This window comes from Zea mays, chromosome 5 (assembly GCF_902167145.1).
Source record: "Zea mays cultivar B73 chromosome 5, Zm-B73-REFERENCE-NAM-5.0, whole genome shotgun sequence".
NCBI lineage: Eukaryota > Viridiplantae > Streptophyta > Magnoliopsida > Poales > Poaceae > Zea > Zea mays.
In genome coordinates, this window is record NC_050100.1 from 168,356,275 (window position 1) to 168,644,632 (window position 288,358).

Below are 288,358 nucleotides of genomic sequence, written 5' to 3' on the forward strand. Positions count from 1 at the left end.
CTCTCGGGAATTTCCGGAGGCCACTCCGCTATAATTCACCGGACTGTCTGGTGTGCACCGGACATGTCCGGTGCTCCAAGGAAGGGCGGCCTCAGGAACTCGCCAGCCTCGGGTTTTCACTCCAGCCGCTCCGCTATAATTCACCGGACTGTCCGGTGTGCACCGGATTGTCCGGTGCATTTGCGGAGCAACGACTACTTCAGGCGCCAACGGCTACCTGCAGCGCATTTATTGCGCGCCAGCGCGCGCAGAGGTCAGGCACGCCCATGCTGGCGCACCGGACACCCTACAGTACATGTCTGGTGCGCCACCGGACATCAAGGCGGGCCCAGAAGTCAGAACTCCAACGGTCGATCCAACGGCTACTTGGTGACGTGGCTGTCGCACCGGACATGTCCGGTGTGCACCGGACATGTCCGGTGCACCATACGACAGACAGCTCCACCAACAGTCAAGTTTGGTGGTTGGGGCTATAAATACCCCAACCACCCCACCATTCATTGCATCCAAGTTTTCCAGCTTCCAACCACTATACAAGAGCTAGCATTCATTGCAAAGCACAACAAAAGAGAACAAATCCTCTCCCAACTCCATACAAAGCCCTAGTGACTAGAGATAGTGATTTGTAGTGTTCATTTGAGCTCTTGCGCTTAGATCGCTTCTTTTCTTTGGCTTTCTTTCTTGTGATCAAACACTCACTTGTAATTGAGGCAAGAGACACCAATTGTGTGGTGGTCCTTGCGGGAAGTTTGATTCCCAAGTGATTTGAGAAGAGAAGCTCACTCGGTCCAAGGGACCGTTTGAGAGAGGGAAGGGTTGAAAGAGACCCGGCCTTTGTGGCCTCCTCAACGGGGAGTAGGTTTGAGAGAACCGAACCTCGGTAAAACAAATCCGCGTGTCTCATTTCATTATTCGCTTGCGATTTGTTTTGTGCCCTCTCTCGCGGACTTGATTATATTTCTAACGCTAACCCGGCTTGTAGTTGTGATTGTTTTTGAGAATTTCAGTTTCGCCCTATTCACCCCCCCCCCCCCTCTAGGCGACTTTCAGATATGCCAGGCAACGACAACAACACCAGCGACGTCGCATTAGCCCCCGCGACTAGCTCCACCAACGCAGCACTGGAGCAAAAGATCGACACCATGACGATGGCCCTTGCCGATCTCACCACCGACATCACTCACATGATCAGCAGGCCGCCAACACCACCACCGCCCCCAGCATCTATCGTCCCTACTTCTTTCCCATATGGCCTGCCAAGTTACGGCGAAATCCCTCCCTTGTCCAATACCGCCATGCCACCCATACCATCACCACCAATCATCACCACAGCCGCTCCACTCCCATCCACCTCAACCAACCTTCCAACACCAACCTCAGCCTTGCTGCCACCCACACCTACAATACCCATACCCATCCACTAGATACCCTTCCCACACTCCCCATCCCCAATCCTAGACTTTTCCGAACCCCACCTACCGCTTACCCACCATAGCAAAACCATCCTAATCAACACCACCACAACCTTCCCTTTCCCACGTTTGACAACAAAAAGGATCCTATTGGATGGCCATCTCGGTGTGAGAGCTTCTTCTACAACCAAGGGATGTCAGAGGGGGATAAAGTCTGGATGGCCATGTACTATCTCACGAGCGTTGCACATCTGTGGTCCGTCATGCTATGGCGCGACGAGCCCACACTACACTGGCCGCGCTTCAAGACATTGTGCCAACAACGTTTTGGGCCTCCCCTACACACGAACACGTTGGGCGAGGTGGCACGACTGCCTTTCCGCTCCATGGTAGAGGACTACCAGGATCGATTCCTGGCTCTCCTGTGCCACACGAAGCCCCTACCACTGCCGCACCAACAAGCTCAACTATTCACCGCCGGACTGCCATGGCACCTACGGGTGGACGTCAAGCTCTACGCGCCCAGTGACCTTCAACAAGCAATGGCTCTAGCACGAGCGTATGAGCAACGCGCCCAAGGGGGGACAGCAGGTCGACGCGAACAGATGCGCGCCCGCTGACCACCTCTACACCAAAAGCTCTTCTCCCATGCGCAGCAGCGTCGCCAACAACATCACCCGCAGCCCCATCGTTCAAGCGACTAACCCCTGCAGAAATGGCGGAACGACACAAACAAGACTTGTGTTACAACTGTGACGAGCCGTTTGTGCACGGTCACCGTTGTTAACGCCTTTTCTACTTGGAGGTGGCTGATGCGGAGGAGGAAGCTTCCACCGAGGGCGCTCCTATGGCAGACAGCGACGCGCCTGTAATCTCGTTGCTCGCCATGACTGGAATGCGGACTGCACAGACCATGCAGATCAACGCCTCCATCAACGACCATCATCTCATTACGTTGCTCAACATCGGATCCACCCACAACTTCATCCACCCCACTGTCGCCACCGCCGAGGGCCTTTCCTTTGTGGGCTACAACAACACCTCTATCACGGTGGACAACGATGACAAGGTGGTCTGCTAGGGTCGCGCCAACCAAGTCACGCTGTCCGTGAATGGCGTCCCCTTCACCACCAGCATGTACGCCATTCCGCTCAGAGGGTTTGCTCTCGTCCTGGGGGTGGCGTTCCTCCGTACGCTCGATCCCACCCTCTGGGACCTAGATGCCATGCAGCTAGCGCGATGGCCACCGCGTACTGTGGCAGGGTGAGCGCACAACGCGCTCCACAGCAGCCGCAACGTGCGCGATGACCAGGCCACACCGCCCACTCCTCGATGATCTGCTCGACTCCTTCGAAGACGTCTTCACCACCCCGAGCGGTATGCCGCCAGCCCATCCCTTTGACCATCGCATACACCTCCAACCAGGGACGACACAAGTGGTTGTGCGACCATACCGGTACTCGTAGCTGCAGAAGGACGAGCTCGAGCGCTAGGTGGTAGAAATGCTAGAGCAAGGCATCATTCGCCCTAGCACGTATGTTTTCTCCGCACCCGTTCTCCTTGTCAAGAAACACGACGGCTCCTAGCACTTCTGCATCGACTACCGAGCTCTCAATGACCGCACGGTGAAGGACAAGTTCCCGATCCCTGTCGTTGATGAGCTGCTTGACGAACTCCATGGCGCACGCTTCTTCACCAAGCTAGACCTCCGCTCAGGCTACCACCAGGTCCGCATGCATGTGGATGACATTGAGAAGATGACATTCCGCACCCATCACGGTCACTTCGAGTTCCTGGTGATGTCGTTTGGCCTCATGAACGCACCTGCCACATTCCAGGGGCTAATGAATGACGTCCTGCGGCCATTCCTTCGCTAGTTCATTCTGGTCTTTTTTGATGACATACTTATCTACAGCAACTCGTGGTTGGCCCACCGCAGCATGTCTAGGCAGTACTTGAGGCCCTGCGCCATCACACTCTCTTCGTCAAACGCTCCAAGTGTTCCTTTGGGGACACATCGGTCGCCTACCTGGGTCACGTTATCTCGGTGGACGGCGTCGCCAAGGACAACGACAAGGTGGAGGCCGTGACAACCTGGCCACAACCCAGATCTATACGCGGCCTGCGTGGATTCCTGGGGCTGGCAGGTTACTATCGCAAGTTCATCTATGACTTCGGCATCATCGCTGCCCCCTCACCGGCCTGCTGCGCAAGGACACATTCCAATGGAGCCCTGAGGCCGAGGAGGCCTTTGCGACTCTCAAGCGCGCCCTCTCCTCGGCCCTGAAAGGGAAATGTGCCCTTGGGCCATTTCTAAGTATTTTGGTGATTAAGTGTCCAACACAAATGGTTATGTGTTAAACTATGACAAATGGTGGACAAAGTGCAAATCAATACAAAGGTATGATTCTAGACTTAGTACATTGCTTTTTGTGTACTAACATATTTGTCTAAGTGCTAGAATCAGAGAAAAGACAAACAAAAAAGACTTGGCTCAAGCAGCCAAGACTCTGCTCAGTCTGGGTGCAACGGACTGTCCGGTGCGCCAGGCTGGCGTCTGGTGAACTGCCTGCTCTCGGGTCCCGACGGCGGCGTACGGATATAAATCACCGGACTGTCCGGTGGTGCACCGGACTGTCCGGTGAGTCGGCTGCGGCGAAGTCGCCGCTCTCGGGAATCAAGTCAACAGCGTACGGCTAAAATTCACCGGACTGTCCGGTGAGCCAACGGTCGGCCGCGCAATCCGCGTGTGACGCGCGGCCGAGCCAACTGTCTGATGGGGCACCGGACTGTCCGGTGTGCACCAGACAGTGTCTGGTGCGCCAACGGCTTCAAATATTCAACGGTCGACTGCGCCAAAATAAGAAAGAAATCTGCACCGGACTGTCCGGTGCACCAATCGACAGAAGGCAAGAATTGCCTTCCTGGATTGCTCTCAACGGCTCCTAGCTGCCTTGGGGCTATAAAAGGGACCCCTAGACGCATGAAGGAGAACACCAAGCATTCTTTGATCATCTCTTAGCACCAAGACATCTCTCTAGCGCATTTGATTCATTGTGATAGCAATTTGAGCTCCTCTTGAGTTGAGAACTCCGTGTGTGATCTTAGAGCTCAAGTTGTGACTTGTGTGCGTGTTTGTGCTCGTGCTTTGAGGCTTGTGTGTGTTGCTCTTCCCACTCTTACATATGTGCTTCTTTGTGATCATCTCATTGTAAGGGCGAGAGGCTCCAAGTTGTGGAGATTCCTCGCAAACGGGAAAGAGTAAAGAAAAAAGAACACCGTGGTATTCAAGTTGATCATTAGATCACTTGAAAGGAGTTGAGTGCAACTCTCGTCCATTGGGACGCCACAACGTGGACTAGGCAAGTATTGTACTTGGCCGAACCACGGGATAAATCCTTGTGTCTCTTGTGCTTGTTCTCACTGTGTCAATTGTGGTTCACAAGAGCTCTCCTTAGCCACTTGATTTCATTATGCTAACACTTAATCAAGTTTGTGGCTTTAAGTTTCAAGTTTTTTTAGGATCACCTATTCACCCCCCTCTAGGTGCTCTCAATTGGTATCAGAACCGTTCTCTTCACGAAAGGGACTAATCGCCCGAAGAGATGGATCCTAAGGGAAAGGGGATGGTGATCGACGACAAGGAGAAGGAATCCTTCATCAATGAACCAAAAGACGACAAGCCCACTGACTCGGGCTCAAGTCAAAAGAAGAAGGATGGAAAGAAGAAGAGGTGCATCAAGAAGATTGTCTACTACGACAGCGACAAATCTTCCTCTTCTCAAAAGGACGACGAATACGAGGAGAAAAAGAAAACGGTTAACTCGAACTTTTCTTTCGATTATTCTCGTATTCCGCATAATTCCAATGCTCATTTGCTCTCCATTCCACTTGGTAAACCTCCACACTTTGATGGAGAGGACTACGCATTTTGGAGTCACAAAATGTGTAGCCACTTGTTTTCTCTTCATCCAAGTATATGGGAGATAGTAGAAAATGGGATGCGATTTGATAGTTCGGATAACTCCATGTATATCAATGAACAAATCCATAAAAATGCACAAGCTACTACTGTTCTTTTAGCATCCTTGTGCAGGGAAGAGTACAATAAGGTGAGCGGCTTGGACAACGCCAAGCAGATTTGGGTCACCCTCAAGATCTCGCATGAGGGGAATGACGTCACCATGCTCACCAAGATGGAGTTGGTGGAAGGCGAACTAGGAAGGTTCGCAATGATCAGGGGAGAGGAGCCAACTCAAACGTACAATAGGCTCAAGACCCTAGTCAACAAGATAAGAAGCTATGGAAGCACGAGATGGACGGACCACGACGTCGTCCGACTTATGCTAAGGTCCTTCACTGTCCTTGATCCTCATCTTGTAAACTCTATTCGTGAGAATCCTAGGTACATCAAGATGACGCCCGAGGAAATACTCGGAAAGTTTGTAAGCGGGCGAATGATGATCAAGGAGACGAGATACGTTGATGAGGCATTGAATGGTCCAATCCACGAGCCTCAAACCATTGCTCTAAAAGCAACAAGTAGCAGGGAGGCACTACCTAGCAAGGTGGCGCAAGTTGAGGCGGCCGGGCTAAATGAAGATGAATGGCCCTCATCATCAAGCACTTCAAGACGGCGCTCAAAGGTCGCAAGGAGCATCCCAACAAAAGCAAGACGAATGGGAAGTGCTCCTGCTTCAAGTGTGGTAAGGTTGGTCACTTTATTGCTAACTGTCCTGATAATGATAGTGACCAGGATCAAGAAAAGAAGAGGGAAAAGAAGAAGACTTACAAGAAAGCGAAGGGCGAGGCACACCTTGGCAAAGAGTGGGACTCGGATTGCTCTTCATCCGACGACGAAGGACTTGCCGCCTCGGCCTTCAACAAGTCATCCCTCTTCCCCAACGAGCATCACACCTGCCTCATGGCAAAGGAAAAGAAGGTATGCACTAGGGATACTATTACATATGCTTCTTCAAGTAATGATGAATCTAGCGATGATGAAATAGACTATGCAAGTTTATTCAAAGGTTTAGATAGAACTAAAATTGATAAAATCAATGAATTAATTGATGCTTTGAATGACAAGAATAGATTGATAGAAAAACAAGAGGATCTTTTGTACGAAGAGCATGATAAATTTGTAGATATCCAAAAATCTCTTACTTTAGAAGTTAAAAGGAATGAAATGCTTTCTTATGAATTATCTACTTGTCATGAGACTATTTCTAGTTTAAAAAGTGTTAATGATGATTTAAATGCTAAGCTAGAAGTAGCAAATAGATCTAGTTCTTGTGTAGAACATGTAGTGATTTGCAATATGTGTAAGGACTTTAATATTGATGCATGTGTTGAGCACCTTACTTCTATTGCAAAACTAAATGGTGAAGTGGCTAGTCTTAATGCCCAACTTAAGACTAGCAAAAATGAATTTGATAAACTAAAATTTGCAAGGGATGCCTACACTGTTGGTAGACACCCCTCAATTAAGGATGGGCTTGGCTTTAAGAGGGAAGCCAAGAACTTAACAAGTCATAAGGCTCCCATCTTTGCCAAGGAGAAAGGGAAGGCCCCTATGGCTAATAGTGTTCAAAAGAATCATGCTTTCATTTATAGTGATAGAAAACTCTCTAGAAATGCTTATAGGAATTATTCTTATGATTCATATGCTATGCCTGCTTCTAGTTCTTCTATTGTGCATGATATGCCTAGGAAAAATGTTATTCATCATATGCCTAGGAAAAATGTTGTTCATGTATCTAGGAAAGCAAGTAATGAACCTTCTACAATTTATCATGCTTGCAATGCTTCCTTTGCAATTTGTAGAAAGGATAAGAAAGTGATTGCTAGGAAATTAGGGGCAAAATGCAAGGGAGATAAAACTTGCATTTGGGTCCCTAAGGCTATTGTCACTAACCTTGCAGGACCCAACAAGAGTTGGGTACCTAAGACCCAAGCCTAAATTTGCCTTGCAGGTTTATGCATCCGGGGGCTCAAGCTGGATTATCGACAGTGGATGCACAAACCACATGGCGGGGAAAAGAAGATGTTCACCTCCTACGTCAAGAACAAGGATTCCCAAGATTCAATCATATTTGGTGATGGAAACCAAGGCAAGGTTAAAGGACTAGGAAAAATAGCAATTTCATCCGAGCATTCCATTTCTAATGTGTTTTTAGTAGAATCGCTCGGATATAACTTGTTGTCTGTTAGTCAATTATGTAATATGGGGTATAATTGCTTATTTACAAATGTAGATGTGTCTGTCTTTAGAAGGAGTGATGGTTCATTAGCTTTTAAGGGTGTACTAGACGGCAAACTTTATTTAGTTGATTTTGCAAAAGAGGAGGCCGGTCTAGATGCATGCTTAATTGCTAAGACTAGCATGGGCTGGCTGTGGCATCGCCGTCTAGCACATGTAGGGATGAAGAACCTTCACAAACTTCTAAAGGGAGAACATGTGTTAGGTCTAACAAATGTGACTTTCGAAAAAAATAGACCTTGTGCAGCTTGTCAAGCAGGTAAACAGGTGGGAAGTGCTCATCACAGCAAGAATGTAATGACCACATCAAGACCTCTGGAGTTACTTCATATGGACCTCTTCGGACCCGTCGCCTACCTAAGCATAGGAGGAAGTATGGTCTTGTTATAGTTGATGATTTTTCCCGCTTCACTTGGGTATTCTTTTTGCAGGATAAAACAGAAACCCAAGGGACCCTTAAGCGCTTCCTAAGGAGAGCCCAAAATGAGTTTGAGCTCAAGGTGAAGAAGATAAGGAGTGACAACGGGTCCGAGTTCAAGAACCTTCAAGTGGAGGAGTACCTTGAGGAGGAAGGAATCAAGCACGAGTTCTCCGCTCCCTACACACCACAACAAAATGGTGTGGTGGAGAGGAAGAATAGGACGCTCATTGACATGGCGAGGACGATGCTTGGAGAGTTCAAGACCCCCGAGCGGTTTTGGTCGGAAGCTGTGAACACGGCTTGCCACACCATAAACCGGGTCTACCTTCATCGCCTCCTCAAGAAGACGTCGTACGAACTCCTAACCGATAACAAACCCAATGTGTCATACTTTCGTGTTTTTGGGAGCAAATGTTATATTCTAGTGAAGAAATGTAGAAATTCTAAGTTTGCTCCCAAAGCTGTAGAAGGGTTTTTGTTAGGTTATGACTCAAATACAAAGGTGTATAGGGTCTTCAACAAATCATCGGGTTTGGTTGAAGTCTCTAGCGACATTGTATTTGATGAGACTAATGGCTCTCCAAGAGAGCAAGTTGTTGATCCTAATGATGTAGATGAATATGATGTTCCAACGGACGCAATTCGCACCATGGCGATTGGAGATGTGCGACCACAGGAACACCAAGAGCAAGATCAACCTTCTTCCTCAACAATGGTGCACCCCCCAACTCAAGACGACGAACAGGTTCATCAAGAAGAGGCGTGTGATCAAGGGGGAGCACAAGGTGATCATGTTATGGAGGAAGAAGCACCTCAAGCCCCTCCAACCCAAGTCCGAGCGACGATTCAACGGAATAATCCCGTCGACCAGATTCTGGGTGATATAAGCAAGGGAGTAACTACTCGCTCTAGATTAGTTAATTTTTGTGAGCATTACTCTTTTATCTCTTCTATTAAGCCTTTCAGGGTAGAAGAGGCCTTGCTAGATCCGGACTGGGTGTTGGCCATGCAGGAGGAGCTCAACAATTTCAAGAGAAATGAAGTTTGGACACTGGTGCCACGTCCCAAGCAAAACGTTGTGGGAACCAAGTGGGTGTTCCGCAACAAACAGGACGAGCACGGGGTGGTGACAAGGAACAAGGCACGACTTGTGGCAAAAGGTTATGCCCAAGTCGCAGGTTTGGACTTTGAGGAGACTTTTGCTCCTGTGGCTAGGCTAGAGTCAATTCGCATATTGTTAGCCTATGCCGCTCACCATTCTTTCAGGTTGTTCCAAATGGATGTGAAGAGCCCTTTCCTCAACGGGCCAATCAAGGAGGAGGTGTACGTAGAGCAACCCCCTGGCTTTGAGGATGAACGGTACCCCGACCACGTGTGTAAGCTCTCTAAGGCGCTCTATGGACTTAAGCAAGCCCCAAGAGCATGGTATGAATGCCTTAGAGACTTTTTAATTGCTAATGCTTTCAAGATTGGGAAAGCCGATCCAACTTTATTCACTAAGACTTGTGATGGTGACTTATTTGTATGCCAAATTTATGTCGATGACATAATATTTGGTTCTACTAACCAAAAGTCTTGTGAAGAGTTTAGCAGGGTGATGACTCAAAAGTTTGAAATGTCAATGATGGGCGAGTTGAACTACTTCCTTGGATTCCAAGTGAAGCAACTCAAGGACGACACATTCATCTCCCAAACGAAGTACACACAAGACTTGATCAAGCGGTTTGGGATGAAGGACGCCAAGCCCGCAAAGACTCCAATGGGAACTGACGGACACATCGACCTCAACAAAGGAGGTAAGTCCGTTGATCAAAAAGCATACCGGTCTATGATAGGTTCCTTGCTTTACTTATGTGCTAGTAGACCGGATATTATGCTTAGTGTATGCATGTGTGCTAGATTTCAATCCGATCCAAGGGAGTGTCACTTAGTGGCCGTGAAGCGAATTCTTAGATATTTAGTCGCTACGCCTTGCTTCGGGATCTGGTATCCAAAAGGGTCTACCTTTGACTTAATTGGATATTTAGACTCCGATTATGCTGGATGTAAGGTTGGTAGGAAGAGTACATCAGGGACGTGTCAATTCTTAGGAAGGTCCCTGGTGTCTTGGAGTTCTAAGAAACAAACTTCTGTTGCCCTATCCACTGCTGAGGCCGAGTATGTTGCCGCAGGACAGTGTTGCGCGCAACTACTTTGGATGAGGCAAACCCTCCGGGACTTTGGCTACAATCTGAGCAAAGTCCCACTCCTATGTGATAATGAGAGTGCTATCCGCATGGCGGATAATCCTGTTGAACACAGCCGCACAAAGCACATAGACATCTGGCATCACTTTTTGAGAGACCACCAGCAAAAGGGAGATATCGAAGTGTTTTATGTTAGCACCGAGAACCAGCTAGCTGATATCTTTACCAAGCCTCTAGATGAGAAGACCTTTTGCAGGCTGCGTAGTGAGCTAAATGTCTTAGATTCGCGGAACTTGGATTGATTTATAGCATACATGTATCTTATGCCTTTGATCATGTTTCCTTATGCATTTTGTTGTTTATTTATGGTGCTCAAGTTGTACAAGCACTCCCCGGACCTCACAAGTCCATTTGCAAGTGATGCACATATTTAGGGGGAGATGTGCTACAACTTGACCCTTTGAGACTAACCATGTCTTTGAGCTTGCTTGATTTAGTCTCAAAGGTGGATTGAAAGGGAAAGATGGACTTGGACCATGAAAGACTCCCACTGTACTCCGATGAGAGGGTAACTAACTCTAGGTTCATGCTCTTATTGCCTCTTTACTCTAAGTTGAAGATTTTGGTGAGGTAATGGGGTTTAAGGGCCAAGATTGATCTCATTTTGGTGCTTAATGCCAAAGGGGGAGAAAATAAGGCCAAAACAAGAAATGGATCAGCTACCACTTGAGAATTTTGAAAATAGTAGAGTTAGAGTTTTTGTTTTGGCAAAATCCTCTTAATGTCTCTTCTTGTCAAAAGTTGGTCTCTTGTGGGGAGAATGTTTGATTATGGAAAAAAGAGGGAGTTTTTGAATCTTTGATCAATTTCTCTTGGAATACCTTTCTCTATGCCTCAACAAGTGAATTTGACTTAGAGATAGGAAATTGAGTTTGATTTGCAAAAACAAACCAAGTGGTGGCAAAGAATGATCCAAATATACCAAATTTGAATCAAAACAAATTCTTGTTCTTATTTGCATTGATGTTGCACTTCTATATGTTGTTTTTTTGTTGTGTTGGCATAAATCACCAAAAAGGGGGAGATTGAAAGGGAAATGTGCCCTTGGGCCATTTCTAAGTATTTTGGTGATTAAGTGTCCAACACAGATGGTTATGTGTTAAACTATGACAAATGGTGGACAAAGTGCAAATCAATACAAAGGTATGATTTTAGACTTAATACATTGGTTTTTGTGTACTAACATATTTGTCTAAGTGCTAGAATCAGAGAAAAGACAAATAGAAAAGACTTGGCTCAAGCAGCCAAGACTCTGCTCAGTCTGGGTGCACCGGACGTGCACCGGACAGTGTCCGGTGCGCCAAGCTGGCGTCTGGTGAACTGCCTGCTCTCGGGTCCCGACGGCGGCGTACAGATATAAATCACCGGACTGTCCGGTGAGTCGGCTGCGGCGAAGTCGCCGCTCTCGGGAACCAAGTCAACAGCGTACGGCTAAAATTCACCGGACTGTCCGGTGGTGCACCGGACTGTCCGGTGAGCCAACGGTCGGCCGAGCCAACGGTCGGCCGCGCAATCCGCGCGTGACGCGTGGCCGAGCCAACGGTCTGATGGGGCACCGGACTGTCCGGTGTGTACCGAACAGTGTCCGGTGCGCCTAGCTCCAAATCTTCAACGGTCGGCTGCGCCAGAATAGGAAAGAAATTTGCACCGGACTGTCCGGTGCACCAGTCGACAGAAGGCAAGAATTGCCTTCCTGGATTGCTCTCAACGGCTCCTAGCTGCCTTGGGGCTATAAAAGGGACCCCTAGGCGCATGAAGGAGAACACCAAGCATTCTTTGATCATCTCTTAGCACCAAGACATCTCTCTAGCGCATTTGATTCGTTGTGATAGCAATTTGAGCTCCTCTTGAGTTGAGAACTCCGTGTGTGATCTTAGAGCTCAAGTTGTGACTTGTGTGCGTGTTTGTGCTCGTGCTTTGAGGCTTGTGTGTGTTGCTCTTCCCACTCTTACATTTGTGCTTCTTTGTGATCATCTCATTGTAAGGGCGAGAGGCTCCAAGTTATGGAGATTCCTCGCAAACGGGAAACAGTAAAGAAAAAAGAACACCGTGGTATTCAAGTTGATCATTGGATCACTTGAAAGGAGTTGAGTGCAACTCTCGTCCATTGGGACGCCACAACGTGGACTAGGCAAGTATTGTACTTGGCCGAACCACGGGATAAATCCTTGTGTCTCTTGTGCTTGTTCTCACTGTGTCAATTGTGGTTCACAAGAGCTCTCCTTAGCCACTTGATTTTATTGTGCTAACACTTAATCAAGTTTGTGGCTTTAAGTTTCAAGTTTTTTCAGGATCACCTATTCACCCCCCTCTAGGTGCTCTCAGGCCCCCGTCCTCCAGCTACGGCATTCGAAGAAGCATTCGTGGTCGAATGCGATGCCTCGGGCACAAGATTTGGCGCTGTTCTACACCAAGGTGTGGGGCCCTTGGCCTTCTTCAATCGGCCGCTAGCGCCACATCATTTGAAGATCACGGCGTATGAGTGCGAGCTCATCGGGCTTGTACAGGCGGTTCACCATTGGCGCCCATATCTGTGGGGCGCCGCTTCCTCGTCTGTATCGACCACTACAACTTGAAGATCCTCCTCGACCAACGCCTCTCCATAGTACCATAGCTCCAATGGGTGAGTAAATTATTTGGGTGCGACTTCACAGTGGAGTACCGCGCTAGCCGTCTCAACACGATCGTGGATGCCCTGTCGCGACGCGACAGCGACGCCCCGCCCTAGGACTCCAACAGCATTGCACCGGCGGGTACCATGCTGTCTTCCACCCACTGCCCAATCCTTAGGATAACAGCGCCCAAACGACGTGGTCCAGAGCCTCGTCCTTCTCCTCATCACTCATACCTACTTAGGAGCCGCAGTTCCAACATAGATCATGTTTGGTTTGAGGGACTCCATTTTATTCTCATTTAGTCCCTAAATTACCAGACAGTGAGACTAAAATTTAGTTCCTTTAGTCCAGGGACTAAAAGGGACCGTTTGGTTACTTTAGTCCAGGGACTAAAGTTTAGTTAGCAGACTAAAGTTTAGTCTTTATCCCGTTTGGTTCTAGAAACTAAAAGTATTCAAAACACATTAAATGAATCATAAGAGGACCAAAATACCCTGAGCATTCTCCCGCCACTAGTGCAACTGAAATAAAGAAGGAACAAAAAGTGGAATTTATATGATTTAGTCCCTTTTAGTCACCCTTGAAGGACTAGAGACTAAAACAGTTTAGTTTATGTTTTAGTCTAACCATTTGGCAATTTAGGGACTAAATAAGACTAAAATAGAGAGACTAATATTTAGTCCCTCAAACCATACGGGTCCTAAAATAGAAACTAAACTGTTTTAGTCACTAGTCTCTCAAGGGGTGACTAAAAGGGACTAAACCATATTAATCTCACATTTTGCCTCTCGTTTATTTCAGTTACACTAACGGTGAAGATCGCTAAGAGATATTTTAGTCTTATTATTAATTTAATACGTTCTGAAAATTTTTAGTCCCTAAACCAAAACCAAACAGGGTATGGACTAAACTTTAGTCCCTAACTAAACTTTAGTCCTGGAATAAAGGAACCAAATATGCCCTTAGTACTATTCCAATCTAGTAATATGCATGCAACAAGCTAAGGACCAATTGAGAACTGCCTGCTACTTAAACACCATGTCGGCTCATCTGTTTGGCTGTAGCGTACTGTGCAATTGTCGTCACCTCTGCTGCTAGCAAATACATCCTGCAGCTTGTTCACATGCAAGTTAGTTCAGAACTTCCAACGTCTGTCCCGCGGGCACAACACTGGAATGCTATCTAAATTACAACATGCATTTTTTTTTCAAAGCTGGGACGTCACAACACAGGAATGCCGTAAATATGGAACCAATCAAAAAGGCTGGATGCGATAATGTATGTTGAATTTTAAGGAGTGGATTTTGAACCGTGAATTGGCTGAATGAGAAGCCGAGGAAAACCGGATCTAATGTGTTTGATTTGAATGAAAACCTCGGAAGCCCAGTCATAGGTAACGCCAAAACAATACTATTTGATTGTTCAGTTTTTTTATGGGCTTACTATTCACCAATCACCATGAACTACATCATGACTTCATCTTCTTTGTTGACACGCTACCAAGGAACGCCCAATCAGGATAAGGACATTCGTAGCTCCAATCAGGACCAGTGTACCGCACACAATGCAACCATAGTCCTTCCTCATCTCTATCATAACTGCCAAACAGAAAAGCATTACGACAACGAATACACAATCTACCATCCTACCATAAAGCACTTGGAAAAAATCGTTCTCTAATCAAACTCTTTATTGGCAGCCCTAAAGACAGAAGAAAAAAAAACTTTATAAGCAACAGTAAGCACTCACCCTACTGGAGCAAGATTTGGACAGTTTGTGCACATGGGGTCGATATCAAACTCCACATCCGTTCCTGCATCTTTGCTGCCATGATCAGCAGCACTACTGTCTGGATCTGATGGTGCAATTTTTTTACTGGCATTTGTTCCTTTTGTTGATCGTGGACAAAAGTTCCCCGATAGGTACAGCTCATCATTAGCTATTGGATAACCAGCTTGCTTTAGATGCACCCTTATCTACATTTTTAACATATCAGGGCATTATGCAAACGATGCAAATATACCAGCATACATATAGTTACATGCAAAAGCATAACAAAACATAATTTTATAGGATAAAAGAATTCAGTAGCCAGATTAGTAACAAGACCATCAATCCATCATGTCATCATCCCTTGCAAAATGAAAAGGAAAAGAAAAAAAGAGGCAAACTGGTGCATATCAGTGGATTAAACAATACATTGGGCATGAAGCTAGGATAAATGATGACTGAGTCAACATGATAGGAGCCATTTTCATGGTTCTAGCCTTCTAGTGCATCACAATTGGTGGAAAATGGATGAAGACTTGAATTTTAGATAGTGTGTGATAACTATGCATTATTCATGTTTTACTGGAAGGGTAAATATATCTACAATGACTAGCTATAGGCAATACCAAGTTCTCAAGATAAAGCCTTTACGATTGAGAAAAAAACATTTGTGCATGATCGTTGGAGCTGGGATCATGAATAAAAAATGCTTCACATGGTTTTGACAATTCAAACTTGAGAATTCCTTCTCAAAATGCAACTCTGGTACCACAATGGAACCATCCCTATCCCTGAACTATGATTAACTGTGTCCAAAAATCTCCAAAAGGACACAAATCAACGATATAGGCATATTTATTTCATCTGTATTGTAGAGGCAACGTGAATAAGCATATTGATTTGACCATGAAATTTAATATATGGGGATTGGGGGCAAAGCGTGTCATGCACCGCATCTATTTAATTTCTTAAATCTAGACTGAGTGGCAAGTTATCATGTTCTTTGTGGTGCCACTATAAAAATGCATCCGACCACCAGTATACTCAAATGCATTGCAATGAACACAATCAAGAGAAAAATACCTGGTGAGTTCGACCAGTCACAGGTTTGCACAAGACAATACTGTGAGTCCCATCCGTGCAAATCCTTTGAAACCTAGTGAGTGCTTGTTTTCCATTTGGTTCTTCACCAGCACCACCACTAATCTGCATTTCAGAAATTTTACTCAGATTTAGGCTATCTCTAGTAGCTTACCCATCCTCATACCCATATTCAAACTCCACGCTGCGAACAGTGCAATCTACAGTGCAAAACAGTGTTTTGGGTGACCATATGGTGACCTGCTGGACATGGTCTTAGTGTTTCAGAACAGTATTTCTTTTGCCAAGTGCATATGTAGTTTCTATCAAATCTTGCATGTTGTTTGCATAAGTAAATAGTGGTATATTGTTTGGCCTGCTATTTGAGAAAAACAAAAGAAAATGATACTCTGCAGGGATAATATGAAATTTCTTTTTTATTTTATATTCCTGACTTAGAACATACAAGGTTTTAATGAAGCAAGATGAAGTTATAGACAATGCTAACATATACAAAGCAATATGTACCAGCCTAGAATTGCATTGACAGCGATATGCTTTGTTTGAAAGGAGGGAGGGAAAGAGAGATCCAGCAATAGCTCTGGTATGATCTCTACTCCTTAGGTTGTATGAGTGGTGGGGGTAGAGCGCAGGCTGGAAGAACGGGGGCGAGAGGACGTCGTGGGCACAATGAGAGGCAAGGAAATAATCTCTTCTTTAGATTAATTTCTCGCTGACCATCCTGGTTACAGAGATAGGACTTATATAGTCCCTGATCGAAACAAACTCCCCCTAACAACTCCTTATTTCTACGACTTATCTAATCTGTAACAAACTCCATATCCTAACAAACTCCCTCTAACAGCTCCTTACTTCTAGGACTTATCTAATCTGTTTGCAACAGAAATTGCTAATAACTCTCTATGCTTTATCTGCGCCGTCCCTTACAATGGGCCGGCCAGTCGGCCTTTTAGACCTCCGGCTGTACACATTGCCGGTCATAACATCTCTCCCTCCCTCGACGAACAGCTCGTCCTCGAGCTGAAATTGAGGGTATGAAGTTGTGAACTGCTGCAGGGGCTCCCATGTTGCATCTTCTGGCTTTGCTTCACTCCACTGCACTAGCACGTGCCATTGTCCTCTCTTCAATTGGGCCCTGATAATCTTCTCTGGAGATGGCAGCAGTCGACCGTTTTCCATTGCCCGAAATGGCTTGAGGAGTCCCACATGGAAGACGTCGTGAATGTGTGTCCCTTTTGGCAGCTCCAGCTTGTACGCCACAGTGCCCACCCTTTCAATCACACGGAATGGTCCTGCATATCATGGTCCCCGCTTCCCTTTAGGGTGGTCGACTAGTGACTGGGCATTTCGATGTAGGAGACGGAGCCAAACCCAATCATCAATGCTGAACTCGAGCTCACGGTGTCGCCCATCATAAAACCTGCGTGCGTGTTCTTGAGCTTGTAGTAGCCTGTCTCTGACCTCCCCAAGGAACAGGTCACGTTCTTGGAGCATCTGGTCCACAATTTGAGTTTCAGCAGTCCTAGGTTGATATGGAACAAGTGGTGGAGGATCTCTTCCATAAACTACACGAAATGGAGTTGTTTTCAGTGCTGAGTGGTATGATGTATTGTAGCAATATTCAGCCTAGGCTAGCCAGTCCACCTAAGCCCTAGGTCGATCCCCCGTGATGCATCTCAAATACATGGCAATGGTTTTGTTGACTACTTCAGACTGACCATCTGTTTGGGGATGAAATGTTGTACTCATCTTCAATTTCACCCCTGCAAGTTTGAAGAGATCTTCCCAAACGTTTCCTGTAAACACCGGATCCCGATCACTGACTATGGAACTTGGGAAGCCGTGTAGTCTTACTATGCCCTCAAAGAAGGCTCGAGCTACTGTGGCTGCGGTGTATGGGTGATTCATGGCAATGAAGTGTGCATATTTAGAGAACCGATCAACCACTGTCAATATTACTGATTTTCCATGGACCTTTGGCAGACCATTGCAATGCCCTCAATGAAGTCCATTGCAATATCTGCCCATACTTGTCGTGGTACTTCTAAAGGCTGAAGCAGGCCTGCTGGTTGAAGAGCCTCGGTTTTATTCTTTTGGCAGATGACACAGGAGCGCACCCAATCCTTTACTAGTGCCCTGTCTTTGTGCATGAAGAAGTCTGATCTGAGCCTATGTAGTGTCTTTTGTACTCCACCGTGTCCTGCAGAATGTGCGGCCTCTAGTATTGCTGGAATGAGTGTGGAGGAGGCTGGTACAAACACCCGGTTGCCATGCATTATTAGTCCCTCATGTGTATGCCTTGGATCCCCCAAGCTTCCTTCTTTGATCTGTGCACTGAGCTGCTGCCCTTCCTCGCTGTGTGCACATTCTTCTTCTAGATCTTTGTACAGTTGGAAAGTGAGTGCTGTCAGAGCATAAACTGATTCATTGGTTGTATCACGGCGCGATAATGCATCCGCCACTGTGTTAAGTCTTCCTGCCCTATATTCTACCTTGAAGTCAAATCCAAACAGTTTACTAATCCACTGATGTTGTGGTACTGTTGACAATCGTTTGTCCAGCATATATTTGAGGCTAAAATGGTCAGTACGCACCACAAACTGTCTACCCCATAAGTACGGACGCCAATGGCGTACTGCTTGTACCAATCCAATGAGCTCTCTTTCATAGGCTGCTAGCCTGCTAGCTTTATATGGCGTGCTGCAAAGGGCTGGCTGAAGAAGGCTATAGGTCCCTGGTCTTGGTGTAGGACAGCACCAAATCCTGACCCTGACGCGTCGCAGTCCACTATGAAAGGGCACTCGAAATCTGGGAGCTGCAGTACTGGCGCTGAGGAGAGTGCCTGTTTGAGTGTTTGGAATGCTGAGTCTGCGTCGGTTGACCACTTGAAGCCTTCTTTCTTGAGGAGCTTTGTTAATGCAGCAGCGATTACTCCAAAATCCTTGATGAATTTCCGGTAATAGCCTGCTAGTCCCAAAAATCCTCACAGACCTCGTGGTGATTTTGGGATTGGCCATGATGTTACTGCCTCAATCTTGCTACTGTCCATGGCCACCCCTTTGGCTGATATTATGTGCCCCAAATAAGCAACAGATGTAGCCCCGAAGTTACACTTGGACTGTTTGACAAAGAGCTTGTTGGTGTGTAGCGTTTCTAGGACTGCCTTGACATGTATTAGGTGTTCTGTCCATGTTGCACTGTATATGAGAATGTCATCAAAGAATACGAGGACAAAACGACGGAAAAACCCTCCCAGTACTTCATTCATTAAAGCCTGAAATGTTGCTGGGGCATTTGAGAGGCCAAATGGCATAACCAAAAACTCAAAGTGCCCATGGTGCGTCCGGAAGGCAGTTTTGTGGACATCATCTGGGTGAACCCGAACCTAATGATAACCAGAACGGAGGTCCAACTTAGTGAAAAATTTTGCCCCTTGAAGCTCATCGAGTAGTTCATCGACCACTGGTATAGGGAATTTATCCTTGACTGTTTTCTCATTGAGTGCCCTGTAGTCAATGCAGAAACGCCATGAATTATCTGGTTTCTTTACTAGAAGGACAAGTGCTGAAAAAGCTGAGGTGCTATATCTGATAATGCCTTGCTCTAACATGGTCGTGCACTGTGCCTCAAGCTCATCCTTTTGAAGTTGTGGGCACCTATATGGCCGAACTGCTACTGGAACTCTTCCTGGCAGAAGATGGATCCTGTGATCACACCTTCTAGCTGGGGGAAGGCCACTAGGTGTGGTAAACACTTCCTGGAACTGTTGTAGCAAGCGGTCCATCATAGGTTTTGAATCTTCACTTGCTGCATTGACTGTTCGAACTGTCGGGTGCATGTGAATGTCATCTCGTAAGGAGCCCATGCCTTTCCATAGAATCCGCTTGCCTCATCTCCAGAAGGCAAGACACAAGTCTTCCAAATCCCAAAGGGTTGGCCCCAGGGTGCACAGAAACTGGACTCCGAGGATAATATCGAAGGAGTCCAGTGAAATGGCATATGCGTCCATTAGGAAGTCCTCGAGGCCGATAGTCATGCTAATGCTGTTTGGGAACCTGCAGCAGGAGACCTTGTCACTGTTTGCCACCGTAGCATGGAGACCTTGGCTAGGATTGTACTCCAGTTTAAGAGTGCTTGAAGTGCCTAAGTTGATAAAGTTGTGAGTATAACCCGTGTCCAGTAGTGCTGTGAGAGCATGTCCTCTGATAGATACCTCCAGCTGCATTGTGCCCTCAGATTGAATACCAGTCAAAGCATGCAGTGATATCACAGGTTCTGGTTCCTCAAGATCGGTCTCCATGGCTTCCCCCTCCTCAAAATCAGTGACCTCTAGATAGAACAGTCGAGGGCATCAGTGTCCTCTGACATACTGCTCGTCACAATTGTAACAGAGCCCCTGACGTCGACGCTCGACCATCTCAGCCGGTGTCAGCTTCTTGAATGGTCGTTGCGGCGCTGTACTAACTGCTGTTGGAATTTGTGGCTGTAGTGCTGGGACAGGTACTGATGGGCGCTGGGGCTGTCACAGAGCCTTGCTGGGTGTTGCTGTTGGATGGATGTCCAGGGCCTGGGATCTCCTTTCATATGCTCACGCTAAGCTCAGCGCTTGATTAAGGTCTCGTGGCACCATAAGCTCCACATCGATCTTGATCCAATCCGGTAGTCCTGCAGTGAATAGTTGCACCTGCTGCTCCTGGGAGAGAGGTGCTGTTTGGGCTAGCAGATCCCAAAATCTTTCCTGATAATCATCCACTGTCGTGCGAAAGGGTAGTCGTGCCAGTTCACCCAATGGATTGCTGCGAAGTGGTGGTACAAACCTTTGCTGGCAGAGCTGTTTGAAATGAGACCATGATAATGGTGGTGCATCACGCTGGAGCTGTCCATACCAGGTTCGGGCGACCCCTGTCATGTGATATGAGGCCAGCCAGACCTTCTCTTCTATCGTGCGTTGGCCGTCGAAGAACTGGTCACACCGGTCTAACCACTGGATGGGGTCCTCCTTGCCATCAAACATGGCGAATTCCAGTCGGTGGAAACAGGGAACGCCAGCCATGGATGGTGGGAATGGGTTGCTGGGCATGTGCTGTGGAATGTTTGGCATTTGTGGCAGAGGTGATGGCGAGTGCCGCAAGGGCAGTAGGTGGACTTGACCTGCGGGGGGTAAGACAGCCCCCGAGTATTGTATTAAGAGGCAAGGAAATAATCTCTTCTTTAGATTAATTTCTCGCTGACCATCCTGGTTACAGAGATAGGACTTATATAGTCCCTGATCGAAACAAACTCCCCCTAACAACTCCTTATTTCTAGGACTTATCTAATCTGTAACAAACTCCATATCCTAACAAACTCCCTCTAACAGCTCCTTACTTCTAGGACTTATCTAATCTGTTTGCAACAGAAATTGCTAATAACTCTCTATGCTTTATCTGCGCCGTCCCTTACAATGGGCCGGCCAGTCGGCCTTTTAGACCTCCGGCTGTACATATTGCCGGTCATAACAAGCTCCAACATATTGCCATGGAAAAACATGCACAACAAAATTATTAATTGCTTACAGACCTCCACGGTACTCCTTCCTTCCCGTGCGTTGAAATTTACATTGGCATCGACGGTTTGCTGAAAAGAAACTCGGTCAGATAGATATCCGTGCTGCATTAGCGCTTATGTATGAGAAACAAATATATTTGAAACGCTTAGAACACTAGCAAGAACTTTCCAGCAATCTATTATGGTTCTCAAAGCAGATTCTATTTACAAAGTTCATGAAGAAGATTCAGCGACGGTATAGAACATGCCTAATAATGCCAATTAGGTGCATATGTGGTTCCTAGTCAGGCTGAGCGGACACCATGCAAATTAGTGTGTCCAAGTCCGAATGATTAGTAGTTCTAGTTACCCACGCATACATGTCACCTCGAGCTTTTTTTTGGCTGGAGCTGGATCATACAGTAATTTAGTACAAAGTATACAGCTCCTAAACTTAGTTGGATCTCAGTTTTTTTCAAAAAGAAAAGGAAACCTTATGCAATGTAAAACAACTTAGCATCTAAGTTGTATTGCATATGTAGAAAGTAAATTAAAGTAAAGATCAGACATGTTACAGATTTTCGGTACTATTTATTTTCACAACAGAATAGTCATTTATCCTTGGAGCCGGAGAAATATGGGCACTGCATAAACGGCATACCTCACCATCAGGAAAAACCCCAACAACCTTGGCCACATATTCTTTTTGCAGCAGACCAGCTTCAATCTGCAAAAACAATGCTTAAATGAGAAAATTGTGTAATGTGTAAAAGGATAAAATATGCCAACAAGCAAATCCTGAGGTGAATGCAGACAGACAGTGTAATGTGGGGCTGCACCTAAGAACATCACAAGAAGACTACCACAACAGCCCCTTAGGGAATATGCTCCTTCAGTGTTATTTGCTTTGCTTTCAAGTTAGCTAGGCTTTATTGTTAGGCTCAGGTTTGGTTTGTTTACATAAGAACGTGATTCCTTTGTGAGTTGGTTAGCTTAAGTGTATTGTAACAGGGTATTCTAAAAATAAGGAGCCCCTAATCTAGGAGATCAAGCCAGAACATTCAATTTGATTCAATTATTATCTGTTATTCCTAGTTCTAGGGTGGTTAACAAAGTCATTGCTATGTATCTTCATTGTATGATTGGGGATCGGACATGAAACTGGGTGTGTTGGGTGCCATGGTAGAGCTCTTTTACAACACTTCAGACCACATGGTGCTACAAGAGACCCATTCCCACTTGTCTACACTACAGTCACAACCCAGCAGCAGTCCATTCTTATGAACTAGGGTATGTTCAGGTTGAAGCTGTAGCTCAATCCCTGGAGGACTGACCACAAGAAATTCCTGGCACATGTGAATAACCGCTGGTATCAAGCTCGGCAGATCACCAAAAACTACAACCGTGGCGAACTGGCGAACTGTCACTGCATCGTGGGCTCTTCCTCTGAACCTTCGCTGAGGACCAGTGGTGTCTGTTGTGATACACTGGAGTATCCAACGTACCCAAAAGATAAAAAATATTGTGGATAAAGCGTGGGTGTGGGCTGGATGTATGCTGAACCTGTTTACAGCCTGGTACCAATGTGGGGGCAATTTAGAGACGTTCGGGCCGTGAAGAGCAATAATACGCTATGACTTCTTGTGTATGATAGATTGATAAATACAAAGGTGAAGAGAATTACAAGCTTAACTGCTTAAGTATCAACTAAGCACCATGACCTCCTAGCTCTCCATTCTCATAGGGTTCTAGTGAGAGTTCTAGCCTAACAGCCACTAGTTCACCTTTATATTTGCCTTTATAAGTTGGTCGTATTGGCTTCTATTCGAAATCCTTGGTTCGGATAGAATGGTCATAATCCCTTTCTTCGATGCTCTACTCTTCTCTTTTATAAGCCAAGGGAAGAGATAGATTTACATGTTAAGTGGGTTGCGGGCTCCACTCAGCAAAACCCTAACAACTTTCCATCTTGTCATGGTCGTGCAGTCGTATACAGTGGCATGTGGATATTACTTGTCGTAGAGGTAGGTATGGCCCGACGTATCAACGGGCACCGAAGTCCACGTCGTTGGGTATGACGTAGTTGGTAACCGATGTAATAGTTTGTACTTTATAATACTTCATAATACACTAGCATGCTCAAGCGTGGCTACAGGGATGATGCACGTATCGAATAGTGATCTTGAGTACATCTATTGTCTATGTCATGGCAATAGTGCGCCTATCAAATTGTAACATCGCACATCACATCAAATGTGATGTACAAGAGCCTTATCCAAAGCGTCAACACCATGATGTCGTCAAGGGCCGCCCTGTCATTGAGGATGGGACCAGCTATATTCTTCAATGTGCTGGTGCTTCCATATACTTAGTCGAATTCGAATCTCTTTTGTCCTCTTGAATGCCCTCAGGGCCCTCATGGTTAGAGGTCGCCTCACCCTAGTCATGACATGAGGCTGGAGGAGTTGCATGTGTAGAGCAGTCACGCTCCTCCAGGGCCCATGGGGTAGCCAATGCGACGTTCGCAGGGCATTGCACACCCTAGCCAAGGCACGCGCCAAAGCCTGGCCTACGAGGGCCACTACACATGGCAACAGGCACAAAATGCCCACATGTCGGGTAAGGAACCCAATGGGCAAGGATCTAGGTGGCACTCTTTGCTCACAAGCAAGGATACGTGTATGATATTAAACACAATGGATATCTGATAACGACGAGAAGATTTGATATCCGTACCTGCAAACCGTTAGGCCCGCTCCACCGATCTAAAATGTGGCCCCTAAGTGAATATGTATATATACTAAACCTAGGGTTTCCTTCATTTGCTTCTGCTCTATCCACTCCCTCGTCCCTTCCCAGCCGCTGCCACACTCCCATAGTCCCACCCGAACAGACGAACAACGCGAGTGGGGCGACAAGCCTAGCTATCGGTGACTCCAAAGTTGCATATTGAGGTATTATCTTGATGTGAAATTGTTTTTTCCTTGTCCATATTGTATATTTATGTTGATTGTGAATTATCTAGTTGAATTATTGCAATATTTTGTGTAGTTTTATGTATGTGCCATGTCCCCATACTGGAGAGGCTATATGTGATGCACTGCATGAATGCCTCCAAAGTTGGGATCTTGATCGAAGGGTCTCAACTGTGACCCTTGATAATTGTAGTTCCAATGATACCATGATTGGCCTAATGGAGACAAGACGTGGGGCAGCTAACATGCTATTGAGAAGGAAATGGTTGCATATGAGGTGTTTTGCACACACTCTCAACCTCATCACCAGAGATGGCTTGCAAGCCATTGGTCCTACAATTACAAACATGTGAGTGTTTCTTATTGGATTGCTACACCAAGGAGATGTAAAAAGATGGAGAAAACAACTTAAGATGAAAATGTTGAGTTGAACAAGGAGTAGCACCTTGATTGCAAAACTAGATGGAACTCACCTATATTATGCTTAGTGTTGTTATTCCCTATAGGAAAGTTTTTGAGCATTTTGGCGGGCTTGATAAAAACTCCGTTTGTCCATTCGAAGATGATTGGAAATTGGCTACTATTGTTCTATATAAACTGTAGTTATTTTATGACCACCCTGAGTTGTTTTTCGGGAACAGACTATGTGACAACTAACCTTTTCTTCCCTAAAGTATGTGAAATTAAATTTGAAATAAACTCTTGGGGTAATGATGAAGATGAAACTATTAGAAAAATGTATATTGCAATGATTGAAAAGTATGACAAGTATTGGACTGATATCCATGGTCTCATGGTTGTTGCTGTTATTCTTGACCCACGTCTTAAGATGATCATTCCATATGCTTGCTATATCGCCATTTTTGGTGAAGAAGCTGCTGGAAACTATGTTAGTGAGGCTCATGATTTGATAACTGGTTTGATGAAACACTACCAAGTCAAAGAACAAGAGTTTGTGAATACATCTAATGGTGCACAATCAGTTAGTGTGGCTGTTGTGCTATCAATTTTAAAACCCTTGCTGCAAATAAGAAGACTACTAACTTCGTTCGAAGAAAGAATGAGCTGGACTGCTATACTTGGAGGAAGAAGCTCTTCCTCATGATGAGAATGACTACTTTGATGTCTTGGGTTGTGGAAATTGGAGAGAACTCAATATCCTACCTTGACGTTGATTGCTCATGATATATTGGCTATTCCAATCACTACAGTTGTGTCCGAATCAGCATTTAGTACAAGTGGGAGGGTTTTAAGTGAGCATCATAGTCGTCTTACTCCTAAAATGTTGAAAGCTTTGATGTGTAGTCAAAGTTGGCTTCGCCACACTCTCAAAGTTAAACTATTGTGCATTTGCAAAGCATTGTATTCTTTATATATTGTTCATATGTGAATTGAAGGTTGCATCTACTCATGTATATGAATATGATTGTTCATATTGTGCATTTGCTCCTGCGCTTTCGAAAAAAAAATATTGTGCATTTGCAAATCATGAATGCTTGTGTGCAATTCGTGGGTACACAAGCATGCTCGTGGGCATGTTTTACTCATGGATGGAGGGCACGGGCATGGTTATTGCCCATGGCGGGTGGAGGTTACGGGCACGATCATGAGCTTTGGTTCACGGGCGTGGGCCTGTCAAGCAGATATCCGAGGGCATGTTCCCTGTTGCCATCTATAGGGGCCACGGTGTGTGGGCTCCCGATGCATATCCGCCTTGCGGAGGCCGCAGTGGTAAGGATTGCGTGAGATTCCTATGCCTCCTGTGGTGTGGCTCACGATCTGGGTTGCTGGAGCAATATGATAAGAAGGAGAATACTATCATGGTCTCTAATCTTACCTGTTGCCTGAAACATTCAGCTCTGTCGGCATTTTTTGCAAATATAAGGAGGCCTGAAACCAAACGATCTAACCGATGCACCGCTGCAAAAATAGAATGGTAGTCAAGGAATTCTAACATCTATGATGAATGGTAGAAATCATAAGAAAAAGACAAATAATCAGATAATTAAAGCAAAAGGATACGAAATAGGGGTGTTAACCCATGCTCTGCCTGCAGAATCCCAACTACAGTATTCTTGCGGTATTGACCACATGGATGAACCTACAAAATGGAAAGCACTTGAGTTATGTATATAACATTCTGACTTCAATCAAACATACACTAATTAGCAATTAAGTATTTCTGTAGGTACTAAACTTAGCTCAATTGGCAGAAGGCGTGTGTGTACACACCACCTAAGTTCAGGTCCTCTTTGGTTAACACTTGGGGGGGCTATTTTCTTAATTCTTATAAGAACAATGATATTGCTTCCACCTAGGTATTCTAGTTTTCCCATAGTTACTTCTAAAATCCTTCATGATTACTTGATAAAGGCATCATCAAGTTGTATAACAAATTACTAGAAACAAAAGCTAAGATTCTACCAGTACAAATGCCCGAAAAAGCCCATCAGATATAATTTTAGGAGTACTGTATTGACTATTTACTAGCACATATAATTTGTGTTGCTACAAAACTTAATGCATTTTAGTTCAGGTGACATATTTAACAAACATATGACATATTGACAAATGCACTTGATTAGAAGAATAACAATAAGTAGGCAGGACAGGTGGCTCGTGCCGGTACATTATAAATATAAACCTACTGGAACAGAAGCTGGTTTGCAAATAGTTACGACATCAACTTCATTCTTAAGTATTGAAATATCACCCGCCAAGACAGGTGGCTCGTGCCTGGAAGAAAAAAACACCTTTAGAAAAAGACTTGAACTAAAAATTTGTAAATGAGAAAAAGACATGTGAATTATTTTTGTTAAGTCAGAACACAGAGGGTCTAGGTTCCTGTCTGCATGCCACAGGAAGTATCTGGTTAACTAGAGAACTACATGAAGGTAAAATGGCACACAAAGTTAAACTAAATGACATCATTAACTTAGAAGTCAAGGAATCAACAACAGTTCATCAGTATAACTAATATTTTATTGATATTCTAAAAATAATTCCAATAGAAAGAGCAAATTGAGACATTAACCAAAACATCTGTTACTTACCTGTTGATTCACTTGCCATTTTTATGATATAAGCATGTAAAGGATAATGTATCTGCAGAAAATTGTGAAGATTTATGCTGCTCCTAATCTTTGGAACATTTGTTTGTATGGAGTAATCTATGTTGAACTTATGAAGTGAAATTATCGAACACTTGTTTAGTGGGGGTAATAATTTCAAAATTGATCAAAGCAACTGACCTATGCAAGAAGTGGCTTATCTTTTGTGATGATTTCACAATATAGTCTGTGTGAACCATTTGCCCATCAACCTGAAGCCTCCCACACTTCACTGCATGAACCTAGCAATTTCACCTTTCACTTACATGCAGCAATGCATATGTTACTATGAATGAGCTCAAAATCTGAAGCACAAGGTTTAAATAAAAAGGAAGATGCACGGTTCAAGACGATGGGGTTCAATAAACAACAGAGACTTCATTCAGTAGCAAGCCTGTTATGGACATCTCTCTACAACTAGGACCTCCTGGCAGACAATGATATAACCACAATGGCGTGTAATGAAAAGAAACAGTATGGTACATGAAATTCAAAGGAAATAATGGCATCATACATAGTAATCGCGGGAACGCCCTTTGAACTCATCAGTGAAGAGGTCAACGATGGTCTTTCCAGCCCATCTGTTCTTCACCTGCAAACCAAATGGGAAATGAACAAGAAATTTTACAAAATGCTTCGATGGAGATACAAGAAATCCATCGAGAGCGTATCGACGACTACAACACCTGATGAACTCAATCCTAGCAGTTCAAAAAGGGAAACAGATACACCCTGTATCCTCACATAGTAAGCATGATAATCTATCTGGAGTCGAACAGGAAGACAAAGAAAATATAGTACTTTACAAGAGAAAAATAAGGTACAGGAACAAGCGGTCCGAAATTACATGGGAGATGAACTCGAAGTAGTAAGGCCTCACGTAGCGCCGACCTTCAGGGGGAACCCACCAATCGTCAGCACATGAGGGGTTTAGGGTTTTATTGCTGGGAACAAGCGTGCGTCGCGGTTCACTGGTTCAGCAATGAGGAGGAGAGGAGGTTGCGGTTACTTGCCGTTGCGGATGATGTAGTCGTGCGACTCGGGCGGGTTGGCCGGCGTCTGCCACACTATCCCCGCTCCCCCGGGCGGTGCTGCCATACCAGGCGAATCGGCGATGACACACTCCGGCGGCGGCGGTGGTGACACGACGGAATGGGGGAACAGAGGAAACTCTCCGCTTCAGCCAAGCCGAGCGTGCAAGGGACGGTGGGTTTGACTGCCAACTGCCATCAGTTGCTGCAAAGTGGGCCACGCCATACAGCCTCGCAGAATTTACTTTTTAGGTAAACCCATTTTTCAAATAGATACCTATTTTTCAAGAGAAATTAGTTTATTTTTCCTTGAGAAAATAGAAATCTCTTGTAAAAATAGAGTTGCCAAACCTTACTCTCTAGTCTCTCTAGAAAATTGGTTTAGCCGCACATTTCTGAAAAGTTAGCCATACATTCCTGAAAATCTGATTATAGTTGTGAGTTGTGATATTTTTGTGAGTTGATAATGGTATAAAAACTAAAATTTGTTTGGTTGAAACAGTTGTCGACTATAAACTCTATAAGAACATGATAACTTCTTATATGGATAACAAAAATCTAAAAAATCTAGGAAAGAAGGTGATTTTGAATTGAACTATAGAAATTTGTAAATTTTCAGAAATCTATTATGATGTTGTACTCATTTAGCTAGGTTCTAGATTTTTTTGCATCGAATCTAGTTCAGAAAAGGTTGAACGAATCTGGTTCAGAAAGCTAAACCAAACGCGTTCGTGGTTTAGCTTTCTGAACTAATTCGTTGTCAAAAATCTGAATCCCAACTAAATAGGTATAATTTTTGAAAATCTACAGATTCATCTAATTCAATTCAAAATCACCTTCTATCCTAGATTTTTTAGGTTTATATCATTCGTGTTACTAATCTATCATGTTCTCACATGATCTATAATTGATGGTTGTTTCAATCAGATGTATTTTAGTTTTCCCATAATCGTTAGCTCGTAGCAGTTTTATCACAACAATCAGATTTTCAAGAATCTACAGCTAAATCAGAGGTTCAGGGCACATTATGGCCTATTATAGCCTGAGCCATACCATACTTGAAAAAAATTAACAGATCCAGCCCAACTCTATCTGGCCCAATCGTCTCATGCCCACACCCTTCCTCCACGACTCCACACACTCGCTCTTAGCCGTTGTCCACACTGCACAGACTTCTTGTTCTATAATTTTATTAGTTGTGTACTAAATATTATACAGTCGGGTAAAGCTATACCTAAAAAAATTCATCCTCCGCCATTGAGCTAAATCAAACAGACTCTGAATCTTGTGTGCTATTATACCATTACAAAAGTTTAGTGATCAGATGTAACACTCGTCAGTTTGGTTTTCGCTCTTTATTTGGTCTTCACGGTGTCCCAACGCTATCCTCTCTCCATGTTGCATTACATTCTCATGCAGTCGTGCTCTTGCTAAACCCGAGCAACCGGCCCACTTTCCATCACCGTTGTCACCAAACTAGGAAAGACCTCGAGTTGTTGTATCGAGCTTGAGCACTATCGATTCAATTGCCTAGATGGATCACGACAATGACAAGAACTGCATCGTGTTGGTGAGCCTCACAACAATGGCAACGGAGAACAACTTAGGCACCGCTGCCTCTTCAAAATCCTCATAATTTTTCTCTTGAACCGTCCTGGTCTTGCAGCCAATGAATGTGGCTCCACCCGTGAGGGCATGACTATGTTCCCCCAAGGCTAAGTTATATTCCTCCTGTAGTGATGGGTCTAAAGTTGAGTCCTTGTCCCTCCATCACATTACCATTATCACGCGGATATCCCGATACACACCCATGTTTATGTGGTGCTCCTAGACAACATCTTCATGGATGTGCTGACGTGTGTTGCACTTCCTCCTCTCCCGACTCCTAGACAACATCTTCATGGATGTCAGATCCCTGCTATTGACCCTATTCTGACATGTGGGTCAAGTCTCCTAATGTCTGTGTCCGAGTCCTTTGGCCAAGTCCGAGTGACCTAGTTCGAGCCCAAGTCTCTCAACCAAGTTTGAGTTACTCGGTCCCACCAGCCATTGCCTTTGTCGTTGGAATGTCTTAGGTACCGTGGCATATATCCTTAACAGTAGCGCTAAGTTTGACTTAGCAGAGTTGTCAACTTGGTTAAGTTGGACTCTATCAATTGAATCTTGCTTGTAGATACTCCTTGTATTGTTTTTGAGTTATTCCTTCTCATAGCTGAGTTATCTGTGTCAAGGTGCATCCCTCAAGTCCTAGGAATCTACCTTTTATTATTTGCAGCTCGACCAAAAATCACCAGACTTGCGCTGAAGAATATGTGTATCGCTTCAACTCCCACATGTCACTTCGGCTTCTGTCCTCGGTTTCTAGCTCTAGCTTCATGTGACACTTCACATTCCTTCACAAGGTTATAAATATCCAACCCTCCAGCTTCTAGGGTTACTCAAACCCTAACTCTCAAGCAAACTTTTCATCCATCGCCATCGTATTATTTAAGAGTACCTCTTCCGCTTCAGCCGTGAGTGTGCAGCCATGGCCTCCTCGCAACTAGGGCTAGAAATGAGGTGAGCCAAGTCGAGCTTGGTTCGGCTCGATGTGGCTCGCTGGCTGACTGAGCTTGGCTCGGCTTATCCACTCAACGAGCTGAAGAAGGAGTCTTAGCTCGGCTTGAAGTCGGCTTGCGAGCTGCACCATGGTAAATAATATTACATTTGTAGGAAACGGGTGACGCCTAAGAGGGGGGGTGAATTAGGACTTCTAAAACTTTCGCTAAACTAGACCACAATTAAATCCCTAGAGCAAAACCTATGCAAATAGTCAAACTAAAATGTGCAAACTAGGTTTTGTCTAAGTGTTGTTATCTCTACCGCAAAGGCTAAGTTTCAATCTACACTAGATATGTATGAATACAAGATTGAAACTTAAATGCTTAATATAAATGCGGAAACTTAAAGAGCAAAGTAGAGAAGCAAACTCTCGTGGATGACGCCGGTATTTTTACCGAGGTATCCGGAACCGTGCAAGGTCCCGACTAATCCTTGTTGGTGCCCCTACGCGAAGGGAAGCCCACGCGAGGGCCAAGCACCTCGGTCGAGTAACTCCGTAGAGAGTCGCGGGCCTTCTCCACACGCAAGTGGTGCTCCGCTTCCGGCTCCTCTCGGACGCTCCCCGCCGTCTCCACTATCGAGCTTCCGGCCGAAACGCCGCGGGCCTCGTTCCCTCCGGTACACGGTGGCGGCCATGACACAAACACGGTTGTCACGGTCTCGCAAGACTCTCGCCCCACTCGGTACAATTACAATGGCTCATGCAAGAGCCGAGGGGTTGTGAGGTTTATCTAAACTCACTCAACAATCTAGGGTTCACCTAGAGCAAGCGCTAAAGCGGTCTAACTAACCTAAGCACTTCGTAAAGCACCTACGCTAATCACCGAGTGATTCTATTAAGCACTTGGGTGTTTGAGCACTTGGAAATGTCTACAATATGCCTTGGTATGTTGCTTGGGCTCCCACACCTCCAAATGGCCGGTTGGGTGAAGTATATATAGGCCCCAACTCAAATATAGCCGTTGGAAAGCAGTTCTGCAGCTTTCTGCGGCGCACCGGACAGGTGCACCGGACTGTCCGGTGGTGCACCGGGCATGCCACGTGTACTAGCCGTTAAAAGTAGCCGTTTGAGCTTCCGAAGATGGCGCACCGGACATGGCGCACCGGACAGTCTGGTGTGCACCGGACAGCCCATGTCCGCTTGTCGTATTTTGGCCGTAACTTTTAGCTCCGAACTCCGATTTCGATGATCTTGTACTTTTTGGAAAGCTTATGAAATTCTCTACATCCCAGAGTTGAAGCCATACCAGTTTGAGCAAATTTGGCACACCGGACAGTCCGGTGTGCACCGGACATCCCATATGCTGCTCTTGTTTTTTTCAGCAATTCCGACTTCGTATTGTGGCCATAACTTTTAGCTCCGAACTCCGATTTTGATGATCTTGGACTTTTTGGAAAGCTTATAAAATTATCTACATCTCAGAGTTGAAGCCATGTCAGTTTGAGTAGATTTGATTTTGTGAAACACTTCCAATTCAGTCAGCCCTTCCTCTCAACTTTGTCAAGTTCACTTTTGTTTTGCATCTTTGTATCTCACTTCTACTTCTTGATGTGTTGGACTCTTAGCATATATAAATTGTCTTCAATATGACTTTGTAATGTCTTATATGGGTATTATAATGTCTTCTTTGAGGTGTTGCATCCTCAGAGCCTCAGTCCAATCCACTTTGCATCCTGTGGACTACAACACACAAACACTTGGAAAATACATTAGTTCACAGGTTGTGTTAATCATCAAACACCAAAATCTATTAAGCCAAATGGCCCGGGGTCCATTTTTCTTACAATATCCCCCTTTTTGGTGATTGATGACAACACAACCACAGCAAGCAAATATTGCAAACATTTGAATATAAATATACAATCTACTTGCTAGGATGCATGTTTGTCCCCGTAATGTGAGATTATGGACTTAAGCCTCCCCCTAACTCCATAATTCACTTACTTCCTATTTTAGACCAAAATGCAAAAACCACTTGAAAGATCAAAATTTTAATTTGGTGGTGTTTGGTGTTTGATAACATTTTCATTGCTTTGGTCCCTACAACTTCTCCCCCTTTAGCATCAACCACTGAAAAGGAAGACATTAAAAGCATATAAGAATCAAATAAGACTTGCCCTCAAAAAGGATTTGTAAAATAATACCAATTGAAACACCAAATTGATACTCCCCCTAAATGAGTGTTCTCCTTTAGAAAGAATTTTCTCCCCCTGTAGAGACGAAGAAATACTCCCCTGACAGAGATCTTCTACTTAGGAAAAAGCATGTGAGAAATGGAGGTGCAAGTCATGATTTGAATAGACTAACTTCCCTTATGCATAGGTAACAAAATATGAGTTAACAATATATGCATTTATAGCAACATGGAAAGTATAAGATATGAAATATAGTCTAATCAAATAATGGAGAAGACATGTAAATGTTACTAAGTGTAGTCTCAAAGATACCAATTGAAAGTCAATTGCGGACCAATTGAATACCAATGGCAGGCTTGCAGACATAAGAATTCTTGTAGATTTGCAGTGGAAGCTTGTTGTCTTTCTCCGAGGACTTCATTTTCCTTAAAATGAGACTACTACATGAAATAGACTTGAAAACAGGTATTAGTCTCAAAGACTTAGATTATAGAGTAACCTCCCCCTGGATTTGTGCATACAAGTTTTGAATACTTGTAGGAGACATGCACTTTGATTTGATATCAAGAGGGGAAAATTATCTATAATCCGAACTTTGGCACATATAAGTTAAATGATACAATTTGTAGAATATGAGTGTTTTACCTGTAGCATTTAAAATTATTAATTGATGTATCATTTACTATGGAGTGATAAAGAAGCTATGTGCCGTGCTTAAATACACATTTTATACCATGTAGGTTTGCTTAAGTGTATGAATTGAAAACAAGCAGTCCTACCATGTGATTTACCTAGTATGCATGCGTTTAAGAAAAAGTAAGTACAAATTGTAATACTAGGCATGAGAGGTAAAACTAGATACAAGAAAATAGATACGCATATCTAAAAATAAGGAATACAATAAATCTAGTTACCTTAGTCATGGGTGGGGAAATTTGGGTCCAAAGTATCTACTAACCCTCTTGGCAATAAACTTGATCCAATGTGATGTATCCCATGATATACATCCTAACTTTGCCAAGTCTCCAAATTTCCCGTTCCTCCTTTGGTCTACTCACTTCCCTTTCGGGATCCAAACCTTCTTGGTGCTTTTCATGGTTGTAATTATTTCCTTTGGCACCCAGATGCGTTTGGCCCTCTTTCCTTTGTTGGCTTGCTTGTTGGCCTTGATTGCTATCACCTTTCCATTCTTTTTCTTTTTGATCAAATATGGTGTAGCAGCCTTTTTGTCCACCTTTTTGATGTAGGTGTTGGAGATTTTGCTTGATGGCTTTTGCTTGAGCTTTTGCCTTTGTTTGTCCCCGGTCATCGCCTTGCATTGGAAAGACTTATGGCCTTCCATGTGACATAGCCGACAAATCACAATTTCTCCCTCCATAGGCTTGTTCACTCCCGCAGTGGTGTTATCCTGTGGAGGTCGGATTTGTTTGGCTTTGCCTTTCTTGTCATACAAAGCCTTGCCAAGGCGAGCCACTTCTTGCCTTAATTGTTCATTTTCCTTTGCAACCTCATCCGAACATGTTTCTGCAACAATATTCTCAACACGAACTTGGTTGCATGGGTTAGAATCATCAATTAAATCAAAGCAAGAAGTAGAAGCATCCTTTTTAATAATTTCAGGAATTTCAACTAAAGATGCTTCTGGGGTGCTACCAATGTTTTCTAGCTTAGTAGTTAGCTCATTGTTGTGTATGCTAAGAATTTCCATTTTCTCTAGCAAATTTTCAATAGTATTTTGGGAGCTAACTAACTTAGCCTTGAGTTTTTCATTCTTTTTAATAAGGCCATCATCAGTAGCAGTGGATGGAGCACTAGATTCTAATAGCTCAATTTTGGTTGACAGCTCACTATTTATGTTTGCAAAAGTTTTAAATTTTTCTAGCAAACCTTTGTAATCATTTTGGGGGCTAATCAACTTATTTTTCAAGGTTTTAAGTTGAGCTTTTTGTTTAGTGCAAACATCTTGAAAAAATTCAACGGCATTCGCAAGCTCATCTACAGAGGGCTTTCCCTCACCTCATCATCACTACCACTTTCATCACTAGAGTATGGAATGCTTTTGTTACCTCTTGCCATAAGGCATTTGTGTGATGACCGTGATGAGTGTGATGAGGACCGGTGGCTACGCATCCTTGGAGGTTCATCTTCACTTGAAGAGTCATCCCAAGTTCTAACACTTGTTAGCGCCTTGCCTTTGCTCCTCTCCTTTTTGGGTTCGGCCATAGTTGGACAGTTGTCCCTGAAGTGGCCCTTCTCCCCACATGCAAAGCATCCTCTCTTCCTTTGCTTTTTCCTGTCAATATTAAAGAGAAGATCTTCGACCTGCAGGGGCACACCCATTAGATTAATCTTGCGGATCATCCCCATTACCTTTCCGACGCATCGGATTGTTTCTTCGTCCTCGGAGGATGATGTGCATGGTTGATTATCTTCATCATCATCAATTTCTTCTTCTTCCTCTTCTTCACTTGAGGAACTTGGAGTGGGAGCCTTCTTTTTGCCCTTCCTTTCATCACATGCAAAATCATATGGCCTTGAGGAAGTTGGCTCCTCTCCCCGACACATTTTCCGCGACATCTCAAAAGCCGCGATTTTTCCAATTACAATGGTTGGGGTCATGTTACCCAAGTCCTCCATGTTGTGAAGGATAGTGATGATGCTCCCATATCTTCGTTGTGTTAGTAGGGAGATAATCTTCCTCACAATGTCCGCATCACCTAGCTTATTAATGCCAATAGAATTGAGCTCATTGATAATTAGATTCAAACGAGAATACATGTCTCTAACAAGCTCATCATCTTTCATAGCAAAAGAATTATACTCATTTAAGACTAGGCAATGTTTTTGCTCATGGACATTGGATGTGCCATCATGGAGCTCATGCAATTTTAGCCAAATCTCATTAGCAGTTTTCAAGGTAAATACTTGATTAAAAATATCCATGCTAAGAGATTCATACAAGCAATTTTTGGCTCTAGCATTTAAGTGAATTTCTTTTTCCTCACTCGTGGTTGGTTTCTCGGGATTCTTGAGGGGTTTCATCCCGTCACGAGTGACTCTCCAAACACCTAGATCAACGACCTCTAGGTAGCAAACCATTCTAGCACTATAATATGGGAAGTTAGTGCCGTCGAAGTGTGGTGGCCTATGGGTATCCATCCCTTCCTCTAAAAAGCGTCGGCTCTTTTAGCGGTGAAGCTAAAACGTTTCAAATGAGCCAAACCAGGCTTTGATACCACTTGTAGGAAACGGGTGACGCCTAAGAGGGGGGGTGAATTAGGACTTCTAAAACTTTCGCTAAACTAGGCCACAATTAAATCCCTAGAGCAAAACCTATGCAAATAGTCAAACTAAAATGTGCAAACTAGGTTTTGTCTAAGTGTTGCTATCTCTACCGCAAAGGCTAAGTTTCAATCTACACTAGATATGTATGAATACAAGATTGAAACTTAAATGCTTAATATAAAGGCGGAAACTTAAAGAGCAAAGTAGAGAAGCAAACTCTCATGGATGACGCCGGTATTTTTACAGAGGTATCCAGAACCGTGCAAGGTCCCGACTAATCCTCGTTGGTGCCCCTACGCGAAGGGAAGCCCACGCGAGGGCCAAGCACCTCGGTCGAGTAACTCCGTAGAGAGCCGCGGGCCTTCTCCACACGCAAGTGGTGCTCCGCTTTCGGCTCCTCTCGGACGCTCCCCGCCGTCTCCACTATCGAGCTTCCGACCGAAACGCCGCGGGCCTCGTTCCCTCCGGTACACGGTGGCGGCCGTGACACAAACGCGGTTGTCACGGTCTCACAAGACTCTCGCCCCACTCGGTACAATTACAATGGCTCACGCAAGAGCCGAGGGGTTGTGAGGTTTATCTAAACTCACTCAACAATCTAGGGTTCACCTAGAGCAAGCGCTAAAGCGGTCTAACTAACCTAAGCACTTCGCAAAGCACCTACGCTAATCACCGAGTGATTCTATTAATCACTTGGGTGTTTGAGCACTTGGAAATGTCTACAATATGCCTTGGTATGTTGCTTGGGCTCCCACACCTCCAAATGGCCGGTTGGGTGAAGTATATATAGACCCCAACTCAAATATAGCCGTTGGAAAGCAGTTCTGCAGCTTTCTGCGGCGCACCGGACAGGTGCACCGGACTATCCGGTGGTGCACCGGACATGCCACGTGTACTAGCCGTTAAAAGTAGCCGTTTGAGCTTCCGAAGATGGCGCACCGGACATGGCGCACCGGACAGCCCATGTCCGCTTGTCGTATTTTGGCCGTAACTTTTAGCTCCGAACTCCGATTTCGATGATCTTGTACTTTTTGGAAAGCTTATGAAATTCTCTACATCCCAGAGTTGAAGCCATATCAGTTTGAGCAAATTTGGCACACCGGACAGTCCGGTGTGCACCGGACATCCCATATGTTGTTCTTGTTTTTTCAGCAATTCCGACTTTGTATTGTGGCCATAATTTTTAGCTCCGAACTCCGATTTTGATGATCTTGGACTTTTTGGAAAGCTTATAAAATTATCTACATCTCAGAGTTGAAGCCATGTCAGTTTGAGTAGATTTGATTTTGTGAAACACTTCCAATTCAGTCAGCCCTTCCTCTCAACTTTGTCAAGTTCACTTTTGTTTTGCATCTTTGTATCTCACTTCTACTTCTTGATGTGTTGGACTCTTAGCATATATAAATTGTCTTCAATATGACTTTATAATGTCTTATATGGGTATTATAATGTCTTCTTTGAGGTGTTGCATCCTCAGAGCCTCAGTCCAATCCACTTTGCATCCTGTGGACTACAACACACAAACACTTGGAAAATACATTAGTTCACAGGTTGTGTTAATCATCAAACACCAAAATCTATTAAGCCAAATGGCCCGGGGTCCATTTTTCTTACAACATTATATAATGATTTAATAGTATATAAATGTGAAAAAATAATCATCATTCAATATTATAAGTAATCTAAATTATAAATTGTCATATATCCATCATCAAAGGCTAGGAACGAATCAGATATCTCTAAAATTATCCAATATCCATAATTGTTCTATATGATGTAATTTGGCATAGCTCATGAGCCAGAACGAGATGGCTCGGCTCTCTAGACCAATGAGCTCAGAAACTAGGCTTGGCTTGGCTCGCTTAAGGCTCGCGAGCTGAGCCACCCCAATCTCGAGCCAGCTAGCGAGCCTCAAGCTTTTTTATAGCCCTACTTGCACCCACACGAGTTTGAGAAGTCCTCCATCAAAGCCAAGGATATGAAGATATTGAAAATGATGAAGTTTTTTTAGAAGAATATCATCCAGTGGAAACTCTCAGGCAAAAATGATTCCCTTCCCATGCCTAATATCGGCCAGATTGTCATGTTTTATTAGTTTTTTTTGCATGGGTTGAGATTCCTGCTTCTACCTTTTTGAGGGACTTGCTGATTATTACAAAATTAAGTTGATTCACCTGAACCCGAATTCAATCCTTCACATTACTATCTTCACCCATTTGTGTGAGGCGTTTATGGGGATTCACCCCTCTTTCCCCTTATTCTAGTACATTTTATTTCTCTACCTTCACCCATCAATACCTTGACTGCCTTTCAAAACCTCTTTGAAAAAATAGTACAAGAAATGGTTCTAATTAGGCAACCACACTCTAAATGTACTAGGATCCTAGGAACATTTGGCAATGGGAGTCGATGATCATGCACGTGATCAGGAATTAGGACCTCCAAAGAAGTCATTTAGAGTAAACAATAAGACTGAGCATGTAAGACAGTGTGTGTTGGGTCTATGCTTCGTCGCCGAAGGTCTTCAAGGGAGAAGCGGCTTAAAATGTGTGAGCAGGTATCTTCGGACTCGTATCAGAAAGGGAAAAGCTACAAAGGTTGACACAGCGCCGAAGCTGTGAAGCAGGAAAGCTTCGGCATGTTCGCAGAAAAGGGAACCGACTTAAAGATGAAAAGGCCATTTAGACCTCGATAGAGTGCTATAGAATTATCACCAAATGTAAAGGGCATGTATGTAATTTTGTATGGGTTGTACCCCGTGCCTATAAATAGGTGAACAGTACCCCCGTACTGTTCACGTTGACTTGGCGTTTGCTTTTGCGTCACACTTGTATTTTCATCTCCTTCCAAGCCGAAGGTACATTTATAATTCGATATTGTTTCTATTTCTCTATGATGATATAATAAAGTTAAATGGATAATGTTATATGATTATTCATGCTATCTTTTATGTTTCATATGCTTCGTCTTTCATTAATGTATACTGTGATGATGAAGGTTCGTCCTTCATGACCTTCGTCCGAAGATCGTTATATCCTAAAGGAAATAATGCTTCAAAGGACGAAGGACTTTATCGTTTAACATTCTCTGTGTTGCCTTGTTCTTAACTCATAGCATTTGAGAACAAGTCCCCAACATTGGCGCCCACCTCCGGTGAACTCACTTCCACTTTTTGAGCGGATGGCTTCGTTCAACGACCAAGCTGGAGCTGCTTCGGACCCGAAGCTGGTGCTCCCGATCACAGGTGGCTCGTCCTCAGAGCCAGCTAACAAGAAACAGAAGAAGGAAGCACAGAGAAGGGTACAACATGTTGGGGTGCAAGGACCCTTCATCAAGTCAAGATGGTCTCACATTCCTATTACCTTCTCCCAAGAGGACCTTCAGCTCAAAGATTACCCACACAACGATGCCATGGTTATCTCTTGTGTTATCAAAGGATTTCTGGTCCACAATGTCTTGGTTGACACAGGCAGTGCAGCTGACATCATATTTGCTAAGGCCTTCAGACAAATGCAAGAGCCAGAAGATAAGATTCATGATGCTACACATCCTCTCTGTGGCTTCGGAGGAAGACAGATTGTAGCATTGGGCAAGATCACCATGTCAGTGACCTTCGGGTTCATCAACAACACTAGAACTGAGCAAGTTGTGTTTGACATTGTCGACATGGAATACCCTTACAATGCAATTATTGGTCGTGGTACTCTCAATGCCTTCGAAGCAATCCTTCATCCTGCCTATCTTTGCATGAAGATACCTTCGGATCAGGGACCCATCGCTATCCATGGAAGTCAGGAAGCTGCAAGAAGGGCTGAAGGTAATTGGACTGACTCAAAAGCAATCCATAACATCGATGGAGCTGAAGCTTGTGAACAGTACAAATTCAGAAGGGAGAAAGCAGCTTCAGCAGACCAGCCGAAGCCTATGCTCTTATGTGAGGACATAGCAGAGCAGAAGGTGCTGTTAGGCTCTCAGTTATCCGAAGAGCAGGAGAAAACCTTGATAAGGTTTTTGTTCAATAACAAGGATGTTTTTGCATGGTCAGCCAATGATCTCTGCGGAGTTAATAGAGATGTTATCGAGCACTCACTCAATGTCGATCCATCCTTCAGACCCAGAAAGCAAAGGCTTCGGAAAATGTCAGATGATAAGGCCGAAGGTGCTCGCAACGAAGTCAAAAGACTCCTCAGTGCAGGAGTTATCAGAGAAGTGAAGTACCCAGAATGGCTGGCTAACACTGTTATGGTAAAAAAGGCCAATGGCAAGTGGCGAATGTGCATCGATTTTACAGATCTTAACAAAGCTTGCCCGAAGGATGAATTCCCACTACCAAGGATAGATTCTTTAGTTGATGCAGCAGCTTCTTCAGAGCTCATGAGTCTGTTAGACTGTTATTCAGGCTATCACCAAATTTGGATGAAGCAGGAAGATGAGCCGAAGACTAGCTTCATAACTCCAAGTGGCACATATTGCTATCTTCGGATGCCTGAGGGGCTCAAAAACGCTGGAGGAAGTTTCAGCCGAATGACTGCGAAGGTTCTCCAATCTCAAATAGGCAGAAACGTGCTAACTTATGTTGATGACATCATTGTCAAAAGCACGAAGCAGGAGAATCATATTGCTGATCTGCAGGAGACCTTCGCCAGTTTCAGGCAAGCTGGCCTAAAGTTAAATCCAGAAAAATGCGTCTTCGGAGTGAAGAAGGGGAAATTTCTTGGATGCTTGGTTTCAACAAAGGGGATTGAAGCTAATCCAAGTAAAATTGAAGCTATACTTCGGATGGAGCCACCAACTACAAAGAAGGGGGCTCAAAGATTGACAGGAAGATTGGCATCTCTCAATAGATTCATATCCAGATCAGCAGAGAGAAACTTACCATTCTTCGAAGTACTGAAGTCAGCCAAAGTCTTTCAATGGGGACCAATCCAACAGAAGGCCTTTGAAGAGCTAAAACAGTATCTAATAGATCTAACAACATTGACTCCACCAATGCCAGGGGCTCCTTTGTTATTATATGTGGCAGCTTCGCACTCAGCGGTAAGTGCAGCGCTTTGAGAGCACCTAGAGGGGGGGGGGTGAATAGGTGATCCTGTAAAAGTTCAAAACTTAAGCCACAAAAACTTGTTAAGGGTTAGCACAAGTATGGCCAAGTGGCTAGAGAGAACTCAAAACACGATAACCACAAGAAAGCAATCACAGAGTTGACACGGTGGTTATCCCGTGGTTCGGCCAAGTACAAAACTTGCCTACTCCACGTTGTGGCGTCCCAACGGACGAGAGTTGCACTCAACTCCTCTCAAGTGATCCAATGATCAACTTGAATACCACGGTGTTTTTCTTTCCTTTGATCTTTTCCCGTTTGCGAGGAATCTCCACAACTTGGAGTCTCTCGCCCTTACAATTGAGTTCACAAAGAATACGGAGTAAGGTGGGAATGAGCAACGCACACAAGACTCGAAAATCAGAGCAACAACACGCACACAAGTCGCAACAAGAGCTCGCAACGCAACACAAAGAGTTCACAACTCCACAAGAGCTCTATATGCTATCACAATGAAACGAATGCGTGAGATTGATGTCTTGGTGCTTAGAAGAGTTGTAGGAATGCTTGGTGTGCTCCTCCATGCGCCAAGGGGTCCCTTTTATAGCCCCAAGGCAGCTAGGAGCCGTTGGGAACAAATCTGGAAGGCCATCTTTGCCTTCTGTCTCGTGGCGCACCGGACAGTCCGGTGCACACCGGACACTGTCCGGTGCCCGATTTGTTTCCATAAAAAGCGAAGCCGACCGTTGCCGACCGTTGCAGATCTGGCGCACCGGACAGTCCGGTGCACACCGGACAGTCCGGTGCTTCCTTCCGACCGTTGGCTCGGCCACGTGTCGCGCGCCGATCGCGCGGCCGACCGTTGGCCCGGCCGACCGTTGGCTCACCGGACAGTCCGGTGCACACCGGACAGTCCGGTGAATTTTAGCCGAAGTTGCCAGAGAAAAACCCGAGAGCGGCCTCTTCGGCCGAGGCAGCCTGGCGCACCGGACACTGTCCGGTGCACCACCGGACACTGTCCGGTGCACCACCGGACAGTCCGGTGCCCCAGACCGAAGCAGCCCCTTGGCTGTACACAGCCAAGTCTTCTCTTCTCTTCTTCTATCTGTTTCTAACACTTAGACAAATATATTAGTACACAAAACCAATGTACTAAGGCTTAGAAACATACCTTAACTTGTGATTTGCACTTTGATCATCCTTGGGCATATTTTCACATTTAAGCACTTGTGTTTGCACTCAATCACCAAAATACTTAGAAATGGCCCAAAGGCACATTTCCCTTTCAATCTCCCCCTTTTTGGTGATTTATGCCAACACAACATAAAGTAGATAGCACAAGTGCAAAATCACTTCAAATAAAAACTCAAATTGGTTTTATTCAATTTTGACATATATGGATCATCCTTTGCCACCACTTGGTTTGTTTTTGCAAATCAAACTCGAATCTCTATCTCTAAGTCAAACACATATGTTGAAGTATAAAGAGAGTCATTCCAAAAGAGATTGATCAAAGATTTCAAAAACTCCCCCTATTTCCCATACTCAATACTTCTCCCCACAAGAAGCCAACTTTTGACAATAGAGACAATAAGAGACAATAAAAGCTTTTGACAAAACAAAAACTCTATCCTACTATTTTCAAAATCTCTCAAGTGGTAGCTGATCCATTTATCGCTTTGGCCTTTATTTTCTCCCCCTTTGGCATCAAGCACCAAAACGGGATCAATCTTGGCCTTCTAACCCCATTGCCTCACCAAAGTCTTCAATTAAGAGCAAATGGCAATAAGATTTCATGAGATGAACTTGGAATTAGTTACCCTGCATCTCCACCAGCAGTGGAAGTCTTTCATGGTCCAAGTCCACCTTTTCCCTTTCAATCCTCCTTCGAGACTAAATCAAGCAAACTCAAGCAAATGGTTAGTCTCAAAGGGTCAAGTTGTAACACATCTCCCCCTAAACATGTGCATCACTTTGCAACGGACTTGTGAGGTCCAGGGAGTGTTGGTACAACTTGAGCACCACAATAAGCAACAAAATGCAGAATGAACCTGATCAAATGCATAAACACATGTATGCTACAATTCAATCCAAGTTCCGCGAATCTAAGACATTTAGCTCACTACGCAGCCTGCAAAAGGTCTTCTCATCTAGAGGCTTGGTAAAGATATCGGCTAGCTGGTTCTCGGTGCTAACATGAAACACTTCGATATCTCCCTTTTGCTGGTGGTCTCTCAAGAAGTGATGCCGGATGTCTATGTGCTTTGTGCGGCTGTGCTCAACAGGATTCTCCGCCATGCGGATAGCACTCTCATTGTCACATAGGAGTGGGACTTTGCTCAGATTGTAGCCAAAGTCCCTGAGGGTTTGCCTCATCCAAAGTAGTTGCGCGCAACACTGTCCTGCGGCAACATACTTGGCCTCAGCGGTGGATAGGGCAACGGAGGTTTGTTTCTTAGAGTTCCATGACACCAGGGACCTTCCTAAGAATTGGCACGTCCCTGATGTACTCTTCCTATCGACCTTACATCCAGCATAGTCGGAGTCTGAGTACCCAACTAAGTCAAAGGTAGACCCCTTTGGATACCAGAGTCCGAAGCAAGGCGTAGCAACTAAATATCTAAGAATTCGCTTCACCGCCACTAAGTGACATTCCTTAGGATCGGATTGAAATCTAGCACACATGCATACGCTAAGCATAATATCCGGTCTACTAGCACATAAGTAAAGCAAAGAACCTATCATTGACCGGTATGCTTTTTGATCAACGGACTTACCTCCTTTGTTGAGGTCGGTGTGTCCGTCGGTCCCCATCGGACTCTTTGCGGGCTTGGCGTCCTTCATCCCAAACCGCTTTAGCAGATCTTGCGTGTACTTCGTTTGGGAGATGAAGGTGCCTTCCTTGAGTTGCTTCACTTGGAACCCAAGGAAGTAGTTCAACTCGCCCATCATCGACATCTCGAATTTCTGCGTCATCACCCTGCTAAACTCTTCACAAGACTTTTGGTTAGTAGAACCAAATATTATGTCATCGACATAAATTTGGCACACAAACAAATCACCATCACATGTCTTTGTAAAAAGAGTTGGATCGGCCTTCCCAACCTTGAAAGCATTAGCAAGTAAAAAGTCTCTAAGGCATTCATACCATGCTCTTGGGGCTTGCTTAAGTCCATAGAGCGCCTTAGAGAGCTTACACACGTGGTCGGGGTACCGTTCATCCTCGAAGCCAGGGGGTTGCTCCACGTACACCTCCTCCTTGATTGGCCCGTTGAGGAAAGCGCTCTTCACATCCATTTGGTACAACCTGAAAGAATGGTGAGCGGCATATGCTAGCAAAATACGAATGGACTCTAGCCTAGCCACAGGAGCAAAGGTCTCCTCAAAGTCCAAACCTGCGACTTGGGCATAACCTTTTGCCACAAGTCGAGCCTTGTTCCTCGTCACCACCCCGTGCTCGTCCTGTTTGTTGCGGAACACCCACTTGGTTCCCACAACATTTTGCTTCGGACGAGGCACCAGTGTCCAAACTTCATTGCGCTTGAAGTTGTTTAACTCCTCTTGCATGGCCAACACCCAGTCTGGATCTAGCAAGGCCTCTTCTACCCTGAAAGGCTCAATAGAAGAGACAAAGGAGTAATGCTCACAAAAATTAACTAATCGAGATCGAGTAGTTACTCCCTTGCTAATGTCACCCAGAATTTGGTCGACGGGATGATCCCTTTGAATCATCGCTCGAACTTGGGTTGGAGGTGCCGGTTGCGCTTCTTCCTCCATCACTTGATCATCTTGTGCTCCCCCTTGATCAAGCGCCTCCACTTGAGGTACCTGTTCGTCATCTTTGGTTGGGGGATGCACCATAATTGAGGAAGAGGGTTGATCTTGCTCATCTTGTTCCTGTGGCCGCACTTCTCCAATCGCCATGGTTCGTATAGCGGCTGTCGGAACATCTTCTTCATCTACATCATCACAATCAACAACTTGCTCTCTTGGAGAGCCATTAGTCTCATCAAATACAACGTCGCTAGAGACTTCAACCAAACCCGATGATTTGTTGAAGACTCTATACGCCTTTGTATTTGAGTCATAACCTAACAAAAACCCTTCTACAGCTTTGGGAGCAAACTTAGAATTTCTACCCTTCTTCACTAGAATGTAGCATTTACTCCCAAATACACGAAAGTACGATACATTGGGTTTGTTACCGGTTAGTAGCTCATACGACGTCTTCTTGAGGAGGCGATGAAGGTAGACCCTGTTGATGGCGTGGCACGCCGTGTTCACGGCTTCCGTCCAAAAGCACTCGGGGGTCTTGAACTCTCCTAGCATCGTCCTCGCCATATCGATGAGCGTCCTGTTCTTCCTCTCTACCACACCATTTTGCTGTGGTGTGTAGGGAGCGGAGAACTCGTGCTTGATCCCTTCTTCTTCAAGGAACTCCTCCACTTGAAGGTTCTTGAACTCAGATCCGTTGTCGCTCCTTATCTTCTTCACCTTGAGCTCAAACTCATTTTGAGCTCTCCTGAGGAAGCGTTTGAGGGTCCCTTGGGTTTCGGACTTTTCCTGCAAAAAGAACACCCAAGTGAAGCGGGAAAAGTCATCAACAATAACTAGACCATACTTACTCCCTCCTATGCTTAGATAGGCGACGGGTCCGAAGAGGTCCATATGCAGCAGCTCCAGGGGTCTTGAAGTGGTCATCACATTCTTGTTGTGATGTGCTCCTCCTACTTGTTTACCTGCTTGACAAGCTGCACAGGGTCTATCTTTTTCGAAATGCACGTTAGTCAAACCTATCACGTGTTCTCCCTTTAGAAGCTTGTGAAGGTTCTTCATTCCCACATGTGCTAAGCGGCGATGCCACAGCCAGCCCATGCTAGTCTTAGCTATTAAGCATGCATCTAGACCGGCCTCTTCTTTTGCAAAATCTACTAAATAAAGTTTGCCGTCTAATACACCCTTAAAAGCTAGTGAACCATCACTTCTTCTAAAGACAGACACATCTATATTTGTAAATAGACAGTTGTACCCCATGTTGCATAACTGACTAACAGATAGCAAATTATAACCTAGAGACTCTACTAAAAACACATTAGAGATAGAGTGCTCATTAGAAATTGCAATTTTACCTAACCCTTTTACCTTGCCTTGATTCCCATCACCGAATATAATTGAATCCTGAGAATCTTTATTCTTGACGTAGGAGGTGAACATCTTCTTCTCCCCCGTCATATGGTTTGTGCATCCGCTGTCGATAATCCAGCTTGAACCCCCGGATGCATAAACCTGCAAGGCAAATTTAGGCCTGGGACTTAGGTACCCAACTCTTGTTGGGTCCTACAAGGTTAGTCACAATTTCCTTAGGGACCCAAATGCAAGTTTTATCACCTTTGCATTTTGCCCCTAACTTCCTAGCAATTACTTTTCTATCCTTTCTATAAATTGCAAATGAAGCATTCAAAGCACAATAAATTGTAGAAGGTTCATTTGCTATTTTCCTAGGAGCATGAATAACATTCCTTCTAGGCACATGATGAATAGCATTTCTTTTAGGAACAACATTTCTCCTAGTAACATTTCTATCATACACATAAGAGGAACTAGGAGCAAACATGGCATGAGAATCATAAACATATGAATCAAAAGCATCATAACTTCTATTTCTAATTTGTCTTTTATCATGATACAAAAAGGCATGGTTCCTTTTAGCACTAGTAGCCATAGGGGCCTTCCCTTTCTCCTTGGCGGGAATGGGAGCCTTATGGCTTGTTAAGTTCTTGGCTTCCCTCTTGAAGCCAAGTCCATCCTTGATTGAGGGGTGTCTACCAACCGTGTAGGCATCCCTAGCAAATTTTAGTTTTTCAAAATCACTTTTGCTAGTCTTAAGTTGAGCATTAAGACTAGCCACTTCATCACTCAATTTTGAAATGGAAACTAAGTGTTCACTACAGGCATTAATATCAACATCCTTGCACCTAGTGCAAATTTCAACATGTTCAACACAAGAGTTGGATTTATTTGCTACTTCTAATTTAGCATTTAAATCATTGTTGACACCTTTCAAAGTAGAAATGGTTTCATGACAAGTAGATAGTTCAAAAGAAAGCATTTCATTTCTTTTAACTTCTAAAGTATAGGATTTTTGTGCCTCAACAAATTTATCATGCTCTTCATACAACAAATCCTCTTGCTTTTCTAAAAGTATATTCTTTTCATTCAAGGCATCAATTAATTCATTAATTTTGTCTATCTTAGATCTATCTAAGCCCTTGAACAAACATGAATAATCTACTTCATCCTCATCACTAGATTCGTCCTCACTTGAAGAAGCATAGGTAGAGTTGCGAGTACATACCTTCTTCTCTCTTGCCATAAGGCATGTGTGACGCTCGTTGGGGAAGAGGGTTGATTTGTTGAAGGCGGTGGCGGCGAGTCCTTCATTGTCGGAGTCGGACGAGGAGCAATCCGAGTCCCACTCCTTGCCTAGATGCGCCTCGCCCTTTGCCTTCTTGTAATGCTTCTTCTTTTCCCTCTTGTTCCCCTTTTCCTGGTCACTATCATTATCAGGACAGTTAGCAATAAAATGACCAAGCTTACCGCATTTGAAGCATGATCGCTTCCCCTTGGTCTTAGTCTTGCTCGGCTGTCCATTGCGACCCTTTAGCACCGTCTTGAATCTCTTGATAATGAGGGCCATTTCTTCTTCATTAAGACCGGCCGCCTCAATTTGCGCCACCTTGCTGGGTAGCGTCTCCTTGTTCCCTGTGGCTTTGAGAGCAAAAGGTTGCGGCTCGTTGATCGGTCCATTCAAGGCGTCGTCCACATACCTTGCCTCCTTGATCATCATTCGCCCGCTGACGAATTTTCCTAGTACTTCTTCGGGCGACATTTTGGTGTACCTGGGATTCTCACGAATATTATTCACCAAATGAGGATCAAGAACGGTAAAGGACCTGAGCATTAGTCGGACGACGTCGTGGTCCGTCCATCGCGTGCTTCCGTAGCTCCTTATTTTGTTGACAAGGGTCTTGAGCCGGTTGTATGTTTGAGTTGGCTCCTCGCCCCTTATCATCGCGAACCGTCCAAGCTCGCCCTCCACCAACTCCATTTTGGTGAGCAAGGTAGCGTCATTTCCCTCATGAGAGATCTTGAGGGTATCCCAGATTTGCTTGGCGTTATCCAAGCCACTCACTTTATTATATTCATCCCTGCACAATGAGGCTAGAAGAACAGTAGTAGCTTGTGCATTCTTATGGATTTGCTCATTAATGAATATAGGACTATCCGAACTATTAAAGTGCATTCCACTATCTACAATCTCCCATATGCTAGGATGGAGAGAGAATAGGTGACTACGCATTTTGTGGCTCCAAAATCCGTAGTCCTCCCCATCAAAGTGTGGGGGCTTGCCGAGTGGAATGGAAAGCAAATGTGAATTTGAACTATGCGGAATACGAGAGTAGTCAAAAGAAAAGTTAGAATTAACCGGTTTCCTTTGTTTGTCGTAGTCGTCGTCCTTTTGGGAAGAAGAGGACTCATCGCTGTCGTAGTAGACGATCTCTTTGATGCGTCTTGTCTTCTTCTTCTTCCCATCTCTTCGCTTGTGGCCCGAGCCCGAGTCATTGGACTTGTCATCCCTTGGCTCGTTGACGAAGGACTCCTTCTCCTTGTCGTTGATCACAATTCCCTTCCCCTTAGGATCCATCTCTTCGGGCGGTTAGTCCCTTTCTTGAAGAGAACGGCTCTGATACCAATTGAGAGCACCTAGAGGGGGGGGGGTGAATAGGTGATCCTGTAAAAGTTCAAAACTTAAGCCACAAAAACTTGTTAAGGGTTAGCACAAGTATGGCCAAGTGGCTAGAGAGAACTCAAAACACGATAACCACAAGAAAGCAATCACAGAGTTGACACGGTGGTTATCCCGTGGTTCGGCCAAGTACAAAACTTGCCTACTCCACGTTGTGGCGTCCCAACGGACGAGAGTTGCACTCAACTCCTCTCAAGTGATCCAATGATCAACTTGAATACCACGGTGTTTTTCTTTCCTTTGATCTTTTCCCGTTTGCGAGGAATCTCCACAACTTGGAGTCTCTCGCCCTTACAATTGAGTTCACAAAGAATACGGAGTAAGGTGGGAATGAGCAACGCACACAAGACTCGAAAATCAGAGCAACAACACGCACACAAGTCGCAACAAGAGCTCGCAACGCAACACAAAGAGTTCACAACTCCACAAGAGCTCTATATGCTATCACAATGAAACGAATGCGTGAGATTGATGTCTTGGTGCTTAGAAGAGTTGTAGGAATGCTTGGTGTGCTCCTCCATGCGCCAAGGGGTCCCTTTTATAGCCCCAAGGCAGCTAGGAGCCGTTGGGAACAAATCTGGAAGGCCATCTTTGCCTTCTGTCTCGTGGCGCACCGGACAGTCCGGTGCACACCGGACACTGTCCGGTGCCCGATTTGTTTCCATAAAAAGCGAAGCCGACCGTTGCCGACCGTTGCAGATCTGGCGCACCGGACAGTCCGGTGCACACCGGACAGTCCGGTGCTTCCTTCCGACCGTTGGCTCGGCCACGTGTCGCGCGCCGATCGCGCGGCCGACCGTTGGCCCGGCCGACCGTTGGCTCACCGGACAGTCCGGTGCACACCGGACAGTCCGGTGAATTTTAGCCGAAGTTGCCAGAGAAAAACCCGAGAGCGGCCTCTTCGGCCGAGGCAGCCTGGCGCACCGGACACTGTCCGGTGCACCACCGGACAGTCCGGTGCCCCAGACCGAAGCAGCCCCTTGGCTGTACACAGCCAAGTCTTCTCTTCTCTTCTTCTATCTGTTTCTAACACTTAGACAAATATATTAGTACACAAAACCAATGTACTAAGGCTTAGAAACATACCTTAACTTGTGATTTGCACTTTGATCATCCTTGGGCATATTTTCACATTTAAGCACTTGTGTTTGCACTCAATCACCAAAATACTTAGAAATGGCCCAAAGGCACATTTCCCTTTCACGCTTGTCCAGGAGAAGCTTGATGGTCAGGTCAAGAGGCAGGCCCCAATATATTTTGTATCCGAGGTTCTTAGTTTGTCAAAGAAAAATTATACAGAGCTGGAGAAGGTATTGTATGCTGTCTTGATGGCCTCCAGGAAGCTTCGGCACTATTTCCAAGCTTACAACATAATTGTTCCTTCATCACAACCTCTGAAGGATATTATGAGGAATCGAGAAGCTACTGGAAGGATTGGAAAATGGGCTGCAGAGCTCAATGAATTTTGTATTGAATATGTTCATAGATCTTCGATTCAGTCACAGGCGCTGGCAGACTTTATTGCTGATTGGACGCCAGGGACTCAGGAGGAGGAAACGAATAAAGACAACGAAGCCTGGACAGTGTTTTGTGATGGATCTTGGGGAACCTTCGGAGCAGGAGCGGCTGCTGTGTTGGTTTCACCTTCCAAAGTCAAAATTTGTTATGCGGCAAAGCTTGATTTTAATTGCACAAATAACATTGCTGAGTACGAAGCATTGGTTCTAGGTCTTCGGAAGTTAAAAGCAATGGGAATCAGAAGGGCCATACTTAAAACTGATTCCCAGGTTGTTTCGGGTCATATTGACAAAAGTTGTAAGGCTAAGGATCCGAAGCTTGAAAAATATCTGGATATGGTTCGAAGAGTCGAAGCTTCCTTCGAAGGGTTTTCTGTCAAGAATATCCCTCGAGGACAAAATGAGCATGCTGATCTGCTAGCTAAGTCAGCAGCACATGGGCTGCCTTTACCTTCGGATGTGTTCTTCGAAACAATAAAAGCACCTTCGGTGGAACTTCTTGAAAGAGCAGTTCTTTATATATCTCCTGTTTTTAGCGAAGATTGGAGAACCGAGATCATCTCTTACCTTCAGGGTAAATTTCTTTCAGATGACGAAGCTTATAACAAGAGGATAGAGGCAAGAGCTCGTCCATATGTCATGATAGAAGGGGAGTTGTACAAACATGGAGTTTGTGCTCCGCTGCTCAAATGTTTATCCAGAACCGAAGGTATAGAGTTAATGAAAGAAATACATGCAGGCCTGTGTGGATCTCACATCGGATCTAGGCCGTTACTTGGAAAAATTTTCCGTCAAGGGTTTTATTGGCCGAAGGCAGCTTCGGATGCAGCAGAATTGGTTCAAAAGTGCGAAGGTTGTCAGAAATGTGCAAGAGATCAAAAACAACTTTCGTCCCTAACACAGCTCATACAACCCACTTGGCCATTGCAAAGGTGGGGCCTTGACTTGTTAGGTCCGTTACCACCGGCCCAAGGGAACCTGAGGTATGTTGTAGTAGCTGTGGAATATTTTTCTAAATGGATTGAGGCGAAGCCTTTAGCAACAATAACTTCGGCCACCGTCCAAAAGTTTTTCTGGCAGAATATTGTTTGTCGTTTCGGGGTGCCAAAGGCCATCACTGTGGACAATGGGACACAGTTTGACTCCGAAGCTTTCAGGGATTTCTGTGACCAAATTGGTACGAAGATCCATTTTGCATCAGTTAGGCACCCGGAGTCAAATGGACTCGTTGAAAGAGCCAACGGCATTATAATGACAGGAATAATGAAGTTAATCTTCAATCAACCCAGAGGAAAATGGCCAGATCAGTTAACCAAAGTGGTGTGGAGCCACAACACGACAACATCAAGGTCTACAGGCTTCACTCCATTCAAGTTGTTATTCGGTGACGAAGCAATAACTCCAGAGGAAGTTAAAGCCGGATCAATAAGGATAGTAGCTTCGGCAGAATCAGATTCCGAAGCTGCTTATTCTATAGAAAAAGATGCTTTAGAAGGGATCAGACTGCAAGCCGTGGAGAATATCAATAAGTATCAAGCTGAAACAGTTAAATGGCGGGATAGAAAGGTTCGGCTAAAAAATATTGAGCCAGGGCACTTGGTGCTTCGGAGGGTGGCCAACCCGGAAACAGTGGGCAAATTGCAGTTGAAATGGGACGGGCCTTTCTTAGTAGCATCTTCGTCAAGACCCGGTTCATACAGATTGAAAGATATGGACGGCAATGACATTCCTAGATCTTGGAATGCGGATGAGCTTCGGCGATATTATGTATAATTCGATGTAATTTTTCATATTTTTTATTTTTTATTTCTTCTTTCATGGCACCCTTTTCCTTTCCGAAGGGGGAGAAAGGTTTTTAATGGGGCCATCACGTGTAATTTTCTTTTTTAGTTCTATAAGAGCAAAATCCCCCAAAGAATGTAAATGTAAAAGCTGAGAATGCACCATCGAGTGCCAAAAAGAAAAAAAAGAAGCTCCAAAGACGTTCCTAAGGGAATGCAGAGCTTACAGCGAAAAGTCAACGCTGATTCCGCCAAAAGTAAAGGCGAAGAAGCTCCAAAGACGTTCCTAAGGGAATGCAGAGCTTACAGCGAAAAGTCAACGCTGATTCCGCCAAAAGTAAAGGCGAAGAAGCTCCAAAGTCGTTCCTAAGGGAATGCAGAGCTGAGGTGTGATTGTTTTTAAGAAAATAATGGCTATGAATATGGCTTCGAATACGTGTTTGGCCATTCATTTGCACATCACATTACATCATAGCATTTGCATTCATAAACATTCATCTAGGCATATGTAGGATAATCATCTTCATCGCATAAAATGGTTGCTTCGGCAAGAAGAGAAAAAAGAAAGGGAAAAATTTCTATGAAGGAGAGCTTCGGAGAAAAGGAAAATGTTGTTTTCTATGAAGGAGAGCTTCGGAGAAAAGGAAAATGTTGTTTTCTATGCTTCGTTGCGTACGAAAAGAAGGGAAGGTGTTTTTTCGCCTTCGGCTCAAAAAAGGAAATTTCGTCCACATCAAAGCATTTCTCATACATCAGTGAAAGGTTAAGGATATATTACAAGGTATGAACAGCATACATTAAAAACAAGTTTTTGTTTACATTTACAAAAGTTATCTCAAAAGTTTTTCAAGTACTGTCTGCAGTCTACTATATAAATCTCCAAGGAGCTTCGGCTTCGGTGTTATTTTTGTTCATCAGCTTCGGCTTCGTCATCCTACATGAATAAGGTCGTTGGAAGTCAGAATCAAGTTTACAGGAAAAGGTAAGCACAAGGTATGATTTCTTACTGGATCAAGGTGGCTACGAGCTTCGTCTCCAGCTTTCTCTCGACCACCTTTTGTCCATATCATTTTTACAAATCGATTCGAGATGCTTCGGGCGAGATCAGGGATGTCATCCAGGATTGATGGTGACAAAGTAAAATTTGGCCTATTGACAATTTTCCCATGATCACAGCCAGCCTTCATGAAGGCTGCAGCAGTCCCTCGAGAAGCCACCCAGGCACAGAAGTCACCATGCCCAGCTATGACTTCGTCGAGCTCGTCAATCTCCCCCTCAATGTGTTCGAAGGTTTTTGGTAGATCTTCAGCTGAGGGGGTAAATTTTTCGCTGCTAGCTCCAACCGAGTAAAAAATCTTTCTTAGTCGTTGAATGCACTTGTTGCTAAATTCCAGGCATTTTTCTTGAAGATTTGTCAGTAGTTTTCTCAAATCCGAATTTTGCTGAGCTTCGGCTTCAAGTTTTGCATTGAGATCTTGTTTTTCTCGTTCGAACTGCTCAGACTGGCGGAGAAGCTTCGAGTTCAGTTCTGATATTTTTGCTTCAGCTTCCGCCAGTAAGCCTTCGGCTGCCTGGAGCTCAAAGTTCTTTTTCTCAAAAGCATCTGATTGCTCCTTTATTTTGTTTTCCAAATTTCCGATTATAATTTCATGCTTTTTATCTTCAAGATCTTGCTGCATTTGCAAGGCTTTGCTCAATAACATACTCTACACAAACACAACCTTCGTCAGACATGTTTTTATTAGAAGCAATAAAGGTTAAGGGACAAGTCATTCACCTTGAAGTTGGAGTAAAATAAACTACCAACGACATGTTGTCGTCGGTAGCGGCTGATGTCTGTTTCTAGCTTCGGGAATCCAATACTCTTGGACAGAGTACTGATAACTTTGGCCCCTGTTTGGTCCCGAATACACTCTAATTTCTCGTCATCAACGCCTCCGAAGAGGAGTGCCCCAGGTTTGTATCCACAGGATTGGGCATACTCTTTAAGCTCTTCTATTTCAGCTTTTGTTAGATGTTCTCCAACTAAGTTTTGGAACGCGAAGGCTTCGTTTTCTGAAGCTTCATCAGCAATTTCTTTTCCTTTCTTTGACGCTGCGGTCACAGTCTCTTCGGCAGCAGTGGCAGCTTCTTCTGCAGCCATGTCTAGCAGCATTTGGTCAATATGTTCAATTGTGCTCTCTAAATTCAAATCTTCAGCTGAGGTAACTTCGGCGGCTGCGGCCTCCGAAGGTGCAATTTCAATATCTGCCCCCTCTAAAGCTGCTCGTGTTTTTTGGGCCGAAGCTCTTGGCGGCGTTTTGTCAATTACCTCTGTCACGGTAATGATTCTTTGTTTCCTTGCCTTGATTGTTTTCTTCGATTTCTCGGGCTCCTTGTCCTTCTGAAAAAACTTTGTCAGTTGAGGACCCAGTGGACTTAGCTTCGCAGGTAAGGATTCAGTCATTACCTTCAGAATTTCCTCAACAACAGCAGCAGAAGGTGATGCGGGAGTTTCTTCTGCTTCGGATATTTGTTGCTTCGGAGAAGAAGCTTTCCTTTTCTTCGGAATTTTCTTCGTTACTGGCTCTTTTTCACCTTCATCTAAGGCTTCAGTTACCCTTTTCCTTTTTTGGCCTCCGGCACCTTTGTTCAGATTTTCGTAGTCTGGGTATTCGAAACCCAAGGCGTCCAACACTCGATTTAGCCTTCGTTTCGGACGAGTGCCGAAGGCTGCGGTCATCAATTGATCTTCTTTTTTGGAATAATTGCCAAGTATTTCATTACACATTGCTTCAATCGTATCTAGCCACTCTTGGCAAGGTGCTTTAAAGTACTTTTTAAACTTGAAATAGTAAGGTAAACGTACGAGTTCACCTTCTTTCTTTTCCCCCTGTAGCTTCGGCATTTCCCATTCTCTCAAACTGGGAAAAACTTTGAATGCTAAAAACTCTTGAACCAGGTCCCTTGTGCTGATATGCTCTGCAATAATTCTGAATTCACTCATTGCTTGTTGTGTTGGACCTTCGGGTGTCATATTGCAGCGAGGTCGGGTTTCTCCGAAGATTAATTCCAGCGGGCTTTGTACAAGCTTTTCCTTGTCGTCATCAACCTTGACATAGAACCACTCTGATTTCCAGCCTGCTGCCCACTTGCTTCGGTAGCTAATTACAGGGAACTTTGTAGTTTTCCGATAGGCAAAGTTATAGCAACCAAAATTATCGTGTAATCCATCTTTTCTAGCCTTTGTTTGATAATGTAGCTCGTGAACCCGGTAGAAGCTGTCTGCAAATGGTTCCAGTGCTTGGCTTCGGAGTGCCCAGATATAAACAATAAGCCTAACGATAGCGTTAGGGGTCAGCTGATGAAAATAGATACCGAACCTCTTCAGTACCTCTCCAATAATCCCATGTAGGGGGAACCTTAATCCAGCCTTTAGAAAACTTTTAAAAATAACAATCTCATCCTTCTCTGGCTTCGGGGTAGTCTCTTCTCCACCGAAGCGCAACAACTTCTTCTGATTTTCAGTAAAAAAGCCCGCTTTTACCATCTTGGACAAATCAGCCTTCGAAACAGTAGATTTCCCGAAGTCCAAGTGGCTCGGCTTGCTTGGCATGGCGATGCGGTAATCATCTTCGGAATCAGTTTCCTCAATATCTTCTTCCTCTGCTTCAGCGATTGCTTGTTCTGCTTGTTTTGCATCATCATGAGGGATCTTTTCTGAAGTCACTAGACCCGATCGTTGCATGGCTTCGGAGATGGGAAGAGTCTCCGAAGCTTCAGTTTCCTCCCCCTCGCGCTCAACCCTTGCGGTAGAGCGGACTCTGGCCATTCAATTATGAACTTGTGAAACTTTAAAATTTTCTTCCTCCGAAGCAGGTTTCAAAATGGAGCTTCGTTCGTTTCTAACAGACAAGCTTCGGCGATGGTTAAAAATTTTGGCAGGAAAACAGTGCAAATAGCAATGAATGCTGTGGTAACTTCACACCTACTCGTCTGTTTATATAGTGCTGCAGGTAAGAAGGCGAAGCGCCAGAGTTTTTACACCAGGCGCACACCCGCTTGCGCTCGCTGCGCGGTGGACCGCAGGGACAAACAGTAAACTCTGCAAGGTGGGACCGCTGCGTGCTGGGAAATTAAAACGTTTCTCGGCAACGAGCTCAGGGAAGGTGTTTTTTGGACCTTCGGCTCCCCGAAGCTTAAGAGACTTTTTTCACGGATCAAGCTCGTTACGAAAAACGATCTAGCACCGCGAAAGGGGCTACTGTTGGGTCTATGCTTCGTCGCCGAAGGTCTTCAAGGGAGAAGCGGCTTAAAATGTGTGAGCAGGTATCTTCGGACTCGTATCAGAAAGGGAAAAGCTACAAAGGTTGACACAGCGCCGAAGCTGTGAAGCAGGAAAGCTTCGGCATGTTCGCAGAAAAGGGAACCGACTTAAAGATGAAAAGGCCATTTAGACCTCGATAGAGTGCTATAGAATTATCACCAAATGTAAAGGGCATGTATGTAATTTTGTATGGGTTGTACCCCGTGCCTATAAATAGGTGAACAGTACCCCCGTACTGTTCACGTTGACTTGGCGTTTGCTTTTGCGTCACACTTGTATTTTCATCTCCTTCCAAGCCGAAGGTACATTTATAATTCGATATTGTTTCTATTTCTCTATGATGATATAATAAAGTTAAATGGATAATGTTATATGATTATTCATGCTATCTTTTATGTTTCATATGCTTCGTCTTTCATTAATGTATACTGTGATGATGAAGGTTCGTCCTTCATGACCTTCGTCCGAAGATCGTTATATCCTAAAGGAAATAATGCTTCAAAGGACGAAGGACTTTATCGTTTAACATTCTCTGTGTTGCCTTGTTCTTAACTCATAGCATTTGAGAACAAGTCCCCAACAGTGTGCTAGATGTGTATCGATCTCCTGAGTTGTCGCATGCACATATTGTAGTTTGCATATCATGGATTGTAGCAAATGATCAAGGAATACACATCTAGCGGTGTAGAATCAATCTATTAATATGAGGCTTAAAGACAAAAATAGATTGAAACTACACATGATAACTAGTAAATCTAGCCAACAACAACGTTTAGTATAAGATCTTCTAGAGTAAGGTGATAACATCGTACTGCCCTAACATGATCTAAGAGAGTTCATGTCAGGGCAACATGGCACTTACTTTTAAAAACTCATGGAGGAAGGGGTGGCGATGCATCGAGGACATAAGAAGCACATGTTGCTTATTGAATAGATGTCTTCTATTTATTTTGATTGTAAACTATTACATTATATAGTATCATGGACCTAAAGCAATAAGCACTTCATAGCCAAACTTTCCATCTAATGTACTATCTATCTACGGTACAATGACCCATAGGGTCTATCCTTTCACTTAGTTGAATACCCCTATCTTTGAGTCCTTCAACCGGAAAAGGTGGTATCCTATTGGGATTTGAAAGTCGCCTAGAGGGGGGGTGAATAGGGCGAAACTGAAATTTATAAAGTTAATCACAACTACAAGCCGGGTTAGTGTTAGAAATATAACCGAGTCCGCGAGAGAGGGTGCAAAACAAATCGCAAGCAAATAAGGAGTGTGACACGCGGATTTGTTTTACCGAGGTTCGGTTCTCGCAAACCTACTCCCCGTTGAGGAGGCCACAAAGGCCGGGTCTTTTTCAACCCCTTCCCTCTCTCAAACGGTCCCTCGGACCGAGTGAGCTTTCTCTTCTCAAATCAACCGGGAACAAAACTTCCCCGCAAGGACCATCACACAATTGGTGTCTCTTGCCTTGGTTACAAGTGAGTATTGATCTCAAGAAAGAATGAGAAAGAAGAAAGCAATCCAAGCGCAAGAGCTCAAAAGAACACAACAAATCACTCTCACTAGTCACTAAAGCTTTTGTGGAATTGGGAGAGGATTTGATCACTTGGGTGTGTCTTGTATTGAATGCCTAGCTCTTGTAAGTGGTTGAAAGATGGAAAACTTGGATGACTTGAATGTGGGGTGGTTGGGGGTATTTATAACCCCAACCACCAAACTTGGATGACTTGGATGACTTGAATGTTTGGTGGAGGCTGTCTGTCGCATGGTGCACTGGACAGTCCGGTGCACACCGGACAGTGTCCGGTGCGCCAGCCACGTCACCAGGCCGTTGGGTTTCGACCGTTGGAGCTCTGACTGCTGGGCCCGCCCGGATGTCCGGTGGCACACCGGACATGTACTGTAGAGTGTCCGATGCGCCACTTCGCGCGTGCCTGACTTCTGCGCGCTCTGGCGCGCATTTATTGCTTCTGCAGGTGACCGTTGGCGCGAAGTAGCCGTTGCTCCACTGGCTCACCGGACAGTCCGTTGTACACCGGACAGTCCGGTGAATTATAGCGGAGCGAATTCCCGAAGCTGGCGAGTTCAGAGTCGCTCTCCTCTGGAGCACCGGACACTGTTCGGTGTACACCGGACAGTCCGGTGAATTATAGCGGAGCGCCTATGAGTTTTCCCGAAGGTGAAGAGTTCAGCGTGAAGTCCCCTGGTGCACCGGACACTGTCCGGTGGCACACCGGACAGTCCGGTGCGCCAGACCAGGGCTGCCTTCGGTTATCCCTTGCTCTCTTTGATTGAACCCATTCTTGGTATTTTTATTGGCTAAGTGTGAACCTTTGGCACCTGTATAACTTATACACTAGAGCAAACTAGTTAGTCCAATTATTTGTGTTGGGCAATTCAACCACCAAAATCAATTAGGAAAATAGGTGTAAGCCTAATTCCCTTTCAATCTCCCCCTTTTTGGTGATTGATGCCAACACAAACCAAAGCAAATATAGAAGTGCATAATTGAACTAGTTTGCATAATGTAAGTGCAAAGGTTACTTAGAATTGAGCCAATATAACTACTCATAAGATATGCATGGATTGTTTCTTCATTTTTAATATTTTGGACCACGCTTGCACCACTTGTTTTGTTTTTGCAAATTCTTTTGTGAATCCTTTTCAAAGTCTTTTGCAATATAGTCAAAGGTAAATGAATAAGATTTTGAGAAGCATTTTCAAGACTTGAAATTTTCTCCCCCTGTTTCAAATGCTTTTCCTTTGACTAAACAAAACTCCCCCTTGATAAATTCCTCCTCTTAGTGTTCAAGAGGGTTTTAAGATATTAATTTTGAAAATACTACTCTCTCCCCTTTTTGAACACAAGGAGATACCAAATTGAAAATCATACCAATTGAAAAACTCTTTCTAAAATTAGTACCAATTGAAAAACTAAAATTTTGAAATTGGTGGTGGTGCGGTCCTTTTGCTTTGGGCTCATGCTCTCTCCCCCTTTGGCATAAATCGCCAAAAACGGAATCATTAGAGCCCTTGGTAACTACTTTCTCCCCTTTGGCAAATAAAACATATGAGTGAAGATTATACCAAAGCCGGAGAGATGCTCGGAGCGACGGCGAAGGATTAGTTATGGAGCGGAGTGGAAGCCTTTGTCTTCGCCGAAGACTTCAATTCCCTTTCAATACACCTATGACTTGTTTTGAAATTCACTTGAAAACACATTAGTCATAACGCATGAAAGAGATATGATCAAAGGTATATTTATGAGCTATGTATGCAAGACATCAAAAGAAATTCCTAGAATCAAGAATATTTAGCTCATGCCTAAGTTTGTTAAAAGTTTGTTCATCTAGTGGCTTGGTAAAGATATCGGCTAATTGATCTTTAGTGTTAATATATGAAATCTCGATATCTCCCTTTTGTTGGTGATCCCTTAAAAATGATACCGAATGGCTATGTGCTTAGTGCGGCTATGCTCAACGGGATTATCCGCCATGCGAATTGCACTCTCATTATCACATAGAAGAGGAACTTTGGTTAATTTGTAACCGTAGTCCCTAAGGGTTTGCCTCATCCAAAGTAGTTGCGCGCAACAATGGCCTGCGACAATATACTCGGCTTCGGCGGTAGAAAGAGCTACAGAATTTTGCTTCTTTGAAGCCCAAGACACCAAGGATCTTCCCAAGAACTGGCAAGTCCCCGATGTGCTCTTTCTATTGATTTTACACCCTGCCCAATTGGCATCCGAATAACCAATTAAATCAAATGTGGATCCCCTAGGATACCAAAGCCCAAACTTAGGAGTATAAACTAAATATCTCAAGATTCGTTTTACGGCCGTAAGGTGAGCTTCCTTAGGGTCGGCTTGGAATCTTGCACACATGCATACGGAAAGCATAATATCCGGTCGAGATGCACATAAATATAGTAAAGAGCCTATCATCGACTGATATACCTTTTGATCCACGGACTTACCTTCCGTGTCGAGGTCGAGATGCCCATTGGTTCCCATGGGTGTCTTGATGGGTTTGGCATCCTTCATCCCAAACTTGCTTAGAATATCTTGAGTATACTTCGTTTGGCATATGAAGGTGCCTTCTTGGAGTTGCTTCACTTGAAATCCTAAGAAATACTTCAACTCCCCCATCATAGACATCTCGAATTTTTGTGTCATGATCCTACTAAACTCTTCACATGTAGACTCGTTAGTAGACCCAAATATAATATCATCAACATAAATTTGGCATACAAACAAGTCATTTTCAAGAGTTTTAGTGAATAAAGTAGGATCGGCCTTTCCGACTTTGAATCCATTAGTGATAAGGAAATCTCTAAGGCATTCATACCATGCTCTTGGGGCTTGCTTGAGCCCATAAAGTGCCTTAGAGAGTATATACACATGATTAGGGTACTCACTATCTTCAAAGCCGGGAGGTTGCTCAACATAGACCTCTTCTTTGATTGGTCCATTGAGGAAGGCACTCTTCACGTCCATTTGATAAAGCTTGAAGCCATGGTAAGTAGCATAGGCCAATAATATACGAATTGACTCAAGCCTAGCTACGGGTGCATAGGTTTCACCAAAATCCAAACCTTCGACTTGCGAATATCCCTTGGCCACAAGTCGGGCTTTGTTCCTTGTCACCACACCATGCTCGTCTTGCTTGTTGCGGAACACCCATTTGGTTCCTACAACATTTTGATTAGGATGTGGAACTAAATGCCATACCTCATTCCTCGTGAAGTTGTTGAGCTCCTCTTGCATCGCCACCACCCAATCCGAATCTTGTAGTGCTTCCTCTGCCCTGTTTGGCTCAATAGAGGAAACAAAAGAGTAATGCTCACAAAAATGTGCAACACTAGATCTAGTGGTTACCCCCTTATGAATGTCGCCGAGGATGGTGTCGACGGGGTGATCTCGTTGGATTGCTTGGTGGACTCTTGGGTGTGGCGGCCTTGGGTCTTCATCCTCCTTGTCTTGATCATTTGCATCTCCCCTTGATCATTGTCGTCATCTTGAGGTGGCTCATTTGCTTGATCTTCTCCTTCATCAACTTGAGCCTCATCCTCATTTTGAGTTGGTGGAGATGCTTGCGTGGAGGAGGATGGTTGATCTTGTGCATTTGGAGGCTCTTCGGATTCTTTAGGACACACATCCCCAATGGACATGTTCCTTAGCGCGATGCACGGAGCCTCTTCATCACCTATCTCATCAAGATCAACTTGCTCTACTTGAGAGCCGTTAGTCTCATCAAACACAACGTCACAAGAAACTTCAACTTGTCCAGAGGACTTGTTGAAGACTCTATATGCCCTTGTGTTTGAATCATATCCTAGTAAAAAGCCTTCTACAGTCTTAGGAGCAAATTTAGATTTTCTACCTCTTTTAATACGTATAAAGCATTTGCTACCAAAGACTCTAAAATATGAAATATTGGGCTTTTTACCGGTTAGGAGTTCGTATGATGTCTTCTTGAGGATTCAGTGTAGATATAATCGGTTGATGGCGTAGCAAGCGGTGTTGACCGCCTCGGCCCAAAACCGATCCGAAGTCTTGTACTCATCAAGCATGGTTCTTGCCATGTCCAATAGAGTTCTATTCTTCCTCTCCACTACACCATTTTGCTGTGGGGTGTAGGGAGAAGAGAACTCATGCTTGATGCCCTCTTCCTCAAGGAAGCCTTCAATTTGAGAGTTCTTGAACTCCGTCCCATTGTCGCTTCTAATCATTTTGATCCTTAAGCCGAACTCATTTTGAGCCCGTCTCAAGAATCCTTTTAATGTCTCTTGGGTATGAGATTTTTCCTGCAAAAAGAATACCCAAGTGAAGCGAGAATAATCATCCACAATAACTAGACAATACTTACTCTCGCCGATGCTTATGTAAGCTATCGGGCCAAATAGATCCATGTGTAGGAGCTCCAGTGGCCTGTCAGTCGTCATGATGTTCTTGTGTGGATGATGAGCACCAACTTGCTTCCCTGCTTGGCATGCGCTACAAATCCTGTCTTTCTCAAAATGAACATTTGTTAATCCTAAAATGTGCTCTCCCTTTAGAAGCTTATGAAGATTCTTCATCCCAACATGTGCTAGTCGGCGATGCCAGAGCCAGCCCATGTTAGTCTTAGCAATTAAGCAAGTGTCGAGTTCAGCTCTATCAAAATCTACCAAGTATAGCTGACCCTCTAACACTCCCTTAAATGCTATTGAATCATCACTTCTTCTAAAGACAGTGACACCTATATCAGTAAAAAGACAGTTGTAGCCCATTTGACATAATTGAGAAACGGAAAGCAAATTGTAATCTAATGAATCTACAAGAAAAACATTGGAAATAGAATGGTCAGGAGATATAGCAATTTTACCCAATCCTTTGACCAAACCTTGATTTCCATCCCCGAATGTGATTGCTCTTTGGGGATCTTGGTTTTTCTCGTAGGAGGAGAACATCTTCTTCTCCCCTGTCATGTGGTTTGTGCACCCGCTGTCGATTATCCAACTTGAGCCCCCGGATGCATAAACCTACAAAACATGTTTAGTTCTTGACTTTATGTACCCAAATGGTTTTGGGTCCTTTGGCATTAGATACAAGAACTTTGGGTACCCAAACACAAGTCTTTGACCCCTTGTGCTTGCCCCCAACATACTTGGCAACTACTTTACCGGATTTGTTAGTTAAAACATAAGATGCATCAAAAGTCTTAAATGAAACATTATATTCATTTGATGCACTAGGAGTTTTCTTCTTAGGCAACTTAGCACGGGTTGGTTGCCTAGAACTAGATGTCTCACCCTTATACATAAATGCATGGTTAGGGCCAGAGTGAGACTTCCTAGAATGAATTCTCCTAATTTTGCTCTCAGGATAATCGGCAGGTACAAAATGTAACCTCGTTATCTTGAGGCATGGGAGCCTTGCCCTTAACAAAGTTGTATAATTTCTTAGGAGGGGCATTAAGTTTGACATTGTCCCTCTTTTGGAAGCCAATGTCATCCTTGATGCCAGGGCGTCTCCCACTATAAAGCATACTACGAGCAAATTTAAATTTTTCATTTTCAAGTTCATGCTCGGCAATTTTAGCATCTAATTTTGCTATATGATCATTTTGTTGTTTAATTAAGGCCATGTGATCATGAATAGCATTAATATCAACATCTCTACATCTAGTACAAATAGAAGTGTGCTCAACAGTAGATGTAGATGGTTTGCAAGATTTTAATTCTACAACCTTAGCATGCAATATATCATTTTTACTTCTAAGGTCGGAAATGGTGGTATTGCAAACATCAAAATCTCTAGCCTTAGCAAGCATTTTTTCATTTTCATTTCTAAGGCTAGCAAGAGAAATGTTCAATTCTTCAATCTTAGCAAGCAAATCATCATTATCATTTCTATGATTGGGAATTGAAACATTACAAACATTTGAATCAACCTTAGCTAACAAATTAGCATTTTCATTTCTAAGGTTGTCAATAGTCTCATGGCAAGTGCTTAGCTCACTAGATAATTTTTCGCACTTTTCAACTTCTAGAGCATAAGCATTTTTAACCTTAACATGCTTCTTGTTTTCCTTAATAAGGAAGTCCTCTTGGGAATCCAAGAGATCATCCTTTTCATGGATAGCACTAATCAATTCATTTAACTTTTCCTTTTGTTGCATGTTTAGGTTGGCAAAAAGTGTATGCAAGTTATCTTCCTCATCACTAGCATTATCATCGCTAGAAGACTCATATCTAGTGGAGGATTTGGATTTAACCTTCTTCTTTTTGCCGTCCTTTGCCATGAGGCACTTGTGGCCGACGTTGGGGAAGAGAAGTCCCTTGGTGACGGCGATGTTGGCGGCGTCCTCGTCGTCGGAGGAGTCGCTAGAGCTTTCGTCAGAGTCCCACTCGCGACAAACATGGGCATCGCCACCCTTCTTCTTGTAGTATTTCTTCCTCTCCTTTCTTCTCCCCTTCTTGTCGTCGCCCCTGTCACTGTCACTAGAAATAGGACATTTTGCTATAAAGTGACCGGGCTTACCACACTTGTAGCAAACCTTCTTGGAGCGGGGTTTGTAGTCTTTCCCCCTCCTTTGCTTGAGGATTTGGCGGAAGCTTTTGATGACAAGCGCCATTTCCTCGTTGTCGAGCTTGGAGGCGTCGATGGGTGTTCTACTTCACTATAGGAAACGACTAAATTTTCGTGGGCCGTGCTATTTTCGTCGGCCGACCCACGAAAATAACATTGTATTTTCGTGGGCCAGCGTGACCAACGAATATATTGTCTATTTTCGTGGGCCAGTGCATATTTTCGTCGGTAGGCCCACGGGAATACGAAAGATAGTTTCGTCGGCTTTAAGACCGACGAAAATGTGCGTTATGTTCGTCGGCCTTAGCCAGACCGACGATAATACGTGCATTATTTTCGTCGGCCTCATCCAGACCGACGAAAATACGTGGATTATTTTCGTCGGCCTCAGCCAGGCCGACGAAAATATGTCAGTAACCGACCTCTATTTTCGTCGGCCTTACTGAGGCCGACGAAAATAGAGGACGTTAATCGTCCATCCGGCCTCCGCGCGCATCTTCTCGCTCTCTCTCGCTCAGCCATCTCTAGCAGCGCCGCCGCCCGCCCGCCGTCGCCGAGGTCGCCGCGCCGCGCCCGCACGCCCGCCCGCCCGAGCTCGCCGCGCCGCGACCGCCCGCCCGCCCGCCCGAGCTCGCCGCGCCCGCCCGAGCGCGCCGCGCGGCGCCTGCCCGCCGTCGCCCCGCGCCCGCCCGAGCGCGCCGCGCCGCGCCTGCCCGCCGTCGCCCCGCGCTCGCCACGCGCTCGCCCCGCTCGCCCCGCGTCGCGCCCGCCCGCCCTCGCCCCGCGATCGCCGCGCTAGCCGCGCCGCCTGCGGCCCTCGCGCCCTTGACGCGCTCCGCCCGCGCCGGCCCGCCCGCGAAGAAGTTAGCGCTCCGCCGCACGCAGCCCACGCGCCTTCGCCGCGCCGCCAGCAACACGCCCGCCCGCGAAGAAGGGAGACTGTGGCCGTCGTCGCGAAGAAGGGAGCCTGCCGTCCATCCACGCCGCGCCCGACATCCGTCGACGCCGCCCTCGTTCCCCGTGGTGAGCCTCCACGTCTCCCTTCTTCATTTGATGCACATGGCGGCCATGGCGTGCATGTAGAGTATGCATCAGCATCACTACTTGAGCAGCTCTGTTGCAGTGTTGTAAGTTAAAGTCATACCGTACGTGCACCGTTCATATACGTAGTTTTTGCTTTTGTCCTGATAACACACAATTTTGTTAGCCATATACAATTATTATATTTTTCTTGGTTTTGTTTTTCTGATTGCAGTGTGCATCATTCTTCATTAGTAATCTCATTGTGATACAGTTGCTTAATTGGTTTTGTATAGTGAAGAGTGCATGCTAGATCAGTGGTGATCAGTGATCATCAGTGATCAGTGCCTCATTATCCTCAATGTCTCATTCTATTATCTTAATTTTAGAGTTTAGTTTAATGTTTAGAGTTTAGTTTTAATCGTTAACCGTAGCGAACCGTATGCGTCACCCGTTCGGGAACGGCGAACGTCCCATTGGATTGTGAGGTTCGTCGTTCTGGAATTGTCCACGTATTTTGGATAGCCTGAGAGTGTAGGTCGATGCTTGTGATTTATGACATGTGCCTTACGATTGACGCGGAATTTCGGTTGTGTAACCCAGTTGTTCTCCAACACACCATGTTCGGGCGTGTGCTTGGAGAGCAGCGGGGTTATGCTGCCGAAATTTCGTGGCAATCGTAGGCTACACGTCACAAATCACAAGCATCGGTCTACACTCTTGGGTGGGTTTAGGGCCTTTACCTAATAGGGAGTTCACCTAAGACACGGACGATCGTTGATGTTCTTTGTCTTTTGTTTAGCCTTTGAAATGGACGGTGATCGGATGGTGATGTATGACGGGTGGAGAAAGGATGGGGCACATTCGAATGAATGGATGGTTGTAACAAAGGCTTTTCTTGAGCACGCTTTCAAAGATGCAACTGGTCGTCTAGTGAAGTGTCCTTGCAATCGCTGCGAGAACAAGTGGCCTCAGAAGAAGGAAGAAATGGAGAAACACCTTTGCAAAAGTGGGTTTATGCCGAACTACCTTGTATGGTACCGGCATGGAGAGTCTATTAGACACATTGACGCGGAGGTGGAGCTTGATGACGATCATGATAGGATGGACGACATGTTGCATGATCTTGGTAGGGAGGTTGAAATGAACGCTGAGGAGCCGGGGCAGCTTCCACGCGATGCTCAGGAATTCTTTCGGCTACTCGCCGCGGGAGAAGAGAGACTGCACGAGCACACTCAGATGTCAGTTCTTGGGACTCTCACAAGACTAATGGCGATAAAGTCGAAGCACAACATTTCAAACAGTGCTTACAACGACATCGTCCAACTGATGGGCGAGGTTCTCCCGGAGAATCATAAGTTGCCAAAGAATATGTACTTCGCAAAGAAGATGTTGGCTGGTCTTGGGATGACATATGAGAAGATCGACGTGTGTCCCAACAGTTGCATGCTATTCTTTGAGGAGGATGACAAGCTGGACCGTTGTAAGCATTGCGAAGCTTCTAGATATGTCGAGGTGACAAATGATGAGGGTGAATTGGTAGTTACGAAGGTCGCAGCTAAGCAACTTCGTCAGTTGCCCATCATTCCTCGGCTTTCAAGGTTGTTCCTCAACAAGGAAATAACTCTGCATATGACGTGGCCAAAGAATGGTGTACGTCTCGTCACTGATCCAGACATAATGGTCCATCCGTCGGACGGTGATGCGTGGAAGGCATTTGACGAGTTTGATCCCGAATTTGCAAACGACCCTAGGAGTGTACGGCTTGGTCTATCGACGGACGGATTCACACCTTTCAATAGCAGTGCAAGCCCTTACTCGTGTTGGCCTGTCTTCATTGTGCCATATAATCTTCCTCCTGAGTTGGTCAATAAAGAAGAGTTCATGTTCCTTGCACTAGTCATCCCAAGCCCCGAGCATCCAGGGCCAAAGCTGAATATGTTTGTTCGTCCTTTAATTGAAGAGCTGAAACAATTGTGGAGAGGTGTGAAGGCTTATGACAGCCATACTGAAAAGGAGTTTACCATGCGCGCTGCTTATTTGTGGTCAGTGCATGATCTGCTGGCGTATGGAGATTGGTCTGGATGGTGTGTTCATGGTCGGTTGTGCTGTCCCATATGTATGAATGATACAGATGCATTCAGATTGAAGCATGGTGGGAAAGTGTCATTCTTTGATGCTCATCGATGTTGGACTCCATTCAAGCATGATTTCAGGAGTTCGCTTACTGCATTCAGAAGTGGAGCCAAAATCAGAAATGGGCCACCAAAGAGGCAAACTGCACCGCAGATAATGGCATGGCATGCTTGTCTGAAGCAAGGAGAAAATGATAGGTTCCAAGGCTACGGGGAGGACCACAACTGGACCCATATTTCATCAATATGGGAGCTTCCGTATGCAAAAGCCTTGATCATGCCGCACAACATAGACTTGATGCACCAAGAGCGTAACGTTGCTGAAAGCATCATAAGCACATGTTTCGATGTGACTGATAAAACGAAAGATAATATGAAGGCAAGAAAAGACATGGCTGAAATTTGTAAGAGGCCGATGCTCGAGTTGAAAGTAAGCGATAAAGGGCATGAGAGTAGGCCACGAGCTGATTACTGCCTCAAGCCGGATGAAAGGAAAGAAATATTTAAGTGGTTGAAGAATCTGAAATTTCCAGATCGGTATGCGGCAAATCTGAAACGGGCAGTCAATCTGAAGACCGGTAAATTGATCGGTTTGAAAAGCCATGACTACCATATTATTATGGAGAGGCTGATGCCCGTGATGTTTCGAGGCTATTTCAAGGATGAGCTTTGGAGCATATTTGCAGAGCTGAGTTACTTCTATAGGGAAGTATGCGCAAAGACGGTATCGAAGAGGTTGATGCAGAAATTTGAGAAAGAAATTCCAATTCTTATTTGTAAATTTGAAAAGGTTTTCCCGCCAGGATTCTTCAATGTGATGCAACATCTAATTGTGCATTTGCCTTGGGAAGCTTTGGTAGGCGGACCAGTGCAATTCAGGTGGATGTATCCTATAGAAAGGGCGTTGAAAAAGCTCAGGGCGTCTGTTCGCAACAAGGCTAGAGTCGAAGGGTGTATTGCGGAGGCTTTTGCCCTTAAGGAGATATCTCAATTCTCAACCAGGTATTTCGCTCGAGCCAACAATGTGTTTGCTCCTTCAGTGCGACTTCATGTCGAAAATGAATCGCCCCAAAGCACCCTTCAAATTTTTGCGAATCCGGGTAAAGCAGTTGGAAAAGGGAGTGTACGTCACATTGAAGGATCAGATTTGAACACGCTAATGCTATATATGTATAGCAATATTGACAGCACACAGGAGGCGTTCGAGTAAGTTTTCCTCATAGTTACTTCCATTTTCTCATCTCATAATTTCTATAGTGTGTAATCTCCATGTTTCCAATATGTCCAGCATGTTTGATGAAGAATGTTGGAAATCTACTAGTAAACCTACGGCCATCCAATTAGAAAATCTTCGACGTGATGGGTTGAAAGGTGGACCAAACTTCGTGCAGTGGTTTCGTAATTATGTTAGTAATTGTCGTTCTCTCATTGTCCATACTTAATCTTTGAATTTTGGACTTGGAAGATATAATGCATATACTAATTCCTTGTATAGGTTTCCAAAAACTCTGTGCACCCGGACTTGCAGCAAATGGCACATACCTCTGTGTCCGTCCGAAACTATACTCGCTATGATGTAAATGGATATCGCTTCCGAACCGCGAAATTGGAGAAGAGTCGACCATTGGCAGCCACCACCAATAGTGGTGTGTTGGCAAGTTCATATGTTGACGATGACAAAGTAGTGGACTATTACGGTGTTCTTCAAAACATTGTAGAGTTGATTTTCGATGGCCCCAAAGAACTTAAAGTCGTGTTTTTCGAGTGCGACTGGTTTGATGCTCATAGTGGGACTCGTGTCGACAAGTATGGTAATGTCGAGGTGAAGCATAGCTCTAGGATTCCGAGCAGTATGAGCGATGTTGTCCTTGCAAATCAGGCAAAACAGGTGTACTACCTGCCATATCCTCACCCAAGCCTTAGGGCTTGGTGGGTTGCAATCAAAGTCAACCCACAAGTCGTCGCTCCAGAGAGTGTTGACTACGTGAATACGAGCAGGGACAACGATGACACTGTTTTTCAACCAGAAGCGGCGTCAAATCAAGACATAGCTCACCGATTCCATGTGACCAATGGAGAAGGCCTTGAAAATCTCTGTTGCAATTCAAGCGACTTAATTGAAGAACCTAGGTCAAAGCGCAAACGACCTGTCGTCGTTAAAAGATCAGTAAGGATCCAACGAAATCAAGAGCGTATGAATAAACAACGAGCCGAAGAAGCATCATCGAATGCGGATGACTTTTGATTAGTATGTTCCTTTTAGTTAATCAATTAAGCTATGTATACAGTAATTTTCATATTATTTGTTTCATATATTGTGGTTTGACATTAATTTATCTACAGTTGAACATGTTCAAGCATAGGAGATCGAGGAGGAGTGGGGGCAGCGCGGCCAGCGAGGACAGCTCGGGCAGTGGGCTTTTTCAGGGCACCTCACAGAGCCGACAGAGGCAGCAGCAACTTCTCGACTGTCTAGACGAAGTGCAGGGTGAGGAGCGTGAGCAGGAGACTCCTCAGCAGGATGCTCATGTGCAGGGTGAGGAGGGTGAGCAGGATGAGGAGGGTGAGCAGGATGAGGAGGTTGACCCCATGGGGGCAGGCAGCGCGGGCGACGCGTCAGATGGTTCTACGTCCTTCAGGTATTATTATGCATATTAGTTTAATTGATATTAGTTTTTAATCATTTCATCATATTGAATTTACTTGTATACTTAGGTATAAGAAGAGCAATGCGCTTGGTCCGAGACCTGCCGAGAGGAGGCTCATCCGGCCGCATGGAGAATGGTGGGGCTTATTTCTGTTGTGTTAATTTTTAAATGTGAACGTGATTGCACTGGTTTACTTGTTTTATTAATGTTTGTAGGTCATGGGAAGACTTGACTTGGGACGGTACAGGCAGACGTCCCAAGGTGAACGCGGTGTTGGGTAGCCTCTGTCGCTTCTACTACCCTGGCATGGTGGAGCTCAATGGCGAGAGGTTCGCGGCTATGCAGTGGGCTGACTGGGGTCTAAAGGACTATGTCCAGCCAGGGGAGTCAGGGGAAAGCAGTAGCGGAGGGGGAAGTTCGAAAAAAAAACGAAGGACTTGTCAGGTGGCTGTGTGGGACGAGTTCTGGGTGAGTTTACTTTCGTATATAAGCAATTCACTGAATTATTGCTTCTCCTAATCTTACTTTAACTTAACTTCTCCATTGATATGTAGGGGAGGTTCGAATTGCCGGATGACATCGAGGACGATCAGGCTCAGTGGGCACGTGTGAAGAGGCACTTTCGGAAGTGCGCTGATAAGGTCATCAAGGATGCCATGTACAATGCTCGCATCGCGGCCGTCAACTACTACTACAAGAAGATAAAGGGGCAGAAAATGAGCAAAGCATTAGGGGCCAATGAGATCTACCTCACAGAGGAGCAGTACCTGGAGAGCGTTGTGGATTGGCTGGCGAAGGACATGGAAGCCTGGAGGTGGTTGGCAAAGAGATGGGCGTCGCCTGAGTGGATTGCAGAGTCCAACAAGCACCGTGTCAACCGTGGCACTGAAGGACCGGGGCATAGGTACGGCGCCGATGGACACCTTGGTACCGCACGCCGCATGGTAAGTATATAAATCAAACTTGTATGTTACATCTATGAAAATTATATGGTTTAACTCTTCTTTTTCATGAAGGAAGCTGAAAGTGGAGTTGCTCCAAGTTTTATGGAGGTTTACGTCCGTGGTCACCGTGGCCCTGATCCGGCGAACCCTGATGTGCTATGCAGCGAGGCGGCAAGGGAGAAAATGGTAAACAAGTTTGTATTTACGAATTAAATTGCATGTTTTGTGTCTAACTCCAACTTTCTTTGCAGAATGCATATGGGGAGGAAATGACTCAACGCCATAGGCCTGACTTCGACTGGATGCATTCAGACTTAGATGCCTCGGCGTTGTACCATAGTGGTGGGGGTAGAAAGCATGGCAGGTGAGGTGTTTATGTTTGATTCGACGATTTCATTAACAAGAATGTGTCCACTTAATGGCTCAACTATGTGTATCATGCAGGTTTGCCTTTGGCACCGGCGTTGTGGAGTACAACAGGACATTAGGTCAAGGGAAGGCATCGTCTTCGGGAGGGAGTTCTCGCTCCTCCAGGTCTGCTCGAGAGGCTCAGCTGGAGGAGGAGACGCGGGCAGCACAGGAGCAGGCTCGAGCAGCACAGGAGCAGGCTCGAGCAGCGCAGGAGCAGGTTGGGCAGCTGACGCAATATATGGCTTCTTATTTTCAGGTAATCCGTCTATCTCATCACGTGTCGTCATTGAATTCAAAGTATAATGTTGCAATTCTAACGTTGCATCCATTTGCAGGAAATGACTACTAGACTCGGCCCTGATATGAACTTGCCCGCTTTTCGCCCTCCCCAGGTAACACTATCTGAACACTTCAATTCCATAGCAACTCGTTTTTTATTATAAAAAATGGCTCACAGGCACAAGGATGGGGACAGTGGCCAGGACAAGCTCCAGCGTCGCAGCCACAGTGGACCGGTGTTGGGTGGACGCAGGCACCTCCAGGCACTTGGACGCCTCCACCACCCCAAGGATCGCAGCAAGTCCCGGGATGGGTGCCACCGGTCTCCCAGCCACCGGCGGGCTCTCAGCCATTTCAAGCGTGGATGGCACCGCCACCGACGGGGTGGGTGCCACCACCTCTGGGGTGGCCAGCACAACAGTACCCGTGGATGCATGCACAGCCTCCTCCTCACCATGGATCACAGGTGACGTTCCATGTTTAGTTTTATGCAAATATTGACCAAACACAGCAATGTATAGGTATAGGGATAGCAAAATATAGCCTTATTTGAATCATTGATGAATTGCAGGGTTCAGCGTCACATGCTCATGTATCGGAGGGTGGTGTCAACGTCCAAGACTTCCTCGTCCATGGTGCTGGAGGGAGTGGCCACCTTCCTAGTGGCGGAGGAGGGAGTGGCCAAAACTCCCACAGCCCGCCGGAGTGAGGAGTGAGTAGTGAGTGTGTACTATGGACTGTTTATGGACTTATGGACTATTTATGGACTCTGGACTTATTTGAATGGACTATGGAATGTGTTTTGTGAATTATGTGAATGTGTTTTGTGAATTATGTATTTTGCTTGTGAATGTGTACATGTTAATTGTGATAATGTTTATTTTGCTGTGAATTATTAATAGGTGCAGAAAAATCTGTTTTGGGTGGGGAAACATCAATTTTCGTCGGCCTCGGTGGTGGCCGACGAAAATATGTTCCCAGGCTATTTTCGTCGGCCTCAGTGGTGGCCGACGAAAATAGCCTGGGAACTTATTTTCGTCGGCCACCATCGGGCCGACGAAAATAGTTGGTCCACTCACTATTTTCGTCGGCCTTGGGAAAGCCGACGAAAATAGATATTTTTCGTCGGGACCGACGAAAATAGTTGCCTAATTTCGTCGAATTTATTTTCGGCGGCTATTTTTGTCGGCCTGCCGACGAAAATATACTATTTTCGTCGGTTTAGGCTTATTTTTGTGGGTTTTTGGCCCACGAAAATTTAGGCGTTTCCTGTAGTGCTTGGTGTAGACTCCTCCTTCTTCTCCTCTGTCGCCTTAAATGCGACCGGTTGTGCTTCGGACGTGGAGGGGCCGTCAAGCTCGTTGATCTTCCTTGAGCCTTTAATCATAAACTCAAAGCTCACAAAATTCCCGATTACTTCCTTGGGAGTCATTAGTGTATATCTAGGATTACCACGAATTAATTGTACTTGAGTAGGGTTAAGGAAAATAAGTGATCTTAGAATAACCTTAACCACCTCGTGGTCGTCCCATTTCTTGCTCCCGAGGTTGCGCACTTGATTCACCAAGGTTTTGAGCCGGTTGTACATGTCTTGAGGCTCCTCCCCTTGGCGAAGACGGAAGCGACCGAGCTCCCCCTCGATCGTTTCTCGCTTGGTGATCTTGGTTAGTTCATCACCCTCGTGCGCGGTCTTGAGCACGTCCCAAACTTCCTTGGCGCTCTTTAATCCTTGCACCTTGTTGTACTCCTCCCTACTTAGAGAGGCGAGGAGTATGGTTGTAGCTTGGGAGTTGAAGTGCTCGATTTGGGCCACCTCGTCCTCATCATAATCCTCATCCCCTATGGATGGTACCTATGCTCCAAACTCAACAACATTCCATATACTTTTGTGGAGTGAGGTTAGATGAAATTTCATTAAATCACTCCACCTAGCATAATCTTCACCGTCAAAGGTTGGCGGTTTGCCTAATGGAACGGAAAGTAATGGAGTATGTCTAGAAGTGCGAGGGTAGTGTAAGGGGATCTTACTAAACTTCTTGCGCTCATGGCGCTTAGAAGTTATGGAGGGTGCGTCGGAGCCGGAGGTGGAAGGCGATGAAGTATCGGTCTCGTAGTAGACCACCTTCCTCATCTTCTTTTTCTTGTCGCCACTCCGATGCGACTTGTGGGAAGAGGCTTTCTTCTCCTTCCCCTTCCCCTTGTTGCGGGACTCTCCCGATGAAGCCTTCCCATGGCTTGTAGTGGGCTTGTCGCTGGTCTCCATCTCCTTCTTGGCGTGTTCTCCCGACATCACTTCGAGCGGTTAGGCTCTAATGAAGCACCGGGCTCTGATACCAATTGAAAGTCGCCTAGAGGGGGGGTGAATAGGGCGAAACTGAAATTTACAAAGTTAATCACAACTACAAGCCGGGTTAGCGTTAGAAATATAACCGAGTCCGCGAGAGAGGGTGCAAAACAAATCGCAAGCAAATAAGGAGTGTGACACGCGGATTTGTTTTACTGAGGTTCGGTTCTCGCAAACCTACTCCTCGTTGAGGAGGCCACAAAGGCCGGGTCTTTTTCAACCCCTTCCCTCTCTCAAACGGTCCCTCGGACCGAGTGAGCTTTCTCTTCTCAAATCAACCGGGAACAAAACTTCCCCGCAAGGACCACCACACAATTGGTGTCTCTTGCCTTGGTTACAAGTGAGTATTGATCTCAAGAAAGAATGAGAAAGAAGAAAGCAATCCAAGCGCAAGAGCTCAAAAGAACACAACAAATCACTCTCACTAGTCACTAAAGCTTTTGTGGAATTGGGAGAGGATTTGATCACTTGGGTGTGTCTTGTATTGAATGCCTAGCTCTTGTAAGTGGTTGAAAGTTGGAAAACTTGGATGACTTGAATGTGGGGTGGTTGGGGGTATTTATAACCCCAACCACCAAACTAGCCGTTTGGTGGAGGCTGTCTGTCGCATGGTGCACCGGACAGTCCGGTGCACACCGGACAGTGTCCGGTGCGCCAGCCACGTCACCAGGCCGTTGGGTTTCGACCGTTGGAGCTCTGACTGCTGGGCCCGCCCGGATGTCCGGTGGCACACCAGACATGTACTGTAGAGTGTCCGATGCGCCACTTCGCGCGTGCCTGACTTCTGCGCGCTCTGGCGTGCATTTATTGCTTCTGCAGGTGACCGTTGGCGCGAAGTAGTCGTTGCTCCGCTGGCTCACCGGACAGTCCGGTGTACACCGGACAGTCCGGTGAATTATAGCGGAGCGAATTCCCGAAGCTGGCGAGTTCAGAGTCGCTCTCCTCTGGAGCACCGGACACTGTCCGGTGTACACCGGACAATCCGGTGAATTATAGCGGATCGCCTATGAGTTTTCCCGAAGGTGAAGAGTTAGCGTGAAGTCCTCTGGTGCACCGGACACTGTCCGGTGGCACACCGGACAGTCCGGTGCGCCAGACCAGGGCTGCCTTCGGTTATCCCTTGCTCTCTTTGATTGAACCCATTCTTGGTATTTTTATTGGCTAAGTGTGAACCTTTGGCACCTGTATAACTTATACACTAGAGCAAACTAGTTAGTCCAATTATTTGTGTTGGGCAATTCAACCACCAAAATCAATTAGGAAAATAGGTGTAAGCCTAATTCCCTTTCAGGATTCAATGCCAACAAAACCATTCAAGAGAATTCAAACCTTATCCAGACCCTCCTTGTTTAATATGCGAGCTTGTGGGTGGTGGTCAAGAGTACAAGTAGCAGCTACCACAGTCAGCAAACGCTAGAAAGAGAGTGAGAGCACCTAGAGGTAGGGATGAAAACGGTCGGAAACGATCGAAAAAACAGCTAAATTGTTTTTGTTTTCATATTTTTTGGTCGGGACGAAAACGAAAACCAACGGTCGAAATACGGGATCGGAATTGTCGGTTATTCGAAAACGATAAACTATAGTCGGAAAGATAATTATTTTGTAGTTTTATCAAAAACATAATAAAGTGATGTGTTGCCTAATTTTTAAGATTTAGAAATACACAAACAACTCTTTTTCATCATTCATATTAGTTAGAGTAATTATAACATTTGCTTTTCGCTTATTCATTTACTTGAACACAACAAAAGTCTATAACTTAAATAAATTATATGCTAGATCTATCTCATATTATATACAACTAGGGCTGGAAAAAAAGCTCGAGGCTCGTGAGCCGGCTCGGGCTCGATCAGGCTCGATGAGGCTCGTGCGAGCCTAAACGAGCCCGAGCCGAGCCTAATTCCATGGCTCGCTACACTAACGAGCCGAGCCGAGCCGGCTCGGTGAGGCTCGCGAGCCGGCTCGAGGCTCGGTCTAAACTATTGCAGCTATCACCTATCACCTGTCAGTTGTCAGTTTGTTTATTAGTGTCCAGTCATCTAGGTCCAGTGACCAGTGTGTTGTTTTGGTCACAACTCATAAGGAACAAGAGTGCAGTGACATAATTTTTTATTATATGGAACATATTGTGCTTTAAATTTGAGCTAATGACTATAATTACTATTGTTGAGTACTTGAGTGTACAGGCTCGCGAGCCGAGCCGGCTCACGAGCCTATATCGAGCCGAGCCGAGCCTCATCATCGAGCTCGCGAAGTGACCGAGCCGAGCCTGGCTCGACTCGCTATTCCACCGAGCCAAGCCTGGCTCGGCTCGTTTCTAGCCCTATATACAACGGTAGAAAACGGTATTAGCACGACTCGGAAACGAAAAAATATGAAAACGATCGAAAAACAAGCTAAACCGTTTTCGTACCGTTTCTAATCGGTTCCTAAACAATTCGAAAACGATCGGGAAAAAACAGTATTCGAAACGGGACGGTACGGGAATTTCCTGTCCCATTTTCATCCGTACCTAGAGGGGGTGAATAGGTGATCCTGTAAAATCAAACAATAATAGCCACAAAACTTAGTTTAAAGTGTTAGTACGGCTAAGTAGCTTTGAAGCGAGTTCTTGTAAACACAACAATCACAGAGAAAGCAACACAAGAGACACGTGATTTTTATCCCGTGGTTCGGCCAAGTAACACTTGCCTACTTCCACGTTGTGGTGTCCCAATGGACGAGGGTTGCACTCAACCCCTTTCAAGTGATCCAATGATCAACTTGAATATCATGGTCTTTTTCCTTTAGTATCTTTTCCCGTGTGCGAGGAATCTCCACGGTTTGGAGTCTCTCGCCCTTACAATATAGATCACAAAGAAAGCACAGAGTAAGGTTGGGGAGAGCAACACACACAAGACTCAAATCTGCAGCACAATCACGCACACAAGTCACAACTTGAGCTCAAAGCACAACACATGGAGTTCGCAACTCAAATAGAGCTCAAATCTATAACACAGAGAATCAATTGCGTGGAGTCAGAGTCTGGGAGTCTTAGAATGTTTCTTGTAAGCTTGGTGTCCTCCTCCATGCGCCTAGGGGTCCCTTTTATAGCCCCAAGGCAGCTAGGAGCCGTTGGAGGCCAACTTGGAAGGCCAAACTTGCCTTTTGTCGGGTGGTGCACCGGACAGTTTGGTGCACCACCGGACAGTCACTGTAGCTGTCCGGTGCGTGATCTCCTTCCTTTTCTGGCGCATCCGACCGTTGGTCCTTGGGGTTGATTGGCGCACCGGACACTGTCCGATGCACACCGAACAGTCCGGTGTGCCCAACCGACCGTTGCTGCGGGCCACGCGTCGCCCGCAGATCGCGCGGCCGACCGTTGGCACTAGCGACTGTTGGCTCACCGGACAGTCCGGTGCACCACCGGACAGTCCGGTGAATTATAGCCATACGCCTCTGCGTTTTCCCGAGAGCAGCCGTTTCACTGCCGGCCAGCCTGGCGCACTGGACACTGTCCGGTGCACCACCGGACAGTCTGGTGTGCCAGACTGAGCTAGTGTTGGCTGCACACAACTAACTCTTTTCCTTTTCTTCTCTTCTTCTTTAGTCACTGTTTCTAGCACTTGGATAACCATGTTAGTACATAAATCAATTTATCAAGTCTAGAAACATACTTTACACTTTGATTTGCACTCTTCACATATTTACCACATAAGTACTCCTTTAATGTGTTGGGCATCTAATCACCAAAATACTTATAGAAATTGCCCAAGGGCACATTTCCCTTTCAATCTCCCCCTTTTTGGTGATTTATGCCAACACATCAAAAAGCAACAAAAGAAGTGCAACATCAATGCAATTGAAGACCAAATTGTTTTGGCTAATGATTTGGCATATTTGGATCACTCTTTGCCACCACTTGGTTTTTTTTGCAAATCAAATTCTTTTTCCTATCTCTAAGTCAAACACACTTGTTTGGGTAAATCGAGAGACATTCCAAGAAAGATTGATCAAGTGCCCAAAAACACCCCCTTTTTCCCATTATCAAATTCTCCCCCATAAGAGACCAAATTTTGCAATTAGAGTATTTTTACAAAATCAAATTCTAACTCTACTATTTTCAAAATTCGCAAGTGGTTGGCTGATCCATTTGCTTTGGCCTTAATTTCTCCCCATTGGCATTAAGCACCAAAACGGGATCATTCTTGGCCCTCTAACCCCATTGCCTCACCAAAAATGTCAACTAAGAGCAAAAAGGCAATAAGAGCATAAATATGAACTTGGAAATAATTACACTAATACCGGAGTGCAGTGGAAGACTTTGCATCGTCCAAGTTCACTTTTCCCTTTCAATGCACCTTTGAGACTACATCAAGTATACTCAAACAAACAGGTTAGTCTCAAAGGGTCAAGTTGTAGCACATCTCCCCCTAAATATGTGCACCATTTGCATATGGACTTGTGAGGTCCGGGGAGATCTTGTACAACTTGAGCACCACAAATAGATAACAAATGTAGTAAATGCAAAAAGTAACATGATCAAAGGCATAGAACACATGTATGCTATAGATCAATCCAAATTACGTGAATCTAAGACATTTAGCTCACTACGCAACTTGCAAAAAGTTTTCTCATCCAACGGCTTGGTGAAGATATCGGCTAGCTGGTTCTCAGTGCTAATATGAAAAATATCGATATCTCCCTTTTGCTGGTGATCCCTCAGGAAGTGATGCCGGATGTCTATGTGCTTAGTGTAGCTGTTGTCAACAGGATTATCCGCCAAGCGGATTGCACTCTCATTGTCACATAGGAGTGGGACTTTGCTCAGATTGTAGCCAAAGTCCCGAAGGGTTTGCCTCATCCAAAGTAGTTGCACGCAACACTATCCTACGGCAACATACTCGGCCTCAGCGGTGGATAGGGCAACAGATGTCTGTTTCTTGGAACTCCAGGACACCAGGGACCTTCCTAAAAATTGGCACGTCCCTGATGTACTCTTCCTATCTACCTTGCACCCGGCATAATCGGAGTCTGTGTATCCAATTAAGTCAAAAGTAGACCCCTTTGGATACCAGATCCCGAAGCACGACGTAGCAGCTTAATATCGAAGAATTCGCTTAACGGCCACAAGGTGACATCCCCTGGGGTCGGATTGATATCTAGCACACATGCATACACTAAGCATAATGTTCGGTCTACTAGCACATAAATAAAGTAATGACCCTATCATAGACCGGTTTGCCTTTTAATCAACAGACTTACTCCTTTGTTGAGGTCGACATGCCCGTCGGTTCCCATCGGTGTCTTTGCGGGCTTGGCGTCCTTCATCCCAAACCTCTTGAGAAGATCTTGAGTGTACTTCGTTTGGGAGATGAAGGTGCCGTCCTTGAGTTGCTTCACTTGGAATCCAAGGAAGTATGTTAACTCGCCCATCATCGACATTTCTAATTTCTGCATCATCACCCTGCTAAACTCCTCACAAGACTTTTGGTTAGTAGAACCAAATATTATGTCATCAACATAAATTTGGCACACAAAGAGATCACCATCACAAGTCTTGGTAAAAAGAGTGGGATCGACTTTCCCAACCTTGAAAGCATTAGCAATTAAGAAATCTCTAAGGCATTCATACCATGCTCTTGGGGCTTGCTTAAGTCCATAGAGCGCCTTAGAGAGCTTATACACGTGGTCGGGATACCTGTCATCCTCAAAGCCAGGGGTTGTTCCACGTATACCTCCTCCTTGATTGGCCCGTTGAGGAAAGCGCTCTTCACGTCCATTTGGAATAGCCTGAAAGAGTGGTGAGCGACATAGGCTAGCAAAATTCGAATTGACTCTAGCCTAGCCACAGGAGCAAAAGTCTCCTCGAAATCCAAACCTACGACTTGGGCATAACCTTTTGCCACAAGTCGAGCCTTGTTTCTTGTCACCACTCCGTGCTTGTCTTGCTTATTGCGGAACACCCACTTGGTTCCCACAATGTTTTGCTTTGGACGTGGCACCAGGCTCCAGACTTCGTTTCTCTTGAAGTTGTTGAGCTCTTCCTGCATGGTCAACACCCAGTCCGGATCCTGCAAGGCCTCTTCTACCCTGAAAGGCTCAATAGAAGAGACAAACGAGTAATGCTCAAAAAATTAGCTAAACATGAGCGAGTCGTTACTCCCTCAACGGGGTGATTTCTTTGGATCATCGCTCGGACTTGAGTTGGAGGGACCCGTGGTGCTTCTTCCTCCATAACCTGTTCTTCTTGTGCTCCCCCTTGATCACACTCCTCTTCTTGAGGTACCTGTCCATTATCTTGAGTTGGAGGATGCACCAGCGTTGAGGAAGAAGGCTGATCTTGTTCCTGTAGTTCCTGTGGTCGCACATCACCTATCGCCATCGTGCGCATTGCGGCCGTTGGAACTTCATCTTCATCTATATCATCAAGATCAACTTGCTCTCTTGGAGAGCCATCAGTTTCATCAAATACAACGTCGCTAGAGACTTCAACTAATCCTGATGATTTATTGAAGACCCTATACGCCTTTGTATTTGATTCATACCCTAGTAAAAACCCTTCTACAGCCTTGGGAGCAAATTTAGAATGTCTACCTTTCTTCACTAGAATGTAGCATTTGCTCCCAAATACACGAAAGTAAGATACATTGGGTTTGTTACCGGTAAGAAGTTCGTAGGAGGTCTTCTTGAGGAGGCGATGCAGATAGAGCCGGTTTATGGCGTGGTAGGCTGTGTTCACAGCTTCAGACCAAAACCGCTCGGGCGTCTTGAACTCTCCAAGTATCATTCTCGCCATGTCGATAAGCGTCCTGTTCTTCCTCTCTACCACACCGTTTTGTTGTGGTGTGTAGGGAGCGGAGAACTCATGCTTGATGCCTTCCTCCTCAAGAAATTCTTCAACTTGTAGATTCTTGAACTCGGACCCGTTGTCGCTCCTTATCTTTTTCACCTTAATCTCAAACTCATTTTGAGCCCTCCTTAGAAAGCGCTTTAGGGTCCCTTGGGTTTCTGATTTGTCCTACAAAAAGAATACCCAAGTGAAGCGGGAAAAGTCATCAACAATTACAAGACCATACTTACTTCCCCCGATGCTAAGGTAGGTAATGGGTCCAAAGAGGTCCATGTGGAGAAGCTCCAGTGGTCTTGATGTCGTCATCACATTCTTGCAGTGATGAGTGCTTCTCACCTGTTTCCCTGCCTGACATGTTGCACAAGGTCTGTCTTTCTCAAAGCAGACATCAGTTAGTCCTAACACATGATCTCCCTTTAGAAGTTTATGAAGGTTCTTCATCCCAACATGTGCTAGACGACGGTGCCAAAGCCAACCCATATTAGTCTTAGCCATTAAGCATGCATCTAGATCGGCATTCTCTTTCGAAAAATCTACTAAATAGAGTTTGCCATCTAGCACACCCTTAAAAGCTAGTGAACCATCACTTCTTCTAAAGACACATACATCTATATTTGTGAATAAACAATTATAGCCCATGTTACATAATTGACTCACAGACAATAAGTTGTACCCGAGCGATTCAACTAAAAACACATTGGAGATAGAATGCTCGGATGTAATGGCTATCTTTCCCAATCCTTTAACCTTGCCTTGGTTCCCATCTCCAAAGATAATCGCATCCTGGGAATCCTTGTTCTTGACGTAGGAGGTGAACATTTTCTTCTCCTCCGTCATGTGGTTTGTGCATCCGCTGTCGATAATCCAGCTTGAGCCCCCGGATGCATAAACTTGCAAAGCAATTTACGCTTGGGTTTTAGGTACCCAACTCTTGTTGGGTCCTACAAGGTTAGTCACAATAATTTTTGGAACCCAAATACAAGTCTTGTCTCCCTTGCATTTGGATCCCAACTTCCTAGCAACTACTTTTTTTATTCTTACATGAAAGTACAAACGAAGTGTTGCAAACATGAAAAACAGTAGTAGGTTTATTACACATTTTCCTAGGCACATGATGCACAACATGATTTTTCCTAGGCCTACTTCTACCATGCACAAGAGTAGAGCTAGAGGCAAACATAGCATGTGAATCATTGTAAGCAGTATGAACATAACTCTTATTATAATTGGAACGACTAGCAATTTTCCTATCATAAATAAAAGCATGATTCCTTTGAGGACTACTAGCCATAGGGGCCTTTCCTTTCTCCTTGTTGAGAACGGAAGCCTTTTGGCTTGTTAAGTTCTTGGTTTCCTTTCGAAAACCAAGTCCATCCTTAATTGAGGGGTGTCTACCAATAGTGTAGGCATCCCTAGCAAACTTTAATTTATCAAAATCACTTTTGCAAGTCTTAAGTTGAGCATTAAGACTTGCCACCTCATCATTCAATTTAGTAATAGCAATAAGATGTTCATCACATGCATCAACATCAAAGTCTTTACATCTATTACAAATACTTACATGCTCTACACATGAACTTATTTTACTAGCTTCCTCTAGCTTAGCATTTAAATCATTATTTAAATTCTTTAAACTAGAGATAGATTCATGGCAAGCAGATAACTCAGAAGATAGCATTTCATTTCTCTTAGTTTCTAAAGTAAGAGACTTTTGTACATTAACAAATTTGTCGTGTTCCTCATACAAAATGTCCTCTTGCTTTTCTAGCAGTCTATCTTTTTCATTTAGAGCATCACTTAATTCATTAATTTTTTCTACTTTGGCTCTATCTAAACCTATAAATAAACTAGAGTAATCTACTTCATCATCGAAGGATTCCTCATCACTAGAAGAAGAGTACTTAGGGGAATCTCGAATACATACCTTCTTCTCCTTAGCCATGAGGCAAGTGTGGCGTTCGTTGGGGAAGAGCGAAGACTTGTCGAAAGCCGAGGCAGCCAATCCTTCATCGTCGGAGTCAGATGAGGAGCAGTCAAAATCCCACTCCTTTCCAAGGTGTGCCTCGCCCTTTGCCTTCTTGTAGTTTTTCTTCTTCTCCTTCTTCTCGTACTTTTCTTGTCCCTGGTCATTATCGTTATCGGGGCATTGTGCTATGAAATGACTAGTCTTACCGCATTTGAAATAGGAGCGCTTTCCCTTTGCTTTATTCTTGGAGGGGTACTCTTTGCGTCCTTTGAGCGTGGTCTTGAAGCGTTTGATGATGAGAGCCATCTCATCTTTATTTAGCCCGGCAGCCTCCACTTGTGCCACCTTGCTTGGTAGCGCCTCCCTGCTGCTTGTTGCTTTGAGAGCAACAGGCTGTGGCTCGTAGACGGGTAGTGGACCATTTAGAGCATCGTCCACGTATCGAGCCTCCTTCACCATCATGCGCCCGCTCACAATCTTTCCAAGGATCTCCTCGAGCATCATCTTTGTGTACCTAGGGTTTTCACGAATAAGATTGACAAGATGGGGGTCAATTATAGTAAATGACCTGAGCATGAGTCGGACGACATCATGATCCGTCCATCTTGTGCTTCCATAGCTTCGAATCTTGTTGACCAGGGTCTTGAGCCTGTTGTAGGTTTGTGTTGGCTCTTCTCCCCTAATCGTGGCGAATCTTCCCAACTCGCCTTCCACCAGTTCCATTTTGGTGATCATTGTAGCATCATTTCCCTCATGTGAGATCTTGAGGGTGTCCCAGATTTGCTTGGTGTTGTCCAAGCCGCTAACCTTGTTGTATTCATCCCTGCACAGAGATGCTAGCAAAACAGTAGTGGCTTGGGCATTTTTATGAATTTGTTCATTGATAATCACAGGGTTATCAGTGCTATCAAAATGCATCACATTTTCAACAATTTCCCCATATGCTAGGATGGAGAGATAATAAATGACTACGCATTTTATGACTCAAAAATGAATAGTCCTCTCCATCAAAGTGTGGAGGTTTTCCAAGGGGAATTGAAAGTAAATGTGCATTCGAACTATATGGCATGCGAGAATAGTCAAAAGAATAGTTCTGATTGACTGTTTTCTTTTTCGACGAAGAGTCGTCGTCGTCGTTTCTTGGTGAAGAAGATGATGCATCACTGTCGTAGTAAATGATCTTCTTGATGCGTCTCTTCTTCTTCCCTTCCTTCTTCTTGTGACTCGAGCCTGAGTCAGTGGGCTTGTCGTCTCTTGCCTCGTTGAAGAGGGACTCCTTTTCCTTGTCGTTGACCACCATCCCCTTTCCCTTAGGATCCATCTCTTCGGGCGATTAGTCCCTTAAATGAAGAGTACGACTCCGATACCAATTAAGAGCACCTAGAGGGGGGTGAATAGGTGATCCTGTAAAATCAAACACTAATAGCCACAAAACTTAGTTTAAAGTGTTAGTACGGCTAAGTAGCTTTGAAGCGAGTTCTTATAAACACAACAATCACAGAGAAAGCAACACAAGAGACACACAAATTTTATCCCGTGGTTCGGCCAAGTAACACTTGCCTACTTCCACGTTGTGGTGTCCCAATGGACGAGGGTTGCACTCAACCCCTTTCAAGTGATCCAATTATCAACTTGAATACCATGGTCTTTTTCCTTTAGTATCTTTTCCCATGTGCGAGGAATCTCCACAGTTTGGAGTCTCTCGTCCTTACAATATAGATCACAAAGAAAGCACAGAGTAAGGTTGGGGAGAGCAACACACACAAGACTCAAATCTGCAGCACAAATCACGCACACAAGTCACAACTTGAGCTCAAAGCACAACACACGGAGTTCGCAATTCAAATGGAGCTCAAATCGCTAACACAGAGAATCAATTGCGTGGAGTCGGAGTTTGGGAGTCTTAAAATGTTTCTTGTAAGCTTGGTGTCCTCCTCCATGTGCCTAGGGGTCCCTTTTATAGCCCCAAGGCAGCTAGGAGCCGTTGGAGGCCAACTTGGAAGGCCAAACTTGCCTTCTATCGAGTGGTGTACCGGACAGTCCGGTGCGCCACCGGACAGTCACTGTAGCTGTCCGGTGCGTGATCTCCTTCCTTTTCTGGCTCATCCGTCCGTTGGTCTTTGTGGTCGATTGGCGCACCGGACACTGTCCGGTGCACACCAGACAGTTCGGTGTGCCCAACCGACCGTTGTTGTGGGCCACGCATCGCCCGTAGATCGCGCGGCCGACCGTTGGCTCATCGGACAGTCCGGTGCACCACCGGACAGTCCGGTAAATTATAGCCGTACGTCTCTTCATTTTCTCGAGAGCAGTCATTTCACCGCCGGCCAGCCTGGCGCACCGGACACTGTCCGATGCACCACCGGACAGTCCGGTGTGCCAGACTGAGCTAGTGTTGGCTGCACACAGCCAACTCTTTTTCTTTTCTTCTCTTCTTCTTTAGTCACTGTTTCTAGCACTTTGATAACCATGTTAGTACATAAATCAATTTATCAAGTCTAGAAACATATCTTACACTTTGATTTACACTCTTCACATATTTACCACATAAGTACTCCTTTAATGTGTTGGACATCTAATCACCAAAATACTTATAGAAATTGTCCAAGGGCACATTTCTCTTTCAGAGAGTAACAATGAAAGGTGAGAGGAAGAAACGACCAAAAGATAAGAAGGCAAAGGAAAAAATATTGTGAGTCCGCATGAAAAAGGTACAATATCACACATAAGCCTAGGGCTGGAAAAAAACTCGAGCTCGACGAGCTGGCTCGAGCTCGCAGCAGCTCAGCTCGGCTCAGACCGGCTCGATGTTCAGAACGAGCCCGAGCCGAGCCTTTTCTTGGCTCGTGAAAAGAGCGAGCCAGCTCGGCTCGGCTCGCTGCAGCTCGCGAGCTGGCTCGTGGCTCGATCTAATAACAATTTGTTACATAAAATGCTAATTAGTATATATATAATATTAGTACTGAATAGACAATTAATTTATGTTATTTGAGATCACTATACAAATTTAATCTATTTTCTATATTATATTAGTGATATATTTTACTAATTTAAAATATATTATTTAAATTATTTTTAAAATTTTATATTATAATTTAGAGAGCAGATCTACGTTTATGGCTAGGCTCGTTGGCTCGACGAACCAGGAGCTAGTCGAGCCGAGCCGCCTTTTTAAGCTCGCCAGATGGGCGAGCCGAGCTCAGCTCGGCTCATTTCCACCCCTACATAAGTCTATTTGGAGCCTTTCCCTTTGTTCACTTGGTGAATACCTAAAGCATCACATCACACACATGAAAAGGTGAGCCATGTGACATGACAAATGTCAGATGTGTTGACAAAACCGTCTAGTCTCTACGATTATTATGCCTAATATTTTCATCGTACGAGATGGAATAGCTCTGTCGTGCATGCTTAGGACCTAAGATATCGCTTGAAATCTATGAGGTTTAATGAATAAATTTCTCTATTAAAAATTAGTTATAACTAATTTTCTTACATATAATGATTAGGTTCTAAGATCAAGGTATGTCACATCATATCAAAAGGTGCAAACATGAGACATGGCTACTAGCTTCTAAGCTAAAGGTTACGATGATTGAGAACCGGCTCCACATGGCACAATAGCGAGTATGGAGATAGAACATAAGGGACAACTAAATCATGGAATGAACCCGCTCTACCATGATGGGTCAGTTCACCCTATCATAGTTCAATCTTCCCCTCATGCTCGATCACCCTAGAGACATAGTTTTCATGATGTATGTTGGTGCCCCAACAATAAGATGTGTATAATGAAGCATACTTAGAATCCATTTCGTTAGGTGTCTTGTAAGAAAGATGGGTCCACTTATAGGACTAGTCCAACAAGGGATCTAGGGGCCTATCTCATTGTCCTAGAAAGGCCATACCCATGGCTACCACTAAGATGCAACAAAGGATATTGGTATAGAAAACTACCATGGGGCCCACTTGCTGGGACCATCGCTCTTGAGGCCCTATGCGCTAAGAACCTCCATTGACATTTGCTATTACAGGGGCTTGACACCAACTAACTTGACATCAGGGCATAAAGAAGGAATAACTACACTACAAAGTCCCGTAAAAAGTCGATAGGACCTAAGGTCCACCTGGCCTAGAGTCACTCCAAGGCCCATCCCCTAGCACCCAAGAACATCCTTGGCTACAATAATCTAAGTCCTTAGGACCCTTCATGCCCTGGGGCACTCATGAGAAATCTAAGTCTCTAGGACCTCACACACCTTGAGGCACTCATGAGTCTAAGTCCCTAGGGCCCTTCCATCCCTAGGATGCTCATGAAGGATTTGAGTGCTCGACACAATTTGTCCCTTAGAGCAATTAACAACACTTAAACACTCTATGACCTTGATTGCCCCAAGGTCTTTACTAGGACTGGGCATTCGGGTTAGCCCAAAAATTTGGGTTGGGTTTTTTGGGCTTTTGAAATTTCGGGTATCTAGAAACAATACCCGAAAACAGTCTCAATGTACTGTAGGCCCGATAATTCGGGTACCCGAATTTTTCGGGTTCGGGTTTGGGTAGCCCGTTCTACCCAGTTTTAGACCACTAACTCAGGTTCACTGTAGTCCATTCCATTAGCAAACAACGCAATATTTAATATAAATAATTAAATATACAACAAAAACATGCATCACAACTGTACAATAAACATTTAGGGGTTCAAAAATTTTCACATAGCAAAAGACCAAAAGTGTAGCACATCAGTTTCTGTATTTTCGAGAAAGACCAAACATCACAGTCTCAGACTCTCATGCAGTCGTACAAATTACAATCATACTCGTTATCAGTTTACCGTAAAGCACAAAGGCACAAACCAGAATCAACAACTAGCCAAGCAGCAAGCACGCGTCCACAATCCACACAAAGTCACACGCGTCCTATAATCTTGTCCTCAACAGTCCACAACTCCACAGGCGCCAGCCAGTGAGGCAACCCAACAAGGCGGCATGTCAGGTGAACAACAAGGTAGCAGCACAGCGCACATGGCCACACAGCAAGGCAGCACCTAGCAACACACGATCACATGTCCAGTCCTCCACTCAGTCCACTATCCGGACCACCACCAGCAACCAAATGAACTAATGAAGGATAAGGAATACTATACCAGCAGCAATAGCAAGTCAGCAACAAAATAAAGAAATGATCTGCAGTAAAAAAATTCGGGCCTAACGGGTATTTCGGGTACCATGGAGTGTTACCCGATTAGGCCCAAATTAAAATCGGGTTTTGAGTTTTGTTACCCGCAAGAATCATTCGGGTACCGGGCTTCGGGCTAAACGGGTACGGTCTCGGGTATTTCGGGTTTCGGGCTTTGGGCTCGGGTTTTATGCCCGGTGCTAGTCTTTACGGTCCCCATCCTCACATCATGAGAATGGTCGAGCCTTCAAACCCTTCAGATCCTGAAGCCCCCATGAGAACAAGGGACTTGATACACATAAGTGTAATCCTGTAGCAATAAAAGGATGCCCACTAAGGGCATTACAACCTTGAGGAATGGGACCCACATCTAAAGACCTGCTAACAAGTCTGTGGTGTTAGATTATCAAATAAGGATTAGGTACAACACATTAAATGTGTGATGTATGACATTACAAGCCTAAGAGGCGTGTTGTTGCTATGACTTATGATACACCCAGCCCAGGTGGGGTTGGCCGAGGCCCAACAAATTAGGGTTGCCTGGAGTCCAATAGTTCATTAAGCACACCCAACTCAGGGAAAGACCCAATCGCCCCAAAAGACTAGTCCAATGGGGGAAGGGTGGATCTCCCTTTTAAAGTGGCTTCCTCCTCCCAAGTTAAGCGATGTGGGATAATTCTGAGGCTCACACGGTCACCGTCCGACTACAATTGGGCCAACTGTGCCAATTGCGTCTTTGCCAATGGGTAATAGTGGAGGATGTCCTCATCATTCCCACCTTCTTAAAATGGGCCCTAGATCTGATACCAGATGATACACCCAGCCCAGGTGGGGTTGGCCGAGGCCCAACAAATTAGGGTTGCCCGGAGTCCGACAGTTCATTAAGCACACCCAACTCAGGGAAAGACCCAATCGCCCCAAAAGACTAGTCCAATGGGGGAAGGGTGGCTCTCTCTTTTAAAGTGGCTTCCTCCTCCCAAGTTAAGCGAGGTAGGATAATTCTGAGGCTCACACAGTCACCGTCCGACTACAATTGGGCCAACTGGGCCAATTGCGTCTTTGCCAACGGGTAATAGTGGAGGATGTCCTCATCAACTTAGACTGGAGTGTACTCGATACCACTACACAGTATGTGCATTGGCCTATAGCCATGCGAGCACACTCGAGTATATCATAAAAGTATTATCAAGTATAAACGGCTACACCAGCTACCAACTACATCATACTCACGATATGGGATGCGACACCCAAGGGTGAAACATATCATACCTGCACCTTGGCAGGAATGACTGTAGACTGGTGAAAGACATCCTCGACACTTGTCACACCCAGTTTCAGAAGGCAAATTGAATGCAAACCATGTACGTGCTAGGATCAAAACTCACGTAAGTTTTAGAAGACAAATCGAATGCAAACCATGTACGTGCCAAGATCAAAACTCACGTACATAACGATTACAAAAATAAACATCTCGAATAATAACATAAAGAGGTATTAACTTATTACATCATGATGTCAAAGACATCCACATAGTCATCAACTTAACAAGTAAACCAAAGTGCTAAAGCGAAACAAATAAATATAAGGCCTTCATAGGTTGCTGACTGGGGGTTGCCACTAATCTAGATCTAAAACTCATCATTGTCCTAGGACTCCTGGAAGTCCTCAATGTTACATTCGTCTTCTCCTAAGAAGTGGTTGCAATGTGAACAACCTGATGTTTTCTATTAATGCAAGGGTGAGTACACGTCAACGTACTGAGCAAATGCCCTGTTTGGCTGAAGTGCCACTACACCAAAATAGTAAACTTTCTAGAGCCGAAACCCTAGGAAGTTAGCCCTAAACTCTAGAAAGTTAGCTAAACTCTCGGAAGTTAAATCATCTCGTCGGAAGTTTGGCTCTCGGAAATTTTTTCTCAGAAGTTAGCTTAACTTCCTAGAGCCCTTTAGGAAGTTAGCTAACTTTCTACAGCCAAAGAAGCCTCTCGGAAGTTAATAGGTTCTCAGAAGTTAGTAGCTTCATGCCGTCAGCTGACTAACTTACTACGACTGACTTTCTACAGCTGACTGTAGCCCCTAGGAAGTTAATTTGACCAACATTACAAATACTGTTTATTTTTATTTTACACCACATTTCACAACATAACAAATATATCAACAACTATATAGCACACCATATTTTAACATAAAACATCTCACACACAATCACATAACAATATTTAAATCCATAGTCTTATCAATTACATCACAAAAGTCTCATGAAAGGTAGTCTAAAAAAGTTCCTGGTGCAGTCACTGAGAGCCCAAATTGAAATAAACCAACCTACGGTCATCAGAAATAGACATAAACTTTGATCCATCGGAGGACCAAGCTATTCGGAATATTGAGCCTTCATGCTCCTTGAGCCTACCAAGATGAACTGACATGTGCTGACTATCATCAGGATTCATAATTTTGGGACTGTTTACATCAGAAGTATCTCCTTCATTGGAGCATACCATAAAGGATCCCAGAACTTGTGGTGCCAATTTTCATATGAGAATCTGGAAAATAAGACTAACATTGAGAGCTATATTTCTGATGAATATGAATGTCCTCTAACAGAGTTTGGGAAGCTTACCTCGTTTAAAATGGTCCCGGATGCAACAAGAAACTCTCTAACAGAGTCTCCCCACATTCTCATGGAATATAGAAGGCACTTCTCTGCACCCATAAGGCAACTTTGTAAGCAAAGGTGAACGAGGAATTTAGCACAGGTTGTGCCGATTGGACCAAAGTTAGCATGGAGATGCATAGTTAATAAACCTGGAGACTTCACTCGGGTAACCAACGCACGCTTGCTCAGATCCCACAGCGCTACTGAATTGTCACTCAGACCAATCGCAAGCAGCCCATCGACCTGCGCCGGAGCCGTAGCGACCATGTGAGGTTGGTAAAAACGAAAAGCTCCTCTCCAGACTCCACAGTAAGAGCGTGAACCAAGCGTGGTACTGGTACCTCAAGGAAACGAGTGTCGAGCACCCAATGGTCAAACCCCGGGAGCATCTGCTCCAGCTCCAGCCGCGCCTCGCCGCCATCTGCTTCAACACCGAATCCGAGGGAGAATAGCTTCACCCTCCTCTCACCAAACAACGCAAGCGTGTAGCTGGGACAGCCGGGGCCTCCGCTCCGGGGCTCGATGCCGTGGACGCGCACCCCGTCGAACGCTCGGAACGACGCAACGAGCCTGGCAGCACCCACCTCGTACAAGAGCAGCTGCGATCCAGTCCCTGCGGCAACAGGGCGAAGGGCATGGATGTTATCACCCGCTCGCTGAGACAAGCAGAGACGACACACGCATTCCACGGCGGCGCGGGCGAGCCAGGTACGCGCAGGAGGGCGTGCGGCGAGGAGTAGCGGTCCAAAATGATTAAAAAACAGCTAAATTGTTTTTGTTTTCATATTTTTTGGTCGGGACGAAAACGAAAACGAAAACCAACGGTTGAAATACGGGATCGAAATTGTCGGTTATTTGAAAACGATAAACTATAGTCGGAAAGATAACTATTTTGTAGTTTTAACAAAAACATAATAAAGTGGTGTATTGCCTAATTTTTAAGATATAGAAATACACAAATAACTCTTTTTCATCATTCATATTAGTTAGAGTAATTATAACATTTACTTTTCGTTAATTCATTCACTTGAACACAACAAAAGTCTATAACTTAAATAAATTATATGCTAGATCTATATCATATTATATAAAACAGTAGAAAACGGTATTAGCACGACTTGGAAACGAAAAATACGAAAACGGTCGAAAAACTAGCTAAATCGTTTTCGTACCGTTTCTAATCGGTTCCCGAACAATTCGAAAACGATCGGGAAAAACAGTATTCGAAACGGGACGGTACGGGAATTTCCCGTCCCGTTTTCATCCCTAGCGAGGAGAGGAAGGAGACGGCGCCGGGCGCGGCGGGCGGGAGCGGGCGCGCCGGCGGCGGCTTCGTCCTGGTGGAAGACACAGGAGTGAGAGAGGAGAGTGAGAAGAGGATAAGATTGAGTAGGGGTTTAAGATAAAAAAATTTAACTTCCTAGAGTAAAGCCGTAGAAAGTTACATAACTTACTAGAGTTTGTACATGTACTCTAGGAAGTTAAATAACTTCCTAGAGCAGGCCGTAGGAAGTAAGCTTTTTGTTTGACTGGTCAAACGTTGAAATCTAACTTCCTAGAGGAGGTCGTAGGAAGTTAGCTGCTCATGCTAACTTCCTAGAGGCAGCCGTAGGAAGTTAGCTTTTCGTTTGGCTGGTCAAAAGCTGAAATCTAACTTCCTAGAGGAGGCCGTAGGAAGTTAGCATGGGCAGTTAACTTCCTAGAGTCGACCGTATGAAGTTAGTCAGCAACTAAAAGCTAACTTCCTAGAGGAGGCCGTAGGAAGTTAGCTGTCCATGCTTATTTTTTACGGCCGCCTCTAGGAAGTTAGCGGCTCGCTTGACCGAACACACGAGTCAGCATGTGAAAGCTAACTTACTACAGCTTTTATAAAAATACCGTAGGAAGTTATGTTTATTTACTAGAGCTACCAGTTGCCTCTCGAAAGTTATTTATTTTCTACGGTTTCTTATAAAAGCTGTAGGAAGTTAAAAAATCGTAGGAAGTTAAAAAACCAATTCCTAGTGGGCTAGCTTTATGTGGAGTTAGTCTCATAGCAGGATGCTTCTACTTTGTCAAGTTTCAGTCATTAATAGAAGCCAAGTTTTATCATAAACACAAGTTATTAATCCAAAGAGTACCTCCTCATAGAGGAAATACCAGAATTCATACTTAGAATCATCATTAATAGAGCCATCATCATCAACAATAACCATTGTATCTAGAGTATCTCTAATCAAAGGAGCTCCTAAGGCTGCTCATAACTGTGAGCATGACTGATGTATCAGTTTCTAACCCTCTGTAGAGGTTGCGCATCTTTACCCACAAGTCGTGATCCCGCGTTAGTCACGCGCATCCTAACTTGCTAGATCCGTTGCGCTGAAGCGCAACCGTTTTCTTGCTGCATCCTAACTCTGGATCCGTTCCGTACACGCGGATCCGTGGCACTTGCTCACTAGTCTTTCTAAATAGTTTTAGTTAGGCGCAAGAGCATTGAAGCAAGCTCTTTATCGCACCATAACCGAGTCTCCCCTTGCAGCTCTGATCAATCCACCCGGCAAATAACTGCTCCTTACTCTTTGATTGTATGTCCATTTTTGCTTGATGTCTGGCTCACCGGATCTCGGACCCTTAAACACTTCCAAGGTGAGTTGGCAAGGTTTCACTATGTCGTCTTTACAAAGATTCTCTTAGGGTATAGCCGCCTGTTAGGTTTCCTAAAGGTTGTGAAAAACAGTACCCCTCCCCAAGGGGCGCGAACCACTCTCGGCAGAGCGAGTACTGCAACCCCATTGACGACACGACAACTAAGCAAACTATACCACATGTTCCTCTAATTAATTAGCTAAGGGTGTCCCATTCCACCCTCATGGTTGCACTTTTTCCCAGGTGGTCATCTAACGAACCGGTCCTTACAAAGAAGTACTCGACAAACAACCCAAGCCTCCTTTAGTGTCACAAGATCATAATCATATCCATAATAAACAATGTATCATAAAGTAACCTCATCTTGTTTATTGATTAAAATAGAGAGCTAGCATAAAGCTAATCATAAATGTTCTAACCCAAAAAGGTAATCAAGGACAAAATGAATAGAAACTAGTCAATCCTTATGTTTCAATTATGTAATGCGAGGAAATGAATTATCATGTGAATAGGACATAAATTGGTCAGAGGGCACTTACCTTCACCAAACAACTACTCCTTAGGGTATTCTCCTTCAACTCCTTCAAATTGCACAAACAGATCATTATCTATGTGAGTGCAAACATATATTCAACATTTTTCAAATAGAAAGAAACAATACACCATACAAAAGAATAGGTCGATTAAATATACAACGTAGCATAGAGCTCACATTTACAATTACGCGAGAAAAGGAACCGCGATGGTCAAAACTACGGTCGAGAGGCATCGTGTTTACGCTAAGCGAATGGTCTAAACTATGGTCGCGCGCAGCAAGGCAAGGACAAGTTCCGGACGACGAGGCGAGGCGCTATCGCGACGAGGTGAGCAGTGCGCACGACGCATGATGAGCAGGGAGAGAGGAGGGGTAGACGGGTGACGTCTAGGGGTAGACGGACGTCGTCGGAGTCCCTATGACGTGTTGAGCGTACGTGAACGTGGATGCGACAGCGACACGAGCACGACGACGAGCGCGGCACTGCGGCGACACGCGACGTGATGCGAGGCATGAATGCGGTGAGCATCGACCGCGAGGGGCTGGGCTAGGCGGATTCGTCGTGGCCGCTCGGTCGGCTACGTAGGGGTTAGGAGATCGGCGCGTGAGGCGAGTAGTGGCCTATGCGCAGGGGTAGATGATGTTTTCTATACAGCGGAGATGACCGCGACGGTGAGGCTATGCACTTGAGGATTGGGCTCGGGGCTAGGCAACGATGTGTCGGTGTTTGACGAGCACACCGACACGCACTAGCCGCGTGCCTTGACGTGTGGGGAGGGGCTGCAGGGAAGCGACGAGAGGGGGGGTCAAATTTGCGCGTGCAATAGTGTTGCTATTGTGCAGTGCCTGATAAGAGGAGAGGAGAGAGGGCCTAGACGCATGGGAAGGAGTGTGCGGGGGCGGACGATCGCACCATGGCCGCGTAGGCCTGAGGCTAGGCGAGCAGCGCCTTGCCATAGCGCCAAGCGATGGCAAGGGGGAGGGGGGTAGGCAGAGAGCGAGGAAGAGAGGTGGGGTATACGAAGCTCTACCGTGCGGGTGGGACGAGCGCAATGTCGATGATGAGGGCAGAGCGTGAATGATTGTGTAGGGCTTGGCGCAGACAGGCGATGAGCGCGCGATCAGCGCTTCGGCGGACAGTGGCACAGCGACGCTCGGCTCCGGCTACGACGGCTCCGGGCGGGGCGGTTCTGCGCGAGGGGTGAGCGTGTGGTGAAGAGAGTTGGGCGGGGTGCTATTGTGGGGCAAGGTAGGGGGCGTCAGTTCCTAATTTCAGGGCGTTGTGGGCGAGTGCTGGTGCGCATGGAGTGGAGAGACCAGTTGGGAAGAGGTATAGTGGTAGTCGTGCGACTGACATGCAGGCACTAGGGGCAGCAGCGGCTAGCGCGCAGTGCGCTTGCGCGTCCGATGCGGGTGAGCGGGGCGGCTTCAGTTGCAGATGGGCCGCACAGAGGGGGTGTGCGCGCTTGTGGGCCGCTGGCAGGGCGTGGGCCGCGAGCGGAGGTGGATCGACCACGACCGTAGGGCTTGACCTCGTAGGGGGTGGGGAGGAGAGGGCGTAGGGTGGGCTATCGGGGAGTCCAGCGTGGCTGGGCCAAGATGGTCTAGGCGAGTCTTCCATCCCCTCTTTCCCTTTTCTTTTCTTTTACATAAACTCTCCTATCCAATTCCCAAACTCGAACACAAAACCTAAAACAAGATGAATGCACTTCAAACATATGTAGCAAGCAAAACAAAATGTGCGCTTGAACATGGTGCAACATCACACGACTTCCTTAGGGTTTTCTTGATACATGATTTCAAAATAAATCCCTCTATTACTTTGAAAGGAAAAGAAAAGAGCAAAAAGGAAGAGGAGAAAGAAGGCAACACATGAATTTGGTAGATATTAGAAAAAAATATTTATGCCCCCAAATTTAGGGTGTTACAAGACTGTGTTGTGATAAGAGGCATGACTTTCTACGATTACGAGGACATGATATGAATGAGGTAGTTGGGTCTTAGTTAGGGGTCCAAGGTTTGACAAATGTAACCTCTCTCTCCTCCCTTACACTATAAAAGGGAGGATAGTGTAACGTTTAAGGGAATCCCATGTTAGACATACACACTTTCTCCTATAGGGTTAGTTTGAGTCGATAGAGTTCACACTACACCAAGAGCAGGTATAAAGGTAGATTAGAACTACTAGGCTAGAACTTTCACCATAACTAAGAGATGTGGAGGAGCTAGGAGGTCTTGATGATCCGTTCTCCATCTTTATATTCATCAATCCATGAGTAGTAAGAGGATATACCCACATAACGACTTGAATCACTCAAAGTGCGTGTGGGCTAGTTCCCTGTCATACCTAGATTTAGCATGACTGGCGACCTACTACCTGATCTCTCTCTCTCTTTATAATACTTTACGTATCGCAATATTGTTTCGCAACAACAGCTACATACTTTATTCTCTACTTATATAAACGTTTTCTTGTTGCTTATCGTTCTTACTTAAATTTCTTCACTTAACCTGTTATTTTATTAAATACTATTTAGTGCAATTCAGTTTACTTCGATATTTGAGATTATTACAAGCCTGCTTTGATTTGATTTTACTTATGTTCTTGATGAACTTAGTAGTAAAATTCCATTCTTCTACGTTGAATTGAACATCATATACTTAAGTTGAGGTGAGTACATACATTCGTACCAGAAATTCGAATCCGGAACACTGTTTAGAAAGGTCTATATCCCGTATTGAAATCTAAATTGAAACATTGTAAAAATGATATTAGAATCCGATTTCATGCTAATCCTATCCGATTTTCCATCCCTACATTGATAGTAGATTGACATAATGACATGCATACTTGACCATTTTTACCACGTGGGCCGGCTGCAAGCCTTAAAAACTCAAAGAAAGAGCTGGAGTCCACTTGAGGAGATGGCCCGAGAAAAAATTGGGCCAAGCACAGGAGCGCAGAGGTACAAATTTCTTTTCCTTTGCGTCATGTCATCACGTCCAAGTCCTACACACTAGACAGCTGCCGGTACGTTACGACTCCATCTCCAGCTACAGCTCCAGCCAGCCATGGGGAGTAGCCAAGCAGGCAGCAGTAGGACAAATTCCATCACCGATCGACAGCAGCCAGGCTAGAAAGCACCCAGAGCGAGAACGGCATAGATGCCGGAATCTTGCATGGCAGAGTGCCCTACCCGCCCGCGCAAGGGAGGCTGCTGGGAGAGGATGGGATGGGATGGGCGCGGAGGAGAGGACGACTGGCCGGACCGGACGTCTCACGTCTGGATCTGGACGACACGCGCGCGCGGAGCTGGCCCTGGTGACCATAAGATTCTCGACGAGACGAGCAAGCAAAAGCACGCACGCACGCTAGCAAGCTGCACCTGCACTGCACGCCGGCCGCCGGCAAGCTAGCAAAGCTACTGCCATGCGCGTTGCCTTCCTTCCGTGGCCGGCAGCAGGGGACCGGGGACGGACGGACGGACAAATCAAAGGGAGGTGGCGCTGGCGCTGGCGCCGCAGTAGTGCAGGAAGGAAACGGACGAGAGGTGTGCTGCGGTCCCGTCGTCGTTCTTCACCGTGCCCTGCTGGTCTGGTCTTGCGTCGCCGTCGTCTGAGACTCGGGAAAACAGGAATAAAGCAACCACGGTGTATGTACACGTAGGTAGAGACAGAAAGGGTAGTGTGTGAGTGAGAGGGGAGATGGCTACAGTACAATACAAAGCAAAACATGCAGTGCAGTGCAGTGCAGGAGAGAGCGGGTGAGTGAGAGACATGCGAACCTTTCAGCTATAGCCTCCTCGGTTTGCAGAAGGGGAATCTGTGCAGGGGAGGGGGCCAACAGCAGGGCACAGTGCAGGCTGGGCAGTGCATGCTCAGGGACAGCATGCAACACCAAAACACACCAACCGAGAGATGGAAACAGGGAGAGGCGTGCGTGGCGTGATTGGGGGAGCTAGTGTTGCGTTGCATTGCATCCCCTCGTCACTGGCCGCCAAGCAATTGCCCCCTTTGATCCTCCTCTCGGAATTGTAATTCGCCTCTCGAGAATCCAACTCTCACTAATAGATAGAAACTCTATAAAAGAGGATGTGAACCTATTTATGCTGACGTTTTTTATAACCGTCAGTGCTATGAGCTAGTAGAAATATCAGTTTCCACAAACGATTAATTGAGAACCGTCAGTGAAAATCGATTTATATTAACGATCAACGTAGAAAAATCGAGAGTGAAAATCGATTTTCACTTGCTGTCGACGTAATAAAACCGACACTACTAATAATTTCTAGAAAAACATAAAATAAGTTTTTTTTTAAAATAACAAAAAATATTTTAAGTTGAGGAGTCCTGCTCGTCTCCATCGAAGTCATAAGTCACAATAATTTTCTGCAAAATTCACAGCTATGAGGCAGCTCGGAATTTAACCCACCACCAACCTCACCCTTGCGCAAAGCCTCCTCTACCACTCCACCTATGATGTGTCTTAGAACATGTATAGTGGTGTTTAATGTAGAGACTCTTAATATGTTTAAATAGGGTATTTGCAAAAAAAATCGTGGAACCGTCTCTCCGTGAAGAGACGTCTCTTGATCGTAACCCAAGTAGCAACAGACGCCTCACTTCCCACTATATGAATTCGTCGTTTGTTCTATTGATCCGATGCAGTATAAGCACATTTACTTCTGCATTTATTAATAGATTACATTTATTGACACTCCATTGTATAATATAGTCTCTTAGTTGTCTCTTGTGCTTGAAAAACCGTTTTGATGTCTCTCCACTGTACATTCCCTTTTGCTTAGATTACAGTTTTGTTGCCCTCGTACTACAAACCAACTGAGCGTAAATTGACTATTTGAGGTCGTAAATAAATTCAAACAAAAAAGTTGTCAACTACAAAGTTGAATAACTTTTCAAGTTCTACAACTTTTATTTTGAAATTTTTTCCATTCGAGGTCGTTTGCAAAATTTGCATTTTGAATTTGACAAATTCGAATGCAATTTTTGAGTGCCGAGATGATTTCAAATAAAAAGTTGTCAATTACAAAGTTTCATAACTTTTTGAGATCTTATTTTGGTAGTTTTATCATCTGATGTCATTTGAAAAACTAAAAAAACTAAGGATAAAAATGATTTCTAGTGGAGGTTTCTTAAGAAAACTGCCACTAGAAATCGATTTCTAGTGGCGGGACACCTAAAATCTTATTTTGGGATTTTAGTAAGATTGTCCAAAAGATTGTGAATCAAAATATATTTTAATAAGAACTCCCTTACCTTAAAATTACTTATTCTAAAATAAATACGATTTCTAATAAAAAGATCCCGATAAGAATTAGTTATCCCTTTTGTTGAAATATAAAGTTATAAATATTCTCTAAGGATTTTAGTTCAAATGTCTCTTAATAGTGAATATACATTATACATTATATTTTTGGATAAGTTAAATATGTAATTGTGAATGTTCTTTTAATTAGGGTTATACATTCCAAAAGGATAACTATTTTGGTGTGTATCACCTTTGAAAATTTTGCTTAAATAAGTAAACTAATCAATAATAATAATAAATAAAGTGAATTTGCATCTCATGTAGGAGTTATGCTTGCTACATTTAACTAGTGTTCAAAACAAGATTCGAATTTTGAGTTTAAAATTTAAAAAAACAAAAAATGAAAATAGAAAAAAGAAACAACCACGTGCATTGGGCCAACTTCCAGCCCAACTAACCACAAGCCCAACCCAACTCTCCACCGCCATCGCAGCCACGGGAGCATGTTGATTTGTGGGACCGATTCGCCAGTGCTCGCACACGCTGGATGTCGTCGTCCGAGTCACTGTCAAGTGGGACCTACGTTCCAGGATCATCTCCCACGATAAGATCTTCTCGAAACCGAAGCGTGAGCATGGATTCTGTAACAAACTCTACTGCCGACGGGAGAAGTTGTTACAAGCTCGGATCAACTAGAATCCAGGGTATAATACTAGGTCCACAAAATCGTCTCTCCATGTGCACCCATGAGCCACGTTGTCCGTAGTCACCGCCCTCAGAAAGGAGGCGACAGAGAGAAAGAGGGTCGTGCTCGCTGTCATGGGTGTGTCGCTGAATACGCCGTCGTCGGAGTAACATGCGGGTGCCAGGGCGCATCATGGGGACACGAAGAATATTTTCGTGTGTTTTTCTCACGCGGAGATAGACCCGAGCCCACGGAATCTCTCACCGTAGTTCTTCGGCACCGCATGACCTCCGCACACCATGGTAGGCCATGTGTCATCTCTGGATGCCGGTAAGGTTCCCACCTCATGTCCGCCTCATCTCTTCCGTCACATGTACCAGGTTTATCTCGGATTGGTTATTAGGATGCCGGGAATCGCTTAGTGCATGGGTAGTGCCGCTACTCACCATGGTCGGGTGACGGAGCAAGATACTTGGGGCTATGTGGAGGTCTATAAATATCAGGGTATGGAAGGCTTCGTGTAGAGCCATTCAGGTCACGAGATGGAGCCAGGTGCATGGAGTAGGCATCCTCCGGCTATGGCACCACCACGGTACAGCCTAGCACCGCAGTTGCCAGCCGTCATGGGCGGGGGATGTGCGGGTTGCCATCGATCTGTGATGGACGATCGAGATTGAAAGTCTCCTAGAGGGAGGGTGAATAGGCGGACCCTGAAAATTATAAACTTTGAACACACACTTTACATGGGGTTAGGGTTAGAAATAAATAATTGTGAATTCAGAGTGCGGAAGATAGTTCTTCTTGCTATGAGTTGCTCAATTAATGCGGATAACTTTGGGAGCTAACTCAAACAATATGAGCAAGAGAACTTTAAGTGAGAGGAGAGGGAAGAAACAAATCGAATGGTGAAGATCAACACAAGTGGACATGGTGATTTGTTTCCTGAGGTCCGGTTCCAAAGAACCTACTCCCCGTTGAGGAGACCACAAAGGCCGGGTTTATTTCAACCCTTTCCCTCTCTCAATCGGTCATCTAGACCGGTCGAGTGCTTCTTCTTTATCTCACGGGTCACTAATACCCCCACAAGGATAACCACACAATTAAGTGTCTCTTTCTTGCTTTACAAAACACTTGGAAAGTTTAGAAGGAGAATAAGAAAGCAACCAAGCAACAAGAGCAATGTAGCATCCCAAAAATTCAAATCTTGAAATTTTCTCAAACTCACTCCAAATTCAAAATGAATTTCAAATTTCATTTCAAAATGTTTGTTTGCGAGTTGATATCAGCGAATAAATTATAGTGGTCTATATTCTCTCCAAAATCCTCCTCAAAATATCCTACAAATATTTCCCCAGTGATCACCCTCATTTTGTTTTCAGAAATACTGCCCAGATATTTCTCCAGTGATCCCCCTCAAATTCTTCCAGAAATCCCCTTCAAGTTCTTTCCAGAAATACTATCCAAATATTCCACCGATATATCTCCAAGTATTTTATTCCTAAGAAATACCTTCATAATCATTTTTCAAGTCCCTATAAATATTTTCTTCATAACTTTTCTCATGCTCATACGTATACGTATGCCTCCAGTGTCATACGATGAGCTCTACAAGCTAATCTCACTTATACAAGACAAATACATGCTAATCTCCCACTAATCCTCTCATCCTCCCACTAATCCTCTCATCCCTCCCCCTAATCCCCCACCATGGCTATAAATAGAGGGGCAAGGGCCTCCTCTCATCCGACCCCAAGCCATTTCATGGCAACTCTCTCCCCCCCACACACCCACTCCATGTTCCACACAAGCACACACTTGCACAAGGATCGTTCGATCGTTCTTCGATCGTTCGTCCCCTGTTCTTAGTTTGTTCGTTCGTTCGTTCGTCCGATCGTTCGATCGTTCGTCCGATCGTTCATGGTTCGTTCGTCCGATCGTTCGATCGTTCGTCCGTTCGTTCGTCCAAATAATCTTTTTCCTACCGTTATGCTGTCGAAATTCCGATCGTTCGTTCGTTCGATCATTCGATCGTTCATCGTTCGTTCATAGTTCCTATTCATCGTTCATCGTTCGTTCATGGTCCCTATTCATCGTTCTTCTAGATAATCTTTGTCCTGCCGTTATGCTGCCGAAATTCCGATCGTTCGTTCGTCCGATCATTCGATCGTTCGTCCGTTCATTCATAGTTCCTATTCATCGTTCATCGTTCGTTCATAGTTCCTATTCATCGTTCATCGTTCGTTCATACGACTATTCACCATCACTATTCATCGTTACTATTCACCATCGTTACTATTCAGTGTTACTATTCATCTTTGTTAATATTCATCATCGTTACTACTCATCGATGATATCTAGTAACTTTTTCGTCGTCACTATTCATCGTTACTATTCGTCGATTAGCCGATCACCCCAAATTTCAACTACTCATACATCATGTTGTCCAGTCCACCTAAGACCAGCCAGACCCATATTCCAGTCATACGAACTCCGGTGAGTGTGATTTTCTTTCCAGTGGGAACTTCCCATCTGGTCACCCATTCCAGGTTTCTCCAAGTTGAGCACGCTTAACTTTTAGATTCCTTCGAACCAGGCTCCCAAACTCAGATTCCAATAATTCTCGTTTCTAAATTCTTATCAAACTATTCCCTATCCAACCATGTCATCCCTTAAGCATGGTCCATATTCTAGAAAACTCCCAAAATACTCTTGTCCCATATTCTGCCTATAACTCTCCTGTTCATACTAAGTCAGACGATTCATTCGTCACTATTCTCACCAACAGTGAACTTCACTGTGCTACACCACATACACCCAACTATAAATACACCCAGCTACCCTCTCCCTCTCCACACACACTCAACACCCTCAGCCAAGGCAAACACCCCACCCACTCAGTTACTCTGCTCTGCCGGCTACACGCCTAGTGTCGCTTCGCCTCCAGTCCACCCTCCTGGTAAGCACCTCCGCTCCACCACCAGTAATATCACAACACCACATGACATAGATTCTACTCAAGACTCTACCCATCCATATATCGCTTTTCTGACCACTATACTAAATATTTGTTGGTATACTTGCTCGTTTGTATGTTTGCTTGTTCATGTTGCATAGTTATTGGAGCATTCGTGCCGTCTCGTGGAGGCCAGATCCGCGAGTCTACGCTAGGCGGTGGAGCCAGAAGCCAGTTCCGCGAGCTCCCCTTCCCCCTTCGCCGAATAAGCACGACAAGCTCACTGGATCCCTTTGATGCATAAATTACCTATGATTTTTCAACCACAACCCTCAGCCTGTTATTTTATGCATGATATGATTTTGAGACAAGTTATTATGGCCACCCAACCGCTTGCCGCAATCAATCCCTGATATATATGTTCCAAATGATTTGAGAACAGGTGTGAGTTTTCAAAAGAAAATGATTTTCAAAATGTGTGTGATGAAGGGTTTTCACCCTTATCACCTTGTGAGTGGGATAATCAGGGACTCCCTGGTTTAGGGGAGGGCCTAAGGTGTTGGCTCAGCTGGTTTAGGCGTGAGCAGAAGGATTGTCCCCTCATATAAGGACCGGTTTGTCATCTTCACTACCTGTACTCTTTAATAGTACAACCACTCGAGACTGTGTGGGCAGTCACTCAATCTGAACTCGTACGGTCCAACCCCAGGGTTATGAAGGCTGGGGAGCACCAGGAGGATAAGGAGGGGGAAAGTTTTGTCCGGTTTGGACATGGTGGTGGCCTGACTCCTTCCGGATAACCGTTAAGGTTAGGACGTGTGGGGAAAGAAAGAGAGTCGGATTCGGGTCTCATTGGCCATGGGATCGCAGAGCCGAACTAGTGGTAAAGTGTACACCTCTGCGCAGAGTTTGAAAACCTATTCGAATAGTCTGTGTCCACAGGAATGGACGAGTCTGGTATGGTATGGCAATTAATGTTTTGTTTTCCAAAAAAAAGAGATGCTTTTGAGAAAAGTGGTTTTTAAAAAGGTTCGGCAGTTGAGCCGTGAGCTATGGTGGACGGGAAGTCCAGTAGCTATTTTTGGAAATGAAAACAAGTGGGAAACTGCTGAGATACCTGGATGGTTTAGTCCAGAGGATTTTGTTATAATACTGAAAAACTTCCTGCTCCTTTTGGAGAGGATGCGCTTTGCAAAAATACAAAATGTTTTTCAAAACAACTCTGCATAAAATATTGCTGTTTCTGCAAAATATCCTGAGCTCCACATATTCCATGCATTATATCTGATTTCCCCATTCCGCGGGTGAAGGTGGGCTGCTGAGTACGTTTGTACTCACCCTTGCTTATTTGTTGTTTTTCAGAAAAAGGAGATCGGGTAAGAGTTATGACTGTTCCCAACCTTGCCTGTGGCTGTTGGACCGCTGATTTGCTTCGCTGCGTATATCGGGCTGCTTCAGCCCCACTCTGATGATATGTCTCGAGTTGTGGACCAACTCTTAAAGTTGTTCGCCACCTTTATAGGTTTGTCTCGTTTAAGCAGATCTGGAATCATCTGATGTATAAATGTGTTTACTAGCCTCCTGGGACTAGTAATTGTATCACATTTGAGTCCCAGAGGATTGGGACGCTTCAGGTGGTATCAGAGCTGTTAGGTTGGCCGCAGGACGTAACCCTTAGCCTGATCAAAAGTTTTTGAGTCCAAACTATTTTCTTAAAAAAATATTCTTGCTCTCATCCCTTCATTTCAAAAATGCTTTCCCCCTTTCCTTCTCTCAGAAGTCAAATGGAGGTTCGCTGCCAAACCAGCTTTTGCCAGAATGAAGATGGTTTCCCCAAGTTGCTGAGAGCATGTACAGTTCGCCTCGGAATCAGGAGCCAGCCAGAGTATGATGGCCGCGAATTCGTCGAGCATGGCACAGAGAAGTGTGTCATGACTGTATACATTGGATCCAGTCCACACCATGTGGAATGGAGTGTCACTGCTGCTGGGCACAGATTCAGAGACACCTACCAAGTCGTCGCTCGCAAGGCATTGAGGGCCCTGTGTCAGATCTATGAAGAAGAAGTGGCCGACACACCGCTCAGGTTCTTTCCGCCCTTTCAGAGAAACCGTCCCGTTTGGATGGCCAGGATGCGTGCATTGGAAGAGCAGCAGCTGCTTGAGGACGACCCCTCAGTCGTGTACCTCACTGCATACCTGCTCACCCTGGATGCGCAGTATGATTTCTTGGCTCGGCACCACCGTCAGATGATTGCCGAGCAGAAGATGCAGAGAAGCTCAACCGTAAGCTCCATGTGGATCTCACCTCAGCTCAAGCCCGTGTAGCTGCCTTGGAAAGTCGTGAAGTCATTGCTGTTGAAGCCCTGAAGCAAGCCAAGGATGAGCACGTCCAGAAGTTGATGGAGGCCTACTTGGTAACCCATAACCAACGTAGAGCCCTGCGGATCCAAGAGCCCGCTCCATCCAACCCTGTTCAACCCATGAGAGCTGAAGATCCCCAGATTCTTGAAGGTCACCCGGTCTCTAACAGAGGAGAGAAGAAGGCTTGGGAACTCCCGGAAGGAGCCATAGTCTTGGAAGGAATTCCAGTCTTCCCTCAGGCTATGAATAAGCAAGAGCACCCCAAGTCCTCCCAAGATTCCCCGCCAGAGTTGTTTGAGCCCCTCACCATGAAGAAGATTCCAGCACCGTCTCTTGAGGTCAAGGAAGAAGCTGCAAGCACCCCGCCAGCACCACCGCCCTCTGAGGAGCTACAAGAGCCAGTCCAGCTTGAAGAAGAGTTCGACCGCGTCTTGCCATCTCAGTCGCCGCCGGAAGAAGTCATCAACATCAGCTCCCTCTTGACCCATCTAGGAGATGTCTCAGATTGAAGTTGCGTGCCAGCCCTGCCAGAAGAGAAGCTGCCTGGTCTGAAGTTAGTTATGCCCAGTCCTCTGCATGCATTGGGTAGTGAAGTTTTTCTTCACTTTGGCTAGAGCCCTGCATGTATGAAAGGTAATCGTGTAGACTCGTGTTTTGCAAAACTCTAATTGTGTGGCCCCCCTAGGGCATTTCAAAATGAATTTCGCTTGATGTTTTCTCCTCTTTTGAGTGCATATGTGATGCTTTAACGTTAGTGCTCATAAGTCCTGGTTAGCATAGTCCTCAATTCAGGAGCTGAGCAGTAGTAGTTATGCTTAGCCCCCGAATTTGAGTAGTCCGTGCTTTGGAAAAACTCTATTCTTCCCTTATTCAAAACATTTGAATTGTTTGTGCTTATCATTGCTGAGCTTGTGTGTTTTCTTTTCGTTTTTCTTAAAAAGGTTTTCTCTAAAAACATAGATCACAAATTAGAGCTAATCCTTACCTTATGCTTCCATTCTCATCTTAACCCATCTCAAGAGAAAAGTGCCTTACCCAAGAAGATATCGGGAAGCTTACCCTCGAAGCCTGAAATAAGCTACAGAAGAAACCAGTCCAGCCGCTCAATCAAAAGGACCGACCGCGAGAATCAAAGCACTGCCCCTGAGTCAAAGTAAACAGGAAAAAAGGACAGAAGGAGTTATTACCATACAAAGAGGCAAAGATTCTTGGAACCAGAGACAACAAACATCAGGGTCATTGACCCCACCACTCACCCGTGCCCCCCCACACTCATGCCTCGCCTCCATGCGCACTACCACCGCCACCCACCGCCCCCTTTGCAGCGCACTACCGCTACCCACCGCCCCCTTTGCCGCGCACTACCGCCGCCCACCCCCCTTTGCAGCGCACCCACTACCGCCATCGTCGCCGGCAACAACCCCCCTTCCCCTTGTCGCACCTGCTGTCTTGTGTCACCTGCTCCATCACTACCACTCCACACCCCCCCCCCCGAGCACCCCCGCTCTCCTATAAACCCCCCACCAGCTCCCTCAACTCCCATCTCGCACAAAGCAAAAACAGCCCCGATAAAATCCCCTCTGCCAAATTGCAAGCAACTCCATTTTCCCACTCCCTCGCCCCTAAGATCACAATGCTTGTGATTCTTGGGTTGAAGACTGATGTACATGGTTCATAGTCTTTGGTTTCATCCTCTGTATGATGGTAATACTCATCGATAGACTCCTCCAGTGGGAAGAGCAAAGAGAAAGAAAGAGGCAGTGAAAAGTGAAAAGTGAGAAGAGAAAAGAAGATAGTGAAGAGAAGATAAGAAGAAGGTTCTCCCAGAATCAACCCTGTGCCAGTCATCCCTCTGCAGCCTGCTCAAGCAGCAACAATAGCAGAAGGCCCCGTAACACCCTTGTTATGAGGTACTTCAAGGAGTTCAAATCCCCAATATTCAAGAGATCTACCCTCATTCGTTTTAAGTGGGGTAGTGTTCCAGTAAGGTTCCTGCTATGGAGAAAAAAAAGAAGGCATGTAGCAAGCTTGTGGAGGACCAGATCATCAAAGCATATAAGTTTCTGGATGAAAAGTGGTCACCCAAGTTTTGTTGATGAAGCACCAGAAGACCAATCAAGTAAGGAATCCATGTGGGAGTTTGCAAGACAAAGGTTTGTGTGTTGGCATCGATGCTTCTTCAATAAGCTAGTTGCCAAGCGAAAGCCAGAAGCCTGAAGATGATCTTGAGTAGCCAGAATCAGCGTTTGCAATCAGCAACCGGATGCTCCTCAAAGGCCAGATTTTGTTGAAGCTCCATCTCCTCGAAGAGTCGCAAAGTGAAGATATGTAGCTGAAGTAAAGCTATACCCATAACCCTTCTAAGCCGAATCTCGAGGACGAGATTCCTTTTAAGTGGGGTAGATTTGTAGCATCCCAAAAATTCAAATCTTGAAATTTTCTCAAACTCACTCTAAATTCAAAATGAATTTCAAATTTCATTTCAAAATGTTTGTTTGCGAGTTGATATCAGCGAATAAATTATAGTGGTCTATATTCTCTCCAAAATCCTCCTCCAAATATCCTACAAATATTTCCCCAGTGATCACCCTCATTTTCTTTTCAGAAATACTGCCCAGATATTTCTCCAGTGATCCCCCTCAAATTCTTCCAGAAATACCGCCCAGATATTTCCCGAGTGATCCCCTTCAAGTTCTTTCTAGAAATACTGTCCAAATATTCCACCGATATATCTCCAAGTATTTTATTCCTAAGAAATACCTTCATAATCATTTTTCAAGTCCCTACAAATATTTTCTTCATAACTTTTCTCATGCTCATACGTATACGTATGCCTCCAGTGTCATACGATGAGCTCTACAAGCTAATCTCACTTATACAAGACAAATACATGCTAATCTCCCACTAATCCTCTCATCCTCCCACTAATCCTCTCATCCCTCCCCCTAATCCCCACCATGGCTATAAATAGAGGGGCAAGGGCCTCCTCTCATCCCACCCCAAGCCATTTCATGGCAACTCTCTCCCCCCCCACACCCACTCCATGTTCCACACAAGCACACACTTGCACAAGGATCGTTCGATCGTTCTTCGATCGTTCGTCCCCTGTTCTTAGTTTGTTCGTTCGTTCGTTCGTCCGATCGTTCGATCGTTCGTCCGATCGTTCATGGTTCGTTCGTCCGATCGTTCGATCGTTCGTCCGTTCGTTCGTCCAAATAATCTTTTTCCTACCGTTATGCTGCCGAAATTCCGATCGTTCGTTCGTTCGATCATTCGATCGTTCATCGTTCGTTCATAGTTCCTATTCATCGTTCATCGTTCGTTCATGGTCCCTATTCATCGTTCTTCCAGATAATCTTTGTCCTGCCGTTATGCTGCCGAAATTCCGATCGTTCGTTCGTCCGATCATTCGATCGTTCGTCCGTTCATTCATAGTTCCTATTCATCGTTCATCGTTCGTTCATAGTTCCTATTCATCGTTCATCGTTTGTTCATACGACTATTCACCATCACTATTCATCGTTACTATTCATCATTACTATTCACCATCGTTACTATTCAGTGTTACTATTTATCTTTGTTACTATTCATCATCGTTACTACTCATCGATGATATCTAGTAACTTTTTCATTGTCACTATTCATCGTTACTATTCGTCGATTAGCCGATCACCCCAAATTTCAACTACTCATACATCATGTTGTCCAGTCCACCTAAGACCAGCCAGACCCATATTCCAGTCATACGAACTCCGGTGAGTGTGATTTTCTTTCCAGTGGGAACATCCCATCTGGTCACCCATTCCAGGTTTCTCCAAGTTGAGCACGCTTAACTTTTAGATTCCTTCGAACCAGGCTCCCAAACTCAGATTCCAATAATTCTCGTTTCTAAATTCTTATCAAACTATTCCCTATCCAACCATGTCATCCCTTAAGCATGGTCCATATTCTAGAAAACTCCCAAAATACTCTTGTCCCATATTCTGCCTATAACTCTCCTGTTCATACTAAGTCAGACGATTCATTCGTCACTATTCTCACCAACAGTGAACTTCACTGTGCTACACCACATACACCCAGCTATAAATACACCCAGCTACCCTCTCCCTCTCCACACACACTCAACACCCTCAGCCAAGGCAAACACCCCACCCACTCAGTTACTCTGCTCTGCTGGCTACACGCCTAGTGTCGCTTCGCCTCCAGTCCACCCTCCTGGTAAGCACCTCCGCTCCACCACCAGTAATATCACAACACCACATGACATAGATTCTACTCAAGACTCTACCCATCCATATATCGCTTTTCTGACCACTATACTAAATATTTGTTGGTATACTTGCTCGTTTGTATGTTTGCTTGTTCATGTTGCATAGTTATCGGAGCGTTCGTGCCGTCTCGTGGAGGCCAGATCCGCGAGTCTACGCTAGGCGGTGGAGCCAGAAGCCAGTTCCGCGAGCTCCCCTTCCCCCTTCACCGAATAAGCACGTCAAGCTCACTGGATCCCTTTGATGCATAAATTACCTATGATTTTTCAACCACAACCCTCAGCCTGTTATTTTATGCATGATATGATTTTGAGACAAGTTATTATGGCCACCCAACCGCTTGCCGCAATCAATCCCTAATATATATGTTCCAAATGATTTGAGAACAGGTGTGAGTTTTCAAAAGAAAATGATTTTCAAAATGTGTGTGATGAAGGGTTTTCACCCTTATCACCTTGTGAGTGGGATAATCAGGGACTCCCTGGTTTAGGGGAGGGCCTAAGGTGTTGGCTCAGCTGGTTTAGGCGTGAGCAGAAGGATTGTCCCCTCATATAAGGACCGGTTTGTCATCTTCACTACCTGTACTCTTTAATAGTACAACCACTCGAGACTGTGTGGGCAGTCACTCAATCTGAACTCGTACGGTCCAACCCCATGGTTATGAAGGCTGGGGAGCACCGGGAGGATAAGGAGGGGGAAAGTTTTGTCCGGTTTGGACATGGTGGTGGCCTGACTCCTTCCAGATAACCGTTAAGGTTAGGACGTGCGGGGAAAGAAAGAGAGTCGGATTCGGGTCTCATTGGCCATGGGATCGCAGAGCCGAACTAGTGGTAAAGTGTACACCTCTGCGCAGAGTTTGAAAACCTATTCGAATAGTCTGTGTCCACAGGAATGGACGAGTCTGGTATGGTATGGCAATTAATGTTTTGTTTTCCAAAAAAAAGAGATGCTTTTGAGAAAAGTGGTTTTTAAAAAGGTTCGGCAGTTGAGCCGTGAGCTATGGTGGACGGGAAGTCCAGTAGCTATTTTTGGAAATGAAAACAAGTGGGAAACTGCTGAGATACCTGGATGGTTTAGTCCAGGGGATTTTGTTATAATACTGAAAAACTTCCTGCTCCTTTTGGAGAGGATGCGCTTTGCAAAAATACAAAATGTTTTTCAAAACAACTCTGCATAAAATATTGCTGTTTCTGCAAAATATCCTGAGCTCCACATATTCCATTGCATTATATCTGATTTCCCCATTCCGCGGGTGAAGGTGGGCTGCTGAGTACGTTTGTACTCACCCTTGCTTATTTGTTGTTTTTCAGAAAAAGGAGATCGGGTAAGAGTTACGACTGTTCCCAACCTTGCCTGTGGCTGTTGGACCGCTGATTTGCTTCGCTGCGTATATCGGGCTGCTTCAGCCCCACTCTGATGATATGTCTCGAGTTGTGGACCAACTCTTAAAGTTGTTCGCCACCTTTATAGGTTTGTCTCGTTTAAGCAGATCTGGAATCATCTGATGTATAAATGTGTTTACTAGCCTCCTGGGACTAGTAATTGTATCACATTTGAGTCCTAGAGGATTGGGACGCTTCAAGCAACAATTGAAACACAAATCACCCTCTCTCAAGTCACTAAACACTTTTGATCACTTGACTTGATTATGGCACTTGAAGAGGATTGAAGGCTTTGAATGTGTCTTTGGAGTGTATTCTTTGCTCTTGTATTGAGTGTAGAGAGTGGAAAGCTTGGATGACTTGAATGGTGGTGGTTGGGTGAGTATTTATAGCTCCAACCACTATTCTAGCCGTTGACTGTTCTGTCTGTCGATGGGCACACCGGACAGTGCGGTGCGCACCGGACATGGCACTGTTCATTGTCCGGTGCGTTCCACGTCAGCCGACCGTTGGGGTTTGGAGCCATTGACTGTTGAAGTCGTCTGTCCTTGTGGTGCACCGGACAATCTGGTGGCACACCGGACAGTCCGGTGCTCCGATGCACACCAGATAGTCTGGTGATTTTTAGCCGAGGAGCGCTAAAAATTCCCGAGAGCGGCCAGTTCGCTGGGTGCGCCAGCCTAGGCACCGGACAGTCCGGTGCGCCACAGGTTGGTGCAAATCTGTTTTGCTCCAAACTTGTAGAATTGTCCCAAGGACATTTTCCTTGTATGAGTATACAGACTTTATGCATCTGAGAAAAGATGAACTAGGCAAACTAGTTAGTCCATAAGGTTTATGATGGTCGTCAAACACCAAAATCGATTATAGGAAATGTTTGAGGCCATTTCTCTTTCAGAGATTAAAGCACCCGATATTGTTTCGAGTGGACCTAATCATCACTGTGGATTTGGGATCCAATGAATCATTACGCGCCCCCTGTGAAACCGTGGTATTTTTCATAAAGAGACCCTGTTCTTTTATACAACTAACCCGTCGTCCACTCTTGTTTAGGAATCATCACACTTGGGTCCTTTTTCTTTATTCGGACCCCTAATCCTCTAACAATTTGAACCATAGTTCATTGAAGTCCCTCGTTTTTATAAAATAAATCTGAAATGTTTTTATATAAAAATTGAACAAAAAATCTTAGAAAACTTCGAATTTAGTAGTTCTCGAACCTGCGGTTTCGAAGCGACGCGTAGAATATTCTAATGCAGTTTGTTCTCATATCTTGGTGTAATGTTATCATATACATTATTTGTTTATTTGTATGTATTGCTACGATTAGAAGCGAGGTCACGAGGAATCTGAAGCCCAACTTGGAGAAGCATATGGAATCGCAAGTAAAAGGCAAGTTGTGTCCATGATCACATTCTTTGACCTATTAATGTTCTTGTTTTTGATAATCACCGTAACATGCTTAGGTTAACTTGATGGGATATAATAGGTTACCTAGTTTTCTTTACCCCACACCTTGCATACAAATGAATTATTGGGTAGTCATGTTATTGCTCTACCTGGTTTTTGGGTTAATGTTACTTATGATTCATGCTCATGTTCCATTATGATTTATTATTGTTGGCTTTATTATTATACATGACAATATTATTTTGTCAATTGGAACATGGAGCGACCATCCGAGACAACTGCCACACCCGATTTTGGAAGGCAAACCAAATGCGAACCATGTACGTGCCAGGATCAGAACTCACGTACACAGCGATTACATAATTGGACATCATTACACAATGCTCAAAGTAAATAGCGAAAAGGTACTTTAATTACATCAAGATGTCCGAGACATCCAAAGAGTCTAATACATATCCATAGTGTTCAACATTAATATCAAAGTGCGTAGAAACGAAACGTAGAAGATAAGCCTACACAGACAGCTAACTAGGGGTTTGCCACTAAAATAAACTAGAACTCATCGTAGTCCTGGAAATCCTCAAAGTCCTCCATGTTGCCAACATCTCCTCCTCAGCACTGAGTACAGTGGGGACAACCTGGGGGTGGGGTGGTTTGTAAAGCAAGGGTGAGTACACATCAACATACTCATCAATTGTCCCGTTTGGCTAAAGTGGACTAGCTGTATGTGGAGTTAAGGTTAAGCAGTTGCTTTTAGTTGGTCAAGTTTTATTACTATAAATAGAGCCAACTTTTAGTAATAAACCCAGTTATTACCCAGAAGCACTCCCTCCAAGAGGAAATACCAGAGTTCAAAATGATAACTATCATTGCTAACCATCTTCATAAAAGTAACCAAAGTTCTTCTAATCAAAGAGGATCCCAAGGCCGCTTATAACCATGAGCACGTCTGATATACCAGTTTCTAACACTCTGCAGAGGTCGCACACTTTACCCACAAGTTGTGATTCCCTTTCTGCCCGGGGTTCTAGCCTCCCCATTGATCACTACCAGGGTGACCTAGTAGGGTCTCACTACATAGCCTTTACAAAGATTTCCCTGAGGTCATAGTCGCTCGTTAGGTTTCTCCAGTTTGATAAACATAATACATCTCCCCAAAGGAAGGGTGACTAAAAAAACCAAATTGAGAAACTCTGCAACCAGCCTCGGCAGAGCAAGTACTGTGCACGGACCCCATTGACGGCCCTACGGTGAAGCTAACTACTCCTCTGGTTCCTCTAATTAATCAGCTAAGGGCGTCCCATTCCACCCTCATGGTTGCACTGTTATCCCGGGTTGTCACTCCCCCAAACAGGTCCTTATGGAGAGGTACTCAAGAAACAACCTGAGTCCCCTAAAGTATCACAAGAACCTCATCGGGTAACATCATCGTTTCATAAATTATCACATCATGTTCATTGATTAAGTTAAAGCAATAGCATAAGCTAACCATGATTAACCCAAAAAGGTAAACAAGGGTAAGGTAAATACAGACTAGTCAATACTTAAGTTTCGATAATGTAATGCGGGACAATGAATTATAAAGTAAAGTAGGACATGATAGGTCTGAGGACACTTGCCTTCACCAGGTTGTTGCTCAGAGAGATCTTCGGCAACACACTCAGGAACCACGGGCTGCTCGTTGTCTAAATAAAGCAATCATACATTCAATACATTTGGAAAGTACAAATGAACAACACATCAAACATGTACAAACATCAGAACACAACTAAAAAGGTATAGTATTAATTAAAGAAGAATGAGATCAAATTATAAAATGAACTAATCTTAATTAGGAGTTGGTTACTCTTTAAGTGTTTGGAACACATCTCAAAAGGTAAAGTAGTAATTAAACAAAGAAAGAGATTAAATTATAGGATGAACTAATCTTATTTAGGAGTTGATTATTCTTTAAGTGTTGTCCATGATTACATAACCTAATTCTATTCATTTTATTGAGACCTAAAAGTTAAATCAGAGATGAATTGATGTAATACATATTATTAATCTCACAAGATTAAATATACTTTAACTTCTAGGGCTTTCCTTTAATTTATTTCACTAAATGAATAAATCAACATATACATTAATCTTATATTCTAGGTGTAAAATTAAAGTGTACATACTATAGATGAACATAATTTATTTGGGCAGAGAATAATCTTATGAATATTTTGCAATTTGAACCACTAAATTTGGAGTTCATATGAAAAAGATATGAAATAAACAAGTTTTGAAGTTTAAAATATGAAATTAGGTCTAATTTTGTCATTATTTAAAAGTACAGGGGGCTGTTTAAAAGAACACAGGGACCTGCGCGCGGAAACTAGGGACAACGGGTTTATTTCCTAAAAGCCGAGGGTCTCTTAAACAAAACATGCACGCGAAGGGGTATGGGGTGCTCTTGACCATCGGATCAGAGATCAACGGAGATGATTATATCCCACGGACACGCGCGCGGGTGCGAACGCGACTGACAGGCGGGGACGAGGTGTCAGTGAACTAGGGCGGGCTGACCAGCCAGGCCCAGCGGCACGGGCGCGGGTGAGAGGGAGAGAGAAGAGCGGTCGGATCTGGATCGGAGGGCTGAGATTAGATCCGCTCTGGTTAAGTCTAAACCGCCCGATCTCGGATGGACGCCCGAGATCCAACGGCTGACGGCCGGACGCGGGTGCAGTGGCGCCGCTCAGTCTCGCGGCGAGGGTTCACTAGAACCGAGGGGGACGGCCACGGCGAGGCTCTAGGGGTTTGGGGAATAGCTCGAGCGCGCTCAGGGCGATCTGAGGAACCCGACCGTGGGCACCACACCGGCGCAGGAGCACCAGAGAGCGCGGGACACGACGAGGCGGGCTAACCGCAGCGTGGATCAACTCCGGTGAGGAATTGCGTGGACAAAAGGGCAGTAACGGCCGAATGAAGGGCACGAGAAGGTTGCTCACTGTTGGAACTTGCTCTCAGCAGCAAAGAAACCAACAAGAGTGAACAGTGGTGACAACAGGGTTACATGCTCAGGGGCAATAGCTCTGTTAATCTAGCCTCTCACGGGCACTGTGCGGGGGTATTTATAGGTATCTGAGTGCCCGGCGCCTTGTGTTAAGGACGCATGTGCCCTCAGACACCTAGTTTATCCCCAGAATATTCCCATAAAGCAGGGTTACAAGCTGTAATTACAAGCATGCCTTTACAGATTAGGCCCGCAACACAAAGGCGGCCACGCAGGGCCCGTTACAATGGGCCAGATCACACGTGGGCCTCAGAGCTGAACGAGGCCGCGCTGCGGGATGACTTCGTCGCCGGTCTTCGTCTGGTGCCGAATGGAGCGAAGGGTGTCCCTGCCTGTTCTGTCTCTGTCTGACCAGCGGTTATCAGCGAAGGCCTCGAGCGAAGGGTGGCGTCTTTGCCTTCGCCCCAACATTTGCCCTCCGAGGGACCAGTTCGACAAAGTCACCTGGTGCCGAAGACGTCGCTAGAAGGCGGAGACGCTGCCCTCGCTCGAAGTGGTTCCGCGAGGGTTTTTGATGTGACCGTTGATGGACGGCGTACTGTTGGATTGCGGGTTTCCCGAAGCGTCGCGCCCTGCCTATAAAAGGGGGCGGGGGTTGGCGCTGTTTGAACTTTGCCTTCCGCGCTCCGTGAAAACCCTAGCCGCCCGCCGTCTTGCTGCTCCTCTTCTTCCGCTGTCCTCTTGCTCGCCGGAGTTCTGGCTCGAGTGAAGCAGACCGCCCGCCGCCACCGACGGTACGTAGCAATGCCGTCTTCCTCTTCTTCCGCTGCTACTACGCCGCCGGCCGCCGCCTCGTCTGAGGAGACGTTGAGTAGCTTGATGGTGGAGGAGTTGCGCGCCGGCGACTCTGTTGATTTTGGTGTGTCACGGATGACGTCAGCCCGCGTTGAAGATATGCAGCGATTGGGCTACTTTGGCGACGGAGTTGCTCGTGCTCCGGGGACGGAGGAGGTCCCCGAGCCGGAGGGTGAATTGGTCGTTTTCGAGGCGTTCTTCGCCGCCGGTCTCCGCTTGCCTGCGCACTGGTTTGTTGGCGAAGTCCTGCGTAGATTCAACGTTCAAATACATCAGTTGACATCGAATGCCGTGGTGGCACTGGCGAAGTATGTCTGGGCGACGACTTCGTACGGCGGACAGCCGTCGGTTGAAGTTTTTGCGAAGTATTATTGTTTGCATTGGCAGAAGAGGATGATTGGGGACGAAGTCGCCCAGTTCGGGTCATGCACATTCACGCCGAAGACCGGCAAGACCACAATGCAAGTAGTGGAGTTGGTTCCGTGCGCCCGCAACAAGTGGGGCAATTGGAATGAATTTTGGTTTTACGTTGCTGAGGCTACTGTCGAAGGCCATGAAGGACTCCCTGTGTCTGAGATGTGCTCTCATTATTACTCTGCGTATCCGCCCTTTGAAGTGGCAGAGGAAGATGCAGACGAAGGGGCCCTTCGGTGCGCCGCCGGTCAGAGCAGTGGGCGTGATTTAGTTGAAGAGTTCATGGCGTACGGGGTGTGGCCCTTGGCGCACGGTTGGGCGCTGGGCAAAGTGTGCCCTCGCCAGATGCCTTTTCACGGAGGAAGGGTGGTGCGAAGCCCTGCCTTCGCACTGAATCTGCGAAACCGCGACCCGGCCACGTTTGTGCGCGATGCGGAGGACGGGGCGGTGCGGCTCGTGGGGCGTTACGTGCCGAGGACGGAAGGCCAGCGCAGCTTTGATATCCGCGGGTCAAATGACCGTTTGAACAGGGTCTTCGAATTAAATCAATTGCCGTACGACGGCTATCCTGGTCAAGACGAAGCGGACCGTCGTGGAAAGAAACCGGTGGTGGAGACTGGAGGCGACCCTGCGCTGGCGGCCGCCCCTTCCTCAAAAAAGAGAAAATTAGGTACTGCGATGGGAGGACTTGGGGTGCCTGATAGTTTTGCTAGAGAGTTAATGAGGACGTGTGCGGCCCCGGGGGAAAGGATGTCTTCGCCCGAGCTCCGGGAGTCTTCGGCTCGGATGCTGAAGGTTACCGGGGGTTGCTGGCCTAGGAATGTTCCTATCCCCTGCGCGGCTGGCGAGGACTGTTTTACATCTCGTATGGTTCGTCGGTGGAGGGTTTTTCCTTACGGGCGGAATATCAGTGCTGTTGTGTGGGCAGTGATGGACAAGGATCGCCAAAGTGCGGCGCAAAAACGCCAGGCGGCTGTCAGGCTGCATGAAGCTAGGCCGAAGAGGCAGCGGGGGGCGGCGAAGGCTGCGGCCTCCGGCGGAGGCAAGCCACCGCTGGCGGCGAAGGCGGGCGCCTCTGCACCTAGCAAGGCGCCGGAGGCAACGGCGAGCGCCGGAGGCTCCAAGTCAACGAAGGTGGTGCCGCCGGCCAGCGGAGTGGCGGAGGCTTCGAAGTCGGCCCGAGCGTTGCCGTTGTCGGGCAAGCGCGTTGCCGACTTCGGCACCGATATTACTGTGGACGACTATCTTGGTGGTAAGTTGTTGGCCTATTATTTTTTTTAATTCGAAGATGCGTTGCAGGGTCGGACGAGGGCCAGCTTGCTATGGTTGCGCCTGGCGCGGAGATCGCGACGGCGGCCATAGTGCCGAAGGCGAGGGGCGAGGCCCTTGACGCCGGAGGCGAGGTGTCGGCCCTCGCCGTGGTCAGGGACGAGGCGGGCGCAGCGGCCCGCCGGCTGAAGGGAGTGACGGAGGCGCTGAGTCAGGCGACGGAGGCGCTGAGTCAGGTCCGCTGAGTTATACTCTCTCCCCCACCTCTTTTGGGGCAACGGCCTTACGTACTGCGTCGCGGCTCTGCAGGTGGCTGACTTCGCCAGCCGTACTGCGTCGGGGGCCCTCACGGCAGCTGTGTCTGCCGAAGTCGAGAGACTTCGGACACAACATGCTGACGCTGTCCGTGAGAAGTCGGCCTCCGACAGCAAGTGACGTAAGCTGACGGATAGGGTGGCCGCCCTGGAGAGGGAGAAGGCTGACCTCCGGCGCCAACTGGCGGCGGAGAGGAGGGAAGCCAACGAGGCCGTCGCCAAGGGGCAGGCTGCGCAGGCGGAGGCCAAGCTGGCGCGGGCGGAGGGCAATCTTGCCAAGGAGCTCGCCGAACATCTGCAAGAGCGGCTCACCGCCCTGGAGAGCCGCGCGAAGGAGGCCGAGGCCGCGATGCATGCGGAGGCCGAACGGACGCGCACGCAGCTTATGGATACATATCGTGAGCTGGGTGCGCGGACCGGTGACTTCGAAGTGCCGGACCGAGAGCCCGGCCTTCGCTGTCTGCAGTGGGTGCAGGAGGAGCTGCTGGAACTTCCAGCCGTCGTGGGGGGGTTGATGTCGTACGCCTCCCTGGTCACCTGCGAGGGGCGATGAACGCGCTCTCCCGCGAAGGGTGCCGGCACTTCGAGGCCTTCGACCAGGCGGATGAAGATTTTGAGCGAGATATCTATAAGGTCGAAGACCCCGTAGTGAAGGAATCCGCCGGGGCCCTTTATGACCGGATGTGGGGTCTGTACGGTCGTGAGGTGGTCAGGGAGCGGGCCGAGACTGCGAGGGCTCAGGTAACGTTGTTGTTTGTTTGGCGTTTGCTGTATGCGGGCTGTGCGTGTGTTTGCTGAATCTGTGTGTCTTGTCCTAGGCGGAGCGCGGCGAGCGGGTGGACGACTTCGGGGCTCTGAACAGCGCGCTGCCAGACCCGGAGCCGACCCTCGCGGAGGCTGTGACTGGGGTCGCCCTGGAGCCAACCCCGGAGACCGCAGCGACCGTGACGGCTGCCCCCACATCCGCTGTGGCCGGGGAAGACCTGCCCCCGAAGGTGGCCGAAGGCGCCCCTGATGCCCCCGCAGCTGCTGTGCCGAGTGCTGAAGATCCCGCGGCGGTGGCGGCGGAAACAACGGCGGAGGCAGCGGCGGAGCCAACGGCGGAGGCAACGGCGGAGGCACCCGCAGCGTCAGGGCCTTCGCAGGTGGCGTAGTAGGTGTTTAGGGTTGGGGAATTTTTGGGTGTTGTGCTGAATTTTGGTTGCTGCGCAGGTTCAAGATTTTGGGCCTGCGCACGCAACCGCTACTACTGAGTTTTTGGCGGCTTCGACCGCGGAAGGTGGGAATGAATATGGTGGGTCTGTATCTGAGTTTTTTGATTTTACTGACTCTGGGAGCTCGGTTGAGTGGACTAAGGAGTCGTCGGAGGAGGACTTGGATTATTTTGCGGCCTTGGACGTAGCTGCGGCGGCGGCTTCGCCACACGCCGCGGGCGCGCCAGACGTGCCAGGTCCTTGCACCGGGCGCCGACGACGAAGGGCGGTTGCAAAGCGTAGGGTTAGTGCGGAGGAAAGGGCCCGGCTTCGCGTGAGTAGGGCTGGTCGGCTGGAGCTGTTGTCTTTGCCGGCCGCCGCGGGCACAGGGGAGGGGGAACTGCGAAGTCTTTTTGCGGGTGAGGAGCTTAGAATAATGTTATTTAATTATAGGGAAATGGGAATTATTCCTAAGGTTGAGCCGATGTAGAGTGTGGCGCCCTCGCTTGTATATGTGTAAAGGCTTGTAAGATGAAGTTGTGTGCCCTCGCGTGCCTGTGCCTGCGAGGGCGTTGTGTACTTTGTCTGGTATGGTTGGCTATGCTGTGCTGGTGTGATTATAGTCGGTCTTAGCGCGGACGGTTTGATGCTGTCGTTTCTGCTTTTGTTGTACCAGTTCGGCTGCGCACTTAGGCGGCTTCTGTGCGGAGTCTTTGTGATAGACTTCGGGTTTTCTTGCACTTGTTGTGCTGGTCCGGCTGCACCCTTAGGCGACTTCTGCGCGGATAGTCTTCGCGGTAGACATCGGATTTTTTCCGCACTTGTTGTGCTAGTCCGGCTGCACCCTTAGGCGACTTCTGCGCGGATAGTCTTCGCGATAGACATCAGATTTTTTTCGCACTTGTTGTGCTAGTCCGGCTGCACCCTTAGGCGACTTCTGCGCGGATAGTCTTCGCGGTAGACATCGGATTTTTTCCGCACTTGTTGTGCTAGTCCGGCTACACCCTTAGGCGACTTCTGCGTGGATAGTCTTCGCGATAGACATCGGATTTTTTTTCGCACTTGTTGTGCTAGTCCGGCTGCACCCTTAGGCGACTTCTGCGCGGATAGTCTTCGCGATAGACATCGGATTTTTTCCGCACTTGTTGTGCTAGTCCGGCTGCACCCTTAGGCGACTTCTGCGCGGATAGTCTTCGCGATAGACATCGGATTTTTTCCGCACTTGTTGTGCTAGTCCGGCTGCACCCTTAGGCGACTTCTGCGCGGATAGTCTTCGCGATAGACATCGGATTTTTTCCGCACTTGTTGTGCTAGTCCGGCTGCACCCTTAGGCGACTTCTGCGCGGACTTGTCGCACACGAGGGTGGCTAGCGCTTAGCCTCGCGGTGACTTCGAATTGGTCGAATGCCGAAGACCGTTGTCGCGGTCTTTTTTTGACACATGTTTTTGCGGGGGATTTTTCTCACGTATATTACATGGCTCCGCCTCGTTAAAAACCTCACCCCCCGGGAGGAAAAGAGTGCGGGCCGGTACAAGATTGTTTGCGGCGAATTACAAGGGCGAAATCAGCCCTAAATGGGTCAAACAAAAAATTTGCGAAGGTTGTCGATGTTCCAGGAGTGCTCCAGGTCCTCGCCATTTGGCGTTGTGAGCCTGTAAGCGCTGGGGGAAGCTTTTGTCTTGACTATGAAGGGTCCCTCCCACTTGGGCTCCAACTTGCCCTTGGACTCCGTCCGAGCTGTTCGGACGAGTACGAGGTCCCCCTCGCTGAACTCCCTCGGGATGACTGCGTGGTCGCGCCATGCTTTGGTCTGGGCTTGGTATTTGTTTAGGGCCTGTAGGGCGAAGACCCGGTCTCCGTCAATGAGATCTTTTGAAGTTGGCTCATCCACGTCGGGGACGGCTGACGGAACTATACGCGGGGACCCATGTTTTATTTCTTGCGGGGTCATTGCCTCTGATCCGTATAGAAGGCGGAAAGGAGTGAACCCGGTCGCCCTGCACTCAGTTGTGTTTAGCGCCCAGACTGCCTCCGGTAATAAATCGGTCCATCTGCCTTTTTTTCGTCGAGGAGCATCTTCTTGACAGCTGTGAAGATTTTCCCATTGGCACGCTCCACGACCCCGTTGGACTGCGGATGATAGACTGAAGCAAAGGCAAGCTTGGTGCCGATGGAGAAGCAAAAATCCTTGAAATCTTGGTTGTCGAACTGCTTGCCGTTGTCAACTGTTAGCTCGGACGGTACTCCGAAGCGGCAAACAATGTTCTGCCAGAAGAATTTTTGGGCAGTCTTTGATGTGATTGTGGAAACAGCCCTCGCTTCAATCCATTTGGTGAAGTATTCGATGGCTACGAAGGCGAACTTAAGGTTCCCCTGAGCGGTGGGCAGGGGCCCGACAATGTCCAGGCCCCAGCGCTGGAGAGGCCATGTATGGGCGATCAGCTTTGTATATTGCGAGGGGTTGCCGGAACGAGGAGAGAACTTCTGGCAGGCTTCGCAGGACCTTGTGACTCGATTTGCGGCGCAGATCATTGCAGGCCAGTAAAACCCTTGTCGGATCACCTTGGCAGCCAGGGCCCTTGGCCCTGCGTGCGAGCCGCACGTGCCACTGTGGACTTCGCGTAGGATCTGCATGCCTTCGGTTTCGGTGACGCATTTAAGCATTGGCTGACTGACCCCTTTCTTGTATAATTGGCCCTTAATCAGTGCGAAGTCCCGGCTTCGATGTCTGAGACGCTTTGCCTCACTGACGTCGGTTGGATGATAGTACCCCTGTAGGAACAGGGTTATTGGTGCCCGCCAGTCTTCGGTCATGATTAGGTTGACTATGCGGTGGCCCTCGCTATCATTAGTTATTTGGAGCCCTTCGGGGCTTCGGACGGCTAGCGTGCCGATGGTGTGAAAGAACACGTCGGAGGGCAAGGGCTCGCCCCTGGCGGCGGCCTTGGCTAATGCATCGGCCTCCTCGTTCTTGGCCCTATCCACATGCTGTAAGGTGAATCCCTTGAACTGTCTCTCGAGGCTTCGGATAGCCGCGAGGTATTGCATGAGCGCGGGGTCTTTTGCTGCATACTCTTTCTCGACCTGGCCGGCAACTATCTTGGAATCTGTCTTGATGATACATGTGGTGACTCCGAGGGCGCTTAGCTTGCGGAGGCCGAGGATAACCGCTTCATACTCTGCTATATTGTTTGTGCATCTGTCGGACTCTAGAGCGAAGTTGAGGCGTGCTGCATATCTGTGTTTGACTCCGGCTGGTGAGGTGACGACTGCAGCGATGCCTGCCCCTGCATGGCACCATGCGCCGTCGCAATGGATGGTCCAGACCTTCTCTGTGGACGGGTCCGGCTGTGTTACTGGCCTAGTCCAGTCGACGACGAAGTCTGCCAGGACTTGCGACTTGATGGCTGTCCTGGGCTCGAAGCTGATGTGGTAGCCGGAGAGTTCGGCTGCCCACTTGGCAATCCTCACCGATGCCTCCGGGTTTCTGAACAGTTCGCCGAGCCCCCTGTCTGAGGTGACTCGGACCTTGAATGCTTCAAAGTAATGGCGCAGTTTGCGCGAGGACATAACAACTGCATAGGCGATCTTCTCCAGCTCTGTCATGTTGCATTTGGACGGTGTCAGGACCTCGGAGACATAGTAAACAGGGCACTGTCTGACTGCGCCCTCGACTGTCTGCTCCTGCACTAGTGCCGCGCTGACCGCGTGCGGCGAAGCCGCGACATAGAGCAATAGGGGGAGCGAGGAGTCGGGGCTTGTGAGGATGGCCACCTCCGACAGGTACTGTTTTAGTGAGGCGAAGGCCGCTGCTTGCTCCGGTCCCCAGGCGAAGTCTTTTGCACCGCGGAGTGTTTTGAGGAAGGGCAGACTTCGCTCGGCGGACCTGGAGATGAATCTGTTGAGAGCGGCCAATCTGCCTGTCAGACGCTGGACGTCCCTGGCGGACTGCGGAGGCGACATGTCGACGATGGCCTGGATCTTGGTTGGGTTGGCCTCGATGCCGCGGTGTGACACCAGGTAGCCCAATATCTTGCCTTGGCGAACACCGAAGACGCACTTTTCCGGGTTTAGGCGGAGTCGTGCATCTCGCATGTTCGCGAATGTCTCGGCCAGATCGGCGAGATGGTCCTCCTTATTCTTGCTGGCGACGACGATGTCGTCCACATATGTAAATATATTTCTGTCGACCTGGCCCTCGAGTACAGTTTTGGTGAGTCTGGAGAAGGTGGACCCGACATTTTTGAGACCCTCCGGCATTCTGATGAAGCAATAAGTGCCGAAGGGTGTTATAAAGCTGGTGCTAGCCTTGTCTTCCTCCTTCATGTATATCTGGTGATAGCCGGAGAAGCAGTCGAGGAGAGACATGACCTCGCATCCGGCCGCGCTATCGACTATTTTGTCGATCCGCGGCAACGGGAAATTGTCCTTCGGGCAGGCCTTATTGAGACTGGTGAAGTCTATGCACATTCGCCATTTCCCGCTTTTTTTCTGCACCATTACGACATTGGAGAGCCATGTGGGGTAAGCCACTGGCTCGATGAATTTAGCTTCTAGGAGGCGGTGCACTTCCGCCTTGGCGGCCTCTGTCTTTTCATCGGACATTTTGCGGAGCCTTTGCTTTTTTGGTCGCACCGAAGGGTCAATTCCCAAGCTGTGCTCAATTATGGATCGACTGACTCCGACCAGGTCTAGGGCGGACCAGGCGAAGACATCTTTATTCTTGGTCAGGCAGTAGAGAAGCTTCTCTTCTTCATGTGATGTAAGGTCTTCGCTGATAGTGACTGTCTGCTTGGGCGTGGCCTGATCAAGGGGGACAGTCTTGGTCCCGTCTTGGCTCTGCAACTGTGCCTTATCGTGCTGCTTATCGGTTGGGCTGGCGGGCGCAGGGACCTCGCGCTGGGTCGTGAGACAGTGTACGTTCCTTTGACCAGGCACGAAGTCCCGCTCTATGTTGCGCGCCGTCTGCTGGTTGCCGTAGATCGTGATAGCGCCTAGCGGACCTGGTATCTTCATACATAGGTACAGTCCGTGGATGGCAGCTTCGAACTTATTGATGGAGCCCCGGCCCATGATGGCGTTGTACGGATATACCATGTCAACGATGTCGAAGGTTACTTGCTCACTTCGGGCATTGGGTGCTACACCGAAGGAGAGGGGCAGCTCTATTTTGCCAACGGGAAAGGTGCCTTTGCCGCCGAAGCCATACAACGGATTGTCCGAAGGCTTGAGCAGGCTGTGGCTTATACCCATGCGGTCGAAGGCGTGGAGGAAGATGATGTCCGCCTGACTGCCGTTGTCGACTAGGACTTTGTGTAAGTCCCAGCCTGCCACGCTGCAATTGATGACCATAGCGTCGATGTGGGGGGCGCTGCGCAGGTCGACGTCTCGTGCATCGAAGGTTAGCGGTATGTGGGACCACTTCGTCTGCACGACTGGGCCAGTGACCGCGACATGGTTGATGCTGCGGTAGTGGTCCCGCTTCTGCCGCTTGGTGTCGAAGTCAGTGCTTGACCCCCCTGTTATCATGTGAATGACTCCGCGATATGGTTGATCGGCGAAGTCCTCCTGCTTTGGGGCATGGGGGATGTTTTGGTGTTGCTGGTGTGGTGCGGTGGGCGCCAAATGTTGGAACTTGCTCTCAGCAGCAAAGAAACCAACAAGAGTGAACAGTGGTGACAACAGGGTTACGTGCTCAGGGGCAATAGCTCTGTTAATCTAGCCTCTCACGGGCACTGTGCGGGGGTATTTATAGGTATCTGAGTGCCCGGCGCCTTGTGTTAAGGACGCATGTGCCCTCAGACACCTAGTTTATCCCCAGAATATTCCCATAAAGCAGGGTTACAGGCTGTAATTACAAGCATGCCTTTACAGATTAGGCCCGCAACACAAAGGCGGCCACGCAGGGCCCGTTACAATGGGCCAGATCACACGTGGGCCTCAGAGCTGAACGAGGCCGCGCTGCGGGATGAGTTCGTCGCCGGTTTTCGTCTGGTGCCGAATGGAGCGAAGGGTGTCCCTACCTGTTCTGTCTCTGTCTGACCAGCGGTTATCAGCGAAGGCCTCGAGCGAAGGGTGGCGTCTTTGCCTTCGCCCCAACACTCACCTCGAGTACGAACTCCGGAGCACTTCTTGCGTAGCCAGAGCCCGCCGCCGTCGACCCGAGGCTTCGCCGCACGCCCGCTGTCCCCCAAGCGCTCCGGAGTTCGCACTCGAGGTGAGCAACCTTTCTGTGCCCTTAATTCGGCCGTTACTGCCCTTTTGTCCGCGCAATTCCTCGCCCGAGTTGATCCGCGCCGCCGTTAGCCCGCCTCGACGTGTCCCGCGCTCTCTGGTGCTCCTGCGCCGGCGTGGTGCCCACAGTCGGGTTCGTCAGATCGCCATGAGCTCGCTCGAGGTATTCCCCAAACCCGTAGAGCCTCGCCGTGGCTGTCCCCCTCGTCTCCGGCGAGCCCTCGCCGCGAGACCAAGCGGCACCACCGCACCCGCGTCCGGCCGCTAGCCATTGAATCTCGGGCGTCCGTCCGAGATCGGGCGGTTTAGACTTAATCAGAGCGGATCTAATCTCAGCCCTCCGATCCAGATCTGACCGCTCTCCTCTGTCCCTCTCACCCGTGCCTCTACCGCTGGGCCCGGCTGGTCAGCCTGCCCTGGTTCGCTGACACCCCGTCCCCGCTTGTCAGTCGTGTCCGCGGGATCAAATCATGTCCATTGATCTCTGATCCGATGGTCGAGATCACCTCGTACCCCTTCGTGTGTATGCTTTGTTTAAGAGACCCTCAAGTTTTAGGAAATAAACCCGCCGTCCCTGGTTTTCGCGCGCAGGTCCCTGTGTTCTTTTAAACTACCCTCTGTACTTTTAAATAATTACAGAATTAGACCTAATTTCATATTTTAAACTTCAAAACTTGTTTATTTCATATCTTTTTCATATGAACTCCAAATTTAGTGGTTCAATTTGCAAAATGTTCATAAGATTATTCTCTGCCCAAATAAATTATGTTCATTTATAGTCTGTACACTTTAATTTTACACCTCGAATATAAGATTAATGTATATGTTGATTTATTCATTTAATGAAATAAATAAAAGGAAAGCCCTAGAAGTTAAAGTATATTTATTCTTGTGAGATTAATAATATGTATTACATGAATTCATCTCTGGTTTAACTTTTATGTCTCAATATAATGAATAGAATTAGGTTATGTAATCATGGACAATACTTAAAGAATAATCAACTCCTAAATAAGATTAGTTCATCCTATAATTTAATCTCTTTCTTTGTTTAATTACTACTTTACCTTTTGAGATGTGTTCCAAACACTTAAAGAGTAACCAACTCCTAATTAAGATTAGTTCATTTTATAATTTGATCTCATTCTTCTTTAATTAATACTATACCTTTTGAGATGTGTTCCAATGTTTGTACATGTTTGATTTGCTGTTCATTTGTACTTTCCAAATGTATTGAATGTATGATCGCTTTATTTAGACAATGAGCAGCCTGTGGTTCCTGAGTGTGTTGCCGAAGATCTCTCTGAGCAACAACCTAGTGAAGGCAAGTGTCCTCAGACCTATCATGTCCTACTTTACTTTATAATTCATTGTCCCGCATTACATTATCGAAACTTAAGGATTGACTAGTCTGTATTTACCTTACCCTTGTTTACCTTTTTGGGTTAATCATGATTAGCATATGCTAAACATGATGTGATAATTGATGATACGATGATGTTATCCCGATTAAGTTCTTGTGATACTTTAGGGGATTCAACCTGTTTCCTGAGTACCTCTCCGTAAGGACCTGTTTGGGGGAGTGACAACCCGGGATAATAGTGCAACCATGAGGGTGGAATGGGACGCCCTTAGCTGATTAATTAGAGGAACCAGAGGAGTAGTTGGCTTCGCTGTAGGGCCGTCAATGGTGTCCGGGCACAGTACTTGCTCTACCGAGGCTGGTTGCAGAGGTTCTCGATTTGGTTTTGTTAGTCACCCTTCCTTTGGGGAGATGTACTGTGTTTACCAAACTGGAGAAACCTAACTGGCGACTATGACCTCTGGGAAATCTTTGTAAAGGCTACATAGTGAGACCCTGCTAGGTCACCCTGGTAGTGATCAATGGGGAGGCTAGAACCCCGGGCAGAAAGGGAATCACGACTTGTGGGTAAAGTGTGCGACATCTGCAGAGTGTTAGAAACTGGTACATCAGCCGTGCTCACGGTTACGAGCGGCCTTGGGATCCTCTTTGATTAGAAGAACTTTGTTTACTTTTATGAAGATGGTTAGCAATGATAGTTATCATTTTGATCTCTAGTATTTCCTCTTGGAGGGAGTGCTTCTGAGTAATAACTGGTTTATTACTAAAAGTTGGCTCTATTTATAGTAATAAAACTTGACCAACTAAAAGTAACTGCTTAACCTTAACTCCACATACAACTAGTCCACTTTAGCCAAACGGGACAGTTGCTGAGTACGTTGATGTGTACTCACCCTTGCTTTATAAACCACCCCACCCCAGGTTGTCCCCACTGTACTCAGTGCTCAGGAGAAGATGTTGGCAACATGGAGGACTTTGAGGAGTTCCAGGACTACGATGAGTTCTAGTTTATTTTAGTGGCAAACCCCCAGTCAGCTGCCTGTGTAGGCTTATCTTCTACATTTCGTTTCTCCGCACTTTGATATTAATGTTGAACACTATGGATATGTATTAGACTCTGTGGATGTCTCGGACATCTTGATGTATTTAAAGTACCTTTCCGCTATTTACTTTGAGCATTGTGTGATGATGTCCAATTATGTAATCGCTGTGTACGTGAGTTCTGATCCTGGCACGTACATGGTTCGCATTTGATTTGCCTTCCAAAACCGGGTGTGACAACAATAGTGCAACCACAATGACTATATGACTCTAGTCTTGGTTAAGTAATTTGGAAAGCTAGTGTGAGATAATTTTTTCTCGAATGGGGCAAGGGGCTAGGCGTCACTATAGAGTATATTGTTGGATGTAATTACTGCGATGGTGTTACAGACCGTGGAAAAAGGCATATGCTTCCTTCGCCCTCAAACCGTAGTTGGTTTTCTCATGCTAGTGGACCTTTGTAAAAGCCTCGGAGCGTTCCGATGCAACCGCACCACGACAGTGTGGTATTATGCTTGGCTGGTATATGCGTGGTTGGGTGCCAAGTTCTCTGAACTTTTACGCGACTTGTGGGTAAAGATGTGCCACCTCTGCAGAGTGTAAAACTGATATATCAGTCGTGCTCACGGTTATGAGCAGCTCAGGCCCTCACATGAGTAATTTATAGAATTAAACTTAACATGTCACTTGCATTGCATTATGGGATTTATTATTAATTATGATCAATTATGTAATTGGGTTGATATACACTTATACTTAGTAATTGCTAATAAAATCTTGACCAACTTCTTTAAAAGTAATGCTCAGCCTTAATCATTTCCTTTGGTAATCCTTACACTACATATGAGTTCCCACTGTGAGCTCATTCAGGTTATGCCGTATGCCCACACTTGTTAAGCGATAACCATATGGGAGTTCATCCTTGCAATAATCACACCTGACCAAGAACAGGTACCACAAGCTGAGGAACATGAAGGATGCTACGATGAGTTCGGACAGGTCTAGGTCGTCGTCTCCCAGTCAACTAAGGTTGCAGATGATCGTTGTCGTTATATTATGTATTTTACTTAGCTATTTTTGTACCAAATTCTATTATATATATGAAGATGTGACATTGATTTTTGTACCATGAGTCATCATATGCGTGGGACTTGATTCTAGCACACATTTGAGACGCACCTGAGTTTACCCTTAAATCCGGGCATGACACGATTCCTTAAAAAAACTACCACTAGAAATCATGTATTTTTACAGTCAGTTTTCTTAACGAACCACATGTAGAAATAGCACTGTCAGTTGATAATTAAATCCGCATGTAACGAACCGCAGGCCTAGAGCTCTTTTATAGTGACTTTTACAATAAATCTATCTAGAGTCATATATTATTTTAATAAACTTGATCAAACATTAAAAGATTACTTTGACTTGTTTCAGATCCTTTTCTTTTTCTGAAACGGATGAAGTAGCTTTTGGACAAACTCAATCATGAAACCATGGGATAGTTTCTATACTTGTCAATTAGTATTGACACTACACATGAAAACTATATTTACAATGGGTGATTTCTTTAGGGATAGTTTCTATACTTGTCAATCATTAAATAAATTTTTTATCCGGTCATATATATACCTCTTCTCTACTATCATTAACTTATCTATCATAACTTTTCGTGTTATGGTTCCTACCAAGGCAGACATAGTTTTATATAAGAAACAATTTGTTTCAGTCTCCATAATTCGAATGATACATCACATCTTTTTTTGAAAGTGGGGAGTAACCCCAACAGGATTCTCAGTCCGTCAGTCGTCATACGGAACAATATGAGTGAGGTCTTTACATAAAAACAAATACCACTTGACCCCTGACGTAGATTGTAACCGCAAGTCCTATCCCTTGCAGTTTCTTGGCACCAGCCATGCATGCACCAAAACTGCTCGCCCCTTTACTTAAAACCATGTTAACCCAAGGTCCAAGGAAGGACATACCCCCTTAACACATGAACCACTTACTGGTGCTGCCCTTACTATAACTAGAAACGAAATTTTTGATCATCTTATTAATGGCTAACTACTACTCTCTAGCTACATCCTAAAAAGAGTACAATTCTCACTTTTTAATAAGTCAAATAATTTTAAACTAACCAAACTTTTTTTAAAAATTATAGATGTTTATAACATTAGATTAATCATGGAATATGTTTTTATAGTAGATTTGATCAGATACATGAGTGTTGATAATATTAAATTTGGTAGAATTTCGAAAAGATTGGCTTATTATCTGTCGAGTACCGTAGTTAGGGGTACCCCCAATACTCCTAAACATGGCTGGTAACCACCATCAGCACATGCTGCAGAGACTGATGGGCACGATTCAGGTCAAGGCTTCGTCTACCCAAGGGACGCGATCTCGCCTCGCCCGAGCCTAGCCTCGGGCGGGAACTGTAGTCCCGGACGAAGTTACGTCTCGCCCGAGGGCCTCCTCAGGCAGTGGGCGCACCCTCGGCACGCCCGAGGCCCAACTCGGGCAGGCTTCGTTGTCACACCCGGATTTTAGGGGTCCAAAGCCCGGGCGCGAACATAATCACCAGGTGTGCTAGGACCAAGTCTCACACATATGATGAATCATGGCACAGGATCGAATGTCACATCTTTACTACATAACAGGAGTTCTATACAAAAATAAATAAATAATTACATTATAAGGAGACAACAGTCCAGCAACCTAAAGTTGACTGGGAGACGACGGCCTAGATCTCTCACGAACTCGTCACAGCATCCTCCAAGCGCCTCATCCTGCGGTACCTGTTCTTGACCTGTGGGGGGTGTGAGACAGCAAGAGTGAGCTCACATACGTTCATCGCTCAACAAGTTGTGGGGAATAATGTGCATGAACTCGCCAAAGGTGGGAGCTCACGTGAAGTGTAAGGCTTACCAAAGAGGATGGTTGAAGCTGAGCATTGCTTTTAAAGTTGGTCAAAATTTTATTAGCAATTACTAAGTATAAGTAAATACCAAACCCAGTTAAGTAGTAGAACAAAAGTAATAACATCACCTGCGATGCAATGCATATGACAAATTGAGTTTAAGTTCCATAATTTAATCATGTGAGGGTCCGAGCTGCTCATGACCGTGAGCACGGCTAGTATACCAGTTTTACACTCTGCAGAGGTTGCGCATCTTTACCCACAAGTCATGTTACCCATCTGCCAAGGGATCGCGACTTCCCATGCACCTCTACCGAGGAGGCGAGGCAGGGTAACACTACGAGGCCTTTACAAAGTTCCACTAGCTTCAGAAAACCCGCTACAGTTTATAGGAAGCTCCAATGCAGGAATCCCTTGCAGGACCGCCATCGCAGCAAAATCCTCCCGAGGGCCTCCCTACACTGACCACTCCCCTACTGCCGTTGCCCCTTTCAGGTAAGGTAGTCTTCCACTAGCTTTCCTAATTAATCAGCCAAGGGCGTCCCATTAAACCCTTGTGGTAGCACTGTTTTCCCGGGTGGTCGCTCCATGTTCCAATTAACATAATGATCTTATCATGAACAGTAATAATAAACAGATAATAAAAGTATAATCATGAATAATGTATCTTCATACCCAAAACCACATAAAGCACTAGCAAGTACTACCCAAAAAGTTCAGTGGTAAACAAGGTATAAAGACAATCAAACTAGGGTAACCTATTGGGTCCCATCAAAATTAACCTATGCAGATCATTATGATTAATTAGAACATGGATGGGTAAAAAGAAGTGATCAAGGGCACAACTTGCCTGGCACTTGAGAATCCAGGTACCAGCTTGCTTTTCAGATGACACGTGTCCTCGCGCTAGTCGTAGCAATACAAACAAACAGTGTATAGACAACATTAACATCACACCAAACATAAGAATATACTGCATAACAATGATCTATGCGCTGCTACGAGACTAACGCAACTTGAACGGATCAAATCGGAGTTAAAACGAAGAAGATACGAATTTCCTAAGGTTTTATGTACTTGATACGAGATTAATTAAGAAGTAAATTTTAATACCATTTTCATGTTAAAACAGTGTCACCATGTGATAAACAACATTATTACAAAATTATAGGAACTGGAATGGACTAAAAAGGAGTTAGTATGAATTTTCTATGAACAAAATGAGTTTTTTGGAATTATTTATATACTAGAAATCATTTTCTATAATTATTTATTTATTTTCACTGCTCTCTGGATCTCACGCACAAAAACAGAGAACAGTAGGGTCTAACTCATAAAAGTTCTTAAGACTCAATTTCCCACTGCCCGGACTGCGGGTTGAATCCCAGATTCCACGAGGGCTCTTATGCAAAACTACGTAGCCGAAGGGGTATTGGGAGATTCGTACCGTTGGATCATGCATCCACGGATCAGATTAGATCCAAACCGTTGCGCAGCCAAGGCCCTCGGATCCGAGATCTAAGGCCTAGGTTTAAAGTCTACGCGATCTGATTTCCACCCTCCGATCACGATCCAGCGTTCAGGATGGATTTAGCGAAGGGGTAACACTACGATCTAATCTTTGTCGTTCGTACCAGATCGGACGGCCCCGAGGCAATCTTCTCCCATCCGACCACGCCGACGGCAGCGCCGCCCACACAGCGGTGGATGCTGCCCGGAGTTGCCCCAATCCGGCACCCTAAAACCCTACTCCTAACGTGGCAAGCTCCTTTGCGAATAATAGAACTTGGCGATCCTAACTAGATAGTTCATACCAGGGATTAATCACACAGCAGCTCCGCCCACGGCGAGCGGCGGATGCCGAGCTCCGGTGAGCAATTCCGGCACCACAAGCGTCCAATCCTTGGTGAAGCGGCCACGACAGCCTTTCCCCGAGCCCGAGGAAGACCCCAGGCACCCTCGACGGTGCGGACGACGATTGAATCGGAGACTCCCCCGCGGCGGCTTCCGTTCACCCACCCGGCTTCTTTGTTGGCGGCTGGAAGTGGTGAACGAGGGGATGACGCGACGGTGTCACGGCAGCATGGCTGGGTCCTCTCAATCCTCCCCCCTTATAGCCCAGGGTCCCAAACGGAATCCGCGGCGTGGACCCGGTAAATCCGGCCGGCGGGTGCGGAGGTGGGCAGGTGGTCGCGAGGGTGACGGGGATGAATATGACATGTGGGGGCCGCACGTCATACATACAACGTTGTGCACATCGTGGCTGTGAAACGCCGACCAGTTGGTCCCACCTGTCAGTGAGACAGTGGCCAGCGCGGCGGTGGGAGAGTCCTGGGCCGAATTGGGGGTTTGGCGGCCCATGAGGCTGGTTTTGTTTTATTCTTTTTATTTTCTATTCCTTTTCCTCTCTATTTTCAACTCCAATTTGAATTCAAATTTCGAATCAAACTTAGGCCAAATTTATTCCCAAATCATATGGTGAAGTTAAAATACAAGTTTTTAGAGATATAATTATATTATTTATATCTTTTTTTATATCATTGCTCTTCTTCTCATTTTCAAAAACCCCAGTTTTAATTTAGGGTTTGATTTAACTTCTAGTATTTATTCTCTTATTATCCTTATTATTATCCTTATTATTATTTTATTTAATGCACAAACATAAAAACTCCACATGATGCATTTTTTATCATTTGTTTGAATTAAACTCTAAATTTCAGGTATGCTCTTTTTATGATGCAAATGAGACACACAAAATTTAGGAGATCTCTCTAATATTCTTGGTATACAATTTTGAGTATTACAAATCCTACCCCCCTTAAAAAGAATCTCGTCCTCGAGATTTGTAAGAAAAGGGATACAATAAGTTTGGTCTAGAATTTTAGTTTCTCATTTGGGTTTTGGAAATCAAAGTTTTGTTCAAGTTTTTACATAACGGTTAGTAGACGATTTGGAACACATGGATATTGTATGTCTATCCATCTATTAGGTCAGATGAGGTACGGTTATGGCAAGTATAGGTCGTGGCAAGGATGAGTATAATAAGGAAAGACTTCATCTTGGGTGGTGAATCTTGAATTATCTCGAGATCTGATTTGACTCGTATTTTTCCATGTCGAGGTTGATCTCCTTCTCCTTCCTTGACGATGTTGGTCTTCTTTGGCCTTCCTCCTGGAGTTGCCATCCGAGTTGAGGACATATGGGTATAGCTAGGATAGCTAGGGTACATGAGGTAGTTAGATTTAAACAGAGTTTTACTTTGCTTTTAGGATATCTGGTTTAGGCAACCTATGATGTAGGTTAGGTTGTTGTTTACGGACGAGTTAGTCCAAGGCATTAATTTAGGGTAAGATATGTTTATAGAATCAGGGCCTAATTTATGTCTAACTTACTTAAGTAACTCAACTTGGATTAGCTCATGTTAGATTATGTGGGATCTAGATCAGATTGGTATAACTAGATAAGATCTAGTATATATTGATATGACTATTTTAGACTAGATAAGATCTAAATAAATTTTAGATCAGCTCATGGTTGTTATTCTAGATTGGAATAAATATACTAATTAGGGCAAGATGAAACCATATGGATAAGGTAGAATCTTTTTAGGTCAGTTAGATCTATTAGGGTGATATAAGATCTTTTCAAGATAAGATGAGTATCTTTTAAGGTAAGATGGATCTATGAGTGTAGGATAGAATCTTTCAAGATGAGATGAATATTGTTAGGCTAGATACTTTAATGAGGGATAATCTAGTTTGTCTAGTTAGTTTTATAAGCATTATGTATATGCAGATGTAATCGTGGACATTACTCCACAACCCATCACACTCAATCAAAGATCCAAATCAGACAAATATCATAAGAACAAACATTCAAGTGCATAGATACCTACAAATATAAAAAAAATAGTTTTGTTTTTGTGTTCCTATGAATAGGTCTCCTATTCCTAAAGGTCACTTTAGGCACATGATTTCAAAGTGTGAAATCCACATTTGTCTTTAGAATGAAAAGGCATGAATAATTAGATTGAGCGGAAATAGATGAGAAAAGATTAAGAAAAGTTTAGAAAGAATAAGAGTAGCAGAGGTAAGTAGACAATGGTTGTCCAGTTCTATCTAGGTTTCGTCCTACAGTCAACATTCCTCTGATACCACTTCTGTCACACCCGGATTTTAGGGGTCCAAAGCCCGGGCGCGAACATAATCACCAGGTGTGCTAGGACCAAGTCTCACACATATGATGAATCATGGCACAAGATCGAATGTCACATCTTTACTACATAACAGGAGTTCTATACAAAAATAAATAAATAATTACATTATAAGGAGACAACGGTCCAGCAACCCAAAGTTGACTGGGAGACGACGGCCTAGATCTCTCACGAACTCGTCACAGCATCCTCCAAGCGCCTCATCCTGCGGTACCTGTTCTTGACCTGTGGGGGGGGGTGTGAGACAGCAAGAGTGAGCTCACATACGTTCATCGCTCAACAAGTTGTGGGGAATAATGTGCATGAACTCGCCAAAGGTGGGAGCTCACGTGAAGTGTAAGGCTTACCAAAGAGGATGGTTGAAGCTGAGCATTGCTTTTAAAGTTGGTCAAAATTTTATTAGCAATTACTAAGTATAAGTAAATACCAAACCCAGTTAAGTAGTAGAACAAAAGTAATAACATCACCTGCGATGCAATGCATATGACAAATTGAGTTTAAGTTCCATAATTTAATCATGTGAGGGTCCGAGCTGCTCATGACCGTGAGCACGGCTAGTATACTAGTTTTACACTCTGCAGAGGTGGTACCCTTTACCCACAAGTCATGTTACCCATCTGCCAAGGGATCGCGACTTCCCATACACCTCTATCGAGGAGGCGAGGCAGGGTAACACTACGAGGCCTTTACAAAGTTCCACTAGCTTCAGAAAACCCGCTACAGTTTATAGGAAGCTCCAATGCAGGAATCCCTTGCAGGACCGCCATCGCAGCAAAATCCTCCCGAGGGCCTCCCTACACTGACCACTCCCCTACTGCCCTTGCCCCTTTCGGGTAAGGTAGTCCTCCACTAGCTTTCCTAATTAGTCAGCCAAGGGCGTCCCATTAAACCCTTGTGGTAGCACTGTTTTCCCGGGTGGTCGCTCCATGTTCCAATTAACATAATGATCTTATCATGAACAGTAATAATAAACAGATAATAAAAGTATAATCATGAATAATGTATCTTCATACCCAAAACCACATAAAGCACTAGCAAGTACTACCCAAAAAGTTCAGTGGTAAACAAGGTATAAAGACAATCAAACTAGGGTAACCTATTGGGTCCCATCAAAATTAACCTATGCAGATCATTATGATTAATTAGAACATGGATGGGTAAAAAGAAGTGATCAAGGGCACAACTTGCCTGGCACTTGAGAATCCAGGTACCAGCTTGCTTTTCAGATGACACGTGTCCTCGCGCTAGTCGTAGCAATACAAACAAACAGTGTATAGACAACATTAACATCACACCAAACATAAGAATATACTGCATAACAATGATCTATGCGCTGCTACGAGACTAACGCAACTTGAACGGATCAAATCGGAGTTAAAACGAAGAAGATACGAATTTCCTAAGGTTTTATGTACTTGATACGAGATTAATTAAGAAGTAAATTTTAATACCATTTTCATGTTAAAACAGTGTCACCATGTGATAAACAACATTATTACAAAATTATAGGAACTGGAATGGACTAAAAAGGAGTTAGTATGAATTTTCTATGAACAAAATGAGTTTTTTGGAATTATTTATATACTAGAAATCATTTTCTATAATTATTTATTTATTTTCACTGCTCTCTGGATCTCGCGCACAAAAACAGAGAACAGTAGGGTCTAACTCATAAAAGTTCTTAAGACTCAATTTCCCACTGCCCGGACTGCGGGTTGAATCCCAGATTCCACGAGGGCTCTTATGCAAAACTACGTAGCCGAAGGGGTATTGGGAGATTCGTACCGTTGGATCATGCATCCACGGATCAGATTAGATCCGAACCGTTGCGCAGCCAAGGCCCTCGGATCCGAGATCTAAGGCCTAGGTTTAAAGTCTACGCGATCTGATTTCCACCCTCCGATCACGATCCAGCGTTCAGGATGGATTTAGCGAAGGGGTAACACTACGATCTAATCTCTGTCGTTCGTACCAGATCGGACGGCCCCGAGGCAATCTTCTCCCATCCGACCACGCCGACGGCAGCGCCGCCCACACGGCGGTGGATGCTGGCCGGAGTTGCCCCAATCCGGCACCCTAAAACCCTACTCCTAACGTGGCAAGCTCCTTTGCGAATAATAGAACTTGGCGATCCTAACTAGATAGTTCATACCAGGGATTAATCACACAGCAGCTCCGCCCACGGCGAGCGGTGGATGCCGAGCTCCGGTGAGCAATTCCGGCACCACAAGCGTCCAATCCTTGGTGAAGCGGCCACGGCAGCCTTTCCCCGAGCCCGAGGAAGACCCCAGGCACCCTCGACGGTGCGGACGACGATTGAATCGGAGATTCCCCCGCGGCGGCTTCCTTTCACCCACCCGGCTTCTTTGTTGGCGGCTGGAAGTGGTGAACGAGGGGATGACGCGACGGTGTCACGGCAGCATGGCTGGGTCCTCTCAATCCTTCCCCCCTTATAGCCCGGGGTCCCAAACGGAATCCGCGGCGTGGACCCGGTAAATCCGGCCGGCGGGTGCGGAGGTGGGCAGGTGGTCGCGAGGGTGACGGGGATGAATATGACATGTGGGGGCCACACGTCATACATACAACGTTGTGCACATCGTTGCTGTGAAACGCCGACCAGTTGGTCCCACCTGTCAGTGAGACAGTGGCCAGCGCGGCGGTGGGAGAGTCCTGGGCCGAATTGGGGGTTTGGCGGCCCATGAGGCTGGTTTTGTTTTATTCTTTTTATTTTCTATTCCTTTTCCTCTCTATTTTCAACTCCAATTTGAATTCAAATTTCGAATCAAACTTAGGCCAAATTTATTCCCAAATCATATGGTGAAGTTAAAATACAAGTTTTTAGAGATATAATTATATTATTTATATCTTTTTTTTATATCATTGCTCTTCTTCTCATTTTCAAAAACCCCAGTTTTAATTTAGGGTTTGATTTAACTTCTAGTATTTATTCTCTTATTATCCTTATTATTATCCTTATTATTATTTTATTTAATGCACAAACATAAAAACTCCACATGATGCATTTTTTTATCATTTGTTTGAATTAAACTCTAAATTTCAGGTATGCTCTTTTTATGATGCAAATGAGACACACAAAATTTAGGAGATCTCTCTAATATTCTTGGTATACAATTTTGAGTATTACATTCGTCGAGAAGCAACCTTGGCCAAATCGCCTCTCCAACCGACCGTATCGCAGGCGCATTCAATGTGAGGATCGCCTGACACCTTATCCTGACACGCGCGCCCGAGTCGGCAAGGTCGAAGTGACCGCAGTTACTTCGCCCTTTCGCTGACCGATCTGACAGGAAAACAGCACCGCTCACCCCGCTCCGACTTTTGTGCCAGCCACCCGGGCAAGGCTGACAACAGCAAGTTCGACCTCAGCCGCAACAAGAAGGTCCGCCTCGCCCGACCTTAGGCCTCGGCCTCGGGAGGAGGTCTCCGCCTCGCCCGACCCCAGGGCTCGGCCTCAACCTCGGCCTCGGTAGGTGGTCTCCGCCTCGCCCGACCCCAGGGCTCGGCCTCAACCTCGGCTTCGGGAGGAATCACGTCCTCGCCCGGCCTCGGCCTCGGCCTCAGAAGAAGTCTCTGCCTCGCCCGACCTTGGGCTCGGACCGACCGCGCCACGGGGGATATATCATTACCCTACCCCTAGCTAGCTCAGGCTACGGGGGAACAAGACCATCGTCCCATCTGGCTCGCCCCAGTGACAAATAATGATGGCTCCCCGCGTGCGTCCATGACGACGGTGGTCCTCAGCCCCCTACATAAGCAAGGAGACGTCAGCAAGGTCCCAACAGCACCGACAGCTGTGCTTCTACAGGGCTCAGGCACTTCTCCGACGGCCACATTATCGCCTACGCTGGGCTCAAGCACTTCTCCGACAGCCACGTTGGCATGTACACAGGGCTCAGGCACCTCTCTGCCAGACACGTTAGCGCCTAGCTACACCCCCCACTGTACAGCTGGACCCTCTCCTTGCATCTATAAAAGGAGGTCCAGGGCCTTCATGCGGAAAGGTCGCGCGGGAGAACGAGCTGACGAACAGGCTCACTCTCTCTCTCTCTCTCGCGAACGCTTGTAACCCCTACTACGAGCACACCCCCCTGGCGCGGGGTAACACGAGCCACGTTTTCCCCCTTGTGTTCCATCTTGCGCCAACCCATCTGGGCTGGGACGCGCAGCGACAAATTTACTCGTCGGTCTAGGGACCCCCTGGGGTCGAAACGCCGACAGTTGGCACGCCAGGTAGGGACCTGCTGCGTGTTAACGAACAACTTCCCGTTGAGTTCCAGATGGGTAGTCTCCAGCAACCTCTTCAACCCGGGACGCTACTCCGCTTCGGCAGTCTCGAGTTCATATCCCTCGATGGCAGCTATGACATGCTACTCCTCCGCCACAGCGCGACATCGACAACGACGGTCGTCAGCTCACCCGGCAGCGGCGAACTCGACGACGTCTTCCCCCCGTGGCGGAAGAGCGACATCCGGGTTTGTCCCGCCACCCTCCTCGCCGCAGGAGGAGGAGACGGGGCAACCATGGCCAGACAGGAGGCGGCATCTCGTCGGCTGTCGAGCGAGTCGACGACGCCGGCACCCCAGCGGGGGACATGTCGGGCGTTGTCCTCGCGCCTGAGACAACGACGAGTGTTGTTTCCCCGCAACATGCCAGCCCCAAGCGGACAGATGACGCCAGCACACTCACGAAGGACTTGCTGAGCGTTAGCCTCGTACCTGAGATAACGGTGCAGTCCGTCCCCGACGCGACTTCGTCACCGTCCATCGATCAAGAGGTACCGTCTGTTTTCCACCCTGTGCCTTTTAGATTCAGCTTCGATCCACCAAGCGACCCCGCTTCGGTGAGCGCTTTTGTAAAGGCATATCCTAACCTTCCGGGGTACCATATGTGGTCATCTTGGGACCGACTGACGGCCATCTCGACCTATGGGCCCCCAGGTTTCGAGGAAGAGGACGGTCCTGACTTCGGTTGGGACTTCTCCGGGCTTAGTAATCCCAGTGCCATGCGAGACTTCATGACGACATGTGACTACTGCCTCTCCGATTGCTCCGATGATGGCCACAGCCTTGACGATGAGGGTTGTGGCCCACGTCGTGAATGTTTCCATGTCGATCTAGGGGGTCACAACGAAGGCAACCACCTCGGTATGCCGAAGGATGACGATCCCCCCTGGGCCTGCGCCTCGCGTTGACATCCTGCGGGAGCTAGCTGTGGTCCCAGTCCCTGCGGGGGGGTCAGGACACACAGCTCAAGCAAATCCGTGAGATGCAGGCCAAGCTCGATGAGGAAGCAGGGCAACTTGTGCAGCTCCGACAAAATATCGAGCAGGAGTGGGCATGCCGAGCACTCGCCGGAGAAGCGCGTCATCAGGCTCGGGACGTCCAGTGCCGTATCATTGATGATGCCAGGGCAAGGCTGCCCCCGGCCTCCAGCGGGGTCGGCTAGAATCTAGCTGCAGCGACAATACTACTCCGAGCGATGCCGGAGCCATCCACCACCGAGGGGCGGCGTATCCAGGGAGAACTCAAGAATCTCCTAGAGGATGCCGCGGTCCAACGGGCCGAAAGCTCTGCCTCCCGAAGGCAAGGGTACCCCCCGGAGCATCGCGCAGCGACTTCCCGACTCGTGCGGGAGGCCTCGGTCCACACCGGGCGCACGCGGGACGCGACGCCTACAGCCCCGGATCACCTCGACAACGAGCATCACCGCCGCGACCGTTGAGCCTGCCTCGACGAGAAAGTGCGCTGAGGCTACCACCCCAGGCGTGGGGGACGCTACGACAGCGAGGAGGATCGGAGCCCCTCGCCCGAACCACCAGGTCCGCAAGCCTTCAGCCGGGCCATACGACGGGCGCCATTCCCGGCCCGGTTCCGGGCCCCGACTACCATCGCCAAGTACTCGGGGGAAACAAGGCCGGAGTTATGGCTTGCGGACTACCGGCTGGCCTGCCAGCTGGGTGGAACGGACGATGACAACCTCATCATTCGCAACCTCCCCCTGTTCCTCTCCGACGCCGCCCGAGCCTGGCTGGAGCATCTGCCTCCTGCGCAGATCTCCAACTGGGACGACCTGGTCAAGGCTTTCGCTGGAAACTTCCAGGGCACATACGTGCGCCCTGGGAACTCTTAGGATCTCCGAAGCTGCCGCCAGCAGCCAGGGGAATCCCTGCGAGAGTACATCCGACGGTTTTCGAAGCAGCGCACTGAGCTGCCCAACATCACCGACTCGGATGTCATCTGGGCATTCCTCGCCGGCACCACTTGTCGCGACTTGGTGAGCAAACTGGGCCACAAAACTCCCACCAAGGCGAGAGAGTTGATGGACATCGCCACCAAGTTCGCCTCTGGTCAGGAGGCGGTCGAAGCTGAAAGTCGCCTAGAGGGGGGGGGGGTGAATAGGGCGAATCTGAAATTTATAAACTTAAGCACAACTACAAGCCGGGTTACCGTTAGAAATATAAACAAGTCCGAGAGAGAGGGTGAAAACAAATCACGGGCAAATAAAGTGTGAGACACGATGATTTGTTTTATCGAGGTTCGGTTCTTGCAAACCTACTCCCCGTTGAGGTGGTCACAAAGACCGGGTCTCTTTCAACCCTTTCCCTCTCTCAAACGGTCACTTAGACCGAGTGAGCTTCTCTTCTCAATCAAACAAAACACAAAGTTCCCGCAAGGACCACCACACAATTGGTGTCTCTTGCCTTGGTTACAATTGAGTTTGATCACAAGAAGGATGAGAAAGAAAAGAAGCAATCCAAGCGCAAGAGCTCAAATGAACACAAATGTCACTCTCTCTAGTCACTATTTGATTTGGAGTGATTCCGGACTTGGGAGAGGATTTGATCTCTTTGGTTGTGTCTAGAATTGAATGCTATAGCTCTTGTAAGGTGTTGAAGGTGGAAAACTTGGATGCCATTGAATGTGGGGTGGTTGGGGTATTTATAGCCCCAACCACCAAAATGTGGCCGTTGGAAGGCTGCTGTCGCATGGCGCACCGGACAGTCCGGTGCGCCACCGGACACTGTCCGGTGCGCCAGCCACGTCAGCAGGCCGTTGGGTTCTGACCGTTGGAGCTCTGACTTGTGGGGCCTCTGGGCTGTCCGGTGGTGCACCAGACAGGTCCTGTAGACTGTCCGGTGCGCCTCCTGCGCGTGCTCTAACTCTGGCACGCACTGTAGCGCATTTAATGCTGTTGCAGTCGACCGTTGCGCGCGAAGTAGCCGTTGCTCCGCTGGCACACCGGACAGTCCGGTGTGCACCGGACAGTCCGGTGAATTATAGCGGAGCAGCCTCCCATTTTCCCGAATGTGGCAAGTTCATCGTCGAGTGCCCTGGTGCACCGGACACTGTCCGGTGGCACACCGGACAGTCCGATGCGCCAGACCAGGGTGCCTTTTGGGATGTCTTTTGCTCTCTTTGTTTGAACCCTTTCTTGGTCTTTTTATTGGCTTATTGTGAACCTTTGGCACCTGTAAAACTTATAGACTCGAGCAAACTAGTTAGTACAATTATTTGTGTTGGGCAGTTCAACCACCAAAATCAATTTAGGAAAAGGTGTAAGCCTATTTCCCTTTCAAGCTCCCCCTTTTTGGTGTTTGATGCCAACACAAACCAAAGCAAATATAGAAGTGCATAATTGAACTAGTTTGCAGAATGTAAGTGCAAAGGTTACTTAGAATGAAACCAATATATTCTCATAAGATATGCATGGATTGTTTCTTTATATTTTTGACATTTTGGACCATGCTTGCACCACTTGTTTTGTTTTGCAAATGTTTTGGAAAATATTTTCAAAGTCATTTTGCAAATAGTCAAAGGTAAATGAATAAGAGTTTTGAGAAGCATTTTCAAGATTTGAAATTTTCTCCCCCGATTTCAAAAGCTTTTCCTTTGACTAAACAAAACTCCCCTCAATAAAATCCTCCTCTTAGTGTTCAAGAGGGTTTTAGACATTAGTTTTTGAAGAGGGTGTACCAATTTGAAATTCTATCAAAAATAAGATACCAATTGAAAAATTCATCATTTCAAAACCTTTTCTTAACTCAAATTTTGAAAATTGGTGGTGGTGCGGTCCTTTTGCTTTGGGCTAATACTTTCTCCCCCTTTGGCATGAATCGCCAAAAACGGATACTTGACTGAAATAGAAGCCCTTGTTACTACTTTCTCCCCCTTTGGTAAACAAAATATGAGTGAAGATTATACCAAAGTTGGAGAGTTGCTCGGAGCGACGGCGAAGGGTGAGTAATTTGATGGAGTGGAGTGGAAGCCTTTGTCTTCGCCGAAGACTCCAATTCCCTTTCAATCTATGACTTCGTTTGAAATATACTTGAAAACACATTAGTCATAGCATATAAAAGAGACATGATCAAAGGTATATTAATGAGCTATGTGTGCAAAACATTAAAAGAAATTCCGAGAATCAAGAATATTTAGCTCATGCCTAAGTTTGTTAAAAGTTTGTTCATCTAGTGGCTTGGTAAAGATATCGGCTAATTGTTCCTTGGTGTTAATATATGCAATCTCGATATCCCCCTTTTGTTGGTGATCCCTTAGAAAATGATACCGAATGACTATGTGTTTAGTGCGGCTATGCTCAACGGGATTATCCGCCATGCGGACTGCACTCTCATTTCACATAGAAGAGGAACTTTGGTTAATTTGTAACCATAGTCCCTAAAGGTTTGCCTCATCCAAAGTAATTGCGCGCAACAATGACCTGCGGCAATATACTCGGCTTCAACGGTAGAAAGAGCGACGGAATTTTGCTTCTTTGAAGCCCAAGACACCAGGGACCTTCCCAAGAACTGGCAAGTCCTCGATGTGCTCTTCCTATTAATTTTACACCCTGCCCAATCGGCATCTGAATAACCAATTAAATCAAATGTGGACCCCCGAGGGTACCAAAACCCAAACTTAGGAGTATAAACTAAATATCTCAAGATTCGTTTTACGGCCGTAAGGTGAGCTTCCTTAGGGTCGGCTTGGAATCTTGCATGCATGCATACGGAAAGCATAATGTCCGGTCGAGATGCACATAAATAGAGTAAAGAGCCTATCATTGACCGGTATACCTTTTGATCGACGGATTTACCTCCCGTGTCGAGGTCGAGATGCCCATTGGTTCCTATGGGTGTCTTGATGGGTTTGGCATCCTTCATCCCAAACTTGGTTAGAATGTCTTGAATATACTTTGTTTGGCTAATGAAGGTGCCCTCTTGGAGTTGCTTCACTTGAAATCCTAAGAAGTATTTCAACTCCCCCATCATAGACATCTCGAATTTCTGTGTCATGATCCTACTAAATTCCTCACAAGTAGATTCGTTAGTAGACCTAAATATAATATCATCAACATAAATTTGGCATACAAACAAATCATTGTCAAGAGTCTTAGTAAATAAAGTAGGATCGGCCTTTCCGACTTTGAAGCCATTAGTGATAAGAAAATCTCTTAGGCATTCATACCATGCTCTTGGGGCTTGCTTGAGCCCATAAAGCGCCTTAGAGAGTTTATAAACATGATTAGGGTACTCACTATCTTCAAAGCCGGGAGGTTGCTCAACATAGACCTCTTCCTTGATTGGTCCGTTGAGGAAGGCACTTTTCACGTCCATTTGGTAAAGCTTAAAGCCATGGTAAGTAGCATAGGCAAGTAAAATGCGAATTGATTCTAGCCTAGCTACGGGTGCATAGGTTTCACCGAAATCCAAACCTTCAACTTGTGAATACCCCTTAGCCACAAGTCAGGCTTTGTTCCTTGTCACCACACCATGCTCGTCTTGCTTGTTGCAGAAGACCCACTTGGTTCCTACAACATTTTGATTAGGACGTGGAACTAAATGCCATACCTCATTCCTAGTGAAGTTGTTGAGCTCCTCTTGCATCGCCACCACCCAATCCGAATCTTGTAGTGCTTCCTCTACCCTGTGTGGCTCAATAGAGGAAACAAAAGAGTAATGTTCACAAAAATGAGCAACACGAGATCGAGTAGTTACCCCCTTTTGAATATCGCCGAGGATGGTGTTCACGGGGTGATCTCGTTGGATTGCTTGGTGGACTCTTGGGTGTGGCGGCCTCGGAACTTGTTCATCTTCCTCATCTTGATCATGGGCATCTCCCCCTTGATCATTGCTCTCCTCTTAAGGTGGCTCAACTTCTTGATCTTCTCCTTCATCATTTTGAGCCTTATCCTCATCTTGAGTTGGTGGAGATGCTTGTGTGGAGGAAGATGGTTGATCTTGTGCTTGTGGTGGCTCTTCGGATTCCTTAGGACACACATCCCCAATGGACATGTTCCTTAGTGCGATGCACGGAGCCTCTTCATCACCTATCTCATCAAGATCAACTTGCTCTACTTGAGAGCCGTTAGTCTCATCAAACACAATGTCACAAGAAACTTCAACTAGTCCAGAGGACTTGTTAAAGACTCTATATGCCCTTGTGTTTGAATCATATCCTAGCAAAAAGCCTTCTACAGCCTTAGGAGCAAATTTAGATTTTCTACCTCTTTTAACAAGAATAAAGCATTTGCTACCAAAGACTCTAAAATATGAAACATTAGGCTTTTTACTGGTTAGGAGTTCGTATGATGTCTTCTTGAGGATTCGGTGTAGATACAACCGGTTGATGGCGTAGCAAGCGGTGTTGACCGCCTCGGTCCAAAACAGATCCGAAGTTTTGTACTCATCAAGCATGGTTCTTGCCATGTCCAATAGAGTTCGATTCTTTCTCTCCACTACACCATTTTGTTGTGGCGTGTAGGGAGAGGAGAACTCATGCTTGATGCCCTCCTCCTCAAGGAAGCCTTCAATTTGAGAGTTCTTGAACTCCGTCCCGTTGTCGCTTCTTATTTTCTTGATCCTCAAGCAGAACTCATTTTGAGCCCGTCTCAAGAATCCCTTTAAGGTCTCTTGGATATGAGATTTTTCCTGCAAAAAGAACACCCAAGTGAAGCGAGAATAGTCATCCACAATAACTAGATAGTACTTACTCCCGCCGATGCTTATGTAGGCTATCGGGCCGAATAGGTCCATGTGTAGGAGCTCGAGTGGCCTGTCAGTCATCATTATGTTCTTGTGCGGATGATGAACACCAACTTGCTTCCCTGCCTGACATGCGCTACAAATCCTGTGTTTTTCAAAATGAACAATTGTTAGTCCCAAAATGTGTTCTCCCTTTAGAAGCTTGTGAAGATTCTTCATTCCAACGTGTGCTAGTCGGCGATGCCAGAGCCAGCCCATGTTAGTCTTAGCAATTAAGCAAGTGTCGAGTTCAGCTCTATCAAAATCTACCAAGTATAGCTGACCCTCTAACACTCCCTTAAATGCTATTGAATCATCACTTCTTCTAAAGACAGTAACACCTATATCCATAAAAAGACAGTTGTAACCCATTTTACATAATTGCGAAACTAAAAGCAAGTTATAATCTAAAGAATCTACAAGAAAACATTGGAAATGGAATGATCAGGAGATATAGCAATTTTACCCAATCCTTTGACCAAACCTTGATTTCCATCCTCGAATGTGATCGCTCTTTGGGGATCTTGGTTTTTCTCGTAGGAGGAGAACATCTTCTTCTCCCCTGTCATGTGGTTTGTGCACCCGCTGTCGATGATCCAACTTGAGCCCCCGGATGCATAAACCTACAAAACAAGTTTAGTTCTTGATTTTAGGTACCCAAATGGTTTTGGGTCCTTTGGCATTAGATACAAGAACTTTGGGTACCCAAACACAAGTCTTGGAGCCCTTGTGTTTGCCCCCAACATACTTGGCAACTACCTTGCCTGATTTGTTGGTTAGCACATAAGATGCATCAAAAGTTTTAAATGAAATGTTAGAATCATTTGATGCAATAGGAGTTTTCTTCTTAGGCAATTTTGCATGGGTTGATTCCCTAGAGCTAGATGTCTCACCCTTATACATAAAAGCATGATTAGGGCCAGAGTGAGACTTCCTGGAATGAATTCTCCTAATTTTGCTCTCGGGATAACTGGCAGGGTACAAAATGTAACCCTCGTTATCCTGAGGCATGGGAGCCTTGCCCTTAACAAAGTTAGATAATCTTTTAGGAGGGGCACTAAGTTTGACATTGTCTCCCTTTTGGAAGCCTATGCCATCCTTGATGCCAGGGCGTCTCCCACTATAGAGCATGCTTCTAGCAAATTTAAATTTTTCATTTTTTAAGTCATGCTCATTAATTTTAGCATTAAGTTGAGCTATGTGATCATTTTGTTTCTTAATTAAAGCTAGGTGATCATGGATAGCATCAACATTAATGTCTCTACATCTAGTACAAATGGAAACATGCTCAACGGTAGATGTAGAGGGTTTGCAAGAATTAAGTTCAACAATCTTAGCACGTAAAATATCATTCTTATCTCTAAGATCGGAAATGGAAGCATTGCAAACATCTAATTCTTTAGCCTTAGCAATTAATTTTTCATTTTCAATCTTAAGGCTAGCAAGAGAGATATTCAATTCTTCAATCTTAGCAAGTAAACTAACATTATCATCTCTAAGATTGGGAATTGGAACATCACTAACATTAGAATCAACCTTAGCAATTAATTTATCATTTTCATTTCTAAGGTTGGCAATAATATCATGACAAGTGCTTAGCTCACTAGATAATTTTTCACATTTTTCTACTTCTAGAGCATAAGCATTCTTAACCTTAACATGCTTCTTGTTTTCTTTAATTAGGAAGTCCTCTTGAGAGTCCAAGAGATCATCCTTCTCATGAATAGCACTAATTAATTCATTTAGTTTTTCCTTTTGTTGCATGTTTAGGTTGGCAAAAAGGGTGCGCAAATTATCCTCCTCATCACTACAATTATCCTCATCACTAGAGGTTTCATATTTAGCGGAGGATATTGGTTTTACCTTCTTCCTTTTGCCGTCCTTTGCCATGAGCCACTTGTGGCCGACGTTGGGGAAGAGGAGTCCCTTGGTGACGGCGATGTTGGCGGCGTCCTCGTCGGAGGATGAGCCGGAGGAGCTCTCGTCGGAGTCCCACTCGCGACACACATGGGCATCGCCGCCCTTCTTCTTGTAGTATCTCTTCTTTTCTCTCCTCTTTCCCTTCTTGTCGTCGCCCCTGTCACTATCACTAGATAATGGACATTTAGCAATGAAATGGCCGGGCTTACCACACTTGTAGAAAACTTTCTTTGAGCGAGGCTTGTAATCTTTCCCCTTCCTTTGTTTGAGGATTTGGCGGAAGCTCTTAATGATGAGCACCATTTCCTCATTGTCGAGCTTTGAGGCATTGATTGGTTGTCTACTTGATGTAGACTCCTCCTTCTTCTCCTCCGTTGCCTTGAATGCGACCGGTTGTGCTTCGGGCGTGGAGGGGCCATCTAGCTCGATGATTTTCTTTGAGCCTTTGATCATCAACTCAAAGCTCACAAAATTTCCTATCACTTCCTTGGGAGACATTAGTGTGTATCTAGGATTACCACGAATTAATTGAACTTGCGTAGGGTTAAGAAAAACAAGTGATCTAAGAATAACCTTAACCATTTCATGGTCATCCCATTTTGTGCTCCCGAGGTTGCGCACTTGGTTCACCAAGGTTTTGAGCCGGTTGTACATTTCTTGTGGCTCCTCCCCTTGGCGAAGTCGAAAGCGACCGAGCTCCCCCTCGATCGTTTCCCGCTTGGTGATCTTGGTCACCTCGTCTCCTTCGTGCGCGGTCTTGAGTACGTCCCAAATCTCCTTGGCGCTCTTTAGTCCTTGCACCTTGTTATACTCCTCTCGACTTAGAGAGGCGAGGAGTATAGTGGTGGCTTGAGAGTTGAAGTGTCGGATTTGGGCGACCTCGTCCGAATCATAGTCTTCATCCCCCGGTGATGGTACATGTACTCCAATTTCAACAACATCCCAAATGCTAGTGTGGAGTGAGGTTAGATGATGCCTCATTTTATCACTCCACATATTATAATCTTCACCATCAAACGTAGGTTGTTTGCCTAATGGGATGGAAAGTAAAGGAGTACGTTTGGAAATGCGAGGGTAACATAGGGGAATCTTACTAATCTTCTTGCGCTCATGGCGCTTAGAAGTCACGGACGGCATGTCGGAGCCGGAGATGGATGGCGACGAGGAGTCGGTCTCGTAGTAGACCACCTTCCTCATCTTCTTCTTTTTGTCACCGCTCCGACCCGACTTGTTGTGTGAAGGGGATCCCTTCACCTTATTGGCGGACTCCCTGGATGGAGCCTTCCCATGGCTTGTGGTGGGCTTCTCGCCGGTCCCGAACTCCCTCATGGAGGATGCTCCCGACATCACTTCGAGCGGTTAGGCTCTAATGAAGCACCGGGCTCCGATACCAATTGAAAGTCGCCTAGAGGGGGGGTGAATAGGGCGAATCTGAAATTTATAAACTTAAGCACAACTACAAGCCGGGTTAGTGTTAGAAATATAAACGAGTCCGAGAGAGAGGGTGAAAACAAATCGCGGGCAAATAAAGAGTGAGGCACGATGATTTGTTTTACCGAGGTTTGGTTCTTGCAAACCTACTCCCCATTGAGGTGGTCACAAAGACCGGGTCTCTTTCAACCCTTTCCCTCTCTCAAATGGTCACATAGACCGAGTGAGCTTCTCTTCTCAATCAAACGGAACACAAAGTTCCCGCAAGGACCACCACACAATTGGTGTCTCTTGCCTTGGTTACAATTGAGTTTGATCACAAGAAGGATGAGAAAGAAAAGAAGAAATCCAAGCGCAAGAGCTCAAATGAACACAAATGTCACTCTCTCTAGTCACTATTTGATTTGGAGTGATTCCGGACTTGGGAGAGGATTTGATCTCTTTGGTTGTGTCTAGAATTGAATGCTATAGCTCTTGTAAGGTGTTGAAGGTGGAAAACTTGGATGCCATTGAATGTGGTGTTGTTGGGGTATTTATAGCCCAAACCACCAAAATGTGGCCGTTGGAAGGCAGCTGTCGCATGGCGCACCGGACAGTCCGGTGCGCCACCGGACAATGTCCGGTGCGCCAGCCACGTCAGCAGGTCGTTGGGTTCTGACCGTTGGAGCTCTGACTTGTGTGGCCTCTGGGCTATCCGATGGTGCACCGGACAGGTCCTGTAGACTGTCCGGTGCGCCTCCTGCGCGTGCTCTAACTCTGGTGCGCACTTTAGCGCATTTAATGCGGTTGCAGTCGACCGTTGTGCGCGAAGTAGCTGTTGCTCCGCTGGCACACCAGACAGTCCGGTGAATTATAGCGAAGCAGCCTCCCATTTTCCCAAAGGTGGCAAGTTCATCATCGAGTGCCCTGGTGCACCGGACACTGTCCGGTGGCACACCGGAGAGTCCGGTGCGCCAGACCAGGGTGCCTTTTGGGATGTCTTTTGCTCTCTTTGTTTGAACCCTTTCTTGGTCTTTTTATTGACTTATTGTGAACCTTTGGCACCTGTAAAACTTATAGACTAGAGCAAACTAGTTAGTCCAATTATTTGTGTTGGGCAATTCAACCACCAAAATCAATTTAGGAAAAGTTGTAAGCCTATTTCCCTTTCAGAAGCCATCTTCCGGAAGGACAAGCAGCCTCAGGGACGGCAGCAGGAAGACGTCCCCGAGGCGTCCGCCCAGCGGGGTACGAAGAAGAAGGCCAAGAAGAAGTCGCAAGCGAAGCGCGACGCCGCCGACATAGATCTTGTCGCTGGTGCCGAGCACAGGAACCCACGGAAGCCTCCCGGAGGGGCCAACCTGTTCGACAAGATGCTCAAGGAGTCGTGCCCCTATCACCAGGGTCTCGTCAAGCACACCCTTGAGGAGTGCGTCATGCTCCAGCGCTACTTCCATAAGACCGGGCCCCCGGCAGAAGACGACAAAGGCCAAAACAACAACAAGAAAGAGGGCGACAAGGAAGAGGAGTTCCCCGAGGTCCACGGCTGCTTCATGATCTACGGTGGGCAAGTGGCGGGAGGTCTGCTCGGTAAAGGTGGCGGCGCCAGTCTACCTAGACTGGTCCAACAAGCCCATCACCTTCGACCAAGGCGACCACCCCGACTGCGTGCCGAGCCCAGGAAAGTACCCGCTCGTTGTCGATCCCGTCATCGACAACGCCAGGCTCACCAAGGTCCTCATGGACGGAGGCAGCAGCCTCAACATCATCTACGCCGAGACCCTCGGACTCTTGGGGATCGATCTGTCCACGATCCGGGTTGGTGCGGCGCCCTTTCACGGGATCGTCCCCGGGAAGCGCGTCCACCCCCTTGGGCAACTCGATTTGCCCGTCTGCTTCGGGACTCCCTTCAACTTCCGCAGGGAAACCCTCACGTTCGAGGTGGTCGGGTTCCGAGGGACCTACCACGCGGTGTTGGGGAGACCGTGCTACGCCAAGTTCATGGCCGTCCCCAACTACACGTACCTCAAGCTCAAGATGCCAGGCCCCAACGGAGTCATCACCGTCGGATCCACGTACCGACACACGTACGAATGCGACGTGGAGTGCGTGGAATACGCCGAGGCCCTCATCGCCGACCTGGAGTGCCTCTCGACCCCAGCAACGACGCCTGCAAGCAAGTCCGGATCGGCTCCGAGCTCGACCCCAAATAGGAAGCAATGCTCGTCGACTTTCTCCGCGTGAATGCCGAAGTTTTTGTGTGGAGTCCCTCAGACATGCCGGGCATACCGAGGGATGTCGCCGAGCACTCGCTGGATATCTGAGCTGGAGCCCGACCCGTGAAGCAGCCTCTGCGCCGTTTCGACGAAGAAAAGCACAGAGCCATAGGCGAGGAGATCCACAAGCTGATGGTCGTAGGGTTCATCAAAGAGGTATTCCACCCTGAATGGTTAGCTAACACTGTGCTTGTGAAAAAGAAAGGTGGGAAATGGAGGATGTGCGTAGACTACACTGGTCTAAACAAAGCATGTCCGAAGGTTCCCTACCCTCTGCCTCGCATCGACCAAATTGTGACTCCACTGCTGGGTGCGAAACCCTATCATTCCTCGACGCTTATTCAGGTTATCACCAAATCAAGATGAAAGAGTCCGACCAGCTCGCGACTTCTTTCATCACACCTTTTGGCATGTACTGTTATACTACTATGCCATTTGGCTTGAGGAATGCAGGTGCAACATACCAAAGGTGCATGAACCACGTGTTCGGACAGCACATCGGCCGAACGGTCGAGGCTTACGTCGATGACATCGTTGTCAAGACAAGGAAAGCCTCCGACCTCCCCTCCGACCTTGAAACGACATTCAAGTGTCTAAGAGCGAAGGGCGTGAAGCTCAATCCCGAGAAGTGTGTCTTCGGAGTCCCCCGAGGCATGCTCCTGGGGTTCATCGTCTCCGAGCGGGGCATCGAGGCCAACCCGGAGAAAATCGCGGCCATCACCAACTTGGGGCCTATCAAAGATTTGAAAGGAGTACAAAGGGTCATGGGATGCCTTGCGGCTCTGAGCCACTTCATCTCGCGCCTCGGCGAAAAAGGCCTACCCTTGTACCGCCTTTTAAGGAAGGCCGAGCGCTTCACTTGGACCTCTAAGGCCGAGGAAGCCCTCGGAAACTTAAAGGCGCTCTTTACAAACGCGCCCATCTTGGTGCCCCCCGCTGCAGGACAAGCCCTCTTGATCTATGTAGCCGCAACCACTCAGGTGGTCATCGCCACGATCGTAGTCGAGAGACGAGAAGAAGGGCATGCACTGCTCGTCCAGAGGCCGGTTTACTTCATCAGTGAAGTGCTATCCGAGACCAAGATCCGCTACCCGCAAATTCAGAAGCTACTGTACGCAGTAATTCTGACGAGGCGAAAGTTGCGACACTACTTCGAGTCTCATCCAGTGACTGTGGTGTCATCCTTCCCCCTGGGGGAGATCATCCAGTGCCGAGAGGCCTCGGGTAGGATAGCAAAGTGGGCAGTGGAACTCATGGGCGAGACAATCTCGTTCGCTCCTCGGAAGGCCATAAAGTCCCAAGTCTTGGCGGACTTCGTGGCCGAATGGGTCGACACCCAACTGCCAACAGCTCCGATCCAACCGGAACTTTGGACCATGTACTTCGATGGGTCGCTGATGAAAACGGGAGCAGGTGCTGGCCTGCTCTTCATCTCACCCCTCGGGAAACATCTTCGCTACGTGTTGCGCCTCCATTTCCCGGCGTCAAACAACGTGGCCGAGTACGAGGCTCTGGTTAACGGGTTGCACATCGCCATCGAGCTAGGGGTTCGGCGCCTCGACGCTCGTGGCGTCTCACAGCTCGTCATTGACCAAGTCATGAAGAACTCCCACTGCTGCGACCGGAAGATAGAGGCCTACTGTGACGAAGTTCGACGCCTAGAAGACAAGTTCTACGGGCTGGAGCTCAACCACATCGCTCGACGGTATAACGAGACTATGGATGAGCTGGCGAAAATAGCCTCGGGGCGGACAATGGTTCCCCCCGACGTCTTCTCCAGAGACATACATCAACCCTCCGTCAAGATCGACGACACGCCCGAGCCCGAGGAGGCCTCGGCCCAGCCCGAGGTATCCTCGGCCGCCAAGGGTGAGGCCCTGCGTGTCGAGGGAGAGCGGAATGGGGTCACGCCTAACCCAAACTGGCAGACCCCGTACCTACAATATCTCCACCGAGGAGAGCTACCCCTCGATAAGGCCGAAGCTCGGCGACTGGCGCGGCGCGCCAAGTTGTTCGTCTTACTGGGTGATGAAAAGGAGCTCTACCACCGCAGCCCCTCAGGCATCCTCCAACGATGCATATATGTCGCCAAAGGACAGGAGCTGTTGCAAGAAATACACTCGGGGGATTGCGGTCACCACGCAGCACCTCGAGCCCTCATGGGAAACGCCTTCCGACATGGTTTCTACTGGCCGACCGCGGTGGCCGACACCACTAGGATTGTACGTTCTTGCCAAGGGTGTCAATTCTACGCAAGACAGACGCACCTGCCCGCTCAGGCCCTGCAGACAATACCCATCACCTGGCTGTTTGCTGTGTGGGGTCTAGACCTCGTCGGTCCCTTGCAGAAGGCACCCGGGGGCTTCTCGCACCTGCTGGTCGCCATCGACAAATTCTCCAAGTGGATCGAGGTCCGACCCCTAACCAGGATTAGGTTCGAGCAGGCAGTGGCGTTCTTCACCAACATCATCCATCGCTTTGGGGTCCCTAACTCCATCATCACCGACAATGGCACACAGTTCACTGGGAAGAAGTTCCTGGACTTCTACGAGGACCACCACATCCGTGTGGACTGGGCCGCCGTAGCTCACCCCATGACGAATGGGCAGGTGGAGCGTGCCAACGGTATGATTCTGCAGGGACTTAAACTGAGGATATACAACAACCTCAACAAATTCGGCAAGCAGTGGATGAAAGAGCTACCCTCGGTGGTCTGGAGTCTAAGGACGATGCTAAGCCGAGCCACGGGTTTCTCGCCGTTCTTTCTAGTCTATGGGGCTGAGGCTATCTTACCCACAGACTTAGAATACGGTTCCCCGAGGACAAAGGCGTACGATGACCGAAGCAACCAGACCAGCCGAGAAGACTCACTGGACCAGCTGGAAGAGGCTCGGGACGTGGTCTTACTACACTTGGTGCAATATCAGCAGTCTCTGCGACGCTACCACACCCGAGGGGTTCGACCCCAAGGCTTCCAGGTGGGAGACTTGGTACTTCGGCTGCGGCAAGACGCCCGAGGGCGCCACATGCTTACCCCTCCCTAGGAAGGGTCGTTCATCATCGCCAAGATTTTGAAGCCCGGAACATACAAGCTGGCCAACAATCAAGGCGAGGTCTACAGCAACGCTTGGAACATCCAACAGCTACGTCGCTTTTACCCTTAAGATGTTTTCAAGTCGTTCATATACCTCGCTTTCTTTACATACATAAATAAAGTCTAACCGTCAATGAAGGATCAGCCTTGCCTCGGCAAAGCCCGACCCTCCCTCGAGGGCTAGAAGGGGGGAACCCCCTCCGCGTCAAAATTTTCCTCGGAAAAAGTCTTTCGCGAGAACGTTTTTCGCGCTTTTCGACTGCTTCGATAGCGGGATCCTGAAAACGACGAGAGTACACGTAAGCGGCAAGGCCGACCGAGCCGAGGGACTCCTACGCCTCCGGGATACAGATACCTCACTCATCACCTTCCACGATAAGTAACTCACACTCGGATAAGCGATTCTGCTACCGAACAAGTCCTAACGCTCGAAAACTTTTCTGCCAGAACAATTTTCGTGCCTTCTCGACTATATCGATAACAGAATCCTGTGAACGAGTAAGAGTGCACGTAAGCGGCAAGGCCGACCGAGCCGAGGGACTCCTACGCCTCCGGGATACGGATACCTCACTCATCACTTTTCTGCGAAAAGTAACTCTCGCTCAATAAGCGATTCTGCTACCGGTGAACAAGTCCTGATACTCGAAACAAGAGGAAAGAAAACACAGCTTTATAATCCGGCGTTAAAATACTTAGGCCCCAGCGGCTGCGAAAAACATATGCATACTTCCGACAAACTGTTCCTACAGGTTCAGACATCGACAGAGGGAGCAGCAGCACCCTCGGCGTCGTTTCCACCTTCGGCGGAATCTGGCCCGGCCTCGGACGGCGACATGGGCGGAAGGATCTCCACCTCGAAGGAGGACACCAGCACCGCGCTTGGGCCATCGCAGCCAGGGTCTCCTCCAGGGTCCCGACCCGAGCAGACACCTCGGTTGGCCGCTCCGTAGCCTCAGCCAGCTGTCCCCCGAGGACCTCAGCCTGGCTCACGGCCTCGGCAGCATGACTCCGAGGTTGGTCCCGCTCGTGGATGACCTGGCCAAGCTCCAGCCGCCGCTGCTGCACCTCCTCGGCCTGGGAAGCCACCTGCTCCCGGGCCGACGAAGCCTCTTTTCGAGCCGACTCTGCCTCTGTCCACACCGACATCGCTGCCTCCGGCTTCCGCTCATCGCAGAGCAGCCGAAGGTTTCTAAAACTGAGCAAGAGAGGCCTTGAGTGGCAAGGCCGACTGAGCCGAGGGACTCCTACACCTCCGGGATACGGATACCTCACTCGTCACCTTCCGCACAGGGCAACTCATGCTCGATTAAGCGGTTCAGCTAGTCGATAGGCGAGTCCTAGTGCTCGAAATGAGGGAGAAACACGGTATTACACTCAAATACCCAGATGTTCAGGCCTCGACAGCCACAATGAACAAACACCCATACTCAGGGTGCCATTACAAATGGAACTCCGGTTCCACTCCCGCGGGTATGAACAACCTCCACACCAGAGGGCCCGCGGGACAACAAACTCCGGGTGGCATGCCGGCGACCGCTGCACCAACAGCACGGCAACGACCTCCATCTCGGACGGCAAGACAGCAGCAGCGATGGCCCCAGGGCAAACGCTACCGCTAGAAGGCCCTCGTTCACGTCCCCTCACGGGGGATGAGAACCAGCCATTAAAGCCAAAGAGCCAGAGGCCCGGAGCGCGGGTGGCGCTGACGGTCTCGTCGGCGGGGAAACCTCCTCTGGCTGCCACCACCTCAGCACCAACGACAGCAGCCACCTGCCCACCAACACCGCACCAGCGAGCGGCAGCCGCCCCAAAGCGCACCGGCAGGTCCTCACTCCCGCTCTCGCCACAAGAACGAGAACAGGACCGTCCCAGAACACGAGTACCGCCCTCGCGACGTACGACGTGTTGTGCGACCCCCCGGTGCAGCCGGCGATCATCGCCCGGGCGAAGGACGGACAGTTGCACCCTGGCTGGGCAGCAGCAGTTCGCCTTCCCCCACATGGCTGGAGGACGCCTCCTTCGCATAGCTGGAGGATGCCCCTCTCCCCCGAACGCCAGAGGAATAAGCGGGTCGCCGGCCCACGCGGAGGTAGGCCCCAACTCGCCCCGCCCTCCTCCCCAGCCCGGATGATGAAGATCCTTGAAGGTGAGGGCGGGGCAGAGGCCGCAGCCCGGCTTGCTTCTCCCCACCACCGAACTGGTGGTCATCATCCTGGATGACCATTGGTGAGGGAGTGCAGCCGGGCTGCATGATGAAAATCCTTGAAGCCGAGCGATGGCTGAAGGGTGCCAACCCCCGCGAGGTCGCACTCCTCCAACAGCAGCAAGACAAAGGCAACGCGGGTGCCCCCATCCGGGGGCTCAGAAGGTGCGCGATGCATGAGGGGAGTGCGAAGACATGGCTACCGCCCCGGGGATCGATCCCTTTTTAAAGGCGGCTCTCCCCACTCGCATCCTCAAGCGTCACGGGCGAAGTCTTCACCGACGTGCTCCGGGGTCCTCCCCCTACGACACGGGGGCTGGGCCCCACACGTCATGCAAGCTGACCCGAAACAGAAGAAGCCGAACTGCCACACGCGGAGCGTGTAACCACCCCGCGGTTACAAGCACTCCTCCATCCTCGCCGAAACCAGCGGTCGAAAGGGTGGACTGCCATGCAGGTGGCGTGCAACCGCACCACAGTGACGCACCCCTTCGGCTTCGTTGCATCCAGCATGGAGGCCTAGGCCCACACGTCTTGTAACCGGCGCGCCGGTTACTACGTGCAAGAAACCGCACCGCCACTTGCGCCAATGCCGCGCCTTCTCGACCGTGGAACCGGTGCCGCGACTCAAGGCAACCCTGCGCCTGTCCCAACAGTGCCAATCGAGCACAACGATCACGGGCCAGTCAGCCGCAGGAGGAGGCGCGACGGTTGATATGGCCAAAAGTGGACCGGCAGTAATGGCGGCAGCAGACGAGCGGAAGCAGCGGTCAAATCGCCTGCAGGCTCACGTCCCCTCCTAGAGCAGCAGGGGAGCCCTCTCCCATGGCGTGAAGACGACGCGCCCGTGTTCCGTTCCTCGAACGACTCGCGCACGTGGCCGCCCCGTGAATCGTCCGTCCCGTCACATTAACTCCTCGGCAGGGCGAGCGACATCTTTGGCAGGCGAAGCGGGCGTCGTTTCACCTCCGCCATGATGACCGCGTCAAAAAAGGTGTGCCACACCGTTTAAATTCATATCCTTTTCCTCTTCCCCTTTCTCTCTCTTGCTACAGGGACCGGGAAAGGGGATATTTCGAAAGGGATCCTTCTCAATGAAGGAAGCGGGCCCCGAGCCCTCCTACTGTTCAGGGGTTCGAAGACTGGCCCCTCGGAAGGGTTCGACAGCCGCCCCAGAGCACTCGGGCTTCAAGCCCGTTACTGATCAGGGGTTCGAAGGCTGGCCCCTCGGAAGGGTTCGACAGCCGCCCCAGAGCACTCGGGCTCCGCGCCCACTACTGATCAGGGGTTCGAAGGCTGGCCCCTTGGAAGGGTTCGACAGCCGCCCCAGAGCACGCAGAGTGAGGGATGACTCTGGGTACGTCCGTTACATGGCCGAGGCTCGGGCTACGCTCCCGAGGTACCCTAGGACATTGCCAAGACCAGAAGGAGCGATTTTGTAACGGAATCCCACCAGAGGAAGGCATCGAGCCCTCGGACCCTATCGAACGGGACCGGGTCCGGCAAATCACCTGCAGGTACTTTTGGAGCGCGCCTCTGGGCCACTAGCCGACCCTTATCGAACGAGGCTTGGGCGTCCACTCGGATCACCCGTTAGCAACTCACTGGAGACACCATGTTCGGCGCCCTCCGAGGGCAACATGGGGCTTTCCCCCTTCCTCCTTGCGGAAAGGCGACGAAGGGGCGTATAATAAAAGTTGGGACAGTCCTTGATCGTCCTCTCGCTCCGTGCAGAGGCTCGGGGGCTGCTCTCGCAACCCGGCTACGGCCAAACCGTTGACAGCGTCAACAAACCAGCCTAAAAACTCGGAACCCGACCATGCACCCGGGCTATAATCAGGTCGCATGAGGGAACAACTAGGCCGGCCAGGGCGTCACGAAAGGCATTAAGACCTCAGACGAGTCAAACCACTCCTCCGAGGCCTCGGGGGCTACACCCGGCGGGTGCGCTCGCGCGCACCCATCGGAACAAAATATAACCGAGAAAGACCGGTCCCCTCGCAAAAAAGTGCGGCAAAGCCTCCAAGCGAGTACCAACACTCCCTTCGAGGCTCGGGGGCTACTGTCGGGTACCATAATTAGGGGTACCCCCAATACTCCTAAACATGGCTGGTAACCACCATCTGCACATGCTGTAGAGACTGAGGGGCACGATTCAGGTCAAGGCTTTGACTACCCAAGGGACGCGATCTCGCCTCGCCCGAGCCCTGCCTCAGGCAGGAACTTTAGTCCCAGACGAAGTTACGTCTCGCCCGAGGGCTTCCTCAGGCAGTGGGCGCACCCTCGGCACGCTCGAGGCCCAACTCGGGCAGGCTTCGTCGAGAAGCAACCTTGGCCAAATCGCCTCTCCAACCGACCGTATCGCAGGCACATTCAATGCGAGGATCGCCTGACACCTTATCCTGACACGCGCGCCCCAGTCGGCAAGGTCGAAGTGACCGCAATCGCTTCGCCCTTTCGCTGACCGATCTGACAGGAAAATAGCGCCGCTCACCCCGCTCCGACTGCTGTGCCAGCCACCTGGGCAAGGCTGACAACAGCAAGTTCGACCTCAGGCGCAACAAGAAGGTCCGCCTCGCCCGACCTTAGGCCTCGGCCTCGGGAGGAGGTCTCCGCCTCGCCCGACCCCAGGGCTCGGCCTCAACCTCGGCCTCGGAAGGTGGTCTCCGCCTCACCCGACCCCAGGGCTCGGCCTCAACCTCGGCTTCGGGAGGAATCGCGTCCTCGCCCGACCCCGGCGTCGGCCTCAGGAGAAGTCTCCGCCTCACCCGACCTTGGGCTCGGACCGACTGCGCCATGGGGGATACATCATTACCCTACCCCTAGCTAGCTCAGGCTACGGGGGAACAAGACCGACGTCCCATCTGGCTCGCTCCAGTGACAATTAATGATGGCTCCCCGCGTGCGTCCATGACGATGGTGGTCCTCAGCCCCTACGGAAGCAAGGAGACGTCAGCAAGGTCCCAACAGCACCGACAGCTGTGCTTCTACAGGGCTCAGGCACTTCTCCGACGGCCACGTTATCGCCTACGATGGGCTCAAGCACTTCTCCGACCGCCACGTTGGCATGTACACAGGGCTCAGACACCTCTCTGCCAGACACATTAGCACCTAGCTACACCCCCACTGTACATCTAGACCCTCTCCTTGCATCTATAAAAGGAGGTCCAGGGCCTTCATGCGGAAAGGTCGCGTGGGAGAACGGGCTGACGAACAGGCTCACTCTCTCTCTCTCGCGAACGCGTGTAACCCCTACTACGAGCACACCCCCCTGGAGCGGGGTAACACGAGCCGCGTTTTCCCCCTTGTGTTCCATCTTGCGCCAACCCATCTGGGCTAGGACACGCAGCGACAAATTTACTCGTCGGTCCAGGGACCCCCCGGGGTCGAGACACTGACATTATCCAAAACCTACAATTGCATTTCTTTTAGCACACAAAAAGTATGGGCGAAACATTAGTTGGACAGAGGGGGGAGGGGGCTAAAAGTATAGCTAAAAATTAGCTTAGGCACCTCTGAGCTAACGATTAGCTCGTCTGCTGGTAGATGGATTGTGAATGAAAATTTCACCCTTCATTTTGAAGCCACTCTCGTCTCCCTCTCAATCCACCCGTGCAGCCAGTCAAAGTCCGCTGCCACCCAGAACTTGAAGCCACCACGAGACACACTTGTCTATAGTTATATATTTGGAAAATGTGCAACAGTTTGTCAACATCTTATCGACGGGAAATAACCATATGAATAGGCGACATGTACTATAGGCAAGGACTATATAAGCCAACATGTATGTAAACTGTCAGCGTTACTAAATGCTATAGACAAACTATCAACATAGATTCAACAACTAAATATTAGTCCAAAAGTCATAATTAGTTACTTAAAATGGTTTGTGAAGGTGTGTAGGCTCATACCGTACCGATTGAGCTAGGAGCCAAAACTTAGGACTACACCAAAAGTTTTGGTGCCTTGATACCACTACTGAACTTGCCTTTTTTGCCGAGTTTTCCAGAGAGTCATCAAAGACTCTTTTGCATTCGGTAAACACTTTGCTGAGTGTTGCATTTGGCAAAAAACCCTCTGTTAAAAAATTATCAGCAAAAGCGTTATTGTCGAGTGCTATTTATCAGGCACTAGACAAAGACTTGGCCAGTGCTGACCCGATGCTTAGCAAAGAAAAGTTGTCATGACGGTGGCTTTGCCGCCCTGGCACTCGACAAACCTTGTGCATTTGCCGAGTGCCAGGGCCAAGGCACTCAACAAATCATGTTCCCAGGTGTCCAGACACAGTCAATTTGACGAGTGTAATGGACATTGCACTCGGTAAAGGCACCATTTAACTCTTCACTTGATTGTTCCTTTAAGATATGTATCAAACATAGGAACAATAACACAAGTGAATATGTGAGAACTCTATGGAAGAAAACAATCACAATAAAGAAATGCACAAGTGACACGGTGATTTTATCCCGTGGTTCGGCCAATTCCTACTCCACGTTGTGGTGACCTCCTTCGGTCAAGGGTTGCACTCAACCCCTCTCAAGTGATCTAAAGATCAAACTTGAGTACCACGATTTTCTTCCTTATATCAAGTTTTCCCTTTATGAAGAATGTCTGCAAGTTGAAGTCTCTCATGCCTTACACAGTTGATCTCAATTAAACACAAGAGTAAGGGGGAGTAGAAACACACACAAGAGCTCAAATCGCAGCAACACACACACACACACACAAACGAGTCAAGAAGAGACCACAAGAGGTAGCACAACGGGGTTACAACTCGAAAACGTGCTCAAATCTCTATCTAGCAAAGCAGTAGCATGGTCGCAAGGTCTCGGTGTTGTAGAACGTTCAAAGAATGCTTGGGTGTTGGCTCCATGCGCCTAGGAGGTGCTTTTATAGCCCCAAGGGCCAAAAGAGTCGTTTAATCTTCATTTGGAAGGCACTGATTGCCTTCTATTCGCAGGCACACCGGACAGTGAACAGTACGCAATTTCTTTACTTCTTTTGCGAAGCCGATCGTTGCCAGCCGTTGGCCCCATGGTACACCGGACAGTCCGGTGCGACCTGGTGACCGTTGGCTCGGCACACGTGACAGCCGCTGATCGAGCGGCCGACCGTTGGCCAGGTGCGCGACTGGCACACCAGACAGTCTGGTGAATTATAGCCACGACATCTCGACGAATTCCCGAGAGCGGCCTATTCACCAGCTTGGCAAGCCTGGGCACCGGACACTGTACGGTGCACACCGAACAGTCCGGTGAACCTAGGCTGGTGCAAGTTTAGCCAAACTTCTCCATATCAATTTGTCTCGACTTAAGAAGTTTCCTAGCACTTTGTCTCTCCATTCCACTAGTATTTGCAATGTACTCATATAACTCTCAATTTGCTTTTCTTTAACCCTGTGCTCATACTCACAGTAGGCTTGTTAGCTCAAAGTGATGTGTTAGGCACTTAATCACCAAAACACTTAGAAATGGCCCAAGGGCAAATTTCCCTTTCGGTCTCCCACTTTTTAGTGATTTATGCCAACACATCAAAAGCAACTCAAAGTGCACTAACATATCCAAATGTGACCAAAGTGTGCACATTGAAGTCAAACTAAAAGCCAATTGAATTATCACAAGATTTGGCATATTTGGATCATTTTACCACCACTTGGCTTGTTTTTGCAAAACAAATTCATTTTTTCATCTCTATGTCACAAAGACTTTGTTTTGGAAAATCAAAATATTTTTCAAGAGTTGTTTTGATCAAAAATCTAGAAACTCCACCTTTTTCCCATAATCAAATCCCCCCCACAAGAGAGTAGTTTTTCACATTAAGAGGGTTTTGATTAAAAACTAAGTATACCTTCACTTAAATTTTTGAAAAAAATCACAAGTGGTAGTTGATCTAGTTTCTTTGGACTTAATTTAACCCCCTTTGGCATTAAGCACCAAAACGGAAGAACTAGTGGCCTAAACCTCATTGCCTCACCAGAAATTGCGAATTAAAAGGACAAAGGCAATGAACACCAAGGATACAGAATTTAACATAAAAACATATGTGCTCTAGATCAATCCAATTTCCACAAATCTAAGACATTTAGCTCACTACGTAGCTTATAAAACCTTTTCTCATCTAAAGGCTTGGTAAATATATCGGCTAGCTGGTGATCGATGCTAATGTGGCACACATCGATATCTCCCTTTTGCTGGTGGTCTCTCAGAAAGTGATGCCAGATGTCTATGTGCTTAGTGCGGCTATATTCAACGGGATTATCCACCAAGCGGATTGCACTCTCATTAACACATAGGAGTGAGACTTAGCTTGAATTGTAGCCAAAGTCCCAGAGGATTTGCCTCATCCAAAGTAGTTGCGTACAACATTGTCCTGCGGCAACATACTCGGCCTCGGCGGTGGATAGGGCAACAGAAGTTTGTTTCTTTGAGCTCCAAGACACCAGGGACCTTCCTAGAAACTGACAAGTCCCTGATGTACTCTTATTATCAACCTTGTACGTGGCATAGTCGGAGTCTGAGTATCCAATCAAGTCAAAGGTAGACCCCTTAGGATACGAGAGCCCGATGTAAGGCGTATGAACTAAATATCTAAGAATAGGCTTCACAATCACAAGGTGACATTCCTTGGGATCGAATTGAAAATGGGCACATATGAAAACTGAAAAGCATAATGTCTAGTGTACTTGCACAAAGATAAAGTAAGGATCCTATCATAGACCGGTAAACCTTTTGATCTATAGACTTACCTCCCGCGTTGAGGTCCAAATGTCTGTCACTCCCATTGTCGTTTTAGCAGGTTTTGCATCCTTCATCCCAAACTTTTTAAGTATATCTTGGATGTACTTGTTTTGAGATAAAAATATCCCTTTCTTGAGTTGCTTTACTTGGAATCCAAGAAAGTAAGTCAGCTCCTCCATCATGTACATCTCAAATTTTTGAGTCATAACCCTGCTAAACTATTCACAAGACTTTTGATTAATAGAACCAAATATTATGTCATCGGCATATATTTGGCAAACAAACAAATCACCATTGCAAGTCTTAGTAAAAAGAGTTGGATCCGCTTTCCCGACATTGAAAGCGTTAGAAATAAGAAAATCTCTAAGGCATTCATACCATGCTCTTGGGGCTTGCTTAAGTCCATAGAGCACCTTAGAGAGCTTGTACACATGGTCAGGTATCTATCATCCTCAAAGCCAGGGGGTTGCTCCACGTACACCTCCTCCTTGATTGGCCCATTGAGGAAAGCACTCTTCACGTCCATTTTAAAAAGTTTAATGGGAATGGTTAGCAGCATAGGCTAACAATATTCGAATAGACTCAAGCCTGGCTATAGGAGCAAAAGTCTCCTCAAAATCCAAACCTGCACCTTGAGCATAACCTTTTGCTACAAGTCTTGTTTTGTTTCTTGTTACCACTCCATACACGTCGTGCTTGTTGTGAAGCACCCACTTGGTGCCCACAATATTTTGCTTTAGACGTGGCACGAGGCTCCATACTTCATTTCTCTTGAAGTTGTTGAGCTCCTCTTGCATGGCCAACACCCAGTCCGGATCCTACAAGGCTTATTCTACCCAGAAAGGCTCAATAGAAGAGACAAAAGAGTAGTGCTCAGAAAAGTTTGCAATACGTGAACGAGTATTTACTCCATTGCTAATGTCACGAAGAATCTGATCCAGTGGATGATCTCTTTGAATGTTGGTGCGAACTTAGGTTGAAGGTGCATGTGGTACTTCTTCTTCCTTCCTTCCATCTTGTTCTTGTGCTCCCCCTTGATCCATGCTATCGTCTTGATGTGCTTGTTCATCATCTTGAGTTGGGGGTTGCACCATTGTGGAGGTAGAAGGTTGATCTTGCTCTTGTTGTTCCTGTGGTCGCACATCGCCTATTGCTATAGTCCTCATTGCAGCCGCTAGAACGTCATGTTCATCTATATCATCAAGATCAACTTGCTCTCTTTGAGAGCCATTAGTCTCATCAAATACAACGTCACTAGACACTTAGACCAAACCCGAAGATTTGTTGAATACTCTATATGCCTTTGTATTTATGTCATAACCAAGTAAAAAACCCTTTAATAGCTTTGGGATCAAACTTTGAATGCCTACCTTTCTTTACCAAGATGTTGGATTTGCTCCCAAATACACGAAAGTAAGAAACATTGGGTTTGTTACCGGTGAGTAGCTTGTATGATGTCTTCTTGAGGAGGCGATGAAGGTAGAGACGATTTATGGCATGGCAAGATGTATTCACGGCTTCCAACCAAAACTGTTCCGGTGTCTTGTACTCTCCAAGCATCGTCCTTGCCATGTCGATGAGCGTCCTGTTATTCCTCTCCACTACACCATTTTGTTGTGGCGTGTAGGGAGTGGAGAACTCATGCTTGATGCCTTCCTCCTCAAGATATTCTTCCACCTAAATGTTCTTGAACTCGGATCCATTATTGCTTCTTATCTTGTTCACTTTTAGCTCAAACTCATTTTGAGACCGTCTTAAGAAGCGCTTGAGGGTTTCTTAGGTTTTAGATTTATCCTGTAAAAAGAATACTCAAGTGAAGCTGGAATAGGCATCAACAATTGAAAGACCATACTTACTTCCGCCGATGCTAAGATAAGCAACACCTTGAATTTGGGGGTATAAAATTTCTTTCTAATTATCACCCAAATTCAGGTGTTACTCTTCTCTCTCTCTTTTCCCCTTTTGAGTAGAGTTAGATTAATTAGGAGAGATCAATTATTTATTTTTGCCAAAACATTGTGAGTCATGACATGTTGCATCATGTTGAGCTTAAATATTTTTTGAATTGTTGCACATGTTTGAATTAGTTTGAATTTGGAACTTGATTTGAATTTGAGTTGAAACCCCTAGAGAAAATAAATAGAAAAGGCATTAGAAATTCCCTGAAATTAGAAAAAAAACCAATTTAGCCCAACTCGACCCAGCATGCGCGCGCCCGTGCACCCGTCCGCGCTGATAGGCGGTCCCCGCCTGTTAGTCTGTCTCGCCCGCGCGTTCTCTCCCTCTCTCCCTTCTGCTGCCCAGTGGGCCAGGCTTGTCGGCGTCGTTCCTCTCGCATGCGCGCCTGCTTCTCCTTCTGTCCCGCCGACCCCACATGTCAGATCGTCACCAACCTCCCACCCACGTTCCCCCACCATGGACGCGCCCACAACCGCTTGATCTCCGGCCATCTCCGCACGTCCTCGCCCCTTTTGAGCCCTGTGCCCCGCTCGCCCACTTCCCCTTGCTCACTTGCGCCCTAAGCCGAACCCTCTCGCCCCCTCTCTCGCTCTGCACACGCGACCAGGTAGCTCCGCCGCCGCTCACCGAAGACCAACGTCCGTTCTGCGACCGTCGTCGAGCCCGCGCCCCATCTGTTGCCTCGGTGAGTTCCGCCTCGCCGCCAGCTACTCTGGACACCCTTCGGTTTGCCTTTTCCCTCCCTGGTTTGCCCGGTCCGCGCTCATTGGAGCAGTTCTTGCGCAGCCAGAGTCCGCTGCCGTCAACCTGAGGCTCCACCGCACCCCTGTCGTCCCCAAGCGTTCCGGAGTTCGCACTCGAGGTGAGAAACCTTCCTGTGCCCTTAATTCGGCCGTTACTGCCCTTTTGTCCGTGCAATTCCTCGCCGAAGTTGATCCGCGCCACCGTTAGCCCGCCTCGCCGTGTCTCGCGCTCTCTGGTGCTCCTGCGCCGGCGTGGTGCCCACGGTCGGGATCGTCAGATCGCCCTGAGCGTGCTCGAGCTATTCCCCAAACCCCTAGAGCCTCGTCGTGGCTGCCCCCTTGTCTCCAGCGAGCCCTCGCCACGAGACCAAGCGAGGCCACCGCACCCGCGTCCGACAGCTAGCCGTTGGATCTCGGGCGTCCGTCCGAGATTGGGCGGTTTAGACTTAATCAGAGCGGCACCCCGTCCCGGCCTGTCAGTCGCGTACGCGCGCTCGCGCCTGCGCGCGTCCGCGGGATCTAATCATGTCCGTTGATCTCCGATCTGATGGTCGAGATCACCCCGTACCCCTTCGCGTGTATGTTTTGTTTAAGAGACCCTCGGGTTTTAGGAAATAAACCCGCCGTCCCTGGTTTTCGCGCGCAGGTCCCTGAACTCTTTTAAACAGACCCCTGTACTTTTAAATAATTACAGAATTGGACCTATTTTTATATTTCAAACTTCAAATCTTGTTTATTTCATATCTTTTTCATATGAGCTCCAAATTCAGTTATTCAAATTGCAAAATGTGCATAAGATTATTCTCTGCCCGAATAAATTAAGTTTATCTATAGTCTGTACACTTTAATTTTACACCTAGAATATAAGATTTATGTATATGTTGATTTATTCATTTAATGAAATAAATAAAAGGAAAGCCCTAGAAGCTAAAATATATTTAATCTCGTGAGATTATTAATATGTACTACGTGAATTCATCTCTGGTTTAACTTTTAAGTCTTAATAAAATGAATAGAATTAGGTTATGTAATTATGGATAACACTTAAAGAATAATCAACTCCTAAATGAGATTAGTTCATCTTATAATTTAATCTCTTTCTTTGTTTAATTACTACTTTACCTTTTTGAGATGTGTTCCAAACACTTAAAGACTAATCAACTCCTAATTAAGATTAGTTCATTTTATAATTTGATCTCACTCTTCTTTATTTAATACTATACCTTTTGAGATGTGTTCCAATGTTTGTACATGTTTGATGTGCTGTTCATTTGTACTTTCCAAATGTATTGAATGTATGATTGCTTTATTTAGACAACGAGCAGCCCGTGGTTCCTAAGTGTGTTGCCGAAGATCCCTCTGAGCAACAACCTGGTGAAGGCAAGTGTCCTCAGACCAATCATGTCCTACTTTACTTTATAATTCACTGTTCTGCATTACATTATTGAAACTTAAGGATTGACTAGTTTGTATTTACCTTACCCTTTTTTACCTTTTTGGGTTAATCATGGTTAGCTTATGCTATCGCTTTAACTTAATCAATGAACATGATGTGATAATTTATGATACGATGATGTTATCCCGATGAGGTTCTTGTGATACTTAAGGGGACTCAGGCTGTTTCCTGAGTACCTCTCCGTAAGGACCTGTTTGGGGAGTGACAACCCGGGATAACAGTGCAACCATGAGGGTGGAATGGGACGTCCTTAGCTGATTAATTAGAGGAACCAGAGGAGTAGTTGGCTTCGCCGTAGGGGTGTCAATGGGGTCCGAGCATAGTACTTGCTCTATCGAGGCTGGTTGTAGAGGTTCTTGATTTGGTTTTGTTAGTCACCCTTTCTTTGGGGAGATGTACTGTGTTTATCAAACTGGAGAAACCTAATGGGCGACTATGACCTCTGGGAAATCTTTGTAAAGGCTACGTAGTGAGACTCTGCTAGGTCACCTTGGTAGTGATCAATGGGGAGGCTAGAACCCTAGGCAGAAATGGAATCCGACTTGTGGGTAAAGTTTGCGACCTATGCAGAGTGTTAGGAACTGGTATATCAGCTGTGCTCTCGGTTAAGAGTGGCCTTGGGATCCTCTTTGATTAGAAGAACTTTGGTTACTTTTATGGTGATGATTAACAATGATGGTTATAAATTTGATCTTTGGTATTTCCTCTTGGAGGGAGTGCTTCTAGGTAATAACTGGGTTTATTACTAAAATTTGGCTCTACTTATAGTAATAAAACTTGACCAACTAAAAGCAACTGCTTAACCTTAACTCCACACACATCTAGCCCACTTTAGCCAAACGGGACATTTGCTGAGTACGTTGATGTGTACTCACCCTTGCTTTATAAACCCCCCACCCGAGGTTGTCCCCACTGTATTTGGTGCTCAGAAGGTGATGCTGGCATCATGGAGGACTTTGAGGAGTTTCAAGACTATGATGAGTTCTAGTTTATCTTAGTGGCAAAACCCTAGTCAACTGCCTGTGTAGGCTTATCTAGTACGTTTTATATTTCTGCACTTTGATATTAATGTTGAACACCATGGCTATGTATTAGACTTTGTGGATGTCTTTTACATCTTGATGTAATTAAAGTACCTTTCCGCTATTTAATTTGAGCATTGTGTGATGATGTCCAATTATGTAATCGTTGTGTACGTCAGTTCTGATCCTGACACGTACATGGTTCGCATTCGGTTTACCTTCCAAAACCGGGTGTGACATAAGTGGTATCAAAGCCATGCTGACTGTAGGACCGCTAATCTAGACTAGAATGGTCGCTCTAAGGACTATAGACCTCTCCCCTCACCTTGACCTTAGTGTCTAGGGATGAAAACGATCAGAAACGGTCGATAAATACTAAAACCATTACCGTTTTTCATATTTTTTTATCAGAAACAAAATAAAAAACGGTAACTCCGGAAACGGAAACGATATCGATATTTCAGACACATCGGAAACGAAAGTTTGGTGCGGAAAATACACCGGTAACGGTCGAAATCTAAAATACGATCGGTAAACATATCAAACTTCATAATACAACAAAGTTGACAAAAGATCACAAAGACCACATGTTCACAATTCATGACATAACAAGTTCACAAGGATCACAAATTTATAATATAAAAAGCTTACAAAGATCACAAGTTCACAATATAACAAGTTCACAGTATAACAAGTTCATAAAGATCACAAGTTCACAGACTCAAAGTTCACAGTTCACAATATCCACTCGATATACCTGACATGGCATGCTTACTTATGAAATATTTTTTCCTCACATAAATAGTTTTTCACAACCTCACAGGAAAACCCTAAAACCTAATGTGTGGAAAAGACCAAATCGTTAATCTCAACTGCCTTCCAACACCATCTATCCCAAAAAAATCTTAAGGCGTCAAAAAATACAAAAATAAGTAATCCTTATCTAGAGACGTACATGCGATGCGAAAAATCACTTCCTAGAAAATTTCGAGACACAATTCCGAAAAATTCCGAGTCACAATTCCGGAAAATTCCGAGACACAAATCCGGTAATTTCCGACAAAAACCGGTAACCGAAGGAAACGGTCGGTAAAACACCACGCCGATTCCGATACCGATTCCGAAAGAAAATTCCGAAAACCGATTCCGTTTTCGAAAAATACCATTACCGATGAATCCGATCGAAAAATTTCGAAATCAGTTTCCGGAATACCGAAAAATTCTGAAACCGTTTTCATCCATATTAGTGTCCTTTCAAAAGTTGGTCTTATAGTTCTACTCTATGTTATTTACTTATCTCAAAAATATTTTTGTTGGGGACTTGTTCTCAAATGCTAAGAATTAAGAACAAGGCAACATAGAAAATGTTAAGTGTAAAAGTCCTTCGTCCTCCATAACATTATATCTCTTTGGGATATAAAGCATCTCGGACGAAGGTTACGAAGGACGTAGCTTCGTAAGCGTGACAATGAGGAACGAAGCATTCATATAAATCATGAGATATGAAAATACTTAAATGTTATCATAAAATCATCTCCATTTTTATTATTATGAACGAATATAAATGACTCCAAATTACAAATGTACCTTCGGTCTTGAAGAATACAAGTGTGATGTGAAGGCAAATGACAGGTTCGAGTGAACAGTACGGGGGTACTGTTCATCTATTTATAGACACAGGACGCAGCCTGTGACGAATTACAAATATGCCCTTTACAAAAGTTTACAACATTATCTTAGACCTCTATGGATAAAAAGGTCATTCTATCTTTATGTCGGTTTGCAACGCCGAAGCTCTATAAAAAGGAACCTTCGGCCATTTCCTGGGAACGATTTCAGCCGAAGCTGCTTCTTCACGCAAGACCTTCGGCGCAACGAAGCATGGCCCCAACAGTAGCCCCTTTCGCGGCGCTAGATCGTTTTTCGTAACGAGCTTGAACCGTGAAAAAATCCTCTCAAGCTTCGGGAAGCCGAAGGTCCGAAAAACACCTTCCCTGAGCTCGTTGCCGAGAAACGATTCATTTCCCGAGATCGTGTCGGTCCCACCTTGCAGAGTCACTGTTTGGTCTTTGCGGTCCACTGCGCAGCGAGTACAAGTTACTGCCCGCCTGGTGTAAAAACCCTGCCGCTTCGCCTTCTTACCTGCAGCACTATATAAACAGACGAGTAGGTGTGAAGTTACCACAGCATTTACTGCTATTTGCACTGTTTTGCTGCCAAAATTTTTAACCATCACCGAAGCTTGTTTGTCAGGTTTGAACGAAGCTCCATCTTGAAGCCTGCTTCGGAGAAAAAAGTATTAAAGTTTCACAAGTTCATAATTAAATGGCCAGAGTTCGCTCTACAGCTAGGGTTGAGCGTGAGGGGGACGAAACTGAAGCTTCGGAGACTGTGCCCATCTCCGAAGCGATGCAGCGCTCCGGACTGGTGACTACGGAAGAAATAGCTGCTGCCGGAGCAAACCCGGCAGCTGCCGAAGGAGAAGGGAACATTGAAGAAACCGACTCCGAAGATGACTACCGTATTGCCATGCCCAGCAAACCCAGCCACCTAGACTTCGGAAAATCGACTGTTTCAAAGGTTGATCTCGCCAAGATGGTGAAAGCAGGTTTTTTCAGTGGAGATCAGAAGAAGCTACTTCGCTTCGGGGGAGAAGAGACCACCCCGAAGCCAGAGAAGGACGAGGTTGTCATCTTCAAAAGCTTTTTAAAGGCTGGGCTAAGATTCCCTGTTCACGAGATTGTTGCGGAGATATTGAAGAGGTTTGGCATCTACCTTCACCAGTTAACTCCTAACGCTATCGTTAGGCTTAGCGTTTATATTTGGGCCCTCCGAAGCCAAGCAGTGGAGCCTTTTGCTGACAGTTTCTGTCGAGTTCATGAATTGCATTATCAAACAAAGGCCAGAAAAGATGGGCTTCATGAAAACTTCGGTTGCTACAATTTTGCCTACCGGAAAACCGCAAAGTTTCCTGTAATTAGCTACCGAAGCAAATGGCCGGCAGGCTGGAAATCAGAATGGTTCTATGTCAAGGTTGATGAGGACAAGGAGAAGCTTGTGCAAAGTCCACTCGAGCTAACTTTCGGAGAAACCCGACCCCACTGCAACATGACACCAGAGGGTCAAACTCAACGGGCAATGGATGAATTCAGAATCATTGCAGAGCATATTGGTACCAGGGATCTGGTTCAAGAATTCTTAGCATTCAAAGTTTTCCCTACTCTGAAAAAATGGGAAATGCCAAAGTTAAAGGGGGAGAAGAAGGAAGGGGATCTTGTCCGGCTTCCTTACCACTTCAAATTCAAGAAATATTTTAAGAAGCCCTGCCAAGAGTGGCTGGACACAGTTGAGGTGATGTGTAATGAAATTCTTGGAAATTATTCGAAAAAAGAAGATCAACTGATGACAGCAGCCTTCGGTACCCGTCCGAAGCGAAGGCTGAACCGAGTGCTTGATGCACTGGGCTTCGAATATCCTGACTATGCGCAGCTGAACAAGGATGCTGAGGGCCAGAGAAGAAAAAGAGAGGCCGAAGCTTTAAACAAGGATGAAGAACAACCACCAAAAAAGAAGAAAATTGTCAAGAGAAAAATATCAACTCCAAAGCGAAAACTATCCGAAGGAGAGGGGACCCCCACACCACCTTCTACCAGCGACGTGGAGGAAATTCTAAAGGTAATGACTGAACCCATGCCCACGAAGCTAAGTCCATTAGGGCCTCGACTGACGAAGCTTTTTCAAAAGGTGGCGGAGCCGGAAAAAACGAAGATAACCAAAGCAAAAAGGCAAAGAATTATTGCCGTAACAGAAGTTATTGACAAGACGCCACCGAGAGCATCAATTCAGAAAACAGCAGCTGCTGAAGACACAACAAACGTCGAAGTCGCACCTTCGGAGGTCGCGGCTACCGAAGCCGCTACAGCCGAAGATGTGAACTTAGAGACTACCATTGAGAATATCGACAAAATTTTAGAAGACATGGCTGCAGAAGAAGCTGCCGCTGCTGCTAAAAAAGTCATGGCCGCAGTACCTGAGAAGGGGAAAGAAATAGCCGAAGTCGCTTCGGACGACGAAGCCTACACATTTCAAAATTTAATTGGGCAAAAACTTTCGGAGGACGAAATAGAAGAGCTAAAAGACTATGCCAAATCTTGCGGATACAGGCCAGGAGCTCTTCTATTCGGAGGTGTGGACGATGAAAAATTAGGCTGCATTCGAGACCAAACCGGAGCTAAGGTCATCGGTACTCTGTCAAAGAGTATCGGTTTTCCGAAGCTAGAGATAGATATCAGCCGCTACCGACGACAGCATATCGTCGGCAGCTTATTTTATTCCAATTTCAAGGTAAACAATCTTTTCTCTGTTCCTTATTGCTTTGGATAATGAAAATGTTACTAACGAAAACTGTTTTTGTGCAGAGCATGCTACTGAGCAAAGCTCTGAAGATGCAGCAGGATTTAGAGGACAAAAAACACGAAGCTATAATTGGAAGTTTGGAGAGCAAAATAAAAGAACAATCAGTCATCATTGAAAAGAAAGACTTCGAACTTCAATCAACCGAAGGCTTGCTGGCAGAGACCGAAGCTAAAATATCAGAATTGAATTCGAAGCTTATCGGTCAATCAAAACAGTTTGAACAAGAAAAGCTAGAGCTTAATTCTAAACTTGAAGCCGAAGTCCAAGCCAACTCAAATTTGAAGAAATCATTAACAAGCCTTCAGGATAAATGTTTGAATTTTAGCAACAATTGTATCCAACAACTAAAGAAGATCTTTTACTCAGTTGGAGCCAGCAGCGGGAAATTTACCCCTTCGGATGAAGATTTACCAAAAGCCTTCGATCATATCGAAGCTGAAATTGAAGAACTTGACGAAGTTATAGCTGGGCACGGTGACTTCTGTGCCTGGGTAGCTTCTCGGGGTACTGCTGCAGCATTCCTGAAGGCTGGCTGCGAGCATGGAAAGATCGTCAACAGGCCCAACTTTACCGTGTCTCCATCAATCCTGGACGATATACCTGACCTCGCCCGAAGTATCTCAAATAGATTTATAAAAATGATATGGACAAAAGGCGGGCGGGAGAAGGCTGGAGACGAAGCTCGAAGTCATCTTGAACCAGTAAGAAATCCTACTTTGTACTTACCTTCTCCTTCATACTTGATTTTTACTCTGGATACCTGGATTCATGTAGGATGACGAAGCTGAAGGTGATTAAAGAATATGCCGCCGAAGCGGGAGCCTGAAGAAGATTAGTAGTAGTAGGCTAGGAAATTTGTAACAACTTGTTGTAAATACAATTAAACCGTTCTCAAGGAACTTTGTACATACCTTGTAATATATCCTTACCCTTTTATTAAGACGCTTTGATGTGGACGAAATCAATATTTTGAGCCGAAGGCGAAAAACACCTTCCCTTCTTTTCGTACACAACGAAGCATTAAAGACTGCTTCTTCTTTCTGCGGAAGCTTTGCTTTTTTGTACAAAACATAAAAGACTACTTCTTTTTTCTGCCGAAGCTTTTCTTTTTTTGTACACTCCAGAACATAAAAGAATACTTCTCCTTTTTGCCGAAGCAACCACTTAGTAACACAGATGCCATGAATGAATGCTTATGAATGCAAATGCTATGATGTAATGTGATGTGCGAATGAATGTCCAAAACATATAACCGAAGCCACACTCAACCATTATTTCCTTGGAATCAACCACACATCAGCTCTGCATCCCCTTAGGAACGACTTTGGAGCTTCCTCGTCTTTTACTTAGACGGTATAAACTCTGCATTCCCTTGGGAACGTCTTTGGAGTTTCTTCGCCTTTTACTTAGGCGGTATAAGCTCTGCATTCCCTTAGGAACGTCTTTGGAGCTTCTTCGTCTTTTACTTAGACGGTATAAACTCTGCATTCCCTTAGGAACGTCTTTGGAGTTTCTTCGCCTTTTACTTAGGCGGTATAAGCTCTGCATTCCCTTAGGAACGTCTTTGGAGCTTCTTCTCTTTTTTCTTTTTCAGTTCCTGCACTCGATGGTGCGTTCTCAGCTGTTACATTTACATTTTTTGGGGGATTTTGCTCTTATAAGACTAAAAAAGGAAATTACACATGATGGCCCCATTAAAAACCTTTCTCCCCCTTCGGAAAGGAAAAGGGTGCCATGAAAAAGAAAAGAAAAAACATAAAAAATTACATCATGTTATACATAGTATCGCCGAAGCTCATCCGCATTCCAAGACCTTGGAATTTCGTTGCCATCCATGTCCTTTAATCTGTACGATCCAGGCCTTGACGAAGATACTACTAAGAATGGTCCTTCCCATTTCAACTGTAGCTTACCCACTGTATCTGGGTTAGCCACTCTCCGAAGCACCAAGTGTCCCGGCTCAATATTTTTTAACCGGACTTCTCTATCTCGCCATTTAACTGTTTCAGCCTGATATTTATTGATATTCTCCACGGCCTGAAGCCTGATCCCTTCTAAAGCATCCTTTTCCACAAGGCAAGCATCTTCGGGACCTGATTCTGCCGAAGCTACTACTCTTATTGATCCAGCTTTGGCTTCTTCCGGGGTTATTGCTTCGTCTCCGAATAATAACTTGAATGGGGTAAAGCCTGTGAAGAAAATGGGTTTTCCTCGTGGGAAACAACGAAATTATTACATGAAAACTAACAATGTTCTTTGTTTCACAGAAAATAAAACTGAATAGAAAAGACTGCTATCAAAGGTAGGATATGTGTCAATAAATGTGCTTCGACTCTGGCACAGTGCTGTTGACTGTGCGAGCTTCGGATTGTTCTCTGAAGTCCCTTTGGTGTGGGGCATATTGACTCCCTTCTGGCTGTTGACCCTGTTGCAGTGGAGGTGGAGGCGGAGGCTGCTGCCAGGAAGCTTGAGGTTGACTTGCCGAAGCTACAGAAGCTGCAGGGTGGTTGTCTATGTATTGTGGGATGTAAGGTGGATGATACGAAGCAGTATGCATGACCTGCTTCGGCTGAGCTTGTTGAGATGCAGCTTCGGCTATTTCCTTTTGCTTCTGGATTGTAATATGGCACGTCCTGGTGGTATGGCCCTTGCTTTCTCCACAGAACAAGCAAAACAGTTTCCTTGGTTGATCTCCGAATCTTCCGCCGAAGCCCCTGGCGCCTCTGCCTCTTGGAGCTGGTGGCCGGAAGAAAGTTTGTTGTTGCCCCGAAGCCTGTGAGGAGCACTGCGGTCTGTTCTGCTGACTCCCCTTATCATCATTCTGAGTAGAGTTGTGGATGGACCTGACATGCCTCGGATAGGATCTTCCTCCGAAGCCCCTGGTCATTTCAGAAAATCTGAAGGCCTCCTCCCTTCTTTGGCGAAAGTCATTGTCAGCACGAATGTACTCGTCCATCTTTTGGAGCAGCTTCTCCAGGGTCTGAGGAGGCTTCCTAGCAAAGTATTGAGCTGGTTGGGGTCCAGCGGTTGCAGTGCTGCAGCCCCAGTCGCTGAAGCTTTCTTCGGCGCCATAGCGAGGGTCTATAGCTTCCGAAGGTGTTCAAAAAACTCGAAGTGGAAGTGAGTTCACCGGAGGTGGGCGCCAATGTTGGGGACTTGTTCTCAAATGCTAAGAATTAAGAACAAGGCAACATAGAAAATGTTAAGTGTAAAAGTCCTTCGTCCTCCATAACATTATATCTCTTTGGGATATAAAGCATCTCGGACGAAGGTTACGAAGGACGTAGCTTCGTAAGCGTGACAATGAGGAACGAAGCATTCATATAAATCATGAGATATGAAAATACTTAAATGTTATCATAAAATCATCTCCATTTTTATTATTATGAACGAATATAAATGACTCCAAATTACAAATGTACCTTCGGTCTTGAAGAATACAAGTGTGATGTGAAGGCAAATGACAGGTTCGAGTGAACAGTACGGGGGTACTGTTCATCTATTTATAGACACAGGACGCAGCCTGTGACGAATTACAAATATGCCCTTTACAAAAGTTTACAACATTATCTTAGACCTCTATGGATAAAAAGGTCATTCTATCTTTATGTCGGTTTGCAACGCCGAAGCTCTATAAAAAGGAACCTTCGGCCATTTCCTGGGAACGATTTCAGCCGAAGCTGCTTCTTCACGCAAGACCTTCGGCGCAACGAAGCATGGCCCCAACAATTTTTGTCCATATTAGTGTCCTTTCATCCATATTAGTGACCAACTCTATGTTATTTACTTATCTCAAAAATATTTTTGTCTCACTTTTCTTTCTGGTTACTTTTTGGTCTTACAGTTCTACTCTCACTCTTGTGCTTACGATGTCTTTTGTAGATGGCTCGTATTAGGTGCACTGCACGTAAGTCTGTGATCCCCTTTTTGCCTTCTCGCCTGGCGGAGCATCCACTGTGTCGCACGGTGCCAGGTCAGTCCAGTCACCTGGAGAGACAGCATCGTTGCCTGCACGAGGAGCAGGAGCACCGATGCCTGGAGCAGGAGATGGACCAGGAGCAGTGGGACTCTTCCCCCTCGCCTCAGCAGGAGGTGGAGTCTTGAGGCCGCCTTCCCCTGCACCTCAGCCAGAGATGCCCCCTGCACCACCACAGGGCATCCCGGCTGCTAGAGGAGACCCTGACGGAGATGGAGACGACAACGATGCCGGTGGTAGTTCGAGCCACGGCACAGAGCTCTCGGAGGAGCCAGATCTGGAGGGATGGATCGCTAGACCCGTCACTCGCGACGCGCTCGCGGGTGTCACTTCCACGACGCTCTCAACACCTTGTTGCGTCGGGCCTTTGACCGACACACTTGGTCTATCGAGTACCATTGTGTAGTCTACCAGCACCGTCGCGAGTTATACCCGGACCAGTGGGAGGCTACTTGCTTGGTGCGTCGTCCAGACGATGATCTCCGGGGTGCAGAGGCCTTCTTAGAGCTCTACTCTATTACTGAGAGGGATACTTCCGAGGCAGCCATGCAAGATGCAGCATGATGTGCACTTTCTCAGTGTTGTTCAGCGGGGTAGCTGATGGCCTTGACCTGAAGTACTTCCCTCCCTGTTCGATCGGCAGTGCTGGAGGTGTGATTGTCGCACCAGTTGGTGAGGGTAATCCCAGGCTGAAAAGCTTGGTCAACCTGGCCGTCATGCTCAACACCGAGCTGGACCACACCCTTGACGAGTTGGGCAAGGTTCGGGCAGATGTTGAGGAATTGCGTGCTGAGTGCGCCGCACGCCACTATCTAGATGGTGGTTCCCCCGCCCCTGTCGGGATTCAGCACCCTTATCGTTCAACGCCCCATGGCCGCTTCGACTATGGTACCCCAGACTTCAGGATCCAGATATATTTGGATCCATAGATCGACGGAGTCGGAGTCTGTAATAATGCTTAATTCAGTGTCTTAGTCTAGTCAGTCTTACTTAGAGTTAGTTTGCTTACCATATGTTGGAATGTTTATCATGATGAACATGTAATGATGTTGGATCTTTGTAATGATTGTCATCAAGGTATGGGTATCCCCTACAACTTGGTGTAGTTATTAATAAAGTCAGTTATTTAGTTGGGTAATCCATTTATTTTCACTTTCCTCTTTATCTGAGAAGCTGTCAGTGAAGACGATCATTTGTTCAGTGCTACGGAGATTTCCGTATATCTTTTCTTATGCTGAAAGACTACAGAGTCAGATCTGATGTGTGTGTGCTTCCTATAGATGTCTGAGAACAGGCGCAGAGGTGCAAGGCGTGCTCAGCCGGAACAGCAGGCACCCCAAGAAGATGCAGCTTAGCTGCAGCAGTTGCCACCACCACCTCCGATGACTATTGAGCAGATGTTCATGATGCAAACTCAGGTAGTCCAAGCAATTGGCCAGACCCTAGCAGCAATGCAGCAGGTGCAGCAGCAGCCACCCCCACCTCAGCCCCTAGTGCAAGTCCAGATGCCACAGGTGCCTAGAGACAAGCGGGCAGATTTCATGAGGGGCCATCCCCCTGTCTTTGCCCACTCTGTTGATCCCATGGACGCTGAAGATTGGTTGCATACCGTGGAATGTGAGTTGCACACTGCTTAGTGCAACGATCGTGAGAAGGTGTTGTATGGCCCCGACAGCTAAGGGGAGCAGCACGGTCTTGATGGGAGTCTTACCTCGCCACCCACGCCAACCCTGAAGCCATCACCTGGAAGGAGTTCAGGGATAACTTCTGTCGCTACCATGTGCCCGAGGGACTGATGATAGTGAGGAAGGTGGAGTTTCTTGCCCTGAAGCAAGGTCCCCTGTCCGTTAGTGAGTACAGGGACAAGTTTCTGCAGCTGTCACGTTATGCCCCAGAAGATGTCAACACGGATGCCAAGAGGCAGTACCGATTCCTGAGAGGATTGGTTGATCCCCTCCACTACCAGCTGATGAACCACACTTTCCCTACCTTCCAGCATTTGATCGACAGGGCAATCATGACTGAAAGGAACCGTCAGGAGATGGAGGACAGGAAACGCAAGATCGGTGGATCTCAGGCCGGGAGTAGCAGTCGTCCTCGCTACTCAGGCAACTCACCCTAGCAATTCAAGCAAGGCCACCAATACCAGCGTTAGAGCAACCAAACACCCTGCCTTCCTGCCCCAGCGTCCAACCAGAATAGCCAAGCAGCTCCAGCGCAAGTAGGAGGTCGTGCATGCTTCTCCTGTGGAGAACAAAACCACTGGGCGAAGAACTGTCCAAAGAAAGCAGCTCAACAGTCACTAGCAGTGAATGCACCAGCAAGACAAGGAGCGCCATAGCAAGCACCAGGAGGCCGTGGTCAGGCCTACAACCGTGGAAAAGTGAACCACCTGGAGGCTGAAGCAATCTAGGATGCTCAGGACGTGGTAGTAGGTATGTTTCCAGTCGAATCCCATCCAGCGAAAGTATTATTTGATACTGGTGCCACACATAGAACCAATGATCCCGCCTTTAAGAGTTAATTCAGTTGGGGGAAAAGTTCAGTCCGATATGATTTGTCCGAATCTAAGGATTGAAATAAGGGGGATAGACTTCCCCGCTAGCCTAGTAGTAATGGGAACTCAAGGGTTAGATGTCATCCTAGGGATGAATTGGCTACATAGAAATCAAGCCACAGTCAGTTGTGACAAGAGAATAGTTTAGTTGGTGTCCCCATCTGGAAAGGAAGTAGTGACTAAGTTGTACTTGTCTGAACTAGAAGAAGGAGCCTATCACCATTTATCATTAGATGACAAAGGGTCCAAACCGATTGAGGCAATCAGAATTGTGTCGGAATTCCCTGATGTGTTCCTTGAAGAGTTACTAGGTATGCCACCTGAGAGAAAGGTTGAATTTGCCATAGAGCTTATCACAGGCACCGCCCCTATTTCCAAGAGAGCCTATCGAGTGTCCGGACCAGAATTGGTGGAACTCAAGAAGAAAATTGATGAGTTGTTGGAGAAAGGCTACATCAGACCAAGTACCTCACCTTGGGCAACCCCAGTGCTATTCGTGGAGAAGAAGGATGGTACGAAGAGGATGTGCATTGATTACAGAGCTTTGAATGAAGTCACTGTCAAGAACAAGTACCCCCTGCCTCGAATTGAAGACCTATTTGATCAGTTGAGAGGAGCCAGTGTGTACTCAAAGATAGATTTGAGGTCAGGTTACCATCAGCTCAGAATCCAACCTTCAGATATACCGAAAACAACATTCATCACCAAGTATGGACTATATGAGTTCATGGTTATGTCATTCGGTTTGACGAATGCGCCAGCTTACTTCATGTACCTGATGAACATTGTGTTCATGGACTACCTCGACAAGTTCGTAGTGGTGTTCATTGATGATATTCTTATATATTCCCAGAATGAGCAAGAGCATGAGGAACATTTGAGGAAGGTACTTCAGAGGCTACGAGATTGTCAGCTGTATGCCAAGCTTAGCAAGTTCGAGTTCTGGATCAGCGAAGTTCTGTTCTTGGGTCATATTACAAACCGAGATGGACTAGCTGTGGATCCAAAGAAGGTAGCAGCGATTCTGGACTCGAAATCACCAAAAGATATCCGAGGAATCAAGAGTTTCATTGGAATGGTCGGCTACTATCGACGTTTCATTGAAGGTTTCTCCAAGATTGCCAGACCTATAACAGCCTTGCTAGCAAAGAAGGTTGAGTTCATGTGGACCCCAGCATGCCAAGAATCATTTGAGATGTTGAAGCAGAAGTTGACAACAACACCGGTGTTGGTTCTGCCAGATGTTCACAAGCCGTTCTTAGTATATTGCGATGCTTCTACACTAGACTGGGATGTGTGTTAATGCAGGAAGGGAAAGTAGCGGCATACTCGTCCTGACAGTTGAAGGTTCATGAGAAGAATTACCCCACTCATGATTTGGAGCTAGCAGCAGTGGTTCATGCACTGAAGACCTGGAGACACTATCATTATGGGCAGAAGTGTGATATCTACACGGATCACAAGAGCCTCAAGTACATATTCACTTAATCAAAGTTAAAAATGAGGCAGCGAAGATGGATAGAATTGATCAAAGATTATGAGCTGGAGATTCATTATCACCCAAGCAAAGAAAATGTGGTTGCAGATGCTCTGAGCAGAAAGAGTCAAGTCAATATGTTGGCCGCTCACCTGATGCCGCTCGAGCTAGCGAAGGAATTCGACAGGCTGAGTCTCGGATTTCTAAACAACACTTAAGGAGTGACAGTTGAGCTAGAACCCACCCTAGAGCAAGATATCAGGAAGGGCCAAAAGGATGATGAGAAGATCAACAAAATCCGGCAGCTGATCATAGATGGGAAAGGTCCAGATTTTCGTGAAGATGCAGAAGGAGTGATATGGTTCAAGGATAGGTTGTGCGTCCCCGACATCAAATCGATCCGGGAACTGATTCTCAAGGAAGCTCATGAGACAGTATATTCTATACACCCCGGTAGCGAGAAAATGTACCAAGACCTGAAGAAGAGATTCTGGTGGTATGGTATGAAAAGAGAGATAGCAGAGTATATGGCCAGATGCGACAGTTGTTAAAGGATCAAGGAAGAACATCAGAGGCCCGCAGGTTTGTTGCAGCCATTGCAGATTCCTCAGTGCAAATGGGATGAGATTGGGATGGACTTTATAGTCGGTTTGCCCCACACTCAAGTTGGTTATCACTCCATCTGGGTAGTAGTGGACCGTTTAACAAAGGCGGCCCATTTCATACCAGTCAAGACCACCTATAACAGTGCGGTGTTGGCAGAATTATACATGTCTCGGATTGTGTGCTTGCATGGCATTCCAAAGAAGATAGTATCGGACAGAGGCACTCAGTTTACTTCTCATTTTTTGCAACAGTTGCATGAAGCTTTAGGCACACACTTGAAATTCAGTTCAACTTATCACCCACAGACAGACGGTCAGACTGAGAGAACCAACCAGATTCTTGTGGATATGTTGAGAGCTTGTGCTTTGCAAGACAAGTTAGGTTGGGACAAGAGGCTACCGTATGCAAAATTCTCGTACAACAACAGCTATCAAGCGAGTCTGAAGATGTCACCATTCGAAGCACTTTACGGGAGGAATTGCAGAACCCCGTTGCATTGGGACCAACCCGACGAAAGGCAGGTGTTCGGTCCGGATATTTTTCTTGAAGCTGAAGAGAATATCAGAATGGTCCGCGAGAATCTGAAGGCAGCGCAGTCCAGAGAGCGAAGCTATGCTGACACCAGAAGAAGAGAACTCAGTTTTGAAGTGGGAGACTATGTCTACTTGAAAGTGTCACCCATCAGAGGAACCAAATGGTTTGGAGTCAAAGGCAAGCTAGCACCTCAATATAGCGGGTCGTATCAGATTCAAACATGACATGGAGAAGTGGCTTATCAACTCAGCTTACCAGAGAATCTATCCGTCGTGCACGATGTGTTCCACGTGTCTTAGTTAAAGAAATGTTTGCGAGTACCAGAAGAGCAGTTGCCAACAGAAGACCTTGAAGTTCAAGAAGATCTGACGTATATTGAGAAGCCAACTCAAATTCTGGAGACAGCAGATTGGGTCACTCGGAGAAACACTATCCGGATGTGTAAAGTCAAATGGGGCCATCACTCATAAGAGGAAGCAACCTGGGAAAGAGAAGATGATCTGAGAGCTAAGTACCCTGAACTCTTTGCTAGCCAGCCCTGAATCTCGAGGGCGAGATTCTTTTAAGGGAGATAGGTTTGTAATACCCTGAATTTGGGGGTATAAAATTTCTTTCTAATTATCACCCAAATTCAGGTGTTACTCTTCTATCTCTCTCTAGTTTCTATCTATCTCTAGGTTCTCTCTCTCTTTCCCTTTTGAGTAGAGTTAGCTTAATTAGGAGAGATCAATTATTTATTTTTGCCAAAACATTGTGAGTCATGACATGTTGCATCATGTTGAGCTTAAATATTCTTTGAATTGTTGCACATGTTTGAATTAGTTTGAATTTGAAACTTGATTTGAATTTGAGTTGAAAACCCTAGAGAAAATAAATAGAAAAGGCATTAGAAATTCCCTGAAATTAGAAAAACCCAATTTGGCCCATTTAGCCCAAGTCGGCCCAGCCTACGGGCGCGCCCGCGTGCCCGTCCACGCTGATAGGAGGTCCTCGCCTGTCAGTCTGCCTCGCCCGCGTGATCTCTCCCTCTCTCCCTCCCGCTGCCCAGTGGGCCAGGTTTGTCGGCGCCGTTCCTCTCGCACGCGTGCCCGCTTCTCTCTCTGTCCCACCGACCCCACCTGTCAGATCGTCCCCAACCTCCCGCCCACATTCCCCCACTGTGGACGCGCCCACGACCGCGTGATCTCCGGCCACCTCCGCACATCCTCGCCCATTTTGAGCCCCATGCCCCGCTCGCCCACTTCCCCCTGCTCACTTGCGCCCTCAGCCGAACCCTCTCGCCTCCTCTCTCGCTCTGTGCACGCGACCAGGTAGCTCTACCGCCGCTCACCGAAGACCATCGTTCGTTCTGCGACCGCCGTCGAGCTCGCGCCCCGTCTGTTGCCTCAGTGAGCTCCGCCTCACCGTCAGCTACTCGGGACACCCTTCGATTTGCCTTTTCCATCCCTGGTTTGCCTGGTCCGCGCTCACCGGAGCACTTCTTGCGCAGCCGGAGCCCGCCACCGTCGACCCAAGGCTCACCGCACCCTCACCGTCCCCTAAGCGCTCCAGAGTTTGCACTCGAGGCGAGAAACCTTCCCGTGCCCTTAATTCGGCCGTTACTGCCCTTTGGTCCGTGCAATTCCTCGCCGGAGTTGATCCGCATCGTCGTTAGCCCGCCTCGCCGTGTCACGCGCTCTCTGGTGCTCCTGTGCCAGCGTGGTGCCCACGGTCGGGTTCGTCAGATCGCCCTGAGCGCGCTCGAGCTATATACCCCAAACCCCTACAGCCTCGCCGTGGTCGTCCCCCTCGTCTCCGGCGAGCCCTCGCCGCGAGACCGAGCGGCGCTTCCGCACCCACGTCCGACCGCCAGCCGTTGGATCTCGGGCGTCCATCCGAGATCGGGCGGTTTAGACTTAATCAGAGTGGATCTAATCTCAGCCCTCCGATCCAGATCCGACTGCTCTCCTCTCTCCCCCTCACCCGTGCCCCTGCCGCTGGGCCCGGCTGGTCAGCCCGCCCTGGTTCACTGACGGCCCGTCCTAGCCTATTAGTTGCGTCCGCGCGCTCACGCGCTCGCGCGCTCATGCGGGATTTAATCATGTCCGTTGATCTCCGATCCGATGGTTGAGATCATCCCGTACCCCTTCACGTGTATGTTTTGTTTAAGAGACCCTCGGGTTTTAGGAAATAAACCCGTCTTCCCTGGTTTTCACGCGCAGGTCCCTGAATGGGGAGTGATCATCTCTTGTTTAACTTTTAGGTCTCAATAAAATGAATAGAATTAGGTTATGTAATTATGGACAACACTTAAAGAATAATCAACTCCTAAATGAGATTAGTTCATCTTATAATTTAATCTCTTTCTTTGTTTAATTACTACTTTACCTTTTTAAGATGTGTTCCAAACACTTAAAGAGTAATCAACTCCTAATTAAGATTAGTTCATTTTATAATTTGATCTCACTCTTCTTTATTTAATACTATACCTTTTGAGATGTGTTCCAATGTTTGTACATGTTTGATGTGCTGTTCATTTGTACTTTCCAAATGTATTGAATGTATAATCGCTTTATTTAGACAACAAGCAGCCCGTGGTTCCTGAGTGTGTTGCCGAAGATCCCTCTAAGCAACAACCTGGTGAAGGCAAGTGTCCTCAGACCTATCATGTCCTACTTTACTTTATAATTCACTGTCCTGCATTACATTATTGAAACTTAAGGATTGACTAGTCTGTATTTATGTCACACCCGGTTGTAGAAGGTAAACCGAATGCGAACCATGTACGTGCCAGGGAACTCATGTACACAGCGACTACATAATTGGACATCATCACACAATGCTCGAATTAAATAACGGAAAGGTACTTTAATTACATCAAGATGTCTCAGACATCCACATAGTCTATTACATATCCATAGGGTTCAACAATATTATCAAAGTGTGGAGTAACGAAACGTAGAAGATAAGCCTACAAAGGCAGCTGACTAGGGGTTTGCCACTAAAGTAAACTAGAACTCATCGTAGTCCTAGAACTCCTCAAAGTCCTCCATGCTGCCAACTTCACCTCCTGAGCACTGAGTACAGTGGGGACAACCTAGGGTGGGGTGTTTTTGTAAAGCAAGGGTGAGTACACTTCAACGTACTCAGCAAATGTCCCGTTTGGCTAAAGTGGACTAGCTATATGTGGAGTTAAGGTTAAGCAGTTGCTTTTAGTTGGTCAAGTTTTATTACTATAAGTAGAGCCAAGTTTTAGTAATGACCCAGTTATTACCCAGAGGCACTCCCTCCAAGAGGAAATACCTAAGATCAGAATTATAATCATCATTGCTAATCATCATCATAAAAGTAATCAAAGTTCTTCTAATCGAAGAGGATCCCAAGGCTGCTCTTAACCGTGAGCACGACTGATATACCAGTTTCTAACACTCTGCAGAGGTTGCACACTTTACCCACAAGCCGTGATTCCCATTCTGCCCGGGGTTCTAACCTCCCCATTGATCACTACCAAGGTGACCTAGCAGGGTTTCACTACGTAACCTTTACAAAGATTTCCCAGAGGTCATAGTCGCCCGTTAGGTTTCTCCAGTTTGATAAACACAGTACATCTCCCCAGAGGAAGGGTGACTAACAAAACCAAATCAAAGAACCTCTGCAACCAGCCTCGGCAAAGCAAGTACTGTGGCCGGACCCCATTGACGGCCCTACGGCGAAGCCAACTACTCCTCTGGTTCCTCTAATTAATCAGCTAAGGGCGTCCCATTCCACCCTCATGGTTGCACTATTATCCCGGGTTGTCACTCCCCAAACAGGTCCTTACGGAGAGGTGCTCAGGAAACAGCCTGAGTCCCCTAGAGTAATCACAAGAACCTTATCGGGATAACATCATCGTATCATAAAAGATCACATCATGTTCATTGATTAAGTTGAAGCAGTAGCATAAGCTAACCATGATTAACCCAAAAAGGTAAACAAGGGTAAGGGAAAATACAGACTAGTCAATCCTTAGGTTTCAATAAAGTAATGCGGGACAATGAATTATAAAGTAAAGTAGGACATGATAGGTCTGAGGACACTTGCCTTCACCAGGTTGTTGCTCAGAGGGATCTTCAGCAACACACTCAGGAACCACGAGCTGCTCGTTGTCTCAATAAAGCGATCATACATTCAATACATTTGGAAAGTACAAATGAACATCACACCAAACATGTACAAACATTGGAACACAACTCAAAAATGTATAGTATTAGGTACAACTGTACAAGGGGAATGAGATCAAGTTATGAAATGGACTAATCCTAATTGAGGGGATTGATTACTCTCTAAGTGTCTAGAACATAGTTCAAAAAGGTTAAGTAGTAATTAAACAGGAAAAGAGTAAATTATAAGATGAACTACTCTTATTTAGGAATTTGATTATCCTTTAAGTGTTATCCATAATTACATACCTAATTCTATTTATGTCATTAAGGCCTAAAGGTTAAACCAAAAATGAATCCATGTGAAGCATAACACTAATCTCACAAGATTAATTATACTTTACTCCTAGGATTCTTCTTTTATTTATTTCATTAAATAAATAAATCAACATATACTTTAATTGTATATTCTAAGTGTAAAACTAAAGTATACAGATTATAGTTGGTCATATTTTATTTGAACGAAGAATAATTTTATGAACATTTTGCAATTTGAACCACTAAATTTGGAGTTCATATGAAATAAACAAGTTTTGAAGTTTGAAATATGAAATTAGGGCTAAATCTGTGATTAAATAAAAGTCCAAGGGGCTATTCTAAAGAAACCACGGACTTATGCGCTAAAACAGAGGATGGCGGGTTGATTTCCTAAAACCAGGGGCGCTCTTAAGCAAAACTCACACGCAAAGGGTACGGAGTAATCTCAGCCATCGGATCAGAGATCAACGGCCCAGATTAGATCGCGCGGGCGCGCGCACATGCGCGAGTGCGCAGGCACAACTGACAAGCGGGGCCAGAGCATCAGCGGGTCAGGGCGGGCTGACCAGCCAAGCCTAGGGGCAGGGGTGCGGGTGAGGGGGAGAGGGGAGAGCGGCCGGATCCAGATCAAAGGGCTGCGATCAGATCCGCACTGATGAAACCTAAACCGCCCGATCTCGGACGGACGCCCGAGATCTAACGGCTGGGAGCCGGACCTAAACACGGTGGCACCGCTCAGTCCCGCGGTGAGGGTTCGCCGGAGACGAGCAGGTCGGCCATGGCAGGGCTCTTGGGGCTTGGGGACTGGCCTAGGCGCAATCCGTGCGATCTGGCAAACTTGGCCATGGCCTTCACGCTGGCGCAAGGGCACCAGAGGGCGCAGACCACAGCGGAGCGGGCTAACGGCGGTGCTAGATTGCTTTGGCGAGCAATCGCGCGAGCTATAGAGCGGGGATGACCAAATTAAGGGCACAGGCAGGATGCTCACCTCGAGCAGAAGCGCTGGCATCACGAAGCAACGGCGGAGGCGTAGGGGTTCGACGGGGCGACAGTGGTGGACTCGGGCTACGCAAGAAAACGCTCCGGTGAGTGCAGACCGGATGCAGCAGGGAGGGAGAGGGCACACCGAAGGGTGTCCCGAGCAGCTGACAGTTGGTGTTGTAGAGTGTTCAGAGAATGCTTGAGTGCTAGCTCCATGCGCCTAGGAGGTCCTTTTATAGCCCCAAGGGCCAAAAGATTCGTTTAATCTTCATTTGGAAGGCACTAATTGCCTTCTGTCCACGGGCACACCACACTGTCTGGTGTACGCCGAACACTAAACAGTGTGTGATTTCTTTCCTTCTTTGGCGAAGCTAACCACTGCCAATCGTTGGCCCCATGGCACACATGACAGTCTGCTGGCGCACCGGATAGTCTGGTGTGACATGGTGACTGTTGGCTCAGCCCACGTGGTAGTTGCTGAATGCGTGGTCGACCGTTGGCCAGGCGCGTGGCTAGCACACCAGACAGTCTGGTGAATAAAAGCCGCGGTGCCTCGACAAATTTCCGAGAATGGCCTGTTCATCGACTTGGCCAGCCTGGCCGCTGGACACTGTCCAGTGCACACCAGACAGTCCGATGCACCCTAGGCTGGTGCAAGTTTAATTGAACTTATCCACATCAATTTGTCTCGTCTTGAGAAGTTTCCTAGCACTTTGTCTCTCCATTCCACTAGTATTTGCAATGTACTCATATAACTCTGAATTTGCTTTTCTTTAACCCTGTGCTCATACTAACAGTAGGCTTGTTAGCTCAAAGTGATGTGTTGGGTACTTGATCACCAAAACACTTATAAATGGCCCAAGGGCACATTTGCCTTTCAGCGCTTCCCCCACGTCCTAAACACGTGTCCCACTAGTCCACGACTACGCCGCTGGCACGATCCGCTCTGCCACGTCCTTGCGCTAGTGCGTGTCCTAGGTGTTAGGCACCATGACTAGTCACTCGGCTTCTTTGATCCCTTGGTCAAGTCCTTGCACTCGTCATTCGCTGCTCCCGGCCCAATGGCACGGACCTGCATGACCTTCACCTTCACCCACACCTGCACACCACAGGTTGACATACATGGTTGCACAACACAAGCTCTCATACTCTGGTTAGTCCAAGACTCACACCAAAGCACTACCCATGTTGACAATCACTTATCATCAACCTGAACCACAAGGGACAAGTAAACCTTGTGTTCGCAATCTCCCCTTTGATGAGTGCATTGTCACCACAATCAAAAAACTCAAAGATCAGCAGAAAGAGAAAGAAGGATAATTCACTCAAATGACCAAAAGCCAAATAAAAGACAAAATAGGTCATTTAGGGTGAGCAAATCTTGGTCCCCAAAGAAATGGACAATGACACAACATGACCAAGCAAGAGAAGCTAGTCCTCAAAAAGAGGGAAAAGAAGGGTTTGACACAACTAGCTAGACGTTAAAACCACATTGGAGCACAAAGTCAGCAAGAGTGCTGAAACCAAATCTAGTTCCTCCACAAAGAGGCAAATAGCTCAACACAACTAGCAAAAGCTCCAATAGGCTCAAAAACCCCCCTTTCAAATTTCTTCTAAACCTCTGAAAGCGACTCCCCCTCGACAGGAAATCCAAAAATCCAAAATTTCTCCCCCGAGCTCCAAGAATCTAGAACTTCTCCCCCAACAATCTAGAATTTCTCCCCCATGTTGATAAATGAACTCATCAAACCACAAACAAGGGTAGAAACAGAAACCCCCCCTCGACAAGAGACCCCCCTAAGAAATTGCAGAAATGCAAGAGGGAGAGAGAGTAGAAAATGGAGAGAATGTAAGAGCTTTAGGATTATACCAGTCATAATGTAAAAATGCTCTAAGTGGTGTTGTGCAATGTGTGCAACAATAAGTGTACGTGCTAGCAAACGCTCAAACTGATCATATGCATAAGATATGTAAAATGTAAGCATTTTGGTTCATTTTTAATCTGTTAAAGGAGAAGTTCACCACTAAAAATAACACTAGACATATGTAAGCAGAAATCAAACAAGTGCTAGTCAAAGGTAAACAAGGTGAACTACCCCAAACAGCGGTCACTCATCATGCTAGAAACATATCTAAAAGTGATATCAAATAAAATTTTTCAAGTTTATCAGATTTTGCGGAGGATCACAAATTTCATTGAAAAACATGTGAGTGTGAGAGGTTGTAAGCATTGTCGTTGTCTAACTTTTCAACAGGGTGTAGCCTATGCATAAAAGCAATCATAAGCTAAAGACACTGATTTCGATCATCCACTACACCGCTCAAGTTCATCCAAAAGTGCAAATGGAAGCAGACTCAATACAATGATTGAATGGAAACCCATCTCGGTCATTCTAAATTTCACTTATCTTGATTTAGATTTTAGCACAGAATTAATGAATCAAGACAGTGGATGACTCAAGGCATGAGACTTAGACACCTAGCCTACTAGTGACAGCAAAAGAGATCTCAACACATCCTACACATGTTATGTGCCAATCTCAATGGTGAACTATGTTTGGATTAAGCAAGTAATAGTCAAGTTCACAATTATGAAAACAGACTTAGCTCAACAAAATTGTAGCAATATGAGCAAAAGGAGCCTAAGCATGCCATAGCATCATCATGTACACAAATAACATTCTAGGAGTTATATAGTTGAAAGCTCAAAATGCTACATGGTATACAAATGTAGATATAATAAAAAATCAAGAAGCAAAAGCTATAATCTACATGGAAATAAGGAGAGAAGAAGAAAAACCAAAAGGGTGCCTTCTGTCAAAAAGGGAAGCAAACACCCAATTCCCCTCGCAAATGTAAAAATGTGGACTGATCAAGGGGTTTAGTCAAAATGTCAGCAAGCTGCCTACGGGTATCAACATGGCGCAAATCAATGTCCCCTTTCTCAGAATGGTCTCGAAGAAAGTGAAAGTGAACATCAATGTTCTTGGTCTTCGAATGCAACACAAGATTCTTGGCAACACTTATGGCACTTGTGCTATCACAAAGCAAGGGCACATGATGAAAATCCAAACCAAAATCATATAAATTGGCCATCATCCAAAGTAACTGCGAGCAACAGCTAGCGATAGTGACATACTCAGCGTCTATGGTAGACTGGGAAATTCTAGACTGTTTGTGTGTTTTTGCGTGAAGACAAGGAAACCAACAAAGACCCCAAAAATTGACATATCCCAGAAGTAGACTTGCGATCCAAACGTCATCCCGCAAAATTTGCGTTCGAATACCCACACAAAGATAGGATAGAAGATGAGGAGTACCACAAACCAAACTCAGTAGTGAAACAAAGGTACCTCATGATCCGTTTGATATCCTGCTTATGGGAAGTTCGCGGGGAATTGTGTGTCTGACCTCATCACAGTTAGGTACAGGAGGGAGCCGATCATGCTCCTGTACTTCTTCTGGTCCATGGGCTCGTTGTCCTCATCGGCATCCAGTGTCGTCATGATGGACATGTGCATCGAAGATAGGGGACAGACTAGGCAAAGTCTCATAAAAGGTCACCTCACAAGTCTCCATGATTTGGTTATTCTCAAGGTTAAGAACACGATAAGCACAAGAGTGTAATGCATAACCAAGAAAAACACCGTCAGAAGACCGTGACTTGAATTTGTACAAATATCCCTATTTCAAAACAAAGCACCTGCAGCTAAACACCCCAAAATGACTAACCTTGGGTGGTCGTCCAAATTGCAACTCGTAAGAAGTTTTATTCAGAAATGCTCAAAGAAAGATGCAATTGGACACATGGCAGACAGTGTTGATCGCCTTGGTCACAAAACGCCTAGGAGTCCTATGCTCATCAAGCATCATCCTAGCCATCTCAACAAGGGTCCGATTCTTGCGTTTAACAAAGCCATTCTACTGGTGCGCACAAGAAGAGGTACACTGATGCTCGAGTCCCAAAGAAACACAAAAGGTTTCAAAATAATTATTTTTGAATTATGTGCCATTATCACTATGAATCGCTCTCATGGCATTCTTGGGAAACACATTTGCAACTAAGTATGAGTAAAGGCCTCATCCTTCGCTGCAATGAAGAACGCCCAAGATAGCGAGAAAAGTTGTTGACAATCACAAGAACGTACCACTTACCCAAAAGAGCAAACACGAGTTGGATTGCAACCGACTATGAGTAAAGGCCTCATCCTTCGCCGCAATGAAGAACACCCAAGATAGCGAGAAAAGTTGTTGACAATCACAAGAACGTACCACTTACCCAAAAGAGCAAACACGAGTTGGACCAATAGTGTCCATGTGACGCAATTCGTGGGGCTACGAGGTCATCACCTTTGTGACTGAGGAATGGGAAGCAGCAATATATTTTCCCATGACGACAAGGGTGGCAAACAAGATCTTTCTCAAATTTCAATTTAGGCAATCTTTGGATGAGGTCAAGTGAGCTCAAATGACACAAAAGATCGAAGCTCAAATGACCTAGCCTCCTATGCCACTTCTAAATCAAAGAGGAAGATCCTGCCAACAGATATCGAGAGGGGCCAGAAGAATGGAAAAATCTACTTAAAAACTCGTCCAAATAGAGAAATATGACAAACAAGTTCTCCCTTTGCATCCAAAACATGAGACAAGTCACTCTTAAATCGTCCTCATGGAGTTATAAAACAGAGAGCAAATTGAAATGCAAGTTCGAAACCAAAGCAACATCTTTGAGCACAAAGCTCTCATTCACCCGAATGGTGCCACAAGAGACAACCTTACCTCTTGACTTATCCTAGAACATGATGTATTCCTTACTAATCATGGGTGTTGGGGGCCTTCGTCCTCCGAAGGTCCTCAAAAACGTAATTTAATAATGTCTTCCAAGCATGGTTTATAGACAAGTACCTTCGGATTTAGGATTAAAGGCATATACGATGAGAAGGGCATGATCGTGACGAAGGTTGTTGTTGCTTCGAAGCTATGCAGAAGGGAGCTTCGGCACAATCGCGGGAAAAGGAACCGACTTAAAGGGGAAAAGGCTATCCGGTCCTCATAGATTTTTCTATAAGCCAATAGTAAATGTAAAGGGCATGACTATAATTTCTCACAGGCTGTGTCATGTGCCTATAAATAGATGAACAGTACCCCCGTACTGTTCACGTTGACCTGTATTTGGTCGTGCGTCACTAGAGATGGCAATGGGTACCCGAAACCCGAAACCCGACGGGTTTTTACCCCATTAGGGTACGGGTTTGGGTCAATTTTCATACCTATGGGTTTGTTAATGGGCATAAATCTATACCCAGCGGGTTTATGGGTACGGGTTTGTTCCTATAGTACCCAAACCCGTGAACCCGTGGGTTTTTTAAACCCGACCAAACCTAGTGCATATTGTTATTTTATTTTATAAACGAACAACAAACTTGTTATTCCTTATTTACTTCATAATTTTTATCAATTGGTGAATGTATCAATAGTCGGTGAGAGTGTTGCTTGCTTGCTATTATAGTTTTTAATAGCGTTATATATGTGGTGGATGGATAACTTAGTGCAAGGTCACTTAATTATACAACTTATTATTTGTATTTCATTCTCTCTACTAATAATTTTTATACCAAATCATGAACTCGTTGTTCATTACATAGATTTTGGATCATGATATCATTAATCATTACAATACTTATTGATTATGAGAAGAACAAGTATATTGGAGATGAAACCCGCGGGTAACCCATGGGTACCCATTAACCCGATGGGTACGTGTTTGGGCAAAATCTCAAACCCGTCATGGGTACGGGTTTTTTAATGGGCATAGATATTTTTCACGGGTACGGGTTTGGGACGGCAAAACCCAGCGGGTTTGTACCCGTTGCCATCTCTATGCGTCACTCTTGTACTTTTACCTTCTGTCAAGCCGAAGGTACTTTTGTAATTCCATATCATTTCTATTTTTCCATGATAATAAAGTGGGAATGAGTTGATAATGTTATATAATTGTTCATGTTATCTCTTATATTTCATATGTTTCTCCTTTTATTAACATATGCTGCGATAATGAAGGTATGTCCTTCATGTCCTTCGTCTGAAGATCATTATATCCTAAGGGAAATAATGTTTCGAAGAATGAAGGACATTAACATTTAATATTCTGTGTTGCCTTGTTCTTAACTCATAGCATTTGAGAACAAGTCCCCAACATTGGCGCCCACCTCCGGTGAACCCTTTTTGACCACCTTCGGCAAGCACTGACCTTCATCATGCCGCCGAAGAAAGCTTCAGCACCAGGGATCGCTGCACTGCAAGCGCTGGACCCAAACCAAGAAACTCTTTTTCTTTGAGAGGCTCGAATCCAGAAGAGGAAAGCTACCAGTACAACGCTCCAGGAAGAGGAGTTGGACCAAGAGATCAGAGATATGGAGATAATCCATCAGCAAGTATAAAGGAAGAAGGAGAAGATGGCGCGATTGGCTGATCTTCAAAGGAAGATCGATGAAGCCACTGAAGAAGTGCGTCATCTTGTCCAAGATGAACAAGATCAAAGGCCCCAACACAGGGAGCTTCACCAAGAAGGCCTATTCAACGAGGAGGCATGGTATGATGATTTTAATCATGATGCCTTTACTTTTGATGATGCTTCTCCCTTGGCAGCAGAACTGCAGGCTACCCCATGGCCCCCATCATACAAGCCACCTCAGCTCCCCATGTATGATGGACACTTAGATCCAAAGCAGTTTCTGATGAGCTACGAAGCAACTATATCTTCGTATGGGGGCAACACTGTAGTCATGGCGAAGTCCTTCGTCATGGCAGTCCGGAATGTAGCCCAAACATGGTATTCTTCTCTTCAGCCAGGGACCATCACGTCGTGGCAGAAGCTTAAGGACATGTTGGTTACCAGCTTCCAAGGCTTTCAAACGAAGCCAGACACAGCTCAGGCTCTGTTCCAATGTATGCAAGACCACGAAGAATACCTTCAGGCCTATGTACGAAGGTTCTTGCGACTAAGGGCACAAGCGCCTATAGTGCCCAATGAGATTGTCATTAAGGCCATGATTAAGGGCCTTCGGCCAGGACCTACGGCTCAGTACTTCGCAAGGAAGCCCCCGCAAACTCTGGAGAAGCTGCTTCAGAAGATGGATGAGTACATCCGAGCTGACAACGACTTCCGCCAAAGAAGGGAGGAAGCTTACAGATTCTCTAAAATGACCAGGGGCTTCGGAGGAAGAGTCCATCCGAGGCATGTCAGGTCAATCCACAACTCCACTCAAAGTGATGACAAAGGAAGTCAGTCTCAGAGGTCATAATATACCTCACAATCTTCGGGGCAACAGCAAAGCTCCTTCAGGCCACTAGCTCCAAGGGGCAGAGGCACCAGGGGCTTCAGAGGAAGGTTTGGGGATCAGCCTAGAAAGATTTATTGCTTATTCTGTGGTGAGGACAAGGGCCGTACAACAAGAATGTGCCATGTCACCATTCAGAAACAAAAGGAAATAGCAGAAGCTGAAGCCTGGCAGAACCAGCCGAAGCAGGTCTTACACACTGCTTTGTGTCACTCTCCTTACATACGAGAGTATGTGAACAATCATCTTGCAGCTTCTGTCGCTTTGGCTAGCCATTCACAGGCCTCCTGGCCACAACTCCCGCCTCCGCCACCACTACAGCTGACCTATTCCCGAAGCCAGCAGCTAGAAGGGCGTCAGCACTCTCAACAGCAACGGGAATTTAGGGAGGAATCCGAAGCTCACACAGTCAACAATACTGTGCCAGAATCAAAACACATCTATTGAGAGATATCCTACCTCTGAAACATTTTTACGTTCATTGACATTTTGTTTTTAATAAGGAACAATCAATGTAAACCTAGTTTTAATTTCTTGTAATAGCTTCGTTCCTGTCAGAATGAAATATATCTTCTCCACAGACTCACGAAGCTCAAAAAATGCTGAAGCTCAAAAGACGTTCCTAAGGGAATGCAGAGCTAAAAATCGCATTGCAAGTTTCACCGAAGCTACAAAAAGTCGTTCCTAAGGAGCGCAGCGTAAGTTTGCCGAAGCTACAAAAAGTCGTTCCTAAGGGAGCGCAGTGTAAGTTTTCTGCTCAAAAGTCGTTCCAAAGGGAATGCAGAGCCAAATACCGCCAAAATATAAGGTGAAGCACGAAAAGTCAACGCGAATACCGCCGAAATAGAAGGTGAAGAAGTTCAAAAGACGTTCCTAAGGGGATGCAGAACTTACACCGAAAAATAAGCGGTGAAGCCGAAAAATAAACGGCAAACAGATTTTGATCGTTCCTAAGGGGACGCAGAGATTGTGTTTCAGCATGGGTATGTGTCTTCGGCATTAGCATCATTCTTTGCATCATATCATCACATCATATCACATAGCATCACATCATAAATCATATCACATCAATGACATGAATTGGAAACGAAGCCGATCTTCGGAGAATGCTTTACAAAAATGAAAAGGTGCTAAGGCACAAAGTAAGCTAAGAATTACAATTTCATCAGTTCTGATGTGGAAGAAGGGATCTATTGTTTACGAAGCATTGATGTTTTTACGAAGTTTGGATGTTCTATACGAAGTGTGGATGTTCTTACGAGGCATAAAAATCCTTCTTTACGAAGCATGAAAAGAAGGGAAGGTGTTTTTCGCCGAAGGCTCAAAAACGGTATGTATATAAAAGTTTCATGCATCGCAAAGAAGTGCATTGCAAAATAGTTTACATGTTAGATTCAAAACTATACACATCAAATATTACAGGCTTAGTTTAACAAATGTTACATTAATCACTTAAGAACGTTTTTACAGCAACTACTGTTCTTCCTTTAGAACTTTCTCCGAAACTTCGTTAAGCAGTTTGTTGACGACTTCGTCAACGATAGATTCGGCTATGTTGATAATTTCTATTGCTTTCTTTGTCTCCGGATCGGCCAAGGGGTCGAACGGCTCCGGTGGAGGAGGTAATTCAGCTGCAATAGAAAAAATCAATCAGTTCGAAGCCACAAAAACAAACGACGAAGCTAAAAGCCATTAAACGATACCTATCTGTCTCTCGAGTTCTGCAGCTTTTTCAGCTTTTTTCACTGCTTCTCGAGAGTCATGAATATCTTTTTCGCTCTTCCTCATTATTTCATGAGCCATTTCTGGGCCGCCATTTTCCCAAATATTAGTGAAAAATTTGCCACCCAATAAACTTGCTTCGGCCGAGGGATCCTTTGTGTCATCCACGGAGAAGGCAGCTTCGGCCTGAGCTAGGGTTTTAACATGATTGCAACCCGCCTTCTCCAAGATAGCTGAAACTCCTCTCGCACCAGAGAACGCACAAACATCCCCGCGATCACTTAAAATTTCCTCAAAAGCTTCGGCTTCTCCGCTGATCCACTCGATAACACCCTCAGGGTCGCCTCGTATGAAGTTGTCTTCGTTTGAATAGGCGCCCACGTTGGCGAAGCTAGTCTTCATCTTTTTCACGCACCCCACAGATTTTTCAAAACATCTTTCCTTGGATGCGCGAAGCTCTGCAACTGTCTTTTCTAAATAATTTTTCCAATATTCACTGGCATCTCGATTAGCTTCAGCAACAGCGCATTTTTCTTTGGCCTCAGCTATTTGTCTCCGAAGGTCTTCAATTTCACTCTTTTGGGCCTCAGCTTGAGCTTTGGAACTAGCTTCGTCTTCTTTTATTTTGTTTACCAATGAAATTAATATTTTATCCTTTTCAAGGCCTTCGTTCCTTAGTTCAATCACCTCTGAACGAAGGTTGTTCAGAGCCATTATACACCCTTCATCTTCGATGTTTTTCTGTGCTCTGAGGGCATTGCTAAGGATCAAGCCCTGCAAGGGGAGTACAACATTAAGTATAAACAAATGAAGTAATTCGTTTTCAAATAAAAAATTGATTTTCATACCTTTATGCTATTATATGCTAAACTGTCAGCCAATTCATCCTTTGATAGTACTAAGAGGCCATCTTCTAGCTTCGGAAATCCGAAGCTTCTTCCTATCTCCCGGCTGACAATATCTCTTTGTTATCCGGGAGACAGTACAAAAAATCTTCTTCCCTGCTGCCATTAAACACTAATGCCCCCTTTGGGTATTTCAGTTTTTGGGCATAATGTTGAGCTTCTCATTCTTCTTCCTTAGAAAGTACCTTTCACGAAGCATGGCGGATGATGTAGTCAATGCTCTCTTTCAAAGCTTCGGGAGAAGGAGTAGCAACCTTTTCAGGAGAGATTTGCTCTGTGGCTTTTTCTTCTGTTGCCTTTTCTTCAATTTCCGTAGGCTTTATCTCAGCGGGCTCCAAAGGCCCAGCTTTGGTACCGGCTTGGATTACTGCATCTTCAATTTTGGCCTACTCTGTTTCAACTCCAGTTTGCACCTTCGAGGCTTCGTCAATTTTCTTTGAAGGAGTCGAGTTCAAAGTCTTTACTGTTTCTAGCACATCTAGTACATTAGCCATCCTTCTTCTCTTGGGAGTTTCCGCAAAACTTTTTTGTACCTTCGGCACTGTTACTTCTGACGAATGGCTTAAAATTTCTAACATTTTTGTTCCTTCAATTTTCGGCTCTTCGGTCTTATCTTTATCAGTCTTTGACTCAGCTAGCTCGGCTGAGGGTACCTTCGGCATTATAGTCGGATCTTCAGCCTTCTGCGTAGGAGGAATGGGCTATTTTGGTTCAGCAGCTAAAGAAGTCTCCCCGCCAAACTCAGGCACCACGGCCGATTCAATATAGCGTGGTCGGTGGGTAAGGACCTTCATCTTTTTGCTTGTAGCCTTCGACACAGCTTCGGCCGAGGCGGCCACATCAGTAGCTTTCCTTTTCTTCCCTTGCCCCCACAGCGGGTAACGGTAGCCGGGATAGACGAAGCCAATAGCATCAAAAACTCTGTTCAATCTCTTTTTTCCTCGACATCCGAAGGCTGTGGATAATGCATCATCTTCTGCCTTGGAATATGATCCAAGCAGTTCATCACTTGTCACTTCGATGCATTTCAACCAGTCATCGTTTGGTTCGTCGAACTTATCCCCATATCTAAAGGTGTACTTCAGCCGGACCAGCTCACCTTCGCTAGATTTGGCGACAGTTTCCTTTGGTATGTCCCAGTTCTCTACAAGCGGCCATACTCTAAAGGCTATATGCTCTTGGATTAAATCTCTTGTACCAATGAAAAAGCAGACAGTACCAAATGCCTTCTGGCATGCTTCGGTGGCTTCGTCAATCTCAACCTTCAACCTTCGGAGGCCGAAGCGGGACCAAATGGGGTGCATAATAACTTCCTTAATATCTTCTCTTGCCTTCAAGTCATTCTTCACGTAAAACCATTCCTCCATCCAGGCTCCGGGCCACCTTTTCAGGAATGTAGGCACCGGATAGCTCGAGTTGTGCCGGGCGATAAATCCGTAGCAGCCAAAGTTGTTATGATATTGTTCTTTGCCCATGGCCTTCGTCTCATATACAAGTTCATGCATGCTGCAAAAGCATTTCGCGCTCTGTTCCAGCCCTTGGCTCTTCACAGCCCAAACAAAAATCCCCATTATGATAATAGCTTCAGGGGTTATTTGATGAAGGTAAATCTGATAAATTTTCAACACTTCGACCACAAACCTGCTCAATGGAAACCGAAGCCCAGCTTTGAAGAAACTTTGGTAAATCACAACTTCGTCTTCCTCAGGGGCAGGGACGTTATTGTCTCCACCAATTCTCACAATAGACATATCTCGAAAGTACCTTCCTCTCATATTGTCAAGATGACTCTGCTTAATTGTCGATTTCCCAAAAATTGTATGACTTGGCCTCCACGGTCGATCCTCAGAATCTTTTCCCCCGCTTTCAGCATCATAATCATCACTATCACCGGTATCTTCAGACAGGCCTTCCAGGATCTCCTTAGTATTCTTCTCTGTATTTGACTTTGTAATTGACTCAATAAACCCAGCTATGTAAGGATTTGCAGCCTTCTTCTCTTCAAAGAGCTTCTCTTTTTCAGACAGCTTCATCTCAGCAACAACCTTCTTGTCTTGAGACATCTTTTCTTCGGAAATGGCGAAAACGTGTCCTTCAAACCGAAGCTTAGAAAGCTTGAGAAACTAGCAAGCATTGGTGAGCAAGAGCAATAAAATTGAGAAAACAAAGCAAACGGCACAAGCAGCATACCAAACGTGGTTGGTGCAAGTTCTTATTTATACGCTCGGCACGCCCCGAATTGGAGGGTCCCATCTGTCATTGACTGTTGCTATTCTAGCAAAGGGAAGGTGTTTTCGGACCTTCGGCTTAAGGCCTTCATCCATGTCGTAGTTTGAATTCGTTATCTTAAACAAATTAATACTGCGAGGGGCTACTATTGGGGGCCTTCGTCCTTCGAAGGTCCTCAAAAACGTAATTTAACAATGTCTTCCAAGCACAGTTTATAGACATGTACCTTTAGATTCAGGATTAAAGGCATATACAATGAGAAGGGCATGATCGTGACGAATGTTGTCGTTGCTTCGAAGCTATGCATAAGGGAGCTTCGGCTCAATCGCGGGAAAAGGAACCGACTTAAAGGGGAAAAGGCTATCTGGTCCTCATAGATTTTCCTATAAGCCAATAGTAAATGTAAAGGGCATGACTGTAATTTCTCACAGGCTGTGTCCTGTGCCTATAAATAGGTGAACAGTACACCCGTACTGTTCACGCTGACCTGTATTTGCTCGTGCGTCGCTCTTGTACTTTTACCTTCTGTCAAGCCGAAGATACTTTTGTAATTCCATATCATTTCTATTTTTCCATGATAATAAAGTGGGAATGAGTTGATAATGTTATATAATTGTTCATGTTATCTCTTATATTTCATATGTTTCTCCTTTTATTAACATATGCTGCGATAATGAAGGTATGTCCTTCATGTCCTTCGTCTAAAGATCATTATATCCTAAGGGAAATAATGTTTCGAAGGACGAAGGGCATTAACATTTAATATTCTGTGTTGCCTTGTTCTTAACTCCTAGCATTTGAGAACAAGTCCCCAACAATGGGATCGAGGCTGGAGAACCATCTAGAGCTTCCGATCATGTGGCGCGAACAGCCGGAATCCATGAGCCATGTGTTCTCTAGGCCTCCATCCTTCATCAGTAGAAAGACATGGGGTGAGCAAATGGCACAACACTGATGTTAGGATATTTAGAAGGAAACTAGTGTTGCGACATTTGCCCCTGAAAAGTGTTAGAGAAAACATTAAACATCCCCTATCCCAAAGGGGGTAAAGATCACCACGAGTAGGAAACTGTAATCTGCTAGAGAAGTGGGAACCAAAACCATTAGCATGGGGTCCTTGGCCATATGGCACAAGACCAGCACCCCGTCGGGCATGAGCACCATGTGGTCTCACTACTTGAGGCCGAGCAGCATGAGAAAAATCGCCTCTAGACCTAGCAGAACGTCTCTGAACAAAAAGATCATGAACACCATGCGGCGACTCGACCAGATATATAGGAGATCAAGTATGAAAACCATCTTCCTGGTAGTGATTTTCCACACTTGAACCCATATAAACCTAGGGGTCTAATGAAATCGCGAAGGATCTCAAACTTTTCCTTCGCAACCAAGATCGTAATAAATTAACATTCGCTACATCATGTATTACAACATTCCACAGAATTTAAAATAAATCAGAGTGCATAGAGTTATTACAACTTAGATGGCATGCAGGCCCAAATAACTCAAAGTAGAAATCACCATAATGATTAGTTTTAGCGGAAGAAATTATTTAAGTAGCACCCACTAAACGTGCGGCGTTTTCAAATACAGTGCCAACATTAGGGTGATGTCAACCCACCAAAAGAATGAGAGGAGAATGGAGAAGCCATGCCCATGGCCTAGTCATCTCCCGTAGCCGGGTATAAGTAGAGATCACAGTATCCGTAGAACATCTAGCCATCTGCAACAATCATTAGGAATAGCACCATGAGTTGTACTCAACTAGACTGACCCATCCAAAACTAGGAAATAAGAAAGTAAAAGACTCCAAGGGTTATGCAAAGCTATATCTTGGGTTGCCTCTTTTCTTTGTAAGAGTAACATGAGTTAATGAAGTTATTAACAACTTAAAAGGTTATCAAGTTCATCAATCCACTTTTAGCAGTTCTATATTAATACATATTCCGTTGCAGAACAAGGTTTGCACCTGATTCTCTAGTTATTCATTGCCAAATTCACTATCAGCCTAATTATAGCTTTAGTGAAGATTCAAGTTAAGGAAGACAGTTTATAATTAACCAAACAAGATTAATCGAACCCTTGATCTTAATCAAAAGTATCATCATTTTTCATCCATACCATTAATCTCAGAAATTATAGTTCTTACTACAATGAGATAGCTCAAGTCAACTGCTCACTATCCACGAGTGATGGTGATTCAAATCGATTACTAACCAGCTGGTGGGTACTCCAAACACAAATCATACCCACAATACTTCGTGAGATACAATCACCACCACACTCATTCCAGTAGCAGCCTTAGTGCACATCACGGATTCTACAGGGGCCACCATACCTAGGGACCGCCCGATTACTAGGGGTTAGGGCGTACCATCCCCCATGGGTCATCTCGCTGTGTCCCCATCATTCCTCAACCACACTAGTAAGTGCACCATGAGGTCGAATCCGATTGGAATGGTGTTCTGGCTTCACGGTTGTAATGAATTATCTGGCTAGTTAAGTGTATAGGCATAAATTCAACATGACTCTAGGGACCACAATGGAACGGTCCTTAATCGACACAGGTGGGATCACTATGGCCTACATTATGCCCATAAGAGTCCGTCTGATCTCAAATTTAACTTTTACTCTACCATGGATATCACCCGACGACTTTAACCCAATCAAGCAGAAGTAACCACCTATATCTTGCAGGTGATAGGAAATCACCCGACTTCTACCGTCTAAGCAGGCCTAAGCATTTTTATGCGTACTTAAGTTAATCGGGTGGCAAGGTTGGGGTAAACAAGGTAGTCAAGGATAAATGCAGCAATTTGGTTCTAATCAACTTCTACACCTAATGCAACAATATAGGTAGGTAGTGAATAAATTAAAGTACTGCAAAACATAGGGTGTTAGATGTCGGGGCTCGCCTTTCTCGAAGGAACTAGGGCGGTGATCAGGACACTCCTGAGCTTCAGCTTCTGGTTCACCCTCTTCCACGAGAATTCCCGACAGCTCCTCGACAATCCCTACCGGCACTTCCTCCTGCGATCTTGCATGATGTATGGATGCAGTATGAGGATAAATTATGCTTAATGCAAGAGATGTATGATGCTTATGAGTGGATGTGGTGTGCACATTCTTCTATTGCCTTATGCACCACCTTGAATTCGGCAAGGATATCTTTTAATTCTGGATCATTTCGGCATCATATGGTTCTGGTGGTGGCAAAAGAGCTGATGTACAAGAAATCATTATTGTCATATATATCAATTATCACAAAGCTAAAAATCACAAGAAAAGATCAAGTGTACCTATAAGCCTCTCCAACCACAAAGATTCTTCTGTCTTTTCAGCCTCTTCGGTGACTCGGTGAGCCTGAAAAACCAAAGAACATTTTGTTATAAAATATTACATAAAAATCAAAGGATAAGATTCTAGCATCCAAAAAGAACCTCTCCTTCACTTTCTCTGGTAGCATTATCCGCCATTTCTCTACCGCCAGCAAGACAGATCTTAGAATAAAACCTTCCCCTAGTGCAACAGCTTCTGCTGAAAGCTCTTTTATGTCAATAGCTGAAACAGTAAAGTCTGGTTGAACCACGGCTTTCGCATGCTCGCAACCAGCTTTCTCAAGCAGGGATCTGCTCCCCATGCACCCACACAGGCACAGAAGTCTCCTCGATCGATGAGAGCTTCATCAAAAGCTTCAATTTCTATCCATCTGATTGCTCCTTCGGCGTCACCACAAATGAAATTTTTGTCGTTAGAAAAAGCACCAACATTAGCAAACATACTCTTCAACTTCTCGCAACAATGTGCAGCTATAGAGAAGCATTGTTCCTTCGATGTACGAAGCTCTTCGACATTTTTCTGAACCCTGTCACGTTCAGCTTCAGCTATCTCACGCTTCGCTTTTTTGACTTCAAAATTTTCATTTACTTCAAGTTTTTTCTTCATTTTCAGCATTTCAGACTTATGCAACTCAGCTTGTGCTGCTAACATAGACTCGAGGTCAGCAATGCGTTTTGCATCAAACTTCTTCTCATCTTTCAGTTTCGAAATTTTTAACTCTCCTCTTCGGAAAATTTTGTCATTTAGCACGACTTTCCTTTAGCTTATTAACTAAAGAGATTAAAATATTATCTTTCTCTGATCGAAGGTTTCTGAAGGCTATCCGAGTACTTTCGTCCTTAGCGTCCTTCTGGGCCTTCAAAGCTTGCTCAAAATAAGGCCATGATAACAACATAATAAACAAAAAAAATAACATAAGAAATACCTAAATTATCGTTACAAAAAGGAGGGAAAATAAATGTATGCAAACCTTCAAATTATTATATGCTAAATAGTCTGCAAGATGGTCCTTAGGCATAACAGATAGTCTAAGTTCAAGCTTCGGATAGCCCATTTTAACCATCATCTCGCAGCATACTTCAATTTCTTTGGTATCCGGTAAGCAATACATACAGTCATATTTGTCATTACCTCTGTATACAAGAGAGCCTAGAGGATACTTTAAATCTTCGGCATAATGTTGACTTCAGCAATCTGCTCTTTAGTTAATTTTCCACCCAAGCATGACGAATAATGTATTCGTGCGTTGTGAATGGCACTTCTTCGGGTGCTAATGACCTCTCTTTCTCTGACGAACCTTCAATCTTGGAAGCTTTAACTTGTTCTTTTTCTATAACAACGTCTGTTATTAAATCAGTCTTTGAAGATCTGGCTTTGTTTATATCAAAAGAAGCCTCTACACTGGCAGCCACTTTCAGTTCATTAATCACATCCTCAGTAACCTTTGGCGTTATAGGCGAGGCCATCTTTGCAAGCCTCAGTACAACCTTCAACACGTTGGCCATTCTTTTTCCCTTTCGATGAGTCCCTATTATGGCAGATGTTAGCTTTGGCTGCTCCTGCACCTTCGGCTCCATGTCGGCCGGGGATACCTCATCCTGTAGTAGAGTTTCAGTTACTCCTCTCTTCTCGACTTCTTTATTTCTCTATAATCGAAATTGAAAGTCGCCTAGAGGGGGGGTGAATAGGGCGAATCTGAAATTTATAAACTTAAGCACAACTACAAGCCGGGTTAGCGTTAGAAATATAAACGAGTCCGAGAGAGAGGGAGCAAAACAAATCGTGAGCAAATAAAGAGCGGGATACGATGATTTGTTTTACCGAGGTTCGGTTCTTGCAAACCTACTCCCCGTTGAGGTGGTCACAAAGACCGGGTCTCTTTCAACCCTTTCCCTCTCTCAAACGGTCACTTGAGTTTGATCACAAGAAGAATGAGAAAGAAAAGAAGCAATCCAAGCACAAGAGCTCAAATGAACACAACAAATCTCTCTCTCTAATCACTAAAGCTTGTGTGGAGTTGGGAGAGGATTTGATCTCTTTGGTGTGTCTTGTTTTGAAGGCTATAGCTCTTGTAAGGTGTAGAAGTGTAGAAACTTGGATGCCATTGAATGTGGGGTGGTTGGGGTATTTATAGCCCCAACCACCAAAAATAGTCGTTGGAAGGCTGCTATCGTATGGCGCACCGGACAGTCCGGTGCGCCACCGGACACTGTCCAGAGCGCCAGCCACGTCAGCGAGCCGTTGGGGTTCGACCGTTGGAGCTCTGACTTGTGGGGCCTCTAGGATGTCCGGTGGTGCACCGGGCAGGTCCTGTAGACTGTCCGGTGCGCCAACTGCACGTCTTTGTCCTCTGGGCGCGCAGGCGCGCATTTAATGCGTTGCAGTCGACCGTTGCGCACGAAGTAGTCGTTGCTCTGCTGGCACACCGGACAGTCAGATGTGGCACCGGACACAGTCCGGTGAATTATAGCGGAGCGCCCTCTGATTTTCCCGAAGGTGGCAAGTTCAGCCTCGAGTGCCCTAGTGCACCGGACACTGTCCGGTGCGCTAGACCAGGGTGCCTTTTGGGATGTCTTTTGCTCTCTTTGTTTGAACCCTTTTTGGTCTTTTTATTGGCTTATTGTGAACCTTTGGCACTTGTAGAACTTATAGACTAGAGCAAACTAGTTAGTCCAATTATTTGTGTTGGACAATTCAACCACCAAAATCAATTAGGAAATAGGTGTAAGCCTAATTCCCTTTCAATCTCCCCCTTTTTGGTGATTGATGCCAACACAAACCAAAGTAAGTATAGAAGTGCAAAATTGAACTAGTTTGCATAATATAAGTGCAAAGGTTACTTAGAATTGAACCAATAAATATTTTCATAAGTTATGCATGGATTGTTTCTTTATTTTCATCATTTTGGACCACGCTTGCACCACATGTTTTGTTTTTGCAAATTCTTTTATAAATCCTTTTCAAAGTCCTTTTGCAAATAGTCAAAGGTAAATGAATAAGATTTTGAGAAGCATTTTCAAGATTTGAAATTTTCTCCCCCTGTTTCAAATGCTTTTCCTTTGACTAAACAAAACTCCCCCTTAATAAAATCCTCCTCTTAGTGTTCAAGAGGGTTTTAGATATTAATTTTGAAGAGGGTATACCAATTTGAAATTATATTAACAGTAAGATACCAATTGAAAAATTCATCATTTCAAAACCTTTTCTTAACTCAAATTTTGAAAATTGGTGGTGGTGCGGTCCTTTTGCTTTGGGCTAATACTTTCTCCCCCTTTGGTATGAATCGCCAAAAACGGATACTTGAGGGAAATATAAGCCCTAATACTACTTTCTCCCCCTTTGGCAAATAAAATATGAGTGAAGATTATACCGAAGACGGAGAGTTGCTCGGAGCGACGGCGAAAGATGAGTAATTTCGATGGAGTGGAGTGGAAGCCTTTGTCTTCGCCGAAGACTCCAATTCCCTTTCAATCTATGACTTGGTTTGAAATATACTTGAAAACACATTAGTCATAGCATATAAAAGAGACATGATCAAAGGTATATTTATGAGCTATGTGTGCAAAATATCAAAAGAAATTCCTAGAATCAAGAATATTTAGCTCATGCCTAAGTTTGTTAAAAGTTTGTTCATCTAGTGGCTTGGTAAAGATATCGGCTAATTGTTCTTTAGTGTTAATATATGCAATCTCGATATCTCCCTTTTGTTGGTGATCCCTTAGAAAATGATACCGAATGGCTATGTGTTTAGTGCGGCTATGTTCAACGGGATTATCTGCCATGCAGATTGCACTCTCATTATCACATAGAAGAGGAACTTTGGTTAATTTGTAACCGTAGTCCCTAAGGGTTCGCCTCATCCAAAGCAATTGCGTGCAACAATGGCCTGCAGCAATATACTCGGCTTCGGCGGTAGAAAGAGCGACAGAATTTTGCTTCTTTGAAGCCCAAGACACCAGGGATCTTCCCAAGAACTGGCAAGTCCCTGATGTGCTCTTTCTATTAATTTTACACCTTGCCCAATTGGCATCCGAATAACCAATTAAATCGAATGTGGATCCCCGAGGGTACCAAAGCCCAAACTTAGGAGTAAAAACTAAATATCTCAAGATTCATTTTACGGCCGTAAGGTGAGCTTCCTTAGGGTCGGCTTGGAATTTTGCACACATGCATACGGAAAGCATAATGTCCGGTCGAGATGCACATAAATAGAGTAAAGAACCTATCATCGACTGATATACCTTTTGATCTACGGATTTACCTCCCGTGTCGAGGTCGAGATGTCCATTGGTTCCCATGGGTGTCTTGATGGGCTTGGCATCCTTCATCCCAAACTTGGTTAGAATGTCTTGAATATACTTTGTTTGGCTAATGAAGGTGCCCTCTTGGAGTTGCTTCACTTGAAATCCTAAGAAGTATTTCAACTCCCCCATCATCGACATCTCGAATTTTTGTGTCATGATCCTACTAAATTCCTCACATATAGATTCGTTAGTAGACCCAAATATGATATCATCAACATAAATTTGGCATATAAACAAATCATTGTCAAGAGTTTTAGTAAATAAAGTAGGATCGGCCTTTCCGACTTTGAAGCCATTAGTGATAAGAAAATCTCTTAGGCATTCATACCATGCTCTTGGGGCTTACTTGAGCCCATAAAGCGCCTTAGAGAGTTTATACACATGGTTAGGATACTCACTATCTTCAAAGCCGGGAGGTTGCTCAACATAGACCTCTTCCTTGATTGGTCCATTGAGGAAGGCACTTTCACGTCCATTTGGTAAAGCTTAAAGCCATGGTAAGTAGCATAGGCAAGTAAAATGCGAATTGATTCTAGCCTAGCTACGGGTGCATAGGTTTCACCGAAGTCCAAACCTTCGACTTGTGAATACCCCTTGGCCACAAGTCGGGCTTTGTTCCTTGTCACCACACCATGCTCATCTTGCTTGTTGCGGAAGACCCATTTGGTTCCTACAACATTTTGATTAGGACGTGGAACTAAATGTCATACCTCATTCCTAGTGAAGTTGTTGAGCTCCTCTTGCATCGCCACCACCCAATCCGAATCTTGAAGTGCTTCCTCTACCTTGTGTGGCTCAATAGAGGAAACAAAAGATTAATGTTCACAAAAATGTGCAACACGAGATCTAGTGGTTACCCCCTTATGAATGTCGCCGAGGATGGTGTCAACGGGGTGATCTCGTTGGATTGCTTGGTGGACTCTTGGGTGTGGCGGTCTTGGTTCTTCATCCTCCTTATCTTGATCATTTGCATCTCCCCCTTGATCATTGTCATCATCTTGAGGTGGCTCATTTCCTTGATCTTCTCCTTCATCATTTTGAGCCTCATCCTCATTTAGAGTTAGTGGAGATGCGTGTGTGGAGGAAGATGGTTGATCTTGTGCATTTGGAGGCTCTTCGGATTCCTTAGGACACACATCCCCAATGGACATGTTCTTTAGCGCGACGCACGGAGCCTCTTCGTCACCTATCTTATCAAGATCAACGTTCTCTACTTGAGAGCCATTAGTCTCATCAAACACAATGTAACGAGAAACTTCAACCAGTCCAGAGGACTTGTTAAAGACTCTATATGCCCTTGTGTTTGAATCATATCCTAGTAAAAAGCCTTCTACAGCCTTAGGAGCAAATTTGGATTTTCTACCTCTTTTAATAAACATAAAACATTTGCTACCAAAGACTCTAAAATATGAAACATTGGGCTTTTTACCGGTTAGGAGTTCGTATGATGTCTTCTTGAGGATTCGGTGTAGATATAACCGGTTGATGGCGTAACAAGCGGTGTTGACCGCCTTGGCCCAAAACCGATCCGACGTCTTGTACTCATCAAGCATGGTTCTTGCCATGTCCAATAGAGTTCGATTCTTCCTCTCCACTACACCATTTTGTTGTGGCGTGTAGGGAGAGGAGAACTCATGCTTGATGCCCTCCTCCTCAAGGAAGCCTTCGATTTGTGAGTTCTTGAACTTCGTCCCGTTGTCGCTTCTAATTTTCTTGATCCTTAAGCCGAACTCGTTTTGAGCCCGTCTCAAGAATCCCTTTAAGGTCTCTTGGGTATGAGATTTTTCCTGCAAAAAGAACACCCAAGTGAAGCGAGAGTAGTCATCCACAATAACTAGACAGTACTTACTCCCGCCGATGCTTATATAAGCAATCGGGCCGAATAGGTCCATGTGAAGGAGCTCGAGTGGCCTGTTAGTCATCATAATGTTCTTGTGTGGATGATGAACACCAACTTGCTTTCCTGCCTGACATGCTCTACAAACCCTGTCTTTCTCAAAATGAACATTTGTTAGTCCCAAAATGTGTTCTCCCTTTAGGAGCTTGTGAAGATTCTTCATTCCAACGTGTGCTAGTCGGCGATGCTAGAGCCAGCCCATGTTAGTCTTAGCAATTAAGCAAGTGTCAAGTTCAGCTCTATCAAAATCTACTAAGTATAGCTGACCCTCTAACACTCCCTTAAATGCTATTGAATCATCACATCTTCTAAAGACAGTAACACCTATATCTGTGAAAAGACAGTTGTAACCCATTTTACATAGTTGCGAAACTGAAAGCAAGTTGTAATCTAAAGAATCTACAAGAAAAACATTGGAAATGGAATGGTCAGGAGATATAGCAATTTTACCCAATCCTTTGACCAAACATTGATTTCCATCCCCGAATGTGATAGCTCGTTGGGGATCTTGGTTTTTCTCATAGGAGGAGAACATCTTCTTCTCCCCTGTCATGTGGTTTGTGCACCCGCTATCGATGATCCAACTTGAGCCCCCGGATGCATAAACCTACAAAACAAGTTTAGTTCTTGGTTTTAGGTACCCAAACGGTTTTGGGTCCTTTGGCATTAGATACAAGAACTTTGGGTACCCAAACACAAGTCTTGGAGCTCTTGTGTTTGCCCCCAACATACTTGGCAACTACCTTGCCTGATTTGTTGGTTAGCACATAGGATGCATCAAAAGTTTTAAATGAAATGTTATGATCATTTGATGCAATAGGAGTGTTCTTTCTAGGCAATTTAGCATGGGTTGATTGCCTAGAGCTAGATGTCTCACCCTTATACATAAAAGCATGATTAGGGCCAGAGTGAGACTTCCTAGAATGAATTATCCTAATTTTGCTCTCGGGATAACCGGCAGGGTATAAAATGTAACCCTCGTTATCCTGAGGCATGGGAGCCTTGCCCTTCACAAAGTTAGACAATCTCTTAGGAGGGGCATTAAGTTTGACATTGTCCCCCTTTTGGAAGCCAATGCCATTCTTGATGCCAGGGCGTCTCCCACTATAGAGCATGCTTCTAGCAAATTTAAAATTTTCATTTTCTAAGTCATGCTCGGCAATTTTAGCATCTAATTTTGCTATATGATCATTTTGTTGTTTAATTAAAGCCATATGATCATGAATAGCATCAATATTAATATCTCTACATCTAGTGCAAATAGTGACATGTTCAATGGTAGATGTAGAGGCTTTGCAAGAATTAAGTTCAACAATCTTAGCACGTAAAATATCATTGTTATCTCTAAGATCGGAAATGGACGCATTGCAAACATCTAATTCCTTAGCCTTGGCAATTAATTTTTCATTTTCAATCTTAAGGCTAGCAAGAGAAACATTTAATTTTTCAATCTTAGCAAGCAAGTTAGCATTATTATCACTAAGATTGGGAATGGAGTCATTACAAACATTTGAATCAACATTAGCAATTAAACTAGCATTCTTATTTCTAAGGTTGATAATAATATCATGGCACTTGCTTAGCTCACTAGATAATCTTTCACATTTTTCTACTTCTAGAGCATAAGCATCCTTAACCTTAACATGCTTCTTGTTTTCTTTAATTAGGAAGTCCTCTTAAGAGTCCAAGAGATCATCCTTCTCATGAATAGCACTAATTAATTCATTTAGTTTTTCCTTTTGTTGCATGTTAAGGTTGGCAAAAAGGGTACGTAAATTATCCTCCTCATCACTACAATTATCCTCATCACAAGAGGTTGCATATTTAGTGGAGGATCTTGATTTTACCTTCTTTCTTTTGTCGTCCTTTGCCATGAGGCACTTGTGGCCGACGTTGGGGAAGAGGAGACCTTTGGTGATGGCGATGTTGGCGGCGTCCTCGTCGGAGGAGGAGTCGGTGGAGCTCTCGTCGGAGTCCCATTCGCGGCACACATGGGCATCGCTGCCCCTCTTCTTGTGGTACCTCCTCTTTTCTCTCCTCTTTCCCTTCTTGTTGTCGCCCCTGTCACTATCACTAGATAATGGACATTTAGCAATGAAATGATCGGGCTTACCACACTTGTAGCACACTTTCTTTGAGTGGCATTTGTAGTCCTTCCCACTCCTTTGCTTGAGGATTTGGCGAAAGCTCTTGATGATGAGCGCCATCTCCTCATTGTCAAGCTTAGAGGCATCGATGGGTTGTCTACTTGATGTAGACTCCTCCTTTTTCTCCTCCGTCGCCTTGAATGCAACTGGTTGTGCTTCGGACGTGGAGGGGCCATCTAGCTCGTTGATTTTCTTTGAGCCTTTGATCATCAACTCAAAGCTCACAAAGTTTCCTATCACTTCCTTGGGAGACATTAGTGTATATCTCGGATTACCACGAATTAATTGCACTTGCGTAGGGTTAAGAAAAACAAGTGATCTAAGGATAACCTTGACCATTTCATGGTCATCCCATTTCGTGCTCCTGAGGTTGCACACTTGGTTCACCAAGGTCTTCAAGCGGTTGTACATGGCTTGAGGGTCCTCACCTTGGTTGAGTCGGAACCGACCGCTGTAACACCCCAGGTGTTACCTTGGCTAAAGCCCACTTTGGCACTAGAAGCTGTGATCACAAGGGGTAAAAGCTTAGGACAACACTTGAGAACTTGGTGATCATGTGCTAATCATGTTGCCAATGACCTAAGAAGCATTACTCTAATCCTTGCTCACTTACTACCTTGGATAAGAGGGGAGAAGAACCCTAGACCTCTCCTAAACCCTATCTCCCAAAACCCTAGGTAAGGGGGGGAAAGAAAGTGAACAAGTGTGCAAAGCATGTGTAACTTTTACCCAAACCCTAAGCAACTTTATAACCATCAATTAGGGGAGGGAAATATTGCAAAAAGACCCCTAGAGAAACCCCAATTCAAATCTCCAAGTGGAGAGAGAGCTAGAGCTCTCTATTTCCCTCTAAGTCAAATTCTAACCCTAAGTTAAAGTTCAACCGTGTTCACTTTGAAGATGGCGCCAAAACCACTTGGGTTCTATACCAAAAATGTGGTATACCACCTAAGGCACCCCCTGGAAAAAGTGGAAGCCGAGACTTGGACGTTTGACAGAATTTGGCATCAGTTTTGTCGCGGTGTGGGCAGTGAGACAAGCCAGATTTGGCGCCCGTCTATCTCCTAATCTAGGGCGTATCCTCCATTGGAACTCACACATGTGAGATAGCCCTAGGTGCCAGGAAGAGGCCTGCGCCGGATTCATGGCAAGATTTGCACGTTTGCGATCTCTGGAGACGTTTGAACAATGGAAGAAACACACCTCCACGTGTTCGACGCCTTCTGCCCGCGCCAGAGCACGCTCGCGCGCGCCCCCGCATGCCCAGCGCCGCGCCCGAGCCAAGCCAGCGCCATGGCCCGCGCCCGCGCTTATAAAACCCTCCCAGACTTAGATTGTACCCTTCCGCACACCCTCAAACCTCACCGGAGTCCAGCTCGCCGCCGTTTGCCCATGCGCAGCGAGTCCGCGGCCGCCCAATCCCTCTGTCACCGTAGACCGGCCAGTAGAGCCATTCCCAACTGAAAGGGGATTAGGCTTACACCTAGTTCCTAAATAATTTTGGTGGTTGAATTGCACAACACAAATAATTGGACTAACTAGTTTGCTCTAGTATATAAGTTATACAGGTGTAACAGGTTCACACTTAGCCAATAAAAAGACCAAGTGTTGGGTTCAACAAAAGAGCTTGGGCCAACCGAAGGCACCTCTAGTGGGGCGCACCGGACTGTCCGGTGTGCCACCGGACAGTGTCCGGTGCACCAGAGGACACCAACTCGAACTCGCCACCTTCGGGAATTTCCAGAGCGACTCCGCTATAATTCACCGGACTGTCCGGTGTACACTGGACAGTGTCCGGTGCTCCAAGGGAGAGCCGCCTCAGGAACTCGCCAGCCTCGGATTTTCACTTCAGCCGCTCCGCTATAATTCACCGGACTGTCCGGTGTACACCGGACTGTCCGGTGCAACAGCGGAGCAACGGCTATTTCGGTGCCAACGGCTACCTGCGCTGCATTTAATGCCCGTGCAGCGCGCGCAGAAGTCTGGCGCGCCCATACTGGTGCACCGGACAATGAACAGTACTTGTCCGGTGTGCACCGGACATCCAGGCGGGCCCACAAGTCAGAAGCTCCAACGGTCGGAATCCAACGGAACTGGTGACGTGGCTAGGGCACCGGACATGTCCGGTGTGCACCGGACTGTCCGGTGCGCCATCAAACAGACAGCCTCCACCAACGGTCAAGTTGGTGGTTGGGGCTATAAATACCCCAACCACCTCACCATTCATAGCATCCAAGTTTTCTAGCTTCCAACCACTATACAAGAGCTAGCATTCATTGCCAAGCACACCAAAAGAGATCAAATTCTCTCCCAACTCCATACAAAGCCTTAGTGACTAGAGAGAGTGATTTGTAGTGTTCATTTGAGCTCTTGCGCTTGGATCGCTTTGTTTCTTTCGCATCCTTTCTTGTGATCAAACACTCACTTGTAATTGAGGCAAGAGGCACTAATTGTGTGGTGGCCCTTGCGGGAAGTTTGATTCCCAAGTGATTTGAGAAGAGAAGCTCACTCGGTCCGAGGGACCGTTTGAGAGAGGGAAAGGGTTGAAAAAGACCCGCCCTTTGTGGCCTCCTCAACGGGGAGTAGGTTTGCAAGAACCGAACCTCGGTAAAACAAATCCGTGTCTCTCACTCCTCATTTGCTTGAGATTTGTTTTGCACCCTCTCTCGCGGACTCGTTTTTATTTCTAACGCTAACCCGGCTTGTAGTTGTGTTTACATTTGTAAATTTCAGTTTCGCCCTATTCACCCCCCCTCTAGGCGACTATCAATTGGTATCAAAGCCCGGTGCTTCATTAGAGCCTAACCTCTCGAAGTGATGTCGGGAGATCACGCCAAGAAGGAGATGGAGACCGGCGAAAAGCCCACTACAAGCCACGGGAGAACTTCATCGGAAGAATCCCTCACCAAGAGGAAGGAGAAGAAGAAGAGCTCCTCCAACAAAGGGAAGGAGAAGAAATCTTCTTCTCACCACAAAGAGAAGGAGGAGAGATCTTCCTCTCACAAGCCGCATCGGAGTGGGGACAAGCACAAGAGGATGAGGAAAGTGGTCTACTACGAGACCGACACTTCATCAACATCGACCTCCGGCTCCGATGCGCCCTCCGTAACTTCTAAACGCCAAGAGCGTAAGAAGTTTAGTAAGATCCCCTTACACTATCCTCGTACATCTAGACATACTCCATTACTTTCCGTTCCATTAGGCAAACCGCCAACCTTTGACGGTGAAGATTATGCTAGGTGGAGTGACTTAATGAAATTTCATCTAACCTCACTCCACAAAAGTATATGGAATGTTGTTGAGTTCGGAGCACAGGTACCATCCGTAGGGGATGAAGACTATGATACGGACGAAGTAGCCCACATCGAGCACTTCAACTCTCAAGCTACAACCATAGTCCTCGCTTCTCTAAGCAAGGAGGAATACAACAAGGTGCAAGGGTTGAAGAATGCAAAGGAGATTTGGGACCTACTCAAGACCGCGCACGAGGGTGATGAACTCACCAAGATCACCAAGCGGGAAACGATCGAGGGGGAGCTCGGTCGCTTCCGTCTTTGCCAAGGGGAGGAGCCACAAGACATGTACAACCGGCTCAAAACTTTGGTGAACCAAGTGCGCAACCTCGGGAGCAAGAAGTGGGATGACCACGAGGTGGTTAAGGTTATTCTTAGATCACTCATTTTTCTTAACCCTACTCAAGTTCAATTAATTCGTGGTAATCCTAGATATACTCAAATGACCCCCGAGGAAGTTATCGGGAATTTTGTGAGCTTTGAATGCATGATCAAAGGCTCCAAGAAGATCAACGAGCTTGATGAACCCTCCACGTCCGAAGCACAACCGGTGGCACTTAAGGCGACGGAGGAGAAGAAGGAGGAGTCTACACCAAGTAGACAACCAATTGACGCCTCCAAGCTCGACAATGAGGAGATGGCTTTAATCATCAAAAGCTTTCGCCAAATCCTCAAGCAATGGAAGGGGAAGGATTACAAATCCCGTTCCAAGAAGGTTTGCTACAAGTGTGGTAAGCCCGGTCACTTTATAGCTAAATGTCCATTATCAAGTGATAGTGACAGGGGCGACGACAAGAAGGGGAGAAGAAAGGAGAAGAAGAGGTACTACAAGAAGAAGGGCGGCGATGCCCATGTTTGTCGGGAGTGGGACTCCGACGAAAGCTCAAGCGACTCCTCCGACGACGAGGACGCCGCCAACATCGCCGTCACCAAAGGACTTCTCTTCCCCAACGTCGGCCACAAGTGCCTCATGGCAAAGGACGGCAAAAAGAAGAAGGTTAAATCTAAATCCTCCACTAAATATGAGTCCTCTAGTGATGATAATGCTAGTGATGAGGAAGACAATTTACGTACCCTTTTTGCCAACCTTAACATGGAACAAAAAGAAAAATTAAATGAATTGATTAGTGCTATTCATGAAAAGGATGACCTCTTGGATTCCCAAGAGGACTTTCTAATTAAGGAAAACAAGAAACATGTTAAGGTTAAAAATGCTTATGCTCTGGAAATTGAGAAATGTGAAAAACTATCTAGTGAACTAAGCACTTGCCATGAGACAATAGACAACCTTAGAAATGAAAATGCTAATTTGTTGGCTAAGGTTGATTCTTATGTTTGTAATGTTTCAATTGCCAATTCTACAAATAATGATGATGATTTACCTGCTAGGATTGAAGAATTGAACATTTCTCTTGCTAGCCTTAGAGTAGAAAATGAAAATTTGATTGCTAAGGCTAAAGATTTTGATGTTTGCAATGTTACTATTTCCAACCTTAGAAGTGAGAATGATATATTACATGCTAAGGTTGTTGAATTAAAATCTTGCAAACCCTCTACATCTAATGTTGAGCATGTTTCTGTTTGTACTAGATGTAGAGATATTGATGTTAATGCTATTCATGATCACATGGTCTTAATTAAACAACAAAATGATCATATAGCATTATTAGATGCTAAAATTGCCGAGCATAACTTGGAAAATGAAAAGTTTAAATTTGCTAGAAGTATGCTCTATAATGGGAGACGCCCTGGCATCAAGGATGGCATTGGCTTCCAAAGGGGAGACAATGTTAAACTTAGTGCCCCTCCTAAAAGATTGTCCAACTTTGTTAAGGGCAAGGCTCCCATGCCTCAGGATAACGAGGGTTACATTTTATACCCTGCCGGTTATCCCGAGGACAAAATTAGGAAAATTCATTCTAGGAAGTCTCACTCTGGTTCTAACCATGCTTTTATGTATAAGAGTGAGACATCTAGCTCTAGGCAACCAACCCGTGCTAAGTTGCCTAAAAAGAAAATTCCTAATGCATCAAATGAACATGCTATTTCATTTAAGACTTTTGATGCATCTTATGTTTTGACTAACAAATCCGGCAAGGTAGTTGCCAAGTTTGTTGGGGGCAAACACAAGGGATCAAAGACTTGTGTTTGGGTACCCAAAGTTCTTGTTTCTAATGCCAAAGGACCCAAAACCGTTTGGGTACCTAAAGTCAAGAACTAAATTTGTTTTGCAGGTTTATGCATCCGGGGGCTGAAGTTGGATACTCGACAGCGGGTGCACAAACCACATGACAGGGGAGAAGAAAATGTTCTCCTCCTATGAGAAGGACAGGATTTGTAGCGCATGCCAAGCAGGGAAGCAAGTTGGTGCCCATCATCCACACAAGAACATCATGACGACCGACAGGCCGCTTGAGCTACTCCACATGGATCTATTCGGCCCGATTGCTTACATAAGCATCGGCGGGAGTAAGTATTGTCTTGTAATAGTGGATGATTATTCTCGCTTCACTTGGGCATTCTTTTTACAGGAAAAATCTCAAACCCAAGAGACCTTAAAGGGATTCTTGAGACGGGCTCAAAATGAGTTCGGCTTAAGGATCAAGAAAATAAGAAGCGACAACGAAACGGAGTTCAAGAACTCACAAATTGAAGGCTTCCTTGAGGAGGAGGGCATCAAGCATGAGTTCTCTTCTCCCTACACGCCACAACAAAATGGTGTAGTGGAGAGGAAGAATCGAACTCTATTGGACATGGCAAGGACCATGCTTGATGAGTACAAGACTTCGGATCAGTTTTGGGCAGAGGCGGTCAACACCGCCTGCTACGCCATCAACCGGTTATATCTACACCGAATCCTCAAGAAGACATCCTATGAACTCCTAACCGGTAAAAAGCCCAACATTTCATATTTTAGAGTTTTTGGTAGCAAATGCTTTATTCTTGTTAAAAGAGGTAGAAAATTTAAATTTGCTCCTAAAACTGTAGAAGGCTTTTTACTTGGTTATGACTCAAACACAAGGGCATATAGGGTCTTTAACAAGTCCACTGGACTAGTTGAAGTCTCATGTGACGTTGTGTTTGATGAGACTAACGGCTCTCAAGTAGAGCAAGTTGATCTTGATGAGATAGGTGATGAAGAGGCTCCGTGCATCGCGCTAAGGAACATGTCCATCGGGGATGTGTGTCCTAAGGAATCCGAAGAGCCTCCAAAAACACAAGATCAACCGTCCTCCTCCACGCAAGCATCTCCACCAACTCAAAATGAGGATGAGGCTCAAGTTGATGAAGGGCAAGATCAAGAAGATGAGCCACCTCAAGATGATGACAATGATCAAGGGGGAGATGCAAATGATCAAGAAAAGGAGGATGATGAAGAACCAAGGCCGCCACACCCAAGAGTCCACCAAGCAATTCAACGAGATCACCCCGTCGACACCATCCTCGGCGACATTCATAAGGGGGTAACCACTAGATCTCGTGTTGCACATTTTTGTGAGCATTACTCTTTTGTTTCCTCTATTGAGCCACACAGGGTAGAGGAAGCACTTCAAGATTCGGATTGGGTGGTGGCGATGCAAGAGGAGCTCAACAACTTCACTAGAAATAAGGTATGGCATTTAGTTCCACGTCCTAACCAAAATGTTGTAGGAACCAAATGGGTTTTCCGCAACAAGCAAGATGAGCATGGTGTGGTGACAAGGAACAAAGCTCGACTTGTGGCCAAAGGATACTCCCAAGTCGAAGGTTTGGATTTCGGTGAAACCTATGCACCCGTAGCTAGGCTTGAGTCAATTCGCATATTATTGGCCTATGCTACTTACCATGGCTTTAAGCTTTATCAAATGGACGTGAAAAGTGCCTTCCTCAACGGACCAATCAAGGAAGATGTTAGAAATATGCCCTAGAGATAATCATAGAGATGAGCATATTTCTTTGTATCCATGATATATATTGCTTAATTGAATATCCATGGAAGGCACCTTGTATTGATTAGCAATTATGTGAATTGTTTGTGAGATTCTTTACTTATATGGTTATTCTAAATGATGTCCCTAGTCAGAGTCGATGACTAGCACATGTATTAGTTGATGACTACATTTCACAAGTCATGAACATGGAGATGTTAAACTAATAATGTGGGCGCATGTATGACATGAGGCTGGACCGACCCAACGTGAGATATTGTAATATAGTTCTCTTCTTGCAACATGAATACTGTATCCTTAGACCTGAGATTGTCGCATGTTCTCAAGATGTGAATTGACTTACTTAGGGACTATCAAACGCTATCCCGTAACTGGGTAGTTATAAAAGTAGTTTTGGGTTTGTCAGGAAGCATGCTGTGAGGCATGGTCAGTCAAGATGGAATTTGTCCCTCTCTTTGTGAGAGAGATATCTCTGGGCCCCTCGAGTGATTGGATCCAGAAATGCATGGCCGTGCTAGGGTTAAGAGTTAACCATTGAAAGGATTCCAATTCACAGTATCGAGAAAGAGAGGTCAGCTTAGAGCCAGACCAAATATCGTGAGACAAAGGGAACAGCATGTCGCAATGGTTCGTCTGATATGATCTTTACGTACACATAGGAGTTGACATGTCTTGCTAGAGGCCGCTGTCAATTATTGGGCCAAGTAAGAGTACTCGGGCTATGTCTATTTGTACGTGAACCTATAGGGTCACACACTTAAGGGGAAGGAAGCCTAATTCGGATTAGATCCGAAATTAGACTGGGCTTTAGGGTTAATGATGGGCCTCGGCGTCAGAAGCCCACCATAACGCCTATATAATGAGGGGCGGGGGCGCGGTTAAGAAAAAACCTAATTTGCCACCAGCGAACTAACAGCCGCCGCCCACCTCTCGCCCTCGCCAAGCCGCCGTCGCGAACCTAGCAGTTCGGTACGCGGCGCTTCCTCCCTGTACGTGTGGATACCTCGGAGGTGCTACATCTGGAGCACTTGGACGAACCGCGCGAGGACGTGAAGGACGCCGGCGACTGCACGGCACTGCTCGACGCGTTCGTCTACATCGAGACGTCTTCCGCTGCTCTGCGCGTCTAGTGGTAATTCCATGACCTATAACCGCAGTAGTTCTTGGTATTATGGGGATGAAAATTTTTGTTTTGCGCTAGCGTAGCCTCCCCGTATTCATACAGAAGAGGTCTATGTTGAGCAACCTCCTGGCTTTGAAGACAGTGAGTATCCTAACCATGTCTATAAGCTCTCTAAGGCGCTTTATGGGCTCAAGCAAGCCCCAAGAGCATGGTATGAATGCCTTAGGGATTTTCTTATTGCAAATGGCTTCAAAGTCGGAAAGGCCGATCCTACTTTGTTCACTAAAGCTCTTGCAAATGATTTGTTTGTATGCCAAATTTATGTTGATGATATTATATTTGGGTCTACTAACGAATCTACATGTGAGGAATTTAGTAGGATCATGACACAAAAGTTCGAGATGTCTATGATGGGGGAGTTGAAGTATTTCTTAGGATTTCAAGTGAAGCAACTCCAAGAAGGCACCTTCATTAGCCAAACAAAGTATACTCAAGACATTCTAACCAAGTTTGGAATGAAGGATGCCAAGCCCATCAAGACACCCATGGGAACCAATGGGCATCTCGACCTCGACACGGAAGGTAAGTCCGTGGATCAAAAGGTATACCGGTCGATGATAGGTTCCTTACTTTATTTATGTGCTTCTCGACCGGACATTATACTTTCCGTTTGCATGTGTGCAAGATTCCAATCCGACCCTAAGGAATCCCACCTTACGGCCGTAAAACGAATCTTGAGATATTTGGCTTATACTCCTAAGTTTGGGCTTTGGTACCCTCGGGGATCCACTTTTGATTTAATTGGTTATTCGGATGCCGATTGGGCGGGGTGCAAGATTAATAGAAAGAGCACATCGGGGACTTGCCAGTTCTTGGGAAGATCCTTGGTGTCTTGGGCTTCAAAGAAGAAAAATTCGGTCGCTCTTTCAACCGCCGAAGCCGAGTACATTGCCGCAGGTCATTGTTGCGCGCAATTGCTTTGGATGAGGCAAACCCTGCGGGACTACAGTTACAAATTAACCAAAGTCCCTTTGTTATGTGATAATGAGAGTGCAATCAAAATGGCCGACAATCTCATCGAGCATAGCCGCACTAAGCACATAGCCATTCGGTATCATTTTCTTAGGGATCACCAACAAAAGGGGGATATCGAGATTGCATACATTAATACTAAAGATCAATTAGCCGATATCTTTACCAAACCACTTGATGAACAAACTTTTACCAAACTTAGGCATGAGCTCAATATTCTTGATTCTAGAAATTTCTTTTGCTAACTTTGCACATAGCTCATGAAAATACCTTTGATCATGTCTTTTTCATATGCTATGACTAATGTGTTTTCAAGTCTATTTCAAACCAAGTCATAGGTATATTGAAAGGGAATTGGAGTCTTCGGTGAAGACAAAGGCTTCCACTCCGTAACTCATCCTTCGCCGTCACTTCAAGCCGCTTTCTATCCTTGGGGGAGAAAGCAAAACAAAAGGACTCCTACTTTTATATAATCTTCACTCTTTTATTTATGACCAAAGGAGGAGAAAATAATTTAAAGGGCTCTAATGATTCCGTTTTTGGCGATTCCTGCCAAAGGGGGAGAAAGAATGAGCCCAAAGCAAAAGGACCACACCACCACCTAATTTTAAAATATAATTTTCAATTGTCAATTTGGTATCTTCTTGTGTTCAAAAGAGGGCGAAAGTAGTATTTCAAAAATCAATATCTTAAAACCCTCTTGAACACTAAGAGGAGGATTTCATTTAGGGGGAGTTTTGTTTAGTCAAAGGAAAAGCATTTCAAACAGGGGGAGAAAATTTCAAAACTTGAAAATGCTTTGCAAACTCTTATTCTTTTACCTTTGAATATTTGCAAAAGAACTTTGAAAAGATTTATAAAAGAGTTTGCAAAAACAAAACATTTGGTCCAAAATGTTAAAAATGAAGAAACAATCCATGCATATCTTGTAAGTATTTATATTGGCTCAATTTCAAGCAACCTTTGCACTTACATTATGCAAACTAGTTCAATTATGCACTTCTATATTTGCTTTGGTTTGTGTTGGCATCAATCACCAAAAAGGGGGAGATTGAAAGGGAATTAGGCTTACACCTAGTTCCTAAATAATTTTGGTGGTTGAATTGCACAACACAAATAATTGGACTAACTAGTTTGCTCTAGTATATAAGTTATACAGGTGTAACAGGTTCACACTTAGCCAATAAAAAACCAAGTGTTGGGTTCAACAAAAGAGCTTGGGCCAACCGAAGGCACCTCTGGTGGGGCGCACCGGACTGTCCGGTGTGCCACCGGACAGTGTCCGGTGCACCACTGGACAGTGTCCGGTGCACCAGAGGACACCAACTCGAACTCGCCACCTTCGGGAATTTCCAGAGCGACTCCGCTATAATTCACCGGACTGTCCGGTGTACACCGGACAGTGTCCGGTGCTCCAAGGGAGAGCCGCCTCAGGAACTCGCCAGCCTCGGATTTTCACTTCGGCCGCTCCGCTATAATTCACCGGACTGTCCGGTGTACACCGGACTGTCCGGTGCAACAGCAGAGCAACGGCTATTTCGGCGCCAACAGCTACCTGCGCTGCATTTAATGCCCGCGCAGCGCGCGCAGAAGTCAGGCGCGCCCATACTGGCGCACCGGAAATGAACAGTACTTGTCCGGTGTGCACCGGACATCCAGGCGGGCCCACAAGTCAGAAGCTCCAACGGTCGGAATCCAACGGAACTGGTGACGTGGCTAGGGCACCGGACATGTCCGGTGTGCACCGGACTGTCCGGTGCGCCATCAAACAGACAGCCTCCACCAACGGTCAAGTTGGTGGTTGGGGCTATAAATACCCCAACCACCTCACCATTCATAGCATCCAAGTTTTCTAGCTTCCAACCACTATACAAGAGCTAGCATTCATTGCCAAGCACACCAAAAGAGATCAAATTCTCTCCCAACTCCATACAAAGCCTTAGTGACTAGAGAGAGTGATTTGTAGTGTTCATTTGAGCTCTTGCGCTTGGATCGCTTCTTTTCTTTTGCATCCTTTCTTGTGATCAAACACTCACTTGTAATTGAGGCAAGAGGCACTAATTGTGTGGTGGCCCTTGCGGGAAGTTTGATTCCCAAGTGATTTGAGAAGAGAAGCTCACTCGGTCCGAGGGACCGTTTGAGAGAGGGAAAGGGTTGAAAAAGACCCGCCCTTTGTGGCCTCCTCAACGGGGAGTAGGTTTGCGAGAACCGAACCTCGGTAAAACAAATCCGTGTCTCTCACTCCTCATTTGCTTGAGATTTGTTTTGCACCCTCTCTCGCGGACTCGTTTTTATTTCTAACGCTAACCCGGCTTGTAGTTGTGTTTACATTTGTAAATTTCAGTTTCGCCCTATTCACCCCCCCCCCTCTAGGCGACTATCACCAACCCCGTCCAACCCTCGGAGAAGACGGTGCACACCTCCGTGAAGCTCCCCGAGCAAGGAATCGGAGTTTGCTTCGCCGGAGAGGCCAGTCCATGCTCGCCGGAGCTCTCAACCCCGCCGGAGTACGTGGACCGGGTAAACCACTCCACCATCCTTCGATTCCTTGTGCACACAGTCGCTACGTTACCCCGTGAAGCTCACCATGCCCTCGGATTGAACCAGTTTGTCGTGGTTTGGCCGGTACACTCGCCGCCGACGAGAACACCCGCCTGCACGCGTGGACCGGGCGATTCCGGCCATCTCCGACGTCAAGCCGTACCTCGACGTGACCGCCTGAGTCTCCCCGAGCCAACCCCACCCTTCGCCGGACCTCCCTCGCCGCCGGTAAGCCGCGCCACCCTTTTCTTTCCCGCGGTTACTGTTTGCATAAGGGGAAGGACTGCAGGTGAGAGGGAGAGAAGGTCAGGGGGTTTTGTGAAATGTCAGAGACACAGGGGAATAGTGGCGTGGGGGTAGGTTTGCGCAAGTTGATTTAGTTTAAAACCCAGGGACCTCGGTGTAAACTGTTTTTTCCAGAAAACCTTTATTAAATCTGTTTTTAAATTGGACAGAAACTTTGAAAATGCATAACTTCTGTTTAATTCATCCAAATTTGGTCAAACCAATTTTGTCAGACTCTAAATAATGTAACCTACTTAAGAAAAATATAAAACCCCCTATGTACTATAGAAAACTTTAAAGCTCTGATTTAATTATAGTTTTGACCAAAAGCTTAATAATAGGGCCAAAATTAGTTGCACTATTTGACTGGGGTTAGAAAAATTTTGAGAAGTTTGTATCTACCTACTAAACCAAATAAAAATGTTAAACCTCTCTGTCCACTCCATTAAGTTAGTTTTTACCCCTTATTCTATAATATGCTTAAGGATAAGGAAAATAGAAAATGTAATTTAAATAATGAACCAGAGAGTACCTTTATTTTTGTTAGGATACTTATTCAATATAGTTCACTGGAAAAATATATCATACCCTGTTTTAGTATAAAATAAGTAGGATCCCTTTTGTTTTAATAAAACAAGTGAAACTTAGAAAAACTCTACAAAAATAACCCCAAGGTAAAAACACCCCCACCCTTGGGATAACTAATGTTTTATTAAGGAAAATTTGGGAAAAATATGAAATCTGCTGTTTGACATTTTTTCAAATAATAATGTAGTAGAAAGAGCCTTTTTGACATTAAACTTAAGAAAATCATAACTAAATAACCACCCCTTAGTTTTCTGTGATTTTTAGCACAGAGGCCTATTATTACTATGGGATGCCAGCAAAAATAACCTTTAGGACAGAACCTACCCCTAACTAAGAGGTGTAGTGTAAAGTGGCCCATTTTGCCTAACTATTGTTATTTTTGTTTAAAGCCTAGCCTTTGTACTTTAAGCCTCAAATTCTTAAAACAAGTTAGAATAGCAAATGACAACCCACTGTAATTTTTACAGAATTTTTGGAAATTATTAAAACACTGTCGTAGTTCAACCTACACTAGAAACCCTAATTGGAAATTAAAGAAAGGAAGATGAATGATGTGAATTAATGTCATCCTAAAACCTTTGTAAATTTGTCCACTAAAATCTATAAAGACAATGCAAATCCACTATGTTATCCTAGAAGAGAACCTAAGCCTAAAAGGTAATAAGTCTATGTATATATATACCACTAGAAGCCCCGCATGACTAAGAAACCCTAAGTTACTTCTTAACTCAGTTCTCTTTAGCATAATATTATTAAATCCTGCATAATCATGACATACATGTTCATTGCATTTCGATAGACTGTAATCTTGCTGACGGAGAGTACATCCTCGTGCCGGAGCAAGGAGCTGCTCAGGAGGTAGCCCCAGACCCAGCACCCGAGCCTGCACCAGAGGACCTGCAAGCCACTGCTTTGGAAGGCAAGCCCCGGTTTTATGCATAACCTGTTATTTATGCTATTTTACTTCACTTAATGATTGTAGGATTGCTTGTGCACTTAAGTGTAGGAATTGTTTGAAACCATATTTGCATGATCTCAGGAACCCTATTGAGATGAATACTAATATGCTAGGTCGAGTAGCTGCTTTATTAAGTAGGATCTCGGTAGAAGACGAGTGATTTTTCTAGCACTCGCGTGAGGTCAGGACATTGATTGTACCCACTTTCATATCGTACTGATGTTGGGTGTGGGCAACAATCCATGGGGATTGGTTGTTCACGAGATAAAAATTTGAATAAGGATTAAGGTGTGGTACCGTGAGTCAAGCGTTTGAACGTACTAAGCACATGCCGAGAAATATGGTAAATCGGTAAGCCTAGTACCTGAGTGAACCTGCCCGCAGACATATCCCCTCACGCGACCTGAGACGAGGTCTCCCATTCCGGTTATGGTGGGTACAAGTGCGGTCACTGCACGACGGCCAGTCGGGGTCAGTGGGGCATTGTACGCCAAGGCGGTGAGCCCTGATCTGTTGCCAGGGAATCGATGGGGATGGTTGATGTGTGTGGGGACGGAGTGCCCCTGCATGTCGTGTGTTTAGGTTTACCTTGCAAGGATAAAAACTCGATTCGAATCGTCTGCTTCTCGCAGCTAATGAGACTGCTTGATCCATGCTGCTACATTGAGTAACAATTGGAAATATGATGAGTTGATATAAGATGTGATTGCTAATAATGTTTGTTACCATGTATGAATAGATAGTTCACTTTTAGCCTTAAGAGAGTCACACTTAATTTTGACCAAATTAAAATCTTGAATTAGAAACTCAGCTAGTGCTTTTGGCAACCAAACCCCACAGCCAAACAGCTGCATGTCTAGAGGTAGAGGAGTAGACTCCTCACACCGTGTAAGTCTAGCTGAGTATTAGTATACTCAGCCTTGCTTGTGGCATAATTTTTTACAGGTTCTCTGGAGGAAATGGTTGCTGGAGTGACTTGGCCGTCCACCTTGCCACCGGGTTGGACTGTCGAGTGGGACCCTGCCTCGGCTGAGGAGGAGCATGAGGAGTGATGGGACAGGCTTCCCCATCTCTCTATTTATTTACTGTTAGTTAATTCCGCTGCACTTCGAACAATGATGGTTACTTTTGCAAAAACTCCGATGATGATGATGATGATGTAATAATTTAATACTCTGACATGTATGGTTTTATGCTTTATTGTATTTGCGCTGTGACTCACCATCGAGTGAGATTGTGGTACTTGATCCTGTCAGTGGCCGTGCCGGACTAGATCTGAGGGATTGACGGGTTATTCCCATTTAAGTGTGGTCTAGCCTCTAAGGCGGGGCTTAGGCACTTAAGTTGGAATAATTCGGGCAGTTCCGCCACAGCTGGTATCGGAGCTTGTACCACCACAGAGGAATCAATAAAATGTAAATACCATCAATTTTCCAAGTAAAATTTGATAGAAACAAGGTTGGATAGGTAGAAGGACGAGCAGGATAGACCTAGGACGTGAAGCCTTAGGATGATAGAAGGGTAGCTAGGTGGCTAAGTAATTAGGCCCTACAGGCCACTTTTACAGGATGGGGGTTCTTCCCTATTCCTTTTATCTTCTTGTGAGGTCGTTCAGGATGAGCATGCATGCATTCTTAATTAAGCAAATGGATAACTGAGTAAAAGGACTTAAAAACAAGATAACAACCAACTAGGTCCCCAGTGCCTTTTCATTTAACTAGAGAAAGGCTGAGTTTTATTTTTTCCTTGTTCTTTTTATACTTCTTTTTCTTTTACTTACGCTTAACCGTACACAGATGACTTCCCACGGATCCTCCAATGACGGAAATGCACTGACCCACACTGACGGACTTGCACGAGAGGGCTTTCCCCGCATTTTGTGGGAGGTACTTCAGGGGGCCGGATACACGACACCCCCTCAGTACGCGGTGCAGCAGTTCGAGAAGCACCGAGTGCCTCGCTGTAGAGTGAGGATGACTTTGGAGCCTCATCCCCTGCAGCCAGGCTGGCGCTCTTTGGATTCCGAGTCTTTCGGATACCGAGCAGAGGACACGATCGAGGCGATCGCTCTGCATGGATTGACTACTTTCTGCGGATTCCATCCTTTGGAGCTGGCCACCCACCCCATTGGCTTGTTCCCCGCTGAGAGGGAGGACGACCCAATGTGGAAGGATCAGGTGGAGCATGCCAAGGATATCTGGGCCATCTACCCAGGACAGACTGCGCACTTGACCGTACGGTTCATGAATGCGCTGTACCGTCTGCAAGTAATGCGCGGTGAGGCAATGTCCCATCTGATGGCACTGCTGGAGGCAACAAAGATTACATTGGATAACAGAGAGGAGCTCGTGGTTGATTTATCCCAAGAAATGGTGGAGAAGGACTTGCAGGTTGAGCAGCTATCCACTGATATTCAGGAGTTGGAGGAGCTGGTGGGCACCAGGGAGAACACCATCGAGGTTCTAGAGGATCAGCTCCTTAACACTCAGCAGCAGCTTGCTGAGGCTAACGAGCACCTGGACATGCACCACCAGGAGATCCAGGACCAGGAGGCCAACGAGGACGTCGACATCGAGGGAGGAGATGAGCCTGCCTCTAGTGTGGACACTGCTGGCTCGGGAAGACCACCTTCCCCCGAGTCGAGTGTTGCTTCGTTCGCTCACTAGGTGTTCAGGATAGGCTTAGAAGTTAGATAGTCGGACTCCTCGCAGCTAGCTTAGCTTTTGCACCCTTGGGGTACTAGGCTAGATAGAGTTGAGTCATTTTGGAACAATTTGATGTAATCATGCTAAACTCTCTTGGAAGCTTGTTTGATGGATGCTGTCATCAGTTTAAATTTGGAAGGAAGAATTTGTGCTTTTTTTAAAATCCTTTTGTTGAAATCGGAGTCTATCATGTTGTTTTTAACTTTTTCTCCGCGATGAAATCTTGAACTTGGAGATGTGGTGTTAAGCATGTATATGGTTTTTCAGATGGCCGGGAGGCAGCGTCGTGGCCATAACGAGCGCGTTCCTCCACCGCCGCCACCACCTCCCACTCTGCAGGAGCTCATGGCTCAGCAGAATGAGATCCTGAGGCAGCTGGCTCAACGTCAGCCACCACCTCAGCATTATGGTGGTGGAGACCATCAGCGTCACCCCGCGGCGGCTACATACCAGGAATTCCTTAGCACCCAGCCTCCATTGTTCACAAGGGAGGAGGACCCACTTGATGCAGATGTATGGCTGCGAGTGGGGGAATCCAAATTCCCACTGCTCCATGGAGTTTGTTCAGAGGTCACCAAAGTCAGGTTCGCCACCCAGCAGCTTCGCGGACCCGCAAGGACTTGGTGGGATCATTTTCTTGCTATGCAGCCAGAGGACCGAGAGGTGGAGTGGAGGGAGTTCAAGGCAGCTTTCAGAGGACACCATATACCAGCCGGGATCATGGACCGGAAGCTCAATGAGTTTCTGGCACTCACTCAGGGCAACTGGACAGTATTGCAGTATGCCCAGGCCTTTAATGACTTGTGCCAGTATGCTGGGTATCATGCAGATACAGATGAGAAGAAGAGAGACAGGTTCAGAAGGGGGCTTAGCACTAAGCTCCGTGATCGTCTCAACATCGTCAGGGCCAACAGCTACAATGAGTTGGTCAACATGGCTATCTCCCAAGAGGATTGCATTACAGCTTGACAGGCAGAGAAGAAGAGGAAGACCCCTGTGGCAGGACCCTCAGCTCAGCCACAGCGCTTCAGGATTGTGTCCGACACCCAGGGCAGGGGACCCCAGCAGCAGCAAGGGCGATGGGTGATCAGACCACCGCAGCACCAGCAGCAGGCACCCAACCGCACCCAGTTTCCAGCTCAGAGGAACAATCAGCAGCAGCAGTACCGCCAGGCAAATGACAACCGGTGTTTCACCTGTGGTAACACTGGGCATTATGCCAAGAATTGCCCCAGGAATCAGCAGAGGCAGGGGCAGAATGTTAATCAGAACCAAGGGAAGAGGCAAAAGGTGCAAGTGAGGTAGGGCAGGCTAAACTTCACCACCATGGCTGATATTCCCGAGGGAGCACCCGTCATGACTGGTATCTTTACAGTTTTAAATTATCCTGCTATCACTCTTTTTGATTCTGGTGCATCACATAGCTTTATTAGTGCCAAATTTAGTGCCAAGTGCCAATTGCCTTTTCATCACACCCACGGGGGTATCACCATTTCAACACCAGGAGGCAGGATTGCCACTAATCAAATCAGCAAGAATGTGCCTCTAAAGTTTGGTAGTCTGATAATTAAAACCAACCTCCTCATTTTGGGTTTGGAGAGTGTGGATATTATATTGGGAACTGACTGGTTGACCAGAAATCAGGCTGTGATGGATATTGCAGCTAGAGCCATTGAGGTGCACTCACCAACTTGTGGTGAGACCACACTATTTTTGCCTGACCAGGGTTGTACCCGATCTTGTGCTTTTGTTATGTTAGAATCCCCAGTGGAAAAGATCCCAGTGGTCCGTGACTATCCGGATGTTTTTCCGGATGAATTGCCAGGGATGCCACCTGACCGAGACATTGAGTTCGCCATCGAATTGCAACCCGGGACTGCTCCTATCTCCAAGAGACCCTATAGGATGCCTTCCGCGGAACTGGCAGAATTGAAGAAGCAACTGCAAGAACTGTTGGACAAGGGATTTATTCGCCCAAGTACTTCACCTTGGGGATGTCCTGCATTATTCGTGAAGAAAAAGGATGAGAGTTTGAGGATGTGCGTTGATTACCGCCCTCTCAATGCGGTGACTATCAAGAACAAATACCCGTTACCCCGCATTGATGTTTTGTTTGATCAGTTGGTAGGAGCCAAGGTATTCTCCAAGATAGACCTTCGCTCAGGTTCCCATCAGATCAAGATCCGTGCCAGCGATATTCCCAAGACGGCTTTCTCTACCAGATATGGACTGTATGAGTTTCTGGTGATGTCTTTTGGGTTGACCAATGCCCCGGCTTATTTCATGTACTTGATGAACTCAGTATTTATGCCAGAATTAGACAAGTTCGTGGTCGTTTTCATCGATGATATACTGGTTTATTCCAAGAATGAAGCCGAGCACACCAAACACTTGCATACTGTACTTCAGAGACTGCGTGATCATCAGTTGTATGCTAAGTTGAGTAAGTGTGAGTTCTGGCTGAAGGAGATTAAATTCTTGGGTCACACAATTTCTCAGGATGGGATATCAGTTGATCCTGAGAAGGTACAAGAGGTAATGGATTGGAAACCCCCGACTACAGTGAAGCAAATTCGGAGTTTTCTAGGATTGGCAGGGTATTATCGACGATTTATTCCGGATTTCTCCAGAATTGCCAAACCAATGACTGAACTGTTGAAGAAGGGAGTCAAATTTGAGTGGAGCCAAAAGTGTGAGGATGCCTTCCATACCTTGAGGCAGCATTTGACAACAGCCCCAGTACTGGCTCAACCTGACAACACCAAGCCATTTGAAGTTTATTGTGATGCTTCGGGTACCGGATTGGGATGTGTCTTGATGCAAGAGAACAGAGTGATTGCTTATGCTTCTCGAGCACTCAGGCCCCGTGAGCAGAACTACCCAACCCATGATCTAGAATTGGCAGCTGTGGTTCATGCTCTTAAGATATGGAGACACTACTTGATGGGAGCCCACTGTAACATCTACACTGATCACAAGAGTCTCAAATACATCTTCACTCAGGCAGATCTGAACATGAGGCAGAGGAGATGGTTAGAGTTAATCAAGGACTATGATTTGGAAGTGCATTACCACCCTGGTAAGGCCAATGTTGTGGCAGATGCTTTGAGTAGAAAGGCCCAGTGCAATTGTATGAGCATGGATGCAAGAGTCACCACCCTGTGTGATGAGTTGTGCAAGCTGAACTTGGAAGTTGTTTCTTCGGGTAACCTAAGCTATATCTCGGTGGAGCCCACATTGCAAGAACAGATAGTCAGGGCACAGGTTGAGGATAAGGGTGTTCAGGTTATCAAGGATATGATCAAGCAAAAGGCAGAAAAATACAAGTGTTTCCGACAGGACAGCAAGGGAATTCTATGGTTTGGAGATCGATTGGTTGTGCCCAAGGACCCTGAGCTTAGAAAGAAGATACTAGATGAAGCTCACCTTTCCAAATTCTCCATGCACCCTGGTAGCAACAAGATGTACCATGATCTCAAATCTTTATATTGGTGGACTAGAATGAAAAGGGAAATTGCCAAGTACATATCCGAGTGTGACACCTGCCAGAGGATCAAAGCCAGTCATTTGAAGGCAGCAGGCCCTTTGCAACCCCTTCCCATACCATCTTGGAAATGGGAGGACATTTGCATGGACTTCATAGTGGGACTGCCCAATACCTCCAGGCACCATGATTCTATATGGGTTATCGTGGACAGATTGACCAAGACTGCTCATTTCTTGCCAGTGCATACCACCCACAGGACAGAGAAGTACGCAGAAATTTATGTTGATCAGATAGTAAGGTTGCATGGTATTCCCAAGACCATTATATCTGACAGAGGAGCACCATTTGTGGCAAGATTTTGGGAGCAATTGCAAGAGTCACTTGGGACCCATGTCATCTGAAGCTCAGCATACCACCCCCAAACAGATGGCCAGACCGAAAGGGTGAATCAGATTTTGGAAGACATGTTGCGAGCATGTGCACTACACTATGGAAAGGACTGGGACAAGTGTCTGTCCTTGGCAGAGTTTTCTTACAATAATAGCTATCAGTCCAGTCTGAAGATGGCACCTTTTGAGGCATTATATGGGAGAAGGTGTAGGACCCCACTGAATTGGTCTCAAGCAGGGGAAAGGGAAATTTTTGGGCCAGATTTGGTACTTGAGGCAGAGGCAAAGGTCAGGGTTATTACCAAGAACTTGGAAGCTGCTCAGGCCAGGCAAAGGAGCTATCATGATAAGAGGCGGAAGCCTCTACAGTTTGAGGTGGGAGATCATGTCTACCTTAAGGTATCACCCACCAAGGGTGTCCAGAGATTCGGGATCAAGGGCAAGTTAGCTCCTCGCTACATTGGGCCATACGAGGTCAAGGAAGCTTGTGGACCCGTAGCCTACCAAGTGGAATTGCCACCTCACATGTCGTCAGTTCACAATGTATTCCATGTATCTCAGCTGCGGAAATGCGTTCGCCTACCCACTGAAGTACTACCGGAACCAGACATTGAGATAGAACCGGACTTATCTTACCAAGAGTACCCTGTCAAGGTGCTAGATCAGAAGGAAAGATCAACTCGGGCAAGGTCGGTCAGAATGTATAAGGTTCAGTGGAGTCACCATTCTGCAGAAGAAGCTACATGGGAGACTGAGGATTTTCTGCGCTCTCGCTTCCCTGACTTTCTGCCCAAAGGAGTCGGTACGTAACCCTAGAACCCCACCCCCACCTACCCTTTGAATTCAGTTATAAGAAAAACTTAGATAACAAGGATAGTCTAAGTTGTGGATTTAACTTAAAAAGGGCTTCCTTCTGAAGTTGCAAAGAGGATGACATTCGAAGAGCAGTTAATAAGAGAACTTAAGTGTAAAGGAAAAACAACACCAGCACACTTTCAAGCACCCTCCAAGGGACTCTACCTAAAATCTCGGGACGAGATTCCTTTAAGGGGGGAGGGCTGTAACACCCCAGGTGTTACCATGGCTAAAGCCCACTTTGGCACTAGAAGCTGTGATCACAAGGGGTAAAAGCTTAGGACAACACTTGAGAACTTGGTGATCATGTGCTAATCATGTTGCCAATGACCTAAGAAGCATTACTCTAATCCTTGCTCACTTACTACCTTGGATAAGAGGGGAGAAGAACCCTAGACCTCTCCTAAACCCTATCTCCCAAAACCCTAGGTAAGGGGGGGGAAAGAAAGTGAACAAGTGTGCAAAGCATGTGTAACTTTTACCCAAACCCTAAACAACTTTATAACCATCAATTAGGGGAGGGAAATATTGCAAAAAGACCCCTGGAGAAACCCCAATTCAAATCTCCAAGTGGAGAGAGAGCTAGAGCTCTCTATTTCCCTCTAAGTCAAATTCTAACCCTAAGTTAAAGTTCAACCGTGTTCACTTTGAAGATGGCACCAAAACCACTTGGGTTCTATACCAAAAATGTGGTATACCACCTAAGGCACCCCCTGGAAAAAGTGGAAGCCGAGACTTGGACGTTTGACAGGATTTGGCATCCGTTTTGTCGCGGTGTGGGTAGTGAGACAAGCCAGATTTGGCGCCCGTCTATCTCCTGATCTAGGGCGTATCCTCCATTGGAACTCACACATGTGAGATAGCCCTAGGTGCCAGGAAGAGGCCTGCGCCGGATTCATGGCAAGATTCGCACGTTTGCGATCTCTGGAGACGTTTGAACAATGGAAGAAACACACCTCCACGTGTTCGACGCCTTCTGCCCGCGCCAGAGCACGCTCGCGCGCGCCCCCGCATGCCCAGCGCCGCGCCCGAGCCAAGCCAGCGCCATGGCCCGCGCCCGCGCTTATAAAACCCTCCTAGACTTAGATTGTACCCTTCCGCGCACCCTCAAACCTCACCGGAGTCCAGCTCGCCGCCGTTTGCCCGTGCGCAGCGAGTCCGCGACCGCCCAATCCCTCTGTCACCGTAGACCGGCTAGTAGAGCCATTCCCAACCCCGTCCAGCCCTCGGAGAAGACTGTGCACACCTCCGTGAAGCTCCCCGAGCAAGGAATCGGAGTTTGCTTCGCCGGAGAGGCCAGTCCACGCTCGCCGGAGCTCTCAACCCCGCCGGAGTACGTGGACCGGGTAAACCACTCCACCATCCTTCGATTCCTTGTGCACACAGTCGCTACGTTACCCCGTGAAGCTCATCATGCCCTCGGATTGAACCAGTTCGCCGTGGTTTGGCCGGTACACTCGCCGCCGACGAGAACACCCGCCTGCACGCGTGGACCGGGCGATTCCGGCCATCTCCGACGTCAAGCCGTACCTCGACGTGACCGCCTGAGTCTCCCCGAGCCAACCCCACCCTTCGCCGGACCTCCCTCGCCGCCGGTAAGCCGCGCCACCCTTTTCATTCCCGCGGTTACTGTTTGCATAAGGGGAAGGACTGCAGGTGAGAGGGAGAGAAGGTCAGGGGGTTTTGTGAAATGTCAGAGACACAGGGGAATAGTGGCGTGGGGGTAGGTTTGCGCAAGTTGATTTAGTTTAAAACCCAGGGACCTCGGTGTAAACTGTTTTTCCAGAAAACCTTTATTAAATCTGTTTTTAAATTGGACAGAAACTTTGAAAATGCATAACTTCTGTTTAATTCATCCAAATTTGGTCAAACCAATTTTGTCAGACTCTAAATAATTTAACCTACTTAAGAAAAATATAAAACCCCCTATGTACTATAGAAAACTTTAAAGCTCTGATTTAATTATAGTTTTGACCAAAAGCTTAATAATAGGGCCAAAATTAGTTGCACTATTTGACTGGGGTTAGAAAAATTTTGAGAAGTTTGTATCTACCTACTAAACCAAATAAAAATGTTAAACCTCTCTGTCCACTCCATTAAGTTAGTTTTTACCCCTTATTCTATAATATGCTTAAGGATAAGGAAAATAGAAAATGTAATTTAATTAATGAACCAGAGAGTACCTCTATTTTTGTTAGGATACTTATTCAATATAGTTCACTGGAAAAATATATCATACCCTATTTTAGTATAAAATAAGTAGGATCCCTTTTGTTTTAATAAAACAAGTGAAACTTAGAAAAACTCTACAAAAATAACCCCAAGATAAAAACACCCCCACCCTTGAGATAACTAATGTTTTATTAAGGAGAATTTGGGAAAAATATGAAATCTGCTGTTTGACATTTTTTCAAATAATAATGTAGTAGAAAGAGCCTTTTTGACATTAAACTTAAGAAAATCATAACTAAATAACCACCCCTTAGTTTTCTGTGATTTTTAGCACAGAGGCCTATTATTACTATGGGATGCCAGCAAAAATAACCTTTAGGACAGAACCTACCCCTAACTAAGAGGTGTAGTGTAAAGTGGCCCATTTTGCCTAACTATTGTTATTTTTGTTTAAAGCCTAGCCTTTGTACTTTAAGCCTCAAATTCTTAAAACAAGTTAGAATAGCAAATGACAACCCACTGTAATTTTTACAGAATTTTTGGAAATTATTAAAACACTGTCGTAGTTCAACCTACACTAGAAACCCTAATTGGAAATTAAAGAAAGGAAGATGAATGATGTGAATTAATGTCATCCTAAAACCTTTGTAAATTTGTCCACTAAAATCTATAAAGACAATGCAAATCCACTATGTTATCCTAGAAGAGAACCTAAGCCTAAAAGGTAATAAGTCTATGTATATATATACCACTAGAAGCCCCGCATGACTAAGAAACCCTAAGTTACTTTTTAACTCACTTCTCTTTAGCATAATATTATTAAATCCTGCATAATCATGACATACATGTTCATTGCATTTCGATAGACTGTAATCTTGCTGACCGAGAGTACATCCTCGTGCCGGAGCAAGGAGCTGCTCAGGAGGTAGCCCCAGACCCAGCACCCGAGCCTGCACCAGAGGACCTGCCAGCCACTGCTTTGGAAGGCAAGCCCCGGTTTTATGCATAACCTGTTATTTATGCTATTTTACTTCACTTAATGATTGTAGGATTGCTTGTGCACTTAAGTGTAGGAATTGTTTGAAACCATAGTTGCATGATCTCAGGAACCCTATTGAGATGAATACTAGTATGCTAGGTCGAGTAGCTGCTTTATTAAGTAGGATCTCGGTAGAAGACGAGTGATTTTTCTAGCACTCGCGCGAGGTCAGGACATTGATTGTACCCACTTTCATATCGTACTGATGTTGGGTGTGGGCAACAATCCATGGGGATTGGTTGTTCACGAGATAAAAATTTGAATAAGGATTAAGGTGTGGTACTGTGAGTCAAGCGTTTGAACGTACTAAGCACATGCCGAGAAATATGGTAAATCGGTAAGCCTAGTACGTGAGTGAACCTGCCCGCAGACATATCCCCTCACGCGACCTGAGACGAGGTCTCCCATTCCGGTTATGGTGGGTACAAGTGCGGTCACTGCACGACGGCCAGTCGGGGTCAGTGGGGCATTGTACGCCAAGGCGGTGAGCCCTGATCTGTTGCCAGGGAATCGATGGGGACGGTTGATGTGTGTGGGGACGGAGTGCCCCTGCATGTCGTGTGTTTAGGTTTACCTTGCAAGGATAAAAACTCGATTCGAATCGTCTGCTTCTCGCAGCTAATGAGACTGCTTGATCCATGCTGCTACATTGAGTAACAAGTGGAAATATGATGAGTTGATATAAGATGTGATTGCTAATAATGTTTGTTACCATGTATGAATAGATAGTTCACTTTTAGCCTTAAGAGAGTCACACTTAATTTTGACCAAATTAAAATCTTGAATTAGAAACTCAGCTAGTGCTTTTGGCAACCAAACCCCACAGCCAAACAGCTGCATGTCTAGAGGTAGAGGAGTAGACTCCTCACACCGGGTAAGTCTAGCTGAGTATTAGTATACTCAGCCTTGCTTGTGGCATAATTTTTTACAGGTTCTCTAGAGGAAATGGTTGCTGGAGTGACTTGGCCGTCCACCTTGCCACCGGGTTGGACTGTCGAGTGGGACCCTGCCTCGGCTGAGGAGGAGCATGAGGAGTGATGGGACAGGCTTCCCCATCTCTCTATTTATTTACCGTTAGTTAATTCCGCTGCACTTCGAACAATGATGGTTACTTTTGCAAAAACTCCGATGATGATGATGATGATGTAATAATTTAATACTCTGACATGTATGGTTTTATGCTTTATTGTATTTGCTCTGTGACTCACCATCGAGTGAGATTGTGGTACTTGATCCTGTTAGTGGCCGTGTCGGACTAGATCCGAGGGATTGACGGGTTATTCCCATTTAAGTGTGGTCTAGCCTCTAAGGCGGGGCTTAGGCACTTAAGTTGGAATAATTCGGGCAGTTCCGCCACAACCGAGCTCCCCCTCGATCGTCTCCCGCTTGGTGATCTTGGTCACCTCATCTCCTTCGTGCGCGGTCTTTAGTACATCCCAAACCTCCTTGGCACTTTTCAACCCTTGCACCTTGTTATACTCCTCTCGACTTAGAGAGGCGAGGAGTATAGTGGTGGCTTGGGAATTGAAGTGCACAATTTGGGCCACTTCGTCCTCATCATAATCTTCATACGAATGGTACCTGTACACCAAACTCAACAACATCCCATATACTTTTGTGGAGTGAGGTTAGGTGATATCGCATCATATCACTCCACCTAGCATAATCTTCACCATCAAACGTTGGTGGTTTGCCCAATGGGACGGAAAGTAATGGTGTATGTTTAGGAATGCGAGGATAGCGTAGGGGGATCTTACTAAACTTCTTGCGCTCATGGCGCTTAGAAGTTACGGACGGCGTGTCGGAGCCGGAGATGGATGGCGACGAGGAGTCGGTCTCGTAGTAGACCACCTTCCTCATCTTCTTCTCCTTGTCACCGCTCCGACGCGACTTGTGTGAAGGGGATTCCTTCCCCTTGTTGCGGGACTCTCCCGATGGAGCTTTCCCGTGGCTTGTAGCGGGCTTCTCGCCGGTCACCATCTCCTTCTTGGCGTGATCTCCCGACATCACTTCGAGCGGTTAGGCTCTAATGAAGCACCGGCTCTGATACCAATTGAAAGTCGCCTAGAGGGGGGGTGAATAGGGCGAATCTGAAATTTATAAACTTAAGTACAACTACAAGCCGGGTTAGCGTTAGAAATATAAACGAGTCCAAGAGAGAGGGAGCAAAACAAATCGTGAGCAAATAAAGAGCGGGATACAATGATCTGTTTTACCGAGGTTCGATTCTTGCAAACCTACTCCCTGTTGAGGTGGTCACAAAGACCGGGTCTCTTTCAACCATTTCCCTCTCTCAAACGGTCACTTAGACCGAGTGAGCTTCTCTTCTCAATCAAACGGAACATAAAGTTCCCGCAAGGACCACCACACAATTGGTGTCTCTTGCCTTGGTTACAATTGAGTTTGATCACAAGAAGAATGAGAAAGAAAAGAAGCAATCCAAGCGCAAGAGCTCAAATGAACACAACAAATCTCTCTCTCTCTAATCACTAAAGCTTGTGTGGAGTTGGGAGAGGATTTGATCTCTTTGGTGTGTCTTGTTTTGAAGGCTATAGCTCTTGTAAGGTGTAGAAGTGTAGAAACTTGGATGCCATTGAATGTGGGGTGGTTGGGGTATTTATAGCCCCAACCACCAAAAATAGTCGTTGGAAGGCTGCTGTCGCATGGCGCACCGGACAGTCCAGTGCGCCAGCCATGTCAGCGAGCCGTTGGGGTTCGACCGTTGGAGCTCTGACTTGTGGGGCCTCTGGGCTGTCCGGTGGTGCACCGGACAGGTCCTATAGACTGTCCGGTGCGCCAACTGCGCGTCCTCTGTCCTCTGCGCGCGCAGGCGCGCATTTAATGCGTTGCAGTCGACCGTTGCGCACGAAGTAGCCGTTGCTCCGCTGGCACACCGGACGGTCCGGTGTGGCACCGAACACTGTCCGGTGCTTCACCGGACAGTCCGGTGAATTATAGCGGAGCACCCTCTGATTTTCCCGAAGGTGGCAAGTTCAGCCTCGAGTGCCCTGGTGCACCGAACACTGTCCGGTGGTGCACCGGACAGTCTGGTGTGCCAGACCAGGGTGCCTTTTGGGATGTCTTTTGCTCTCTTTGTTTGAACCCTTTTTTGGTCTTTTTATTGGCTTATTGTGAACCTTTGGCACCTGTAGAACTTATAGACTAGAGCAAACTAGTTAGTCCAATTATTTGTGTTGGACAATTCAACCACCAAAATCAATTAGGAAATAGGTGTAAGCCTAATTCCCTTTCAGAAATTCAAAATAAAATAAGCATATCAATAAATAGTTAAAAGTCAATTAGAGTAAAAAATCAAAGTCTATTACCTTCGTGGACATAACCTTCGTCTCACCAGACTCGGTAGCCTTTGTCTCACCCAACTTGGTAGCCGAGAATACAGGTAGTTCTGGTGCCCTTTTGGTGTAATATGATTTCATTTGATTGGCCAGAATCTTCACTCTTTTCTGCTTCGGGGCACTGGAACAGGTTTTTAGAGAACTCTTCCTCTTTTGACCCTTCTTCAGTGCAGGAAAGCAATACTCGAGGTAAATAAAACCAATAACATCAAACACACTGTTCAACCTTCTCTTTCCTCGGGCACCAAAAGTTTTATTCATGGCTTCGTCTTTAGCCTTTGTATAGGCCCCTAACATTTCATCGCAAGTTGCCTCAATAGCTTCAAGCCACTCACCATCTGGTTCACCAAACTGATTTCTGTAACGATATGTATATTTCAGATACACTAAACCACCTTTTCCGACACTTTGGCTTGAGCTGACATCAACTTCCTTTGGCATCTCTCATTCGTTCACAAGGAGCCATACTTTGAAAGCTATGTGCTCCTAAACCAAATCTCTGGTGCAAATGTAGTTGCATACGACGTTAAATGCTACCAGGCAATCCTAGTCCCTTTCTATGTTCATGATAGTTGGCCTCTTTATACCGAAGTGAGATCAGATAGGCCACTGAATCACACCCCGGATGTCTTCCCTCTTGTCCAAGTCGTTTTAAGCATTGACTGTCGAAAAGTTGGGACATGGTGCCTAGCATCCGATCGATACACAAAGGTATAACAACCAAAGTTATTATGATACTACTCTTTTAAAGTAGCTTTTGTTTGATACAAGAGCTCGTGAACATTGCAAAAAACAGTCGACATCTGATTCTAAGCCTTGATTCCTCACTGCCCAAATAAAGATCCCAACCTTAATTAGAGCTTCGAGGGTAAGCTGATGAAGGTATATTTAGAATATTTTTAGGATTTAGACCAGCATCTTATGGAGAGGAAAGCGCAACCCAGCCTTCAAAAAACTTCAGTAAATAACTACTTTGTTCTTTTCGGGAAGAGGAACAGTGTTCTCTCCACCAGGCCTCACTATGGATACATCATGAAAATATTTACCTTTCATAGCCTCAATATGACCCCTTTTCACAGCTGATTTTCTAAAGTTAACATGGCTTGGTATCCATGTTCGATCTTCGGCATCATCAGCATCACTCCCGAAGTCAAAATCCTCGCTATCCTCGAAATCATTCGACAATCCAGCTAGTATCTCATCAGCAATTTTTGCAGCATTACTTTTCTCCATGGTTCGTAAAACCCCGGGATCCACAAACACCCCAGAATGCTACTAAACTACACATCTAACATTCATATATAAAATTTCGACAGCATCCCCTTTGAAAATTGCATAAACGGGGAAGCAACAAAGTATAAATAGATATCATGATAAGAAAACATAATAGACATTAATAATCTGCTAGCAATGGAAAGACAACCATAACGACATGAACTAAATCAACTAGTGCGCACAACTAGTTAAAAACAACATCCTTTGACAAGAAGTTTCTAATTAAATCATGACTGTGCCTAAGCGGCGTTATTATGAGAGTGAAGGTGGATGTGCTGCTACTTCCCACTTTCCTTGATGAGCAACAAGCACCTGCATTGAGTAATACAAGAGTGAGATGAAACATCTCAGCAAGCGAATTGTTTTGACAAGATATTTAAACCACAAATTGAATTAATCAACATTTTAAAAGAATCACAATTAAGATCAGAAATACTTGTAGATATAGAACTCGGTAGTCTCAATATAACCAATACCATCTCATTTCCTTGAACAACCACAATAGTTTGTATAACACTTCCCTGTGTCAACAATACCTACAAATATCACTTCAGTGTATGCATAGGAAAGCAAAGTGTAGGTACTCTGTCTTCATACCTCTGAGGGTATAAAACCACATCATCTACAAATATCACTTCAATGAATGCATATGTCCTCTGCCTTCATACCTCTAAGGGTATGAAGCCGCATCGTACCCCTCCTCGGGCAACGTATGATGCTAAGTTGTACCGGTACGGTCGGACCATAGGCCACGACCCAACTTCAGATGCAAGTGAATCATGCAATGTATGTGGCATGCTGCATTTATCAATATACTTAACTTCCTTCACATGAAATACAAACCTCAAATAATACTTCATTTACCTTCAGATACAATACAAACCTCAAATAATACTTCATTTACCTTCAGGGGTGTGAATTAATCTCATGAGTCTTACTTGAATCATAATCATCATCAATATATGATTGAGCATCAGGATAATGCAAGCAAGTAAAGCATCACCATGGAGTCCAATTATGAAAGAATCCAATAATTCTGAATACTAGAGTGTAGGCGATAGAAATAATAGGTCAGAACGGAAGCAACCACCCCTACATTCACTTGCCTTCATCGAAGAAGAAAAATGTACTAGGCATGATCTGGAGTGTAGCCACCTGCTAGCGGGCATAAAACTTAGTACAAATATTTCACAAACATTTGCCAACAATCAACAAATCGCTCCTACAGCTGAAACCAAGATCTGGTGGAAAACCTCCCACTCTGAACCACATGCCATACAGCAGCAACCCTGTTTGTTAATTTTGTATCTTTAAAATTATAACAGTGGTGATATCAAACAAATACTCTAGAGGTATCTACACAAAATACTCTACACCTTCGGCATTCGATGGATAATTAAATTATGTCATCTATAAGTTCTAAAACATCTGACAAGATAACTGACTGAATCTGTTTTAGACAGCAGCATAGTTAACTTTAAAAATTCGATATCTCACAAACTATTCAACCAAAAATCATGAAATTATGCTGGAAGTAAGAACTTTTATCCCTCTACAAAAGTCTCCATAGGTGGGAGAGCCAATTTGGCCATTTACCTGATGAAACCTACCAGTGAACAGACCCGCTCATTTCTGTCAGGCCAACAGAAACAGCCACAGTAAAACAAACATAACTGGAGTTTCATAATTCATATGAATGCACTCTTTAACAATATGGAAAGCTTATGAAATTTTCTACATCTTTTCTTACAAACCCAATGTTTAATTCTGTTGATACAATTGCCTAAATCTTAAGAGAACAGATTCTGCACAGAATTAAGAGACTGAAAAACTGCTATAATCAAACTGCAATAACTCTCTGATCTGCTGTCCGATTGAGGTGTTCTTTGCGGCCACAGAAAGATCTACAAATTATCTACGACTCATATATAGACTTTTTATTTTTTTGAGGCCACTAAGACCAAGGAAAACTGGCATGAACAGGAACTATCGAATCTGTCATTCTGCAGAAAACTAAATTCGAGATCAAAACCTAACCCTACATCTAATCCAACCTCTAATCCTTTAATTCCCATGATCCACAACCTCCAAAAGCACATAATTACAGGGAGGAACAAGCATCTCATCCATACCTAGGGTTTCCCCAAGAAATTCTGCAAGAAGAGATGGGGAAGAACATCTCCTTGATCCTCTCTTCCCCTTCAATTCAACGTGCTCCTCCGCTTCTCTATCCTTGCTGCGCGGGGGAGATCTAGAGGGAGGAGGAAGCCGTGGAGAGGGGCTGCCATGGAAGGAGTGGACGGCCAGCCCAAGGGGAAAGGAGGGAGGGGCGGCCAAGTGTGGGAGGGGGGAAGTGGTGGCGGCCAAGTAGGGGCAAAAGGGGGAAAATGCCACCACTAGGGTTTTCTTTGCGGGAGAAAAGAAGCGACGCCACAGATGACTCCGACTTAGCATCCAACGGCCCACAACCCTTTTCCCAAATCCATGCACCGAAGATCAACCTTTGGCAACATTTTGTTTTGGGATATTACACTCTACCCCCCCCCTTAAAAAGAATTCGTCCACTCCAAACAAAACATCCAAGGTACCCCATATAGCACCACCATTCCAAAACATGGGTCCATTATTGGTCTTAATTAACACAAGAACTTCTACCTCGGACTAAATGTCTAAGGAAACTACACCACCTGACATCAAGCATGAACCAACATGTAATTAAGCTCAAACCAAGTCATAGATGCAATCAACACTACGATTTCACAACATCGAATTTGGATGCAGCCATACATCCGCATCAATGTCTTAAAACGACACTTTTTTATGAAGGGGTAATATGCACTAAGCACAACCTTTACCAACTTCAACAATTCATTTTAATTTAATGGTGAAACATCCACACCAGATGCATGTATAAGAAGATCAAACACCTCACCTCACAGCACCACGAAACAAGTAGTTCTATTGAAACAAAACTCCTAATCTTCCTAAACCTTGTTCTTGCCATAATGAAAAGATAATCATGTATTCTAACATTCTTTGCACCCCACCGAAAGGGAGAAAATCTACAGAACTAATGGAGCAATAAAACCGACAAGAAGCCAATAACATTCTGTGCGGCACAGTTCATCGAAGAAATACCAAAAACTCCACATAGAGCATTGATAGCCCAACGACAACACAATACTTGCTTAACCCATGTCACTATACTTCATCCAACAACTCAACTAAGAAAAATATCCAAACTAGTAAGGTTAACCTACACATAATATAAGTCTTCATCTACTGTAGTTCAGAAACTTACATTTCATTCTATCATATGATGCACTCAGAGTACCAGACATAAAGGGTCAATACTAACCCCGCAATCCTTCACATATTTGGCAAACATCCCAAGCTGATGTAAAAACCACATCATTTAGGAATAGGTGACTAACCACACACAACCAACTCTAGGCTAGGCAATGACTTCATTCAAACCAATAGATAAGTGGTCCGACAATGGCTCCACAAACATGCATCGGTAAGAGAACCATCAAATCCTCAACGTATTAATACATAATCAATGGATCAAGAAAAATCAAAGATTTATTCTACAATTAGCATGACTAACATGCAACCACTTTAAACCACATCTAGGCTTTGTGGCTACTAAGACACACGATAGAAGAGAGACATGTAAGCCATTCTGGTTATGTAAAGACTTCCCCCAAAAATCCATATAAAAGTACCAATATTCATTTCTTTCAGAACTGGTTTCTCAACATAAACAATCATTCTTTGTAAAGATAGTTGGAGCTATCCACCAACCGCTCAACAACTTAAATTCAACTTGATGATTACCTTGTACCCTAAAACACGCAATTCACACTCCTCTTAGAAACATCCTCAATCAAGCATATATAACAATATTATTGTAATAAAACTCAACCATGAAAAACACGGTGAAAACAACATAGGCATACTTGTATATCACAAGCATAATAACAACTTCATTCTCACAAATGACCAGCGATATCTACCGCATTAATAAAACAATATCAAAATTTCAGAAATAAATTATATCAAGCATTAAGCCATAAACAACTTACCACATCACCGTAAAGGAATAGGGAGGGGTGAGGTTATTGCCATCTGCACTTCAAAGACACTAACATATATCAAAGATATTTAAACCCATACCCTTCCTATATGTGCCTATATGTGCGAGTGTGTCAAATTTATCTTCAAATTGCCAAGAATCTAAAGCCTATGCTTTGATACCAACTGTAACACCCCGGGATCCACAAACACCCTAGAATGCTACTAAACTACACATCTAACATTCATATATAAAATTTCGACAGCATCCCCTTTGAAAATTGCATAAACGGGGAAGCAACAAAGTATAAATAGATATCATGATAAGAAAACATAATAGACATTAATAATCTGCTAACAATGGAAAGACAACCATAACGGCATGAACTAAATCAACCAGTGTGCACAACTAGTTAGAAACAACATCCTTTGATAAGAAGTTTCTAATTAAATCATGACTGCGCCTAAGCAGCGTTATTATGAGAGTGAAGGTGGATGTGCTGCTACTTCCCACTTCCCTTGATGAGCAACAAGCACCTGCATTGAGTAATGCAAGAGTGAGATGAAACATCTCAGCAAGCGAATTGTTTTGACAAGATATTTAAACCACAAATTGAATTAATCAATATTTTAAAAGAATCACAGTTAAGATTAGAAATACTTGTAGATATAGAACTAAGTAGTCTCAATATAACCAATACCATCTCATTTCCTAGAACAACCACAATAGTTTGTATAACACTTCCCTGCGTCAACAATACCTGCAAATATCACTTCAATGTATGCATAGGAACACAAAGTGTAGGTACTCTGTCTTCATACCTCTGAGGGTATAAAACCACATCATCTGCAAATATCACTTCAATGAATGCATATGAATGTAATGCATATGTCCTCTGCCTTCATACCTCTAAGGGTATGAAGCCGCATCGTACCCCTCCTCGGGCAACGTACGATGCTAAGTTGTACCGGTACGGTCGGACCATAGGTCACGACCCAACTTCAGATGCCAGTGAATCATGCAATGTATGTGGCATGCTGCATTTATCAATATACTTAACTTCCTTCACATGCAATACAAACCTCAAATAATACTTCATTTACCTTCAGATACAATACAAACCTCAAATAATACTTTATTTACCTTCAGGGGTGTGAATTAATCTCATGAGTCGTACTCGAATCATAATCATCATCAATATATGATTGAGCATCAGGATAATGCAAGCAAGTAAAGCATCACCATGGAGTCAAATACAAATATTTTACAAACATTTGCCAACAATCAACAAATCGCTCCTACACCTGAAACCAAGACCCGGTGGAAAACCTCCCACTCTGAACCACATGACATACAACAGCAACGTTGTTTGTTAATTTTGTATCTTTAAAATTATAACAGTGGTGATATCAAACAAATACTCTAGGAGTATCTACACAAAATACTCTACACCTTCGGCATTTGATGGATAATTAAATTCTGCCATCTATAAGTTCTAAAACATCTCACAAGATAACTGACTGAATCTGTTTTAGACAGCAGCATAGTTAACTTTCAAAATTCGATATCTCACAAACTACTCAACCAAAAATCATGAAATTCTGCTGTAAGTAATAACTTTTATCCCTCTACAAAAGTCTCAATAGCTGGGAGAGCCAATTCGGCCATTTACCTGATGAAACCTACCAGTGAACAGACCCACTCATTTCTGTCAGGCCAACAGAAACAGCCACAATAAAACAAACATAACTGGAGTTTCATAATTCATATGAATGCACTCTTTAACAATCTGGAAAGCTTATGAAATTATCTACATCTTTTCTTACAAACCCAAGGTTTAATTCTGTTGATACAATTGCCTAAATCTTAAGAGAACAGATTCTGCACAGAATTAAGAGACTGAAAAACTGCTATAATCAAACTGCAATAACTCTCTGATCTGATGTCCGATTGAGGTGTTCTTTGCGGCCACGGAAAGATCTACAAATTATCTATGACTCATATATAGACTTTTTATTTTTTTTGAGGCCACTAAGACCATGGAAAACTGGCATGAACAGAAACTATCGAATCTGCCATTCTGCAGAAAACTAAATTCGAGATCAAAACCTAACCCTACATCTAATCCAACCTCTAATCTTTTAATTCCCATGATCCACAACCTCCAAAAACACATAATTACAGGGAGGAATAAGCATCTCATCCATACCTAGGGTTTCCCCAAGAAATTCTGCAAGAAGAGATGGGGAAGAACATCTCCTTGATCCTCTCTTCCCCTTCAATTCAACGTGCTCCTCCTCTTCTCGATCCTTGCTGCGCGGGGGAGATCTAGAGGGAGGAGGAAGCCGTGGAGAGGGGCTGCCATGGGAGGAGAGGACGACCAGCCCAAGGGGAAAGGAGGGAGGGGCGGCCAAGTGTGGGAGGGGGGGAAGGGGTGGCGACCAAGTAGGGGCAAAAGGGGGAAAAGGCCACCACTATGGTTTTCTTTGCGGGAGAAAAGAAGCGACGCCACAGATGACTCCGACTTAGCATCCAACGGCCCACAACCCTTTTCCCACATCCATGCACCGAAGATCAACCTTTGGCAACATTTTTTCTAGGATATTACACTACCCTTGTGTCATTTGTAAATCATATGTACAAGCTTTGTGGACATATTTGTAATTTCATAATGAAGTTGTACCTCTCCCCTGTAAATAGATGAACAATATCATGCATAGGGGCACCTTTTTCGGGAGGAAGGAGAAGGAAAATGACTCTTCTTTGTTTAATTTGCCTTTGAAGCTCTCATTTGTGTATACCCGAAGGTATGCATGTAAACGTTTATCACATTGTAAGGAATAATATTTGAGGTGGATACACAGATAAGTTAGATTTATCCTTTATAATTCGCACTTTCCATTATGATTAAAAGATATACTAGTGTTTTGTTTGTCATTTTCTTCGTCCATTTAACCTTCGGATCAAGGTTAAATGAAGGGAGGAACATGCAATGTGCTAATTCACACTGCGGTGTTCCGAAGTGTTTATCTCCATCTTTGTTCTGAAGCTATTATCTCGAAGAGATAATACTTTAAAGACGAAGATCCCTACCATTTAACGTTGTGTTGCCTTGTTTTAGGGATACATTGCTAGTTAAACAATTCAGAGTGAAAATGGTTTTATGACTTGTTTGAGAACAGGCTAAAATTCACTTGCTACCCAAAATTCTGAGAAGCAGCTGAACTGATAAGCTGCTGTAGAAGCTGCCTGTTTGGCAGAACTTCTGCTTAAATTTGTGAATAAGCTGAAAATAAGTTGTGCCAAATAGGGTCATGATAGGAAGGTGTTTTTTCGGACATTCGGCATAAGGCCTCTGTTCGTTTCGCAGTCTGAATTCGTTACAAGGAAACGAACTAATACTGCGAGGGGTTACTGTTGGGGGCCTTCGTCTTTCCAAGGTCCTCAAAAACACAGATAACCATTGTTTCTCGACACATCTCTAGGTGTTGCAGGTGCTTCGGCGCTAGTTACCTTCAGAATAGATCAAGAAAAAAGACAAAGGCATTAGCTTTATCATAACGATACGGGAAGACGAAGGCAAAAGTCGAACGAGGTTGGAGGAAGGTGTTTACAAGATTCTGTAGCCAAGATGATAAAACATAGAAGACAACACTACCCTTGTGTCATTTGTGAATCATATGTACAAGCTTCATGGACATGCTTGTAATTTTATAATGAAGTTGTATCTCTCCCCTATAATTAGATGAACAATATTATGCATAGGGACACCTTTTTTCGTGGAGGAAGGAGAAGGAAAATGACTCTTCTTTGTTTAATTTGCCTTCGAAGCTCTCATTTGTGTATAGCAGAAGGTATGCATGTAAACGTTATCACATTGCAAGGAATAATATTTGAGGCGGATACACACATAACTTATTGTTTGTTTAAAAGCAAAAGCAAGTAAGTGACCAACACAAATAACCTATTGTTTGTAGTGATACATTTCTAGTTAAACAACTCGGAGTGAAAATGGTTTTATGACTTGTTTGAGAACAGGATAAAATTCACTTGCTACCCAAAATTGAATAATATGTAGATTTTAGGCCTTTCAATTTCTTTGCTCTAAACAGGCCCTTAAGAGCGATAGTGCTGGGCAGCTGGGGTGTTGTGTTTAATAACAACGTGAGCGTCCAAGTAAAACCCGTGACAAAGCTATAGGGTATAGGGGCAAACAAAAGAAGAAAACGACCAAAGATGCCTGCCTCATCATCAAGAAATGAGCCAAGGATTACATCCACAGTGGTTATATATAACAGTGGGCGGCTGCAATCTCCACTCGGCCTCCGTCGCTGCAACAGCAACGGCGTCGCGCTGCCCCCACAACACCACCACAGCGAAAAGCAGCAGCCTCCTTTCAATCCTTCACCCACCTCCCCGCTCCCCCCGGCCTGTCTCTCCGTTCCTCTCACGCACTTCTTCCTCCACACAGACACCCACACCCACCCACCCACTTGGCCGCCCGGGGCGCCCCATAATCCCCCCTGGCCTCTTGATGACTACTGCGCCCAACATCGAGATGATCGCCTCCTCGCTGCGCCACTGCTCCCTCACCGGCGGCGCTGGCGGGCGGCGCCGGGGAGGCACCAGGCGCCGCGGCGCCGAGGGCGGCGGCGACACCGACGGCGTCACCGTGGAGCTGAACTCCGAGGTGGCACTGCCCTACCACTGGGAGCAGTGCCTCGACATCCGGGTACGTCCATTGCTGCATATCGTACCCTACGGGTCGGTTCCCTCATTCCCCATCACGGCTCGCGCCTGGACGCCGGTAGCGCGCGCGCGGGTTTCCTAATCATTTGGCCATAAATGGGCAACTGTCTCCGAGTCCGAGGTTGGTGGGTGCCGGCGGCGGCGCGTTTCTGGAAAGGATGGATCAATCATTCCCTCATTAATGGTGAAAGTGGTGAGCAGACCGGCCGGATGGGGATAGGATTTTTTTTCCGCCCCTTCATTAACTCGCTCCCGCCGCCTGTCCCCATCTTTTGTTCTCTTGCTCTTGGATTCTTGCCTTGCGCCTCCCGGACCCGGTTCAGATCAGCTTCTTCCTTCCCCGTGTTGGTTTTTTCGATGGATTGTTTGGCGGGGATTTCTTGAGGACCTCCCTGAATCTCTGAGAGAGAGAGAGAGAGAGAGAGAGAGAGAGAGAGAGAGAGAGAGAGACGAAGAACAACAACCAACCTATCTTTCATCTCGGTTCGATCGAGCTCAGAAGACTATTTCTTTTTCCATCTCCTTGTTCTGTTATACTACTAGCGTTCTCCCAATTTCATACGGCAGGGAAGTGATTAAGGCGAGTCCAGATCTGTCCGTGTTCTCAATCCTGACACATCCCTGCGGATCCGTCCCTTTTTACTAATCTGTTTGTATCTGGAACTCGAGATTTCGCCGCGGATTTCTTCTGGACCACAGCGAGCGGTTCTGCACCCTGTTGCTGGTTGGTCCTGGGCCATAATCACCCAGCCTAATCAACTGCTCTGCTCAAGCGCGTGTTCCCCACTGCAGATGCAGAGAGATCTTTGAGTTTTTCCATCTGACACGCACCAACTTATCCTGCAGCAAGGAAGCACATCATTATTAACTGAAAAGGCCTGTGATACGCAACTCAAGCTGTTCCCCCCTCCGCGTTTACTTTCCTCCTCCTGGAACCAAGTTGCATTGTTTTGCATCTGATTCCACCCCAGCAAGAAATTCACACAGAACCCAAGCAAAAAGAGCATCTTTTTTTAAAATTTCTTTTGAAACGCAAACACATCATCATAGGCGAAAAGTTTTGCCATCGGGCAAGGCTTTTTGCTGGAAAGCTCCTTTCCATGATTCCGATCCATCTCAGACAGCAGAGATGCTGTTGGTGAAGCGGAAGGCGTGTGCGGTCATGGTGGAGTGGAGTTTCCTTCTTTCCAGCCCTGCCCCAGCTGCCTTCCTGCAACCTGTTCCCCGATACCTGCATAGTGCCTGCACACCCCCACCCCCACCTCTAATGCCACTAGTTCGTGTGAGTGTATGCACTGTATAAACAGACAAACAGAACGCAACAAAGATGATTAGGAACGGTCTACGTGCAAATAGATTCTATAGCGTTGTCCAACAGCTAGCTGTTTGTTTAACGCAGTAACCTAATTAATAGCTGGTGTCTTGCGTTTTTTTTTTCTCTCTGAGCTAATTTTCGTGCAGACGGGGCAAGTGTACTACATCAACTGGGAGAACGGCACCCGGACGACGGTGGACCCGCGCACGGCGTCGGCCTTCGTCTCCTCCCCGACACCGCGCTCCTCCACGTCTCGGCGCACCCGGCGCGCGTCCACGCCGTCGTCGGGGTACACCTCCGTGTCGTCGTCCGTGGGCGCGGCGGACGTCGTGACCGGCGCGTGGCGGGGCGTCAGCAACGACAGCGGGTACGACAACGACGACGAGCAGGAGGACGGCGAGGCGGACGACGAGGACGAGGCCGAGAGCAGCAGCAGCACCACCACCAGCAGCAGCAGCTCCAGCAGCACGGGCAGCAGCCGGGGGTCGGCGGTCTCGTCGACGCTCTCGTCCTTCTCGCCCACCGACGAGTCCGGCTCCGGCGACAACGGCGGCGCCCGCCTCGGCGCCGGCCACGTCCTCGTGGCGGCCGGCTGCCGCGCCTGCTTCATGTACTTCATGGTGCCCAAGCGCGCCGACGTGTGCCCCAAGTGCGGCAGCTCCGGCCTCCTCCACCTCAGCCGCAACGGCTACGCCTGAGATCGCCGGCGCGGCCATATGCTCGCTCCGCTAATTGTAGGAGGGGGATCGGAGGACGTCTCCTGAGGCGCAGGCAGTCGTGCGTGCAATGCAAGCCACCTCTGTTTGGCTCTTGGCTAGAGATCTTCCATAAGAACTAGGAGTACTACGAGTTTTTGGTGAGGAGAGAGGGGAGAGGTCCCCAAACCCGATCTTTGGTCATTCATTGCTGCTACATTGTACGCCAATTGCCCAATGTATGGGAGCAGAGAGGAACCATTCCTTGATTTCTTTTTTTTTCTTCCTTCTCCCTACTGTATTTTCCATGCATGTCACTGTTTTTTTTTCTTCCCTTGTGCCTGTGGAATTGGATCAGCTAGGTAGAGAGAGGCTAACCCTTTTTCTTGGTTTCCGTTATATTGTTTTTCTTATTAGCATTTGTGGCTCAACTTAGGGTCTGTTTGGTTGCGGGACAGTGTTGTGTGACAGTCATGACAAGAAAGAGACATTTTCTAGCGTCCTCTCCCGTTCCTCCAATTTTGAGGGATAAATGGGAACACCGGGATAGTCATGTCCCAACCCTCTTGTTCCAACCCTTGATTCTGAACCAAACAATCTTATTTGAGGAATGTCTTATTCTATCATGTTATTGCAACCAAACACACACTTAATTACTATGTCTGCCAGGTAATTGGAGGGATAAGTGGGAACACCGGGATAGTCCTGTCTCAACCCTCTTGTTCCAACCCTTGATCCTGAACCAAACAATTTTATTTGAGGAATGTCTCATTCTATCAAGTTATTGCAAGCAAACACACACTTAATTACTATGTCTGCCAGGATTCATTCTCTCTTTTATAGAGGCAATGAAGATCCGATCACCGATTCTCTAAGATTTTTTTTTTACTATGGATATATAGTAATACCCACAGATATTGAAACATGGAATATTTAGTCACAGTCAAGCTCACGAGGCTCAACTCAGACAGGATGGAGAACTGTACCCGTCCCGCGAGCCACTCTTCATCTAAATTATTAATTCGTTGACTTGTTAGATCTATCCTAAAAACTCACTACATAACCTATTATAGAATAATAACTAAACTCTAAAGTAAATGGTTCTTATAATTTTAATCTTGTTTATTCAGCTTATATTAATTTGATGTAAAATGTACGGGGACAGATGTTTTCTCTTCACGAGAACGGGGTGGGTTCCCTGACGGGTGAATTTCCCGTTGCCATCACTACTCTCTTGCTGTCTATATGCCTTGCCTTGGTAGCATACTAGCGTATAAGAAATTGTATATGATCCAGGAGAATGGCGTACGAGTTTACCAACCACTCGTGTCTCGTGGGCCGGGCTGCTTGTTTTCTGGCGGTGCAATATTCTTTTGGTGTGTGTCTTGGAAGCGAGCGCATGTGTAGTAGTGTAGAATACAGACGATGCGCCTGGGCTGCCCTGCTGTTGCATTGCTGGTTGCTGCCACGCTCTCAGTGAGCTCAGAGCTCCGCTCGTTGTGCTCATCCGTATCTGACGCCGGCCCTGCCTGCGCCTGTCACGCCATGCATGTTTCCTGCCATCCAAAAATTCCTCGCTTGTGAGGGGAGAGAAACATATACATCAGATTCTTCATATAGTATATATATATATATATATAAATCTTGTAGGAGTAAGGAGTATTGCGTATGGGACTGCAGTGACCAGCGACAGCGAGTGAGATCGCAGATGAGGTGCAGCTGGTTCACGTGCAGCGTTCTGTGCTGCTGCTGCTGCCTGCTGGCGTGCTATGCTCTCCTCAGTCGAACTGGAATGTTTGTCTTGTATTATACAAACGATAGTACTGTACTGTCCTTTGTTCAAAACTGGTACAGTACTTATATTGATTACTCTTCTGCTTATCGAAACTTAGGCCCATGGCTCTTGGCTCATACTCATTTGCATTATAGATTACAATGTTTACATATTAAAATTTAAAATAAAGGATGCTATTAGATAGCTGACAACCTTAAAATCCTCCTCATACTACTAAAAAGCTCAAATTCTCGCTATATAATCACTAGTATAATTAAATATACCCCATATTAAAAACACTAATATTTACTACAGATAATACGTGTTACTATTTCCATCTCTTTTACAAGATGTACATGTATATCAGGATTTACACTTTAATTTTTTTTAGTAATATGGCTAGTATTGATAAACTAATATAATATGAACTTCATGTCACTACACTAAAATCGACAACTTTCGGCGGCCACACAAAATAACTTTCGGCAGCCACACAAAATTTCGGCGGTTTTTTTAAGACAGTTGAAATTAAAGCTTTAATTTCTAGCGGCCAACTCTGCAGCCGCCATGGATTATTAAATTTCAGCGGCCAAACTCCGCTGCGGTCAAAACTTACAAATAATTTTCGGTGGCTAAGGGCATGTTTGTTTACCCCCAATTATATAATCTTGATTAAATAATCCTAAGAGGCAAACAAACAGTCCAGCTTATTTGCCCAGATTATATAATCTAACCCTTTGGATTATGATAATCCATAAGCAAGTGAGGAGGTGCTTATTTCAGATTATTTTTTTCCCACTTCCCCACTACCCTTTCAAGTTTCCTAGAAATTACCCACTAATGCCATTATAATCCACCGAATCGTTTTTGCGCCTATCCGACATCCAGCGACCAGCAAATCCAGCATAATTCCTCCTCGACTCCTTCTAACCCTAGCCGCCAGGCTCCAGGTGCCCTTGTCTGGTTCGACCTAGTACAAATATAGAGGACATTCTTGTCTTCCTCATACAAAAGAATCCTATTAACAACTCAAATAATCTGGGTAAACAAACAGGACTACTCAGATTATATAATCCAGATTATATAATTTAGATTATATAATCCTCTAAAAATAATCCAGATTATATAATCCATGGGGGTAAACAAACAGGCACTAAACAAATAGCCGTCGTCGATAACCTAATTTCAGTGACCCGTTGACCATCCGCCGAAAGTTAATCAGTGTTAGGACGGCCAAACTTCGCAACCGCCGAAACTTACAAATAACTTTCGGCGACTAAAAAAACAAATAGCCGCTGGCGATTACCTAATTTCGGTGGCCTATTGACCAACCATCAAAAGTTAAGCGTTTTAGAACGGCCAAACTCCGCAGCCGCTGAAACTTACAAATAACTTTCAGTAGCTAAACAAATAGCCACCGTCGGTAACCTAATTTCGGTGGCCCGTTGACCAACCGCTGAAAGTTAAGCAGTTTTAAGGGCGCCCGCTCGCCCGCGCCCATTTCTTTTCAGCCGCACACCGCTTTCCTTCTGTCACACCACCACTCCTCGCTCCGTGGCACCCGAAGCTCTTCACATCGAGTAACACTACCCGACATCTCACGTCTGTCGGTGTTTAGTGTCCGACCGCACACCCGGGGTACCCTTGTGGTGCTTTTGGGTAGGACAGTGTCGCTGATTATAACTCGATGGTTCGTGTCGGAGGCACGAGAAAGAGAGTCGGACGATTTTCTGCAGGTTCGGGTCGCTTAGAGGGGCGTAATACCCTACTTTCTGGGTGGCTTTTAGGGCTGGAAACGAGCCGAGGCTCGGCTCGGCTCGGCCATTTCACGAGCTGAGGAACCAGGCTCGGCTCGGCTCGGCTCGCGAACCACGCCCTGATATTATATAATTGCATTATATAGTGAATTATTAGTATATAAATATGAAATATATAGATATCATTCATTATTATGAGGAATCTAAATTATTAATTATCATATATCTATCATGAAACGCTAAGGAACAAACTGACAACCTATAAAATTTGCTAATATCCATCATTATTCTACATATTAAGTAATTTGACACAGCTCACGAGCCGGCTCGCGAGCCGGAACGAGCCGGCTCGCGAGCCGGAACGAGCCGGCTCGGCTCGGCTCGCTCGAGGCTTGCGATCCGCTCCGAGCTCGAGCCGGCTCGCGAGCCTCGAGCTTATTTTCCAGCCTTAGTGGCTTTGTATGCGTGGTGTGTTTACAAATGGTGTTTCCCGAATGGAGAGGTGCTAATTGAGATGAAAATGATGGGGTTCCCCCTAGGACTTATATACACGACCGTGGGGTATTCCCTACGCACACGCTGATCACACTCTTCCAGCTTATCTCCTAGCTATTAGCGAATAGACTTTGCCTATCCCGAGGAAACCCCGACGGCTCCATTCCGAGCTATCCTCGTCGTTTGAGGGCGTCAGGCGCGGAAAAAACGAACAGCTTCCACGGGATCACGCTCAATCCGCGAATAACCCGGACGCGAGCCCATCGCCTTCCTGGGTCGAACCATTTAAACTGTAGTCTTTGTCCGACCCGTGACGCGATGACCTTGCAGGGCGACTGGCTTATGGCCCCAAGCAGGATTTTCGTATTCTAGTGGATCCGAGGGATATCTGTCCCCCACAATGCCCACGCATCCGTGAAGGCATAATTTAAGTTTTGCGTATTGGACGCCATTGTTTGTACCTAAGCCATTCGTGAATGCACCATGGAGATACATTGTTGGAACAAATACATGCTTAAAAATGTGTGTTTTGGTTAAGGATATTGATGAGGGGCTTCGTGACAGGTCTTAGCTAATCAATAGTTTCCATCTGTTTCTGCTTTATTATAATAGTGTACTCAAAATGATCACCAAAGGGCTCCTCCAATTTCTTTATGCTTATGAATTGTACTTTAATTTCTTCCATCTCTACTAGCGGGAAGCTCTTTTTTATTAGTTGCTAGTTAACATTAAAATGGAATTCAATTCCAAGTATCCAAATGGAGCGTTAAAGAAAAGAATAATGATAGTAAGGTATTGTCTATGTGATGAGTATGTATAATGTTTCTATATGATGAATAATGATATAGCAAGCTAGTTAATCTTTGTGGTAAATAGTGATGAGTATGTGCAATGGCTCTATGTGATGAATATTGATAAGTAGCAAGCAATCTAAGTGACTAACTATTTTCTTGTTTTTTGGATATTCAGGCCGCTTTGACTCCGCCCGTCCGCCAACTACAAACATGTATCTCTCCATCCCGCAATGAAGTATTTAATTGTTTTAATGTTGTGATAATATGTTGTTATTTCAATATTACGTTAGTATAGAGTAACGAAACTTACGCTACACCCGTTTTAGATCAGCACTTCTCACGTGAGTAACACACGTGGGATTTACCGGTCCGGAATTGTTCCTTACTTGGATAGCCTCAGAGTGATCGATATAGCATGGTATTTATGACGAGCTTTGTGGTTTGAATGAAATTTCGAGAGCATAACCCATGTTGTTTTCCACTACACCATCTTCAGACGTGCGGGTGGAGAACAATGAGGTTATGCTGTCGAAGTTTCGTCCGAACCCTAAAGCCACGTCATAGTATGCACATGCACCGGCAGCTACAAACGAGGTTATTTTCTTACATTTCAATAATTATATCTGTTTGGTTATATATAATGCTATAAATAAGCTTTTGCCCTTTAATTGTGAACTTTGTTCTTTATTGTAGGATGATCCGGCTAAGTTTGTTGCATCGGTAGTATTTAGTGGACTTTGTTCCTCAATTGAGACTCTACATTAGTTTATTTTCTATTGTATGCTATTGTTGTTGGATGTATGAACTTGGTGAATGAAATAAAACTTGTTGAATTGAGTAGATTTGGTGAAGTTGTGTTGGTTGTTGTGAATTATGTATGCTGGGTATATGTATGCGGTTGTGATATATTGTGTATATGTGAAATGAATGAAACATTGGAAGAAATTTTGGTTTCCAGCACAGAATAATTTTTGACGATCCCATTAATTTCGGTGGCCAAAAGCAAGCCGCCAAAATTTATCACACTAGAGTAATTTTCGGTGCCTTAAAAATCGTCGAAAATAGGTTCGCTATTTTTTGGCGGCCAGGGTTGGGGCTGCCAAAATTAAGGGGACACAAAAGTTAATGGCCTTAGGGCGTGGTTGGCATGGTTCTGCTTCATTCTAGAGGAGTTCCACTCTAAGGGCGTGTTTGGCATGGCTCTGCTCCACCCCAGAGCAGCTCTACTCCGAAACTCTAAGTGGAGCAACTCTGCTCCAGAGTTTAAATTGTTTCTCATAACCGGTGGCAGTGGCGGGTAAATAATTTCAAACTCCATGACTAGGTTTCTTTTTTGGAGTTTTCGGAGCAGCAAAAGACGTACTCCAAAAAAATTGTACTATAGCTCAAAAAACTCCATAGAGTTTACAACTCTAGACTTAGGGTGTTTGGCATGCTCTTGTTAGCTCCTCCTTGAAGTTTTGCTCTGTAGCCATGCCAAATAGGCCCTAAAACTCTAGGTGGAGCTACTCTGCTCCAGAGTTTAAATTGTTTTTTCATAACCAGTGTCAATGGTGGGTAAATAACTTCAAACTCTACGTCTATGTTGCTTTTTTAGAGTAGCAAAAGAGGTACTCCAAAAAATTGTACTACAACTCTGAAAACTTCATAGAGTTTGTAACTCTAAGTTAGGATGTTTGGCATGCTCTTACTAACTCCTCTTTATAGTTATGCTCTAAAACCATACCAAACACGCATATGTTTTGACGGCTTTATAAGAGCAACTCTAACAACCTTTGTAAATTAATTTGACTAGGTAAAAAAAGGAAAGATCGCCGAAAACCATATCCAACAGACTCACTTTCTTCATCTCTTATCTATCCCGCTCGGCATTTACTCGTCATTGCTCGGCATCATTGGCGAGGGCTTCCCACTAGCTATCTCTTTCCTTGCCCAACTGCTATTTGCATGCGACTCACAATGATCTGAAGGTGCACTTGCATGCGACCATGCAGCGACTTGGCGGTGGCGGCTGTTTGCATGCGTGGACTAGAAAAAGCTAACAAATAGCTAGTCCATTGGTTAACCCCGACCAAAGAAAGTTTTCTATATTAAAAACTCTACTACAGAACTCTATATTAACTACACCAAAATCATACACTTTCTACGGTTTTTTAGCTTCCTACAGCTTTTATAATAAACCGTAGGAAATAAATAACTTCCGAGAGGCAATTGGTAGCTCTAGAAAATAAACATAACTTCCTACAGTATTTTATAAAAAGCTGTAGGAAGTTAGTTTTGACATGCTGACCTGTGCGTCTGATCAAACGAGCCGCTAACTTTCTACGACCTACTATAGCAAGTAAGCTTCTCCTGCTAACTTTCTACGGTCTCCTCTAGAAAGTTAGCTTTCAGTTGCTGATCTCCAGGTGCGGTCAAACGAGACGCTAACTTCCAACGGATGCCTCTAGGAAGTTAGCTGCCCATGCTAACTTCCTACTGCCTCCTCTAGGAAGTTAGCTTTCAGATTTTGACCAGTCAAACGAAAAGCTAACTTCCTACGGCATGCTCTAGGAAGTTAATTAACTTCCTAGAGTACATGTACAACCACTAGGAAGTTAAGTAACTTCCTACGGCTTTACTCTAGGAAGCTATATTTTTTATCTAACCTGTGAATCTACCTTATCTTCCCCTCACTAACCTTTCTCGCTCCCGTTCCTTGCAGCCACCGCCGGCCGCGCCCCACGCCCGCTCGCCGCGCCCCACGCCCGCCCCGCCGGCGCCCTCGCTCGCCCCCGCTCGCTACGGGCCCTCCCCGCACCGCCGGCGTCCCCGTCCGCCAGCCGGCCACCGTGCCCCCACCCGACCGCCGGCCGTCGCGCCCCTCCCCGCCCGCCACGCCAGTAAAATGAAAGGGTTTTTTTTGGTTTTAAATGTTAGTAATTGCTACGAATTAGCATAATTTATATGGAGCGCATCATGTTTTTATTGATGCCTGACTTTAGCAATCACTCCATATTTTGATCTATCTTTTTTATAAGTTTAAGTTCATGTTTAAGTTCATGTGACTTATTTCAGAAAGTTGAGCTCACAAAATTTCTCTTATTTGGTCTCTGTATGGTGGAATTATGTCATTTTATAATCTTTATTCGTTCAGTCAGTCGTTGTGAACTCTCTTCTAACCGCTCACTTCATTGGTCGTATTGTACCAAGACATATTGGATGAAGTAAATAATAACATCAGTTAGCCAAATCAAAAAATATTATACGAAGAGCGGAGACAATCAATAAAAAATCTTGATTTTTTTGGTGGATAGTTTATATGGGTATTGTTGTAATCTTGATTTGCCTAGAATTATATATAAATTGTTGGAGTTGCTCTAAAACTGTTAAAAATAACATAAGTCAGGCCTATTTTTAGCGGCCCTGTCCACAGCCACCCCATAGCCACCGAAAATAACCCTTACCCACTGCTAAATAAAGTTGATATGCTAAAACCACCTAAATTAATCTAATTTTGGTGGCTTTCGCCATAAAAATTTAAATGTTTTCCTACACTATATGATTGTATTTGTAATCCACTATTTTATCTAATAATTTATAATTATAAATAATATAAATAAATGCTCGAAGTATTATTTTGGAAAACCGTGTCATTCAAAACCACACCTTATAAAATGGAATAGAGGGAACTTTATGGTTTAACCATATAGTGTATTTTATAATAAATCTATTCAAAGGTTACAAATATGCAATTTATTTTTCTATAAACATAATTAACTTTAGAGTTGTATGACTTCTTAGGAAGCGAGGTTTTTTTTAAATTTTTTAAGACGTAGAACTAGTTCTTCTGCTATTTTTTGTATTGTTGAACAAATGCTTGCAGCGATTTTCTTTCGTGTGGTGTGGTGTACCGGGAGTAGTAATATATAATAGTAGTGGCTGAAGGGCTGTTTCAGTTAACACATGTATAAAATCAGCAACTTGCCATGTGGATTATTCTCTAGCTACACACTTGTTGCTTTTAGTTTTATTCGGCAAGTTCTAGGTGGAGGTGGAGCACGCACGTGCTAGCTCTTTTTCTGTATCAAAGATTTTATATTTCGCCAGGGGCATGTTGAAGCATTATCCAGTCTTTGAAGCTTTGCTATAAAAATGAGATCGAGGCAGGCACTTGTCACTAGCCATGAAAGCTACTCCATCCATTCTTTTTTATTTTTCGTGTTTCAGTTTAAAAATAAACTAACATACGATAAATATTCAAGAATGAAGTTAGTACTATTCTACAAAGCTTCTTCTTTTTCTCTATTTTCTTTAAGAAAAAAGCAATGGGGGAGAAGAGAAGTTTGGTTTGGAAGGAGACAGGTCCTCCAAGCTATAACAAAACGCGGTTAAACGACAACAGACAAGTCTGAAACCATACGAACAAGGAAACAAACGCATCAAACAAAAGGGGTATGCTTTTGAGAGGCCTGTGCCATCCCCAGCAAAGTACAGCTAAACACGGAGTAAGCAAGTAGGTAGCAGATTCCTCACCAACTCTAGTATATATACTAAATGCTACTAACTTTCTTGTCTCTTCCATAATCTTTCTTCCGTATACTTGTAGGATTTTTTTTTGAAACTTCACCTAAGACGCCAGAAAAACCACGTTTAGGGCTTGTTCGGTTATTCCTATCCCATGTGGATTGGATGGGATTGGAAAAAATTGTGAAAGATTTTGACTTGTTTGGGATTGAAACCCATTCAATCTCACCCAATCCACATGGATTGAGAGCAAAACGAACAAGCCCTTAGGCCCTGTTCGTTTACATCGGATTGCACCCGGAATTATTCCGGCTAATCAAAGTTTATATAAATTATAGAAGCAATCCGGCTCGGAATCGTTCCGACCCACCAATCCGACACAAACGAACAAGGCCTTAGATGGTTCCATCCCCATCCCCCCTTACCGGCAGTTTTAGCATTACATCGTCGTTTCGTTTCATAACATACCATGCATTTAAATAGTATTTTGGATAGAGTTAGATTTACATCAATCTACGTATATTTGCTGTGGTAGATTAAAACAAAACTTGAGCTGAATTTCACTCTAGTCTACCTTAACATGAAATTTGTGATATACTGGTTCTCGTGGATGGTGATATCTTGATCCAAGGTTTAATAGAATTAATAGAGTACTCATATTAATAAGGTGCATCTTCTTACATCTAGGTTAAGTGTGTTTGTCACAGAGCAATCTTAATTGTGATGGGTGACCGACGGAGAAGTTTTACCGGGTGTGCACGATCTAGCGAGGACAAAGTGTGCACAAAAGACTCGTACGTGCAATGTTAGTCTGTGGAGATGGTCTATAATACTAAAGGACTGGCATAAGTAAGTACCGTCGGTCGGGAGTGGACGAGGTGTTACAAAACTGAGGTGAATACAACTATATATAATTCAAATAAGACCTTAGTAGCCAGAGAAATCATAACTACTCGAAAAGCCTACCGAATGAAGTGTGTATTCTTCTTGGAGGGAGCATGCATGCATGATTACGTGTAGCTGTACGTGTATTTGTATTCAAACGGCTAAAATCCACGCATGGTTTGGACAACACAATAGAAATCCAAAACCTGCAGATAGATTCACAGATGCACGATCTCGGTGACACAGGAATATATATGACCTGAATGAGAGAGCAAATAAAGCGGACAAATGGGGGCGGTAGACGCCGAGGTGCAGGAAAGCTTGTTTGTTTGCATCTGCGTATGTCTCTGGCAAGGGAGAAAAGTGGTCACGACGCATGTCCTTGGAGTTGGAGAGAGAGAGAGAGGGAGAGGACTGGCCATGGCCTGGTACGTGCTAGGAGTAGGAGAGATGGCCAGGCCAGCCACCAGGCCGAGCAGGGACCTTTCCTCCCTCCTCGGTTCGGCAGAAGGGGGAATCTGTGCAGGATGGGGGCCAGGCCAGACCAGGGGCAGCGCTTGCATGGTCAGCACCACAGTCTACTACGCTGTCCTGCAGTCCAGCAGGAGCTTTAGCAGGCTAGAAGCTGCAGTGCCAGCGGTGTCCATTGCCAAGGTCCCCGTAAGTAGAATTAAAATTACTGGCCAGCTAATTTTTAACATTAGACCTATGTTTTGGAACAAAGTTTTTAAAAACCACTGTTTTTTAACAGTGCAATATATTTTAGTTATGATAATACCACAATTTAAAATAGTACAATTTTAAAAACTAAGGTTTAGACCTAAGTTTAGAGTACTTTAAAATAACTACAATATTTACAATACTCGAGTTTTAAAAACATAAATTTTAACTAGTTTGCTAAACACCATTCTTCTATATATATAATACTGCAGTATTTGAAAATACTACAACATTTTTCACTTTACGCCGAAACACCCCCTATGTCTACATATCCTATCTAAACAGAAGGCTTGTACCTAGACCAACAATTAGTCTTTCTCTAACTATATGTTGGGGACCTTCTTCCTCCGAAGGTTCTAAAAACGTAACTGACTATATGTTTTCAGTATGACATGGATTGTTACAGGGGGCTTCGGCTTCAAGGTGAAGATGAAGCCCGAAGGTAATAAGAATGAACGACGAAGCTGTAACCAAAGAGCTTCGGCTTTGATGTAATGATGAAGGCCGAGCATGATGATGACCGAAAAGGGACAAAGACTACTTAGTCCCTAATATTCTGTGTTATAATAATAGATGAATGTAAGGGACGTAGATGTAATTTTACTCGGGCTGCGTCCCGTTCATATAAATAGATGAACAGTAACACCGTACTGTTCACGCTGGATTGTAATCCCTCTCTCGCATTCACGCCTTCGAGCAAGCCGAAGGTATCAATGTAATATTAATACTATTAAATATTCATTTAATTTTTATGGAACGCAAATATAAATGAATTAATGAGATACAGTTATCATCTTTATCCTTTCGCATTCCTATTCACGCATTAAATAATGAAGGTATGTCTCTCTTAACCTTCGTCTGCTGAGTATTATACTCATGTGGAGATAATACATCGGAAGACGAAGATCCTTAATCTTTAACGATTGTGTTGTCTTGTTCTCGATTCACAGCATTTGAGAACAAGTGACAAACATTAGCGCCCACCTCCTGTGAACCCAAACGACCACCTTCGTCAAGCATTCAGTTTCACCATGCCGCCAAAGAAGACAACAATGTCAGGGGCTGCTCTGCAATCACTGGACACAAACCAGGAGACACTCTCCCTGCAAGAAGCTAGGAGGAGTTGTATCAGGAGATCAGGGATCTAGAAGCCATTCATTAGCAAGTACAAAGGAAGAAAGAAAAGATGCTTCGGCTAGCCGACCTTTAGAGGAAGATTGACGAAGCAACTGAGGAAATGCGTCATCTCACTTAGGATGACCAAGACCGAAGGCCCCAACACAGGGAGCTTCGTCAAGAGAGCCCAATCAATGAAGATGAATGGTACGACGATTTTCACCATGGAAACTTTGCTTTCGATGATACTTCTCCTTTGGCAGCATAGTTCAGGCTACCCCGTGGCCACCATCTTACAAGCCACCTCAGCTCCCCATGTACAATGGGCATTCAGATCCAAAGCAGTTCTTGATGAGCTACGAGGCAACAATATCTTCGTATGGGGGCAATATTGTCGTCATGGCGAAGTCTTTCGTCATGGCAGTTAGAAGTGTGGCTCAGACATGGTATTCCTCTCTTCGGTCAGGGACAATCACATCATGGCAGAAGCTGAAGGACATGCTAGTCACCAGTTTCTAGGGTTTCCAGACGAAGCCTATCACTGCAGCCCTGTTTCAATGCACGCAGGACCATGAGGAGTACCTGCAAGCGTACGTCCGAAGGTTCTTGTGACTAAGAGCTCAAGCGCCTATAGTACCCAATGAGATTGTCATTGAGGCCATGATCAAGGGGCTCCGACCAGGACCTACAACTCAATATTTCGCAAGGAAGCCACCACAGACCTTGGAGAAGCTTCTCCAGAAGATGAATGAATACATCTGAGCTGACAATGACTTCCATCAAAGAAGGGAGGAAGCATATAGGTATTCTGAGATGACTAGGGGCTTCGGAGGAAGACTTCACCCCCAGGCATGTCAGAACAATCCACAATCCCAATGCAAACGACGACAGGGCCAACAACACTCAGAGCAGCCAGCACATCTCACAGTCTTTGGGCATGCAACAGACTTCCTACAGGCCACCAACCCCGAGAGGCAGAGGGGGAGAAGCTTTGGAGGAAGGTTTGGTAATCAGCCCAGGAAATTGTACTGTCTATTTTGTGGCGAAGACAAAGGACACACTACAAGGACATGCCAAGTCACGATCCAGAAGCAGAAGGAAATCGCTGAAGCCGAAGCACGACAGAGTCAGCCGAAGCAGGTCTTGCATATTGCTTCGTGTTACTCTCCGTATATCCCAGAGTATGTAGGCAATCAACAATCTACGACTTCTGTTGCTTCGGCAAGTCATTCCCAAGCTTCCTGGGGTCAGTTGCCACCACCACCACCACTGGCGCCTGCCTCGAGTCACAATCAATAGCCAGAAGGGCATCGACAGATTCAGCAACATCGTAACCTTCGAGAGGACTCTGAAGCTCGTACAGTCAACAACACTGTGCCCGAGTCAAGGCATATCTACTGAAGGCGGTATAGCGCTTCCGCAAAAGAATGTTTTAGTCCAATGTATTTTTACTTATTCTTGTTTTTACAATTTCCTCTAAAAAAGACTATACAAGAAGGTATAACCTTCAGTCTAATGTAATAAGGCTATAATTACACCATTGGGTGTAACAAGAGCAGCTCACAAACCTCCAAAGTCATTCCCAAAGGAATGCATAGTAAGTCACAAAAGCTCCAAAGCCATTCCTAAGGGAATGCAGAGCTTGAATGCCACCTAAGTCAAAGGTGAAGAAGCTCCAAATCCGTTCCTAAGGGAATGCAGAGCTTAAATACCACCTAAATAAAAGGTGAACAAGCTCCAAAGTCGTTCCTAAGGGGATGCAGGGCTTAGCTCCAAAGTCGTTCCCAAGGGGATGCAGAGCTGAAATACCACCTAAGTAAAAGGTGAAGAGACTCCAAAGTCGTTCCCAAAGGGATGCAGAGTCTGGGTGTGTATTCATGTGGTTTTTTTACCTTCGGTACTGTCGGAGAGGAAATCTCCGGCCGGGTGGCGGAATGCACCCGCCCTAAATCCTTAGATGAGGAGGGGCCTAAGCGTTTTGCTTGTTAGTTGGAAAATGGGGAGATCACAAGAACACACAAGGATTTAGAGTGGTTCGGGCCGCCGGAGCGTAACACCCTACTCCACTGTGTGATGTATTGAGCTTGTATGAACTTGTGAGTGTCTAAGTGTGCTTGAGTCTATCCTTTTTGCCTCCGTTGTAACGTTGCATGCCTCCCCTTTTATAGCTAAGGGGGGCACGTACAAGGGTACTGTCGGCGTTTCGAGACCGGGGGGTCCCTAAGTCGACGAGTGAATGTCGTCGCGTGCCCCAGCCCAGATGGGTCGACGCGAGGCCGAGCGCGAAGGGGGGAAGTGAGGTGGCCGGAGACAGGCGTGAGAGAGGTGGAAATCCCGCGGCCTTCGTGTTTGTCTCGTGCCCAGGTCGGGTGCGCTTGCAGTAGGGGGTTACAAGCGTCCACGCGGGAGAGGGAGCGAGCGGCCTAACGCGAGCGCCTGTCTCGTCCTCATCTCCGCGCGACCAACCCTCCCTAAGAGGGCCCTGGTCCTTCCTTTTATAGGCGTAAGGAGAGGATCCAGGTGTACAATGGGGGGTGTAGCAGAGTGCTACGTGTCTAGCGGAGGAGAGCTAGCGCCCTAAGTACATGCCGTTGTGGCAGCCGGAGAGATTTTGGCATCCTGCTGGTGTGATGTCGTGGCCGTCGGAGGAGCGCTGGAGCCTGGCGGAGGGACAACTGTCGAAGCTGTTGAGTCCTTGCTGACGTCCTCTTGCTTCCGTAAGGGGGCTGAGAGCCGTCGTCGTCACAGAGTATGCGGGGCGCCATCATTGCCTATCTGGCGGAGCGAGCCAGATGGGATGCCGGTCTTGTTCCCCGTGGCCCAAGTCAGCTTGGGGTAGGGTGATGATGGCGCCTCCTGTTGACGTGGCCGGTCTGCGCCCCAGGTTGGGCGCCGTGGAAGCTCCTCCGAAGCCGAGGTCGAGTCTGTCTTCTGTGGCCGAGGTCGAGTCCGAGCCCCTGGGTCGGGCGAGGCGGAGACCGTCGGCTGAGGCCAGGGCGGAGTCCGAGCCCTGGGGTCGGGCGAAGCGGAGTTCATCGTCTTCTAGGGCTGAGCCCGAGTCCGAGCCCTGGGTCGCGTGGAGCGGAGTTTGTCGTCTTCCGGGGCTGAGCCTAAGTCCGAGCCCTGGGTCAGGCGGAGCGGAGTTCGTCGTCTTCCGGGGCTGAGCCTAAGTCCGAGCCCTGGGTCGGGCGGAGCGGAGTTCGTCGTCTTCCGGGACTTAGCCCGAGTCCGAGCCCTGGGTCGGGCGGAGCGGAGTTCGTCGTCTTCCGGGACTTAGCCCGAGTCCGAGCCCTGGGTCGAGCGGAGCGGAGTTCGTCGTCTTCCGGGACTTAGCCCGAGTCCGAGCCCTGGGTCGGGCGGAGCGGAGTTCGTCGTCTTCTGGGACTTAGCCCGAGTCCGAGCCCTGGGTCGGGTGAAGCGGAGCTTCCTATGGTGCCTACGGCCGGGCCTGACTGCCTGTCAGCCTCACTCTGTCAAGTGGCACCGCAGTCGGAGCGGCGCAGGCGGCGCTGTCTTTCTGTCAGGCCGGTCAGTGGAGCGGCGAAGTGACGGCGGTCACTTTGGCTCTGTCGGCTGGGGGGCGCGCGTCAGGATAAAGGTGTCAGGCCACCTTTGCATTAAATGCTCCTATGATTTGGTCGGCCGGTGCGGCGATTTGGTCAGGGTTGCTTCTTGGCGAAGATAGGGCCTCGGGCGAGCCGGAAATATATTCGCCGCTGGAGGGGGGCCTCGGGCTTGACGGAAATCCTCCGGGGTCGGTTGCCCTTGTCCAAGGCTAGGCTCGGGCGAGGCGTGATCGAGTCCCTCGAATGGACTGATCCCTGACTTAATCATACCCATCAGGCCTTTGCAGCTTTATGCTGATGGGGGTTACCAGCTGAGAATTAGGAGCCTTGAGGGTACCCCTAATTATGGTCCCCGATAGTAGCCCCTGAGCCTCGAAGGGAGTGTTAGCACTCGCTTGGAGGCTTTCGTCGCACTTTTTTGCAAGGGGACCAGCCTTTCTCGGTTGCGTTTTGTTCCGGTGGGTGCGCGCGAGCGCACCCGCCGGGTGTAGCCCCCGAGGCCTCGGAGGAGTGGTTTGACTCCTCCGAGGTCTTAATGCCTCGCGCAATGCTTCGGCTGGTCTGGTCGTTCCCTCATGCGAGCTGGCCGTAGCCCGGGTGTACGGTCGGGTCCCAAGTTCTCGGGCTGGTATGTTGACGCTGTCAACGGTTCGGCCGGAGCCGGGTTTGCGAGAGCAGCCCCCGAGCCTCTGCACAGGGCGAGAGGGCGATCAGGGACAGACTCGACTTTTTTACATACGCCCCTGCGTCGCCTTTCTGCAAGGAGGAGGGGGGGAAAGCGCCATGTTGCCCTCGATGGGCGCCGAACATGGTGTCTCCGGTGAGCTGTAGGCGGGTGATCCGAGTGGACGTTCGTGCCCCATTCGTTAGGGGTCGGCTAGGGGCCCAGAGGCATGCCCAAAAGTACCTGCGGGTGATCTGCCGGACCCGGTCCCCTGGCGACGGTGTCCGAGGGCTCGATGCCTCCCTCTGATGGGATTCCGTTACAAGACCGTTCCCGCTGGTCTCGGAAATGTCCTAGGGTACCTCGGGAGCGCAGCCCGAGCCTTGGTTATGTATCGAACGTACCCATGGTCATCCCTCGCTCGGTGTCTGAGGCGGCTGTGAACCCTTCGGGGGCCAGCCTTCGAACCCCTGATCAGTAGTGGGTGCAGAGCCCGAGTAGCCTGAGGCGGCCGTGGAACCCTTCCGAGGGGCCGACCTTCGAACCTCTGACCAGTAGTGGGTGTAGAGCCCACGCGATCTGAGGCGGCTGTCGAACCCTTCCGAGGGGCCAGCCTTCGAACCTCTGATGAGTAGGGAGGCTCGGAGCCTGGTTCCTTCATGGGGAAGGATCCTTTTCGGGGTATCCCCCTTTCCTGGTCCCTGTTGCAAGAGAGAGAAAGAGGAAAAAAGGAAAAGGATACGAAATCGAACGACGCGGCGTACCTTTTTTTGACGCGGTCATTATGGCGAAGGCGAAGCGTCGCCCGCTTCTCCTGCCAGAGGCGCCGCCTGTCCCGCCGCGGAGTTAATGCGACGGAGCGAGTGGTTGGCGGGGCGGCCGTTGCGCGTGCGCGAGCCGTTCGAGGAACGGAACACGGGCGCGTTGTCTTCACGCCGTGAGAGAGGGTTCTCTCGCTGCCCCCGGATGGGACGCGAGCTTGGCTGACGATGGGGCCACTGCTCCTGCCCGCCTGCCACCGCCATTACTGCCGGCCCATTTTTGGCCGCATTGACCGTCGCGCCAGGCTGGCGCTGCTGGGTCATGCGCTGGGTCGCCTCGAGTCGCGGTATTGGTTCCGCAGTCGAGGAGGCGCGGTGGTGGCGCAAGTGGCGGTGCAGTTGCATGCACGAAGCATTCGGTATGCCGGTTGCATGACGTGTGGGCCTGGGCCTCCATGCTGGGCGTGTTGGGAGTCGGAGAAGTGCGCCCACTTGGCGCGGTTGCATGCCGCCTGCATGGCTGCCCGCCCTTCCGCCCGCTTGTCTGGGCAAAAGTGGAGTGCCGCTTGTAACCGCTGGGCGGTTGCACGCACCGCGTACGACGGTTTGGCTTCTTCTGCTCTGAGTCGGCTTGCATGACATGTGGGACCCAGCCCTCGCGCCGTAGGAGGAGGGCCTTGGAGCGTGTTGGAGAAGACTCAGCCCGCGACGGCTGGGGACGCAAGTAAGGAGAGTCGCCTTTAAAAGGAGGGTGACCCCCTTAGGAGGCGACCATGTCTTCGCGCTTCCTTATGCATCGTGTCTTTCCACCTTCCAAGCCCCCGGATGGGGGATACCCGCCGTCTTTCCGCCTTGTCGTCGGGGGAACGCAACTCCGCGGGAGTTGGTACCTTTCGGCCATCATTCGGCTTCAAGGATTTTCATCAGCCAGCCCAGCTGTACCCCTCCGCCGGTGGTCACCCGAGACGGTGACCACCAGCTCCTGGGTGGGGAGAAGCAAGCCGAGCTGCGATCTTGGTCCCACCCTCAGCTTCAAGGATGTTCATCATCCTCGCTGGGGTGGAGGCCGGGCTGAGCCGGAGCTCTACCTCCCGCGCGGGTCCGTGGGTCGGCCTCTCCTGCGGCGTTCGAGGGAGAGGGCGCTCACTGGCCCTGCGGGCGGGTCGGACTTCGACAACGCGGGGCTGGTCGACGGCGGGCGTCGTCAGCCTCAGCGCGTCGGGCTCGTCGGCTTGGCTCCCGGTGCCCCTCCTGCCGGAAGGTGGCTGTCGCGCCGTGTGCACGGGAGGACCGCCCAAGATGTCGCGCGCTGCTAGGGCGGTGTTCGTGTTCTGGGGTGGTCCTGCCTTTGCACCGGTACGGCGCCTCCGCGCGGAGGTCGGTGCCCCACTCGTTCGGGAGGATCTGAGTGGGGATCTGCCGGAGGGCTGACGGCCCCTGTCGTCGGTGCCGAGGTGGAGGCGGCTCGAGAAGTCCCCGTTGCCGACGGGATCACCGCCACCATCCGCGCTTCGGGCCTCCGACTCTTTGTACTTGTCCTCGCCCCTCGAGCGTCGGCGTGGGCGAGGGCAAGATTGCAGCAGCATCCGCCCTGAGGCCGTCGCTGCTGCAGTTCGGCCACCCGGAGCGGGAGTCATTGTTGCTGCTGCCAGAGCGGGCGACGGCGAGCCGCCCGTCGGTCTTCTGTTGCTCCGCAGGCCCCCCCATCGAGTGGGGTTGTTCGTACCTGCGGGAAGTGGAACCGGAGTTCCGTTTGTAATGACACTTTGAATGCCAGTGTTTTTGTTCATTGTGGCTGTCGAGGCCTGAACATGTATGTAATTTCGGCACGGAGCCATGTTTCTTCCTCATTTTCGAGCACTAAGACTCGCCTGTTGGTTGTCTGAACCGCTTCACCAAGCGTGAGTCGCCCCGTGTAAAGGTGACGAGTGAGGTATCCGTATCCCGGAGGCGTAGGAGTCCCTCGGCTCTTCGATGAGCCGAGGCCAGGGGTAGCGGTGTCAGCGCGAACAGAGGCAGAGTTGGCTCGGAAAGAAGACCTGGTCGGCCGGAGCCTGGCTGGGTCGTCCATTAGCGGGACCGACGCCGGAATTGACCTGCCGAGGCCTCGGGTCGGGCTGATGTCCTCGGGGGACAGCTGGCCGAGGCCTCGGGGGTGGCCAGCCGAGCCACCTGCCTGAGCCGGATTCTCGGAGAAGACCCTGGCGGCGACGACCCGGGCTTGGTGATGACGTTGTCCTTCAGAGCGGAGACCGTTACACCGTGTCGCCGTCCGAGGCTAGGTCGGACCTCGCCGAAGGTGTCGTCGACGCCGAGGGTACTGCTGCTCCCTTCAAGCGTCAAGATCCGAGCCTGCAGGATCGGATTGTCTTGTAGCGCGTGTTTTCTGCGGCCGCCGAGGCCAAAACACACCCTCGCCGTGTTGTAAAGCTGCGTCTCCTTTTCTCTTATTTCGAGTACCCGGACTTTTTTGTTGGTAACAGAATTGTTTGCGCGAGCGAGAGTTGCTTCTCACGGAAGGTGACGAGTGAGGTATCCGTATCCCAGAGGCGTAGGAGTCATTCGGCTCGGTCGGCCTTGCCGCTTACGCGCACTCTTACCCGTCCATGGGGTTCTGTCACCGACGCAGTCGAGAAGGCTCGAAGAATCGCTTCGGCAGAAGAGCTTCCGAACGTGAAGACTTGTTCGGTCCGCGGAATCACTTATCCGAACGCGAGTTACTTATCGCAGAGGGTGATGAGTGAGGTATCCATATCCCGGAGGCGTAGGAGTCCCTCGGCTCGGTTAGCCCTGGCTGCTTACGTGTACTCCGTCGTTTTCAGGATCCACTTTCGAAGTAGTCAAAAAGCACGGAAGACATTCTGGCAGAAAGGATCTTTTTTCGAGGAAAAAATTCGACGCAGAGGGGGTTCCCCCCTTTTAGCCCCCGAGGGAGGGTCGGGCTTTGCCGAGGCAAGGCTGACCCTTCCTTGATGACTAAACTTTGCGTGGGAGCGAGGTATATGAACAACTTGAAAACATCTTAAGGGTAGAAGCGACGTAGCTGTTGGATGTTCCAAGCGTTGCTGTAGACCTCGCCTTGACTGTTGGCCAGCTTGTACGTTCCGGGCTTCAGAACTTTGGCGATGACGAACGGCACCTCCCAGGGTGGCGTGAGCTTGTGCCGCCCTCGGACGTCTTGTCGCAGCCGAAGCACCAGGTCGCCCACCTGGAGGTCTCGGGACCGGACCCCTCGGGCGTGGTAGCGTCGCATGGAATGCTGGTACCGCGCCGAGTGCAGTAAGGCCCTGTCCCGAGCCTCTTCCAGCTGGTCCAGCGAGTCTTCTCGACTAGCTTGGTTGCTTTGGTCGGCATAGGCCCTTGTTCTCGGGGAGCCGTATTCCAGGTCTGTGGGCAAGATGGCCTCGGCCCCATAGACCAGAAAGAACGGCGTGAAGCCTGTGGCTCGGCTCGGCGTTGTCCTTAGACTCCAGACCACCGAGGGGAGTTCCTTCATCCATCGCTTGCCGAACTTGTTGAGGTCCTTGTAGATCCGAGGCTTGAGCCCTTGTAGAATCATGCCGTTGGCACGCTCTACTTGCCCATTCGTCATGGGATGAGCCACGGCGGCCCAGTCCACCCGGATGTGGTGATCCTCGCAGAAGTCCAGGAACTTTCTGCCGGTGAACTGGGTGCCGTTGTCGGTGATGATGGAGTTCGGGACCCCGAAGCGATGGATGATGTTGGTGAACAACGCCACCGCCTGCTCGGACCTGATGCTGTTTAGGGGTCGGACCTCGATCCACTTGGAGAATTTGTCGATGGCGACCAACAGGTGCGTGTAGCCCCCGGGTGCCTTCTGCAAGGGGCCGATGAGGTCCAGACCCCACACAGCAAAAGGCCAGGTGATGGGTATCGTCTGCAGAGCCTGAGCGGGCAGGTGGGTCTGCCTTGCGTAGAACTGACACCTTTCGCAAGTGCGGACAATTCTAGTGGCGTCGGTCACCGCCGTCGGCCAGTAAAAACCTTGTCGAAAAGCATTTCCGAAAAGGGCTCGAGGTGCTGCGTGATGGCCGCAAGCCCCCGAGTGTATCTCTCGAAGGAGTTCCTGACCTTCGGTGATGGAGATGCATCGCTGGAGGATGCCTGAGGGGCTGCGGTGGTAGAGCTCCTTCCCATCTCCCAGCAAGATGAACGACTTGGCGCGCCGCGCCAATCGCCGAGCTTCGACTCGGTCGAGGGGTAGTTCTCCTTGGCGGAGATATTGCAGGTACGGGGCCCGCCAGTTTTGATCAGGCGCGACCCCGCTTTGCTTCCCCTCAACGTGAAGCGTCTCGCCCTCGGGGGCCGAGGGTACCTCGGGCTGAACCGGGGGCGCCTCGGGCCGAGCCGAGGGTGCCTCGGACTGAGCCGAGGGTACCTCGGGCTGGACCGAGGGTGCCTCGGGCTCGGGCGTGTCGTCGATCTTGACGGAGGGTTGATGCAGGTCTCGGGAGAAGACGTCCGGGGGAACCGTTGTCCGCCCCGAGGCTATTTTAGCCAGCTCGTCCACAGTCTCGTTGTAGCGCCGGGCGATGTGGTTGAGCTCGAGCCCGTAGAACTTGTCTTCCAGGCACCGAACCTCATCGCAATAGGCCTCCATCTTTGGGTCACGGCAGTGGGAGTTCTTCATGACTTGGTCGATGACGAGCTGTGAGTCACCGCGAGCGTCGAGGCGTCGGACTCCTAGCTCGATGGCGATCCACAACCCGTTGACCAGAGCCTCATACTCGGCCACATTGTTGGACGCCGGGAAATGGAGGCGTAGCACATAGCGTATGTGCTTCCCGAGGGGCGAGATGAAGAGTAGGCCTGCGCCGGCTCCTGTCTTCATCAGCGACTCGTTGAAGAACATGGTCCAGAGCTCCGGTTGGATCGGAGCTGTTGGGAGCTGGGTGTCGACCCATTCAGCTACGAAGTCCGCCAAGACCTGGGACTTGATGGCCTTCCGAGGGGCGAACGAGATTGTCTCGCCCATGATTTCCACCGCCCACTTTGCAATCCTCCCCGAGGCCTCCCGACACTAGATGATCTCCCCCAGGGGGAAGGATGACACCACAGTTACCGGATGAGACTCGAAGTAGTGTCGCAGCTTCCGCCGCGTTAGGATCACCGCGTACAGCAGCTTCTGAACTTGTGGGTAGCGGATCTTGGTTTCGTACAGTACCTCGCTGACGAAGTAGACTGGCCTCTGAACAGGCAATGCATGCCCCTCTTCTTGCCTCTCGACCACAATCGTGGCGCTAACCACCTGGGTGGTCGCGGCGACGTAGACCAAGAGGGCTTCTCCAGCAGCCGGGGGCACCAAGATAGGCGCCTTCGTGAGGAGCGCCTTCAGGTTCCCGAGGGCTTCCTCGGCCTTAGGGGTCCAAGTGAAGCACTCGGCTTTCCTCAAGAGGCGGTACAGAGGTAGACCTCTTTCACCGAGGCGTGAGATGAAGCGGCTCAGAGCCGCGAGACATCCCATGACCCTCTGTACGCCTTTCAAGTCCTTGATGGGCCCCATGCTGGTGATGGCTGCGATCTTCTCCGGGTTGGCTTCGATGCCCCGCTCGGAGATGATGAACCCCAAGAGCATGCCTCGGGGCACCCCGAAGACACACTTCTCGGGGTTGAGCTTGACGCCTTTCGCCTTGAGACATCGGAATGTCACTTCAAGGTCAGAAAGGAGGTCAGAGGCTTTCCTCGTCTTGACTACGATGTCATCGACGTAGGCCTCGACCATGCGGCCAATGTGTTCGCCGAACACATGGTTCATGCACCGCTGGTACGTCGCACCCACATTCCTCAAACCGAACGGCATGGTGACATAGCAGTACATGCCGAAGGGTGTGATGAAAGAAGTCGTGAGCTGGTCGGATTCTTTCATCCTGATTTGGTGATACCCTGAGTAGGCATCGAGGAAAGACAGGGTTTCGCACCCAGCAGTGGAATCCATGATCTGATCGATGCGAGGCAGAGGGTAGGGAACCTTCGGACATGCCTTGTTTAGACCAGTGTAGTCTACACACATCCGCCATTTCCCCCTTTCTTTCTCACAAGCATAGGGTTGGCAAGCCATTCGGGATGGAATACCTCTTTGATGAACCCTGCCGCCATTAGCTTGTGGATCTCCTCGCCTATGGCTCTGCGCTTCTCCTCGTCGAATCGGCGCAGAGGCTGCTTGACGGGTCGGGCTCCGGCTCGGATGTCCAACGAGTGCTCGGCGACATCCCTCGGTATGCCGGGCATGTCCAAGGGACTCCACGCGAAGACGTCGGCGTTCGCGCGGAGAAAGTCGACGAGCACTGCTTCCTATTTGGGATCGAGCCCGGAGCCGGTCCGGATCTGCTTGGAGGCGTCGCCGCTGAGGTCGAGGGGGACGAACTTAACCGTCTCCGCTGGCTCAAAGTTGCCGGCATGACGCTTCACGTCTGGCACCTCCTTAGAGAGGCTCTCTAGGTCGGCGATGAGGGCCTCGGACTCGGCGAGGGCCTCAGCGTACTCCACGCACTCCACGTCGCATTCGAACGCGTGTTTGTACGTGGGGCCGACGGTGATGACCCCGTTGGGGCCCGACATCTTGAGCTTCAGGTAGGTGTAGTTGGGGACGGCTATGAACTTCGCGTAGCATGGTCTTCCCAGTACCGCGTGGTAGGTTCCTCGGAACCCGACCACCTCGAACGTCAGGGTCTCCCTTCGGAAGTTGGAGGGTGTTCCGAAGCAGACGGCAAGGTCGAGTTGTCCGAGGGGCTGGACGCGCTTCCCGGGGATGATCCCATGGAAGGGCGCAGCGCCTGCCCGGACAGAGGACAGATCGACACGCAGGAGCCCGAGGTTCTCGGCGTAGATGATGTTGAGGCTGCTGCCTCCGTCCATGAGGACCTTGGTGAGCCTGACGTCGCCGATGACGGGGTCGACGACGAGCGGGTATTTCCCCGGGCTCGGCACATGATCGGGGTGGTCGGCTTGGTCGAAGGTGATGGGCTTGTTGGACCAGTCTAGGTAGACTGGCGCCGCCACCTTCACCGAACAGACCTCCCGGCGCTCTTGCTTGCGGTGCCGAGCCGAGGCGTTCGCCGCTTGCCCACCGTAGATCATGAAGCAGTCGCGGACCTCGGGGAACTCTCCTGCTTGGTGATCTTCCTTCTTGTCGTCGTCGTGGGCCCTTCCACCCTCCGCGGGTGGCCCGACCCTGTGGAAGTGGTGCCGAAACATGACACACTCCTCAAGGGTGTGCTTGACGGGCCCCTGGTGATAGGGGCACAACTCCTTGAGCATCTTGTCGAAGAGGTTGGCACCTTCGGGGGGTTTCCGAGGGTTCTTGTACTCGGCGGCGGCGACAAGGTCCGCGTCGGCGGCGTCGCGCTTCGCTTGCGACTTCTTCTTGCCCTTCTTCTTGGCGCCGCGCTGAGTTGACGCCTCGGGGGCATCTTCCGATGGGCGGCCCTGGGGCTTCTTGTCCTTTCGGAAGATAGCCTCGACCGCCTCCTGGCCGGAGGCGAACTTGGTGGCGATGTCCATCAGCTCGCTCGCCCTGGTGGGGGTCTTGCGACCCAGCTTGCTCACCAGGTCGCGGCATGTGGTGCCAGCGAGGAACGCGCCGATGACATCCGAGTCGGTGATGTTGGGCAGCTCGGTGCGCTGCTTCGAGAATCACCGGATGTAGTCCCGGAGGGACTCTCCCGGTTGCTGTCGGCAGCTTCGGAGGTCCTAGGAATTTCCGGGGCACACGTACGTGCCCTGTAAATTGTCGGCGAAAGCTTGGACTAGGTCATCCCAGTTGGAGATCAGCCTCGGAGGTAGGTGCTCCAACCAGGCGCGGGCGGTGTCGGAGAGAAACAGGGGGAGGTTACGAATGATGAGGTTGTCATCGTCCGTTCCACCCAGCTGGCAGGCCAGACGGTAGTCCGCGAGCCACAGTTCCGGTCTCGTCTCCCCCGAGTACTTTGTGATAGTGGTCGGGGGTCGGAACCGGGTCGGGAACGACGCCCGTCGTATGGCCCGGCTGAAGGCCTGCGGACCGGGTGGTTCAGGCGAGGGACTCCGATCCTCCCCGCTGTCGTAGCGTCCCCCACGCCTGGGGTGGTAGCCTCGGCGCACCCTCTCGTCGAGGTGGGCCCGACAGTCGTGGTGATGGTGCTCGTTGCTGAGGCGACCCGGGGCCGCAGGCGCGGTGTTGTGCGTGCGCCCGGTGTAGACCGAGGCTTCCCGCATGAATCGGGAAGTCGCGACATGAGGTTCCGAGGGGTATCCCTGCCTTCGGGAGGCGGAGCTCTCGGCCCGTCGGACCGCGGCGCCTTCCAGGAGATTCTTGAGCTCTCCCTGGATTCGCCGCCCCTCGGTAATTGATGGCTCCGGCATCGCGCGGAAGAGCATTGCTGCCGCAGCCAGGTTCTGGCCAACCCCACTAGATGTGAGTGGCGGCCTGACCCTGACGTCGTCGGCGATGCGGTGCTGGAAGCCCTGGGGTAGATGACGTATTTCTCCGGCCGGAGGTTGGCCCGCCCATGCCTGCCCGACGTCCCGGCAGATCGGCTCAAGCGCTCCTGCTCCCTCGTCGAGCCTGGCCTGCACCCCGCGGATTTGCTCGAGCTGTGGGTCATGGCCCCCCGCCTGAATGGGGACCACAGCTAGCTCCCGTGGGATGTCAACGCGAGGCACCGGCCTAGGGAGATCACCGTCCTCCGGCATGCCGAGATGGTTGCCTTCGGAGGGACCCCCTAGATCGACGTGGAAACATTCGCGGCTTGGGCCGCAGTCCTCGTCGCCGAGGCTACGGCTACCGTCGGAACAGTCGGAAAGGCAGTAGTCGCATGCGGTCATGAAGTCCCGCATGGCGTTGGGGTTGCCAAGTCCAGAGAAATCCCAACAGAAGCTGGGCTCGTCGTCTTCCTCGGACCCAGAGGGCCCGTAGGTTGAGACGTCCGTCAGCCGGTCCCAAGGTGACCGCATACGAAACCCCAGAGGGTTTGGGCTCGCCTCTATGAGAGCACCCGCCAAAGCGAAGCCGCTAGGCGGGTCGAGGCTGAATCCGAATGACGTGGGATGGGAATCGGTCGGTACCTCTTGGTCGACGGGCGGTGATGAACTCACGTCGGGGACTGACTGCACCGTCGTCTCAGGTACGAGGGTGACACCCAGCAAGCCTTCCGCGAGCGTGTTGGCGTCGTCCGTTTGCTCGGGATCGGCGCGTTGCGGGGAGACGGCGCTCGTCTTCGTCTCAAGCGCGAGGTCGATGCCTGGTGCGCCCCCCGTTGGGGTGCTGGCACTATCGACTCGCTTGACAGCCGACGAGGCGCTGCCTCCTGCTTGGCCTTGGTTCCCCCGCCTTCCCCTCCATCGGCGGGGAAGAGGGCGGGGCGAGCTCGAAGGTTGTTCTTCCACCACGCGGGGAAGACGTCGTCGATTCCGCCGCCGGCGGGCGGACTGTCGTCCGCCATTGCCGCTGACGCCCGGCGGTGGAATGAGTATCATGTCGTAGCTGCCATCGAGGCACATGAACTCAAGACTCCCGAAACGGAGCACTGTCCCGGGTTGGAGAGGTTGCTGGAGACTGCCCATCTGGAGCTTGACGGGAAGCTGTTCGTCAACACGTAGCAGGCCCCTACCTGGCGCGCCAACTGTCGGCATTTCGAGACCGGGGGGTCCCTAAGTCGACGAGTGAATGTCGTCGCGTGCCCCAGCCCAGATGGGTCGACGCGAGGCCGAGCGTGAAGGGGGGAAGTGAGGTGGCCGGAGACAGGCGTGAGAGAGGTGGAAATCCCGCGGCCTTCGTGTTCGTCTCGCGCCCAGGTCGGGTGCGCTTGCAGTAGGGGGTTACAAGCGTCCACGCGGGAGAGGGAGCGAGCGGCCTAACATGAGCGCCTGTCTCGTCCTCGTCCCCGCGCGGCCAACCCTCCCTAAGAGGGCCCTGGTCCTTCCTTTTATAGGCGTAAGGAGAGGATCCAGGTGTACAATGGGGGGTGTAGCAGAGTGCTACGTGTCTAGCGGAGGAGAGCTAGCGCCCTAAGTACATGCCGTTGTGGCAGCCGGAGAGATTTTGGCATCCTGCTGGTGTGATGTCGTGGCCGTCGGAGGAGCGCTGGAGCCTGGCGGAGGGACAGCTGTCGGAGCTATTGAGTCCTTGCTGACGTCCTCTTGCTTCCGTAAGGAGGCTGAGAGCCGCCGTCGTCACAGAGTATGCGGGGCGCCATCATTGCCTATCTGGCGGAGCGAGCCAGATGGGACACCGGTCTTGTTCCCCGTGGCCCGAGTCAGCTCGGGGTAGGGTGATGATGGCGCCTCCTGTTGACGTGGCCGGTCTGCGCCCCAGGTTGGGCGCCGTGGAAGCTCCTCCGAAGCCGAGGTCGAGTCTGTCTTCCGTGGTCGAGGTCGAGTACGAGCCCCTGGGTCGGGCGAGGCGGAGACCATCAGCTGAGGCCAGGGCGGAGTCCGAGCCCTGGGGTTGGGCGAAGCGGAGTTCGTCGTCTTCTGGGGCTGAGCCCGAGTCCGAGCCCTGGGTCGGGCGGAGCGGAGTTCGTCGTCTTCCGGGGCTGAGCCTAAGTCTGAGCCCTGGGTCGGGCGGCGCTGAGTTCGTCGTCTTCCGGGACTTAGCCCGAGTCCGAGCCCTGGGTCGGGCGGAGCGGAGTTCGTCGTCTTCTGGGACTTAGCCCAAGTCCGAGCCCTGGGTCGGGCGGAGCGGAGTTCGTCGTCTTCCGGGACTTAGCCCGAGTCCGAGCCCTGGGTCGGGCGGAGCGGAGTTCGTCGTCTTCCGGGACTTAGCCCGAGTCCGAGCCCTGGGTCGGGCGAAGCGGAGCTTCCTATGGTGCCTGCGGCCGGGCCTGACTGCCTGTCAGCCTCACTCTGTCAAGTGGCACCGCAGTCGGAGCGGCGCAGGCGACGCTGTCTTTCTGTCAGGCTGGTCAGTGGAGCGGCGAAGTGACGGCGGTCACTTCGGCTCTGTCGGCTGGGGGGCGCGCGTCAGGATAAAGGTGTCAGGCCACCTTTGCATTAAATGCTCCTGTGATTTGGTCGGCCGGTGCGGCGATTTGGTCAGGGTTGCTTCTTGGCGAAGACAGGGCCTCGGGCGAGCCGGAAATATATTCGCCGCTGGAGGGGGGCCTCGGGCGAGATGGAAATCCTCCGGGGTCGGCTGCCCTTGTCCGAGGCTAGGCTCGGGCGAGGCGTGATCGAGTCCCTCGAATGGACTGATCCCTGACTTAATCGTACCCATCAGGCCTTTGCAGCTTTATGCTGATGGGGGTTACCAGCTGAGAATTAGGAGCCTTGAGGGTACCCCTAATTATGGTCCCCGACAGGTACTGAGCCCCGACATGTGGGCCCAGGAACATATAACGGATGTAATACTTGGGGCAACTAATGTTCGTTGCTGGAGCAATCTTCTTGCGCACTGATATCCGAGATCTGCGTAGTATCGGCGTGCAGGGGAAGCTTCCCTGGTAACGTATAAGTGATGATGGACATAGTGCACCTCGTAGCACGAGCATACTGTTTGACAATGGACTGGACAGGCACGCCGTCTGCAGGATGGTCTGGGCGCCGCCTGCCATCGGAGTGGATAGGACACATTTAATGCTGAGGGTGCACATCATCTGTCAGCGGGATAGACAGGCGGCGCGTCTTCTCCGTAATAAATGCAGAGGCAGCGCGACCTAGAGACCTTACGTCAGGCTCCGCCTGCTGGCTTATGTCACAGGCGATAGGCCATGTGGCAGCATCGGGCCTCCGCCTGAGCAGGGAGCTGAAGCGCACAGGTCGTAGCCTAGACACATGTCAGTACCAGACCCTTGCCTGTCCTTGACATAGGCCAGGGTATCCCCTATCCTGGGACCTTGCTGTGGGCGGCCTGGACCTCACTCAGAGGGGTCCGGACCTCATCCAAGGGGTCCGGCTTGCTCACTTGGGAGTCCCGGACCGTACTCGAAGGTCCAGGCTATGTGTACAGGGATCCGACGCTTTCTTGAGGAGGTCCGGAACTACCGATGGTATCCTAGAGTGTATCACCTCTTCTGTCCACATGGCGCCCTTGGAACTGCCCATGTGTTGGGGTCAGGTGCTGTTCACCGTGCGGCTAGAGATAGTCGTACGAGCACAGTGTCTTCATACTATAGTAAGGGTACCCCTGATTCAGGGTACTGACAGTGGCCCCCGAGCCCGCCTCAGGGGAGGGAACGAGCCTGCAGGTGGGGCCAAAGTTTGATTGGCGATTGGCTCGCTGCTTTTGCGCGCTTGCTGTTGCAATTACTGCCTGTTCACCCTCGGTCATGCCAACTGTCACGCCTATCCCGTGGCCGATTAACCCGTGGTCTTCATACTTGATGGTTTTGCCGGGCCATGTGCGGGGTGCCTCGATACCGCTGCATTGGTTTTGAAAATTTTTCTGTCTTCTGCGGTGGCCCCGAGGAGGCGAGGTACTGACATGAGCGACGGTTCGGCTTCTCTGCACCGAGGAACCGGTGCCCAAGGAGGGTGACTCGTGGGCCCGGCCCCCGTGTCAGAGCCTGGGCTATTGGTTTCGACGGAGGCGAAGAGGCACACTACCGCAGGCGGTGGCGTAATCCTCACACGGCAGACTGGTCCGCTGCTCTTGGTGGAGGTGAAGAGACGCACTACCGCGGGCGGTGGCATGCTCCTCACGTGGCGGTTCACCTTCTCCGCTCACGGAGGCCGACGCCCAAGGAGTATAACTTGTGGGCCCAGGCCCCCGTGCTGGAGAATGGGTCACCTTTGCGCACGTCGGGTGAGGTCTTCTGTGGCGCTTCGGGGCGTCTGTGGGGGAATCCTTCTTTAAAAGGGGACTCCCCAAGCGTGGTAGCCATTCTCATCAGCGCCCTTTCGCCCTCGAGCTCTCCGCGCTCTTATGTCGTCGTAGCCGCCATGGCCTTGCTAGACCTTCCCGAGCGCCTCCAGCCCCAGGTGGCACTCAACTTGGTGCGCAACCCGCTCGGATGGGGTGTGCTGGTGTTTGCCGGAAGGATCCGTGTCGGTGTCTCTTCTCACGGTGACCTCGCCACCGGAGAGTTTGTGTTCTTCGTCTCCAAACTCCCCAGCGGGTGGCGCCACCAATCCCGTCTTTCTTCGTGCTGCTGCTGGAGGGGCTTGGCCTCCAGCCTCTACACGTTACGCCCTGCTTCGTCCTTCAGGCGGCCATCATCGCCTACCTCTGCGGGATGTCCATGGAGGCGATGCTCCTTCCCGCTTCTTCCTCCAGCATTCGGGGGGAAGGGTGATCACCAGCCTCATGAAGGTGGATAGCGGGCTAAGCCACAGGTCCATCCCTCGCGCCCCAACTCTTTGGGGTGGGAAGCGAGCCGTGCTGCGTCTCCATCTCTTTGGCTTTGATGGCTTCGGTGTCGCCTCCTGCTGCCAAGCGGGGCGTGGCTGCCCGTCCACCGCACGGGCGACGGTCACGCCGTGCGCAGGTCCTCCGCACCCGCAGCGCCCCTTGCGCCACCGGCCACGCTGCTCCGACGCCGCCCGGGGGGTCGTACAAGACGTCATACGCCGTGGAGGTGGCGGCCGCGTGCTTAGATGGTCTTGTCGTCACCCCCGTAGGAGGACAGGGGCGAGGGCCTCCTCGCCATGGCGCACACGCTGAGGTGGTCGCCACCGCTGGCGAGCCGTTGGTGCAGAGGTGGTCACCGCCGCTAGCAAGCTGCTCGGAGCTAGATTCCAACGCGACCCTGCTGGTGCAGAGTAGTCCGTACTTGTAGAGTAGAGATGGAGCTAGGACTCCGCTTGCAGGCGGATGTAATAACTTTTGCTTTTTGTAAGGTACTTTTGAGTACTATTTATCAAGCAGTATTAGTACTTATCTGTGTACCACTTGTCCCTGTTTTGTGTGGTGTTACCGACTCCTTGGTATCTGGCCCCCGTGGGATGTAGGCTCGACGTGTCGAGACTGGATGCCAGCATACCTAAAAGAGTTGGGAACGCCCCCCAGGAGGCATCCTCGACTGGGACCTGGACCTGAAAACAGCTTCGGCTAGGGAGCGTTAGTAGTACACCCATAGGACCTATCGTCTGACATTAGCCATCCTTTGATACATGCATGGACCTGCAGGTTTTAGTCTGGGAAGCCAAGTTGTGTGTCCGGACCCCCTAGATCGCGGTTCCAGATACTAGGACACCCGTCGCAGAGTGGTGGAGCGTACAGGCTTACGGTACGGGACCAGGCTAAGCAGCTACACGGCTCCGGACCACCCCAGGAGACAAGTATCTGTTCTCTAGAGCCGGACCCCAGGTTGTCGAACCCACAGGACTATAGCTCCAAATACTAGGGTGCCCGTCACAGAGTGGTGGAGTGTGCAGGCTTTTGGGTACGAAACTAGGCTAAGCGGCCACACTGCTCCGGACCACCCCATGGAACAAGCTCCTGTTCTTTAGAACCGGTCCCCAGGCTACCAGACCCCCTGCTTTCGTAGAGGGGCCCTAAACTGCAGGCCTGCCTACTCAATTCGGATGTCTTCATGTTAGGACAGATAGGAACTGTACGGGTGGGTTAGGTAAAAAATAATATCCGGAGACTGCAGGATAAAACCACGGAGGTAGGAGGATAAAACTGTCATAGGAGCACATCTGAGGGGGTAAATCTTCTCTTTATAACTCGACATGCTTGGGTGCAAGCCAACAGGCCGGGTTTATGAGGGCGGACCTCACCGGGCTGGCGTACACGTATGCGCAACCTAGTTACAAAAGGGAGAGAAATTCAACCCCTCAGGTTTGCTCCTATGGATAGAACTTACAGAGATGCTCCAGAGGTTAGGAAGAGGTGCTCCAGCTGCAGCAAGGTGGTCACCCCCGGGTTGGCACATTTCCGTCACCTTGAAGGGTTCCTCCCAGCTGGGGGAGCATTTACGGAACCCTTCTTGGTTCAGTACTCGCCATAGGGCTAGGTACCGACCCTGGGTTCCCATCTGCGTTTGCTGATAGAGTCCACGTCCTCACGTGTAGCCATTTCTGTATGGATCCATCAGAAGACTGGACCCATGGGGAGTCCAGAAGGGTTTCTGGGGAAAGGCAGGCTTCGTCCCTGTAGACCGGGGAGTACAGTGTCTCCCCGGTGGCCCGTCTAGCTGTCATCACTAGAGTTAGAGCCTCCGGTGATGACATCCTTCAGGACCCTCTTGGGTGACTGATACCCGAGGTCCCATTCAGCCACGGCCACTTCGCCGTCATCGACCCTTTCCTTGCCAGGTCGGAGACGAGGTGGGGAGTTGTCCTTGGGAGACTGCTCGTGCCGCTCGCTGATGCGTTTCGCGAGGTCGATGATCTCGTGACACTCCATGGTGCTATGGCGACTGTTGGGGTGTACAGGGCATGAGCCACTGTTACCCCTCTGCGGCCGTGGGCGCTTGTTGTGGTCGCCCCGGCCCCCAGTCGCAACTGCAATGACTAGAGCGATTGACCGCGGCTTCTCGTGGCTGCGGCCCTTCTTTTTCTTTTTACCGTCCCGGGGGACGGCACTCGAGCCACCCGTCTGGGCGACCCCAGTTTGTGGGGCCGAGTGCCATGCCCGGCCTTCGGCGGCTCTGGTGCACTTATCGGCCAGAGCGAAGAGTGTGGAGACAGTCTCCACGTCATGCGTGGCCAACTTCTCCAACATCTTTTCATCGCATACTCCCTAACGGAAGGCCATGATGGTGGAAGCATCGAAAATGCGAGGTATAGTACCTCGCACCTTGGTGAAGCGGGAGATAAACGTCCAGAGAGTCTCCCCGGGTTCCTGCCTCACTGCATGGAGGTGGGCCTCCACGCCGTGCTGTTGGTAAGCGCTGGCGAAGTTCGCTGTGAACCGCGCGCAGAGCTCTTCCTAGGAATAGATTGATCCTGGGGCCAGATTCATGAGCCAAGTCCGGGCAGGCGCAGACAAGGCGACATGAAAATATGTCACCATGACAGTGGTGTTTCCACCTGCTGCTGTGATAGCGGTGACGTACACCTGCAGAAATTCCGATGGATTTGATGTACCATCGTATTTTTCCGGCAGGTGCGGCCGGAACTTGGGTGGCCAGGTCGTCGCGCGAAGGTGATCCGCGAGAGCGGCGCAGCCCACGCCGGCCAAGGGGACACCCGTCTGGAACCAGGCGCCACTGGGGGTTGCGGTGCTACCGCAGCAAAGTCTTGATCGAGGTTGCTACCCTAGATGTTTAGCCGACGCTCACGCGGCCTCTCTAGAGAGACCCGGGCATCCTCTCCCGCACGCCTGCGGTTGAGCTCTGCCCGGAGGTCGTTGGTCTATGCACCCCTCACTGAGGGTGAGCGCAGAGACGCCGACGCCTCATGTTGGCGCCGGGATGACCATGGCCTTGACCTGGTCGAGGTAGAATGTGCCATGCCGAGCAGTCGGTCGACGTCGTCCCGCCACTGCTTCATGGCCCCCAGTGAGGCTGTGGAGCTTGGAGAATGATGCAGCAACTCCCTGGCTGCAGACAATGCCCCCAGAGTCGCCCTCGACGGAGTCCGGGATGTCTGCGCAGTTGCATGCTGCCGTGCAGTGTGCATAGCAGCAGTGCCCGACACTGGGCGGTTGGGAACCTGTGGCGTGGAAGAAGCAGCTTCTTCCTCCACCAGGAAATCCACCAAAGTCTCGACGCGGTGCTCGACGATTTGCACCATCATGCTGAGCGAAAAAACAAGCAAAAACCTAAAGCCTGACCCCCTACCTGGCGCACCAAATGTCGGAGAGGAAATCTCTATCCGGGTGGCGGAATGCACCCGCCCTAAATCCTTAGATGAGGAGGGGCCTAAGCGTTTTGCTTGTTAGTTGGAAAATGGGGAGATCACAAGAACACACAAGGATTTAGAGTGGTTCGGGCCGCCGGAGCGTAACACCCTACTCCACTATGTGATGTATTGAGCTTGTATGAACTTGTGAGTGTCTAAGTGTGCTTGAGTCTGTCCTTTTTTCCTCCGTTGTAACGTTGCATGCCTCCCCTTTTATAGCTAAGGGGGGCACATACAAGGGTACTGAGCCCCGACATGTGGGCCTAGGAACATAACGGATGTAATACTTGGGGCAACTAATGTTCGTTGCTGGAGCAATCTTCTTGGGACCTGACATCTGAGATCTGCGTAGTATCGGCGTGCAGGGGAAGCTTCCCTGGTAACATATAAGTGACGATGGACACAGTGCACCTCGCAGCACAGGCATACTATTTGACAATGGACTGGACAGGCACACCGTCCGCAGGATGGCCTGGGCGTCGCTTGCCAGCAGAGTGGACAGGACACATTAAATGCTTAGGGAGCACATCGTCTGTCAGCGGGATAGACAGGCGGCGCGTCTTCTCCGCAATAAATGCAGAGGCAGCGCATCCCAGAGACCTTACGTCAGGCTTCGCTCGCTGGCTTAAGTCATGGGCGATAGGCCACGTGGCAGCATCGGGCCTCCACCTGAGCAGGGAGCGGAAGCGCACAGGTCGTAGCCTAGACACGTGTCAGTACCAGACCCTTGCCTGTCCTTGACATAGGCCAGGGTATCCCCTGTCCCGGGACATTGCTGTGGGCGGCCTGGACCTCACTCAGAGGGGTCCGAACCTCATCCAAGGGGTCCGGCTTGCTCACTTGGGAGTCCCGGACCGTACTCGAAGGTCCAGGCTATGTGTACAGGGATCCGACGCTTTATTGAGGAGGTCCGGACCTACCGATGGTATCCTAGAGTGTATCACCTCTTCTGTCCACATGACGCCCTTGGGACTGCCCATGTGTTGGGGTCGGGTGGTGTTCACCGCGCAGCTAGAGATACCGTACGAGCACCGTGTCTTCATACTGTTGTAAGGGGTACCCCTGATTCAGGGTACCGACAGGTACAAATAACATTCCGCATCATATCATCACATCATATTGCATAGCATCGCATGATACATCATTTTGCATCACTAAAGAGATGTGGAGAAACAAATAAAAATTGCTCCTTCAGAAAAGTTGGCCAGATTACGATAGAGAATACTATAGCACAAGATATGTCTTCGGCAGATATATTTTCCCACAGGAAGTTAATCTTCGTCAGCAGTGACATAAGGAGAATCTTTTTCTTCGTGAAGCATGAAAAGAAGGGAAGGTGTTTTTTCGTCAACAGCTCAAAAATGGTACGTACGAAGGTTTCATGCATCACAAAGAAATATATTACATTAATATACATAAAAACTTGATGTTTGGTTATTACAAAAGATGAAAGCTATACACAAGCATTACACTCTCAAATATACAAAGATTTAGTCTTCTTTCAGCACTTTCTTAGTGGCTTCATTTAGTAGTCTGCCGACGGCTTCGTCAACAGCTTCATTAGTAATCCTTATCATATCTAACGCTTCCTTCATAGCCGGGTCAGCTTCGGGGTTATATGGCTCCGGTGGAGGTAAACGTTCAACTACATTATAAAAAAATGTTTGTTAATTACGAAGCTGAAAACGAATTCCGAAGCTAAACCTCAGTAAAGGTACCTATAAGCCTTGCTCGCTCGGTGGCCTCTTCAGCTCGCTTGGCTTCTTCTTGAGCGTCGTGAGTTTCTTTTTCATTTTTCTAATCGCTTCATCAGCTATCTCACGACCGCCCTTCATCCACACATCGGAGTAAAATCTCCCGCCTAGCGCAGAAGCTTTAGCCGAAAGGTCTTTGATGTCATCCACCGAGAAAACAAATCCTGGCTGAGCTATAGCCTTACCATGTTCGCAGTCGGATTTCTCTAAGATCGACATGGCCCCTCGTGCGCAAGCGAATGCCCAGAAGTCTCCTCGGTCACTTAAAATTTCGTCAAAGGCTTCGACTTCTCTGCTGATCCACTGGACGACTCCATTAGGGTCGCCGCAGATAAATTTTTGCTCAGATGAAAATGTCCCAACTCTAGCAAAGATGTCTTTCAATTTCCTAGCGCATTCCAAAGATATTTCATAACAATTCTCTTTTGAAGCACGAAACTCATCGCAATTCTTTTGAGCTCTAGACCTTTCGATCTGGAAAATTTCATGTTTCACTGCTTCGACTTCAAATTTTTCATCAGCTTCAGCAATTT

General features: G+C 46.8%; 3 protein-coding genes across 3 annotated transcripts; 1 reads left to right on the forward strand and 2 right to left on the reverse strand.

Moving 5' to 3' along the window:
- Nucleotides 1-14,192: 14,192 nt before the first annotated feature.
- On the reverse strand, nucleotides 14,193-28,613 carry LOC100217137 (RNA pseudouridine synthase 7). Its single transcript, NM_001143505.1, has 12 exons — nucleotides 28,452-28,613; nucleotides 28,286-28,329; nucleotides 27,953-28,030; nucleotides 27,580-27,680; nucleotides 26,977-27,064; nucleotides 26,351-26,429; nucleotides 26,166-26,248; nucleotides 22,015-22,080; nucleotides 21,387-21,443; nucleotides 15,810-15,932; nucleotides 14,706-14,932; nucleotides 14,193-14,554 (listed from the first exon to the last, which is right to left on the reverse strand). Exons 1-12 carry the CDS (start codon nucleotides 28,534-28,536, stop codon nucleotides 14,425-14,427), a joined length of 1,161 nt encoding a protein of 386 aa, NP_001136977.1. The 5' UTR covers nucleotides 28,537-28,613; the 3' UTR covers nucleotides 14,193-14,424.
- A 62,343-nt stretch (nucleotides 28,614-90,956) lies between these two features.
- On the reverse strand, nucleotides 90,957-192,067 carry LOC103628657 (uncharacterized). The gene is made up of 6 exons (XM_008648823.2): nucleotides 191,973-192,067; nucleotides 92,668-92,764; nucleotides 91,769-92,191; nucleotides 91,577-91,670; nucleotides 91,392-91,474; nucleotides 90,957-91,314 (listed from the first exon to the last, which is right to left on the reverse strand). Exons 1-6 carry the CDS (start codon nucleotides 192,065-192,067, stop codon nucleotides 91,303-91,305), a joined length of 804 nt encoding a protein of 267 aa, XP_008647045.1. The 3' UTR covers nucleotides 90,957-91,302.
- A 57,875-nt stretch (nucleotides 192,068-249,942) lies between these two features.
- On the forward strand, nucleotides 249,943-252,640 carry LOC100283602 (major ampullate spidroin 2-2). The gene is made up of 2 exons (NM_001156503.2): nucleotides 249,943-250,281; nucleotides 251,760-252,640. Exons 1-2 carry the CDS (start codon nucleotides 250,084-250,086, stop codon nucleotides 252,309-252,311), a joined length of 750 nt encoding a protein of 249 aa, NP_001149975.2. The 5' UTR covers nucleotides 249,943-250,083; the 3' UTR covers nucleotides 252,312-252,640.
- The last annotated feature ends 35,718 nt before the right edge of the window (nucleotides 252,641-288,358 follow it).

Excerpts from the sequence above, each read along its gene's own strand:
- LOC100283602 (NM_001156503.2), top strand. The coding sequence starts at position 250,084 with ATGACTACTGCGCCCAACATCGAGATGATCGCCTCCTCGCTGCGCCAC. Across the intron at positions 250,282-251,759 it reads AGCAGTGCCTCGACATCCGG|ACGGGGCAAGTGTACTACAT; the intron begins GTACGTCCATTG and ends ATTTTCGTGCAG.
- LOC103628657 (XM_008648823.2), bottom strand. The coding sequence starts at position 192,067 with ATGACGACACTGGATGCCGATGAGGACAACGAGCCCATGGACCAGAAG. Across the intron at positions 92,765-191,972 it reads CTGTACCTAACTGTGATGAG|GACGAAGCCGCCGCCGGCGC; the intron begins GTCAGACACACA and ends GTCTTCCACCAG. Across the intron at positions 91,671-91,768 it reads TCGACACTCGTTTCCTTGAG|GTCGATGGGCTGCTTGCGAT; the intron begins GTACCAGTACCA and ends GCTCCGGCGCAG.
- LOC100217137 (NM_001143505.1), bottom strand. The coding sequence starts at position 28,536 with ATGGCAGCACCGCCCGGGGGAGCGGGGATAGTGTGGCAGACGCCGGCC. Across the intron at positions 22,081-26,165 it reads CTGAATGTTTCAGGCAACAG|ATTGAAGCTGGTCTGCTGCA; the intron begins GTAAGATTAGAG and ends TTGTTTTTGCAG. Across the intron at positions 14,933-15,809 it reads TGACTGGTCGAACTCACCAG|ATAAGGGTGCATCTAAAGCA; the intron begins GTATTTTTCTCT and ends TTAAAAATGTAG.